The sequence below is a fragment of the Aotus nancymaae genome, unplaced genomic scaffold (assembly GCF_030222135.1).
Source record: "Aotus nancymaae isolate 86718 unplaced genomic scaffold, 86718_ANA_hifiasm-v0.15.2.pri h1tg000014l, whole genome shotgun sequence".
Taxonomy (NCBI): Eukaryota; Metazoa; Chordata; class Mammalia; order Primates; family Aotidae; genus Aotus; species Aotus nancymaae.
In genome coordinates, this window is record NW_026988425.1 from 72,421,643 (window position 1) to 72,710,000 (window position 288,358).

The following is a 288,358-nucleotide window of genomic DNA, read 5'->3' on the forward strand; positions in this document are numbered from 1 at the left end:
TACACAACAGAAGGGGAATTTGGAGAGATTCAAAGTATGAGAAGGACTCATGCGCCATTGCTGCTTGAAGATGGTGGCACTACGTGAGAAGGAATACCTCAAGGAACTGGGAAGGGCCCTTACCTAACAGTCAGCAAGGAAAAAGGAACCTCAGACCTAACAGCCATAAGGAACTGGATTCAGCCAATCACTGGAATGAGCTTGGAAGCAGATTTTTCTCGGTGCCTCCAGGTAAAAGCCCCACGCAGTCAATACCTTGATTTCCAGCCCTGCGCTATCCTGAGCATAGAACTCAGGCAAGCCCACCTGGACTTCTGACCTACAGAACTATCTACTAATAAATTTGTGTTAAATTTGTGGTGATTTGTTATAGCAGAAATAAAAAACTAATACATTCTCTAATTCTGTTTTGTTGTCAATTTTTTTTTTTTTTTTTTTTTTTTTTTTGAGACAGTGTCTCATTCTCTTTCCCAACCTGGAGTGCAGTGATGTGATCATAGCCCATTGTAACCTCAAACTCCTAGGCTCAAGCAGTTGTCCCACCTCACCCTCTCAAGTAGCTAGGACTACAGGTGCATGCCATCATACTCAGCTAATTTTTCTTAATTATTATTTTATGTAGAGGTGCGGTGTCACTCTGCTGCCCAGTCTGGTCTCAAACTCCTGGCTTCAAGAGATCTTCCTATCCCAGCATGTCACTGGCTTCCTCACTGTTGCTGGAGGGGAAAGGGACACTGGCCCTATTCCCTTTCCAATCAGGTGTGCCCCAGGTTCTTGTCCTTCACTTACCCAAGAATGGGAAAGGGGACACCTTGCCAGCAACGGTGAGCACCTTGGAGTAAACACTGGACCAAAAAAGTTTTGTTTTTGCAGAAAGTGATTTATTTAAGCAGAGAGAAAGAGAGAGAAAAAAGGAGAAGGGGGGAGACAGAAACAGCTAGCTCTCACACTGAGTGAGAAGAAAGAAAAGCCACTCTCACACTGAGTGAGCAGGGTTCCCAGAGGGGGGAAATCAGGGAAGGAAAGCTCCTTTCACAGAGTGAGAGAGAGAATCCAGAAAGATGGAATCCAGGAGAGAGAAAGCAGCTTCCACGAAGGTAGTGGAAGCGGGCCCAAGTATGGAATCCAAGGAGGTGTGGAAGAAGGGGACTTTTAAACTGGGAGCAATTCCCACCTTCTCCAAGCCCCCTGGCCAATGAAAGGAGTTCCTTTAAACTTCCGCTGGAGTGATTGATCTTTGATCCTTTCCCACGCGCCCCAAAGTTAAACAAAGCCCCTTAAGTCTCCTGGACAGAGACGTGGGGAACGGCAGGTAGGGCATGTCGCTGGTAAGTTCCTGCCCTAGAAACTACGCCCCCTTGTGGACCCAGGAAGAGAACACATTCCGTCAATACCACCACTTAAAGGAGCAATGACAACACTGGTGAAACGTGTTATGCTAGCCTAAATCAGATTAGAGGGTGGGCTGAGGATCAGGCTTCCTAGAGAGCGTGCTGCCTGAAAGGAACCTTGAAAATCAGGGAACTTGATAAAAATAGGGGAAGAAAGAGTGATTCAGGCAGATGCAAGGTTTGTTGTCAAGGAAAGGCATTTGGGGAGACTAAAAGTAGTGTCTGGTATACATGAGGTATATTGGGGTGAGAGTACTGGGAGGCAGGCTAGAAACGGGGACAGAGACTAGTTATGAAGGAACTTGAAAGCCAAAAGTATATGATGAAGGCAATGGGTTTTCTACACAGGAATGACCTTAATGACTTGATTTGCATTATTGAAAGTTCACCATGGCTGGAATGGATTGGGGATGTCTGATGACGGGAAGACCCAGCTGGGCAGTTGCCGCATTAACCTTGGAGTTACAATGATGACCTACAAGAGCAGCCTAGGATATAGAGAAAAGCAAACTGATTAAAGAAATGTCATCACCCAGGTCAAGAAAAGGCCATGCAGTGGGCTGGGTAGGGAGGAAAATATATGTAAATAAAGTTATTAGTTGAAAAAGAGAAGCGAGATAAAGACAGAGAGATTAAGTCTATTACCATCTATTCATCAGAATCACAAGGCTGAATCAAGAGCCTTCCTGCAAACCTAGAATCACATTGGTTCAGTTCAGAGACTCCATCAGTGTGGTCTTGTGATTTTTCTTGTGACCAAAAAACAAAGGAAGGGAAGAGTACTTTGGAGTCATTGTGATGAAAATTCAGTTGAATACACTGAAAAGTCAAGATGAGAGAAGAAAAAAGGAGGAACGGAAAATCTGATTCAGTTTTGACCAAGTAGAATTGGGACAGAAACAATCAAGTAGGCAGAAATCCAATTTGAATTATAAAAAGCCAGTTCATCAGGAAGGTGGGTATTCATTATAACACCAGAAGCAAACAAAGGGTCAATTAAGCACAAAAGTTTTACCAAGACTGTGCAGTGAAGTCCAAGCTGTACTACATTTGAAGTTCCCTGCCAAAGAGAAATGTAATCTTCCCTTGTGATGTAAGTCAGAATTTCATGACACCAGCCAGAGAACCACAAAAGAATGTATCTTTCAGTGTAAGATGCGTCTAAGCCTTTCCCCACCCAACTAACCAACATTCGTTTACTGATTTATTTCTTTAACAAACACACTCCATTTCATAGCCACATTCTTTCAAAGCTGACAGGTTGAGATAAATCTTAAACACAGAATCTCCAACATACACTTTCTTCTTCAATGTTGTGAGATGTATTTTTCAAAAACACTGTTCTACACATACTACCCTTCCTATATTAAAAACAACAGGTTAGTTATCCACTACCTTTTTTGTACACACAAAATTTATAAATTTTTATCTGGTTACAGAAAAAATTTTCATCAAAATTCTTGCTTAGTTGTTTATATAAAAATAGACACAGGGTCTCACTATGTTGCCCAGTCTGCTCTCAAACTCCTAGGTTCAAGTGATCTTCCCACTTTGGCCTCCCAAAGTGATAGGATTACAGGCATGAGATACCATGCCTGGCATAATTTAAATTTGTAATTAAAAAATTTTAATTTGTCTACAAAATCAATACATACTCATCATCAAAAACTTTCAAAGAAGATTAAAATCACCGTAATTCTAACACCAAGACACAATCATAATCATTTCTGTAAGTTAGGATATACTGACAGCTTATGCAACAGGGAAAAACACTAAGTTGTAAGAATTTTTGAAAAACCTCCTGTTCCCCATTACAGTAGATTGTATTACTCAAAATACTTGCTTCCCCACCCTAGGGGAAGATAATACTTCCCTGCTTCATTGCATCAGCCTTAGAGATGTGATTTGAGGTGTCCCTCCTTGTGGGAGGATTACATATCCTTACCCCATTGACCTCAAGAGAGGCCATGAGACTTGCTTTGACCAGCACAATGATAACAGAAGTGATGTGTGCCGCTTCTAGTCAGAAGCTCTGACTCATCATGTGGTGGTTCTACTATGTTCATTCTCTCTTCCATGAAACCAGCAATATCCTGAATAGAGACTGCTAGTCCCAGGATGGAAAACTCAGAGCAAAGCTACAGGTAGCCCACAATTGACAGGTAATGTGAGCAAGAACTGAACTTCAGCCATTGTAAACCATTGAGAGTTTTGGGGTTGCATGCTACCACAGCATAACTTAGCCTACACTGACTGATACCACTCACCTCCAAAGTGTCAACTGAGTTTTTCTTACCTGAAGACAGCCTTTATGCATTGAAATAAATATTCCCTTTAATTTCAACTTATATTTTATATATTTAAATTCTATATTTTAAAGCTTCATTTTGAAGACTTTAAACTTATGTTAATTTATAAATCAATTTTGTTAATATTTTATTATCTACTTTCAACTGGTTTTGATGAGTGCTGGTTTGTAAATTTGATAAAGTACTCCCAAATATTTATCAAACTTTCAAAATTAAGTTTTAGACATTTTTAGACATTGTTTTTCTTGAGAAATCAATTAAAACTACAATCTAATTTTAATTGATTTCTCAAGAAAAACAACAACAAAGCAGGTTCACATTTCTATAGGCAAAATCTTTTTTTTTTCTGAGACGGAGTCTTACTCTGTCGCCCATGTTGGAGTGCAGTGGCATAATCTTGGATCACTGCAACCTTCACCTCCCAGGTTCAAGCGATTCTCTTGCCTCAACCTCCTGAGTAGCTGGGATTACAGGCACGTGCCACCACACCCAGCTAATTTTTGTATTTTTAGTAGAGACAGGGTTTCACCAAGTTGGTCAGGCTGGTCTCGAATTCCTGACCTCGTGATCCACCCACCTCGGCCTCCCCAAGTACTGGGATTACAGGCATGAGCCACTGAGCCTGGCCTTTTTTATTTCCTAAGATGGAGTCTTGCTCTGTTACCCAGGTTGGAGTGAAACGGCGTGATCTCGGCTCACTGCAACCTCCGCCTCCCAAGTTCAAACAATTCTCCTGCCTCAGCCTCCTGAGTAACTGGGATTAGAGGTGTGTGCCACCATGTCCAACTACTTTTGGTATTTTTAGTAGAGACGGGGTTTCACCATGTTGGCAGGCTGGTCTCGATCTCCTGACCTCTGGTGACCCACCCGCCTTGGCCTCCCAAAGTGCTGGGATTACAGGCATGAGCCACCATACCCGGCTCTATAGGCAAAATCTTAATAAACACTGAAAACATACTGAACTTAAAAAGTTTAACCTTATAAATGTAATAAATTGTAACAATTTAAATATTTAAACATTGATTTCAAACTTTTGTTACCAATATCTTATAAATTTTTACTAATATTTTGTATTAGTAAAAGAGTCTAATGAATCAGTCTCTTTACTTACCATAAAAAGCAGAAAAATATACACAAAATACTATAATGGTTAGAAAACATTTCTAGATACATTCATGACTACACATAACTTAGCTTTTCTAAGGGTCTTTGAAAGTATGTTTGTTTTCTGGCAATTTTCTCCAGGGAGCCCAGCACCCTCAGGGTCTTCTGGCTGGAATGCAGATTCAATGGATTAGCAATGGAGTCCTGGGGGCCACAAGGGGAAACCAGAAATCCACAGTAATAGTTGACCTGACGTCCTTGAGCTGCTGAACCAACATCCCAGGTGTTTAAGTCCCTGTGGTCCATTGGCCAAATGCAATTCCTTGCTGATATAACGGTTATACAAATAAAGAAGCCCAGAGAAAGCACTGCATATGGGAAGGCAAGATTGACCTAAAGGGGAAGATCTTATGGGGAGGGGAAGCAGTAAAGAAAAAAGGAGGTGGGAAAGGGAGCTGGAGAGGACAGATCTGGCAGTTTCTCTGAAAGCAAATTAGTAAGGATTTTAAGAAAAGTTTGCCTTTTTTCCATGTCCATAATGGAGACTAGAACAGTGACCCATAGGATCATTGTGAGGATTATGCCAGGCACACGTTAAGTGCTCAATAAACATTGGCTACTATTATTATTTTATTAATTTGGGCCTCCAGAATGGATGAGAGTTGCAGACTGGAACACTATAAGGAAACCCAGGAAGTCCATTCTTCTTACTCTCCCTCCCTCTCCTCTCTTCCACAACTGCCCCTGTGCACAGCTGTTTTAATCCTATATCTTTCTGCAGATTGGCTTGCTTTCTATGTCCATGATGCTTAAAACAGTCACTAACATCTTTTAAGTTTCCAAACTCCTTGGTTCAAGACAGCAGCTATTCCAAAGTGTATTCTTTCAGTCTCAAGTGCAAATTTCCAGAAAGACACTAATCGTCCAGCTTCGATGGAAAGTCCACTCTTGGATGAATTAACTGAAGCTGTGACAGGAGAGTTGTTTGGAAAGGACATGGCTGCTTCTACTAGAAAAGTTCCCAAAATCTGGAGGGGGGAAAAGCAGGGAGGCAGTGCTGCTGTGAAGACAGAATGGTAGGCGAACATTTGGGTACATTTCTTTTGGGTGCATGTGCACGCATGAGTACATTTGTGCGTGTGTGCATAACTTGGATAGCACTGTATATAGGCTTTGTTTCGTTGGTTTTTTTGAGACAGAGTTTCACTCTTGTTACCCAGGCTGGAATGCAATGGTGCAATCTCGGCTCACCGCAACCTCCGCCTCCTGGGTTCATGCAATTCTCCTGCCTCAGCCTCCCAAGTAGCTGGGATTACAGGCATGCACCACCACGCCTGGCTAATATTTGTATTTTTAGTATAGAATATTTTTAGTATTCTCCATGTTGGTCAGGCTGGTCTTGAACTCCTGACCTCAGGCCATCCACCCGCCTCAGCCTCCCAAAGTGCTGGGATTACAGGCCTGAGCCACCGAGCCCAACCTGATTTCATTTGTTTTTTTTATTGCTTTAGAGGCAGAGTCTCTCTCTGTCACTGAGGCTGGAGTGCAGTGGTGCAATCATAGCTCACTGCAGCCTGGAACTCATTTCCTGCACTTAAGGGATCTTCCTGCCTCAGCCTCAAGAGCAGCTGGGATTACAGGTGTGCCTCACCATGCATGGATAATTTAAAAAAATTTTTTTGTTTTTGTAGAGAGAGGGTCTTGTTATGTTGCTCAGGCTGATCTTGAACTCCTGGCCTCAAGTGATCCTCCCACCCCAGCCTCCCAAGTAGCTGAGATAAGGCATGAGCCACCATGCCTGGCAACAGTTGTCTAAATTATTTGTGACAATGCATTCAGAACACATTCAGTAAGATATTTTTCTACAGCACTATATTTATTAGCTATGTTAACATTTCCATGTATAGATGTTCTAAATGAATTTAAATTATTTCTATTATTTTGCTTTTATAAACTCTATTTGCATATTCTTGTAACTAAATAGTTGTAACTATCTCTTATTAATTCCTTTTTGTGTGTGTGTGAGATGGAGGCTCACTCTTGTTTCCCAGGCTAGTGTACAGTGGTGTGATCTCAGTCCACTGCAGCCTCTGCCTCCTGGGTTCAAGCGATTCTCCCACCTCAGCCTCCCAAGTAGCTGAGATTACAGGTGCCCACCACTACATCCGACTAATTTTTGTATTTCAGTAGAAACGGGGTTTCTCCATGTTGGTCAGGCTGATCTCGAACTCCTGACCTCAAGTGATCTGCCTACCTCAGCCTCCCAAAGTGCTTGTTACAGGCGTGAGCCACCGCACCAGGCTCTATTATTAATTCCTTAGGGAAATTCATTAAATTGTAATTGCCAGATCAGAGGTGTGTCTTTTTTTAACAGTTTTGATACATGTTGCTAAATGTGCCAGGCAATTTGAGCCGCACTCACACCACAACATACAAAATGCAGTTTCCCTCAACATGGTCTTCAGTACTTAGTTGAAAATTAATCACCATTTGATAAGTGAAACAAAATTTTATTAATTACTAGTAAGATTGAAGGATATTTCATGATTTTTTTGACCAACTGTTTTTTTTTTGTTATAATCTTATTGGTTTATAAGAGCATTTTGGCCAGGCGTGGTGGTTCACGTCTATAATCCCAGCACTTTGGGAGGCTAAGGCAGGTGGATCACTTGAGGTCAGGAGTTCAAGACCAGCCTGGCCAACATGGTGAAACCTGGTCCTACCAAAAATACAAAAATTAGCTGGGCTTGGGAGCAGGCGCCTGTAATCCCAGCTACTTGGGAGGCTGAGGCAGGAGAATCACTTGAACCTGGGAGGCAGAGGTTGCAGTGAGCCAAGATTGAGCCACTGCACTCCAGCCTGGGCAACAAAGAGAGAATCTATCTCGAAAGAAGGAAAAGAAAGAAAGGAGAGAGAGAGAGAAGGAAAGAAAGAGAAAGAAAGAAAGAAAGAAAGAAAGAAAGAAAGAAAGAAAGAAAGAAGGAAAGGAAAGGAAGAAAGAAAGAAAGAAAGAAGGAAAGAAAGAAAGGCATTTTAATTATTAAATCTATTGCTGGGTGTGGTGGCTTGTGTCTGTAGTCCCAGCTACTTGGTTGAGGCCAGGAGTTTGTGCCAGGGCAATACAGCAGGACCCTGTCTGTAATTACATCTTCTCAGTTTGTCATAACCTTAATATAATTTGTTTTAAGTTCGGATACTCAAATCTCTTCTTTCCAGCACCTATCTTTATCTTTACATATGCCTAAAAGGATATCATCCACTATCTACCTATCACCCTTTCCTATGTCCCATTCCCTAAATAGTGTTAGATATTTCAATTGGCATTTAAAGCCTTTCACAAGGCACCACAATCTCATTGTTCACTACTGCCATTCACAAATCCTTCTTTATTTTATCCATCCATTTGTTCATTTATTAATTTGTCACCTATTTACTAAGCACCTATTATATACCAGGCATCATTCTAGAGACTGCGGATACAGGAATGAACACATAAATAAATATCCTTACCCTCAGGGAGCTTGAATTTTAGTGTCACAGGAGACAAAGTGAAAAGATAAGAAAATGTATATGGTAGGCTGGATGGTAATAAGTACTATAGAAACAATAAAGCAGGAAAGTAGGGCAGGAAATTCAGGGAGAGGACGAAATCTTACACAGAATAGTCGGGAAGAACTTCACTGAAAAGGTAATATATATTTGAGGAAGAGTGTGAGGATGGTGACTGATACAGTTTGGCTGTGTCCCCACCCAAATTTCATCTTGAATTGTAGCTCCTATCATTCTCATGTGTCATGGGAGGGAGCCAGTGGGAGGTAACTGAATCATGGGGCAGGTCTTTCCCATGCTGTTCTCATGATAGTAAGTCTCACGAGATCTGATGGTTTTATAAATGGGAATTCCCCTGCACACGCTCTCTTGCCCACCATCACGGAAGATGTGACTTTGCTCCTCATTCGCCTTCAGCCATGATTCTGAGGCCTCTCCAGCCATGTGGGACTGTGAGTCAATTAAACCTCTTTCATTTATAAATTACCTAATCTTGGGTATGTCTTTATTAGCAGCGTGAGAACACACTAATATAGTGACAGAATGAGCCAAGTGCTATCCAAGGGAGAAGGATTCCAGTATGGGAGAGAGTATGTGCAGAGCCTGCGGGGGGAGAGGGGGAAGGAGGAGCATACCTCCTGGATTTGAACACCAGCAAGGAAGCCAGTAATGTTGGAACAGAGTGGGTAAAGGGTAGTCGAGGCAGGGTTTTGTAGACTTCTGTAAAGACTTTGGCTTTTAATTCAAAGGAGATGGGAAGCCATTTTGAGGGTGTGTTAAATTGTGTTTCCAAAGATGGCTGCAGAAATATCTCACACTTCACATAGTCTTTTGCAATGTGATCTTGCCACGATCTAAGAAGAGATAGAGTCTCTTTCCCTTTTCCTTGAATTTGGGCTGACCCTGTAACCAATTCTGACCAACAGAATCTAGTTCTATAACTAGATCCTGTACTACTGCAAATTCCAGGCTGGGCCTTAGGAACTGCTTTAGAAGTCTTCCTTTCACTTCTTGAAATGTTCCTTCTTGGAACCCAGATGGCATGTGGAGAAAGACATGGGCCACTGTGCCTGGCAACAGCTCTAAATTTTTTTTGACAAAGCATTCAGAACACATTCAGTAAGATATATATATATATATATATATTTTTTTTTTTTTTTTTTTTTTTTTGACGGAGTTTCGCTCTTGTTACCCAGGCTGGAGTACAATGGTGCAATCTCGGCTCACTGCAACCTCTGCCTCCTGGGTTCAAGCAAGTCTCCTGCCTCAGCCTCCCGAGTAGCTGGGACTACAGGCGCGCACCACCTTGCCCAGCTAATTTTTGTATTTTTAGTAGAGACAGGGTTTTACCTTGTTGATCAGGATGGTCTCGATCTCTTGACCTCGTGATCCACCCACCGCGGCCTCCCAAAGTGCTGGGATTATAGGCGTGAGCCACTGCACCCGGCCTAGTAAGATATTCTTTTACAGCACTACTCTACTCTTCTACAGCACTTGGTAGAAGAGAACCAAGGCCCAGACATCTTCTGCCAGCCCCTAGCCTTTCAAGCCAGTCGAGGCTTGAAAGATAACAGATAACAGAGATGAGCCATGTTCAACATACTCTGCACAAATTTTTTGCCCCCAAACCATAAGCAAGTAATAGCAAATGTTTTAAACCATTTTAGGGTGATTTGCTACTGATGACAAAACGAGACAAATAGAGATTAACTAAATAGCACAGGCCACAGGCAAGTAGGCATGAGACCCCGCAGTCACTCTCCTGAAATTCCTAGACCCCTCCTGCTTATGTAAAGAACACCAGGTCTGGGTTAATCACAAACAAATGACTATTCCAAGAAGCGCTGTGCTCCATTGCTAATCATCTGTTAGCTTCTTTCTGTTAACTGATGGTATTTCTATATGAACATGCTGAGACCACCTTGTTGTATCTCATTTCATCCTTTAAAATCTGTTTGTAACCACCCCAACTTGGAGCACCTCCCGGACTTAGTATATAAGTGCTTCCCAGGTTGCAATCCTCAAATTTGGCCCAAATAAACTCTTTACCTATGTGCATTTCCCTTCGTTCTGTTTTTTTTTTTTTTCCCCACCACGCCTGGCTAATTTTTAAATTTTTTTTGTAGAGACAGGGTCTCACTATGTTGCTTAGGCTAGTCTCAAACTCTGGGGATCAAGTGATCCTCCTACCCCGGCCTCCCAAAGTGCTGGGATTATGGTTCTTTCTTTCAGGTCGACATTACACACCAATAGGCGACTGAAATAAAAATTGGTACCTGAAAGTGACATACTACTGGAATGAAGACCTAACGCCAATTGCTACCTGTTTGGGACCAAGTAACATACAGAAGACTGAAGAACAGTGAGAAGGCTGTTGGAGTCTTCCTGTGGTTTATTTGTCCCTCCCAAACCTCGTGTTGAAGTGTAATCCTCAGTGCTGGAGGTGGGGCCTGGTGGGAGGGTCATGGGTGCCGATCCCTCGTGGCTTGGTGCTGTCTTCACAACAGTGAGTTCCCATGAGATCTGGTTGTGTGCGGCACCTCTCCTACCTGCTCCTGTTCTTTCCATGTGATGTGCCTGCTCCCACTTCACCTTCCACTGTGAGTAAAAGCTTGCTGAGGCCTCTCCAGAAGCTGAGTGGATGCCAGCACCAATGCTTGTACAGCCTGCAGCAACACGGTGAAACCCTGTCTCTACTAAAAATACAAAAATTAGCCAGGCGTGGTAGCGCGTGCCTGTAATCTCAGCTACTCAGGAGGCTGACGCAGGAGAACTGCTTGAACCCAGGAGGTGGAGGTTACAGTGAGTCGAGATGGGGCCACTGCACTCCAGCCTGGGTGACAGAGTGAGACTCTGTCTCAAAACCAAACAAAAAAACCAAAGTTAAACTATAACCTAAGTTCCTTCCAAAGCTAGCTCGGCCTACACCCCAGAATGAACAAGGATAGCTTGGAGGCTAGGAGCAAGTCAGAGTCAGTTAGGTCACATCTCTTTCACTGCCATAATCCGCTCAGTTATAATTTTTGCAAAGGTGGTTTCACTGCCACAAGTAAAACATGGCCTCTAGTCAACATAAGGCCCTTTGTTAAAATCCCAGAAAGATGTAAGGAGGTGCTTCTCAAACCTTTATGGTTAGTTAGATAAACAGGCTTCTGAGAGAACAAGTGTATTCTCACACAGCACCCTGACTTGTAGCCCAGAGAGGGAGTGTATCTTAAAAAGATTGGTAGAAAACAAACAACCCACTTAAAAAGTGAACAAAGGACCTGAATAGGTATTTCTCAAAAAACATACAAATGGCCAACAGATATATGAAAAAGTGCTCAAGTCAGGCTGGACGCAGTGACTCATGCCTGTAATCCCAGCACTTTGGGAGGCTGACAGGCTGATCACCTGAGGTCAGGAGTTCAAGACTCGTTTGGCCAACATGGTGAAACCCCGTTTCTACTAAAAATACAAAAAGTTAGCTGGGTGTGGTGGCATGCACCTGTGATCCCAGCTACTCAGGAGGCTGCGGCAGGAGAGTTGCTGGAACCCAAGAGGTAGAGGTTGCAATGAGCTGAGATCGCGCCACTGCACTGCAGCCTGGGCAACAGAGCAAGACTCTGTCTCAAAAAAAAAAACCCCACAAAAAACGAAACTCAAGTTACTAATCATTAGGGAAATGCAAATTAAAACCACAATGAGATAATAGTTCACCTGTTAGACTGACTTATCAAAAAAAAAAAGGTGTTGGCAAGGAGGTGGAGAAAAGGGTACACTCTCAGTGGGGATATAAATCAGTACAGCCATTATGGAAAACATTCTTGGAGGTGCCTCACAAAACTAAAAATAACCTGTAATCCTAGCATTTTGGGAGGCTGAGGTGGGCAGATCACTTGAGGTCAGGAGTTCCAGACCAGCCTGGTAGAGATGGCGAAACCATCTCTACCCCCAAAAATGCAAAAATTAGCCAGGCATTAGGATATGCACCTGTAATCCCAGCTACTCAGGAGACTGAGGTGGAAGAATCGTTTCAACCCAGGAGGCTGACGGAGGTTGCAGTGAGCTATGATTGCACCACTGCACTTCAGCTGGGGTGACAGAATAAGACCCTGTCTCAAAAACCCCTCACAAAAACCTGAAAATAGAACTACCATATGATCCAGCAATCCCACTAATGGGTATATATCCAAAGGGAAAGAAATCAGTATGTCAAAGAGATACCCACATTCCTATGTTCTCTGTAGCATTATCCACAATGGCGAAGATATAGAATCAACCCAAGTGTCCACAGACAAAGACTGTATAAAGAAAATGTGAGCTGGGCACAGTGGCTCACTCCTGTAATCCCAGCACTTTGGGAGGCTGAGGCAGGATGATTGCTTGAAGTCAGGAGTGAGACCAGCCTGGGCAACACAGCGAGACCTTATCTCTACAAAAAATACAAAAATTAGCCAGTCTTTGTGTTGCAGCCTGTGGTCCCAGCTGCTTGGGAGGCTGAGGCAGAAGGACTGCTTGAGTCCAAGAAGTCACGGCTGAAATAAACCATGTTCATACCACTGTAATCCAGCCTGGGTGACAGAGCAAGGCTCTGTCGCAAAAAAAAAGAAAAAAAAAAAGAAAAGAAAGAAAGAAAAGAAACAATAGTATATATACACAAAAGAATACTATTCAGCCTCAAAAAGAAGGCACTCCTGCAACATGCAACAACGTGGAGGACATGGTAAAGTGAAATAAGCCAGGCACAAAAAGACAAATACTTCATGATCTGACCTGTGGAAACTTAAAAAGTCAAACTTCCCAAGTTTGACTTAAGAAATGCAGAGTGCAAAGGAGCTGGAGGTGGGGGATCGGGTGAGAGGAGTTCAGGGTGATGTTGGTCAAAGAACAAACACAAAATATCAGCCAGAAGGAGTAAGTTGAGGAGATCTACCATGTAACATGGTGACCAGTTAGCAACCTTGCACTGTACCTTAAAAACCACTGAGAGTGGTTGGGCGCAGTGGCTCACGCCTGTAATCCCAGCACTTTGGGAGGCCGAGGCGGGTGGATCACGAGGTCAAGAGATTGAGACCATCCTGGTCAACATGGTGAAACCCCGTCTCTACTAAAAATACAAAAAATTAGCTGGGCATGGTGGCGCGTGCCTGTAATCCCAGCTACTCAGGAGGCTGAGGCAGGAGAATTGCCTGAACCCAGGAGGCGGAGGTTGCAGTGAGCCAAGATTGCGCCATTGCACTCCAGCCTGGGTAACAAGAGCGAAACTCCGTCTGAGTAGGCCAGGCGCAGTGGCTCATGCCTGTAATCCCAGCACTTTGGGAGGCCAAGGAGGGTGGATCACCTAAGGTCGGGAATTCAAGACCAGCCTGACCAACATGGAGAAATCCCATCACTACTGAAAACATAAAATTAGCCAGGCATGGTGGTGCACGCCTATAATCCCAGCTACTTGGGAAGCTGAGGCAGGAGAATCACTTGAACCCGGAAGGTGGAGGTTGTGGTGAGCTGAGATTGTACCACTGTACTCCAGCCTGGCAGGGCAACAAGAGTGAAATCCTATCTCAACAAAAAAAAAAAGACTGAGAGATTTTAAATGTTCTCAGCATAAAAACATGAGGTAATGCATATGCTAATTAGTGTGATTTGGCCATTCCTGAATGTATACATATTTCAAAACATCATGTTGTACACCATAGATAGATACCTTTTATTTATCAATTAAAGGATCAGCATAGACTCCATGAAACTTAAGAGAGAGCTGGTTAACATCTGAGGGCAACATCTCTTGGAAACAACTTGAGTACTTTAATTACATATGTACCTAGCAGAAGAGAAAAAAACAACATAGTTTAAATTTTAAATTTTATTAAAGTACAGAGTTAACAAGTGTTGAGTTTTTTACATAGGAAAAGCCTAGTCAATTCAGATGCTTTATAGAAAAATTAACATTAAAAAACAAATAGAAATCCATGACTAAACGGGAAAAATAACTTTCAAAAGTTACCAAAATTCTAACCGTATCAGAGACCATTATAAATTTCAGACAGTAGATTCACCACACATATTGCATTTTCAAATTCTCATGTAGCAAAACATAACCACGTAGTTTGGCTACAGCTAATTGTTTCAGAAAAGTTTAAAAAATTAGCAAAGTTATATCTATAAAACTTTTGTAGAGTTTTCTTTATGCAAAGTAAAAAAGGCTTAAATCTTTAATAAAGGAAAACAAAACAATCCTCTTAAATTTCTTATAAATAGCTCTCAAGACATATATTACACATCTGCCGTAAGCTTTCTTTACCTGAGAGAACTTCCCAGGATCCTTTATCCCAGAGGATTACCTTCAAGAGTTCGTCCATCATTTTACTCACGTGAATATGATTACACTCTATACAAGTGGATTGGGACATACGCATTCTTAATCTGCCCTTCCCCATTGAAGTTTCTTTCTGAAAGGATTTTGTTTAAGAAAAAAAAAAAAAAAAAAGCTCTTTGGTAAAGGCCAAATATTTCAACCTTTAAAAATGACTGCTTCTGTGAAAGATTTATTGAGGAAGAAGAAAGAGAGGGAAAGCTCCAAACATCTGTGTGAACAGCTCTCCAGTCCTGCGAAGTCAAAGGCCCAACATTAGACAGTGCACCTCTGCCTGAAATGCAAAACTAAGTTAACTAGCAGGTTACAGAAAATATCCTTCAGAAAATTCCACAAGCCAAGTGGCTACTGCATTGTCCCTGATGAAGGAGGGCCCGGTGTTCTTTCTGGGTGTCTAAGGTCTTAGTTCTAGGTTTGTCCCTTCTTAGTTTTAGGTTGAGCCTGCTTTCATTTTCAAGAGGTATAGGATACTAGAGTACATCAAATGAGCATTTAGAAAGGCAATAAAGGGAGGGTAAAAGCCCAGGTAGCTTAAATACAGGCTCTGGAATTCCCTTCACAGGAAGGTGAAGCACCAATGATGGGAAAAATTAAATAAATACATCATCTTAGAAAGGCAGAGGGTGGGCTGTGTGCGGTGGTTTACACATGTAATCTCAGCACTTTGGGAGGCCAAGGTGGGCACATTGCTTGAGCTCAGGAGTTTGAGACCAGCCTGGACAACCTCATCTCTACAAAAAATAAAAATAAAAATTAGCCAGGTGTGGTGGCAAAAACCTGTGGTCTCAGCTACTTGGGAGGTGGTCCTTGAGCCCCAGGAGATAGATCAAGGCTGCCATAAATCAAGATCATGTCACTGCACTCCAGCCTGAGTGACAGAGCGAGCCAGTCTCAAAAAAAAAAAGGCAGAGGGTGACAATTTTGGCATGGGGATGGGAAATTAACATTACACTGAGGTCACTCATAATGAAGGATCTTCTGAAGAATCGGAAATAAACAATGTTGTATGGAAACAGAACCCCAAAACCCCAATAACTCCACCTGCCCCACAGCCCACCCCACTTCATCTCCCCTACAAAGAGCCTCCAAATACCTGTGGCGAACAATTTCTTCAGATAATTCCCCAAGAAAACTGTGGGGAAAAGTAAAACTAACCAATGAGTATTTAAAAAGTTAGACTCTAGTAAAGATGTGGTTGGGTTTCTGAAGGCTTGTAACAGAAATGGTCTCTAGTTTCCAGTCAGGTAACATGCCTCGGATGACACTCCCATAAGAACTCCCAACCCCTGTCACCCACTTAGTGTTTTTACTCATAAAAATGAGGGGAAACTTTTCTATCAGATGAGTGACACAGAGGAAATATTCACTTGCAGCTTTAAAAAAATCTTCTTCAACTGTCATCCCTAAATGTGTCTGACCAGCAGCTTCTGGGAATATACTCTTTAAGTTGTGTACAAAAACTGTAAGAAGCAAATGTCTATTATTTTTAAAAGATATCAGTGAGTTAATCAAATTAACACCATTGTTATAGCAACTCAAAGCCACTGGCACAATGTTTCCAGTTTCTTAAATAACATTTGCACAAAACTGTAGATTCTTTTTTTTTTTTTTTGAGACGGAGTTTCACAATTGTTGCCCAGGCCAGAGTGCAATGGCGCAATCTCGGCTCACCACAATCTCCACCTCCTGGGTTTAAGCAATTCTCCTGCCTCAGCCTCCCGAGTAGCTGGGATTACAGGCATGTGCCACCATGCCTGGCTAATTTTGTATTTTTAGTAGTGACGGGGTTTCTCCATGTTGGCCAGGCTGGTCTCGAACTCCCAACCTCAGGTGATCCGCCCGCCTAGGCCTCCCAAAATGCTGGGATTACAGGCATGAACCACTGCACCCGGCCATAACTATAGATTCTTTAAATTCAGGAATGTTGACTGTTCACCTGAGTATTGTGTATCACAATTAATAACCATAACATTATTAACTTTGCATTGATAGTCCCTCGGTCCTCAGATACATCCACATCTCTTTTGTTCATCCAGATATACATGCTAACATTTCAGCTGAGAAGAAAACTCGGATCAACGTTTAACTCTTCCTCTTGCATCAGACTGACTTGCAGAAGGGAACGGGAGGCCACAAACCAAGACTCACACATCTGGAAAACGTGCAGTGACTGGGCTGCCTCCAGAAGTGACGAGGGCCTTCCACTGGCCACACTCCCTTGCTCGGGCTTCTCTGAGCTGCTTTCTGCAGAGGAAAGGGCCAACCACGGCCAGCCAAGGAATGCAAGGCCTTGTCAGCTTGATCTTGACTGGGCACAAGGTCAGTTTCTTAAATCACACCAGCTGGCCACCAGACCCAGCCGAGAAGACAAAGCAAGGGCTCTGCTAGACCTCAGCAGGAGGAAGACAAAGAAACTAGTCACAAATCTGCCCTGGCCCCCAACCTGCTTCTCAGACTGTTCCCTAAAGACAACCGTGGCGTACCCAGGGCTGCATGCCACGGCAACAAGGCTACTGTGTGTGACATGCAGTCCCACTCCCTGAGCCTGTTCCTGGCCCACGGAGTGCCTGTCCCCTAACTGGTTCCTCAGGTTAGCAAATGGCTTTCATTTTGCAACTCTGGATGAATCTCTCCTGCCCTATTTAATGGAGTTTACAAAACAAGGCTCTCTTAACCAAACACACAGATGGAGTGCCTTTTAAAACAGAATCTCAAACACTGTAAGTAGGGCAAGTTCTAAAGGAATTCATCCCCTATATTTGTTTCTCCCTGGGTTTTCTTGGGAGAAGGGCAAAGGAATGAACAAAGAATTTTACTGATTTCACCCACAAGCATTTTGGCACACAGACGCCCAGCTTAGGTGGCACTCAATTCTGTCCAACTCATAGAGTAGGGCACAGAAAAAAATGACTAGGTTGTCTTTTATTCTTAGATCCTCACTTCCAGAGAGCTCAAGAAGATTCTTTCCACCCCGAAAGAAATTCTAACAGGAGTTTCCGCGAAGTAAACCTCTTCACTGCCTGAGAACATCAACACTGAAAATGGGCATCACCTTGGGTAGCTGCCAAAAGACACATATTACAGTATGTATTTTGGAAATCCCTGTGGATGTTATTTATGGCTTAAATACCCTCAACCGCCCACCTCTCTCTCTCCTTTTTTTTTTTTTTTTAGATGAAGTCTCACTCTTGTCACCAGACTGGAGTGCAGTGGCATAATCTTGGCTCACTGCAAACTCCGCCTCCTGGGTTCAAGTGATTCTCGTGCCACAGCCTCGAAGTAGCTGGGATTACAGGCACACGCTACCATGCCCAGCTAATTTTTCTATTTTTAGTAGAGATGGGGGTTTCACCGCGTGGACCAGGCTGGTCTTGAACTCCTGACCGCAAGAGATCCACTCGCCTCCTCCCACTTGTCTTTAAGTATATTTGGCCACTCCCACACTTTTCCTAACATGCTTCCCTGGGTCAGAGTGTCTGAGGTGCTGCCTGGGATCCTCACCTCAGAAATTCTCTCTTTAGCAAATCTACTCCAAGGACACCAGAATGAACTTGAATGGTGTGGTCACATTACAGCGACAGAACACAAAAGCTCTTCTGCTTTTACAGTTTCAAAGGCCTCAAGGTGGAGAAGAAACTGAGGGGCTGACCTCAACAACTGAAAGAGCAGTGCATGCAGCAGGCTTCAACTCGAAGCAGCTTTTCAGTTAAGGTCCTAAAAGTATGATCATTATCGACAGCACACACAAGTAAGAATTATAGCCCTCCATTGGTTAGGCAAAGAAAACAACACAAATCTTGTTCTATAATCATGTGACTAACACCATAAATAAGCGCCATACTTTTGCAGTAACTAGGATCAGGTAGTCATAATATGGTGGAGAACCGTATTGGGGGTGACCAGGCAAATTGTGCTTTTTCACATTATTACAAAGATGTGGGACCCAGAAGAGATGAGACCTTGGGGAAGGGTGCGGGCAGAGAGTGAAGTCTGTGATTCCCAGCATCACAACCTCAGAGGGAATCGTTTAGGGGCCATGAGGAGGCAGCACGGAGGGTGCAGTTGGAAAGCAGGTGCCTCCTCTTGGACCCTATAAATACCAGGGGCCCTGCAGTCTGAGTCCTGTCCTCAAAGTCCCCTGGGGACAAAGCTTTAAGAGGCAGGAGTTCCGTGACAGGGGTCTGGATTCTGTCAGGGGCTGGGGATTTGGCATGTTTCTCTATTCCAAGGATGAGTATGACTGGCCACACAAGGTATTTTTTATCCCTGTGAAAAGATGCTGTGCCCCAGACTCTGTTTTGGCAAAACCAAGCAGAATGAAGTCAACATAACTAGTATCCAGTTTCTAGGGGTAGGATACTTCAACCATGATCAGTTTAGTTGAAAATTTCAATTCCTTTCAGACAAACTAGTAGTTTCTTTTTGAATTTCAAAAGTAAAAAGCTAATCAGGAGATTTTTTTTTTTTCTGAAAGCCTTTTCAGACCCACTCAGGCACAGGGCGCCAGTCACCGCTTAACCCCCGGGGACACTGTTCAAAAGATGGCACTTTCCAGGCTGCAGGCCCGCAGAGCCCAGGGGACCACTGACATCGTCAAACGGAGAACTGCCGGGTGGGGCAGCAGAGGGGAGCGACCAGCGTCCACAGGTACAACAGCACGCAGATCCAGCAGGAGGCCATCTTGACCCAGAAGATGGACCAGCTCCCGCTGAAGAAGCTCTCTATGTTGGCACTTTCGTAGCTATGGAAACAAGAGACCCAGCTGCAGTCAGAGCAGGGATATATTGAGATATAATTCACTAATTCACATCCATGTATAATGTACAATTCAATGACTTTTAACACATGCATACACAGACTTGTGCCACCACCAACACAATCCATTTCCAAACATTCCCATCACCCCCAAAAGAAATCATGTACCCCTGAGGCACTCTCCACTTCCCCATGGCCCCCTGGTCCACCCCCGACATTCGCCAATCTACGTTCTGCCTCTATGGATTTGCCTATTCTGGACAGTTGATATAAAAGAAGACCTCTTGTGTGTGGCTTTTTTGCCAAAGCATACCATTTCCAAGGCTCATCCATGTGGTAGCACGCATCAGTCCTTCATTCTATTTTTTTAAGTGCTAAACAGTATCCTATTGCATGTATAGAGCACATGGTCATTTGGGATGTTTCCCCTTTGTGGCTATCACGAATGATGCTGGTATGAATCATCAAACTTATGTGGGTAAAAACTTACACGGCTAAGTTTTTTTGTGGACCTAGTTTTCTTTTTGTCTTAGGTACATGCTCAGGAGTGGAAGAGCTGGATTATATTGTAACTCAATGTTTTATTGTTTAAGGAGTTGCCAAACTCTTTTCCAAAGCAGATTTCACATTCAAACCAGCAATGTAAGAGGGTTCCAATTTCTCAACTTCCTCGACATTTGTTATTATCTGCCTTTTTAATTATAGCATCCTCCATCCTTCCTTAAGCTTCCAAAGCCAAAAATCCCCAGGAGTTCTCAAAGCATCACTGGGAAGCATTAAAGCTCTCTTCTCCTCTCCTCCAATCAATGTGCTTGAAACCACCACTCCCACCACCTGACCACAATTCCCTTTCCTCATTTTATTTTTCTCCCCAATGCTCATTACCATCTAACACACTGTATCTGACTTGGGTCATAGTCTGTCTCTCCCACTAGACTATAAGCCCTGCCTCCTAGAACCATGTGGCACACAGGACCCACTTGTACATCTGTTGAATGAATGATACAAGGAAGCACAAGGAGCCTACATGTCTAAGCCTAACTTAGCGGTCAAATTATGATATAACTGAAGCTCTGGACTTGTAGAAAAAGTATGAACCTCTGTGTAGTGACAGGAAAGGCCAGGTCAATCATCTATTGTCAAGTTAAAAAAAGCCTCTGGGGGAAAACATCGATGATGACATTTATGTTTTTAAAAAAATGACATAGGTTTATAAATGCACAGAAAAGGAATGAAAAGATACATATCCTAGCAGTGGTTATCTGTGTGTTGGGGTAGACTGGGGGGTACCACATTGTTACTTTTCATAATTCCACATTTAGTTTGTAGTTTTAAAAAAGATGTTTCAGGCTGGGCGCGGTGGCTCACACCTGTAATCCCAGCACTTTGGAAGGCTGAGGCGGGCAGATCACAAGATCAAGAGATCAAGACCAACCTGGCCAACATGGTAAAACACTGTCTCTATTAAAAATACAAAAATTAGCTGGGCATGGTGGCATGCACCTGTAATTCCAGCTACTCGGGAGGCTGAGGCAGGAGAATCACTTGAACCTGGGAGGTGGAGGTTGCAGTGAGCCGAGATCATACCACTGCATTCCAGCCTGGTGACAGAGTGAGACTCCATCTCAAAAAAAAAAAAAAAGAAAGATGTTTCCAACTTTTGTAATGAAAATGAAGTGTGGAAAAAGATAAACAAAATTTGAAGTAGAAAAAAGGGATATTTTCTCTTTCTTAAAGGCAGATGAATGCTTAGGAATTCCCATTTTTCCTCCATTACCATGTTTTCCAGACTGTCTATATAAGCTAACCTTCCATTTTCTTAAAGTTGCTGTAAGCATCACCAGTTTCCAGGATTAAAACATACCCATCCACTGTTAAAACTCAGAACTTACCTGTAGTCTCAGCACTTTGGGAGGCCAAGGCAGTGACTTGATCAGGACCTCACTTGAGGTCACTGATCACTTGAGGTCAGGAATTCAAGACCAGCCTGGCTAACACAGCAAAACCTGTCTCTACTAAAAATACAAAAATTAGCCAGGCATGGTGGCGCATGCATGTAGTCCCAGCTACTCAGGAGGCCGAGGCACGAGAATCGCTTGATTCTGGTAGGTGGAGGTTTCAGTGAGCGGGGATCACGCCACTGCACTCCAGCCTGGGCAACAGAGTAAGACTCCTTTTCAAACAAACAAACACGAATAGTACTTAACTCTTAAGACTTCGCTTCCAAAATCCCTAAGCCAATGGGCCACTTACTTGAACCAGTTGGTGACAGTCATCATCACATAGAGGGAAGCCAGGAAGAACACGAAGTGGAAGTAGGAGTAGATGTAGACAGTGCCTTTCTTCTCGTCATAAATGACCCGCGGCCCCTTCTTCCCCGGCTGCTGCTCTTCAGTGTCTGTGAAGCACAGAGGAAGCCCAGGCTCAGTGAGTGAACGTGTGTCTAGCATTTAGCAAAGCCACGCTCGCTAATTCCACAGGGATGTCAGTAGAAAAGATGCCAGACGGCCATCTGTACCTTCTGCAACTTCAATCTGTGCCCTGAGTACAAAACCTCCACCCGACCCTAGCAACTTCCGAAACAGGATGAGTTACCTAATGCCACATTTATTTTTATTTATTTATTTATTTATTTTTGAGACAGAGTTTCGCTCTTTTTGCCCAGACTGGAGTGCAGCGGTGCAATCTCAGCTCATTGCAACCTCTGCTTCCCAGGTTCAAGCAATTCTCCTGCCTCAGCCTCCTGAGTAGCTAGGATTACAGGCGCCCGCCACCACGCCTAGCTAATTTTGTAGTTTTTCTTTTAGTAGAGACAAGGTTTCACCATGTTGGCCAGGCTGGTCTTGAACTCCTGACCTCAGGTGATCCACCCGCCTCGGCCTCCCAAAGTGCTGGGATTACAGGTGTGAGCCACCGTGCCCAACTTGCCACATATAGTTTAACAGAAACAGAACTCTTACAGACGTAAAACTTGCTATAAGCTTAGCAGAAAGGGAGAGAGAACAAAACAAGTTCTCAAGCCTTTGGAATCCTCCAATCCAAGGAAAGCAAGGTGAAGAAATGAAATGGCCCCAAAATAAGGTGTCAGGATCTCTTGGTATTTTCCAAATCATTCCTTTTTAAAAAATGTGCTTTCTGGCTGGGTGCGGTGGCTTGCACCTGTAATCCCAGCACTTTGGGAGGCTGAGGCAGGAGGATCATGAGGTCAGGAGATCAAGACCATCCTGGCTAACACAGTGAAACCCCATCTCTACTAAAAATACAAAAAATTAGGTGAGTGTGTTGGTAGGCACCTGTAATCCCAGCTACTCCGGAGGCTGAGGCAGGAGAATTGCTTGAATCTGGAAGGCAGAGGTTGCAGTGAGCCAAGATCACATCACTGCACTCCAGCCTGGGATACAGAGCGAGACTCTGTCTCAAAAAAAAAAAAAAAAAAAAAAAAAAGGTGCTTTCTGATTCTCCAAATCTCACTGTATAATTTAACTTACATATAAACCAAAATGTAGACTGATTCTTCCTACCAGAATACCAACACAAAACTCAGCTATTCCTCGGGAAGAAATGTGAAAAGTATACAAGCAGTAAATCAGCTTTAGAATAAAAATTTCCCCTTACTAATCAAGTTACTTGTGTCTGAAACCCAAATGACTACAGATTAGAGCTATAGGTCTGCAGTGCCACACAGATGCAAAGAATAAAAGTACTCTGCTTACCCTCTCCACCAGGACTGAAGCAAAAACAACAGCGAGCTATCTGTGAAAGCAAAAGCAACAGTCAGGTGGCTTGTGTTCTATTTCTAGTCTACCTTAGTAAGGCAGCAGAGGCCAGACCTGCTCTTATTTGAACCACCTCCGTGATCCTGAATCGCATGTATCCCTTCAAGAGATTTGGATTGTTCTTTCCCAGGTGTACTGGGTGCTAGTGACAGGAAACACCATGGAAGATGTGCCCCTGAGATCCCCATCCAGGGTCTTGGTGCTGGCTCTTGCTATCATGAATGCTGGCAGAGAACCTCCAGACGTCAGCTCTTTTACCCTTTCCGGGTAACCGCCATAGAATGGCTGATCACAGCAGGGGTAAAGGCCATGTCATTTTGGCCCCTGGGGTTAGGGAGGCTCTGTCCAGCTGCACTGTCCTTCACTTCACCCTCTGCCCAATTTTGCCTCCTTCCCCTTCTCCCTCTACATGTGCTGATCCTTAATAAATACCCCATACAACAAACTGCCTCAGCCTCTGCTTCTGAAGAATTCAATGTGAAACACAATGAACGTGACAAGAGCCCCACTCTCCTGGTGCTCCCCTCTCGTGCTTTGCTTTCACTGTTATTTCATTAAATCCTCTTTGACCTTTGTGTTGGGATTATTATTATCCTGTTTACAGCTGAGGAAACTCAGGTCAGGCAGGTTAACTGGCCAAAGTCACCAAACTAGCTTAGTGACAGAGCTGGGACAGACGAATATCAGATGGGGACTCCAAGTTCCATGATTCACAGGAGGTGACACGTGGTGTCTAGGAGCTTGGTGACGTTGGTAGAACCTGAAATAGTAAAGTGAAGGAATTTGGAAGCAGCCTACCCATGTTTCCTATCCAAATCAAGCTGCTGCATGGGCCGAGGACAGGGATGCAGGGAATGCTTCCCTTTGAAGCACCTTTGGTAACTTGCAAATTTTTTTTATCATTATTTCTTACCTACTCAAAACAATAAACTTAATTTTTAAATCAGGTCATGTGTAGTCCCAGCTATTCGAAAAGCTGCGGGAGGAAAATTGCTTAACCCCATGAGTTTGAGGCCGCAGTGAGCTATGATCCCACCACTGCACTCCAACCTGGGTGACAGAGACCCTGTCTCAAAAAAAAAGAACAAAAAAGAAAAAAGAAAGTACGTGACTTCAGGAGTCTGGTAAACAAAGCACTAAGACAGCCTGGGAAGCACAGGGCCCTTAGCACTCTGTGGTTGAAGATATTTCAACTATAAAGAACAGATAACCAGGGATGAGAATATGAGCGCTTGAGCTTTCATTCCATTTGTACATCAAGGCCAAGTCCTTGTTTCCCTGATTGGCAAGGAAACCTTTAGCAGAGGCATTAGCCTTAACAGGAGCTTGGATTAAGTGGCATGGTCTTAAAAACCACGAATTCATTCAGTGGGCCCAAGACATGGTATGCTGAGGTCTAAGTTCTTTTGAAGCTCAAGTTACTGCAAGAAACTACGAACTCTCACTTTCAAAGCTGTATCCTGTGAAATGTGATGCAGGAGAGCAAACCAACTTCCATCCTGCATGCTCTCCAGTTCTCAAGAAAACACTAGGACATTTTTCCTTGGACTGAGAAGAAAAACATCCTGTCTTAAATCCTAACTTGGAGACTTGCTGCTCTTTGAGCTTAAACTCTGTACACAATAAGGACATTGAAACCATAACCACACAACCTCAGCAGGTGGTCACCTAGTCAGTGGTGAGAACAAATGCCCCTTCTACAGACCATTCTCTTCTGTATAGTAGGCAGTAAACTATTCAAACTCAGCACAGTTTTCTCCTTTAGGCAACAGAAAGAGTTGGTGAATGATGCTGGCAGACTGACAACCCTTCATAATGGCTCACTATCTTCAGGTCAGGGGCAAGAGAGACCATCCCCAGACAGCCAGCTGCAGAGTAAAGCGTCCATATGTGGGCAGACCCAAGGGCTTTTCCCATCCATGGAAAGCTATTAGAATGCAGGCAGTGGCTGGATGCCAGCTGCCTACAATCAGCAGCAAGGACCAGGGGTCGGCAGCTGAGCTCCTGGGCAGCAGGAGTCAAGATCACAGACTCTGGGGCCAGAGTGCAGTTTACATTCTGGCTAATCAAAACCTGTGAAGCTTAAATGACTTAACTCTTGTGGTTTTCCCCTCTATAAAATGGAGGTAATAGCATGCCACTGGGTTTTTATGAGGATTAAGTGACAGTGCCTGGGACATAGCAAGTGCTGTAAGTCTCAGCCATCCTTTGAACCCTTGGTTCTTTTCATTCTAGGGTCACAGCTGAGTCTTGCCGTGGCTGCCTCCACCTGATTAGACCTTTCTGATGTTGGTAGATGTTCCATTAAGAGCCCCAAGAAGACTTTTGCACAGTTAAGAAAATAACAGACATTTTGTTGACTGATAGGCACCTACTGAACACCTTGTGGCTTTGGATGTGCAGGCAACCAATGCATGCATTGTTCATGACACTCTACCCGAAAAAATGTCCACCTGATGAAACTGACATTCAGTTAAATGAGTTAATGTATCTACCACGTTCAACAGCGTCAGGCAGAGCAGATACGGTTCCTTCCCTTTCCTCTCTCCTTCCTTCCAAACAGCTATTACATAATCTCACAGCCACGCTGTGTATGGAGGGCACAGACAAGTATGAAACAGATGGATGGATCAGAAGTTAAAATAAAACCCACCCACATTCCATGAAGGCAAGGGGGGAGAGCAGGGTGCAGCCTGATAAGGTTCCCCGAGCTTCTGGGTGGGGGTGGGCTGCAGCATGCCACACAAGAGGCCAGCTTTCTTAGAGAAAATCAAGAATGGACTGATTCATTTTAATCCCATAGTATACAAAGGAAAGCACTGGTTTTTCTATACAAAAATCTTCTTTCCTGAGCAGAAAAACAGGATCATGGAATGCAGACTGCTAAAGACACAAACACAAAAGGCCCTCCTGAGAAACTGATCTTCTGAGATGAAGCTGGGCAGGAAAAGGAAATGAACTTACTTCCAGCTCAGGAGCTGCATATCGCCCCTGCAGAGCGTCGGAACTCGATCTCGTGGTTGATGTCAAACTAAGAAACAAACAAAAAAGGCAGCTAGGTGCGTTAACATGTTACAACACATGGAATGAAGGGGAAAGCCGGCTGGCCATGTCTGATGCGAGCCTCACTGTCACCTACGGTTCAGGCGACTTAAAGCAGTCTATTTTAATATCCCACCTTATTCCAAAATTGGCTGGCTGATTCTATAGTTGATATCATTTTACACGGATTACATTAGATCATCTTACGCAAAGAAGAAGTTTGTAGGTAGCAGTAAGATATTTTGGTTGTCAGTATTGCTTTTTGACTCTCCTCCCTCAAATGCTAGAATAATTTTCTAATTTCACTTTATCTTTCCCTCCTTTTGACTAGTCTTGCTTAGAGGGGATCAAAAGCAATAAGCCCAGAGATGGCAACAGAAATCGAGGACATGAAAGGAAAGGTCGCAGTTATTAACAGTGATAGCCTATGGCAGAACAAGGCTTGCTGTTTGGAAATTTAACAGTGGCAGCTGCTGTAATAAAAAATTCTGCCTCTTTCCCCAGACCTAGAAAGGTAAAATGTTAGAAAATTTGCCTTGCATGGGGTAAAATAATTTATTTTTTCTGAAAATAAAAACATGCCAGAAGTCGTGGCTCATGCTTGTAATACTTTGCAAGGAAGAGGCTGGAGGATCACTTGAGGCCAGGAGTTTGAGAACGGCCCAGGCAACATAGCAAGACCTTGTCTCTACTAAACAAAAACACAGAACATTTTTTTTTTTTTTTTTGAGATGGAGTTTTACTCTTGTTGCCCAGGCTGGAGTGCAATGGCACCATCTCCGCCTCCTAGGCTCAAGGGATTCTCCTGCCTCAGCCTCCCGAGTATAGCTGGGACTATAAGTGCGCACCACCACACCCAGCTAATTTTTTGTATATTTAGTAGAGACGAGCTTTCACCATGTTGGCCAGACTGGTCTCGAACTCTAACCTTGAAAACACAGAACATTTTTAAGCAAATAGAAGTGTATTCAATAGTTAGGGTTCCAGCTAACTTTAGAGATTCATTTAGCAAATATTTACTGAAGGCCCACTATGTATCAGGCCCTACTGGGGACTTAGTGACACAGGCAACAATCCTGCCAGCATGTAGCTTCTGAGCTGGCCTAGACATGGGCAGGGTGTGTTGGTGCTCAAGAGGCTGGTCTGCTCGTGGACAGGCAGGGACAAACATGCATCTCAGTCCAGCGAACCCCATAGAGCAACACTGCCTCCTCTGCGCACTCTCATCCTCTTTCCCACGGAGAGAAGATATCAGCGAGACGGAGATAAACAATAAAAAGCTTTCCTCATACAGAGGCCTGCTGAGATCCAAGCCCACTGCTTCTCTTGTGGTCCACTCAAGTACAACAGCATCACTTTCATTTCTGCTCTGAACTGACGGATGCTAATCCAGGCCCACACCACTCCGCCTCCTGACTGTGTGCCTGGTCAGAGGGAGACAGAAACATCTCCCAGTGACTATGCACCTAAGGAACACACATCTGATCCTAACTTTAAGAGTGGCCCAGCTAGGTGGGGTGGCTCATACCTGTAATCTCAGCACTTTCAGAGGCTGTGGCAGACAGATCGCTTGAGCCCAGGAGTTTGAGACCAGCTTGGGCAACATTGCAAAACCCCGTCTTTACAAAAAATACAAAAATTAGCCAGGTGTGGCAGCACATGCCTGCAGTCTCACTACTTGGGAGGCTGAAGTAGGAGAATCGATTGAGCCTGGGAGGTTGCAGTGAGTATAATCACATACCACTGTACTTCAACCTGGATGACAGAGACTCTGTCTCAAAAAAAAAAAAAAAAAAAAGAGTGGCCCTTATTCTGTGCATGTAAGTTTTGATTTAGTACAGTATATCATTTCCACAGCGGAAAATACAAGTTTTTAATTTTAAGAAGAGATCAGTATCTAAAATTTTCATTTGAAAGGTAACATTCATCATTTAAGAGACTCACAATAGGCCAGGGGCAGTGATTCACACCTGTAATCCCAGCACTTTGGGAGGCCAGGCGGGTGGATCCCTTGAGGTCAGGAGTTCCAGACCTGCCTGGCCAATATGGCGAAACCTCGTCTCTACTAAAAACACAAAAATTAGCCCAGCGTGGTGGCAGGCACCTGTAATCCCAGCTACTTAGGCGGCTGAGGCAGGAAAATCGCTTGACACCTGGGAAGCAGAGGTTGCAGTGAGCTGAGATCACACTACTGCACTCCAGCCTAGGCAAGAAAGCAAGACTCTTGTCTCAAAAGAAAAATAAAAACTCAGAATAAATATTCCACTTTAAATACTTTGGATTAACATAATTTCCGGAAAAACAAAGCTCTTGATTTGGGCTCCTTTGCCACTTCACCGTCAGATACCCCTAATGTGGGGAAGGTTTTGTTTTAACTTCTAAAACTAACAGCATTCAGAGCATCATTAATGCCATGTGACTTCTACAAGTAGATGTTATCCTACATTAAGATCTTTATTCAGTTGCCGGGCGTAGTGGCTCATGTCTGTAATCCCAGTACTTTGGGAGGCCAAGGCAGGCAGATCACCTGAGGTCAGGAGTTTGAGGCCAGCCTGGCCAACATGGTGAAACCCCATCTCTCCTAAAAACACAAAAATTAGCTGAGCATGGTTGGGGCGCCTGTCATCCCAGCTACTCGGGAGGCTGAGACAGGAGAATCACTTGAACCCGGGAGGCGGAGGCTGTAGTCCAGCCTGGGTAACAGAGCAAGACTCTGTTTCTCAAAAAAAAAAAAAAGATCTTTATATCTTTATTCAGTTGTAGCCTTTCCTAATAAAACACTCTTCTTGGAATTATCAAGAACGGTTGTTTTTTTAAGCTCTTAAAGCCCAGGAAATGTTTATTGTCTGCATTCGGGCTATTAAAAGGACCACTGTTTGGTGAGCATAGCACAAATTGCTATAAAACAATCCCTGGGGTTCCCTATAAACCCCTCTTCTTCCTGGGCTAAGATAGGTGTGACTTTAACCCAGTATTTCCCGTGGGGATAGAGGGAGACTGTCAGCACTGGGCTGAGACGATGCTTTATTGTACGGAGAATGTCTGATGCACCACAGTGTGTTTACTGTCTCTGCCCGGTGCTGCCCCACCCCAAAATGCCAGCGGTGCTCTGCAGTCATGGTGACAGCCAAAAAAAAAAAAGCCATCCTCTGTTTCCCTGCAGAACCACTACAGTGGCCAGAACCCCTTCCATACTGGCAGAAGAATGCACAATGAAAGGGCCCCTTAACACTGGCACTGCAGATGCTTTTGAAGCTGGCTAAAGTCCACTAGACCACAGAAAATATCTAAATAATACATCCAAATGTTCCTGGAGATCACACATTCTGTTCCCTGACAAATGTAAGGGCAGGCTCTTGACGGATCCCACCTATGCAGCCTTTGTGTGATGATGAAGATCAGTCATGCTCCCCTGTGCTACAGAACCCAAAAGAGACCCAAGCTCTCTGTGAACCTGGGGCACGAGGTGGAAGATTTCTAACTTGAAGATTTCTAGCTGTCGAGTCAGGCTAGAACAGAATTCCCAAAATGAAAAGACAAATCTCCTCCTCCTTCCTGCCCCACCACCCTTAAAGTAGCAGGCCCAGGATGTACAAAAGAATAAATACCCTTCCGTGAGTTCCCAACTTTTCTTAATGTAAACCAATCCCCTTGCCAATGCTATCAACCAACCTATATCTGCGAACTTCCCCACTTCAAACTGGGAAGTTGTTTGACGTTGAATAAAGATTCTTACTTTTTCCAGTTTTATATTTAAAAAGATATTCTCAAAGATGGTTCAATATTAAGAACTCCAGCTTGTCTTTGTCCCTCAGGGGACATTGCTTCAAACCATCTCAGGAAAAAGAGCCGAAGACAGACTATCCACCAGTCTCCCTAAATACTCCCGCAGAGCAGCCTCAAGGAAAGGCTGCCCAAAATTGGGAGTAGAGAGTTGCAGATACAGGCTCCAAGCATCCTTACATGTACAATGAGGAGACTGACCTAATCAACTCCAGGATCCTGTCCAGGCTGACAGCTGAAGGCAACAGAGTAACAATTTCAATCAAAATCCAGGGACCAAGGTGGGAATTAAGAAATAGTAATGATTCCTGGGTGCAATGGAAGAAGGCTCTGGAGAAAAGGCAGCCCCAGGCAGAAAGGCAGGGAGTAGGTTTGGATTGAGCCCTTCTTCTGAGCTAAGACTGCAAACATTAAAACATACTCCTAGTGAATCCCCCAGATGCAAGAGTCAGGACAGATACCTCAAAAGAACCAAGTGTTTGGGGGTGGGGCTGGGGGACTCTGGAGGGGAGAGGAAAGAGAGGAGCTGGGGAGCTTTCTAGCGTTCTACAACTTTACAGAAGAGTGGACCCCAGGTGACCTTGCCGGCCTTCTCCCTTTAACCTACATACTATCTAGAGTCTCTGGCTTCCTACAATTTCTATCAAGAATCCTAGATATTCCTGCAATTATGCTCAAATGACAGTTCCCACCCAGACGATGTGGCCTTTTTGTAACATCCTCCAACCTTTCATTCCTCTGAGTCAGGAAGGAAAACAAACTCTTCAGAAGCCAGATCTGAAAAAGCCCTAGTTAAGGTGACTCCCATCCGTACAGCATTCCTTTTATTCCCAGGCCCTACTAAGCCTGAATTCAGTGTTCTTAAAGCTGACCCCTGCAGAAGCTGTATCGGATAATTACAGCAAATATCAATCACACAGACCCCGGGGGCATTTACTCCTAGGAGGCACGAACTGCCCGGCTCAGAGTGTGCTTTCTTGCCTACTGATTACAGAAGTACCCCACAGAGCAGACTGGTCATCCTAATATCTACTTTGTAGGGGCTGCTGTTTTATATGTTCTCATCCCACCAGGCACTGCAGTTTTGTGATTTAACTACAAGCATTCAATAATAGTTTGTTGCTGGCATTAGACAGACTTTTTTTTTAAGTAGCTATCAACTTTGAAAATAGACATCTTTTGGGAATATCAGACTAGCCCCTGCCAATCTCCACTATGGTGCCTCAATCCTATCAGAGACAACATTTATTTATCATCTCTCACTCAAGGGCTGACTCAGGGGTAACTAAGAAGTAATTCTTTACACCTGCTAGAAATCCTGAGAAGATACGATAGGGAGAAAATTCCATGTTGTGAGATATCCTAAGTGTGGTAACCCTATACAGAAGGCTAAGAACTTTTGCCACCTCTTCCATTGAAGGGTTTATGGCAAATCCAAACTCTACTTTATCTAAAGGGGATTTTTTTTTTTTTTTGAGATAGAGTTTTGCTCTTGTTGCCCAGGCTGGAGTGCAATGCCGTGATCTCCGCTCACTATAACCTCTACCTCCTGAGTTCAAACAATTCTGCAGCCTCAGTCTCCCGAGTAGCTGGGATTACAGGGGTATACCACCACACCCAGCTAATTTTTGTATTTTTAGTAGAGACAGGGTTTCACCAGGTTGGCCAGGCTGGCCTTGAACTCCTGACCTCAGGTGATCCGCCCATCTCGGCCTCCCAAAGTGCTGGGATTACAGGCATGAGCCACCGTGTCCAACCAAGAACAATTTTTTTTTTTTCATATACTATTAGGTACCCAGTAACCCATAAAAACATGATTTTATCCTGTCAAGTATCTTAATAGTTTTTTATTTTTATTTTTTTTCTTTTTAAGAGACAGGGTCTCACTCTGTTGCTTAGGCTAGAGTGGAGCTACCCCCAGCTCACTGCAGACTTAGACACCTGGGTTCAAGCGATCCTCCCATCTCAGCCTCTCAAGTAGCTGGGACCACAGACACACGCTACCATTTCTTTTTTCTTTTTTTTTTTTTTTGGTAGAGACAGGGTCTCACTATGTTGTCCAGGCTGGTCTTGAACACCTGGGCTCCAGTGATCCTCCTGCCTTGGCCTCCCAAAGTGCTGGGATTACAGGTGTGAGCCACTGTACCACCCAGCCTGCTTCCTATATTGTAGCTACTCAGTGAACAACTTATGGAATAAAATCTAAAGGCCAGAAAGAAGTCACCACAGTCCATTCTGCAACAAGAAGCCTGTCAGCATGTCACACACAGACCGAGAATGAATGTATGTAACCATCAACTTAACACCCACCTGCAAAACAACAAGCATGTTATGGATTGATGCATGACCCTGAGCAAACAGACTCTAAAAGGTCTGTGTCCCTGTTCGTCCCTTTCTAATAGTAGAAGCTATTAAATGAGGTAAGAGAAAATGTCAACGTGCTCACAAAGACATTGTATTTATACAAGCTATCACCACCAGGAGTGTTTAGTTTCAGCAAAGAGGAAGATTACAATGTGCCTATGACTGAATTCAACTAAATTGAAATTTTATACTGAAACATTAACAAAACGTAAACACCAAAGTAAAGGCTAAATGTGAAAAGGTTACTGTCAAAGGGAAACTTAGTTATCAGTGAAATATATACCCAGACTAATCATTTCTGTCCTTGACTGTTCTCCCTGTAGCCATCTTTTAAACCTTTTATGGTGGGAATAACCCTCACCAGAAGCGTCTGAAACACAGTCCACTCAGATATCAGCCTACTTTCGTAGAAGCTGCCTTGCCTACTGAACAACAGCATTGTGGGTTTTAGCAGAGAAGAGAAGGACCATTCATTGTCTGCACACAAAGACCATGCATGCAGCACTTAGTACTCTCCATCAACAGCAGAACAAAGCTATTTCCTTTGGATGAGAAAGCTGCCAGGATAGGCCGGGTGCGGTGGCTCACGCCTGTAATCCCAGCACTTTGGGAGGCCAAGGTGGGCAGATTACCTGAGGTCGGGAGTTTGAGACCAGTCTGACCAACATGGAGAAACCTTGTCTCTACCAAAAATACAAAATTAGCCTGGCATGGTGGTGCATGCCTGTAATCCCAGGTTCTCAGGAGGCTGAGGCAGGAGAATTGCTTGAACCCAAGAGGCGGAAGTTGCAGCAGGCGGAGATCGCACCATTGCACTCCAGCCTGGTCAACAAGAGTGAAACTGCATCTCAAAACCAGGCGGGGCTCAGTGGCTCACACCTGTAATCCCAGCACTTTGGGAGGCCAAGGCGGGCTGATCACAAGGTCAGGAGTTCAAGACCAGCTTAGCCAATATGGTGAAAACCCGTCTCTATAAAAATACAAAAATTAGCCAGACATGGTGATGTGTGCCTGTAGTCCCAACTACGTGGGAGTCTGAGGCAAAAGAATTGCTTGAACCCAGGAGGCAGAGGTTGCAGTGAGCCAAGATCGGGCCACTGAACTCCAGCCTGGGTAAGAGGGAGGGAGGGAAGCAGGCAGGCAGGCAAGCTAGCTGCCAGGACATTCTGGCACATTCTATCTCTTCCTCACTGTGTGATCCCCTGCCCTCCAGTAAGGTTAGTGTAGCAAACTACTATTCAAGCATCTTAGGCCATTAATGGTGCTGCGACATACCATATATTTGCCTTCTTTATCTTGTGCTATAGCTGGCCTGGAGCCAGAACCTGAGCAATGCCATTTTATATAACAAAGATGAATCTCCAAAAATGAGTTGTAATAACTGCCCCATTCTCCTTGCAATAACTGCTGACTTGGTTTCTGTAAATAAGACTGCTAGTCTGCTCTGGATAATGTCCACCAGGTGAAGTTGTTTACCTTTCTCATCAGTAACTGACAGAATTGCTGGCCTTTGCTGTTGTTTACCTTTCTCATCAGTAACTGATAGAATTGCCGGCCTTTGCTTATCGGAATGCGCAGCCCAAGCTAATCTCATCTTGGCCCCTGTGAACTAAGATCTGTAATTTCCACCGGTACCCAAACCATATGTAAAATAACGTTTATCTTGACTTTTGTCGGTACCCAATATGTAAACTAATGTTTGTCTTGACTTTTGTGAATCATTTATGTAGCAATTTAAGTGACAATAAGCCCCCGAGCCCGGAGGCCCCCACCCCCGTCCCTGCCCAGGAGATGATTTACAGAATCCACCAGCCCTCGGAATGTCTGGGGCCCGTTGATCCCCCTCCCCGCTCCTCAACCCCACTCCCAAGGTGGTCTTTCGGGTATAAAAAGCCTTGACACTCTCCCCTCGTGGCCGCGGGTTAGAGAGACGTGAGTCCTCCGCGGTTGCCGGCAATAAAGACCCTGCAATTTGGCATACTTTTGTCTTGGTGAATTATTTTAATCTCTCATCCCAATACTACAATCCCAAATAAAAACAAGTAAGGTAAACGAAGTTCAAATATTTGGAGTTCATGCTCTTTACCTTTTCACTTGTGGCTGTTTTCCCCCTTCCTCAAATGGTGTTTGTTTTTGCAGCCTCACAGCTACTGAAAGTTATTTTGATTCGTTTCCTGGAATTTCAAAGTCTATAAAAATGGCCTTGAGTAACTCCCAAGACTTACCATGAATACAAGATACATCCGATTAAGAGGCCGGTCCCCAGTATAGTCACCAAGTTTTCATCTTTGTACAGGTCTTGACCAAAGTTAGGCACACAGATTGTAACATTTTTCCCATGCTCATCTAGAACTTGTAAAGAAAAAACAAAGTCATCACAATCAAACAGAAAGCCCATTTGTAACTCTCAGAAGCACTCATTTTGGGAAAATTCAGAGAGCTGTGGTGTACCTCCTTAGAATAGTGAACACGTATCACTGGAAACTACTCTACAGGCTGTTTCCATGCAGACTGGTTTTCTGCTATTTCAAAGAACCATTCTCCCACAACAGCACACACTTGGAACGAGACTCTCAGATTCCAGCTCAGTGCCATGGGGCTCAAACAGATCCAGGGCCTAAGGAGAGAGTCTTGCTCGTTTTCAGTACTATTCAAACAATAGTAATGTGACATGGTAATCGCCCCATAAACCGCATACCTCAACCATACCTCGGCTTTCCGTTGAAACTGCTCTCTATAACCCTGATGTGACAGGCAAGCAGTCCAAACCAAAGCCATTTTGGCCCCTGTGCCATTTTAAGACTTGTAATAAGTAACTAAGGTCTGTAATTTCCATCCTACTCAGACAATGTGTAAACTAACCCTTATCTTGACTTCTGTGAACCACTTAAGTAACAATTGGAATGTCCAAAGCCCCTCACCCTCACCCCCACCCAGGAGGTGGTTTAGGGAATGTCCAAAGTCCACTGGCCCTCGGAATGTGCAAAGCCCCTCACCCCCACCCCCCACCCAGGAGGTGGTTTACAGGCATAAAAGGTCTTGACACCCTCCTTTTGGGACCACAGGTTAGAGAGACGTGAGTCCTCCGTGGCCGCCAGCAATAAAGACCCTGTAATTTGGCCAAGTCTTTGTCTCAGTGGTGATTTCGCCCTCGCTCAGTTACAATAGTAAGAAGACAAGTCAGGTGCATTTTTCAGTTGAGGGGGCAGCAGCCCCTAAAGAGAGGTAGGGTGCAGATACCAAGCAGTGCTGAGGTTAATCAACAGCCAACAACAGCTCCTAACCCAGTTTAGAAGTTACTTTGCTCTAAGTGATATGATAATCATGTTATCTTTCTGTATATAACTCTGGATCTTTTTTTAAATGTGAGAGGTGGGATATTATAAAATATATATTTGGTCTTCATCCGCATTTACTTGCATACAACTCCTAAAATCCTTGGAATCTCCAAAGTGGTGTCTTTTTGTATGTTAATGATTGACTAATGGCTGGCAGCCCCTAGGGAGCTTCAGGATGGGGGCTGGTCACCAGAAAGACCAAGGTAGGATTAGAGAGTTGGGACTTTCAGACCCACTCTCCAAACTCCAGGAATGGGAGGAATGGTAGTTGATCGCCGAGGGCCAATGGTTTAATCATTTAATCAATCATGCCTATGTAATGAAGTCTCCATAAAAGGCCCAAAAGGAAATGGTTCAGAGAGCTTCCTGAGAGCTGGACACTTACAGGAAGGTGAACAAGAACCTCATCCAGCCACCCCAACTCCATGGAAACAGAAGCTGGGGACCCTTCCAGATCTTGCCTGATATATCTTTTCACCTGCCTGTTGATTTGTATTCTTTAAAATATCATTTGTAATAAATCAGTAAAGTATTTCCTGAGTTCTGTGAGCCACTCCATCAAATTAAACCACCCCAAAGAAGGGGTAACTGTGGGAGTCCCAACTTGAAGCCCGTTGGTCAGAAGTTCTGGAGGGCCAGACTTGTGACCAGTGGGAATGGTAGGGCTGTTCTGTGGAACTGAGCCTTCAACCTGTGGGATCTGACCTCACCTCCAGGTAGAGCATCCGAACTGGACTGGAGGATACCCAACTGATGTCCACTGAGGAACTTACTGCCTGCTTCCTGATGGGGAGAAATCGCCACATTTTAGTGTCACAGAAACCTTCTGTGTTGAGTGTCGTAGTGTGAAAGCAGAGGAAAAACTGAGTTATTCCAAACACTACCTAACAAAGATTCCTATAATGTTAACCATCAGTGGTAATTTGCCTTTTACTTAACATGAAGTCTTCCACTTGGAATACCCAACCTAGGTCTGACTGCCAACTTTGCCACCAAAGCAAGTAACTTAAAATAATACTCTAGAAACCACTTACAAACGTGCATATTTTAAGTGTTTTAAGTTAGACTAAAATTATGACAGGTATTTGTACTTGAAACAGTAAACATAACTGGGTACGCTTTGCTTTAAGGAATCTTTTTATTATTTGTATAAATTGATGGGGTAACTTTTTTACATGGCTAGATTATATAGTGGTGAAGTCTTGGCTTTTAGTGTATCTATCACCCAAATAACGCATATTGTACCCATTAAGTAATTTCTCACCATCCATCCCCTCCCTCCTTCCTATGTTTGGTCCACACTGTCTATCATTCTATATTCATATCCATGTGTACATATTATTTAGCTCCCACTGAAAAGTGAGAACATGCAAGTATTTGTCTTTCTGTGTCTGCTTGTTTCACTTAAGATAATGGCCTCCAGTTCTATCCATGTTGCTACAAAAGACAGGATTTCATTCTTTTTTATGGCTGAATAGTATTCGTGTGTGTGTTTGTGTGTGTGTGTGTGTGTGTGTGTGTGTGTATCACATTTTCTTTATCTAATCATCTACTGATGGACACTTAGGGTGATTCCCCATCTTTGCTATTGTGAACAGTGCTGTGATAAACACAGAGGTGCAGGTATCTTTTTGACATAATGATTTATTTTCCTTTTCATAGGTACCCAGTAGTGGGATTGCTGGATCAAATGGTAGCTCCATTTTTAGTTCTCTGAGAAATCTCCAGTTTCCCGTAGAAGCTATGCTAATTTACATTCCCATCAACAGTGTAAGTGTTCCTGTTTCTCCACATCTTTGCCAACATCTGTTACTTTTTGTCTTTTTATAACCGCCATTCTGACTGGTGTGAAATGGTGTCTTGTTGTGGTTTTAATTTGCATTTCTCTGATGATTAGCAATGTTAAGGGTTTTTTTCATATGCCTGTTGGCCATTTATATGTCTTCTTTAGAAAAAAAACGACTATTCATGTCCTTGACCGCTTTTTTTAAATTGTACTTTAGGTTCTAGGGTACATGTGCAGATCATACAGGAATGTTGCATAGGTACATACAGGGCAAGGTGGTTTGCTGCCTCCATCCCCCCATCATCTATACCTGGTATTTCTCCTGTTATCCCTCCCCACCCTCCCCACCCACTGCTGTCCCTCTACTAGCCCCTCACCCCCCAACAGACCCCAGTGTGTGATGTTCCCCTCCCTGTGTCCATGTGTTCTCATTGTTCAACACCCACCTATGAGAACATGTGGTGTTTGGTTTTCTGTTCTTGTGTCAGTTTGCTGAGAATCATGGTTTTTAGATTCATCCATGTCCCTACAAAGGACATGAATTCATCGTTTTTTATGGCTGCATAGTATTCCATGGTGTGTATGTGGCACATTTTTTTTGTCCAGTCTACCATTGATGGGCATTTGGGTTGGTTCTAGGTCTTTGCTATTGTAAATGGTGCCACAATGAACATATGTGTGCATGTATCTCTATAATAGAACAATTTATAGTCCTTTGGATATATACCCAGTAATGGGACTGCTGGGTCAAATGCAATTTCTATTTCTAGATCCTTGAGGAATTGCCACACCCAGATTGACCACTTTTTAATGGGATTATTTGCTAGCTTTTCGTTGTTGAATTGAGTTTCTTGTAAATTTTGCATATTGCTCCCCTATCAGACACTGTTTGCAAGTATTTTCTCTGATTCTGCAGGTAGTCTCTTCACTCTGTTGATTATTTCTTTTGCTTTGCAGAAGGTGCTTAGATTAACACAGGTCCATTAGTCTGGTTTTGTTTGTGTTGTCTGTGCTTTTGAGGTTTCAGTCATGTATTCTTTGCCTAGAGCAATGTCCAGAAGGGTTTTCCTAGGTTTTCTTCTAGTATTTTTATAGTTGCAGGCCTTACATGTAAGTCTTTAACCTACCTTGTGTTGATTTTTGTATGTGATGAGAGACATGGGTTCAATAGGGGTTCAGTTTTATTCTTTAGCATATAGAAATCCAAATTTTTTGGGACCACTTATTGAAAAGGATATCCTTTCCTCACTGTTATATTTTTGTCAATGAACAGATGGCTATAAATATGTGGTTTTACTTTTGGATTCTCTATTCTGTTCCATGGATCTATTCTTATATAAATACCATGCTGTTTTGCTTACTGTACTTTGTAGCATAATTTGAAGTCAGGATTCCTCCAGCTTTGAAGTGTGATTCCTCTAAGGTTTGCTCTTTTTGCTTAGAATTGCTTTAGCTATTCTGGCTCTGTTGTCTCCATACATATTTTAGAATTGTTTATTCTTTTTCTGTGAAAAATATCATTGGTATTTTCATAGGGATAGCACTGAATTTGTAAGGCTGCTTTAGGCAATATGGTCATTTTAATAATATCGATTATTGTGATCCATGAGCATGGGATGTCTTTCCATTTGCTTGCATCCTCATCCTCCCTTTGTTTTTGAGACATGGTCTTGCTCTTTCACCCAGTCTGGAGTACAGTGGCCTGATCATAGCTTACTGTAACCTCAAACTCCTGGGCTCAGGTGATCCTTCCACCTCAACCCCATAAATAGTTAGAACTACAGGTGCATGCCACCACACCCAGCTAATTTGTAAATTTTTTGTAGAGACGGGGTTTTGCTATGTTGCTCAGGCTGGTCTCAAATTCCTGGCCTCAAGCCATCCTCCCACCTTGGCCTCCCAAAGTACTAGGACCACAGGCATGTGCCACTACACATGGCCCCTCCCTTTCATTTTTTTCATCAGTGTTTTGTAGTTTTCATTGTAAAGATCTTTCACCTCCTTCGTTAAATTTATTCCTAGTTATTTTACTTTTTGTAGCTACTGTAAATGGGACAGCCTTCTTGATTTGGTTCTCTGCTAGATGATTATTAGTGTATAGAAACACTACCTTTTTTTTTTTTTTTCTGAGGCAGAGTCTTGCTGTCACCCAGGCTGGGTACAGTGGCATGATCTCAGCTCACTGCAACCTCCGCCTCCTGGGTTCAAGTGATTCTCCTGTCTCAGCCTCCCAAGTAGTTGGGATTACAGACATGGGCACCACCACACTCAGCTAATTTTTGTAATTTTGATAGAGATGAGGTCTCACCATGTTGGCCAAGCTAATCTCGAACTCCTGACCTCAAATGATCCACTCATCTTGCCCTCCCAAAGTGCTGGGATTATAGGCGTGAGCCAATGCACTCAGCCAAAACACTACTAATTTTTGTATGTTGATTTTGTATACTCCATTATTACTGAATTCATTATTCAATCTAAGCATGTTTTGGTGGAGCCCTTCTGGTTTTCTAGCTATAGAATCAAATCATCAACAAACAAGACAATTTGACTTCTTCTTTTCCAATTTGGATGCCTTTTATTTCTTCCTCTCGCCTGACTGCTCCGACTAGGACTTCATGGTGAAAGCAAGCACCCTTGTCTTGGTCCAGTTCTCAAAAGGAATGTTTCCTATTTTCCCCCACTCAGTATGATGTTGGCTGTGGGTCTGTCATATATGACCTTTATTATTTTAAGCTGTATTCTTTCTATTTACTATTTTAAGTTATATTCCTAGTTTATTGAGAAGTTTTTTTTTTTACCATGAAGAGATGCAGAGTTTTAACAAATGCTTTTTCTGCATCTATTGAAATGAGCATATGGTTTTTATCCTTAATTCCGTTTATGTAATATGTAACACATAATGTATCATATTTATCGATTTGCGTATGTTGAACCATTCTTGCATCTATGGTATAACACCCACTTGATCATGGTGTATTATCTTTCGATGTACTACTGCATTCTGTTTGCTAGTATTCTGTTGAAGGTTTTTCCATCTATGTTCATCAGGGGTATTGGTCTGTAATTTTCTTTTTTCTTGCGTCCTTGTCTGGTTTTGGTTATCAGGGTGATACTGGCTTTGTATAATGAGTCAGGGAGAATTCTCTCCTCTTCTATTTTTTGGCACAATTTCAGGAGGACTGGTATTTGTTCTCCCTTATATGTTTGGTAGGATTTGGCTATGACTCCATCTGGTCCTGGGCTTTTTCTTACTGGAAGATTTTTTTTAAATCACTGATTCAATACCACTATTCATTATTGGCCTGTTTAGGATTTCTATTCCTTCTTCCTTTCCAGAAATGTATCCACTTCTTCTAGGTTTTCTAGTTTGTAAGTATACGGTTGTTCATAATAGTCTGTAATGATCTTTTGTGGCATTATTGTGATTTTTTTCCTTTTTCATTTCTCATTTTGTTGATTTGGTCTTCTTGGTTAGCCTAGGACCTTATCACTTTTGTTTTGTTTTGTTGATCCTCTGTATTTTTCTCCCGGGGGGGGGAGGGGGACTGGGGGGGCGGTTTGGGAGGAAGGGCAATCTTCATTTCATTTAGTTCCTGACTTTTTTTTTTTTTTTTTTTTTGAGACAAAGTCCCTCTCTGTTGCCCTGGGTAGAGTACAGTGGTGCAATCAGAGCTTATAGCTCACTGCAGCCTCAACCTCTGGGGCTCCAGTGATCCTCCCACCTCAGCTTTCAGAGTAGTTGGGACTACACACATGCGCCACTATGCCTGGCTAATTTTTTGTATACAAGGTTTTGTCATGTTGTCCAGGATGGTCTCAAACTCCTGGGCTCCAGAGATCTGCCTGCCTCAGCCTCCCAAAGTGCTGGGATTGCAGGCATGAGCCACCTCACACAGCCCTGATCTTTGTGATTTTTTTTTTGAGATGGAGTCTTGCTCTGTTGCCAGGCTGGAGTGCAGTGGCGTGATCTTGGCTCACTGTAACCTCCAACTCCCTGGTTGGGATTACAGGCATGTGTTACCATGCCCAGCTAAGTTTTGTATTTTTAGTAGAGACAGGGTTTCACCATGTTGGCCAGGATGGTTGATCTCCTGACCTCATGATCTACCTGCCTCGGCCTCCCAAAGTGCTGGGATTACAGGTGCGAGCCACCGTGCCTGGCCAATCTTTGTTATTTCTTTTGTTCTGCTTGCTATAGAATCATATCATCAACAAACAAGACAATTTGTTGGTTTGGGTTTGGTTTCTTCTTGATTTTCTAGTTCCAGGTACAACGTTACATTGTTAATTTGTGATCTTTCTGCTTTTCTGATGTAGGCACTTAATGCTATAAACGTCCCTGTGTATGCTGTGGTTTCACGAATCTTTATTCTTGGGCTAATTTTTAAAAAGAGCATTTGAAATTTAAAATAATTTTTTTTTTTTTTTGGTAGAAATGCTATGTTGCCAAGGCTGGTCTCAGCTCCTGGCCTGAAGCAGTCTTCCTGCCTCAGCCTCCCAAGGTGCCTAGATTACAGGCATGAGCACCATGCTCAGCCTTTTTTTTCTGTTTTTAAGGTATACCTGCCATTTAAAAAATGTTGTAAATAAAAATCCCATTAAGTTAAAACCAGAAATTAATATATAAACAGTCATAAAAGAAGGCCTTAAAGACACTAAATCTAAGTAAACTTACAGAGTCAAGATAGAGTATTAAAAATAAAATAAAATAAAATCCAGGACAGGCAATACTTACTGTTAAGACCTCCACTTATATTACTTTCCACTATCAATAGCGGTAAGGGCAAGCCCATATATAGTATGTGTATATGCTAACACCTTCAAAATTATCATTGCACTAGCTTTCCAAATTTAAAAGAGGAAATAACTTCAATTTTCTTAGAGACTACATTTATTTGACTTACATAAGCTCAAATATACCCAAACGTACATTTATATAAGCTCACGTGTATGTATGTATGTATGTATGTGCGTGTATTTACATTTCTATATCACAAAAGTAACAGAGAGGTAAGTAAGTTTCTGTAAGTTACTTAAGTGGCAGGATCAGTCTATAAACCAGGCAGTCCGACTTCAAAGTTCATGCTCTAATCACTATATTCTGTTGTCTCTGTAAATAAATGTCATTTAAGATGAGTGGTTCGAGGTCACATAGCCAGTAAATCATGGATCTGGGCTCAGATACTGCTCCCCGCTCTCCACTCCCCCACATTCTTTCCACTCTCTCTGTTTCACTACTATAGTCAGGAAAAAAAAAAAAAAAAAGAAAGAACCAACTAAATTAAGAGGTTATTTAGGCCTAAAAGCAAACTCCACAGCCAAACTTTTGCTCCTGTCTGTCCTACACACCAGGAAGAATTGAAAAAAGGAATTTTCCTTTTCGTAGCTCAAAGACTTTTTTTTTCATGAAAAAGTCTAGATCATCTCTCTACTGTGATTTAGTACATTTCTGATATTTATTTTTATTTCTTAATGTAATTTTTGTGGACAGTAGGTGTATGTATTTAAGGGGTACACAAGATGTTTTAATACAGGCATGAAATACGTAACAATAACATCATGTCAAATGGAGTATCGATCCCATCATGCATTTATCCTTTGCATTACAAATAATCCAATTATACTCTTTCAGTTATTTTTAAACGTACAATTAATTTTGACTATACTCATCCTGTTGTGCTATCAAATACTAGGTCTTATTCATTCTTTTTAATTTTTGCCAGGTACCTATTAACCATCCCAACCTCCTCCCAAACCTCCCCCGAACCCTTCTCAGCTTCTGGTAACCATCCTTCTGCTCTCTATCTCCGTGGCCTCTCCCATGTGTAAACAATAGCTCATTCCTCCATGAATGAAAATATGCTGCAAACACAAGCCCCCTAACAGGCTGGCTTACCTACTTCTGCAGGTTTGCTGGACAGAGCTGAGAAGGTGAGGTAGGTGACATAGCAGCTTATGACCCCTGATTGTAGAAGCCCCGAGTGTGGCTGTCCTGAAAAATGACAAGAGACAGACAGACAACATGTTTTAATTTGAAGAAAAAGAAAACACATGCCTAAAAAAAAACCTGACAGTCCCCATGACAGTCCTCAAACTTGAGCATCTATCTTTAAAAGAAAGAAAAGAGAAAAAAAAAGTAATATGTTTCTCGGATAAAACCAAAAAGATAGTAAGGGGGAGATAGTTATACACTGAGTTGAACATTGCTATTTTAAAGACGTCAGGTTCTGCCAAGTTCTCTACCAATATTTTATCAAGCCTATGGCTATACTTAAATACACTAGCTAGTCTCCATGGGTTTATAACATTAGTTCTTAAATCACAAGATCAGAAACAAAATTACCATCATTGTTGATAAAGCCACATAGCTTTGTTGGGGAGGGAAGTAAGTGAGAAACCAGGTTTGTCAGGGGATGTATTCTGGATTCTACAAGGTCATCACACACTATGGACTATGACAGGGCAAAAAGCTCTTACTTGTCAATGGACAAAAATCTTTTGGCTAAAGAGGAAGGCTATGGGGCTTAGCATTCATTGGGAGAAGGGCTTTAAGGTTATTTATTTTTAACTTTTATTTTAGGTTTGGGGGTATGTGTACAGGTTTGTTGTAAAGATAAACTTGTCACAGGGGTGTGTCATACAGATTACTTTGTCACCCAGGTATTAAGCCTAGTACCCATTAGTTATCTTTCCTGATCCTCTCCTTCCTCCCACCCTCCTCCCTCTGACAGGCCCCAATGTATGTTGTTCCCCTCTATGTGTCCATATGTTCTCATCATTTAGCTCCCACTTTTAAGCAAGAACATGTGGTATTTGGTTTTCTGTTCCTTTGTTAGTTTGCTAAGGATAATGGCCTCCAGGCTCCATCCACATTCCTGCAAAGGACACAATCTCTTCCCTTTTTATGGCTACATAGTATTCCATAGTGTATATGTACCACATTTTCTTCATTCAGTCTACCACTGATGGGCATTTAGGTTGATTCCATGTCTTTGCTATTGTGAATAGTGTTTCAATGAACATACGTGTGCCTGTGTCTTTATGAGAGAACCATTTATATTCCTTTGGGTATATAGCCAGTAATGAGATTGCTGGGCCTAATGAAAGTTCTGTTTTTAGGTCTTGAGGAATTGCCACACTGCTTTCCACTACGGTTGAACTAATTTACACTCCCACCAACAGTGTGTAAGTGTTCCTTTTTCTCTGAAACTTCGCAAGCCATTAGTTATTTTTTTGAAAGTTATAATATTTCGAGTAAACTAAGGGTCCAGATCCTTCAGAGTAACCAGGATGTGATAAGGGATCTCTCTCTCTTTTTTTTTCCCTCTGCGAAATTTTTGACCACTTACCGACATAAAAGGATGCAGTTTTACTCAGTCTTCCCTTTGGTCAAATTTGTTTCCTAAATTATCATTATTAAATTCTAATTATCAATAAAGATATAAAATAGACCCTGTTATAATGTTGCTCTTTGGCATGGGAATAAGATTTTCCTTGGCACCTAATGATATTAAACCAAATATTTCAAAATGTTATCCCTATTTCAAAAGGTAGGATTTAACCCAAAGATGTTAATCTGAGTATCATGTTGTTCTGGGAACTTTTAACTGATCAATTAAAGGGACTAGAGAATAATACTCTCAATTTCAATAATGAACTTAAAATTTTTAGTAGAGAAAAATTATTTGCTAACACTAGTTGCCCTTTTTTTTTTCTTTTTTTTTGAGACAAAGTCTCACTCTGTCACCCAAGCTGGAGTGCAGTGGTGCGATCTCTGCTCACTTCAACCTCCACTCCCAGGTTCTCCTGCCTCAGCCTCCCGAGTAGCTGGGACTACAGGCGTGCACCACCACAATTGGCTATTATTTTCTGGCATTTTTAGTAGAGACGGGGTTTCACCATGTTGGCCAGGCTGCTCTTCAACTCCTGAACTCAAACGATCCGCCTGCTTCAGCTTCCCAAAGTGCTGGAATTACAATGAACCACCGTGCCTGGCCAATAGTTGCCTTCTAAAGCACTGTTTTAGAAAGGATTCAAGGGAGCTGTAAATTTATTGGCTATATTTTCCTACCTAGAACCTGAATGTCATGTGCATTTTCATCACATGTAGGGTCCGATGCCCACAGAAAACATCAGACCAGGGACATCTCACTCTATAAGCCCAAAGACACTATCCTGATTTAAGAAATCAAGAGTAGTTTATAAATGACAATTCACACTTATACTTCATAAAGCACTTTCAAATCCCACTGTCTCTTCCTTCCAGCTTTGAAATGACCATGAGCAAGGTCAGGCTCACATGTTTCCACTGACTTCACTGAGGAAGAACATAGGTCTGAGGAAGGTTAGCACATAGGCCAGCCCACACTGTCCACAGCCTTGAGTGAAGGATGACTCCAGATTTTTAATAAAGAAAATAAACATTTTTTAAAATTAATGTTTATATAAACTACAAAGCACTTTAATCTTTTCATTTAGGTTCTTTTTCTTTTTTTTTTTGAACAGAGTCTCGCTCTTGTTGCCCAGGCTGGAGTGCAATGGCGCAATCTCGGCTCACTGCAACTTCTGCCTCCCGAGCTCAAGCGATTCTCCTGCCTCAGCCTCCCAAGTAGCTGGGATTACAGGTGCCCGCCACCATGCCTGGCTAATTCAACTTTTACACAGAGTTGTAAAACTTCCGCGGCTCTCTCATTCAACTTTTACACAGAGACTGTAGGCAAGCTCATAAACAACTGAGCTTGATATACACAGAAGGCATATCCCGTTTAAAGGCTCCTTGTAGTACATTATTTAGCAAAGGTGTTATCTTCCTATTCACTGACTTCGTTAAGTTCAGGTCTTTCTGACATGAGAAATGCTTGGCTATCACAGCTCGAGTGTGAGATATGAAGAGACTGGAGTCCACCTTGCCTACTGCTGATACATCCACTTTAATTTAAGGAATACACTAGTTTCCAAAAAAAGAAAAAAACAACCCACTGGGTTTGCTCAAAGACACTTAGGAAACATATAAATAAGGAAGAATGGAAAAAAACATGCTTACGATTTTGGACACAGGGCGAGATGGCTACCAATGAAATAAGCAGGCACAGGCCTCCGTTCACTCCCAGCAGAATTTTGTTTTCCATGCAGCCATCTTTCTGTGTGTAAAACACTGCCATCGAAACCAAGCCTCCAGTGGCAACGGAATACATGATGAGCGTCACCAGGGCCAGCGAGGCGTACCAGAGCTTGTTACTGGCTGTGCCTGCTGTCCTGTTTCTCCGGGAAGTGGGTAAGAGGGAAGGAAGAGAAGACAAGTCAATGAAGCCCACTATTCTCTGATCACATTTACCATCCCTCAGGCAATAACTAATGCCATCGGGCCACAGGCACTGCCACCCAGCTGCCCAGAAGACAAATTGTTTTAGCAGGGATTATGCTCTATGAATGCTAGAAGGTTCTGGTAAATATGGAAACTTCTTGGCTCAAGCTTAGAATTTTCTCTCAACACTGAGAGAATTCCCCTTTCTGCCACAAATGTATTCATCAATTAAAATGAATAATGTCAACCCAAATGAGAGATTAAGGCAAGAGTCTCAGTCAGTTGAGGTTTACTGAGCCAGAGGTCTGAGGGCACACCCAAAAACACACAAGTCACAGAATCCTTTGTGGCCAGTGCTCCCAAGGAGGTTGCAGAAGGCTCAGTATTTACCCATTTATTTAAAGGGGAAAAGGCATGCAGGAAAAGGGGGGCAGGCGGTGAGGCAAACCTGACATTCTCCTGAGATTTTAATTAGCGCCCAATAAACTCTGCTATACAAGAGATATGATAAACATTTTAAAAGGGAGTGAAGGAAGAGTTAATCATGTAGTCTCAGGGTAGGCAGAGGAATGACTGCTCTCCTGTCTTTGTTCTGCACCTGGGAAGATAAGCTTGCAATGGGCATTGTCAGTATGAAATGTAACAGACTTCAATTCCACGGATAAGGAGCTAGACTTAGATCACAGACCTACAGTTACAGTTAACATGTCCTTTTTATGGGAAGATACACAGCTTAAAAGGTTAAGGGGCCAGCAGAGAATTTACTTATGAGCAATTTGAGGGCAGTCATCTGGGATGCATGAGGCCTTCTGCCTTCTGTAGAGGTCTAGCTAATGTCTAGCGCTTTGACACAAGGTTGGGAAGTCACAGCTATCTATGGGGGGGTGGGTAGGGGGCAGCAGTGTCACGTGACTGTCTCCAGGCTTAACTCTCCTTTTGGTAGAATTAGTTTGGGCAGTCCTGAAATGCTTTATTTCCTCTAGCTACCTACAGACTTTATTCTAGCTTCTCCATTCTGACTGTGGACCACCCTGTATCAGTTTTTGGCAGGATGAAAAACAGGCTCTTCACGGGGCTTCTCCAAGTTTTCTCCATAAACATGGAACCCTGAGGCGCATAGTCTCTACTCGAAAGTGCTGCCAGGCGAGGTGGCTCACACCTATAATCCTGGCACTTTGGGAGGCCCAGGCGGTCGGATCACTTGAGGCTAGGAGTTCAAGACTAGCCTGGGCAACACAGCAAAACCTCATCTCTACAAAAAAAAAGAAAACTTAGCTGGGTGTGGTGGCACATACTTGTAGTCCCAGCTACTTGGGAGACTAAGGTGGGGGGATCATCTCAGCCCAGGGGGTTGAAGGCTGCTATGAGCCATGATTGTACTACCGCATTCCGGCCTGGGCAAGAGTGAGACTCTGTTTAAGTTTTTAAAAATAATAATAAACTTTTTTTTTTTTTTTGAGACGGAGTCTTGCTTTGTCACCAGGCTGGAGTGCAGTGGCGCAATCTCGGGTCACTGCAACCTCTGCCTCCTGGGTTGAAGCGATTCTTCTGCCTCAGCCTCCAGAGTATAGCTGGGACCACAGGCGCGTGCTACCACGCCCAGCTAATTTTTTTGTATTTTTAGTAGAGACGGGGTTTCACCGTTGGCCAGGATGGTGTCAATCTCTTGACCTCATGATCCACCCGCCTCGGCCTCCCAAAGTGCTGGGATTACAGGCGTGAGCCACCATGCCCAGCCAATAATAAACTTTTAAAAACAAAGTATTGCCAGGAGCTCTTGTGGATGGCATCTTCTTAGGGAGAAAAGAGGATCAGCTTTACTCAGAGCCTGAATGGCTGACCTCAGCTCTTTATTCCCTGTACTGAAGAGGAGGCCCTGTAACTGCACTGCTTCTCTAAAATAGTGAAGAAAAATTTGACATTAAAAAAAGTTAGATAGGAATAAGTTCTGGTGATCAATTGCATGGTAGGGTGATGATGGTTAGCAGTAAGGCATTGTACATTACAAAACAGCTAGGAGAGGCTTTTGAAGGTTCTCAACAAAAAGAAATGATACAGCCTGATCAACAGAGCAAGACCCATCTACAAAAACCAAAAACCAAAACAAAACAAAAAACACAAAAAATTAGCGGGGCATGCTAATTTGCCAGCTTTTCGGGAGGCTGAGGCAGGAGGATCTCTCAAGCCTAGGAGTTCAAGGCTGCAGTGAGGTATGACTGTGCCACAGGGTGAGACCCTGTCTCTTTAAAAACAGAGTAAAAAAAAAGGGAAGAAAGAAAAAGATGATAAATCCACACAGTAATGAATAGCCAACTGCCTTGATTTGATTACTATATGACATATATGTAACAAAACGTCAAAATGTACCCCATAAATATGTACAATTTTAATATGCCAATTAAAAAAAAGGAGAATAAAATAAGTCAGGAAAAGAGTAATGGGATGTACAATTTTAAAAACTAACTAAATGAGCTGGATGCAGTGGCTCATGCCTGTAATCTCAACATTTGGGAGGCCAAGGCAGGCAGATCACCTGAGGTAAGGAGTTCAAGACCAGCCTGACCAAGACGGTGAATCCCTGTCTCTACTCAAAACACAAAAACTAGTCAGGTGCAGTGGTGGGCACTTGTAATCCCAGCTACTTGGGAGGCTGGGGCAAGAGAATCACTTAAGCTCTGGAGGTGGAGGTTGCAGTGAGCCAAGATTGTGCCATTGCACTCCAGCCTGGGCAACAAGAGCAAGATTCTGTCTCTATTAATAAAAAATAAGAGAAATAAGTGGTGATTTAAATCTATAGAAATTGTTCAGAACAAGGCTGGGCATGGTGGCTCACACCTGTAATCCCAGCACTTTGGGAGGTCAAAGCGGGTGGATCACATGAGGCTAGCAGTTTGAGACCAGCCTGGCCAACAGGGTGAAACCCTGTCTCTACCAAAAATACAAAAATTAGCCAGGCATGGTGGTACATGCCTGTAATCTCAGCTACTTGGGTGGCTGAATCGCTTGGACCCCAGAGGCAAAGGTTGCAGTAAGCCCAGATCATGCCACTGCACTCCAGCCTGGGCAACAGAGCAAGACCCTATTTCACACACACAAAAAGAAATTGTTTAGAACAAAGAAAAGTATCTATAACTGCTAAATGAAGAGGACAGTCATTGTCATCTGCCTTATGATTAAATGCTCTTTGTAACCACATTCTCCCAAACCTCACAGAAAAGGCAACTTGCTTTATGCCCTCACAAAACTGGAAAGTGTTCAAGCAACGCAGCTAAAATGTTTTAATGATGAAAAAGTTCCTGCAGCCAGAAACAAAGAAAATAGGGAGGAAAGGCCAAAATGATAATGACCGTCATATTCCTGAAACTCTGCCAGACAAGACACTCCAATGACCTCAGAATTATTCTAACATAAAAGGCACACAAAGGAAATGAGAGAAAATGAGATTTTAAAAAGGAAAAAAAAAAAAAAAAACTAAGAGCAAATAATAATCGATGATGGGGAGACAGCATAAATTATGTATAAAATGTAAACACTGCTGACTAACTTGCGGGTGGGAGAGGACCAACGCTTTTCTTCACTAGTCTTTTTGGTTATGTTATTAGAATACGAAGGACTTTCTTATAGTTAATTTATGTTTACAGTTCGTCCCAAAATTAAATCTTCAACCCTAACCTTTCTCCTGAACTTCACTTATATTATCCAGTTGCTCATTTAATGTCTCCACTCGAAGGTCTAACTGGCATCTCAAACTCAGCACATCCAGGCTGAGGCTACTTCCTGATATTCACACCCCCGTTCCTCCATCCCCCAAACCTGCTATTGTGCAATTATTCCAACCTCAGAAAACACAATTCCATCTTTCCATTGTTGGGGAAAGGCAGGGGGAGGGGAAGAGGAAGGGGAAGAAGGAAAAAGGAAGGAAGGGAAGGATGGAAGGAAGGGAAGAAGGAAGGAAGGGAGGAAGGAAGGAAGGAAGAGAGGGAGGGAGGGATGGAGATAAAAAAAGAACTGCAGTCACTCTGGAAGCCTCTTGCTTCTCTCCCCTCCCCCACCCACCTCCACCCAGATCCAGCTCCTGCTACCACTTAATTCCAGACTACTCCTCCTTCGCCTGGATTGTCTCCCCCTGACCTCCTTATTTGCACCTCTGACTCCCTCTCACCTGTCTTGACTTAAAATAGATTATATTCTTTCCTTTCTAAGGCCCTCTGGTGCTCTCCCATCACAATAAAAATCCAAAGAAAGTCATTACACTTGGCACCTAACGCCCTTTGTTTCAATTCTGATAGAGAATTGGCACTGCAAACCATAAAACTTGAGCGAATAAGGAAAAAAAGAACACACCAGTTCATTCAAACAGATTATTTAAGTGTGAAAACTGAAGTCAGAGGGGCCAACTGATGTGCCCTATAGTGAAATACCAAGCATAAAAGGGGCACTGAAGCAGAACACAATGCCATCCCAGCACTTTGGGAAGCCGAGGCAGAAGGATCTCTTCAACTCAGGACTTCAAGATCAGCCTGGGCAACCTAGCGAAACCCCATCCCTACCCAAAAAAAGAAAGAAAGAAATTAGCCAAGTGTAGTGCCACATGCCTGTAGTTCCCAGCTGTTCGGGAGACTGAGGTGGGAGAATTTCTTAAGCCTGGGAAACTGAAGCTGCAGTGAGCCATGATCACACAACTGAACTCCAGCCTGGATGATAAAGGTGAGATCCCATCTCAAAAAAAAAAAAAAAAAGGAAAAAGAAAAGAAAGGGGAACGAAGTCTGCATCTCCTGGTTTCCAGGCCACGGCCTTTCTAGTCTACTGTTTTTAAGATCATCTCCTTCTCAAGATGTTTACAAAGAGATAAATGAAAAAGGGAAGAAAAGATACTTTAGTTGTTCCATCAAGAGCAATGAGCACGTTTTCTAGATTCTTATAAGCAAGAGTCTGTTAAAAAACAGCCAAAAACTACCAAATTTAAAGGAAAATAGTGAGTTTTCTAGCTCATTTCTAATTTTAGACAAACAACTATAAACATATTGACAACAGGGATTTTTGCTGGCATATAGGCCTCAAAGCTTGGATAATAGCAACGCTATTTGCTGCAGAGCTTTTAAGTTATTCTAACTGAGTTTCTGAAAGTTTTTAAAGCAACCAAACTTTTCCAAACTGCATGCTAAAACTTGGCATCAATAATTAGTCCCAGCAAATGGATTCAGACTCAATCAAAACATTAAAGTCAGAGTGAAGAAGCACAAGTGTTCTCACGGGGACTTACTATTTAACGGGCAGATCAGGCGCTAAGGATGAAAACTGCTACTGTTTTACCATGAAGTTCCCTATTTGAAGTATACTTGTGAAAATTTTAGGATGATGAATTTATTTTCTAATAAAAAATTCCAATTGAAAGCACATTCAGAATAATCATGGAAAGAGTGATATTTAATCAATTAAAATTCACTTCCAACTTCTTGTATTTCTTCTGGACTACTGAGAAAACAGGGTCCCATACAATTATAGTCACACATTTGGCTCATCTTTAAGAAAACTCTGCTACCTCGAAACAAGATCCAGTGGAGACCATAACATAAATTACTGGATCTCACAGATAACTCAAAATGCATATCCTGTACAATAACTTACACAACAGCACAACTCAAACCCAGAAATCCGTATAATTATAGAAATCAGGACTTTAAAACATAGCCAAGCATATCTGCAGGGCTATCTGTATGACTATGCCGTGTTAAACCATTTGAAAATTGTTCATATTTGGCCATGCTTAATCCAGTATTTACCAAAGAGTAAAATGACTAACTCCATCCTTCCACTTATGCATCCCCCAACAACAGCTGTACCTCATGAATTGATCCTTACAACCAAAAGAAAACAACAACTACCAAGTTGAACAGCATATTCAGAATAAAAATATTGAGAGTATTGGACAGTATATTTTGGTTTGTCCATGGTAAAAATAAACTTCACATTCACATGGCACTTATGATTTTTAAAATTTCAGTATAATAAAATAATTCCTACAAAATATGCAAAATAACAAAAGCCTTATTGGGTACAATAGGTAGTTGTTTTTATTCATATTTTATAAGTAAAGAAAGTTAGGCAGAAAGCAGTTAAGTGCTTTGTCCAGAATCACAAAGTGGGTCAATTTGGCCTTAGAACTCAAGGGCTGGACCCAGTTGTCATTTTCTCAGTGTGGCTTAGCAAGAAATAAAACTAGCTATTAGTAGCTGGGCATCTCCCACTTGGCCCAGGATATGAATTCAACTTCCAAGGCACTTAGAAAGAGTCTACCTTTTTCAAAGACAGGATGGCTTTCTAATGTAGGACAACATATCTCCCTAATGAAGAAGTCCTTTTTCCCCTCTTGGGAAGATGAAAAGAAACAAACAAAAAAAATAATCTTTTTTGTTGAGACAGGGTCATGATCTGTTACTCAGGGTGGAGTGCAGTTGTGTGACCTCACCTCACCAAACCCTTGACCTACCAGGCTCAAGCAATCCTCCCACCTCAGCCTCCCAAGCAGCTGGGATTATAGGCATGTACTACCATGCCCGGCTAATTTTTTATAGATAAAAGGTCTTAGTATGTTGCCCACGCTGGTCTCAAACTCCTGGGCTCAAGTAATCCTCCCGCTTTGCCCTCCTGAAAGTTCTGGAAGTACAGGCACGAGCCACCATGCCTGGCCCAAAAATTTTTTTAAAGAAGGGCAACTATTCCATCTCATACTCTGCAGAAGATGAATCTCCAGCTCCAAAGTTTGAGTTTTGTGTTCACTTTTTAATTTTGTTGTAAATTTCATGAGGATGGGAGACTACGAGGAAGGCTACCCAAGTTTTTGCCACCTCCAAAACCTGAGACTGACAGGTACGAGTAGGGGGTTGAGTGTGACTAATTCACACCACTGGTTGACTCAGAGCCCAAATGAGGGAGTAGGGGCAGGGGGTCAAAAAGTGAGAAGTAAATGAAGGAGAGAAGTAAATAAGGAGAGAAGGAAACGAAGAGGTACAAAAAAAAGCAAGCATAAAGGCAAAGTGACAGCAAACATCGTATTTGGTGTAAACAAAGCTGCAAATCCCTAGCGATACAATTGAGTACAGCCTTTATCAAAACTGGGCACTTTCTGTGTGTCCACAGTAAGCTTTCCACAAAGGCACACACACCAGTTCTTGTTCCACTTATGTGCAAATTCCACAAGCAGGAGGAGCTGGATGCCGATAAAGAGGAAGCCTCCGATGGCTCCCACGTAGCGCCAGGCTGCAAAAGACCATGAAGAGCACAATGAGGCAACCTTTCCTTGTGTTTCACTCCAAAGAGAATAACAACAGCTGCTTTTTACTAGATGATTAGTGTACCTAACACGCTTAATTCCCACACAACCATATAAGACATGGATTACTATTATAAATGTCACCCACTTTACAGAAGAGAAAAATTGAGAATCTATGTAGGTTGACAACACCTCAGTAAGTAAATGGCATAGTTGGGATCTGAACACAGGCAGTCTGACCCTGAAGTAGCCAAGCTTAACCTCCATGCTACATCTGCCAGGTATCCTAACAGATGCCCTAATTCACAAAATCCACAATGAACCACAACTTAAAATCAAACATATATTGCCAGAAAAATCAAAGGTTCAAATTTTATTGGGTAAAAAGTCAACAACGACCAGTAAGGAAAAGAGGTTCAGACAGGGGGACAAGGGCTCGGCTCTACTTCTGGCTCTGCCACAAAGATGCCGTTACCTTGACTAAACCACATCACGTGGTTTCCAGCTTGTCTGTAAAAATCACTGACCTAGGGCTGGGTGCGGTGGCTCACGCCTGAAATCCTAGCACTTTGGGAGGCTAAGGTGAGTGGATCACTTGAGGTCAGGAGTTCAAAACCAGCCTGGCCAACATGGCGAAACCCTGTCTCTACTAAAAATACAAAAAATTAGCTGGGCATGGTGGTGCATGCCTGTAATCCCAGCTGCTCAGGAGGCTGAGGCAGGAGAATTGCCTGAACCCGGGAGGCGGAGGTTGCGGTGAGCCGAGATCACGCCATTGCACTCCAGCCTGGGTAACAAGAGTGAAACTCCAACTCAAAAAAAATAAAATAAAATAAAAAATAAATTGCCAGGCATGGTGGTGGCAGGCACCTGTAATCCCAGCAACTCAGGAGGCTGAGGCAGGATTTAAGAATCGCTTGAACCTGGGTGGTGGAGGTTGCAGTGAGCAGAGATCACACCACTGCACTCCAGCCTGGGCGACAGAGCAAGACTCTGTCTCCAAAAGAAAAAAGACTAAGCTGGACCAGAGGGTTTCTAGGTCTCTTCTCCCTCTAAATATACATTCTAATACATAAAAGGATCTCTGTGGAAAATTTTAAAACTTTTAACATCATTTAAGGTAAAAGCAGACTTAGGGAGTATATGAAAAACAAGCATGACCCTAAACAACTAGGTAGGCTCTGACACATAACTATATGAAAGATTATGGCTGTTCCTTATAAACTGATACAATCTAGAGGTTTTGTTTAATTTTTGAGACAAAGTCCCACTCTGTCGCCCAAGTTGGAGTGCAGTGGTGCAATCTCAGCTCACTGCAACCTCCGGGTTCAAGCAATTCTCGTGTCTCAGCCTCCCGAGTAGCTGAGATTACAGGCACACACCACCACGCCCAGCTAATTTTTATAATTTTAGTAGAAACAAGGTTTCTCCATGTTGGTCAGGTTGGTCTCAAACTCCTGGTCTCAAGTGATCCACCCGCCTCAGCCTCCAAAATGCTAAGATTACAGGTGTGAGCCATCCTGCCTGGCCTAAATGTTTTTAGTACCTTACTCGGGAAAGTGAATCCATTTAGGTTGAACAAAATGCCTGAACCAGTGAAATTCAGGTTTTTCCCTCCACTCATATGAAAAAGGACCCCCTGTTTCAGCTATGATTAAAGGCTTCATATTAATGAATTGTGGCAGGTTCTAGCAATAAATAATATAATTCAGTGTTACAGAGCTTCACGTACGGGAAGTTTAAAACCAGACTGAAGGATGCTTTTCCTGTCCCACTATCACTGTAGTAGACGTTCAACTGCTGACAGCCCTGCGCTCCCTGTTGCTGGTTTTCTGTGCAGTGCTTGGGAAGAACAAGGTCTCACTCAGGCTAGCAGAGTATCAAAGTCCTCTTTGGAGAGGGGAGGTAGATAGGCAATGGCGGAGAAAGTATGGGCAGATAAGACAGGAATTTCTTCTGAAGCCAAAAGAAAATCAGTAACTCAAACTATCAAAGGTACTTTGGACGGCGCTTCTGAGCAATTTGACAAAATGGATAAAAACAAAATAAACAGGTACCCAAAATACCCCATTAGTACCGTTCAGAAAGGTGTCCTGATCTGGAATGAAGAAAGCTCCTGAGCACATGGCTCCCAACAGCAGAAGTTTAAAGAACCAAAAGCTAGAAGTGGGGGAGAAAAAAGAGGAAATGTATTTAAATGACATTCAACAAGGACAAAGGACTTCTTAGAAAGTAAGCATGTCAATCCATGATTCTGCCATTGGCCAATGTTCTCTCCTAATTGAGGGGAAGTAATTGAGTGACTTGAAGAATGCCTTTTCCCATAATTACACAGACTCAGTGCAGCCTCCAATTGTGCAAAACATCATTTCATTGCAGGGGTGGAAATGACCTGGGAAAAGGTCTTGGAACAAGAAATAAACTCTTTGTCTTGACTAAATTTCGCATCATGGTGCCAGGTGTTACAAATAAGATTCTAGCTTTTAGACAACCATGTGGATAACAACTATCAGTTCCATCTTCCCCTAAATTAACTATTTCAACTAGAAGAAGAGCAGTCACAGTGTCTAGTGGATAGAAGGGATCCTGGAATACTGTCTGGAACATAAGAAAGGAGAAAGCAATTCCCAAGAAGACTAAAATACTTACCCATTGTGAATATGAGCTCTACAACTTTTGCTGTTGTTGATTTTCAAGGTCAGTAGACAGAAGATAAAGAAGAAACAAGCCATTCCAAAACAGACTCTATATACGGCAGAATATCCCACCAGCTTCTCACAGGTGTCGCCAGCTTTAATGCCTTTACACATATCTTCAAAAAAAGGAATCTGAGGAGAAAGTTTAGAAAAGTAGTCTGTTACAACTGAGTGAGGGGGGACTGTCATGGAGTGTTCATGCAGGTGACCACTCAACATCCACTTGGAAATGGACTGTGTGCATAAAGAAACACACAGAGGAAGGAAATCTATCTTCTAAAAAGATATTTTTCTAATTTTCTCTGAATCTCTTTTTTAAAAGATACAGTGATCATAAAGTAACACTCAGCCTTTACTTGCCCCAAATGACTTCTGAAATCCAACAACAGATTTTATGAAAATTACCTGCCCCGCCCCCCCCTTCCCAAAATGAGACAAGGTCTCACTCTGTTGCCCAGGCTGGAGTGTAGTGGCACAATCACGACTCACTGCAGCCTCGATCTTCCAGGCTCAGGCAATCCTCTTGCCTCAGCCTCCCAAGCAGCTAGGACTACAGGCACACACAACCATGCCCAGCTAATTTTTATATTTTTTTGTAGAGATGGGGTTTCATCATGTTGCCCAGACTGGTCTTGAATTACTGAGCTCAAGCAATCCACCTGCCTTAGCATCCCAAAGTGCTGAGATTATAGGCATGAACCACTGCACCCAGCCAAAAATCCCATTTCAATACATGGATATATTTTTGTTGATATGTATACATATATAGAAATAAAAAGTCAGAGACTTCTTTTACTATCTACCCAAATGTCACTCCCCTCCCTCAGAAGAGTAAACAATTTGGTGGCGGGAGTATTTGTATTAATTCACATAAATGTGTGTGTATACATATATACAACATATCCACATATACATACACAACACACATACATACACTCATATCGTACTATACATATAATACATATATTAAAACAGCTTCTTAAAACATTGTATGTAATGTTCTGCAATATTTTTTCCCCAATTAACAATAAGCCGGGCCAGATACAGTGACTCATCCCTGTAATCCCAGCACTTTGGGAGGACGAGGTGGATGGATTACCTGAGGTCAGGAGTTCGAGACCAGCCTGGCCAACATGGTAAAATCCCTTCTCTAATAAAAAATACAACACTTAGCTGGGTGTGGTGGCACATGCCTATAATCTCAGCTACTAGGGAGGCGGAACTGCTTGAACCTGGGAGGCAGAGGTTGCAGTGAGCCAAGATCACGCCACTACACTCTGGGCAGCAGGGTGAGACTCCATCTCAAAAATAAATAAATAAATAAAATAAAATAAAAATAAAGAAATAGCCATGAAGAATCTTTCCCTATTAATACTAATGTGATGGATTCCCAAAATCCATCACATTCTTTTTCATCACTTATATTGTAAAAAGGCTAGATCAAAATGGATAACCATTCTCACACTGATCTTGTTATTTTTGTTGGGGAGGGTTTTTAAATTCTATTTTGTGTACTTGTTTTTTATTATCACAAACACTGATACAATAAATACTGCTGTTCATGCCTCTTTGCACCTGTGCCATTATTTATGTAAGACAGACACCTGAGCTAGAAATGGAATCAGTGGGTCAACTAGTCAGGTTGAATTTCCCTCATCCAAAATGCTTGGGACCAGAAGTGTTGTGGAATTTGGAATATTTACACTGTATTACTGGCTAAGCTTTCCTAATCCAAAAATCTAAAATGCTTCAGTGAGTATTGCCTTTGAGCATCATGTTGGCACTTTAAAAGTTTCAAATTTTAGAGTATTTCACATTTCAGATGTTTGGATTAGGAATATTCAACCTGTATCATATTTTTAAGCTTCAAGACATGAGTTAAAGCATACTTTCAAAGCCTATACCAATTTAAATCTTACCATTAATATCTGAGCTTGCACATTTCCCAACTTGGACATCTAATTTAAAGGCAAAAACCCAATATCCTGCTTTAATGTACATCTTCCTTATTACTAGTGAGATTCAGCATCTTTTCCCAAGTTTATTGCCATCTGTTTTTGTTTCTCTAAATTGGCTGTTAATTGGGTATTTTCTTGATCCACTGGAACTCTTTATTAATGGGTCTTAATCTTCTGATAAATGTTAACAATAGTTTATTCTAGCCAAATTAGAAGGCTCCAATGTGACATAATCGCTTTCATTATCAGATTAAAATCTCACACAATGAGAACAAGCAGCACATTCCTAGTAACGTCATAAAATAAGGATTTGGTCAGTCATAAAAAGCTTGCTTCTTACCAACATCAAAGTTGAACACTCTTCTGAACAGAAAATAAGTTAAATCACATTATAACTATTGTTCATAAGAAAAATAAAGTATCACAGAGAAAAAAAAACACAAAACTGAAGGTAAAAGTGAAGCGTGATAAAGAAGAGAATTTACAGTTTTTCTCCAGAGAAGATATTGAAGAAACAATAATATCAGTGGCTACCAGGATTTCCATAAACAAATGTCAACCCAAATGAGAGACTAAGGCAAGAGTCTCAACAGGGGATAATTAAGCCAGAGCTTGAGGGTCCACCCAGAAACACACAAAGTCACAGAATCTTCTGTGGCCCGTGCTCCAAAAAGTTTGCAAAAGGCTCAGTGTTTACCCATTTCTTTAAAGGGAAGAAGGCATGCAGGAAAAGGGAGCAGGCGGTGAGGCAAACCTGACATTCTCCTGAGATTTTAATTAGCGCCCAATAAACTCTGCTATACAAGAGATATGATAAACATTTTAAAAGGGAGTGAAGGAAGAGTTAATTATGTAGTCTCAGGGTAGGCAGAGGAATGACTGTTCTCCTGTCTTTGTTCTGCACCTGGGAAGATAAGCTTGCAATGGGCATTGTCAGTGTGAAATGTAACAGACTGCAATTCCATGGATAAGGAGCTAGACTTAGATCACAGACCTAAAGTTAAAGCTGACATGTCCTTTTTTATGGGAAGATACACAGCTTGAAAGGTTAAGGGGTCAGCAGAGAATTTACTTATGAGCAATTTGAAGGCAGACATCCAGGATGCACGAGGCCTTCTGCCTTCTCCAGGGGCTGGCTAATAGCGCTTTGACACAAGGTTGGGAAGTCATAGCTATCTATCGGGCAAGGAGGGCAAGGTGCAAGGGGAGAGCAGCAGTGTCAGGTGACTGTTTCTCCATTCTTAACTTTCCTTTTGGCATAAAGAGTTTGGGCAGTCCTGAGACGGTTTCTTTTCCTTTACACAAACAGTTCCATTTTCTCCCTGCTCCTTTTTTTTTGAGACAGGGTCTTGCTCTGTTGCCCAGGCTGGATGGAGTGCAGTGGTACAATCTTGGCTCACGGCAACCTTCACCTCCAGGGCTCAAGCCATTCTCCTACCTCAGCCTCCCAAGCAGCTAGGACTGCAGGCATGCACCCCCAAGCCCAGCTAATTTTGTTCTTGTAGAGACAATGTTTCACTATGTTGACCAGACTGGTCTCGAACTCCTAGACTCAAGCAATCTACCTGCCTCAGCCTCCCAAAGTGCTGGGATTACAGGCATGACCCACCATACCTGGCCAGCTCCGTTTTCATGGAGAGATGTGAAAGGCTTCATGAGAAAATATCCACCATTTTGTTTTCAGCAAATTCCTAAAACGGTACGTTTTTTATGACTTTTTTTTTACATCATTTTGTCATAACAGAGACAAGATGTTTTGCTTGATAAATAAAGACTGCATCTAAACTGGTAAGTAGGTAAACAAGCACAGTCTTAAACTATCAGTCCTCACTGGAGGACTCTGTGGCCACAAAAAGGGTAGGCACTGTTGTAACTCACGACAAGCACCTGGCATCTGCCCCTGAAAGCTCTGCCCCACATCAAAGACTCTTTCTTGCAAGACCAACCAGATTGACCAGCCCAGACCAGGAAACTCTTTTTTTCTTTGTTGCTCTCCCTGGGCTAGTTCATTAATCCTTTTTCTATTCCCTTTCTCTTAATGTTAAATGTTATTTTGTTTGCTGTGGAATGTTTAATCAGTAACATCTATATATTGACTGAGTACACAATTGTGTATGGTTTGCAGTATTGACTGGCTTGTGCAGTGGCCCGAGCCTGCACAAGCTAACGAGTGAATGGAAGTACTAAAAAGAATTGCCTCCTTGGAACTCCACGTAGCTGAACTCCACGTAGCTGGTGGCTTTTGTAATTGAATTAGCATCAATAAAAGTCCAGTGTCATGGAAAGACACAAATGTTCGTGGACCTGGTTACCTCTGACCTTGTGTCACTCACAAAAACCAGGATATGGCACCCTAAACTATTCTTTGCATATTTCAAGCTCGTTGTTCTGAGAAACTGAAGACACAGAAGTAGCTCTGCAAAGCTGCCGTTTTAGACAAACAATTTACATCTACAGAGGAAATCTATATTAGAAAAGTGTATCAGACAACGTTTATTCACCATACATTTCTTCTCCTCACCCTCCCATTACGTGTTGCCATCAACTCCCGGAGGCCCCAAACCCCTATTTCTCTCTGTAGCTCAAGATGCTATAAGCTTCTATCATCTGACCCTTTTTTTTCTTTTTCTAATTGAGACAGAGTCTCACTCTGTTGCCCAGGCTGGAGCAGTGGCACAATCTCGGCTCACAGCAACCTCTGTCTCCCAGGTTCAAGTGACTCTCCTGCCTCAGCCTCCTGAGTAGCTGGGATTACAGGCGCCCACCACCATGCCAGGCTAATTTTTGTATTTTCAGTATGGACAGGGTTTCACCATGTTGGCCAGGCTCCAACTCCTGACCTCAAGTGATCCGCCTGCCTCAACCTTCCAAAGTGCTGGGATTATAGGCATGAGCCACTGGGCCTGGTCTATCTCTTTTTTTAAAATGCTTTTTATCCTGTAATTGGTCTTATGTCAATTCAACTTGCTTCCCAGAGAGAGAACCTAGAAGAGTGGAAGGAAGCCATTTTTCCCTTCCCTACAAAGGCAGGGTCTTGCTGGGAAGGGCGAGGTGCATGCCAGGCTTAGCAGTTGGGCCCCCATCCTATAAGTGAGGGGAAGAGCACTACTGAAGCTACAACATCTTTGGCCACAAAGTGGAAGACATGGTGAAAGAGTACAGACTTGAGGCAGGGGGACAAGTCTGAAGGCCACTGGGAACAGGTGAGGAAGGTAACCCCAGGCAGAGAACTAGAAATTCTGCAGGTAGAGATACAACTGGCAGGATGGCACAGAAGACAAGAATGAAGTATAAGAATCAGAATCAGATAAAGCTCTTCTGTTTTCTTCTTCTTCTTCTTTTTTTTTTTTTACATTGCTGTTTGGGGTAGAGGGAGGAGTACAACTGGCAGCGGACAGAGAGCAGAAGTGAAGAACAGAGTAGGAGCTTACTCTTTAACACCGAGGGCATCCCAGAGAGAACAGTCCGGTCTGGAAATTGCTTTAGAACAGCCACTGAGGCTGGAACAAGGACACAGGAAGCGCCCGCAGGCAGGTAATGAGAAGTCACGCAGGTGCTTTCTGGAGGAATCTCAATTTTTAGCTGTGTTTTAAAAGTGAGTGATCAACCAGCATGGTTAAAAATCTTCAGGTACTGAAATATGGTAGGGGACACACACAAAATGAACATTTCAGAGTGTCTAACCCAAAACAAAAGTTACACCTGTATGAGCAGTGCTAGTAACAAGGAAGTAAGTTGCTTTGAATCTATAAAAGCTACATTCGTGGAGAAGCCACACCACCTCATTCATAAGGCTGTTTCAGTTACACAGCCTTAACATTCATTAAATTATTTTCTTCCCCACCTTCTCTCTTCCACTCCATCAGCAACTCTAATTCCTGAACCACATCTTTCCCATAACACGTGCACATTAGCACCTCTTTCATCTACACCAGCCCATCATTCACCTTTAGACCTTCTCTACCTCCCCACCTCTCTCTTTGTTCTTCCTCCAAAATCCATTTCAAGGAGAATGCTAACAGTGGCAGGCTGAGCTCCTATGCCACCATCCTCAACAAATCCCCTCCACTGTTTGTTTATTCCAGAATCTGGAATGTGCCCAGAGCCCTTTAAGGCTCATCAAAGGGTGAGTGTACATTAGCACTGTCTATTCATCAAAAACAGGTAAACAACCTCCCTGCTCCAAATCCTAGCCAAGACCTTCTTTATGCTCTGTGGGTGACTGAGCACATTTAGTTTTCAGTATGTGGTGTGTATTTTTGAGCAAAGAACCTCCAAGGTGAATAAGCTAGCCATATTCTGGCAAGGGGAATTTGCTCCAATTAAATATTTGCTGTTCCAAAGTCCACCCCAGTTTTGGAAAAAGACACAATACATCACCTACAAATTCCACACCACAGGGGGAAGGGGATGTGCCTGCTAAGGGTGTTACCTCTTAAGTCTGGCTCTGTGCACCCAAGGACAAGGCACTTAAGCCAGGCTTACAAGTCAGGCTTACACATTGTATGCTGTTTGTTTGTTTGTTTCTTTCTTTCTTTCCTTCTTTCTTTCTTTTTTCTTTCTCTCTCTTTCTTTCTTTCTGGCAGAGTCTCTCTCTATGTCACCCAGGCTGGAGTGCAGTGGCATGATCTCAGCTCACTGCAACCTCTGCCTCCTGGATTCAAGCAGTTCTCCTGCCTCAGCTTCCCAAGTAGCTGGGGCTACAGGCACACATCACCATGCCCGGCTAATTTTTTATTTTTAGTAGAGATCGGGTTTCATCATGTTGGCCAGGCTGGTCTCGATCCTAACCTCAGGTGATCTGCCTGCCTCGGCCTCCCAAAGTGCAGGGATTACAGGCGTGCCTGGCCTCTATGTTGTTTCTATATAGACCTCTGAGAGCAATGCATTTCCTCCCAACCTTCAAAGCAACCAAACTCAAAGCCACAAACTATCAAGTAAGAATAAATAGCTCATGGGACTTCCAATCCTAACTCCATTGCTAACTTGAGCTAGTTACACACACACATACCCTAAGCCTCAATTGTGTCATCTGCAAAATGAAATAATACCAACACCCATCTCAGAGTTGCCTGAGAATTACATCAGATAATGTCTGTGACGTGCTTACCACAGTTCCTAACCCACAATAGTCATTAAATTAACTTCCTTAATTCTAAAGCACTTTTATGTTATGTAAAAATAATTTGGGGGGAGAGAATCAGGTACATTACATGATCCACAAACTTAAAGCATTCTGATTTAAACATGGTGGGAAACAACATCTTAAAACCAAGTAGATGCTCTATTCAGTTTACCAAAGGATCCAATGCCTTTGGATTGAAAGATTAACTTTCCTTTTTTTTTTAGAGACAGAGTTTTGCTCTTGTTACCCAGGCTGGGGTACAGTGGTGTGATCTCAGCTTACTACAACCTCTGCCTCCCTGGTTCAAGTGATTCTCCTGCTTCAGTCTCCTGAGTAGCTGGGAATACAGGCGCCTGCCACCACGCCTAGCTGATTTTTTGTATTTTTAGTAGACACAGGGTTTTACCATGTTGGCCAGGCTGGTCTTGAACCCCTGACCTCATGTGATCCACTCGCCTCGGCCTCCCAAAGTGTTGGGATTACAGGCGTGAGCCACCGCCTCAGCCTGTCAATAAGGTGAATCTTTCCTTGGTACATTTATACTAGAACTGAGAGGTCCAAAATACAGCATTCACTACTTGTCTTTCAGAGACCTAGCCACCATCCAGAAGAAAGTATTCTGAACTCACAAATTAGGAAAAACATTTCCAAAACATGAACACAAGTAATAAACTCAACAGGATGGCAGAGAGAAGAAAATTCACTTAATTCTGTTTACACAGGAGAGATGCTAGCTACATCCCTAAAACAATTTCAATCCCAGGCACATAAACAAAGAAATAACAAAAAAAAGCTACAGGAAAACCTACAGGTCTAATTGGCTAGGGGCCCAGATGCTACAAATATAGAAAACATGTATAAGCTTTGGGAGTGACTTCTTAAGAAATGGAGAGGAAGTAGGTCAAAGTTGTAGTTGTGTAATAGTGTTACTTGAGATTAGAAAATGCAGTATTAGGCCGGGCACGGTGGCTCACACCTGTAATCCCAGCACTTTGGGGGTCCAAGGCAGGTGGATCACCTGAGGTCAGGAGTTTGAGACCAGCCTGATCAACATGGAGAAATCCTGTCTCTACTAAAAAATACACAATTAGCCGGACACGGTGGCACATGCCTGTAATCCCAGCACTTTGAGAGGCCAAGGCAGGAGGATCACTTGGGCCCTGGAGTTCAAGACCAGCCTGGGCAACACAGTGAGAGACCCATCTCTATAAAAAATTTAAAAATTAGCCAGGCATGGTGGTGCATGCCTGTAATCCCAGTTACTCAGGAGGCTGGCGTAAGAGCATCTCTTGAGCCCAGGAGTTCAGAAGACTGAGGTGGGAGAATCTCTTCAGCCCAGAAGGTTGAGGCTGCAGTGAGCCATGATTGCAACACTGCACTCCAGCCTGGGTGACAGAGCAAACCCTGTCTCAAAAAAATAAATAAAAAGTTTGAATTCTACAACCTGATCAACTCTAATTTAGTTATCCTGCTGGTCGGTATTTAGTTTTTTTCTGTTTTTTTTTTTCACTATTATAAATAATGTACAATGGCTATCATCTTTATTACGTGTATTTCTCTGTTCGCATGTAAAGTGTTGAGAAGGACAGGTGCTAGGTGCTGGGTCACAAAGTTAGTACATTTAAAATTTGAACAGATAAGGCCAAACTCTCCATAAGGGGGGTTTTAGAAACTCACAGAAGAGAGCAGGGGAGGTGCTGGCGAGAGAGGCAGAGCCAGGTACACACCGTCTCTCGGCCAGGTGCTCCTGTGCTGCCCCTGCAGGGTCAACATGCCAATCTTCTAGATTTCTGAGGGTCTTTGTAAGCACTGCCCCTAACACCAAACCCAGACAGAGAGTGAATAGGACCCTCTGAGTCCAAGACACAAATCTATTCCTAACTCAAGACAACTTAAAACCACAGCTATGGAGGTCTGAACTTTTGTTTTGGCTAGAAAATATGGTTATGGCCCCACACAGAACACAGGGTCTAACAGAAGACGCTGTGCTGCCCTGAGATGAACATGGCTGATGGAAAGATATCTCTCTCTCTTTTTTTTTTTTTTTGAGATGGAGTTTTGTTCTTGTTGTCCACGCTGGAGTGCAATGGCGCATGGCGCAATCTCGGTTCACTACAACCTCCGTCTTCTGGGTTCAAGCGATTCTCCTGCCTCAGCCTCCCAAGTAGCTGAGATTACAGGTGTGTGCCACCACACCTGGGTAATTTTTTGTATTTTTAGTAGAAAGAGGGTTTTTTTATGCTAGCCAGGCTAGTCTCGGACTCCTGACCTCAGGTGATCCACCCACCTCAGCCTCCCAAAGCACTGGGATTATAGGTGTGAGCCACACCACACCCAGCTGAGAGATATCTCTTAAACATAGAAACGTGAAATTTCTATAAAGAGAGGACTAAATGCTGAAACATGCAGGTCTTTCTATTCTAACCACTCAGAGAAAACACATGCTTATAGGCTAAGTAAGCCTCAAATCTGCCAGCTCCTTTTTTTTTTTCTTTTAATAGAGAAAGGGTCTTGTTCTGTCACTCAGACTGGAGTGCAATGGCACAATCATAGCTCACTGTAGCCTCAAACTCCTGGACTCGAGCAATCCTCCCACTTCAGCCTTCCCAGCAGCTGGGACTAGAAGTGCATGCCAACACATCTGCTATTCTTTTACTTTTGTAGAGACAGGGTCTTACTATTTTGCACAGGATCATCACAAGATCCTCCCGCCTCAGCATCCCCAAACTGCTGGGATTACAGGTGTGAGCCACCTCATTTAGCCAAAATTAGATAGTTTTCTTCTTAAACGCAGTGGTGATACACTATTTGCATAACTGTCTTCTGTAATTTTTTTTTTTTTTTTGAGACAGGGTCTCTTGCTGTCACCCAGGCTAGAGTGCAGTGGCACAATCTCGGCTCACTGCAACCTCCACCTCCCTGGCTCAAGCAATCCTCCTACCTCAGTCTCCTGAGTAGATGAGACTACAGGTATGTGCCACCATGCTTGGCTAATTTTTGTATTTTTTTGTAGAGATTGGGGTTTTTTAATGTTGCCCAGGTGAACTCTTGGCTCAAGTGATCCTCCTGCCTTGGTCCGCCAAAGTGCTGAGATTACAGGCATGAGCAAATAATTTATAAAAATACAATGAATTTAGAGTTTGCATGTATAATCTTCATTCCATACTAGATGCTACATGACATAATTAGACACATGTATTACAGCATAGAATCTGATCATCCATGCACTCATTCCCAACTACTATGTGCAGGTATCACTCTAGGTTAGAGGGATACAAGCCGTGAATAAAACAGGTTAAAAGTTCATGCTAACGTTCTACTAGTGAAATGCTGTATGCACACAACTATGCTCTACTTATTTCAAGTATTTTCATGGTTAATTCAGATTAGTCATGATGTTTGCCTTAGGCAGTACGTTAGGACCTAATATTCCCCAAAACACAGGACTCTGCACCTTACCTATAACCTTGAGATTTGCGAGTCCCATTACCTGTTCCCTAGTTCTAGAGATGGGAACCAGTACATGGCAGACATTTAAGTTTCTGGCCCCAGCATCTTTCTTATATCAGATTGAGTGACAGTGCCCAGACCCTCATTTTCTCCATCCCTGCTTCTTCCTGGATCACCAGAATGCTTGGTTTGGATTGCTAGAGTTTATGAGAGGCCATTATTTTTGACTCCTGTACTAGGTCCCAGTAAACCAGACCAAACCAGAATGAAGCCACTTGTGCTAAGGGCCACTGAATTTGGGGGCCAGTTTTCCTTCAAAAGATAACAAAACCCTGAAAGATTCCAGTCAATGTGAGTCTGCCTAACAAGGAAATCCTCTCTGTTTTTACCCTTTGTTCTCTTCTGCTTTTTTCGAGTCTTTTCTGCCTATAAAGATACCCTCTGCTCAGCTAACTGGAACACTTGTTCTATTTCACATTCTAGACTCACAAATAAAATCCAATTCAACCTTCCAACTAAATTTGTAATTTCGTCTTTTGACAGAATACATAAAAAGACAACTGGCTGGGCACGGTGGCTCACATCTGTAATCCCAGCACTTTGGAAGGCTGAGGCAGGAGGATTGTTGCTTTGAGCCTAGGAGTTTGAGATCAGTCTGGGCAACATAAGGAGACTCAATCTCTACCACAAAATAAATAAATAAATAAATAAATTAGCCAGGCATTGTGGTGTATACCTGTGGTCCCAGTTAGCAGGCTGAAGCAGGGGAATTGCTTGAGCCAAGGAGATTAAAGCTGTAGTGAGCCATGATTGTGCCACCACACTCCAGCCTGGGCAACAAAGCAAAGTTCTATCTCTTAAAAAAAAAAAAGGCCAGGCACAGTGGCTCATGCATGTAATCTCAGCACTATGGTGGATCACCTTAGGTCAGGAGTTCAAGATCAGCCTGTCCAACATGGTGAAACCCTGTCTCTACAAAAATTAGCTGGGCATGGTGGTGAACACTTGTAATCCCAGCTTCTTGGGAGGCTGAGGCAGGAGAATCGCTTGAACCTGGGAGGCGGAGGTTGTGATGAGCCGAGATTGCTCCAATGCACTCCAGCCTGGGTGACACTCTGTCTCAAAAAAAAAAGACTAATTTTTTTAACCTGTAAATAATTTGCCATTTATTTCAAAATGCCACACAGACATAATTACTATTAAACATGTTATGCTAATTTATTGCCACATTATTCTTACCTAGTCTGTCTACCCAGTATGTGGTTCATACAGCCTAGTCAGTTATCTGCAACTTAAGCAAGAACTCTGGTACTCTGAGCACAATGTTTAGGCCACTGATGTTTTCCTTTTTAGAGAGAAGGGAGAATAACGGCAAACAACACATATAAGACCACTGAGGGTCTATCATAGGAGTCAGCCAACGACAGCCAGTGGGTCAAAACCAGCTAGCCCTCTGTTCATGTAAATAAAGTTTTATTGGAACACAGCCACGCTCCCTGGCTGCCCATGCCATTGGCTGGCATGTTGTTTTGGCCGCTTTTGCACTGCAAAGGTGGAGTTGAGAGCTGCTACAGAGACGACAGAGCCTCCAGTGTGCACCAGCTGGCTCTTTGTAGGGAAAGTCTGCCCCACCCCTGCGCAACTAGGAAGAATAGCAGAGGAGTTGTGCCTAACTGTTAACTGCTGAAATACAAATTCACATTTAAAAAGCAAGTGACAACTGGTGATAACTTACTCTGCCAATCAAGAGCCAAAGGAGCAGCTCCTCTGGGCTGCGTTCCAACTGTCCCAACCCTCTGGCTCCTGCCTTCTCCTGAGACTCTTCCCTTCTTCAGAGCTGTCCTCAAATGGAACTTGGGCCTTAAGTGAATCAAACTGTGCATCTCCCATATGCCATTTTTTGAGCAGAAAATAAAGTACCTTAATTTATCCACCCACAGAACAGTTTCTCAGATGGGGTGGGAAGGAATGCAGGGAGAATGTGTCTATGAGCTTCCAGTGCTCATCTCTGTGGCTCAGAAGCCGTCAATAGCTCGAATAGAAAACCTCCTCACATCTGTCACACAAACACAGCCTATGGAACCAAAAATAAACCCCACACTGATGAAAGCCAGTGTGTCGAAAGATAATTTTAGATTTATTTGAAGACTGCAGCGACAGTCTCGCTGAAATTTTAAAACCACACCCCCAGAATACCCAACCCCTTATGATTATGCTCAGCCCTGCTGAGAGGGCAAAAACACTCCATTCCCTTTTATAAACCTCCCAGGCACCTCAGCTCCGTCTCCAGAATGGAGAGAGGGCATTCCTGAGTTACCATGTGACCCCAAAGTTCAGCTGAGTCATAGCTGAGGCCACACCACTGTCCAATATTCACTAACGGAGTTCACATATTTTTAACTTTCAGACACACACAGTCTAGCATCACAGGCTCCTTCCAGACACACTTGCCAAACTGCTCTCTTTTCCCCTACCTGAGGGCCAGCTCTATGGGGACAATAACTGTGTGTTACTCAGCACCTCTGAAATCCCCAGCACCTTTCAGGGTGCTCAACACCTGCATTTCAAAGAATGACAGTTATGCGATTTGTAAAACTTTAGAATGAGCTCGGATTACAGTTTAATCAAGTCACAGAATCACCCAATTAAACTTCTGTGCAGAGTACGGAGAGTCAGCTATTCACAATATCTATGCATTCCTTCCTGTTCCCATCGCTCTGAGGCTACTTTATCTTCTGTTCTTTGATGTGCCATTTCTCTGTTCCCTCTGGCCCCATGTTTATGATGGCTGATGATGCTCATTTCCAAAGGTCTTGTCTGTTCTATTTATCTGCTGGGTACTCCCAGGCACTGTCTGTGGACAGTTGCTTAACAGACACTATAGATGATTACAGAAAAAAAACGTGTTAGGAAAACTCTCATTCTCACTTCTTATCATTCGCTCCCTCCCACAGCCAGACCAATCCTAAAAGAGATTCAGCTGACACCTGGTGGTCCCCAAAAGGTGCAGGTAATGGATCCTCACAGACCAAGGACAGTAGGTATTGTTTCTAGTTTACTGCCTCCTGGCAAGCTCATTATCACTGGACAAGGATCAAACCTCTTTGTTCTTGGTTCAGGCTCAAAAAGACTCTCAGCAGGATATCTATTAGTTCAAATTGCTGCCTCCAGTACAAACGATTTCCCACCACTATTTCCTGGCATCCACTTGTGTGGTGGAGGATGAGGCCCCAGCAATGACGGATGAGGCGTAGGAGGGCTCAGGACTCCTTGCTTTCTCTCACATGTTACGTCTGGATGAAATTTAGACCAAAAGACAAAACTGTTTGGAAACATATGTCTCCAGAGTCATCCTAACTTGGAGGGGAGGGAACTCAGAGGATTTAAGAGGTAAAACTTCAAAGCCAGCTCCCCACAGAAACATTCTAAAAGGCCATGGTGAGAATTTTCTCTCAGTTCTACAATGGGCTTGAGGTTCAATGGTCCCAACCTACTTTTTAATCTCACTTGAGATTAAAAGTAGGTTGGGACCATCGATGAACTCAGTAGCTATTCAGAAAGAGAACTTTTGAAAAGCACTCCGTCTCAGCTGGATTTTAAAAAAAGCACTCCAGAATCAAAGAACTGGGTAAGCAATATTTTCTTGTTATTGGTAATCTGACACAAAAGCACACAAGCTGAGAATGGAGAGTTCTACCTGGGGCCTCCAGGTGCCTATGCCAGCTCCTGATACAGGCTGCAGGTACAGTGAGCTCTGCACATTCAACCAGTAAATACCAAATGAAAACCAAGAGCCAGACTCTCCAGCTTCAGCATGAAGGCCTGTCATTTTACACTGGGACAAACGGCACGGTATTTTGGATCAAAGTGGAATATTTTTCATTAATGATGTTTGTTTTAAAAAGATGATTATACCAAACACCACCTGAAAACAAGTTCTATTTGACATGCAAAGCCACTGAATAAATAAATATTAGTTTTGTGGCTACTTCTGTTTTCTACTTCAGACTAACAGTCATCCCTTGAGCTCAGCTTTTGGTCATCACAACAGGAGGGAGGCAGATGGGGAATGAAAGTAAGCTAAGATCGCTGCTGAGGGCCCCAGGCAGTGCTATTTCCAAAAGGAATACTTCTTACCACTGGGCCCAGAAGAAAAGTCTAGGAAGGGGAGGAAGGATATGCTTGATAAAAGGCATTTACTGTGACTTCTGTGAATATCTGACCAACAAGCACACTTAGTTGCACAAATAGAAGATGCACTAGCCAGGCGACCAGTAGCCCTGGGTTCTAATTCCATATATACCTGGTATCTCAATTCTGACAAGCCACTTCACTTCCTGGGCCACAGCTTCTCACCTGTCATATGACAGGTTGGTTAAGATGACCACTTAGGACTTTTCTGCTTTTTCATTTTTGAGATGGAGTCTTACTCTGTCACCCAGGCTGGAGTGCAATGGTGTGGTCTCAACTCACTGCAACCTCCGCCTCCCAGGTTCAAGCGATTCTCCCATCTCAGCCTCTTGAGAAGCTGGGACTACAGGTGCATGCCACCATGCCCAGCTAATTTTTGTATTTTTAGTAGAGACAGGGTTTCACTATGTTGGCCAGGCTGGTCTCAAACTCCTGACCTCATGATATGCCCACCTCAGCCTCCCAAAGTTCTGGGATTACTTTTCTGCTTTTAAAAATTCTAACAATGTATTCAAATTATATCCTACACAATATATCCACATAACAAAATTACACTTGTAGCCCCATAAATTTATACAAATTTAAAAAACAAATTATATCCTAAAAAGATCATTGTTTTCTCTGTAGGACACACAACACCGCAGGTATTTGCTCTCTCTTCTGAAGGCAGAACACTTACTGTACATATGAGCTGCAGCCTTTTTCCACTCATCTCTTTAACTCAATCCTTTAACTAAGTGGCCTTGTTTCAGGCATTTTTAGATCCCTGGAACTAGCCCAAGGAGGGCTTCCCACAAGCAAGGTTTACTATTATGGCTTCATCTTTATTTTAATTCTTCAAGTTAAAAATAGGAAATAACGTAGCTCATCTCTCCAATTTCAGAGTTTCAAACATAATGGATCAAAGAACTCTGTCAACTCCAAGAACCACTGAAGTATTTTAACATATCACTGTGAACTGACTAAAAGATGTACTTATCAACAGCCTTTTGAGATCCAAGTTGCTTTTAAGGAAAGTAGCCACCGTATTCACCTACAGTTACTGCACTATGGTGACCCCAGAATTTAGAAATAGAGTATCATCTCAGAGAAATGTAGCAAAGAGCACCTTCATTCAGCTCAGCCTAACTAACAGGCTAAGTTATCTGGAGAAAGAAGCCTGAGCACAGCTGGGGACATTTGGGAGCTACCCAAGTTCAAACAAGGCAAATGGAATATACAACACCAGGGAGCGTGGCGTGGCTGAATCATAGTGACTGACTGGAATGCAGAATGGAAGCCTAAGACTTTTATGACCTGCCTGGGGAAAAGTACATAGTCAGCACACGATCTAGAAAAGGAGGGATGCTGGGAGAAAGAATCTATGGGTGTCCTCAGCACTGTCCTGTATGAAGGGCGTCTTTACAAGCAGATGCACATATGGCGATGATCAAAGCCAGAACTATGAACAAGTTGTCCGGGGGAAAGCAAGCAAATAGGAATGGCAGAGGGCAGTGTTAGAGGCACAGGCAAAGAGGAGATAACCACTTCACACACACTATAGTGACTAAAATAAAAAAGATGTACCATTCAGTGTTAGAAATGTGTAGAAATGTGAAGAAATGTGTACCTTCATACATGACTTCATCCTGAATGTCCCACGTTACTGGTGGGAATGGAAAATGATGTAGTCACTTTGGAAAACAATACGGTGGTTCCTCAAAAGCTTAAATAGTTACCCCACAATCCAGCAATTCCACTCCTAGGTATAAACCCAAAGGAAATGAAAACATACATCCATACAAAAATTAGTACATGAATGTTCATAGCAGCATAATTTATAATAGTCAATAAGGTACAAACAACCCAAATGTCCATCAACTGACAAATGGATAAATAAAATATGTTATAGGTATATTTATAATCCCAGCACTTTTGGAGGCCAAGGCAGATGGATCACTTGAGGTCAGGAGTTCAAGACCAGTCTAGCCAACATGGTGAAATCCTGTCTCTACCAAAAATATAAAAAATTAACTGGGCATGGTGGTATGTTCCTGTAATCCCAGCTACTCAGGAGGCCAAGGCAGGAGAATCACTTGAACCTGGGAAGTGGAGGTTGCTGTGAGCCAAGATCATGCCATTGCACTCCAGCCTGCGTGACAGAGTGAAATTCTATCTCAAAAAATAAAAATAAAGTATGTTATATTCATACAATGGAATATTATTCAGCCATTTAAAGGAATAAAGTACATATGCTACAACCTGAGTGTGAACCTTGAAAAAATATTAAGTGGGCCAGGAGAGGTGGCTCATGCCTATAATCCCAGCACTTTGGGAGGCCCAAGCAGGCAAATCACCTGAGCTTGGCGTTCGAGACCAGCCTGGCCAACATGGTGAAACTCCATTTCTACTAAAATTACAAAAATTAGCCAGGCGTGGTAGCAGGCACCTGTAATCCCAGCTATTCAGGAGGCTGAGGCAGAAGAATTGCTTGAACCCAAGAGGCAGAGGTTGCAGTGAGCTGAGATCATGCCACTGCACTCCAGCCTTGGAGACAGAGTGAGCCTCCATCTCAAGAAAAAAAAAAAAAAGAAGAAGAAGAAGAAGAAGAAGCAGCAGCAGCAGCAGCAGCAGCAGCAGCAGCCACCGCCGCCAGGCACAAAGGGCTATATAGTGTATGATTCCATTTATACGAAATGTCTAGATAGGCAAATCCAGAGATGAAATAGATTAGTGGCTGCGTAGGGCTGGGGAGCTTAGGGGAAAGATAGGGAGGGAGTGGAGAGTGTAACATGGAATGAAGAAAACAGATCTAACAGGTTTGAGGCTGGGAATATCTAAGGCTCTTCCTACACTGGCCTGGCACATGGGCTCTCAGGGGAGAAAGCCTGGAGCTGCATAGGTCACCCATCATTTCTTCTCCAGTACAGGTTTTAGTGGCCCCTACTCTCCAGGAAACAAGGACTTTCCTTTCTCCTCCCTCCTCAAACACCCAGGTGGCTGCCCAGGGTGCCTAAATCTGAATCCGCCTCGAACACAGAAGTTACACCTTGACTTAGCAGTTTGGATCGGAAAGCTTTACTCTCTTGCCCACTTTTTTTTCCTTTGCATTCTACATTCTAAAATGGATTTTCAATCCCCCAGGTATCAAATCTCATGAGTCTGTACCTGCTTAAATTACATGGTTAATGACAAGAATGACCTGCAAAATAAGTAACCCTTATGTTTTGAGATGGGGAAATGCTCCAAGAGAAGACAGAATCACGCCTTATTCAACCAGCACAGTCAAGCTTTCTCTGAGCCAAAGTTCTCCTGGGAAAGAGGAGTTTCCCTAAAGAAAAGCAGCAGGACAAAGTCTGGCCCAGCATCCCTTGCAGTCCCCTCTTACTCAAACTAAACACAGGCCACATTCTGAAACCAAGGCAAAAACGGGAGTAACTGACAAGGGAGCTGGCCTTGCGCTCTTAACCCACATACCAAAGGCCCACACGACTCTGGCAGAACGCTGGGTGGGAGGCACTTACACACTCCCATCCGGGCCATTACAAGCATGCAGCTCTTTCTCCTCTTCCAGTCACAGTCTCAGGCACTTCCCCGGCCAACAAAGAGGGAGTGAGGACTCCAGCAGGAGCCCAGTGTGCGTACCCACAAGGGGATCTTTCAACACCCACCCGCAAGCACCGCCTGAGGATGAGGTCAGCCTCTCTTCTGTAGGCCACGAAACAAGCCGACTTTGTAGCCAGATGGCCATCCCCCTGTGAGGCCGTAAAGCTGGGAAAGGATTGGTTTCACCCACGGGGATCTCATTCCCTATGCAGGACACCCAGCCAAACCACTTGTAAATAGGTACATTCAGGCAATAGGCATAGAAACATTTACAAGAGCCTCTGGGAGGGGCATCAGGGTTGCCCTTCCCTCTCTTCCTCCCTCTTTCTGTTCTCTGACCATAAGTCACCCTGTGCCCACTGCCATCATCACCTCTAGGTTCACCTCCCAAAATATCTCCCTGTTTCCAGGATGATAGCCTCTTGCTCTAGAATCTATAATGGCTTCCCACTCGCCACAGACCATGTTCATTCAAACACTTCACCTTGCCACTCCAGCTCCTGCAAGATGTGGTCATTGCACCTCCCCTCTCCTCTCAGTCCTTCTCCACGTGCCTCTCCTCCTCTCTAGTTACACAGCCTCGTAGCTAAGAACACATTCAGACCAGGTTCAAATCCCAAGTCTTGGGTGAGGTGCTTAAACCAATGTTTCAGTTTCCCCATCTGTAGGGCAGGGGTAATGATAGTACCTACTGTTCAGGTGAGTACGGGGCTGATGAAGGGAGAAAATACAGGTACAGTGCTCAGAATAAAACCTGACACATGGTCTCACTCAATCATTAGCTATTAAAATACTTATTATTACTCATACAAGTCACTTATTTCATGAAGCCTTTCCTAGCAATACCAGTCAACATATTCTGTTTCTCAAATGTTCTGTAACAGCCAGAAAGCATAAATACTGACTGGAATTGCTAGACACTGTTTCATGGGGCAGGTTACTTGGATGGTAATCAGGTGTTAATATTACCATTATAAAATTTATGTCCTAAAACCCATACCAATGGCTCCCAAATTATCTCTCCCTCCAACGTCTCAATAAATTCATGACTTAGGGATACTATCAAATATTTGTATAGTAACACATTTTGGTTTTTTGGATGCAGGGCTTAATTCTGTTAAGAATAGAAACTCATGAAGAGCAGGGATCACACTACATTCCATGCACACTAGAGTTCCCACCATGGACCACAGTGGATCAAGCCACCTTAATCAATTGAAAAACTCAAGCTTGTTGAATTTACAAAGAGAATACTGTATTACTTAAAAAAACAAAAGTAGTACATGAGAGATTAAGTGGACCCTCAGAATAAGTGTTGAAACCTACTCTTTCTGATAGAAAAATTAGCCAGCATGGTGGCTCATGCCTGTAGTCCCAACTGCTCAGAAGGCTGAGGCAGGAGGATCGATTGATCCTGCTCAGGTGTTGCCCTGGGCAATGTCATCTCCGCTGTGGGCAGCTCCATCAGAGCCTGCTCCAGGTTTCCCTCCACCTCCTCACTTGTTTGGCTGGGAAGATGCAGTAAGGAGTGGTCAGTTGGTAAGGGGAAATGGCATTTGGATAGCAAGGCTTTCCTCACCCTCTGTCTCTAGGATAAGAGCTGCCCCCAGGGAACACACCTGCTGCTCTCTCTTCCTGGCAAACTGTGCCCAAGCAAAGAAGCCTGCCCTTCCCAGGCACTGATGGGGCCCTGCTGGGTAAGTCTGAGTCATGTGGGGGTTCAGTAAAGAACACAGAAATGTATAAGAAAAGAAAAGACGGTATATTTCACCAGGAACAGCTATAAACAAGGCTAAGATAAAATACACAATCATCTGACATAAACAGACAATTGTGATAGACAATGATGTGTCCAGTGATGGACAATGGAGACTCAGGGGCCATGGGGCTGGGAAGGAGGTGGATGATGAGAGGCTGCCTGGTGGGTACAACATGTGTTGCTCCAGGGATGGAAGCACTGAAGGCCCTGACTTCACCACAGGCAATGTATCAATGCAGCAAAACTGCACTTGTACCCCCTGATCTACACAAATGTTTTAAAATTTAAAAACTAAAAAAAAATTCTTACTGGTGGCTCACACCTGTAATCCCAGCACTTTGGGAGGCCGAGGCAGGCAGATCACGAGGTCAGGAGTTCGAGACCAGCCTGACCAACAACATGGCGAAACCCTGACTCTACTAAAAACACAAAAAATTAGCCGGGCATGGTGGTGTGCACCTGTAATCCCAGCTACTTGGAAGGCTAAGTCAGGAGAATCACTTGCTCCCAGGACGCGGAGGCTGCAGTGAGCCGAAATCATGCCACAGCACTCCAGCCTGGGCAATAGAGCGAAACTCTGACTCAAAAAAAAAAAAAAAAGTTCTACACCAAAAGAATCAGATAGCATCTACACTACTACTAAGGATCAAGCTGTTGATTGGTTTGCCTGTTTAGCCAGAAGGCATTGGATCTTAGAAAGTACAGAGTAGTCTTCAGGAAGGTTCAAGGAGACCAGGTATACCCCAAAACACATGGGGCACATGGGCCCCATCCTCTAAATCATGTGTCTCCCACATACCCTCATTGAACATCGGAAATAGTATGAGCTGACACGGACAAACTTACGTGCTCTTTCATCTTGTGAGCTACAGTTGTTGACATCATGATGCAGCAGAGGCCAACGACCAGAATGAAGTAGAGGGCGTACATGAAGCGGGTGCTCAGGGACTGCCGAATCCTGGGGCAGCAATCACAGCAAAGAGAGCAGCCTGCAGACCCACAGCAGCAGGCCAGCTAGAAAAGGAACACAAGACATCGCTCAGAGCACAATACTCCCACAGAGTAAGAAATATGGCCGCCACTGTGATACACACCTGGAGTCCCTGCTACTCGGGGGTGGGGAGGGTGGGTGGGGCGGAGGATCGCTTGAGACTAGGATCGCTTAAGACCAAGTTTAGCCTGGGCAACACAGCAAGAACCTGTTTCTATATATATATATATATGTTGATATATATATATATTTAGAGACAGGCTATATCTAATGTATATTTTACATATACATACACACACACACACACACACACACACAATTTTTTTTTTAAACAAGACCCAGTGCAGTGGTTCACATCTTTAATCCCAGCTTTGGGATTAAAGCTTGGGAGATCAACGTGAGATCGCTAGAGGCCAGGAGTTTGAGATCAGCCTGGGCAACACAGCAAGATCCCATCTCTTACAAAATATTTTTTCTTTCATTAGCCAGGCATGGTGGCACAAACCTGCAGTCCCAGCTACATGGGAGGCTAGCTCTAAGAAAAACACAACCAGGAAAAAAGAAAAACATCATATTACGTTGGTGCAAAAGTAATTGTGGTTTTTGCCATTACTTTATATAAATATATGAAATCTGGTCTGGTATAAGAGCTTCTAAAACTTCTGGAATTTCCTGAGCAACAGAGATTAACAGGAGAGTATTTCATTACTAATGCTCTTTTCAATCATACCAGAGTTTGTACTAATGAGGCAACTCTTCCTGGGCCTCTAGATAGCTTCAGGATAAGGGGCTGCCTATCAGTGGAACCAACTATGTGATTTAGAGGGTCAGAACTTTCAGGAGCACACACCTGGGCGGAGACTGGAGACTGGGCTAATTACCAATGGTCCATGATTTAATCAGCTCCATGTACATAATAGTGCCTCCATAAAAACCCTAATCAATGGGATTCAGAGCTTCTAGTCTGGTGAACACATCCGTGTGCCAGGAGGGTGGTACACTCCAAATCCATAGAAACGATGCTCTCACGTTTGGGACCCTTCTGGACAGCACCCTGTGTACCTCTTCAACTGGCTGTTCATTTGCATCCTTTATAAAAAACTGGTAATCACCCGGAAAGAGTTTTCCTGAGTTCTGTGAGCCATTCTAGCCAATTTATGAACCTAAAGAGGGGGTTCTGGGAACCCCTGATTTATAGCTGGTCAGTCAGAAGTATAGAAGGCCTAAATCTGCAACTGGCATCTGAAATGGGAAAAGTCTTGTGGAACTGAGCCCTTAACCTGTGGGGTCTGTGCTAACTCTAGGTAGTTAGTGTCAGAATTGAATTAAATTGTGGGATGCCCAACTGGTGTCCTGTACTGAGCCACATTCACCCAGACCTTCTGCTGGTCGACCTTCCAAGCTATAAGATGACTATTCTTCCCAGGCACCTTGACCACAGGACATGCAGGAACAGTTCGGTGTGTGAACAAAGCTTTCAACAGAATCATTCTGGTGCTATTTTTAATGACAGTCATCAATGGCTTGGGAGATGCCCAATTATTACACAGAAAAGGCAAAGTTCATCTGAAGTATTATAATCATGACTCTTTAGACAAAAAGATTTCTGGAATCAGCTAAGAGCAAGAGAAGAAGTCAAGAACTAGTAAGTGAAGTGGGAAGAACATGAAAAACAGAAAGTTGGGTCCAAGAATGTGAGGGAAAAGAAAAGGAAAAATCAGTTAGGCAGACAGCTAAGGCTAGTCCTCGAGGAAAGCCTGAAAAATCACAGCTACAGGTACAAATAGAGCTGCCTGGGGAAAAACCAAACTGTACCTGCACTGATAAGAAAGAAGGACCCAATAGAGAAGCCTTTTGTTCTTTCAGTGATGAGGAGGCTCCCAGGGAAAAGGTTCCTCCCCCTCTCAGGCATATATGCAGTGGGCTCCACGGGAACTTACACAGTGAGCAGAGGGGAGGCTTACCTAAAACAAACCTCATTTGTAAAATAGTTATACAAATGAGAAGCTGCACTTTGTGTTTACCCAAGACATGCCCAAGGCTGCACAGATAAGTAGAGTTACACAGACAGCTTCACAGATAAGGGAAGTTACACAAACAACTACAGAGATGAGGGGAGTTTCTCATACAGCAACCCACTCAGGTCCTCCTTTCCGCTGCAGAGAACTTTCTTCATTAACTCCAATTTCACCCCTGTGTTCACATTAATCTTTTTTTTTTGAAACAGAGTGTCAATCTTGTTGCCCAAGCTACAGTGCAATGGCATGATCTTGGCTCACTACAACCTCCGCCACCCAGGTTCAAGCGATTCTCCTGCCTCAACCTCCCAAGTAGCTTGGATTACAGGCGCACACTACCATGCCTGGCTAATTTTTGTATCTGTAGTAGAAACGGGGTTTCACCATGTTAGCCAGGCTGGTCTCAAACTCCTGATCTCAGGTGATCCGCCCACCTTGGCCTCCCAAAGTGCTGGGATTACAGGTGTGAGCCACCATGCCCAGCCTCACATTAATCCTTAATTTTCTTGGTCCTGAGGCAACCAGCTTGGATAACACCTCAGGACAACATGATCATCAATCCTAAACCATTTCAAAAGGGACTTGTCAAAACCCATGACCCTAGGGATGAATGTACAAGCACCTAGGGTGCTGGGATGGGAAAGGCTATGCCTGTAAGTCATTCACCCTGGTAGGAAATAATGAGAGTATGTAACTTGAAGCTCAAAAGAAATGAGCTTTTTACACTGCATTTCTACCAGCGCTTCATGCCCCAAATGGTAAGCTTTTTAGGTTAATGAGTAGGATGTGGGCCCAGAGGAGCACGGAGCTCTTGCTATACCTCTAATAGCATACACATCTTTTCTTTGGAGAAAGTAGATTCACCAGGGCAACAGAGAATGGTGATGAAAAGCTCAGGCTCAAAGTCAGCTTGGCTGGGTTTGTGGCCTGGCTTTGCCACCTACTAGCTGTGGACCACAAGCAAGTTATTCACCCTTTAAAAACTCAAGACTCCTCGTTTATAAAGTGGGGGTGGTATAAGTACTTACACTATGTTCTCTTGGATAACCTAATCAGACGCACCTGGCGCCAGAAAGCAGTCCCTGTTAAGCAAGCAGGGAATGCTACAAGAGATGACCATAAACTGCAACTTACAATAAAATCTGTATGTATTAACACTGTATTTTATATAAAACCTAACAATTCAATCTCTTGATAATGATTCGGAAGGAAGTTTGAGACTTTGCAAGGCTTCAAGACAAGCATCAATTAGAATGCTACACCATAAACATCACTTACAATGAGCTAAGATCACAGGCATCTGGGTAAGACAACATACCGTAATGATGGTATGACGGATCTTGGAATCACAGTCATTTCCCTAGTTATCTCATCTACTTCATGAGACTGTCCTTGTTTGAGCCCTTTGTCATTCTGTACTGTTTCATCACTTCAAATTTTTCCTAACCAACTCTCTCCATCTTATGTCCAGTTTTCCAAGCCAGCTTCCTCCAGAGTCTTCTTGACTCATAAAATTAAGCCACTGCTTTGTGAAAGAAAACATTCTACTTGGGCTAAGAGAATACACAAGTGATATCCTAACATTACGGCATGTGTGGGCGTTTTATGGGCCACTTTGCTTTACAATTCCTTCATTGATGTTCTCAATCTCTGCTTTTACTGACCTCTTTCCATTCACACGCCCAATGGCTTTTCTCTGCCTCCTGAACCCTTTCCCAACTGCCTCCTTCACTGATTGTTGTTGTTGTTGTTGTCATCGTCAAAGAGACAGAGTTTCATTGTGTTACAATAGGCTCAAGTGTAACAGAGTGAAACTCTATCTCTTTAAACTCTGTCTCAAACTCCTGGGCTCAAGTGATGCACCTGCCTCAGCCTTAGCTGGGATTACAAGCACAGGACACCACGATACCATGCCTGGCTGGCTGCTAACTCTCTAAGTTACCATGTGGTCTTAGATAACCTCTCACTGTATTTCAAGTTCAAATGTGATCAACAAAATACTTATTCTATTTGGGAAAATAAGTATTTTGGAAATAGCTAATGCCTCCCACAATAAAACATTCCCACAGCTGAATCAACATTTAAACTTACTATTATCTCCACAGAGGGAAAAATGAACAGATACATACACACTGTGAGCCTAATTGAATTTAATCATCTAAAGACAGACAAATAGCAACAGCAGGGATGTAACTGTGGAAAACGTAAAAAGAAAGCCCTACTGGTTTAACCCTATCCCATCATTAAAGTCATATATCATTGTATAGATATAATTTTCCAAATTTAATTTTTATTCTTACCCTATACAATGCTATAGTATTAAAAATATACATATATATATATTTGTATGTGTCTATATGTATGTGTACCTATATACACACATTCCAAATATCAGAATGCACTAGCCTTTCTCTACTAGCTCAAAAGTGATTCTTCAAAGTAAACTAAGGCAATAATTAAGGGTACATCCACATTATCTTAAGCTACACATTGATATAGACACCAGGTGGAAATTAAAAACAGCATCCATAAAAGAAACATTGATGTTAGCATCTAGGGAATCTCACAACCCTGCTGTCTGACCACTTGTTTCTGGAGAAGCATAACTCTGAATAAAATGGCTTCACATCCAGCCCCTGCCACCTACAGGGGTAAGACACTGAGCATATCACTCACTTCCAAAACTAGAAAAGTCAATCTCTGGCTGGAACTACTGGTGGTTTCACAAGCTTGGAGAGAAGGGCCACGGTTTCATTACCCCGGGCTCCAAAAGGGCATACAGCTTTTACTGAACAAGTCAGCATATAAAAAACAAATACAGAATGTACAACACCAAGAGGGAACACTAATATAAAACATGGACTTTAGTGGTAGTGATCTGTCGATGTAGGTTCATCGATTCTAACAAAGGTACCCCTCTGGTGGGAGGTGCTGATAATGGGGAAGGCCGTGCCAGTTGGGAGGGGTAGCATATGGGAACTCTCCGTAACTTCCTCTTAATTGTGCTGTGAACCTAAAACTGCTCTAAAAAAATATTAAGCCTATTTTTAAAAAGTATAAATAAATAAATGAACAACACAGTACCTGCCCACCAATGGCTCAGTAAATGGATGCTGGCTGAATAATGTATGGTAAAGTCACAGTGACAACACTCCTCAAACACAGTGGCTGGCAATCCCTCCATGGGACCAAGTTCGCAACTGCACGCTACACTCAATTTCCCACGCAAGCACTGAATCACAGAGAATACTAAGGGTGTCAATTTGTAGATACTGCACACTCTCCTTCTCCACAGAGGTAACATTACACATGCAAAAGGGAGTCCAACAATATCTTTGGAGGCAATGCTTGCAATCCTTCCAGAAACTCCTCTCACAGATACATTTCCAAAAAGGCACAGAGATTTAGGTATGAGGTTGTTCACTATAAACACTGGAAACAGCCCTATTTTCCAGCTACACAGGAATGAATTACAACCTATACAATGAAATATTTTTTAAAACAATGTCAGTTGTGTTAGACCAAATTGTGTCCCCCCAAATTCCTATGTTGAAGTACTAACCCCTAGTACCTCAGAAAGTGACTGTATTTGCAGACAGGGCCTTTAAAAAGGTAATTAAGCTTAGGCCAGGCCTGGTAGATCACGCCTGTAATCCCAACTCCCAAGACAGGCGGATTGCTTGAGGCCAGAAGCTCGAGACCAGCCTGGCCAACATGTCAACACCCCATCTCTACTAAAAATACAAAAATTAGCCAGGCATGGTGGCACATTCCTGTAGTCCCAGCTTCTGAGGAGGTTGTGGCATGAGAATTGCTGAAACCTGGGAGGCGGAGGTTGCAGTGAGTCGAGATTACACCACTGAACTCCAGCCTGGGTGACATAGCATGACTCTGTCTCAATGAAAACGTATTTAAAGTTAAATATGACTACTGGGGTAGTCCCTAATCCAACAGGACTGCTTATAAGAGGAGGATGCCGGGCCCGGTGACTCACGCCTGTAATCCCAGCACTTTGGGAGGCTGAGGCAGGCAGATCACAATGTCAGGAGTTCGAGACCACCCTGGCCAACATGGTGAAATCCTCATCTCTACTAAAAATACAAAACTTAGCCAGGTGTGGTGGCACATGCCTGTAATCCCAGCTACTTGGGAGGCTGAGGCAGGAGAATTGCTTGAGCCCGGGAGGTGGAGGTTGCAGTGAGCCGAGATCGTGCCGCTGCACTCCAGTCTAGATGACAGAGCAAGACTTGGTCTCAGGGGAAAAAAAAAAAAACAGAGGAGGATACACACACAGGGACAGCACAGCAACACGATGGCCATCTACAAGCCAAGAAGAGAGGCCACAGAAGAAACCAACCCTACACACAACTTGCTCTTGGACTTCTGGCCTCCAGAAGTGAGAAGCTGGATTTCCGTTGGGTAAGCCACCCAGTCAGTGTTACTTTGTTATGGTAGCCCCAGCCAACTAACACAGGCAGTACGCCCTGCTATTGTATATCTACGTACATACACATATGTGGGGTATATGCATACATATAAGACCACTAACACTGACTGCCTGGGAACAGGCCTAAATGTGAGGAGGAACAGGGGACATCTATTATTTAGTGTTCTGCTCTCCTGATTGGGTTTTTACCGTGTGCATGCATTACTCTTATAGTTAAAACATAAAGAAAACTGACTAATTGAGAAAAGAGAATCGGGCACAGTGGCTCACGCCTGTAATCCCCGCACTTTTGGGAGGCTGAGGTGGATCACTTGAGCTCAGGAGTTTGAGCCCAGCCAGGGCAACACGGCGAAATCTTGTTTCTACAAAAAATACAAAAATTAGCCATGTGTGGTGGTGCATGCCTGTGGTCCCAGCTACTTGGGAAGCTGAGGCAGGTCGAGGCTGCAGTAAGCAGAGACTGCACCACTGCACTCTGGTCCAGGCCACAGAGACCCTGTCTCAAAAAAGAAAAAGAAAAGAAACTAAGTTGAACGACACTGATATAAAAGCATTTGTAAATGTGGTATTGTTGTATGTTGGGGTTTTTCCTTTCTGAAGACGCTTCCCCTCCCCCAAACATACTGCAAAGAAAAATCTTTCAAAGAGCCTGGCACACCCTCCCTCCAACCGCAGGAAAGGCAAAGGCTTTTCTAAATAGGAGTTGCTTTGTCCTTGCTGGGGCAAAGAATCAAAATGAAAGGATAAGCCAGCTCTGGCTTATCTTACCTGAAGCGGGGCCTCCTGCTTAGTGTTATTTTTTTTCTCCAATCCAAGGACCAGCCCTGCAACACACACAGACATACTACAGAAAATAAATATATCTCCCTCTCTGTCCTCCCCACCTGCCTTGGGCACAGATGGTCCTTCCAAGCACTGATCTAGGTATGTGAGGAAATGCTCACAGAAACATGAGCTAGGGCTGGTAGTAACTTTCAAGTACTTTTTCTGTTAAATTAAAAAGCACAATACCTCATTACCTAGAATTTCCAGTTGGCAACAAGGAAGAAGGCCAAACATATTACAAAATCGGCACACAAACACACACAACACATGTACCTTAATCATAAAAGGGTCTCTGTCTCCCTCTCTCAAGTTCTATTTTCATAGTTTCAAAGGCCTGACTACCAGGTTAAGTCACAGTAACCAAGAGGACAAACTGCTGGGAAGAGCACAGGTCTGAGAACCAGAGAACCTGGACTCAACTCTATCAAAATGACCTTCTTTTCTGGGTCTTGGTTGTCATCACCTATAAGTCAAAGGAGCCCAGGTAGACAACAGGTGGTAGATGAATAGGATTCATCTCCAGGGCAGCGGTAGCCAGAAACTCTATGCTGAGGAGGATTCTTAAGGCTGAATTTTTCAGCAGGCAAAGTGTAATGATCAATGAGTGCCATCTGCCACAGGCATGGAAAGATAGCATGGTGGCATCACACTACATTCCTGTCAACTCCGCAAGAGGTAACTGGATATCCTTAGCATCCATAACTTCTTAGATGCTGAAAAACAAACTGCAACAGGCAAGCGTGCCAAGTGAACCCCACAGCAAGGAGGACAGAAAAGCAACCAAAAAGAGAAGCAAGAACTAAAAAGTGGAGCAGCGGTAAGCTCTTTAAGCACCCCACATGGGAGACAAAATGGCAAATGAAAGAAGCCACGTTTGCTTATTCCGCTTACCCACAGAATTTTACAAAGTCCCTTAGCAGCAGAATTTCACAAAGCCCCTGACTCTGACTGAGTGTAGCCCTCCAGAAGAATGCCCTGAAGATGATCAGCAGCACACAGCACAGGTTCCCAAACCTCTTGCCTGAATCACTTTATATATATATACACACACACATACATACATATATACACACATGCATACATATATACTTTTTTTTTTTTTTTTTTGAGACAGTCTCACTCTGTTGCCAGGCTGGAGTGCAGTGGCACGATCTTGGCTCACTGCACCTTCTGCCTGCCAGGTTCAAGCGATTCTCCAGCCTCAGCCTCCCGGGTAGCTGGGATTATAGGCACCCAGACACCCAGTTAATTTTTTGTATTTTTAGTAAACACGGGGTTTCACCATGTTAACCAGGCTGGTCTCGAACTCCTGACCTCATGATCTGCCTGCCTTGGCCTCCCAAAGTGCTGGGATTACAGGTGTGAGCCACCGCACCCAGCCCTGAATCATTTTATTTGCACATCTGTTGTAACTTCTGAGCACTGGAAGAGCTACCATCACCTGTCTATAAACTGTGGGCTGAAACTCTCCTTTGGAGCAATCTAACAGAAACTCTCTGAAAGACTATCAGGTGGCAATCTTCAGCAAGACCTCTGAATAAACTAACTTGATTTTAAAGCCTGATTTTTCTTTCGTTGACACACAGGTAATGTAAGCATCGCTCTATTGCTGCATGGTCTCTGTTCTGCACGGTACCAGCTCACACCTGGCAGTCTGATACCTCACATTAATGACAATGGCCCAGGCAGCACATATGTTCTGATACCTTTATTCCACTTACGAATGAAGTGTCCTAAGCAAACAAGTGCTTAGGATACGTCTGTCACAAAAATGATCCTGAAGGTGGGTCACATTTTTTAGCCTCAATGCTTGAGTTTGGGCGAGTATGAACTCCTTGGCCACGTGGAAAGCAACTATTCTGAAAGACTTGCTCCTTCGTGTGCCTAAACTAAGTCCAAACTGTAAAAGGAAGTATGACACCACCCTTCATTCAGTCCCTCTTCCTGACTTGTAGAAATACAGGAGGCCTAGCAAAACTAAGCAAAGACATTAAGAGTTTTCTGTGAGCTACAAAAATCATAATACTGTTCCTTAATAAACAGCAGTGGGATGGGGAACAGTGGGGAAGTTCCTCAAATATTGAAGCGGACCAAGCTGTTAGAACTCAGGTGTTCCTGGGCATGCTGGGAGGCTGTAGCACCAAGGAAACAGAAGAAAAGCACTGGCTGGGTGTGGTGTCTCATGCCTGTAATCCCAGCACTTTGGGCTCGGTGGATCATGAGGTCAAGAGATCAAGACCATCCTGGCCAACATAGTGAAACTCCATCTCTACTAAAAATACAAAAAAATTAACCCGGCATGGTGGCATGTACCTGTAGTACCAGCTACTCTGGGGGCTGAGGCAGGAGAATTGCTTCAACCTGGGAGGCAGAGGTTGCAGTGAGCCAAGATCACACCACTGCACTCCAGTCTGGTGACAGAGCGAGACTCGTCTCAAAAAAAAAAAGAAAGAAAGAAAAGCATTAAAAACATAAAACTGGGTTCAAATTTTTTTATTCAAGTAAACAGCACTGCATCTTTTAACTATACAGTTTCACATCCTTCGGTAATACATAATACTACCTATGCCGGGTCAGGGCTTCATTCCCTTCCTTCTCTTTTGAAGCTTTAGGGTTACCTTTGAGTCAATTGTGGTCTGCAGAAGAAATGAACAATTCTCTACCTTGAAGAGCAACATTCACTGAAATTCTGGACCCAACAACAAACACTTTGTGGCACATTCTCCCCATCCCAAGCTCAGAAACAGCTTACTGAATCCACAATAATATTAGCTACCAATAGTTAACACTTACTCATCTCTTGCTCTTTGCAAGATACAACTATTATTATTATTACCGATTAACAATCATCCCTGTTTTAAAGAGATGAGAGCAGGGCTCAGAGAGGTTAGGCAGCTTAAGGTCAGAGCCGGCAAGTACTAGACTTATTTAAATCTGGTAGGCTCTTTGCCATTCTTCTCTACTTACTGCTGGCATAGGTGTGTGAACAAGACAGGTAACACTGGCCTGAAACTGGCTTCGAACCTCAGTTTCCCATAAAAGGGACACAGGCTACATTGGAAAAAAGAAGCAATTTTTCTTCCCTGCCCCTTTGTGTACAGTAAACATTCAGCAAGTATCTGAAGAGGTCACTTCCCTTTCTGGGCCCCTTCCTGTCTCCCATACAACCTCTCAGTGGCCTCAGTGAACCTGGATGGCTTCTTCTAGTGCCTTGCCCCAAGCAGCTCAACCACCCCAATCACCAAGCTCCCTGCCTCACCAAGTCCTACCCCTGATTAAAAGCCCTATTCCTAATCCTATGAAGATAACAAGGCCATTCATTCACTCCACTCATATTTACTATACTCTATGCCTGCTATGTGCTTTGTTAATTCCTGGGAATGCCGCAGTAAACAAGAAACCTTGATTCTACCCTAAGCAAGAAAACAAAGATATACCTAAGAATGACCATCTACATGACATCTATTATACATCTAATACATGTGGTTTCAGAGAAGAAACCTGGATGTTCAATAAAAAGATTATGATTTAAGATTAATTATGAAAGGTTCATATTATAGAATATAATACACCCACTGAAATGATGATATAAGTTATACAGAAAAATGTATGGCCATCAAAAGACATCCACACTGTAGAAACTGAAAACCGTTAATATAATAGTATCAAGTATGATAGCATTTTGGGTAAAAATGTAACAAGACATAGATCAGCACTAACAACAAAAAAACAAACTAGAAGGATATACCAATACATCAACAGTAGTTAACAGAGTTGTAGAATTACGAGTGACTACACTCCTCTGTATTTTCTGAACTCTCCACAACAAGCATACATCTTATAATTAGAAAAACATTACAAGTTTCTATTTTGGAAGAAAACAAAACATTCCTGTTCCAACTCATAGGTGTAAGCCCTCAAATATTTGTTAAATGCATCAGCCACTGAGTAAATCAAACCTACTTCAGCTATGTGATTGGAAGAAAACAGCCAGAGTGAACTATCACCATAAGTGAGGCATTAAAAAAAAAAAACCTACTGTCCTGTACACTTAAAAATAGTTGGGTCAGGCACAGTGGCTCAAGCCTGTAATCCTAGCACTTTGGGAGGCCAAGGCGGGCAGATCACTTGAGGCCATGAGTTGGAGACCAGACTGACCAACATGGTGAAACCCCTTCTCTACTAAAAATGCAAAATTAGCTGGGCGTGGCAGCACATGCCTGTAATCCCAGCTACGCGGGAGGCGGAGGTAGGAGAATCGCTTGAACTTGGGAGGTGGAGGTTGCAGTGAGCCGAGAATGCACCATTGCACTCCAGCCTGGGCAACAAAAGTGAAACTCCATCTCAAAAAAATGGTTAAGATGGTAAATTTTATGTATGCGTTTTTTACCCTGCAAGAAAAAAAATTCCTTAAGCCTTGTGAAACTTTTTAGAGTTTAATATAAATAAACCAATACTAGGTAGAATTTGAAGCAATTAAAAATAAAAATGAAAAAATTGAACAGCTATCGACATGGCTTGGATTTGTGTGTCTCCACCCAAATCTCATGTAGAATTGTAATCCTTAATGTTAGAGGTGGGGCCTGGTGGGAGGTGACTGAATCATGGGGGAAGATTTCTCATGAATGGTTTAGCACCATCCACTGGGTACTGTTCTCACAACAGGGAGTGTGCTCTCATGAGACCTGGTCGTCTAAAACTGTGGCATCTTCTCACTCACTCTCTCTCTTGCTCCTGCTCCTGTCATGTAAGACACCTGCTCCTCCTTTGCCTTCTGCAATGATTGGAAGCTTCCTGAGGCCTCCCCGAAAGCAGAACCGGCTATGCTTCCTGTACAGCCTGCAGAATGGTGAGCCACTTAAACCTCTTTTCTTTACAAATTACTCAGTCTCAGGTATTTCTTTACAGCAATGCAAGAACAGATTAAAATGGCTACCTAAAAGTTCAAGAGGTTGAACAGAAAGCTATGTATCTGCCTACGCTAGAAATATGCTCTCATAGTTCCTTTACCTAGGTTTCTTAAATTTTGAGTTCAGAGAATCCCCTGCAGCACCAAGGCTTTCATAATCATGCCCATAATTGTGCCAGCAGGATTGTGGGGACCATGAGACAGGAGTTTCTGACAAGTGATTTCTCACACAAGTTTCAACATACTAGAGCTATGTTATTTTCCATGTTGAACATTTCCGTGAAACCAACAGTGAAGGGTCAACTTAGTATCTCCAGCCACCAGAACCAAGTATGAAATGGGCAAGAGCCGGGCGCGGTGGCTCACGCCTGTAATCCCAGCACTTTGGGAGGCCGAGGCTGGTGGATCACGAGGTCAAGAGATCGAGACCATCCTGGTCAACATGGTGAAACCCTGTCTCTACTAAAAATACAAAAAATTAGCTGGACATGGTGGTGCATGCCTGTAATCCCAGTTACTCAGGAGGCTGAAGCAGGAGAATTGCCTGAACCCAGGAGGCGGAGGTTGCAGTGAGCCGAGATCGCACCATTGCACTGCAGCCCAGGTAACAAGAGCGAAACTCCATCTCAAAAAAAAAAAAAAAAAAAAGAAATGGGCAAGAACAGGCTGTGAACAATGCAAAGCCAGCAACCAGCTCTGGGGCTGCAATGGAGTCCAGGACAAAGATGTTCTCTCCTTTTTTGGCATCTCTTTCTCAGGAGGTTAGGGTTACTTTCAGCACCAAAAGAATGTTTATCAAGTCCTCTGTTCTCAGACAGCAGTGGGATTCTTTGAATCATTCCATTACACCGCCCTCTCTATAAAAAAAAATCTCATTACACTTGATACATTTCAGCAGGTTGGTACGATCTATAAGGTTTGAGGTTGAAGGGTAAACAACCTCCCTTCTGACAACTCAACAGAAAACAAACATTCCTGAGAGGCAGATCCTTCAGAGCAAGATTTCTCAGACTCAGCACAATTGACCCTGGGGGCCAGAAAGTTCTTTCTTCTGAGGGGCTGTCCTGTAGACCAGATGCTGATGTTCAGCAACGTCCCTGCCTCCACCGCTAGATGCCAGCTGCAACTCTCCCTCTTCCCTGCAAGGCGTGACGATCCAAAATGTCTCCAGACCATGGCTCTCCAGTTAAGAGCCACTGAGTTAGGGGTGCAGAGCAAGAGCCATCTCCACAGTGAGATTGTCGAGGCTCACCACCTTCAGTCTAAACACAGAACAGCATGCTGGCAACTTGGGAGACTAGCACTTCTATGTGCGTGAGAACACCTGCTGGAAAGCTAAAGCCATCTTTACACCTTCATTTCCACTAAGGAAGAAACAAGAGCTGTTGGAACATTCATTTGTACCCACTGAAGCAACAAATACCTGTGGCAGAAGAGGTCTGAAAAAGGTGAGTTAGTCCAGGCACAGTGACTCACGCCTGTAATCCCAGCACTTTGGGAGGCCAAGGTGGGTGGATCACGAGGTCAAGAGATCCAGACCATCCTGGCCAACATGGTGAAACCCTGTCTCTACTAAAAAATACAAAAATTAGCTGGGCCTGGTGGTGCGCACCTATAGTCCCAGCTACTCAGAAGGCTGAATCATTTGAACCCAGGAGGCAGAGGTTGCAGTGAGCCGAGACTGCGCCACTGCACTCCTCCTCCTCCAGCCTGGTGCCTGGCAACAGAGCATGACTGTGGAAAGAAAAGAAAGAAAAAATACGAAAACTAGGACCGGGTGTGGTGGCTCACGCCTGTAATCCCAGCACTTTGGGAGGCCAAGGAGGGTGGATCATGAGGTCAGGAGTTCGAGACCAGCCTTACCAACATGTTAAAACCCTGTCTCTACTAAAAATACAGAAATTAGCATGGTGGCAGGTGCCTGTAATCCCAGCTACTTGGGAGGCTGAATCGCTTGAACCCGGAAGGCAGAAGTTGCGGTGAGCAGAGATCGTGCCACTTCATTCCAGCCTGGGCCACAGAGTGAGACTCCATCTCAAAAAAAAAAAAAGAATTAGCCAGGCATGGTGACATAAGCCTGTAGTCCCAGTTACTTGGAAGGATGAGGTAGGAGGATGGAGTAAGCCCAGAAGGTGAAGCGTACAGTGAGCTGAGATTGCACCACTGCACTTCAACATGAGCAACAGAGTGAGACTCTATCTCTAAAAAAATAAATTAAATATAGTAAAAACTGGTTTTATTTTATTTAATTTATAAAGTTTGATTTTTACTTTTTATTAATTTTTAATTTTAATATTTTATTTTTATTTTAGTAAGTTTTATTTTTAATTAAAATACATTTATTAAAAAGTTTGACTTTTAATTTATAAAATTAGTTTTAAATAGTCTCAGTAAAAAGAAGGTGGGCAGAAACCCTGCTTGTTCTATTTTATAAATAGTAGCTTATTAACCAGCAACTGGTGAAACGCTAAACCCAAAATTTGCCTCATTGTGTCATGGAGATTATGCTGCAAGGGAGAAACCTGACAAGCCCTTTCCAAGTGGTGCTATGTGCCAGCCCAATCCCCAAACTCTGCCAAGCCACAGAGTGCTTTCCAGGCTGGTGACCGGCCCCGGAGCTAGCTAGATGCCCGTATGCTTGGCGTGGAAACAGAAAGGAGCTCATTTCACTGCTCTGAGATAGCTGGAGTGCAGAGGACCTTAGAACTCAAGTGCGCCAGAAGCTTCAAGGATTTAACAGCGAGGGCGCGCCTTTCTCCACCAGATGAAATTCTATGCACAATACATAACGCATGTGGATGCAATATCATACCACAAATGTGGTTATATATTCATACAGTATTTATCCAATGCTTACTAGTGAGTGGGCACCGGTTCTAAGTGTTAGTAGTATAGTCCCTGCTCTCAGGAAGCTCATATTTCAGTGGGTTCTTATTATACTCAGCATCCAGAAAATTCAACCCAAATGGGGATACATCCCAGAACCTGTATTGAAAGTCCCTGATCTAGTCCAGACCTTCTATTTTCCTGATGTGAAAACTGAGGCCCAGAAAGGTTAGGTGATTTGGCTTAAGGACAAATCTAGTGACAAGCATCAGTGGACCATCAAAAAACACATCAGTGCAAACAACTCAGAATTCTGGAAGAGGCAGGAGCTAGTAACTCAGCCTCTGAGTTCCACACTCTTCTATCTACTGTGCAATATACTAACAGACACTCAAGAACACTAAATGAAATCATTGTTAGTAGCTTTAAAATACGTTCTATTGCCAGGTGCAGTGGCTCACTCCTGTAATCCCAGCACTTTGGGAGGCCAAAGTGGGTGGATCACCTGAGGACAGAAGTTCAAGAACAGCCCGATCAACATGAAGAAACCCCATCTCTCCTAAAAATACAAAATTAGCCGGGCGTAGTGGTGCATGCCTGTAGTCCCAGCTACTCAGGAAGCTGAGGAAGGAGAATTGCTTGAACCTGGGAGGCAGAGGTTGCAGTGAGTCAAGATTATGCCATTGCACTCCAGCCTGCGCAACAAGAGCGAAACTCCATCTCAAAAAAAAAAAAAAAAACTGCTCTGCTGATCCTAGTGAGAAGGCAGTAAGTGTTTCAGAGTCCAATACATTTTGAAAGGTTTCCATCATGACAGTTAAAATGAAAAGCCATCACATGATGCATTAACCCTGGGGTGGTCACAAAACTGATGCTCTTGGTCAGGCGCAGTGGCTCATACCTGTAATCCCAGTACTTCGGGAGGACCAGGTGGGTGGATCACCTGAGGTCGAGAGTTCAAGACCAGCCTGACCAACATATAGAAATCCCATCTCTACTAAAAACACAAAAAATTTGCTGGGCGTGATGGCACATGCCTGTAATCCCAGCTACTCAGAAGGCTGAGGTAGGAGAATTGCTTGAACCTGGGAGGCGGAGGTTGTGGTGAGCAGAGATCTTACCACTGCACTCCAGCCTGGGCAACAGGAGGGAAATTTCATTTCAAAAAAAAAAAAATTAGCTGAGCGTGGTGGCGCATGCCTGTAATCCCAGCTACTTGGGAGGCTGAGGCAGGAGAATCGCTTGAACTAGGGAGCCAGAGGTTGCAGTTAGCTGAGATCGTTCCACTGCACTCCAGTATGGCAACAAAGCAAGACTCCATGTCAAAAAAAAAAAAAAACCCTGGTGCTCTTAAACAGCTACAGGCAGGCTGTGCTATGGTAATGCCCACCCCATCTACCTCCCTTCCCCCACTTCTGAGAAGCAGACAGCAGACTGAATCACCCTACGTGCAGATTCAACCACTGGCAGCTCTCCCCCGAAACCGCATCACAGAAAGGGCTCACAACTCAAAAGAATACCTCTGACCCACTCCACTGCCCAGTCACAAGATGTTTCTCTTTTAAGGTGGTTAGTCTAGCAACAAGGGCTCGTACAAAGAAAAACTTGCACACTTTACCTTCCTTAGATTCCATAAAATCCTATTCTATAGGATTCACAGTGTCCAGTAAAAGATGATTATTTCAAACCTAATATTTTTCACATAAATACATAAATTAGAAAAAGAGAAGTCAGACAACAGGCCTCTGGTTTGGAAAAGCACAGCTGCACCTGGATGGCACCAGTGCTCAGAGGCCGGATCAGGAGAAGGGAAAGGGAGGCAGAGGCCTACACTAACCTCTCAGGACTCACGTCCCTCCTACAGGGTTGCCCTCGCTCCTCTAACCCACCCCATGTTCTGGATGCCTGGTGGTGACAGGACAGTCCTGGTTTAACAGCTTTTTCTTGGAGTAACAGCTGCACTGTTTTCCTATAGCTGAAAAAACACTTTTTCTCACAGTTAACTTTAGCCTTCATCATCCTTCAAACTTCAGGAAGCCTTCTTTCCAGCTCTCCCTTCTTCATCCTTGAAATTCATCTTCTTCTTCCACTTCCAGCTTGAAGTGGAGAGACTGAATAGGTATGTGCCTTTCCCCCAGTAGCCACTATTCATTGCCTTTTCAAGTAAGCACTGCCAGATGCCCAGTGGGTTTATCAGCACCCCTACTCACTTCTGAAGCAAGTCCTCATTCCAAAGCAAGCTGGCACAAAGCCCCAGACAGCTTTTGTAAGAATGCCTGCATTCAAGTACTAGCTGCCTTGATGGCACCAACAGGCAGAAAACCGTCATGCAATTACCTCCTCACCCCTACCTTGAGAAACTCCTGTTAATGCTCTTAAAATACATTTGCAAAAGGAACCAGGGCCAAATGAAGGCACTTCTAAATCATACTTATTTCTTCTATCATCAACAGAAATTAAAATAACCTTACATCACCATGCCTCAACTTTTACCTTTTTTTTATTCAGGGTATTGGCTACACAAGCAAGTGTGAGAGTTTAGAGATAGAAGCAAGTCACAGGCCAGGTGCGGGGCCTCACGTCTGTAATCCCAGCACTTTGGGAGGCCAAAGAGGGCAGATCACCTGAGGTGAGGAGTTGAGACCAGCCTGGCCAACATGGCAAAACCCTGTCTCTACTAAAACTACAAAAAATTAGCTGGGCGTGGTGGCATGTGCCGGTAATCTCAGCTACTATGGAGGCTGAGGCAAGAGAATCACCTGAACTCGGGAGGCAGAGGTTCCACTGAGCCCAGCTGGTGCCACTACACTCCAGCCTGGGTGACAGAGGGAGACTCCATCTCAAAAAAAAAAAAAGAGAGAGAGCGAGAAACAAGTCACTTGCTCATGTTGGCAGCAGTGTTCCCTCTCCTTTTCAAAATTACAAGGCAGAAGTCTTCTAACAGCCTTCTAGATTGTGAAGACCAGCACCCCAGCATCAAAATCAAACACAATGGACCTCAAAGCCAGGCTGACTGAACTGTTATTGGGCTGCAAAGTAAACAGACCAAAGCAGGAGGCTGTTCAGGAAACAGATCTTAATTACTGTTATTTGTTCAGGCAAACCTAGCATTTATTTCTCCAGTCAGCTGGGTGGAGTAGATGTTGGACTGGGCAAAGAGGGCTCCTTTGAAGATTCAGGATCTTTCTCACCCCTCCTTCCTTCCCCTGCAAGGAAATCCAAGGCCTCAACACTCAGGGAGCTCCAAGTGAGGAGCCAGTTTGGGGCCAGGACACAGCTGCTGATAGCGCCTCTGAGGTGGGAGTCACTGCCCTCCAGAGAGAGAAAGGAATCTGAGGGCTCCCAGATAGGAAACTGAGGGGTGAAGCGGGGGGCGGTGGGGGGGGAGCAATCAAGTAGTAACTGGAAAGAAAGGGCTCTGATGTGGTGGTGGAGTGGTGGCGGTAGGAGGGGTGGCCTGGGGAGATGGAGGAGCCTGCTAGTATGACAGGAACAGAGGTTTGGGAGGAGTGTGGATGTGTGCATGAGACAGCAGGGAAGAAATGGGGTCCTGAGCAGCATGGATGAGGGAAAAGAGACAGGAAGTGGAGGAAGCCCCCCAAACAGGTCAGCCCCGAGCAGAACAAAAGCAGAGACTGCCTTACTGCAAGAGCAGAGAGCATTCGGCCATGCTAGAGGACCTTGGCTCAATGGCACTCCAAAGGGGGCTCACCAACAGCTTCATCGGCATCACGGGGAGTCTCAGGCTCCAGCCCAGACCTGCTGAAGCAGAACTGGAGCCTACAAGGTTAGAAAAAAATTCCCCAGGGGATCATCTGATATCAGCCTGCAGCAGGCACAGGTCTGTGTTCAAACTGCACCTTTAACAATCCCATGTTCAAGTGATGATGACACGCCACACACCCAACAGCCAGCTGCACTAGCTCTTCATTCAGAAGGGGCCTTTGGTGATGGCAAATAACAAAAGCAAGTTTCCAGCAAGACCACACATGACTCCAATATAACAGATAAGGGAATCATGAGAGACTAGTATGCAGTTTCTGAAAAAGTTATCTGTAATTCAACATGGAAAAAACGCTAACGGACACATCCTCGGGAAAGATGAATACACCAGAATATTAACGAAGATTATGGGATGTTAGATGGCCTATGTTTTCTTTATTCTGTCTGTTTTCAAGGTTAACATTAAGCATGAATTTCGTAAGTCTTTTAAGTGAAGAGAAAACTGAAATATTTTAATAGGTAAAGAATCACAGATTAGAAAAAAGTAAAAAGCTCATTTAATTTGCTACCCACCATACAGGATATGTTTTGTTGTCTGTAAAATGCATTCCATTGGTCTACATTAAAAAGCAAGAAAACTTTGGCAAAAAAAAAAAAAAAAATTAATGAACATCAAAAGAAAATAAATACTATAAAATGAGCTTCAAGGATAGTTTTACTGGCCGGATATGGTGGTTCATGCCTATAGTCCCGGCACTTAGGGAAGCCAAGGTAGGAGGACCTCTTGAGCCCAGGAGTTCGAGACCACCCTGGGTAACATAGGGAGACATCAGCTCTACAAAAAAGTTTTTTTTTTAACTAGCTAGGCATAGTGGTGCCATCTGCAGTCCCAGCTACTTGAAAGGCTGAGGCAAGGACAATCACTTAAACCTAGAGACTGAAGTGAGGTGTGATAGCACCACTGCACTCCAGCCTGGGTGACAAAGTGAGACTGTCTCAAATAATAATAATAATAATAATAGCTTTAACAAAAATGGTCCCAAGCTCACTCTCTGGGGTAAGCCCTTTCCAGACACTGAGGAACATCTGCTGCACTGTGCGCCCTGAAGAAGAATCACCCTCACTTTGCAACTGTGGATGGGCCACTGTTTCAAGGTAATTTCTCAGTGGCGGGACAAAACTTTGCTGAATCTTTATCTCCAGTGATTGCCTCACATCATCATGGACAAGTTAGGTGTCTACAAGGAGACTCGAGAATTTGTGATATGGTGGTTTCTGAAACAGAGATTCACTCCGTAAGAACAAAACTGGACCACATGGGGACCAAATACAAAATTGTAGACTCACAGAAGTTTTGGGGGGTGTGTGTGTGTGTGTTTGAGATGAAGTTTCACTTTTGTTGCCCAGGCTGGAGTGCAATGGAGTGATCTCAGCTCAGTGCAACCTCTGCCTCCTGAGTTCAAGTGATTCTCCTGCCTCAGCCTTCTGAGTAGCTGAGATTACAGGGGTGTGCCATCACATCCTGCTAACTTTTGTATTTTTAGTAGAGATGGGGTTTTGCCATGTTGCCCAGGCTGATCTTGAACTCCTGACCTCAAGTGATCCATCTGCCTCAGCCTCCCAAAGTGATGGGATTACAGGCGTGAGCCACCGCGCCCGGCCCAAACACAACTTTTTGAGTACCTGTTATGTGCAATATATACTCCACTAGGTTCTTTATATATGTCACAGAATTTATGTTTATCACAGCCCTATGTTGTTATCATCCACCTCTATTATAATGAGAAAATGGATCAAATAACACAGACACACCTAGTAAATAGAACTGGAATTTCTGCCTTAGTCAGGTGACTCTTAAGTCTTTACTCTTCATCTCCAAAGCCCTGACATACACGTTAATATGCCTTCAGGAGCATACTCACTTCGCTTTACTGACAAACCCTCTATCACTACTAATAACCTCAAAAATATTAAGTTATTATTGCCTAGGCCGGCACCTTCCCTGTCTCTCACACCATCCTTGGCTACCCTCTCCCTGCTCCTCAGATTCTCCTCCTAGCCCCCTTCATGCTTACTCATACCTGGCCCTACAAATGTCAGTAGCAGACTATTTGTTGATACTACGCGCTTCCTCATACATTATGAAAACCAAACCACCCCCACTACACAGTTACCCCAACAATCTCCCTTTCAACCTCTAAGGGCTGCTGTCCTTGCTGGATCTTTAGGAGTTTGGGTATCTGACTCCCCTTTCAAGGATTCCTCCCACCTTTTCACCCTACATTTTCAATTCCGCCTTGCCCCAGGCTGCTGCTTCTTATTCGGCTCTTCCACCTATGTGTCTACCCATTAACTGGACAGGCACCTGTGCCTTAGTCTTCCTTATTCCTAGACTCCAATTCGCTAGTGGTAATGAACCACTGCCTGTCCCCCTAATGACACCTACTTGGCAAAAAAAAGAGACATCCAGCTAATTCCATTTCTTATAGGAATAGGGCTTGCAGCCTCCACTGTGGGTCTTGGAACTGGCATAGCGGGGGTCACCACCTCTGTCACAACATTCCGCAGTCTGTCTACTGATTTCTCTGCTAGCATTACAGACATTATAATATCTTGTCCGTCCTGCAAGCTCAAATCGACTCTTTAGCTGCAGTTGTCCTTCAAAACCCTCGTGGCCTCGACTCAAGGCAGATAAGGGAGGGCTCTGTATATTTCTAAATAAGGAATGCTGCTTTTACTTAAATCAGTCCGGCCTAGTTTATGATAGTATCAGCAGGTTCAAAGACAAGGCCCCAAAATTTACTCATCAGGCAAATGACTATGTCAAACCCGCCTGGCCATTTTCTAGCTGGATGTCAGGGCTCTTTCCAACCCTTACTCCCTTAATACCGGTCTTCCTTCTTCTCTTATTTGGACCTTGCATTTTCCAATTAGTCTCTTGATTCCAACAAAATCACATCCAGGCCATCACTAATCACTCTATACAGCAAATGCTACTTTTAACAACCCCACAACATCACCCCCTATCCCAGGATCTCTCGGTCGCTTAACACAAGATGCCTTGCCAACCCTCCCCATTCATTAGCCTGTCTTATCCCCAGCCCTATTTCATAGCCTTCACCCTTCTAGGATCAACCAGGAACGCCAATCCATCATTCACGAATTCCAGGCAATGCTCTGCTAATGTCAAGATGCAGCATGACACCTCTCTTACCCATTTTCAATCCAAGTCTTCACCCCCATACACTGCACGCTATCCCAACCTTGGCCCAAGGCTTCCTCTAAACTACAAGAATCACAGACTTTTCTTTTAGGTGTCCGCGCAGCCCCGTCATGCTCAAAGAAGCCATGAGAAACATTGCCCCTACTCCCTTCTCCTCTAACTTTGTTCTTCACACATATATAAGAAGATGGGAATGTCAGGCCTCCACGTCCAAGCCTGGCCATTATAGCCTTGGTGACCTGCACGTACACCTCTGGATGGTCCCCAGGAGCCAGAAAGTCTGAAGTAACCACAAGTAACCACAGAAAGAAGTGAAACAACGGTTCCTACCTCAACTACTTGCTCTCCCCTGCAACTTGCAACCATTGTTCCTGCTCAGCCTTGGGAAAATTTCCCCCTGGACATTGGGTTTCTCAAGACCCTCACCCTTGTGACTAAGTAATTTACTGTACCCTCCCCTCTGCTTGCAACCAACAACCCCCACCCTTATGATCATGCCTGTTTGTAATAAATAACCCATACCCTTGTGATCATGCATCCTCACCCTTATAATCACACCTGTTTGTAATAAATGACCCCTACCCTCGTGACCATGCATCCCACGACACCCTTCCATGCCCCAGGATAGATTATCACCTTTTACTGACCATTTGCCCCAAGCTATATAACCAGTCCCCTTTCCTATCCCCTTTGCCTAACTCCTTTCTCGGACTTGGCCTGCTTGCACCCAAGCACGAAATCAAACGGCCTTCTTGCCCACACAAAGCCCGCCTGGTGGTCTCTCTACGTGAGCGACACGCCTGACATTTGTATTTCTTTGCAATACCTTACAATGTTTAATTATTGGTTAACACTTTTATCACACCTTCACAACCTTCCTCTCATTCTATCTGTATAACCACTCCACAAGGCAGGCAGGGAGAGTAGCGTCATTCCCAAAATAGAGACAAATGTGAAGCCTGGATAAGTTACCTTATTCTTGGAACTCATTCTCCTTCTTTCTAACACAGCACCCTGCTGATGAGCACAATGAGCAGCAAAGCCTTGATGGTGCTGACAGAGATCAGCAACAACCAAAAAGACAAAGACAGCAGCGTTGCTACTTCCACATTGCCTTGGGAAGAACCAGGTTATCCCATGCCCCTGTATAATAGGCACTCACACATGCACACGTGTGTGTGTGTACCCAAGGGCAGAGAACAAAGCCCTAAAGATAGAACAAAGCCCCAGAGCCCCAGTTCTACTACAAAGTGTCAAACTTTGCGGCAAGTTCAACAATTTAAGAAGGCAGAGAAATATATCCTGTACTTCCATCAAAACACCAAAATTAAAGATGGGAGTGTCTTTGGTAATCTAAGAGATCCCTCTACCCAGCACTCATTGTAAGTAATAGTCACCTACCATTTCTTAAGTACTTCCTATGTATCAAGGCACTACTCTAAGGTACTTTGAAGACCTTTCATTTAATCTCCCCAAAGGAAAAAGAAAACAACCACGCCACGCCACCTCTTTTTTTCTTTGAGACAGAGTCTAGCTCTGCCACCCAGGCCAACCTCAGCTCACTGCAACCTCTGCCTCCCAGGTTCAAGCGATTCTCATGCCTCAGACTCCCAAGTAGCTGGGACTATATATAGGTGCACACCATGACGCCTGGCTAATTTTTTGTATTTTTAGTAGAAATGGGGTTTTGCCATGTTGGCCAGGCTGGTCTCGAACTCCTGGTCTCAAATGATCTGCCACCTTGGCCTCCCAAAGGGCTGGGATTACAGGCATAAGCCACTGCACCCAGCCAAAAACAGCCCTTTGATGGAAGTATCACAATCTCCATTTGAGAGATGAGGAAACCTGAGTCTTGGAGGTTAAACGACTTTCCAGAAGCCACTTTGGGATAAACCAAAATCCAGATCTCTGATTCTAAAGCCCAATGGGATTCCAAAACCAGTTTTCCTTCACCAGATCTCAGGATATCTGGAGTATACTGTTTTGGCCCCTCCTCCACCTACTCCCCTACAGCAATGTAAAATCACCAGAGACCCTAAAGCAGGTACATGCACCTACGGCTTGAGGCAGTCAGAAGAGCCCACTGGACGCTGCACCTCCCTCACCTGCCCCTCCTGAGGGCTAGTCCTGACCCTGAGATGTGCCATTCCCAACGCTTTCGGTGAGAACAGAGCATAGCCTTGGGCATCCCATCACTGTTCCGAAAGCCATTCTTCATTCTTCTTACAATTTGTGGCAATGATACTAACAGTATTTTTTTAAAATAATAGGTAATTGTATTGGGTATTTCAGTGCCAGGTAGGGTCCTCAGTCATTAGCATGGATTTATGTCATCCTCACAACAATCCCATGAAGTAAATACTCATATTGCCATTTTTCACAAATAAGAAAGCATTATTATTTAAATTGTTGGCATAATATGCCCCCCCCTTTTTTTTTGAGATGGGAGTCTGGCTCTGTCACCCAGGCTGGAGTGCAGTGGCGCCCTCTCGGCTCACTGCAACATCCACCTCCCAGGTTCAAACAATTTTCTCCTGTCTCAGTCTCCTGAGTAGATGGGGTTACAGGTGTCCACCACCATGCCCAGTTAATTTTTGATTTTTAGTAGGGATGGGGTTTCATCACGTTGGCCAGGCTGGTCTCGAACTCCTGACCTCAGGTGATCCTCTTGCCTCGGCCTCCCAAAGTGCTGAGATTACAGACGTGAACCACCGTGCCTGGTCTATATCCTACTTTTATAATCAGAATAAATTTTATAAGCTATACTGACTGAAAAATGAGGAAAAGATAAAATAAGTAGAGAAAACATAAAAGAAGAAAAGAGTGAAAAAGGAAAAAAGAACTCCATTTTTTTCACAAATGACAAAACTGAGATCTCTCCTAAGGTCTAGATAAGAACTCAGTGAGCCAGGCCCTAAACTCTCCCGTGCTGCTATGGTGCCATCTCTAAAGCGGGGCAGTCTCTAGAGCATCACAGCATACCTCATATAAACTGTGTTTACAGCTGGGAGCAGTGGTTCATGCCTGTAATCCCAGCACTTTGGGAGGCCGAGGCAGATGGATCACTTTGGGAGGCTAAGGCCAGCTGTTTGAGACCAGCCTAGGCAATGTGGCGAAACTGTCTCTACTAAAAATACAAAAAAAAAAAAAAAAAATAGCATGTATAGATGTTTATTTTTAAATTGACTATCAAATGTTTGTAGTCAATCATCTGAAAGTTAAAAATACAAAAACTAGCCAGGGTGGTGGTAAACACCTGTGGTTCCAGCTACTCAGGAGGCTGAGGCATGAGAATCGCTTGAACCCAGGAAGCAGAGGTTGCAGTGAGTTGAGATTGCACCACTGCACTCCAGCCCGGATGACAGAGTGAGACTCTGACTCAAAAAAAATAAAAAAAATTTAAAAAACCCTGTGTTTACAGAGTAAGAAGGTTTAAAAGTTTCTAGCAATTATTTTGGACTTTAGTTAAAAGTACAGACAACTGGCCGGGCATGGTGGCTCACATCTGTAATCCCAGCACTTTGAGAGGCCAAGGTGGGTGAATCACTTGAACCCAAGAGTTTGAGACCAGCATAGGCAACATGGCAAAACCCCATCTCTACAAATAATAAGAAAAAAAAAAAAAAATTAGCCAGGTATGGTGGTATGCACCTGTAGTCTCAGCTACCCAGGAGACTGAGATGAGAGGATCACCTGAGCCTGTGAGGCCAAGGCTACAGTGAGCTGTGATCTCCACACTGCACTCCAGCTTGGGAAACAGAGTGAAAATCTTTCAAAAAAAAAAAAGGTCTGACGCAGTGGCTCACGCTTGTAATCCCAGCACTTTGGGAGGCCGAGGCAGGTGGATCATGAGGTCAGGAGTTCAAGACCAACCTGATCAACATGGCAAAACCCCATCTCTACTAAAAATACAAAAATTAGCTGGATGTGGTGGTGTGCGCCTGTAATCCCAGCTACTCAGGAGGCTGAGGCAGGAGAATTGCTTGAACCCAGAAGGCAGAGGTTGAAGTGAGACAAGATTGTGCCACTGTACTCCAGCCTGGGTGTCAGAGTGAGACTCCATCAGAAAAGAAAGAAAAGAAAGAACAGAGACAAGACAGGAAAAAGGATAGGGGAAGGGAGGCTAAGTCAGGAAAAGGGGAGGGAAGGGGAGGGAAGGGGAGGGGAGGGGAGGGAAAAATTTGAATCACAATCCAAATCTTTCATCATTGCCTTCCTCTTTCAACTATTAAGAATTTTTTTTTTGTTTTGAGAGTCTCATTCTGTTGCCCACACTGGAGCACAGTGGTGCAATTACAGCTCACTGGAGCCTTGAACTCCTTGCCTCAAAGAGGACTACAGGCACACGCCACCATGCCCTGCACGTGCATGCGTGCATGCGTGCATGCGTGTGTGTGGATCAAGTCTTGCTATGCTGCCCAGGCTGATCTTAAACTCCTAGCCTCAATCCCAAAGCACTGGGATTACAGGCATGAACCACCATGCCCAGCCAAGACAAAAATTTTAAGTTCCCTAAATTCTCATTCAGTATCATTCTGCACAAAACGTCCATTTCTAAAATTTCCCACATAATTCAGTTTTTCCTGATGATAGCATTAGAATACCTCACACTCTAATATACATAAAAAGATCATTCCAAACTCTTCAAAGTTAACTATAACAAGAAACAAGAACAAAACAAAAAGGCAAAAAACAAAAATTAGACTTAAAGCAAGTTTAGTGATAAATTCAGAAATTTCCTTTTTCTCAAAATACCACCAGCTTTTGTTTGTTTGTTTTTCTGAGACAAGGTCTTACTCTGTCGCCCAGGATGGAGTGCACTGGCGTGATCTTGGCTCATTGCAACCTTTGCCTCCTGGGTTCAAGCAATTCTTGTGCCTCAGCCTCCCCAGTAGCTAGGATTACGGGCACCTGCCACCACACCTGGCTAATTTTTGGATTTTTAGTAGAGATGGGGTTTCACCATGTTGGCCAGGCTGGCCTCTAACTCCTGACCTCAGGCAATTTGCCTGTCTTGACCTCCCAAAGTACTGGGATTGCAGGGGTGAGTCACCATGCCTAGTACTGTACATACTTACACACAATTTTTTTTTTCCAGTTTAACATCTCAGAATCCTCTTTTCAGAGACTACAAAAAACAAAATAGTTTTGCAACCACCTTTAAAGTTATTGAATAACCAAAAGTGATAATATAAACAAACAAGAATTTGAACTCACCTATGCTCAACATTCATTGTTTAAGTCAACATTAGGAAAGGGTAAAAGTAAACAACAGAAACTTGCTCCCTAATGTAGGAAGAAATCTCTTGGCCAGTGAAGCAATACTAAAACACAGACATTCTGCTTACATTAACTGATTAAAAAGAAAAGGAAAAAAAAACAAAACACAGACCTGTTTACCCATATAAAGTTATAATGATGAACATCTGTAAAGATTACATGAAACCACCCATGTAAAGTGCTCAGCACATGTGCCTGGTCCACAAGTGTTTAATGTTAGCCTGTATACATGCTTATTTCATTCAATACAAGGCTACTTAATTGCTCTGCACCTCTGCAGCCTCATACAAAACAGAGACAACAGTAGTTCCTAAATCATAGGATTATTAGGACTGAGAATGTTTTCAAGGCACTTAGGGCAACACTAATTGTCAATATTATTCTTAGTGTCCTCGAAAAGGAAGGTCAGAGGTTTACAGGGCTGGGATCTAAACCTAGTCACTCCAAAGCACTAGCATCTCATTTCCTCTGACTCTGGGAGATTTACCTGGTTGCCAGCTCTCCTCCCACAGCTCAAGAAATTCCCAGGGCAGAAGGAACTCAGTCCCTCTTGGAGGCTCAGCCTGCTCCAGAATTTGCAGTTCTAAGGTCCTCAGCCCCATCACCCAAACCTCACACCTCTCCAAAAAGCTATAGGCAGGGGGCGGTGGCTCACATCTGCAATCCCAGCACTTTGGGAGCCTGAGGCAGGCGAATCACTTGCAGTCAGGAGTTTAAGACCAGCCTGGCCAACATAGTGAAACCCTGTCTCTACTAAAAATACAAACAAATTAGCCATGCATGGTGGCGCACACCAGCTACTCAGAAGGCTGAGACAGGAGAATCATTTGAACCCAGGAGGCTGAGGTTGCAGTGAGCCAGGATCCCTCCACTGCATTTCAGAGCGAGACTGTCTCAAAAAAAGAACTATTGCTCTTTGAATTTGTTTGCCAACTACTGGTTTGTCTTTTCAAAGGGAGCTTGAGGGAAGTTTTATAACCATGTAAAACAAATAATAAGCAGCAGCAACAGCAGCAGACTCTCTCATGTACGCAGCACTCCCTTCCAAGTGCTGTCACAGATTCTGTGACACCGGCATAAACTCTCCCAGCCTGTAAGGTCATTACTGTTATTATTGTTTTTCTCCTCTGTAGCAGTTGGGAAACTTGGACTCTAGGAAATAAATTGCCCAAGGTCACAGCTCCTTAGTGGTGACGACGGGGTCCATACCCAGGTATAATTTCTTTCTTTCTTTCTCTCTTCCTTTTTTTTTTGAGACAGTGTCTTGCTCTATTGCCCAGGCTGGATGGAGTATAGTGGCATGATCACAGCACAATGCAGCCTCAACCTCTTGGGCTCAAGCGATCCTACTGCCTTAGCTTCCTGAGTAGCTGGAACTACAGGCGCACACTACCAGGTTGGCTAATATTTGTATTTTTTGTAGAAACTGGATTTTGCCCAGGCTGGTCTCGAATTCCTGACTTCAAGCAGTCCTCCCACCTCAGCCTCACAAGTGCTAGGATCACAGACAGGAGCCACTGCAACAGCCCCGGGTAATTTCAAAGCCAGTATTCTTAACTACCTCACCAAATCGAATGTGGAAAAGAGAAAAAGGGAATAGTACTTTTAAAAAACAGTAACTATAGAAAACCGAATCAAAATTCATTTCCCAATTAAGTTATTGCTTAGTAAATGAAAATATTAAATAAAGAACCGGCTACTGCTCCACATGGCAAGGAAGTGTACTTCAGTGCTGACAACCCCATTACTCAGGAGAACAGTTTAACAGTGATATGTGGATGGCTCCAGTGACCACTGCCACTGTATTTATAGTTTGCAATATGCATAAACAAAATCATTTCTCATGCCTATAGCAGCATCTACTGCAGGCCTTTGTTACTTAAAATTAAATCTCTGTAAATATTTAAATCTGATGGTCACAAAAAAGATGAGTCAACCATCTAAGAATGACTGGTCACCAGTTCCCAAAACACAATTTCCAGGGTCATGACCACCAGCCCCATTAGGTCTAACTTCCAGATGAATAATTCTTCCAATGTACAGTCAAATTTAAAAAAAAAAAAAAAAAAATAGAATTGAGAGCCCAGAAATAAACCTTAATACTGATAGTCAACTAATTCTGCAAAGATAATTCAACTAGGAAAGAAGAGTCTTTTTAACAAATGTTGGTAGAACTGGATATTCAAATGCAAAACAATTAAGTTGGACCCTTTCCCTATGCCACAAACAAAAATTAACTCATTAAGGATGGCCAGATACAGTGGCTCATGCCAGTAATCCCAGCACTTTGGAAGGCCAAGGCCAGAGGATTACTTGAGCCCAGAAGTTGGAGGCCAGCCTGGGCAACACAGTGAGATCTCATCTCTACAAAATATCAAAAAGTTAGTCAAGCATGATAGCACGCACCTGTGGTCCCAGCTACATGGGGAGGCCAAGGCAGGAGGATCACTTCAGCCTGAGAGATTAGGGCTGCAGTAAGCCATGCCTGTGCCACCACACTCTAGCCTGAGAAACAGAGTAAGAGTTTGTTTAAAAAAATAAATAAAGTAACTAAGAATGGATCAAAGGCCTAAATATAAGAACTATGAAATTCTTAGAAGAAAACAGGGCCAACACAGTAACCCAAGCCTGTAATCTCAGCACTTTGGGAGGCCAAGGAGAGAGGATCACTTGAGTCTAGGAATTCTAGATGAGCCTGGACAACATGGTGAAACCCCATCTCTATAAAAATTAGCCAAGCATGGTGGCACGCATCTGCAGTCTCAGCTACTCCAGGGGCTGAGGTGGGAGGATAGCTTGAGCCCAGGAGGTTGAGGCTGCAGTGAGCCATGATCGCACCACTGCACTCCAGCCTGGGTGACAGAGAGAGATCTTGTCTCAAAAAAAGAAAGAAAAAAAAGAATAGGACTCCATCTTCATAACCTTTAGTTAAACAAAGGTTTCTTGGAGATAAGAACAAAAGCACAAGCAACAAAATACAGAATTTATCAAATTTAAAAATTTTGTGCTATGGCCGGGCACGGTGGCTCATGCCTGTAATCCTAGTACTTTGGGAGGCCGAGGTGGGTGGATCACCTGAGGTCAGGAGTTCAAGACCAGCCTGGCCATGATGGTGAAACCCCATCTTTAATTTTGTGCTATAAATGATACCATGAAGAAAGTGAAAAGACAAAGTCATAGAATGAGAGAAAACATTTGCAAATAATTTATCTTATAAGGGACTGGAGTCTAGAACACATGAAGAACTCTTAAAACTCAATAATAATAAGATAAATAATCTAATTTAGAAATGGGCAAAAGATCAGAATTAATATTTCTCCAAATATGTACAAATGGCCAATGAACATATAAAATGATGCTCAGTATCATTAGTCATTAGAAAAATGTAAATCAAACCAAAATCAGATACCACTTCACATCCACTAGGATGGCTATTATACAGACACTAAGTGTTGGCAAAGATTTAGAGAAATTAGTACACTCACACATAGCTGGTGAGAATGTAAAATGCAAGAATCTCTTTGAAAAACAGTTAAATATAGCTACCATGACTCAGCAATTCCACTCCTAGGTAAATACCCAAGAGAAATGAAAACATACATCCACACAAAAACCTGTACACAAATGTTGATAGCAGCATTATTCACAACAGTTAAAATGTGGAAACAACCCAAACGATCATCAGCTGATGCATGGGTTTAAGTAAAGCGTGGTATGTTCCATTACAGGAATGAAGTACCGACACATAGCTACAACATGGATGAACCTTGAGAACATATGAAGTTAAAGAAGCAGTCATAAAAGACTATACATTATATGGCTTTGTTAAAAGGAAATGTCTACAATAGGCAAGTCCATAGAAACAGCAAGTAGATTAACAATTGCCGGAGCTTTGAGGGAATCTGGGAGGGAATTGGGAGTGACTGCTAATAAACACAGAAGTGACAAAAATTAAGTTGTCATGATGGTTCCACAACTCTGTAAATAAACTAAATACCCCTGAATTGCACACTTTAAATGACTGGGCTGTAAGCTACGTAAAACTACTTTTTACTTTATAAATAACTTAGTTTAAAAATAATCTAATATAGCCCTTTCAGGATAAGTTTAAAAAAAGACACTCAAATAATAATTCTAAAATCATTTGGTTGGACATCTCTGGCCACTGGAGAAGTAAAAGTGTGGACATCTCTCCAATGCCAATTTAAGAATAAAAATAAAACTAGGACTTTTTTTGGAACACCTGTTAATTTAAATAGGAATAAAGTATCCCCAAAGGCAAATTCCCAGGACTTTAGGAGCTGAAATTGCTTCATGTGCCCTTAGTCTGCTGTAAAATGCTTTGCAAAGTTTACATAAAGTATTTTATAGATCTTTCAACTTTTACTTTCTTTTTTTTTCTACGAGATGGAGTCTCGCTCTGCCACCCAGGCTGGAGTGCAGTGGCACAATCTCCTTCAAGCAATTCTCCTGCTTCAGCCTCCCAAGTAGATGGGACTACAGACGCCCGCCACCATGCCTGGCTAATTTTTGCACTTTTAGTAGAGCCGGCGTTTCGCCATATTGGCCAGGCTGGTCTCAAACTCCTGAGCTTGTGGTGTGCCCACCCTGGCCTCCCAAAGTGCTGGGATTATAGGCATAAGCCACCACGCTCAGTCCCAACTTTCACTTTTCTTAAGAGAGTGCACATTTGAAATGGCTGAATCTTAGCACCAGAGCAGTCATTTCTCCAGCAATTTTCTTGTCTTGTACCTAAGCAGCCCTTTGAACAATACTTCCTAATACCCCACAGCCAGCTGGAGCACTTGACAAAGACTGATCTGACAGTTTAATCTTAGCACCATTCTTTTAGGAGTGGTGTACCCTTTTTTCTAGCTCCACTCACCTCACTACACTTCAGTTAAGAAAAATCTACATTTACACATGTAAATTGTGGGCAATGTTGATAAAATAAATTATACCACATTTTCATCAGTTGTGCAACCAAATTGATGTCTCCTTTGTAATGCAAAAATGGGCTAAATCTGTTAACTCCAAACCCACTTCTAAACACATCACACACTACCACCACCACCACCACAAAAGGCAGGTATGATATCAAAATTAAAACAGTGCTAGAAATATAATTATAAAACATGATGAATCACACACATTTAGGTTTGCTAAAATAAGCTTTAAAGTTGTTGAATGAAAAACAAATGCCCCCAACAATATCCCCTACCCTCCACCCTATTATTACTCTATTGCAGTAACCACTGGTGGCAATTTCTAGGACATCTTTAAAACTCTCAGAATTCTTAATTGTGTATAGATGTATCTACAGACATGAATACATATGTGCCTTTCAAATTGGAAACCATAATTGAGTTCATCACAGACACGGTATTCTCTAACCTCCTCTTTTTATAACCCCTACTTAACACTGTTATCTTGGCTACCGGTTCCTCTCTGCACATACACAGATTTATTCTTTTTTCTTTACTATGGTGAAACATACATAACATTAAACTTATCATCCTAATCTTTGTTAAGTGTATAGTTCAGTAGTGTTAAGTATATTCATGTTGCTGTGCAGCAGATTTCTAGAACTTTTTCACTGTGCAGCACTGAAACACTATACCCACTAAACAGGAGTTCTCCCTCCCACCTACCCCGTGACCCTGGCAACCACCTTTCTACTTTCTGTTTCTATGATTTTGAATACTTTAGACACTTCATATGAGTGGAATCATACAGTATTTGTCCTTTTGTGACTTTTATTATGTACTTTTATTTCACTTGCATAATGTCCTTGAGGTGCATCCACATTGTAGTATGTGACAAGTTTTCCTTCCTTATTAAAGCTGTATAATATTCCATTGTTAATTTCATTCTTTGTAATGGCAACATGATATTTCATTGTATAGAAGGCTAGCAACTTTTTTTTTCCTTCAAAGCTACTGCAAATCAGGCTAGTAACTTTTTATTTTAAATTAGTCTTCATTATCAGCATTCAATTAAGATGTTCCACGTTTACTTCTGATACAAGAAATAAAAGAATTGCTAGATCCAAGAACATATTTAATTATGATTCAGAGATTATGCCAAAATAAATTCTCCATAAGCGAACAAACACAAATCCAGAAAAGTAGATTTTTCTTTCACCTTTTTTAACTTTGCCAATTAAAATTCTCTTGTTTTGAATTGTACTGTTTTTTGTTTTTGAGACGGAGTCTTGCTCTGTCACCCAGGCTGGACTGCAGTGGTGTGACCTTGGCTCACTGCAACCTCCCCTCTTTGGTTCAAGCAATTCTTGTGCTTTAGCCTCCTGAGTAGCTGGGATTACAGTCATGAGCCACCGCGCCTGGCTGAACTGCAGTCCTTAAATTCTGAGTAAGACTGAGCTTTTTCTCACATTTGTTGGCATTTGCATTTTTTTCCTAAACGATCCTTAACCTTTTAAATGTTTCTGTGATGTGCCCTTTCTGTTGATTTAAAAGAACACTCTGCAAATTAGGTCAAGTAGATCTCTGTTCTACGAATCACTGTGTGTCATTTGAGTTGTTTAATTTGGCTAATAGATCTTGTGTCATGCTTAGAAAAACCTTGGCTGTTCTAAAATTATTTTAAAAGTTCATCCATCTTTTCTCAATTCTTTTTGAGGACTCCTTTTTAACCCATTTTATCATGGTTAAATATTGGATCTACACATTACTTATTTTAATGGAAAGGGTGTGGAGCAAACTTCAAATGAAGCTTATTGACAACTTGCAATTTGGATATCAGTATCCCAAGGGAGAGTGACAGCCCTCCCCATAACTACAACATCTAGCCTTTATGAACTTACACTGTGGGCCAGCCACTGTTCCAAGTGCAAAATCCTATGAAGGAGATCCTAGGGATTACCCCATTCTACAGATGTACAAACTAAATGATAGACAGATGAAGTAATGATCAAGGGCACACCACCAGTAAACGGCTGAGAACATACCAGAACTCAGGCTTCCTATCATTAGAATTGGCCCTTAACTTCTCAGCTGCACTGCCTCTGAACTATATGAACAAAAAAGCCTAAAAAATGCACATCAAAAATATGTTTAAATTAATTCTCAGTAGAAAGCAGGTTTATCCTTTTACTCTCATCAAATACTTTAACGAGTAGCTTAAGTACTAAATCTTTTTAATGTTTTTTCTTGAGACAGATTCTCACTCTGTTGCCCAGGCTGGAGTGCAGTGGCATGATCTCAGCTCACTGCAACCTCTGCCTCCCAGGTTCAAGCGATTCTCCTGCCTCAGCTTCCCGAGTAGCTGGGATTACAGGCACACGTCACCACGCCCAGCTAATTTTTGTATTTTCAGGAGAGGCAGGGTTTCACCAGGTTGGCCAGGCTGGTCTCAAACTCCTGACCTTGCTTGGGTGATCCGCCCACCTCCACCTCTCAAAGTGCTGGGATTACAGGCACCAGCCAACACAACTGGTCGTAAGTACTAAAGCTTAATATGACACTTCTTGGTAATATTTAAATCGTAAACTACTTCTAAAGTACAACCTGCCATCTCTAAGTACAACCTGCCATCTCTAAGTCAAGTTATGTATGTATGTATGTCAATTTGGATGCTGTGGTGGAATTATCTACTTGCTTGTTTGTGTCCTTTTTAATCTCTATAGCTGTGCACTATTGGAAACAAGATTCAAGTTCATTCTGCAGAATTTCTAAGCTGTATGAAAAAAATCACCAAGTCCTAACTAGTCAGTGTTTCTTTTTTGTTTGTTTTTTTGAGATGGAGTCTGGCCCAGGCTGGAATGCAATGGCACTATCTTGGCTCACGGCAATCTCTGCCTCCTAGGTTCAAACGATTCTCCTGCCTCAGCCTCCTGAGTAGCTGGGATTACAGGCGCCCACTACCACACCCCACTAATGTTTGTATTTTTAGTAAAGATGGGTTTCACCACGTTGGCCAGGCTGGTCTCGAACTCCTGACCTCAGGGGATCCACCTACCATGCCGTCCAGTGTTTCCTTTCTATTTTTTATTTATTTATTTTTTTTTGAGACAGTCTAGCTCTGTCATCCAGGCTGGAGTGCAATGGCGCAATCTTGGCTGGCTGCAACCTCTGCCTCCCGGGTTCAAGTGATTCTCCTGCCATTATGCCGGGCTCAACTTTTTTGTATTTTTTTTTTTTTTTTGAGACGGAGTTTCGCTCTTGTTACCCAGGCTGGAGTGCAATGGCGCGATCTCAGCTCACCGCAACCTCCGCCTCCTGGGTTCAGGCAATTCTCCTGCCTCAGCCTCCTGAGTAGCTGGGATTACAGGCACGCACCACCATGCCCAGCTAATTTTTTGTATTTTTAGTAGAGACGGGGTTTCACCATATTGACCAGGATGGTCTCGATCTCTTGACTTCGTGATCCACCCGCCTCGGCCTCCCAAAGTGCTGGGATTACAGGCGTGAGCCACCGCGCCCGGCCCTTTTTTGTATTTTTGTAGAGACAGGGTTTCACCATACTGGCCAGGGTAGTCTTCAGCTCCTGACCCCAGGTGATCTGCCTGCCTTGGCCTCCAAAAGTGGTGGGTTATAGGCGTGAGCCACTGCGCTGGCCCCAGTGTTTCTTTTCTGGGCAGTATCACTGCATGCTCCAGGGGCCAGGTACATCCTTGGTAGTAAAGGCAGGGGCAGTGTTTTCACAAAGACTGGTGAGTGCTACCGGCATCTTGGGGTAAGTACCACCTATGCACAGGGCTCCCTAATTGTTTTACAAACATCAGGAAAGGAGAATGAAAGGATAATGGTGAGAACGGAAGAGGAGGGCTTTCTCTCTCTCTCTTTTTTTGTAAAGACAGGGTCTCACTGTCACCCAGGCTGGGGTGCAGTGGCACCATCATGGCTCACTGCAGCTTCAACTTCCCAGGCTCAGGTGATCCTCCCATGTCAGCCTCCGGAATAGCTGGAACTACAAGCGCACACCACCATGCCTAGCTAATGTTCATATTTTTTTGTAGAGATGGGGTTTTACTATGTGGCTCAGTCTGGTCTCAAACTCTTGGGCTCAAGTGATCCACCCACCTCCCAAAGTACTGGGATTAAAAGGAAAAGCTACCTCCCCGCCAGTTGCCAGTGCTCTCTAAATAATCAGAGAATACCCTCAAACAATCCATAATGAAGGGCAAATGGAATGAGCATTGGTGTTCCTCTGAAGCACTGAGTCCTGCTATCTGCCACACCCCCTGCAGTAAGAAAAAGAAGTCAGAGACTCAGCCCTGCTGGACCTCTTGCTTCCAAAAATATGCAAATGGCTGGGCACAGTGGCTCACCCCTGTAATCCCAACACTTTGGGAGGCAAAGGCGGGTGGATTACAAGGTCAAGAGATTGAGACCATCGTGCCAACATGGTAAAACTGCGTCTCTACTAAAAACACAAAAAATTAGCTGGGTGTGGCGGTGCAAGCCTGTAGTCTCAGCTACTTGGGAGGCTAAGACAGGAGAATGGCTTGAACCTGGGAGGCCCTCTGCCGAGACTGCACCACTGCACTCCAGCCTGGTGACAGAGCAAGACTCTGACTCAAAAAAAAAAAAAAAAAAAAGCAATCCCATGGCAAACCTCATTCCTCCCTGCCCCACCAGAAGGAAATAATGCACAGCTTCATGCTTTTCAAAGCCTTCAACCAGAAGCTGTTGCTGGGGAAAATGATTTGCATAAAGTACCTCACTGGTTATACTAGCTCTGTCTAAATAGCCTCATAGCCCTTCAACCTGCAACTTCCACCAACTACACTAATGGCAAGATAGTACAGGCTTAAAAACTGCTTTCTGTTAAATTCTATCATCCACGCATAGAACAGAACTTTCTGGAAAATAACTTAAGCAACGGCTTGGGAGTTTAAGAGAACGAAGGGAACAAAAAGTGTAAACTGATTTTATTACAACAAAATACAGCATAAAAACCCAATCCAAAGCTGGACATGGTGGCTCATGCCTGTAATCTCAGCATTTTGGGAGGCCAAGGCAGGTGGACTGACTGAGGTCAGGAGTTGGAGACCAGTCTGGCCAACATGGCAAAACCCCATCTCTACTAAAAATACAAAAATTAGCCAGACATGGAGGCAGGCATCTGTAATCCCACTACTTGGGAGGCTGAGGTGGGAGAATAGCTTGAACTCTGGAGGCAAAGGGCAGCAGACGTCATGAGCTGAGATTGTGCCACTGCACTCCAGCCTAGGTGATAGAGCAAGACTCTGCCTCAAAAAATTAAAAAAAAAAAAAAAAAAAAAAACACCCAATTTGAAATTCAAATCAAGTCATAAGAGTGTGTTTAAAATCCATAGCTATGGATTCTTTGTTGAACTGCTCTGCAAAGATAGCAGATTATCTATCTTTGGGAAAAGCCCAATACCCACTCATTCACGTTCTCATGATTTACCAAAGGGGCAAGTGTGTACTGGGCACTGGAATAGCAAAAGCCAGCAAAGTGCAGTGGCAGTACCTGCTATAAGCTGATTAGCTGTGTGGCCTTGCAAGATACCTTGTACCCTGTGTTACAGGATGTTTCCTGGAAATAACTTGAGAGGTGGATATGCCACTGCCTTAAGGATCCTTCTAGCTCCAGAATTAGACCATGACTTCCCAGATTCGCACAACCCCACCGACGGCCCATAAGCCATCTGAGAATGGCAACCCAGGACCTCGAGCAACAGGCATCATGCCCATCAGAAACCTCATCAGCAGCTGTGAGGCGTTCTCTGGCTAGCTGCCAACCAAAGACTTCCCACTATGGTTCTAATTTCAAACTGCCTGGCCATTATCCTTAAAACTATTGGAGTGTGCTAAAAGGTCTAATATTTTGGCTTCTGAGTGAAATTTCTCATACCCAGAGGCACAATTCCCCTTTGTCAGCATGTCCCAATTTTCACTTTATGGTTTGGACGAACACTGGGGATTCTTTTTTTATTTTTTCATGTCAGACGGATAATGTACTAAAAGATTTGAGGGAGGCACATCTCACAGACAAGCATGAAAACCCAATCATCATGCTTATGAACTACAAAAGAAACTGGATTCTTCTAATCAGAAACAGAAACATTGACCCAATTGTGGTCCCCTATCAGCCAGGAGCCAGACCATGCCCACCTTCCACTCTGCCTCTTAACTTTATTAAATAAGGCTGGGCGTGGTGGCTCACTCCTGTAATCCCAGCACTTTGGGAGGCCAAGGCGGGTGGATCACAAGGTCAGGAGTTTGAGACCAGCCTAACCAACATGGTGAAACCAGTCTCTACTAAAAATACAAAAATTAGTCAGGTGTGGTGGCATGTGCCTGTAATCCCAGCTACTCAAGAGGCTGAAGCAGGAGAATTGCTTGAACCTGATGAGCCAAGATCATGCCACTGCACTCCAGCCTGGGTGACAGAGCACACAGCAAGACTCCATTTCAAAAAAAAAAACTTTATTATATAAAAATAGCTGTATCCCTCCCCAGGATACAGGCAAGTCACTGCAGCCTTGGGAGACTAGCAGGAAGTAGAATTAAACCAGAGCTCCCTAAGGGTGAAGTACAGCTGCCTCCAAAGATAGGAAGTTCCTGTCTTGAGTTGTTTATTGTGGTATAAGAAATAGAGCACAACTGGGTCAGAAGAGCAGAAGACCCTTCCAGCACCAATTTTCTGGGAGGTGGTCCAAAGGAAGTCAATGGGGCCAGCTCCCTCTCTCACACAGCTAACAGTAGCAAGGCTTGGTCAGCCTTCCTGAAGCTCTGCAACTCCAAGACTCCTGAGCTATTTATTCTACACTTACTTTGAAAACACAAAATTGCTCCAACAGGATGGATATGTTAGGGAACAACTGAGCACAATAGGATGTGCAATTCTATCTGCTGACCTTCACACTAGGCGAAGGCAGAAAACCACACCAAGATGCACTGAGCTTCGTGGTAATACACAAAATGCATACAACTCAGCTCAACGAGTCACACCAAACACATCTGATGTTACAACTTTCCATCCAATTCCAGATAACCCCCCTCCTGCTGCTTCTCAGCTGCTCAAAAACCTAACTCTCCACACCCATTTCCAGAAGGTAATTTCAAGTATTTTTCAAATATAATGCCAAATTTACCATAGTACTTATGTATTTCTTAACCATTTAACATTTATAAAACTATAAGGCCGGGTATGGTGGTTCATGCCTATAATCCCAGCACTTTGGGAGGCCAAGGTGGGCAGATCACGAGGTCAGGAATTCAAGACCCACCTGACCAACATGGTGAAACCCTGTCTCTACTAAAAATACAAAAATTAACCAGATTGGGTGGCTTGCGCCTGTAATTCCAGCTACTCAGAAAGCTAAGACAGGAGAATCGCTTGAACCCAGGAGGCAAAGGTTGCAGTGAGCCAAGATAGCACCACTGCACTCCAGCCTGGGCAACAGAGCGAGACTCCATCTCAAAACAAAAAACAAAAACCCATAATATCATTTGTATTCAGCTCCTTTTTACAAATGTGTCACTGACAAAGTTTTAGAATGTTGTGCCCTTAACCGAATTTTCCTCATAAGACCTGTGGTTTTCACTGTGCAGTTCTGCTTAGTGTGGCAATTTTTAGAATGCATATGTCATGTTGTATTGTAGCAGAACTATCTCCAGAGCTCTAGTGTAGAGTATAAGGCATTATTTGCAATAGTTTTTAAAAATTACACTAAAAGTCCAAAAGGAAAATAACAAAATAAATGTTTATATGATTAGTTAAATCATATAAACAGGTCTCCCTCTGCTGCCCAGGCTGGAGTGCAATGGCAGGATCATGGCTCACTGCAGTCTCGACCTCCTCAGCCTGGTTCAAGTGATCCTCCCACCTCAGCCCCCACACTGAGCAGCTGGGACTACAGGTGCATGCCACCATGCATGAATAATTTTTTTATATTTTGTAGAGATGAGGTCTCACTATGTTGCCCAGGCTAGTCTTGAATTCCTGGGCTCAAGTTATCTACCCACTTCAGTCCCCAAAAAGTGCTGGGATTAAAGGCATCAGCCACTGTGCTCAGCTGTATATTTCTGTAAAGCATAAAATACTGTTTTTAAAATGTTTTCATGTCATGTTACTTAATTCATCATTTCAAGATTCGATCAGTATCTAGTAAATTGATCTGCCTATCTAGTGATTAGTTTCTATCACTAATGATAAAGTTTTGATGCTTCTCACTTTTTCGAGGTGCTACATACTGTAATCCCTAGAACATCTTAAGAAATCAAAAGGCATATAATGACAGTGAAAAATATTCAATTAGCCTTCTCCCCAAAATTGATAAGAACAAAGAACAGAAGAGGAAGTGAGCCAGGTTCCAGTTACTTGGAAGGCTGAGGCAGGAGGCTGCAGTGAGCTATGATTGCACCTCTGTACTCCAGCTTATGTGTTAGGGCAAGACCACATCTCTAAAAATTAATTAATTGGGAAAAAAAAAAAAAAGAAGGGGAAATGAAATGGAAACTGATCAACAATTTGTAGCCTTAAACTCAAACATATGAGTCATTACATAAAATGTAAATGATCTAAGCATCCAATTAAAAGGCAAAGATTGGCCAGGTACAATGGTTCACACATGTAATCCCAGCACTTTGGGAGGCCAAGGCAGGAGGATCACTTGGAGTCCAGGAGTTTGAGACCAGCCTGGGCAACATAGTAAGACCGTGTCTCCATGAAAAAAAAAAAAAAATTCAGCCAGGTATGGTGGCTCATACCTGTAATCCCAGCACTTTGGGAGGCTGAGGTGGGCAGATCGTGAGGTCAGGGGTTCAAGACCAGCTTGACCAACATGGTGAAATCCCATCTCTACTTAAAAATACAAAAATTAGCCAGGCATAGTGGCGCACACCTGCAATCCCAGCTATTTGGGAGGCTGAGGCAGGAGAATCGCTGGAACCCAGAAGGCGGAGGTTGCAGTGAGCTAAGAGCACATCATTGCACTCCAGCCTGGGCGACAGAGCGAGACTCTGTCTCAAAAAAAAAAAATCATGCCTGGTGGTGCATGTCTGTAGTCTCAGCTACTTGGGAAGTTAAGGTAGGAGGATCACTTGAGCCCAGGGTGTTGAAGGTACAGTGAGCTGTAATGGTACCACTGCACTCTAGCCTGGGCAATGGAGCAAGATCCCGTCTCAAAACAAAACAGCAAAGATTGTCAGATTGGATTAAAAACCAAGAAAGACCTCTCTCTACCAGGTTTATTAAAAACATACTTTCAGGCCAAGAACAGTGGCTCATGCCTGTAATCCCAGCACTTTGGGAGGCCAAGGCAGGCAGATCATGAAGTCAGGAGTTCAATACCAGCCTGGCCGAGACGATGAAACCCTGTCTGTACTAAAAATACAAAAAATTAGCCAGGCATGGTGGCACATGCTTGTAATCCCAGCTACTAGGGAGGCTGAGGCAGAGAATTGCTTAAACCCAGGAGGCGGAGGTTGCAGTGAGCCAAGGTTGTGCCACTGCACTCCAACCTGGGCAACAGAAGTGAGATTCCATCTCAAAAAAATAAATAAATAAAATAAATAAATAAAACATACTTTTAAATATAAAGACAGATTAGTTGAAAGCCAAAAGGGTTGTATGGTTATATTAATAAATACCAAATACTAAAAAGAAGACCCTGTTAGAAAAATAGGCCAGGCGTGGTGGCTCACACCTATAATCCCACCACTTTAAGTTCAAGATCAGCCTGGTCAACACGGAGAAACCCCATCTTTACTAAAAATACAAAAATTAGGCCAGGTGCAATGGCTCACGCCTGTAATCCCAACAACTTGGGAGGCCAAGGCAGGTGGATCACCTGAGGTCAGGAGTTCAAGACCAGCGTGGCCAATATGGTAAAACCTCATCTCTACTAAAAATGCAAAAATTAGTTGGGCATGGTGATGCACATCTGTAATCCCACTACTTGGGAGGCTGAGGCAGGAGAATCGCTTAAACCCAGGAGGCAGAGGTTGCAGTGAGCTGAGATCATGCCACTGCACTCCAGCCTGCACAACAGAGTGAGACTCCGCCTCAAAAAAAAAGTTAGGCCGGGTGTAGCGGTTCATGCCTGTAATCCTGGCACTTTGGGAGGCCAAGGCATGCAGATCACAAGGTCAGGAGTTCAAGACCAGCCTGGCCAATATGGTAAAACCCATTCTCTACTAAAAATACAAAAATTAGCCGGGTGTCAAGGTAGTCCCAGCTACTCAGGCAACTGAGGCAGGAGAATCACTTGAACCTGGGAGGCAGAGGTTGCAGTTAGCCAAGATCACACCAGTGCACTCCAGCCTGAGCGACAGAGCAAGACTCGGTCTCAAAAATATATATAAAATAAAAAAATTAGCTGGGAATGGTGGCACATGCTTGTAATTCCAGCTACTCCAGAGGCTGAGGCAGGAGAACCACTTTAACTCGGTGGGCAGTGGTTGCAGTGAGCCAAGATCACACCGCTGCACTGCACTCCAGCCTGGGTGACAAAGCAAGACTCTGTAAAAAAAAAAAAAAAAAAAAAGAAAGAAAAAGAAAAGGATCAAGGATCAGTTCATTAAGGAGAATAATCCTCATGTGGATACATTTAATAGAGATTCAAAAGACATTAAACAAAAACTGACCAAATGGGAGAAAGCAACAAAAACACAGGCATATTTGGGAGAGTTAATCTTTTTCCTAGTAACTAATACAATTAGACCAAAAAATTTTTTATAAAGATGGAGAAGATCTGTGTAACACTATCAACCAACTTGAAAACTGTAAAATATATGTTCTTTTCAAGAGAACATGAAACATTCACCAAGATACATCATATTCTAGGTCATAAAACAATAGATTTAAAAGGAATGAATAGATATAGAATACATCCTCTGGCCACCATGAAATTAAACTCTAAATTAATAGCAAAAATACTCCTGGAAAATCCACAAATACTTAGAAATTAAAAACATATTTCTAAATAACCCATACCTCAAAGAAGAAAACACAGGAAATTTAGAAAATTATTTTGAGCCGGGTACAGTGGCTCACTCCTGTAAACCCAGCACTTTGGGAGGCCAAGGCGGACAGATCACCTGAGGTCAGGAGTTCGAGACCTGCCTGGCCAACATGGCACCCCATATCTACAAAAAATACAAAAAAATTACTCAGGCATGGGGGTAGGCACGTAATCCCAGCTACTGAGGAGGCTGAGGCAGAAGAATCGCTTGAACCCAGGAGGCAGAGGTGGCAGGAAGACAAGATTGCACCATTGCACTCCAGCCTGGGCAACAAGAGCAAAACTCTGTCTTAAAAAAAAAAAAAGAAAGAAAATATTTTGATGGCTCACACCTGTAATCCCAGCACTTTGGGAGGCCAAGGAGGGTAGATCACAGGGTCAGGAGTTCAAGACCAGCCTGACCAACATGGTGAAACCCTGTCTCTACTAAAAAAAAAAAAAAAATACAAAAATACAAAAATTAGCCAGGTGTGGTGGCATGCCTTGGGAGGCCTTGGCAGGAGAATCGCTTGAACCAGGGAGGCAGAGGCTGCAGTGAGCAGAGATGGCACCACTGTACTCCAGACTGGGCGATAGAGCAAGAGGCTGTCTCAAAAAAAAAAAAAAAAGATTTAGAATAATGATCTAAGCTTCTACCTCAAAAAAAAAAAAATCAAAGCACAAATTAAAGTAAAAAGAGGGAAATAATAAAGAGTAGAAATCAATGAAACAGAAAACCAATCATGGGAAAAAACCTAGTCTTCCACAAGATTAATAAAATTGATACGCTTCCTAGCTACATCCATCAAGAAAGAAGAAAGGAAGAGGAGAGAGGGACACAAATGACCAACATTGGGAATGCCTGAGGAGACATCACTGCATACATGATTAAGCAAATTGTTATTTAGAATAGGTTTTCTTGATACAAACCCTAACAGATTCCTACAAAGGACTCACATTTAGAAAATCCACTACATTAACCCCATAAGGGTTGTAAAATCAAGCAGAGAGATTGTAATTAGAACTATAGTTTAGCCAGGCGTGGTGGCTCACGCCTGTAATCCAAGCACTTTGGAGGCCAAGGTGGGTGGATCACCTGAGGTTGGGTGTTCAAGACCAGACTGACCAACATGGTGAAACCCCGTCTTTTAAAAAAAAAAAGAACTATACTTTAATAGAACGATCAATTCGCTGGCAGTATGGAAAAAACAATCAGCCAGTGAAAGAACCAGGGAGAGGAAACCCAATAAGGAGCCACTCCCTTTGTCCAGCTGATAAATGAAATGTCTATACTATATACACCCCAGCTTCCTACTTCCAGATCCGACCCTCTCAATACTTCTGGCCTTACTTCTGCGGTTGTCATTTCCCTCTGGTCAAGCCATCATGAGCAGGAAGTACAGTGCCAACAGTGGGTAGAGTTTATCACGCTAATTCTCACGGCTTGTGCTTGATACATAGTCAATTGTCTCACTCTGCCTCCATTCCCATTCTACATGTCTTCCAGTATTGAAGAATGTGGAAAATTAAACCATGCTTCTCAGACTCCCTTGCTGTTAGGATCCTGATACTTAACAGCTCTTATAATATTTGTTAGGTGAAAACAAGGTGGAAGCCACCCTTCTGCTGTGGTGTCTGCTTCTAGGCAAGGTCCTGGGAAAGGACAGACAGTAGCAGCCACTAGGCTCCTGTGTGAAGCCACTAACTGATAGGTGTCAGGGCAGAGTTATAGTGGTGGCAGTAGCTTCTACTTGAAACCAACTCAATAGTCCCATAGACTAATCTTTTTCTTTCTTTCTTTTTTTTTTTTTTTTGAGACAGTTTCACTCTTGTTGCCCAGGCTAGAGTGTGGTGGCACGATCTCGGCTCACTGCAACCTCTTCCTCCTAGGTTCAAGCCATTCTCCTGCCTCAGCCTCCCAAGTAGGTGGGATTATAGGTGCCTGCCACCACACTTGGCTTAATTTTTGTATTTTTAGTAGAGACGGGGTTTCATCATGTTGGCCAGGCTGGGCTCAAACTCCTAACCTCAGGTGATCCGTCCACCTCAGCCTCCTAAAGTGCTGGCATTACAGATGTGAGCCACTACACCCAGCCTAGACTGATCTTTTTGATAAACATATCTGACCCTTCTGGTCTTAAAGCTTGAAACTTGTATTTGTTTTATCTGAGTTCCTTCCTCAGGATAGGACTTTCAGGCCTCTCAAAGAGTCTCAAAGAACTGAAACTCACCAGATCACCATATCAGATGCCTGACACCTCATTCATCATGATGCTTCCTTGCCCCTCCCTGGTTCTTATTTTCTTATGCATTGTTGTATTTCTTCCCTGCTATACAAACTTCTAGTTTTAGTAGGTCAGGGAGATGGATTTGAACTCCTATCTCCCCGGCTGTAGCACCAGATTAAAGCCTTCTTCCTTGCAATACTCGTCCATCTCAGTCATTGGCTTTTTGTGTGCTGAGCAGCAGAACCTGGACGGAACCCCTGGTCCTTAGGTAACATTCTTAAGTTCAAGTGTCCCAGGGAGTGGCCCCTTCATGCTTGCTCCTTTAGTTCTACAACCACTTTTTAAACACACCTAATTCCCTACAGTACATCCTCTTCTGTTTAAACTACCTAGAGTGGTCTTGGTATCTTCACTTGGTAACTTAAACTGAACCCTGAAACACTGCATCACCACTTTATAGATTTAAAAAAAAAAAAAAAGACTCTTACATGTAACATCTGATTTTTATTCTTTCTACAATCACTAATATTGTTAAAGGGAGTTTTTCTCTTTAACAACAGTAGGGAGACAAGACAGGAATATCCCCCAGTTGACAAGAAAATTTAAGAACTAGGAACAGTAGTGAGCTCCCCAACACTGGTGAGATTCAAACACAGATAGACACAGAAGAGGGGCATTAAAAAGGACATCTAAGCTTCAGATGGGTCATTACAAATGGATGCCTTTTAAGGTATCTTCCAAGAGTTTCTGTGGTTCCATGACCTGCCTCAAAAATCAAGCAAGGCTGGGCATGGTGGCTCACACCTGTAATTCTAACACTTCGAGAGGCCAAGGCAGGAGGATTGCTTGAGCCCAGGAGTTTGGGACCAGCCTGGGCAACACAGTGAGAGCCTGTCTCTTTTTTTTAAAAAAAAAAAAAAAAAGAGAGAGAGAGAGAGAAGAAAAGTCAAGCAAGCAGCAAAACCTGGATCTCTCCAGAACTAGACTTGCCTCTCCAGAATTTTTCAAAGAATTGAATCTCAGTTAATGAGAGTTCACAAACTTAGATAGAAAAAGTGGGAGGTGGCGGAGGGCACAGAAAGTAGGGGATTTCTTTGAAGAAAAAAGGGGACAGAGAGCTACCCTTGGACTCAATTTTGACAGGAGAACTTTAAAAAATAATAATAATTAAACTTCAGCATCCTGCAATTTGGGGGCAGGAAGCTGTTTTCCTTCCATCCTTTAAGGACCTTCAGGCTCTTAATCTGCTCCTCCTTTTATCTTAAAAGATAATAACCTCCCCTCCCTGGCTTTAGTTCTCAGCTCCCCAGCATTTCTCTACCTTCTGTTTCCTAGAAACTGAGGCTGCCAAAAACTCCAAAACCCCCAAGCACTTTTTTTTTTTTTTTGAGCTGGAGTCTTGCTCTGTTACCCAGGCTAGAGTGCAATGGCATAATCTTGGCTCACTGCAACCTCCGGCTCCCGGGTTCAAGCGATTCTCCTGCCTCAGCCTCCTGAGTAGCTGGGACTACAGGCATCTGCCACCACGCTGGGCTAATTTTTGAATTTTTAGTAGAAACGGGGTTTTGCCATGTTGGCCAGGCTGGTCTCAAACTCCTGACCTCAAGTGATCCACCACACCCAGCCTTACTCTTTTTTTTTGAAATATGGTCTCAGCCAGGCACGGTGGCTCACGTCTATAATCCTAGCACTTTGGGAGGCCAAGGCAGGCAACAGAGCGAGACTCTATCTCAAAAAAAAAAAAGAAACATTGTCTTGCTCTGCCATCCAGGCTAGAGTGTAGTAGCACAATCACAGCTCACTGTAGTCTCGACCTCCTGGGCTCAAGAGATCCTCCCACCTCAGCCTCCAGATAAGCTGGCACTATCAAAAATCCACAGGCATGGCCGGGCGCAGTGGCTCACGCCTGTAATCCTAGCACTTTGGGAGGCCGAGGTGGGTGGATCACCTGAGGTCAGGAGTTCAAAGACCAGTCTGGCCATAATGGAGAAACCCCATCTTAAAAAAAAAAAAAAAAAAAAAAAAAAAAATCCACAGGCACTAATCTTCAATCTTCTTCTCTCACTTTGTGACATGGTAATTGCCCCATAAACTGCATACCTCGACCATACCTCAGCTTTCTGTTGAAACTGCTCTCTGTAACCCTAATGTGACAGGCAAGCAGTCCAAACCAACACCATTTTGGTCCCTGTGCCATTTCAGGACACACACAACAGTGTGTGTGCAACTGCAGGATGGCATGGATTTCTAGAGCCATTCAGGAAGGAGGACCCACTCTCCACATGCTCCCCTGGGTGGGCTCATCTACTTCTGTGGGCAAATGTTCCCAAAAGATAAAAGGTGCAAAGCTGAGGCAAACAAACCCTCAATTCAGTGTGTGAAGAAGCATTGCCCCAGGCACAGTCTCATACTGCGAGGACGTGCAGCATCTATTCACAAGCCACTCCCAAGCACAAGCAAGCCTAGCTACAGCCTCTGAACTTTATTATTCCAGGTACCCAGTGAATATTTGTTTTTCTTTTCTTTTCTTTTCTTTTTTTTTTTGAGACAGAGTCTCACTCTGTTGCCCAGGGTGTAGTGCAATGGCATGATCTCAGCTCACTGCAACCTCTGCCTCCGAGGTTCAAGCGATTCTTGTGCCTCAGCCTCCCAAGTAGCTGGAATTAGAGGCATGCGCCATCATGCCCGGCTAATTTTTGTATTTTTAGTAGAGATGGGGCTTTGCCATGTTGGGCAGGCTGGTCTCAAACACCTGATCTCAGGTGATATGCCTGCCTCAGCCCCAAAAAGTGCTGGGATTACAGGTGTGAGCCACCACACCTGGCCCCAGTGAATATTTATCAACTGACATTTTTCTTTACAGATTGTCAGCTCTTTAAAAAAAAACAAAGAAAGAATAGAACAGGCACGGTGGCTCACACTTGCAATCCCAGCACTTTGGGAGGCTGTGGCAGGTGGATCACGATGTCAGCAGTTCAAGGCCAGCCTGGCCAACAAGGTGAAACTCCGTCTCTATTAAAGATACAAAAATTGCCGGGCGCGGTGGCTCAAGCCTGTAATCCCAGCACTTTGGGAGGCTGAGGCAGGTGGATCACGAGGTCAAGAGATCGAGACCATCCTGGTCAACATGGTGAAACCCCGTCTCTACTAAAAATACAAAAAATTAGCTGGGCATAGTGGCGCGTGCCTGTAATCCCAGCTACTCAGGAGGCTGAGGCAGGAGAATTGCCTGAACCCAGGAGGCGGAGGTTGCGGTGAGCCGAGATCGTGCCATTGCACTCCAGCCTGGGTAACAAGAGCGAAACTCCATCTCAAAAAAAAAAAAAAAGATACAAAAATTAGCCGCCTGTAATCCCAGCTACTTGGAGGCTGAGGCAGGAGAATTGCTTGAACCTGGGAGGCAGAGGTTGCAGTGAGATAGCACCACTGCACTCCAGCCTGGGCGACAAAGCAGAGACTCCATCTCAAAAACAAAAACAAAAGCAAAACGAAGAATAACAGCTGATGAAATAAGTCAACAAAGTCCTAGAGTCTTTAGGGATAAGACTAGCAAAGCTAAAGAAAAATTACCACTATAGAATCCTATTATAGCAAACAGTTTCATTACTATGGAAACAAAATACTGTCATTGCTCCTGAGAATGGCAAAGGAGGAGATCAATGAGCATGGAATCAAGAACAAAAGACTGAATTCCTCCCTAGTTCGGGTGAACCACAATGGCCAAGGATCAAAGCATTAGGAGATCAGCCCTCCGTTAAATTACTGACATATAATGTGAGCACAAAAAAGTGGCTTGCATTCCACAAAGACCTCATGAATTTTGTTTCAAAATGCACTTAGCCAGTTTATAAAAATGATACTTAAACAGAAGTCTGATTTTTCCATCTCCTCTAGTTATCTTTTCATAAATAAGATTTAAGGGGTTATGTCTGTGTTTTTCCTACTTTTGTTTTGACTAGACAGTTTTCATGAGGGAGTAAAAATGCTGTCTAATCACTATATACTGTAACCTTACTTCAAAAACCCACAAATTGTTTCAAAATTTACTCTGATAAAAACCCACTAAGTTTTTCCACAACAGCTGCTTTCCTTAAACATCAGCAATTTTAATCTCACAAGACAAACTATGGAAGAAAAGCCAAAAGTAAAATCCTGCTTCCCTTTAAAATTCAAACAGATGTTCTGTATAATCACACCAACTCACTATCTGAATTTCCTACTGCTCTACACCGACTCTCAGATTAAGTTCTAAAATCTTTTGAAACATCATTAATATATAAGCTAGAAGAATATGGGGATATTCCCACTGAAAATGCTTTAAAATACATTTTAGGTAGGGCTGCAAAGGTTTACATGGGCTACTTGGGATGCCTACTATTTGGGAACAATCACAGCAGTTTAGATTGGTAACTTGATTGATACTGTTCTCAGGATCCAATCATAACCCTAAATTCAAGTGAAAACAGCAATACGTAAAATACACTGGGTCTTTATAATTAGGCAGGTATGGCCACTTAAAATACTAAAAACAGCTTGGTCAAAGAATTACATCCAATGGCTAGTCCCGTAGATACATCAGCTTAAATGAGGACCTACCTCTTAACATCAAGTTATCATAGACGATATGGCCACAGACTTCTCTGAAATAATAGCAGATAATGCCATAATTACTGTGGTGCCCTTTCTGAGGCTCTAACTGGTGATTACATTAAAATACCTAGAGGCTGGCATGGTGGCTCACACCTGTAATCCCAGCACTTTGGGAGGCCGAGGTGGGTGGATCACCTGAGGTCAGGAGTTCAAGACCAGCCTGGCCAACATGATGAAACCCTGTCTCTACAAAAAAAAAAAAAAAAAGTTTTTAAAGATATTAAAAAAAAAAAAATTAGCCGGGCACAGTGGTAGATGCCTGTAATCCCAGCTACTCAGGAGGCTGAGGCAGGAGAATCGCTTGAACCCAGGAGGCAGAGGTTGCAGTGAGCCAAGACAGTGCCACTGCACTCTAGTCTGGGTGACAGAGCAAGACTCGATCTCAAAGAAAACAAAAAAAAAGCCACCTGGAAAACTGAAAAGCAAAGCTTCCTTGTTTCATAGTCACACCCAGATACTCAGTATCTGTGGGAAATCTAGAGCCCCTATTTATACAGAAAACGGGGAGGGAAGCAAGCAATGGAGAAGGAGGTGTTGTTACCTTTTATTTAATTAGCACAGAGAGATGAGTCAGAGGCTGACTTCCACGCCTACAGACCCACCAGTCCTCAGCCGTGCCTACAAAGTCAGACTTGCTGCAGCCCAAAGCCATCTGTCAGCTCGCCAGGTCAGCTATAGAGCTGCCCAAAAAAACACATTTGAATGAGCAACCTTCAAGGGAACTCTCCAACTAAGAATGCAACCCTCACACTCCATACTGTTCAAGGTAAGTGACAGAGGATTATCTGACAACCTGAACTTAGCTACACTACACAAAGACACCCCTAAGCCACCCTTCCTGTATCAGCTCACCAGTGAGCTATATAGAGTAGTCCCTCCTTACCCGAGGAGGATGTGTTCCAAGACCCCCAGTGGATGCCTAAAACTGTGGGTAGTACCCAATCCCATATATACTGTGTTTTTTCTTGTATATACATACCTATGATAAAGTTTTGTTGTTGTTTTTGAGACAGGGTCGGTCTTAGTCTGTCACCCAGGCTGGAGTGCAGTGACACAACACTCACTACAGCCTGGACCTCCCTGGGCTTAAGTGATCCTCCCACCTCAGCCTCCCAAGTAGCTGGGACTACAGGCACACACATCACCATGCCCTGGCTAATTTTTGTGCTTTTGTAGAGACAGGGTTTCTCCATGTTGCCCAGGCTGGTCTCTAACTCCTGGGTTCAAGTGATCCACCAACCTCAGCCTCCCAAAGTGCTGGGATGATAGGCATGAGCCACCTTGCCTGGCATTATGATAAAGTTTAATTTCTAAATTAGGCACAGTAAGAGATTAACAACAATAACAAATAATAAAACCAAAACTTATGACACTATACCAGCATCACTACTCTTGTGCTTTGAGGCTACTAAGTCAAATAAGGGTGACTTGAATGACTCAAACACAAGGACTGCAATTCTGCAACAGTGGACCTGAAACTGAGATGACTCCCAAGTGACAAAGGGGTGAGGAGCATAGGTGGACAGCTAGACAGCATGGATACGCTGGCCACAAGTGATTCACATCCCAGTGGGATGGAGCGAGGTTTCAACACACTATTCAGAACAGGGCATACTTTAAAATTGTGAATTGTTTATTTCTGTAATTTTCCACTTAATATTTCCATACCCCGATAGACCTCAGGTACCTGAAACCACAGAAAGCAAAACTGCAGGTAAAGGGAGACTACCACATTTAGCCAACATTAATCAAACCATTACCTTGACAGAACAATTATAGGGCATTTTACTGCAATTTGCCTACATCTTTATAAAGATGAACAGGAAAATAAAAGTGCCAGTGCTATCGATAAGAAACACAGGACTCATTGTGAGTGCAGCTGAAGCAAAGATGGCCACCATCATACAGCAGGAAAACAGTGACTCAACCACCATTTGGACAGATGTTACCCGTGAAAGTAACTGCAAAAAAAAGGTCAAAGTTAAAGAACATGTTGAGGCCACACACGGTGGCTCACGCCTGTAATCCCAGCACTTTGAGAAGCCAAGGTGGGCAGATCACGAGGTCAAGAGATCCAGACCATCCTGGCTAACACGGTGAAACCCATCTCTACTAAAAATACAAAAATTAGCTGGGCGTGGTGGTGTGTACCTGTAGTCCCAGCTACTCGGGAGGCTGAGACAGGAGAATCACTGGAACACAGGAAGCGGAGGTCGCAGTGAGCCGAGATTGTGCCACTGCACTCCAGCCTGGCAACAGAGCAAGACGCTATCTCAAAAAAAAAAAAAAAATGTTGAAAATGACAGAAATATATTATCAATGATGACACCTAACAGAGATGAAATTAGGGATTTTTTTTTCATTACTTTTGGCCTTTTGGGAATAGAAAGACACACAAACCTCTTAACTCTTAAGTTCATTAAGTGACTTTCACACATTCAATGTTAGCACCTCTAAAGAAACCATCAAGTTTGAAGGTAGAAGATGATCTACATACAAATGTAAGCCCAGTAAACATTAACAGCTACGAATTAGTGGCTGATGCATGTTTAAAAAAACTTTCTTGGTCACCCCATAATTCAGCAAAAAGAATAGGATCAAATACAGCACTTCCAACATAATCCCAACTTTGCAAAGTTAAATAATAAATACTGGCCAGGCGCGGTGGTTCACACCTGTAAACCCAGCACTTTCGGAGGCTGAGGCAAGCGGATCACCGGAGGTTAGGAGTTCAAGACCAGCCTGGTCAACATAGTGAAACCCCATCTCTACTAAAAACACAAAATTAGCTGGGCGTGGTGGCGAGTGCCTGTAATCCTAGCTACTCAGGAAGATAAGGCAGGAGAACTGCTTGAACCAGGAAGGCAGAGGTTGCAGTGAGCCAAGATTGCGCCATGGCACTCCAGCCTGGAAGACAAGAGTTAAAATTCCGTCTCAAAAAATATATATAAAACAAAATAATATTTAATATAAGTAACTGAATATAAACCATCAAAATGTGGTTCTCTCTGGGTGATTTCCTTCTGTTACACAAATACTCTCCACATTGTTCAGAAAAGTATCATCATGGAAAGAATGAATTTTTGTAACTGAATCCCTTCCAAGGGTGAATGCACCCTGTAATATAATGAGGACCTAACATCTCCAATCACTATAAACAAAGAGCAACAGGGAACAAGAGTTCTGTAACCAAAAGAGCTCAACAGGGGGTTCAGCTAGGTCACAGTAAGTGCTCTGCCTATGAGAAGAGAGGAAACATCCTTGCAGTAGCCAGGATTTAATTCCAGTGCATCAGATGACCAAGTACTAAGTGATGCGATGGAGTCTACTAAGCACTAATTCTGTAAGTACTCTCAAAACAAGAGAAACTGCATTACTGAGGAAACACTGAGCTGGGACCTTAAATCAAGAGATTTGGGTTTTACAGTGAAGAAGGAAGGATATTTTGGGGAAATCATCTTCTTTTTTTTTTTTTGAGATGGAGTTTCCCTCGTTACCCAGGCTGGAGTGCAGTGGCAAGATCTTGGCTCACCGCAACCTCCACCTCCCGGGTTCAAGTGATTCTCCTGCCTCAGCCTCCTGAGTAGCTGGGATTACAGGCATGCGCCACCATACTCAGCTAATTTTGTATTTTTAGTAGAGATGGGGTTTCTCCATGTTGGTCAGGCTGGTCTTGAACTCCCAACCTCAGGTGATCCACCTGCCTCAGCCTCCTTATTTATTTTATTTTTTTGCTATAGCTTCCCGATGTCTTGCCCAAGCTGGAGTACAGTGCCGCAATTTCGGCTCACTGCAACCTCTGCCTACCGGGTTCAAGCGATTCTCCTGCCTCAGCCTCCAGAGTAGCTGGGATTACAGGCATGTGCCATCACGCCAGTTAATTTTTGTATTTTTAGTAGAGACAGGGTTTTGCCATGTTGGCCAGGCTGGTCTCAAACTCCTGATCTCAGGTGATCCGCCCACCTCGGCCTCCCAAAGTGCTGGGATTACAGGCGAGAGCCACTGTGCCCAGCCTGGAATCATCATTATTATATGTGGTATGTAATTTATCTTTTAAATAAGTCTTCATGGAGAGAGAAAGAGAGAGAGAGAGAGAGAGAGAGAGAGAGAGAGTGTGTGTGTGTGTGTGTGTGTGTGTGTGTGTGTGTGTGTGTGTGTTTTAAGCTGCATTTAGGGGCATCAGTTGTCCTGGTCAAGACCTATTCCAGCAAACATTTAATCAAAGGCCAAACAGCAGGCAGACACAGCTGGCCTAATCACATTTACACAGACCAACCCTTTGTAACTATTCACTTTCCTGACTCTACTTGAGCCACTCTCACTCCCCTCCTTACTCCCTTATGAATCCCTTTAAAAGGCCCAGTCACCTCTGCACAAAACCGAATGAAGCTCAGTTCTTTCCCCTACAGTCAATAGTTATTGAATAAAACTGTTTTTACTGCTTGAACTAATGTCAGGCTTTGTTTATCTTTGACAATGGATCGTCCCTGGTGGCATTCAAGGCTTTGTTAGTTAACATAACAGACACTAGAAATGAGTTTTACCAGCCTGGGCAGCAAGGCCAGACCCACTCTCTACAAAATTTTTTTTTAAACTGGACAGACATGGTAGAGAGCACCTGTAGTCCCAGCTACCTGGGAGGCGGAAGCAGCCAGATCGCTTGAGCCCAGGAGTTAGAGGCTGCAGTGAGCTATGACTGAGCCACTGCACTCCAGCCTGGGAAACAGCCAGATCCCATATTTAAATAAATAAATAAATGGGTTTTTATTGCAGAAATTCTTGATGATCTAGAAATAGTATCTGGCTGGAAAAATACCTGGGCCTGGGCCTGGGCATTCCTTCCCTTGCATGAACTGGCTGTAAAGATAGAATGAATAGGCCAGGTGTGGTGGCTCACATCTGTAATCCCAGCACTATGGGAGGCCGAGGCAGACGGATCATCTGAGGTCAGGAGTTCGAGACCAGCCTGGCCAACATAGTGAAACCCCATCTCTACTGAAAATACAAAAATTAGCCAGGTGTAGTGGTGGGCACCTGTAGTCCCAGCTACTTGGGAGGCTGAGGCAGGAGAATCGCTTGAACCCAGGAGGTGGAGGTTGCAGTGAGCCAAGATCACGCCACTGCACTCCAGCCTGGGTGACAGAGTGAGACACCATCTCAAAAGAAAAAAAAAAAGACAGAGTGAATCTTTACTCAGAGTGGCAACCATGGGCTTGATCTATCTGGTGCAGTAGTCTTGGCTGCCCACCAATCAGAAGTTAGCCGAGTCTTGCCTATTAGACTGTTGGCACATCTGCCTCAGGTGAACTTTTCAGGCAAGAAGCCTATCAGAGCACCAACAAAGGCAAAGAGCTGGAACATCAGGAAGTCTCAGAACAGGCTGCATGATTGTTCTATACACCTGCCACTATCTGTATGTGTGACAGAATTTGGTCTGTGACTTGGGTCTTTATGACCTGAATTAGGCATGAGGGAGAAGTTAAACCTCACACACCCACTAACTACTGGCAGCCATCAATATCTATCAAAACAGCCTAATAGCAGTGTATTCAAGCTGTATTACAGCCATCTGGAGCAATTATTATTCATACTGTAATAATGATAGTAGCAGTTTGGTACAAAAGTCACCCAACTCAAGTCAGGTGAGCCCGTACACAAGACCTATCTCTGCCATCAGTCAGTTGGTAACATCAGTTAATTTATTTCTCTATACTTTAGTTGACTCACCTGTAAAAGGAGGCCAAGCAGGGGTTTTGTGAGGAATGAATGAATTATAATGTATGTAAGAAAAAAGCACATGCTGTGGACTGAAACAAACTTCGGCTATTATTATCGTCATTCATGTCTATACTGGCCTGCAGTAAGCCTTCCCAATCCCTATTATCAAACTGCCTTGGAAAAGTTGTCTAGATTTTGCAAGCACACACCTCACTTCTGCTCTGACGGTGTGCACTGTCATTTTCTTTCTTTTTTTTTAAGACAGCGTCTTGCTCTGTTACTCAGGCTGGAGTGCAGTGGCTCACTATCAGCTCACTGCAATCTGCACCTCCTGAGTTCAAGCAATTCTGGTGCCTCAGCCTCACAAAGTAGCTGGGACTTCAGGTCGCATCCTGAAAAACCACGCCTGGCTAATTTTTGTTTTAGTAGAGACAAGGTTTCACCATGTTGCCCAGGCTGGTCTCAAACTCCTGGCCTGAAGCAATCCACCCACCTTGGCATCCCTAAGTCCTGGGATTACAGGCGTGAACCACCACGCCCAGCCTGCACTGTCATTTTCTGTAGCTAACTTCCCCCACACTCCCATCTCCACATAGCCCTTAAGTTAAAGGAGAACAAGGAAGCCCTGTGTTCATTACCTCGTCCCTAGGGGCCTAGCACAGAACTTTGAACCCATAAAGTGTTGAGTGACCACTCCCCTGTAATCTCTGCCTTCTTAGTGTCCATTAGCCAACACCCTAAACAAAATCTAAGTGAATATCTGAGTAGATACAAAAATAAAATAAGATGATCTGGAGATTATCCTGATGCAGATGGGTAATGGTCACTAGTAAGTTAAGATTTGGGGGGTTTCTCATACTCTGCCAAATCCTATATTACAGACTTTACACTTATCATCACATGTAATTTTCACAGTAACCTTAAGAAGCACCCATTCAACAGTTGAGGTACAATGAAGTAATAGAGTACGTAACTCAGCCGGTCACACCGGCCCTCATGGTCCAGATTTCCCACTTGAAACCCAGGCCTGAGTCCAAAGCCCAGGCTCTTTTATGGGTTTATGGGTTATTGTTCATGATGGCCCTCAGTTAAAAGTCCTCAAAATGTCCATCTCCAACCTCAACTTCTCCCGACTTAAATGGTGACTTGCCATTTCCATTTAATTTATAATATGCATCTCTAATGTAACAAAACCAAGAAACTTGGGTTTTGCTCACCAAATGTCTTCTTCCTATCAGCCTCATACTTCACCTCAGTCAATGCGATCATCACCTACCCAGTGGCTCAGGCCAGAAACTGCAGTCTGTCTCATTCTCACATCCCACTTGTAATTCTTGCTCAAATCCAGTTCTACCTCTGAAATATACCCAGAAGCCAACGAGGTCCACGGTACTCACTCCTACAGCCACAGCCTAAATCAAGGTACCACGCGCTCTCCTCCTGGGACTACAGCAACAGCAGATTGCCAGGATTTGAGCTCCATTGGGAGAGGATTTATGTTCACTGCTGAAGCCAAGAACACTGCCTACCCCTAAGAGGCAACTATCTACTGCATGACCAGCTGGAACTGCTTTCCCCACCTCCACTCTAGCCCCTGTTACAGTCCAGTCTTCACAATACCCCAAGAATCTTTTAACTGCAAATCAAACCACAGCTCACCCCTGCTCAAAATCCTTGCACAGCTTCTCACTGCAACCAGAACTAAATCCAAAGTCCAAAGGCAGCTGACAGGCTCTGGCCATGTCTGGTCCTGCCCTTCTCTCTGACCTCATCTAGGTCACCAGCCACCCTAGACTCCCCTTACCTCTCCTCCCTGAGCAGTCTCAACTCCACGGGCATCTTCTCAGACTCCCTCACGACCCTCCTCAAGGCTGCTTACCACACAGCCTCTGACAGGACCAGTACCATATTCATTGTTTCATTGTTTACATGTTTATGGAATGATCTCCCTTGCTCAGACAGACCATTGAGAGCAGAGATGTTTGTCTGACTTATGACTACCCCGTTCCTGGCACAAGGTAGGTGCCCAAACAAACAAACAAAAGAACTGGTAACTTCTGATAGTGCTGTGAGGTTTGTTTGTTTGCTTTTTTTTTTTTTTTTTTGAGACGGAGTCTAGCTCTGTCACCCAGGCTGGAGAGCAATGGTACAATCTCGGCTCACTGCAACCTCCACCTCCCACGTTCAAGCGATTCTCTTACCTCAGCTTCCTGAGTAAGTGGGATTACAAGCGTACACCACAACGCCCAACTAATTTTCTATATTTAGTAGAGACGGGTTTCATCATGTTTGTCACGCTGGTCTAGAACTCCCGACCTCAGGTGATCCGACCATCTCGGCCTCCCAAAGTGCTGGGATTACAGGCATGAGCCACCTCGCAGCCTGTTTGCTTTCTTTTAACTACCTACCGCCCTATCCACAGGAAATCACAGTGTGATCACCATCACACTGCAATGAGGCCCACCACAGTGATGCCTCTAGCAGGCCTGGGAAAGCAGGGGTTAACTTTGATTTAGTTCTTTCCAAAGTCCTGAGAGGGGAGACTTTAGAAACCTGCCAAAACATCAATATCAAAATAATTCTTTTACAAAACCCATTGAATACTGGTAATAATTTACAGAGCCCTAAATTAGGTAGTTGGGAATGACATAGCTTCAAGGGGATTTCAAAGGACCAGGACAGATGCCCCTAAACAGCTATAATAGAACTACCGTGTAATAAAAAGTGTTGCATCATGTTGAAGAGAAAGTATTTCAAAACGAGAATAAAATATTTGCAGAGCTTTCTGAAAACAGCCTTTGCTGGTCCACCTTGTTCTCAAATCCCTGGTAAGGTGGTGACCATTCTCATTCTCTCTCTCTCTCTTTCTCTCTCTGCCTGACTCAGAGTAAAAAAAAAAATCATTTCACCTCAGTCGTCAAAAACCTCAATTTTCTCAACTCTGGAAAGGCCAGCTTTAATGCATGCCAAGCACAGTATTAGAGCTCAAAAACCAAGAGAGCTCCACGTGGCCACTCCAAACAGGACAGATTATCTGCCAGTATAATCGCCGATTACAGAAACCCAGAGCTTAACCCCTGCCTCACTTACAGCTGGCCTCGATTGTGGAAAGGCTTGAGTGTCAGCAAGAACACCCCGAACCTGGATGCTCCCCGGAGTCTGATTCGTTCGTGAAAACACTCCATTAAAACTCTGTACCGAAACGCTGATGATCCACATGTACAGGGAGAAAGCAGCTCCACATCCAGGAGACCCACCTATTTCGTTTCTTCTAACTCTGCAGCATTAAAGGGCTCAGACGTACTAATTCCACACTGATGCAGTAACTGGTAGGGGACAGTATTTTCAGATATCATAGGTTTAAACAGGCGAGAGCTAAAAGACAGGTTCGAGAAAGTTTATTTGCAAAGAGAGAGAGACAGGAAGGCTCGCGCCCTACCCAGGCAGTTGTGCTACTACCGAGCCAGAGTTGGGTCGGGAAACTCAGGAAGCAAGGCTGAGTTTTCCCTTCGCCCAGACCTGCGCCCGGCAGTTTGGAAATCAGGCTTCGAGACATTATCAAAGGTACAAAAGAGCCCACGCTCGACTTCCAGATGCCTAGCACAACCTGTCTGGGCTGTTTAACCCGAGTTTTATTCAGGGCATGGCAAAGGAGACGTTGCCCAAACCCACTTTTTTTTCCTGGGTTCATCCGACAGGCAGAGTCGAGAGGGCAACGGAGCTCGGCGCTACCCACCAGTGCCCAATGCAGGAGGAGACACGCCCCTGGAGCAGTCGAGATCCTCCGCCCGAGCCCTGCATGCCCCGCCCCACGCGGAGTCCCGGAGGCCGGGCGGGAAGACCCGGGGATAGCCTCTCGGGCTTCCCCCTGCCCCTTCCCGCCCGCCCAGGACACAAGACTTCCCGGACCGCTGAGCGCCGCGGACTCAGCCCAAGCGATCCACCCGGGCCTACGTTCGGCCCCGGAGGTGGGAACGCACCCGGGCAGGTCCTCGACGCCTGGACTCCTGGCCCGGTTCTACGATGGGACCACCCCCGCGCGGCGCCCGACCTCGCTCACCTGGCCCGCACAGCACTGAGCGGACATCGCGTGCGGCCAACACCGAGGGCGCGCTCGCCGGCTCCCCGCGCCGCACCGACCCTCCTGGATGCCTCGCGCCTCGCGCTTCCACGCCGAGCAGCCTCGGCAGAGCGCCTAGGCGCCGAGGCCTGGGTAAAAACAACCGCCGCCAAACCCCGCCCCGCCGCCGGCCCCGCCTCGCCCGCCCCCAGCCCCGCCCCGCCCCGCGCTCGCCCCCTCCCGGGCGCCAGGCGGCGGAGCAGGCTCGCTTCGGGCTCGCACTTCCGCTGGCGTCAGGCGAGTAGACTGCCGCGATCACTTCCCGGTTGGGGCGCCGAGCTCCGGAGTCGCCCGCCAGCCCTTGGGCCCCACGCTCCGGGTCTGATGCGCAGTCTGGCCGCGCTCAGGCCCGCGCCAAGGAGGGCGCAGCGCCCCTCGGCCTTCGGAGCCGGAGAAAGAGCTGACTCCAAAAGCTTGGAGTCTTAGTAAGCGATTTCTGTCTGTCCTGCACCGACCATACCGCCGGGTGCCTGTCTGCGCTCTGCCGCGCGCCACCTGGGACAGCCCAGCCACGAGATCCTTGTTTCTGAAATCCCTTTCCCTCCCTCATCTGCCAAGTAAACCTTCAACTTTTGGGCTCTCCGCTCCGCCCAAGCTTCCTCGATCCCTGGGCCCTTGGCTGTTCTGCTCTGATTCTGCCCTGACAGCACTTTGTGACAGATCCATTGAGAGCCCTTTCCGTGCTTCCCTGAATATCGATATGTTTTCCAGCCTCTCCTCCTGTGCTGGCCCAAGGACTCATTTTCCATCCCTGCTTTCTCACTAAAAAGAGGGTGCCCATGGGCCGAGCGCGGTGGCTCACGCCTGTAATCCCAGCACTTAGGGAGGCCGAGGCTGGTGGATCACGAGGCCAAGAGATCGAGACCATCCTGGTCAACATGGTGAAACCCCGTCTCTACTTAAAAAAAATACAAAAAATTAGCTGGGCATGGTGGCACGTGCCTGTAATCCCAGCTACTCAGGAGGCTGAGGCAGGAGAATTGTCTGATCCCAGGAGGCAGAGGTTGCGGTGAGCCGAGATCGTGCCATTGCACTCCAGCCTGGGTAACAAGAGCGAAACTCCGTCTCAAAAAAAAAAAAAAAAAGAAGGTGCCCTATAATTGCTTGTTCCGTGCAAAAGGCAGCGGGGGCGTCTCTAGGTTTTCTCTCATTCAGATCTGCTGTCCTCACAGCCCCCTCCCCAACACGAATGAAGGATTTTGAGGTTTGTTTTGTTTTGTTTCTCTGAGATGGAGTTTCACTCTGTCGCCCAGGCTGGAGTGCAGTGGCGCAATCTTGGCTCACTGCAACCTCCACCTCAGGATCAAGCAATTCCCCTGCCTCAGCCTCCCGAGTAGCTGGGATTACAGGCGCCCGCCACCATGCCCGGCTAATTTTTTGTATTTTTAGTAGAAATAGGGTTTCACCATTTGGCCAGGCTGGTCTCGAACTCCCGACCTCAAATGATCCGCTAGCCTTGGCCTCCCAAAGTGCTTGGATTACAGGCGTGAGCCACCACGCCCGGCCGGAATGAAGGTATTTCTGTTAATGCGATTTTTGCACCAATCCCTTTGCTCTTTCAAATAAACATTATGGTACCCATTTTAGCAGTGAGGCAACCGGAGCCCAGACAGGTTAAATAACTTGTCCAAAGCCTCACAGCAAAGTTGAAAAAAGCAAAACTGGGGCTGGAATCCACTCGTCTGATCCCCTGGTACATGACGCAAGGCTTGACCTTAGCTGGACTCGTTTCCAGACAGAGCTTTGGCGAAGGAGTGTCTTGGGCAGCTTAGGAGTAGGAAAGGAAAGGTGAACGGAAACCAGTCCTTGGGGTATGAGCTGCGCAGGATTTTCTAGCATCTCTGATGCAGGCGTTTAGACGAAGAGATGTAATGGAACAGGCCCTATTCAGAGCCACGAAAATGAATGAGGAGAGTTGGCTCTAACTCAAAACAAAAATAAGGTAAACCCAATCAGTCAAGGGCAGCAACCTGCTCCGTGGCGTTCTGTGACTCATCAGAAGCTGAGGCTCTCACCAAGACTACAGTGAGCTTCTCTGTTTGCTACCGCTGCAGTCACTTCACTTCAGCCCTAACCCTACTGCTGGCCTTGGGAAATGGGCTGGGCCCCTGGTAGCTTCCGGTGGGGAAAAGGTTGGAGAGGGTGGAGGGGGGCAAAAGGGAAGGTACGAAATCTACAAATGTTTAAGCCAGCTGGAACTCCGATGCCTCTTTGCCATTTAGGGAAATTGATTCAACTGGTGACTGGCAAGGACCCTTCCCAAGAGACCACTGGGTTAGGGGGCAGAGCTGGTAATAGAATCCAGGGTTCTGAACCCTGAATCCTGTGCTCTATTTGCTGCTGAGGTTCAGGCCACAGCACCCCAAATTATGACTGTAGAATACCAAAATATGCTATCCCAAAATATACTTCCTTGGCATATTTCAAGCTGGTTATTCTGAGAAACTGCAGACACAGGAGTAGTTCTGAAAAGCGGTCCTTTTGTAAAGCAAATTTACATCTCTAAAGGAAGTCCACATATTAAGAGTATCTGTGTCAGGAAGGCAGCTACTCAGAGACAACTTTTATTACCTGAGAGACTTTATCTGCATAGCAAGGCAAACTTCTTTTGTGCTAACCTACCCTGTGTTAGCCTAACTGACTCCATTTTAGCTGAAAGCCAGACAGGCTCCATCTTAGCCTCCCCCTTCCCGCTATCCCCCTCCCCTGAGTGCATAGCTAGGTCTAGCTGCACTCAAGGGCACTCGGGAATGCACTTATTGATAAGGCAACGACCCAAGCTGTGCCATCCCCGCTTAGGAATGCACCTACTGATAATATGAAAAGCCCCTACATCTGCAACTGCTTATCTTTTAACTTTTGCTTGTTCTGCTTCTGTAAAATTTGCTTCAGCTAGGTTCCCCCTCCCCTCCTTTAAGCAAGGTATAAAAAGGAATCAAGCCCCTTCTTCGAGGCTGAGAGAATTTTGAGCGTTAGCCATCTCTCGGTCCCCGGCAATAAAAGACTCCTGATTCAATCTCAGAGTGTGGCGCTTTCTCTACAACTCGCTCGGTTACAACAGTTTCCTATACACTTCCTCCTCTAACCCTCCTGACACCTGTGGTGCTTCCGCACTGTCTCCAGGGAAGCCCCAAGCCCCTATTTCTTTCTAGCTCAGAATGCTATAAGCTTCAATCATCTGGCCCTTTGTGTTTTGTGAGACTCCTGTGCTGCTGCCTATGCAGTTAATTAAAATGTTTTTTCTTCTGTTAATCTGTCTTATGTCAATTTAATTTGCAGCCCAAGCAAAGAACCTAGAAGGGTAGAGGGAAGCCATTTTTCCCTCCCTTACATTGCCATTTCCATGCCAATGTTAGAGGACCCTGAGAATGTGTATGTCTTGTCTCCTGGAGAAAGAGAGTCTTTTTTTTTTTTTTTTGAGACGAGTCTCACTCTGTCGCCCAGGCTGGAGTCCAGTGGCATGATCTCGGTTCACTGCAACCTCTGCCTCCTGGGTTCAAGCAATTCTCCTGCCTCAGCCTCCCGAGTAACTTGGACTACAGGCATGTGCCCCCACACCAGGCTAATTTTTTGTATTTTTAGTAGAGACAGGGTTTCACTGTGTTAGCTAGGATGGTCTCAATCTCCTGACCTCGTGATCCACCCATCTCAACCTCCCAAAGTGCTGGGATTACAGATGTGAGCCACCGCACCTGGCCAGGTCATTCTTATAGGATGAGATAGGGGACAGTACAGCTTACAGGTCACAAAGACCTTGCTAATAAAACAAGATGCAGTAAAAGAGCCAGCCAAAACCCACCAAAACCAAGATGGCGACTAAAGTGACCTCTGGTCGTGCTCACTGCTCATTATTCAATAATTATAGTTCATTAGCATGCTAAAAGACACTCCCACCAGCACCACGACAGTTTGCAAACATCAGGAAGTTACCCTATGTGGTCTAAAGGAGGAGGAACCCTCAGTTCTGGGAATTGCCCACTCCTTTCCCAGAAAATTCATGAGTAATCAACCCCTTGTTTAGCATATAATCAAGAAATAACTGTAAGTATAATCAGTTGAGCAGCCTATGCCACTGCTCTGCCTATGAAGTAGCCATTTATTCCTTCACTTCTCTAATAAACTTGCTTTCACTTTATGGACTTGCCCAGAATTTTTTCCTGCATGAGGTTCAAGAACCCTTTCTTGGAGTCTGGATCAGGACCCCTTTCTGGTAACAATAAATTTTGTCCAATCACATACATGGCTGTCCATACTTTGTTGAATGTAAGCATAAGAATGGACATTTCTCAGGCCGGGCGTGGTGGCTCACACCTATAATCCCAGCACTTTGGGAGGCCGAGGCGGGTGGATCACGAGGTCAAGAGATCGAGACCATCCTGGTCAACATGGTGAAACTGCATCTCTACTAAAAATACAAAAATTAGGCCGGGCGCGGTGGCTCAAGCCTGTAATCCTAGCACTTTGGGAGGCCGAGGCGGGTGGATCACGAGGTCAAGAGATCGAGACCATCCTGGTCAACATGGTGAAACCCCGTCTCTACTAAAAATACAAAAAATTAGCTGGGCACGGTGGCGCGTCCTGTAATCCCAGCTACTCAGGAGGCTGAGGCAGGAGAATTGCCTGAACCCAGGAAGCGGAGATTGCGGTGAGCCGAGATCGCGCCATTGCGCTCCAGCCTGGGTATCAAGAGCGAAACTCCGTCTCAAAAAAAAAAAAAAAAAAAAAAAAAATACAAAAATTAGCTGGGCATAGTGGCGCATGCCTGTAATCCCAGCTACTCAGGAGGCTGAGGCAGGAGAATTGCTTGAACCCAGGAGGCGGAGGTTGCAGTGAGCCGAGATTGCACCATTGCACTCCAGCCTGGGTAACAAGAGCGAAACTCCGTCTCAAAAAAAAAAAAAAAAAAAGAATGAACATTTCCCCTGTATCTTTGGATCTTCAATCTGAAGGCTCCCATGGCATGGAAAACTATGATCAAATAAATGTGTTTGCCTTTTCTCCCTTTAATCTGCCTTGTCAGTTGATTTTCAGTGAACCTTCAGAGGGTAATGGGAAAGTTTACACCTATATGGTCAAGCCCAAGATCCCGGAGGACATCAGCTGAAAATTCAATCAACTTGCCTGTATTGCCCACCCCAAACTGAGGAAGCATGCTTGAACCCATCTGGCCAAGGCTGGCTTTGCGGGCTAGTGTCCAAGGCCAAGGCTCCAACCAAAGCCCAGGCTTCAGCTGCAGCTCCAGTTCCAGTTTAGCTCCAGCTCCAATTTCCAGGGGTGCCCATGCACACACACAAAGGCTCTGGAGTAGAGGCCTCTGTCCATCAATAGAAGGATGGAAGGATTGGTGTGAGCCCTGGGATGCCGTCTCCCTTTGCATGGAGTTGGTACCCTTGTTTGCTATTTATACAAACAAACATAGGCCCGGCGCCGTGGCCCATGCCTGTAATCCCAGCACTTTGGGAGGCCAAGGTGGGTTGGATCAGGGGCTTGAGACCATCCTGGCCAACATGGTGAAACCCTGCCTCTACTAAAAATACCAAAAAACAAAAAAGCTGGGTGTGATGGCATGCGCCTGTAGTCCCGGCTAGTCAGGAGGCTGAGGCAGGAGAATTGCTTTTACCCAGGAGGCGGAGATTGCAGTGAGCTGATCGCACCACTGCACTCCAGCCTGGGCGACAGTGAGACTCCGTCTCAAAAAAGCAAAACAAAACAAAACAAAGAGGAGGCAGGATCTGTCCATTAAAAAAAAGGGAGAGAGGCTGGGCACAGTGGTTCATGCCTATAATCCCAGCACTTTGGGAGGCTGAGGCGGGTGGATGACCTGAGTTGGGAGTTCGAGACCAGCCTGGCCAACATGGTGAAACCCCATCTCTACTAAAAATACAAAAATTAGCCAGGCATGGTGGTGGGCATCTGTAATTCCAGCTCCTCAGGAGGCTGAGGCAGGAGAATCACTTGAACCCGGGAGGTAGAGGTTGCACTGAGCCAAGATCACGCCACTGCACTCCAGCCTGGGTGACAGAATGAGACTCCATCTCAAAAAAAAGAAAAAAAATTAAAAAGAAATGATCTATTCAGGTTCATTTCCTGTCCCCACTCAAAGTTTTTTCAAAGGAATGTGGCCAGATCTGGAGGTTTACCTGCCTTCTGGCTCTGAGAACTTTGCAGTTTCTATTTAAGGTCTGGTTAGTAGCTTCCTTGGCATCTGTGGTTGGTTAACAAGAGTAGACGTAATGTTAGCAGGCATAACATGAAACAGTGGCACCTTAATTTTTATTTTAAGTACTCTACAGATTTTTCAGGGAAGACTTGATGTTTATTACATGTATATAATTTTATAGTCGAGCTCTTCTGATGTGGCTTTTTCAGTAACCAGCCATAACAGACCTGTTTTATTTTTATTTTTTATTTATTTATTTATTTATTTAAAGACGGGGTTTCACCATGTTGGTCAGGCTGGTCTTAAACTCCTGACCTCAGGTGATCCGCCCGCCTTGGCCTCCAAAGTGCTTGGATTACAGGCGTGAGCCACCGCGCCCGGCCACAGACCTGTTTTAATAAGACTGTAGCTCTTGGCAGACCATGTGAAATATTTTCCCCACAAAATTTTTCAAAAATTCACTGAATTAGCTCCTTTTATACAACATAATTATATATATGTATATATGACATAAATATCTAGCTTATAATTTGCTTTTTTCCCTCCTGAATTTGAAGATTTTTTTGGTAGAGTTCAATGGTGAGTTTAAAAACACCACACACTGGCGGGATGTGGTAGCTCATGCCTGTAATCTCAGCACTTTGGGAGGCCGAGGGGAGCGGGGCACCTGAACTCAGTAGTTCAAGACCAGGCTGGCCAACATAGTGAAACCCCATCTCTACTAAAAATACAAAAATTAGCTGGATTTGGTGGCAGCCACCTGTAAACCCAGCTACTCAGGAGGCTGAGGCAGGAGAATCACTTGAACCTGGGAGGCAGAGGTTGCAGTGAGCCAAGATCACAACTTTATTACAAATTTAATTGCCAACTATTCTAATTCTCTAAAACATTAACAACTTTGAAGAACCTAGTGAAGCATTCTGTTGGTTTTTAAATATTAAAGGCGAAATTTCTTTAATTTTCCCTGATAAGGTCTCTAGGAGCCTCAATCTAGTGGATGAAATTTAATTAATTACAATTAAAAGTAAACAACAAAGTATTCATTTAGAAACAAACAAGCTATAAATTTGGAAGCCGTGGGCAAAAAGTAATCAGAACCTGAGGCCGGGCGTGGTGGCTCACGCCTGTAATCCTAGCACTTTGGGAGGCCGAGGTGGGTGGATCACCTGAGGTCAGGAGTTCAAGACCAGCCTGGCCATCATGGAGAAACCCCATCTTTAAAAAATTAATTAATTAATTTTAAAAAAAGTAATCAGAACCCTATAGTACCCTCACCCCATTTCTCTGGTAGCTACATTGTCATTTATTTCTATTAAATTAACATCTGCAAGGGTTTTTGTTTGTTTTTGTTTTCTTTTCTTTCCTTTTTCTGGAGACAAGGTCTTTCTCTCTCTGTTGCCCAGGCTGGAAGGCTGAAGTGCAATGGTGCTGTCACCGCTCACTACAACCTCCACCTCCCAGTCTCAAGTAATCCTCCCACCTCAGCCTCCCAAGTAACCAGGACTACAAGTATGCACCATCACAGCCTGGCTAATTTTTGCATTTTTTGTAAAGACTGGGTTTCACCATGTTGCCCATGCTGGTCTTGAACTCCTAAGCCCACACCTGCCTTGGCCTCCCAAAATTTGAAGATTACAGGCGTGAGCCACTGCACCCAGCATATGCACAATTTTAAAAATTTTTAAAGTAAAAATTTTTTATGTCAGAATTTTACAAATTGACATTGGCATGAAATGTGTCCAAATATTACAAAAAATAAAATGAAAAATACCCTCTCCTGCCGGGCGCGGTGTCTCACGCCTATAATCCCAGCACTTTGGGAGGCCGAGGCAGGTGGATCACGAGGTCAAGAGATCGAGACCATCCTGGTCAACATGGTGAAACCCCGTCTCTACTAAAAATACAAAAAATTGCCGGGCGCGGTGGCTCACACTTGTAATCCCAGCACTTTGGGAGGCCGAGGCGGGTGGATCACGAGGTCAAGAGATCGAGACCATCTGGTCAACATGGTGAAACCCCGTCTCTACTAAAAATACAAAAAAATTAGCTGGGCATGGTAGCGTGTGCCTGTAATCCCAGCTACTCAGGAGGCTGAGGCAGGAGAATTGCCTGAACCCAGGAGGCGGAGGTTGCCGTGAGCCAGGATTGCGCCATTGCACTCCAGCCTGGGTAGCAAGAGCGAAACTCCGTCTCAAAAATAAATAAATAAATAAATAAATAAATACAAAAAATTAGCTGGGCATGGTGGCGAGAGCCTATAATCCCAGCTCCTCAGGAGGCTGAGGCAGGAGAATTGCCTGAACCCAGGAGGCGGAGGTTGCAGTGAGCCGAGATCTCGCCATTGCACTCCAGCCTGGGTAACAAGCGTGAAACTCCGTCTCAAAAAAAAAAAAAAAAAAAAAAAAAGGGGCCGGGCGCGGTGGCTCACGCCTGTACTGTAATCCCAGCACTTTGGGAGGCCGAGACGGGCAGATCACAAGGTCAAGAGATCGAGACCATCCTCGTCAACATAGTGAAACCCCGTCTCTACTAAAAATACAAAAAATTAGCTGGGCACGGTGGTGCGTGCCCGTAATCCCAGCTACTCAGGAGGCTGAGGCAGGAGAATTGCCTGAACCCAGGAGGCGGAGGTTGCAGTGAGCCGAGATCGCACCATTGCACTCTAGCCTGGGTAACAAGAGTGAAACTCCTTCTCAAAAAAAAAAAAAAAAAATCCTCTCCTGTCTCCACACCTTACCTTCCACTTACCTTCCAGTCTCTACCCAGAGGCAACACAATCATTTTAGAAGTTTTGCTTATTCACCTCCATTTTTTTTTTTTTTTTTTTTTTGAGATGGAGTCTTGCTCTGTCACCCAGGCTGCAGGGCAGTGGCGCCACCTCGGCTCACTGCAACCTCCACCTCCCGGGTTCAAGTGATTCTCCTGCCTTAGCTTCTCGAGTAGCTGGGATTACAAGCATACTCCACCATGCCTGGCTAATATTTTTGTATTTTTAAAAAAATATTTTTGTATTTGTAGTAGAGACAGGGTTTCACCATGCTGGCCAGGCTGATCTCAAACTCCTGACCTCAGGTGATCTGCCTGCCTCGGCCTCCCAAAGTGCTGGGATTACAAGCATGAGCCACTGTGCCCAGCCTCATATTTTCAAATAATATTCTTCTGCTGTTATTTCCTGATGTGTGGATAGTATTTATTTTGCAGTTTCTTTTATGTTCCATGTGGGCTGAATTCTCAACCAGCCTCCACCTGCCCTCTTGCCAATCTAATTATATCACAGATTTCATAAACTTTATCAGCCAACCTATAATTATGTCTAGTAAAAATTATGCATTGCATAACTACATAGTGTGTAATATTAGCATTTCTTGTCAACTTTTATTTTCCAATTTAATCCCTCCTGTTAGAGGCAGTATATTCTAGTGGTTAGGATTAGGACTCCTGTTATCAAATTTGTTCTTTAACATTTGTTAGGTGTGTAATCTTGAGGAAGTGACTTAATTTCTCCATACCTCAGTTTCCTCCTCTATAAAATAGGGAGAATTCATACACTTATACATGGTGAAGTACAATAACACCTAGCATGCATTAAGTTCTTGGGTTATGTATTACTTGACTGGCTTTCTATGTACCTTTGCTTCTTCTCTACTTGTGCATCTGATCTGCCATAATCTTATTTTTTTTTTTTTTTGGAGATGGGACTCTTGCTCTGTTGCCCAGGCTGGAATGTAGTGGTGCGATCTCAGCTCACTGCAGGCTCTGCCTCCCAGGTTCAAGTGATTCTCCTGCCTCAGCCACCTGAGTAGCTGGGACTACAGGTGCCCACCACCACGCCCTGCTAATTTTTGTCTTTTTAGTAGAGATGGAGTTTCACCATGTTGGCAAGACTGGTCTTGAACTCCTGGCCTCAAGGAGTGCTAGCCTCCCTCTGCCTTGGCCTCCCAAAGTGCTAGGATTACAGGTGTGAGCCACCATGACTGGCCTGTCATAATCTTTCTTTTTTTCATCTTTTGAGACAGGATTTTTCTCTCTCATCTACCTAGGCTGGAGTGTAATGGCACAATTTTGGCTCACTGAAGCCTCAACCTCCTGGGTTTAAGCCATCTTCCTCCCTCAGCTTCCTGAACAGCTAGGACTACAGATGGCTAAATTTTGGTATTTTTTATCCAGGCTGGTCTCAAACTCCTGGCCTCAAGTGATCCTCTCACCTTGCTCTCCCAAAGTTCTGGGATTACAGGTATGAGCCACTGTGCCAGGCCTGTCAAAATCCTTTTTTCCCAGAGGATTATCCATGTCAGACAGTCTGTCATTCCACTTTCCCCGAGGGCCCTGTCTTGGTTCCAGAGACCTCTGCACTACTGCAGTCTGGATTCTTCCAGGCGGCTGCTGCACTTTCATCTGGGGACTCCCCTTTGCCACTCTTTGCTGCTGCTGTGACTCTCTGGAGCTGGTGTCCTCCTTCTTGGTTTACTCTCTCATTTTGGTGGAGCGCTGTATCAGCAATTTCTGGACTCCAGAACCCCTGCTATTAACCCTGTACTGATTTTCCTTGATCTACCCAAGTTAAAATAAAAACTGTTCGGGAGAGAAATCCAAGATGGCTGATCACTAGCAGCTCGGGATTGTAGCTCCCAGTGAAAGTGCAGAGAACAAGAGGATGCCACACTTTCAGACGAATTTTTGTTGCTCACGGACCAAGAGATTCCCAGTGGAGGAGCCCCACGGGTCGCCAGGGCGACACTTGTGGCTGGCGCGGCGGTTTTGCTGGTGCCTCGGCGTGGCAGTTCTTGGTGCAGAGTGAGCGGGACTGGATCCCCTTTTGGCCGATGTTGTTTGGAGCTCTGGGAAGGCAGAGTCACCTATTCAGCTGATTGAAGGACGGGCTCAAGAAGGGAGCCAGACTGGAGATTCCCGGGCAGAAAAGCACCATCAATCTTAACACCGCTGTTTTGGCTGGCACAGTGGATTGCTCAGATTTCGGCGCTGGGAATCAACAAGTTGGATGTCCACTCAGAGACCTAATTAGAAAGTCGGTAATTACAAAGATGACAGATGGATAAATATATAATGAAGGGAAGAAACCAGCCTAAAAAGGCAGAGAATACTCAAAATCAGAACACCTCTCCCTCTAAAGGGGATCACTGTTCCTCATCAGCAATGGAACAAGGCCTGATGGAGAACAAGTGTGTTCCATTAACAGAAGTAGGTTTCAAAAGGTGGATGATAAGAAACTTCTGTGAATTAAAAGAACTTGTTCTAACCCAATGCAAAGAAACTACAAACTTTGAAAAAAGGTTTGACAAAATGCTAATGAAAATAGACAATTTAGAGAGGAATATAAGTGAATTAATGGAGCTGAAAAACACAACATGAGAACTTCACGAAGTATGCACAAGTTTTAACAGTCGAATTGATCAAGCAGAAGAAAGGATATCAGAGGTCGAAGACCTTAATGAAATGAAATGAGAAGACAAGATTAGAGAAAAAAGGATAAAAAGGAATGAGCAAAGTCTCCAAGAAGTATAGGACTATGTAAAAAGACCTAATCTACGTTTGATAGGTGTACCTGAATGTGACGAAGAGAATGAATCCAAGTTGGAAAATACTCTTCAGGATATCATTCAGGAAAACTTTCCCAACCTAGTAAAGCAGGACAATATTCAACTCCAGGTAATACAGAGAACACCACAAAGATATTCCTCAAGAAGACCAACCCCAAGGCACATAATCGTCAGATTCATTAGGGTTGAAATGAAGGAGAAAATACTAAGGGCAGCCAGAGAGAAAGGTCAGGTTACCCACAAAGGGAAGCCTATCAGACTTAAAGCAGATCTCTCAGTAGAAACCCTACAAGCCAGAAAAGAGTGGGGGTCAATATTCAACATCCTGAAAGAAAAGAACTTTCAACCCAGAATTTCATATCCAGCCAAACTAAGCTTTACAAGCAAAGGAAAAATTAAATCTTTAGCGAACAAGCAAGTACTTAGAGATTTCACCACCACCAGGCCTGCTTTACAAGAGCTTCTGAAAGAAGCACTACACATATAAAGGAACAACCAGTATCAGCTTTTCCAAAAATATATCAAAAAGTAAAGAGCATCAACACAATGAAAAATGTACACCAACTAATGGGCAAAACAGCCAGCTAGCATCAAATGGCAGTATTAAACTCATATATATTATTATTCAAATTGGATAAAAAGCCAAAATCCATCGGTATGGTGCATCCAGACCCATCTCACATGCAACGATACACAAAGACTCAAAACAACGGGATGGAGGAAGATTTACCAACCAAACAGCAAAAATAAACAAATAAATAAAAAGCAGGGGTTGCAATTCTCGCCTCTGATAAAATAGACTTTAAAGCAACAAAGATCAAAAGAGGCAAAGAAGGACATTATATAATGGTAAAAGGATCAATGCAACAAGAAGAGCTAATGATTATAAATATACATTCACCCAATACAGGAGCACCCAGATACATAAGACAAGTTACTTATAAAGAGACTTAGACTCCCACACTGTAATAGTGGGAGACTGTAACATCACATTGTCAATATTAGACAGATCAACAAGACAGAAAATTAACAAGGACATCCAGGACTTGAACTCAGACACGGAACAAGTAAACTTAATAAACATTTACAGAACTCTCTACTTCAAATACACAAAACATACATTCTTATCAATACCACATCACACCTAGTCCAAAATTGACTACATAATTGGAAGTAAATCACTCATCAGTAATTGCATAGCATTTCATAGGTTTAAATGAAATATTAGTTGGTTGCTTGTTTGTTATTTTCTTCCCTTATTCTTTCCTGTCTCCATCGTTAAGCATAATTATTGGCATAAAAGAGGTTTTCAATACCCATTTCTAGACTGCATTCTAGCCTTGGCAATAAAGCAATACTCCCATTCTGTCTCCCTCTTTCTCTTCCTTTTTCTTCCTCTCCTTCATTCTTTTTTTTCTTTCTTTCTTTCTTCCTTAAAAAAGAAAAAAAAAATTGTCCATTTTTCTTGTTAACACTAATCTCTTAATTTCACTTTCGATCTACCTTTAATTCCCTTACCTCTCTTATTTCCTTTCTTCCAAGCATTTTCAGTTCTTCCTTTTTATTGAATCATTCTCAAGCTCAAACCGGCTCACATTTCTCCTAAATTAAACAACAAATCTCTCTTTTGCCCAGCTACCATCCTTTCTCCTTATCTTTGTCCTAAAACTACAAAACAAAGTTTGGTGCTCTGTTCTCCAGAACCCATTCTGGCCTGGCTCCACCCCTCCAGCTCACCCAAGGTCACTAGTGTCTCCTGCAGCCTGCTTTTGACAGGAGGAGTAGCTCCTTAAAATGGTTTACTACTTAACTATTTATCCAAAGGCAAAAAGAAAATGTAATGTAACTATTAATTCTTAATAATGACTGCAATAGGCTAGCAAAGTGTTGCCTGGTCACAATTTTTAGGGGAGCTGCTTAAGGGAACTGCTTAAGAGAAATCCTTTTGTACTTCTCATCAGTTACTTTGCACATATGGAAAGTTAATGATTCTTTAGCAGTGTAATGGTGCTTTAAAAGTTTTGCCTTAGTATTTCAAAGATTCTCCCTTTAATGTCTTTCACATTACTAATTTGCATGGCAAGTCCTTTGAGTGTAGATAGTACAAAGGAAAATCTCCTTTATGCACCCCAGGGAACCCAAATTCCAAATTAATGAAGAGAGTAGAGAGTTGCTCAACAGGTTTTGCGGCCTTGCTCAACCCTTCTGGGAACAAATTAATTTTTTTTTTGAAGATGGAGTCTCACTCTGTTGCCAGGGCTGGAGTGCAGTGGCACGAGCTCAGCGCACTGCAATCTCCGACTCCAGAGTAGCTGGAATTACAGGCACCTGCCACTATGCCCACCTAATTTTTTGTATTTTTAGTAGAGACGGGGTTTCACCATATTAGCCAGATGGTCTCGATCTTTTGACCTCGTGATCGGCCCACCTCGGCCTCCAAAAGGCATGAGCCACCGTGCCAGGTGATGTATTTTTTCTAAGTTGAATCAGGTACACTCTGATTTTTTTTTTTTTTTAATTTTACTTTAGGTTCTGGGTTACATGTGCAGGTCATGCAGGGTTGTTGCATAGGTGCATACCATATCCGGCATTTCTCCCCAGGTTATCCTTCCCCACCCTCCCCACACCCGCTGTTCCTCTCCTAGCCCCAGGTACAATCAGATTTTGAGTTAATCCTTTGTGTCAAGGAAACCGGACTGGGCACAGTGGCTCACGCCTGTATTCCAGCACTTTGGGAAGCCAAGGCAAGATGGTTGCTTTGTACTATAGCTGGCCTAGAGCCAGAACCTGAGCGACGCCATTTTATAAGACAAAGCTGTGTCTCCAAAAATGAGTTCTAACAACTGCCCCATTCTCCTTGCAATAACTGCTGACTTTGGCTTCTGTAAATAAAACTGCTAGTTTGCTCTGAAAAATGCCCACTAGGTGAAGCTGTTTACCTTTTCTTATCAGTAACTGCCAGAATTGCTGGCCTTTGCTTATCAGAATAAGCGGCCCAAGCTAATTTCATCTTGGCCCCTGTGACTTGTAATAAGTAACTAAGATCTGTAATTTCCACCGCTACCAAGAAAATGTGTAAACTAACGTTTATCTTGACTTCTGTAAATCACTTAGGTAGCAATTGGAGTGACAATAAGTCCCCTAGCCCTTGGAATGTCCGGAGGCCCCCATCCCCGTCCCTGCCCAGAAGGTGATTTATGGAATCCCCTGGCCCTCAGAATGTCTGAATCCCTTCAGCCCCACCCCCACCCCACACCTTCCCCCGGAGATGGTTTACGGGCATAAAAGGTCCTGTCACCCTCCCTACGGGGCCACAGGTTAGAGAGACGTGAGTCCTCCGTGGTCGCCGGCAATAAAGTCCCTGCAATTTGGCATACTTTTATTTTGGTGAATTATTTTAATCTCGCATTTCAATACAGCAGCTTGAGCTCAGGAGTTCCAGACCAGCCTGGGCAACATAGTGAGACCCTGTCCGTCTCTAGAAAAATTTTTTAAAAATCAGAGTGTGGTGGTGCATGCTTGTATTCCCAGCTACACAGGAGGATGAGGCAGGAATATCGCTTGAGCTCACAGGAGGCTTGAACTCACAGGAAGCTGCAGTGAGCTGTGATAATGCCACTGTGACATGGTAAAAAGCCCCATAAACCTGCATACCTCAACCATACCTCAGCTTTCTGTTGAAATTGCTCTCTATAACCCAAATGTGAATAAGTAATTAAGGACTGTAATTGCCACCCTACCCAGACAATGTGTAAACAAATGCTAATCTTGACTTTTGTGAACCACTTAAGTAACAATCAGAATGTCAAAAAGTCCCCTGGCCCTCGGAATGTCCGGAGCCCCTCACCCTCATCTTCGCCCAGGAATCCACTGGAATGTCCAGAACTCCTCACCCTCATCTCCCTGCAGAAGGTGATTTACAGAATCCACTAGCCCTCGGAATGTCTGAAGCCCCTCACCCCCATCCCCGCCCCTCACCCTCACTCCCAAGGTGATTTTTACAGGTATAAAAGGTCTTGACACCCTCCTTTCGGGGCCACGGGTTGGAGAGACGCGAGTCCTCCGTGGCCACCGGCAATAAAGACCCTGCAATTTGGCATACTTTTGTCTTGGTGTTGACTTTCTATGCTCGCTCCACTACAACACCACTGCACTTAAATCTGGGTGACAGAGAGAGACTCTGTCTTAAAATATATAATGTACATCATGTAGTTTTCATATATATGAAAGTTATTAATAGAGGCTTTGCCTCCTTAAGTAAAATACATAATAATCTTTGATTTTTTTTTTTTTTTTTGAGACAACTTTCCCTCTTGTTGCCCAGGTTGGAGTGCAATGGCACAATCTCAGCTCACCACAACCTCTGCCTCCTGGATTCAAGTGATTCTCCTGCCTCAGCCTCCTGAGTAGCTGGGATTACAGGCATGCACCACCACACCTGGCTAATTTTTTGTATTATTTGTAGAGATGGGGTTTCTCCATGTTGGTCAGGCTGGTCTCAAACTCTTGACCTCAGATGATCCGCCCTCCTCGACCTCCCAAAGTGCTGGGATTACAGGCAGGAGCAACCATGCTCAGCCTTGAATTTTTTTTTAAAGTCTCCATTTTCTTCACTTAGAAATAAATATTTGGATAAATTATCATTATAGTCACTATTCAACTTTATTATAAAAGTTAAAAAACATTTCTGAACAGAGCGCATTCCTGTGATTCTGCATACCACAGAAAATTATTCTGGCTTCTTTGGCTTTAAAATTAATTCAAAAAACTTTCCACATCCTGATTTCAAGTAAACACATTCAGATATGTTTGAGGCTGAGAGGGGAAAGAAAAAAACACACAAAGGCAAGACAAGTCTCTCTTTTCAGTTTTCTTGGTTAATCCATTCTAATTAATTTCCTGAGAGGAAGCACAAGAGGTGAGCCCATTTCTTCAAACAACAGCACTGTGTGTTGACTTATCTTTTTAATGTGTATTTAAAGAGATGACTCCTGACAGTTTCCTTTAAATTCACTTTATAAGATTGAAATAAGCTCTCTTTGGAGGTGCTTGGTTAACTGACAGTTAACTGCCTGTGCAACCTTACAGTTCCGTGAAAATCAACAAAAGGCATTTATCAAGGATTTCACTTGGAAAATGTTTACATTGTTCTATGAAGGTTAGAAAGGCGGAAGGAGCTCCCTGAGGTTTCACGGGAAGACAGTCCAGCCTATTTATTCATAATGGGATTTCAGTTACAGAAGAACATTTAGATTCAATAGAAGGAGAATTTTAAATGGCTGAGGAAAGATGATAAGAAAATGTTCATAGACCATTTCATTTTGTTTCCCTCTTTAATGCAAAAGGGAGAAAAACACTCAGTGAAGAAAGTTAATGACTCTGAAGTTCGAATGAGAAGTTTAGAAACAACTTATTGAAAAAAAGAAAAATTATGCATTTATTGAATGACATTACTCAATAATTTTGGGTATTTTCTTTTTGTGTGTGTTTTTTTTTCTTTCCCATGCTAATTCTATAAATTGAAGGCAAGAATAAATGTTCTTGTTTCTTTGCTTAATTTAAAAGAAGTGGACTGGCCAGGTACAATGGCCCACACCTATACTCCTTAGTACTTTGGGAGGCCGAGGTGGGCAAATCACCTGAGGTCAGGAATTCAAGACCAGCTTGGCCAACATAGTAAAAGTCCATCTCTACTAAAAATACAAAAATGAGCCTGGCTTGGTAGTGCACATGCCTGTAATCCCAGCTACTTGGGTGGCTGAGGCAGGAGAATTGCTTGAACCTGGGAGGTGGAGGTAGCAGTGAGTTGAGATCATGCCACTGAACTCCAACCTGGGCAACAGAGCAAGACTCCATCTCAAAAACAAAAACAACAACAAAAAATGCACAGTGGATTTCTACTCCATCATCAGACTATATTTCTGAAGAACCAAATGGTGTGTTAAGGATGTTCATTTCTGATGTACCCCTCAAAATATGAAATTCAACATAGGTGTATATGACTTGAGCCACAGTAATCTGAGGCAGGCAACAGGCATCAAATTTTGCTTGCTGGGACATGGGACCAATTAGTGGAAAACACAGAGTTAAAGCCACATTGTAGATTTGAAAGTGGAAGTGTCAAAATAAGAGAAGAAGGAAAAAAGCAAAAGCTGGCCATTGAGCAGATAAAAGGCTCAACTGGATTCTCTCTCAAGAAAAACATTAGGTACCATGCCTGGCTAATTTTTATTTTATTTTTTTATTTTTTATTTTTTATTTTTGATAGGGAGTTTCGCTCTTGTTACCCAGGCTGGAGTGCAATGGCGTGATCTCGGCTCACCGCAACCTCCGCCTCCCAGATTCAGGCAATTCTCCTCCCTCAGCCTCCTGAGTAGCTGGTATTACAGGCACGCGCCACTATGCCCAGCTAATTTTTTGTATTTTTAGTAGAGACGGGGTTTCACCATGTTGACCGGGATGGTCTCGATCTCTTGACCTCGTGATCCACCCGCCTCGGCCTCCCAAAGTGCTGGGATTACAGGCGTGAGCCACCGCGCCGGGCCCAATTTTTATTTTTATTTTTATTTTTATTTTTATTTTTATTTTTATTTTTAGTAGAGACAGGGTTTCACAAATTTGCCAGGCTGGTCTTGAACTCCTGACCTCAGGTGATCCACCCACCTTGGCCTCCCAAAGTGCTGGGATTTACAGGCATGAGCCACCCAGCGAGTTTTCTTTTTCTTTCTTTCTTTTTTTCTTTCTTTCTTTCTTCTTTCTTTTTCTTTCTTTTTTCCTTCTTTTCTTTCTTTCTTTTTTTTTTTTTTTTTTTTTGAGATGGCGTCTTACTCTGTTGCCCAGGCTGGAGTGCAGTGGCATGATCTTAGCTCACTGCAGCTTCTGCCTCCCAGGTTCAAGTGATTCTCCTGCCTCAGGCTTCCAAATAGCTGGGATTACAGGCACGCGCCAGCACCTGGCTATTTTGTGTGTGTGTTTTTTAGTAGAAATAGGGTTTCACCATGTTGGCCAGAGCTGGTCTCGAACTCCTGACCTCAGGTGACCCACCTGCCTTGGCCTCCCAAAGTGCTGGGATTATGGGTGTGAGCCATTGCACCTGGCCATTTATATAAGTTTTCTAATTAAGTTTCATCAAAATTGGCCAGGCGCAGTGGCTTACACGTGTAATCCCAGCACAATGGGAGGCTGAAGTGGGAGGATCTCTAGAGGACAGTAGTTCAAAACCAGCCTGGACAACATAGTGAGACCCCATCTACAAAAAAAAAAAAAAAAAAAAGCTTGTTATGGTTCTTAATTTCCTACCCAAATTAAGAAATAAAATCTTGCTTGTACTATTGTTTATAGCTTTATTACCTTTTATTTTTTTAAGACATGAGGTCTATGTTGCCCAAGTTGGAGTGTAGGTACTATTCACAGCTGCAATTCAAGGCACTGTAGCCTTGAACTCCTGGGCTCAAGCAAACCTCCAACTCCCAGGTTCTAGCAATTCTCATACCTCAGTCTCCGCAGTAGTTGGGAATACAGGTGTGTGCCACCATGCCCTACCCAATTTTTTGTATTTCTAGTAGAGACAGGGTTTCACCATGTTGGCCAGACTGGTCTCAAACTCCCAACCTCAACTGATCTACCCACAAAGTCATTATTTAGTATGACAATTAATACATAGTTTATCAAACCATATTGTCAAACATTTATTCCAGGCCCTAGCCTCCCAAAATGCTAGGATTACAGGCATGAGCCACTTGGTCCAGCCCTCTTTCTAGCTTCATGTAGGTTTGCCTAGCCTGTGCTCTGCCCTAGCTTCACATAGGTCTCTTTTCCTACCTCTCCTTTCACACTACTATATTTCATTGATTCTGAGATGCTCCTTTCCCCGCCCAGCCAATATTTCTGAAATGCAGATGCATGTTACCCTCTGTTTTGGCCAAGTGGTGGTCTTGCTGTGGTTGTCTTTGCCTGACACCTTCTGGTAATAGCAAGAAAGGGCCAGCATGAAAACTTGAAGAATGGATGTCAGTGACTTAGAAGAAAATTTCTGAGACAAGGGTGGAGGAGTTTTTAGGAAATGCTGCTTCACCAAGGCTCTTGATGAACCTGAGACAATGTTTTATGGAAAAAAAAAAAAAGCTTATTGACTCTGAGTCAAGATGTGATTTGTGGCCGGGCGCGGTGGCTCAAGCCTGTAATCCCAGCACTTTGGGAGGCCGAGGTGGGTGGATCACGAGGTCAAGAGATCGAGACCATCCTGGTCAACATGGTGAAACCCCGTCTCTACTAATATTAAAAAAAAAATTAGCTGGGCATGGTGGCGCGTGCCTGTAATCCCAGCTACTCAGGAGGCTGAGGCAGGAGAATTTTCTGAACCCAGGAGGCAGAGGTTGCCATGAGCCGAGATCGCGCCATTGCACTCCAGCCTGGGTAATGAGCGAAACTCCATCTCAAAAAAAAAAAGATGTGATTTGTGTGAGGCACTCAGACTACAAAGATGGTTTTAAAATACTTTAAGCTATGTATTTTATAAGGTTAAAAAAAGTATTTAAGTGTTTTAACGCTCTTTCAGTAGGTATAACATTTCTTCTATTTATTTTTTTACCAGGAAAACGTGCACTTTATTGAACACCATTGTAGAAAAATGTGTGAGAATAAAGGGCTAATACAGGACTTGGCTCAAGGGCAGGGCAAGGAATGGAAGGTTGAGTACGTGGAAAACAGGTCATGGGCAGAGCCCCTGGCCTAGATGATTCCTCTTGATCTATTGATAGGCTTGCAAAATCAGTATTGGGATGATGATCAGCAGAATGGTCATGATGATGCCCAAAATCAGGGCCCAGATGTTCAGGCACTTGGCAGTGGAGGCACAGGCCTGGGCCCCAATCAGGTCGCCAACCATCTTCCTGTCCCTAGACTTCACGGAGTAGGCAAACGCTATGAAGCCCCGGCAGCAGGAGTTCATGAAGAGGGTGTTGAACAGGGAGCAGACGACATGGTCGGGCATGAAGGTCTGGCTGCGGGTGTGGATCACGGTGGATGTCGGGGGAGCAGGGTTATGGGGCGCCCCCAGCACAGCCACCTCATGCTCCTTCTTCAGCATCTCATAGTTGGGGGTAGGGTCGGTGTTGGCAGGAGTGAAGAAGGTTTGGACAGTGTGGTTCATGCTGTCCAGGGAAGACCAGCTGTGGTTGGGTTGCTGGGATGGTTCTCAGTGGGCCCTCCCCTTCCCCACTAGTTTCGATTTCTCAGCCACTTCCTTTTCCTGGCATTCGTCCAGGTATAACATTTCAAAGTGAGAAGAGAGCATTACCATAGTCTAAATATCAGTGTTTTCCTTTCTTACTAGCCTATAAAATGCTGGTACATCCTACAATTAATGGGGTTTTAGATTCAATGAACTGCAGTCCCACTTCTCATACTTTGTACAGACATTCCCCTCAGTCATTCTGTATCCTCTTTTTTATTTTATTTTATTTTTTTGAGATGGAGTCTCTGTCGCCCAGGCTAGAGTGCAGTGGGACAATCTTGGCTCTCAGCAACCTCCGCCTCCTGGGTTCAAGTGATTCTCATGCCTCAGCCTCCCAAGCAGCCAGGACTACAGGCGCGTGCCATCACATCTGGCTAATTTTTGTATTTTGAGTAGAGATTGGGTTTCACCTTGTTAGCCAGGCTTGTCTTGAACTCCTGACTTCAGCTAATCAACCTCCTTGGCCTCCCAAAGTGCTGGGATTACAGGTGTGAGCCACCACACCCAGCCTATTTGTTTGATTTTTTTGAGACACAGTTTCACTCTGTCGCCCAGGTTGGAGTGCAGTGGTGCAATCTCAGTTCACTGTAACCTCCAACTCCCAGGTTCAAGCAATTCTCATGCCTCAGTCTCCCCAGTAGCTGGGAATACAGGTATGTGCCACCATGCCCTATCCAATTTTTTGTATTTTTAGTAGAGACAGGGTTTCACCATGTTGGCCAGGCTGGTCTCGAACTCCTGACCTCAAATGATCTACCCATAAAGGCATTATTTAATATGACAATTAAAACATTTTATTAAATCATATTGTCAAATATTTATTCTAGTTACAGTCAATCCTCATCTTATTTCATCTTGAAATTGTTTAATATTTTCTATCTCCTATTAACAAAAATTAAAATTATATGTTAGCTGGGGGAATTATTAGTTATTTTATACACCTACCCATATTATTGTCATTTTTTCCCTTAAATACATAGAAAAACTTTGATCATAATAGCTAATGGAATTAATGGTGCTTTTTTTGAAATTTTAATATATCTTTTATTTAACCATTTCTAAATGCTAACACACTTATATTTACGGAAAGAATACTATATCTTTTAAAAATCATTTTGTCCGGGCCAAGTGTGGTGGCTCATGCCTGTAATCCTAGTACTTTGGGAGGTCAAGGCGGGTGGATCACCTAAGGTCAGGAGTTTGAGATCAGCACTGGCCAACATGGTGAAACTCTGTTTCTACTAAAAACAAACAAATAAAAATTAGCCAGATATGGTGCCAAGCACCTGTAATCCCAGCTACTTGGGAGACCGAGGCAGGAGAATCACTTGAACCTGGGAGGTGGAGGTTGCAGTGAGCTGAGGTCACACCACTTCACTCCAGCCTGGGTAAAAGAGCAAAACTCCAACCAAAAAAAAAAACTCATTTTGTCTTTTCATAAATAACTCATCATTTTAGCTGTATATTATCCTATTTTATTATAAACTAAGTAATTAAAAATGGCATGTAGACTTATTCTGGTTTTTACAATTCGTTATAAAAATATATTAATTATTAGCACTATGTTATAATGTTAATCTGACTGCTTTCAGTAAATCATCTTTCCAAATGCTTTTAAAATTTATTTATTTCTCTCTATTTTTTTTTTTCTTTTTTTTTGAGATAGTCTTGCCCTGTTGCCCAGGCTGCAGTGCAATGGTGCAATCTCGGCTCACTGCAACCTTCGCATTCTGGGTTCAAGTGAATCTCCTGACTCAGCCTCCTGAGTAGCTGGGATTACAGATGCACGCCACCATGCCCAGTTAATTATTTGTATCTTTAGTAGAAATGGCTTTTACCATGTTGGCCAGGCTGGTCTTGAACTCCTGACCTCATGATCTGCCTGCCTTGGCCTCCCAAAGTGCTGGGATTACAAGTGTGAGCCACCATGCCTGGCCTGGTTGTTATAATCAATTAAGTTCATAGTAACACATTTAATAATATAACAAATTTTTTTTCTGGAGGAAATTAAGCCTGATTTACTTTATTCATGAGAAGTGCTTGTACTATTATTTATAATTTTATTAACTTTTTTTAAGAGAAAAAAATATTGCTAATTATCTTATTTAGTAGGCATTTTACCTAAGTTAAATGAGTAAACATGTAGTTTTAATATTTTAACAAATAGCATGAAATAACATAAAAACATTTTATCAAAATATGATGTATTAGTAAGAATATACTAAGATTTGGGCAGCATGTGGCTCATGCCTGTAATCCCAGCACTTTGGGAGGCCGAGGCGGGTGGATCACTTAAGCCCAGGAGTTTGACACCAGACTGAACAACATGGTGAAACCCTATCTTCACCAAAACTACAAAAACGAGCCAGGTGTGGTGGTGTGGGCTGTAATCCCAGATACTCGGGAGGCTGAGGCAGGAGGATCACTTGAACCTGGGAGGCAGAGGTTGCGGTGAGCTGAAATTGTGTCACTGGACTCCAGCCTGGGCGACAGAGCTGGGGGTGGTGGGGCGGGGCGGGGAGGTACTAAGATCCTAAAATCTAGTATTTTGATTGTATTCCTAGCTCTTTTGAGTATATCAGATTATACAAAGTACCTCTATTCATTTTTATTTTTTAAATTTTTATTTTATTTTATTTTTGAGGCAGGGTCTTGCTGTGTCGCCGAGGCTGGAGTGCAGTGGCACCATTATGGCTCACTTCAGCCTCGACTTCCTGGGCTCAGGTAATCCTCTGACCTCAGCCTCCAGAGTAGCTGGGACTACAGATGGACGTCACCACGTCTGGCTGATTTTTGTATATTTTGGAGAGATGGGGTTCCATCCAGAAGTTATCTAAGCCCAGGAGTTCAAGGTTAGTCTCCAATCCCTGGGCTCAAGTGATCCGCCTGCCTCAGCCTCCCAAACTGCTTGGATTACATGCATGTGCCACTGTGCTTGGCCTAAACAAAGTACCTCTAAATACTGCCCAAACTCCACATACACATAAAGTCAATCGCTAATTTTTAGTAAGAATCTTTTTGATAAAGTTTGTAGAAATGGAGAATGTGAGTAATCTTTATGAATAGAGGGCAAAGTCTCTTGCAAGTCAGGTGGTTTACAATTTTTTGCAATCAACAAAACTGAAGGAGACCTAATCCACATGTTTGTCTCTTGAATTTTAATTTTATGTTTTGAGACAGGATATTGCTTTGTTGTCCAGGCTGGAGGGCAGTGGTGTTGATCATGGCTCACTGCAGTCTCAACCTCCTGGTCTCAAGCAGTTCTCCCACCTCAGCCTCCCAAGTAGCTAATTTAAAAAAAATTATATTTTTGTCTTTTACTTTTTGCTGGAACTGAAATAGAGTTCTTACGTCAGCAGTTAAATTCCAGATAAACTCTTTTTTTTTTTTTTGAGACAGATTCTCACTCTGTCGCACAGGCTGGAGTGCAGTGGCGCAATCTTGGCTCACTGCAGCCTCCACCTCCCGGGTTCAAGTGATTCTCCTGCCTCATCCTCCTGAGTAGCTGGGATTACAGGCATGTGCCACAATGCCCGGCAGAGATGGGGTTTCTCCATGTTGGCTGGCTGGTCTCAAACTCCTGGCCTCAAGTGATCCACCTGCCTCACCTCCTAAAGTGCTGGGATTACAGGCATGAGCCACCGCGCCCAGTCACATCCCAGATAAGTTCTTTAACCAGTCACTGTGGCTCAGATCAGCACAGTGGCCTTGAGGGGGCTCTGTAAGTGGGAAAAGGAGAGGCCTGGCTTGCTGATTCCAAGGTAATGTAAGACTCCCTTGAGGAGCTGGGGAGGCAGGTTAGGACAGAGGGGAAGAGGGACTGAGGAATGCAGAAGACCATGGAGCTCTGACAAGCACATCCCGCTATCATTCAGGAAATATTTAAATTGTATTGGATGAATACTCCTGATGAACATACACACACACACACACACACACACACACACACACAATTTTTCCCCCTTCCTTTCTGAGTAATTCAACCCAAAATACCCCCTACTTCTAGCCACAGATCACTTTGGAACGAAGACAAAAATAATTTACTTCATTTTCCTTTGCATTCCATCACTAATTATGAGTTCTTTTTCAAGGCAGCTATCTTGGCTCAAACTTAGGGCTGGGATATTCTTCTTCTTCCTCCTCCTCCTCCTTCTCCTCTTTCTTCTTTTTATTAATACAGTATTTATTTGTTTTTCCTCTGTCAACACAGTCCCAGTCCCAGTCCCAGCCCCAGAGCCAGCCACCCCAACTGTGGCAGCCTCAGCTCCAATGAACTTGTGACCATGTCTCTTGACATGGTGCTGGTTTGGAAGTTGTGGCTAGGGACAAGTGAGGTCAGGGGATGTGAGACTGCCGGGCCGGTGAGGCGCTCATCTGTTCAGCAGCACTGCAGATAGTGGTAGGCTCAGCAGCTGAGAGGTGATCTTGATCAAGGAGGGCCTGGAGAGGAACCTGAAGCAAGTGTACATTTTCAGGGGGTGAGGGGCTGTGGCAGGAGAGTAGTTAACACTACAGAGAAGACAGAGCTGGGATCTTCTTTCAAGAATTAAAATCACTGGGCCCAGTGGCTCACCCCTGTAATCCCAGCACTTTCGGAGGCTGAGGCGGGTGGATCACCTGAGGTTAGGAGTTCAAGACCAGCCTGGCCAACATGGTGAAATCTCATCTGTATTAAAAATGCAAAATTAGCCAGGTGTGGTGGCACATGCCTTTAATCCCAGCTACTCAGGAGGCTGAGGCAGGAGAAAAAAATAGCTGGGCGTGATGGTGTGTGCCTGTAGTCCCAGCTGCTCAGGAGGCTGAGGCAGGGGAATCACTTGAAGCTGGGAGGCAGAGAGGTTGCAGTGAGCTGAGATCATGCCACTGCACTCCAGTCTGGGCAACAGAGTAAGACTCTGTCTCAAAAAAAAAGAAGACTTTGAGATGGCTTTGTCACCACCCTCTTGCATTCAACTCAGCCATCAAAACTAAAATTCAAATTCACCAAGATTTGGAGATGCCCTGAGGGAAGGGTCTGGTTTCTTGCTTCCTCTGAATTCCTGCTTTTTCTTGCCTTTTTATTTATTTATTTTTTGGCTAGCTCAGCAATACAGTTACATAATTTAAAAAATATTCACTCCTGGCTGGGCGTGGTGGCTCACGCTTGTAATCTCAGCACTCTGGGAGGCCAAGGCAGGCGGATCACCTGAGGTCAGGAGTTCAAGACCAGCCTGGCCAACATGGTGAAATTCTGTCTTTAAAAAAAAAAAAAAAAAATTCACTCCTGCTTGTGTAATTGTTTTACTGGAAAGCCTGTCCATGATATGTAGACACCATCTTGCCTAAGGAAAAGCTCACCCTGATATTTTTAGAGGTGTGTTTAATACAACTTCAGAGGACAACTAATCTTCATCTTACACAAAGTATTTCAGAGAATAGAAAAGAAGGAAAGTTACACAAATCATTTTGCAAAACTTGTTTAATTCTGATACTCAAACCAGACAAGGTCAGCGTGCACACACACACACACACACACACAAACACACAGACACTTAAAAATCATTCTTATTTATAAACATAGATGGAATTATGACTGGATTTTCCAGTTAAATGAGCCAAGAAATTCTTTTGTTCTTAAAAAGTAAAAACAAAAGACATTGCCTATAAACATAATGTAAAATCTGCAAATAAAATACAAGCAAGTCCAATCCTAGAAAAAAAAAAACATGATTCAAAAATAATTCCATGGCTGCGCATGGTGGCTCAGGCCTGTAATCCCTACTTTGGGAGGCTGAGGTGGGCAGATCACCTGAGGTCAGGAGTTCAAGACCAGCCTGGCCAACATGGTGAAACCTAGTCATTACTAAAAATACAAAAATTAGCTGGGCATGGTGGTACATGCCTGTAATTCCAGCTACTTGGGAGGCTGAGGCAGGAGAATCACTTGAACCCAGGAAGCAGAGGTTGCAGTGAGCCAAGATAATGCCACTGCACTCCAGCCTAGGCAACACAGTGAGACTTTGTCTCAAAATAATAATAATAATAATTCCATGATGGGTGTTTTGGGTTTTTTGTTTTTGTTATTTTGAGACAGGGTCTCCTTGTGTTGCCCAGACTGGAGTGCAGTGGCATGACCTCAGGTCACCGAAACCTCCACCTCCTAGGTTCAAGCAATTCTCATGCCTCAGCCTCCCCAGTAGCTGGGATTATAGGCGCACACCACCACGCCTAGCTACATTTCTTTATTTTTCATAGAGATGGGGTCTTACCACATTAGTCAGGCTAATGCTGAACTCCTGGATTCAAGCGATCCTCCTGCCTCAGCCTTCCAAAGTACTGGGATTACAAGTGACAGCCACCATGCCCAGTTTTTTTTTTTAATAAATTTTATTGTGTATATTTGAGGTATACAACATGACGTAATAGGATATATAGAGAGAGTAAAATGCTTACTATAATGAAGCAAATTAACATAACTGTTATCTCACATAGTTACATTTCTGTGTGTGATAAGAGCAGCTAAAATCTACTAATTTAACAAAAATGTCTAATATAATACAACTTCATTACCTATAGTCCTCATGTTACATATTAGATCTCTAGATTTGTTCATCCTACATATCTGCTACTATGTATCTTTTTATTTAAATCTTCCATCTCTTCCCCACCTCACAATGACCATTTAACAACAGAAAATATGTCAATTGCTCATGCCTATAATCCCAGCACTTTGGGAGGCCAAGGTGGGCAGATCACTTGAGGCCAGGAGTTGGAGACCCGCCTGGCCAACATGTTAAAACCCAGTCTCTACTAAAAATACAATAATTAGCTGGGCATACTGGCAGGTGCTTGTAAACCCAGACACTCAGGAGGACGAGGTGGGAGAATCTCTTGAACCTGGGAGGCAAAGGTTGCAGTGGGCCCAGATCACATCACTGTGCTTCAGCCTGGGCGACAGAGTGAGCCTCTGTCTCAAAAAGAAAGAGGCTGGGTGCAGTGGCTCACGCCTGTAATCCCAGCACTTTGGAAGGCCGAGGCAGGTGGATCATCTGAGGTTAGGAGTTCAAGACCAGCCTGGCCAACATGGTAAAACCCTCGTCTCTACTAAAAATAGAATAATTAGCTGGGCGTGGTTGCAGGCACCTGTAATCCCAGCTGCTTGGGAGGCTGAGGCAGGAGACTTGTTTGAACCTGGGAAGCAGAAGTTTCAGTGAGCCGAGATCACGCCACTGCACTCCAGCCTGAGTGACAAGAGCGAAACTCAGTCTCAAAAAAAAAAAGGAAAAGAAAAGGAAGGAAGGAGATATATCAACATAATTTAACTTACCAGATTAACAGATTTAGGAGAAAGCCACATGGTCCTTTCAATAGATGTGGAAATCAGAAAATATATGTGATAAAAGTCGATATTCATTCACAACAGACTAGGAAACTTCCTTAACCTGGTAAATGGACCCTACCTAAGACCTTCAACACTTGTTCAAATTCTGCGTAATTAGAAGCTAGACGTGGCTCTGACTTTATGCGAAAATAACACAAGGAAAGAGTCAGGCTGCTTGTCCAGGTCTAGGTAATATGCCATAAGTTATTTCTCCCAAAAGAACCACTTCCCCCCAGTCAGCTCCTCCCAGAAGAGTAGTTCACTTTTCTAGGTTTGTCACTGTTCCTTCAAAGTCTGGTCACTAACCCCTAACCACTGGACGCATGTAGGCATAACCCTCATGATCATCTAATTCAATCCACTTACCTTACAGGTGACATCTGTGAACCCTAGAGTAAAAGGCCCAAAGTAAAATACCAGCTCAGCTAATGGCACAACTGAGATTGGGATCTGGGCCTCCCGACACCCAGTCCCTCCTCCTTACACTTCTCTCTCATGAGCAAAATCAAATTCTACTCAATTTATTTAGCTTTTCCTTTTTTTTTTTTTGAGGCGGAGTCTTGCTCTTGTCGCCCAGGCTGGAGTGCAATGGCGCGATCTCAGCTCACTGCAACCTCCGCCTCCTGAGTTCAAGCACTTTCTGCTTCAGCCTCCCGAGTAGCTGGAATTACAGGCACCTGCCACCACGCCCAGCTAATTTTTTTGTATGTTTAGTAGAGACAGGGTTTCACCATCTTGGCCAGGCTGGTCTTGAACTCCTGACCTCGTGATTCACCTGCCTTGGCCTCCCAAAGTGCTGGGATTACAGGTGTGAGCCACCTTGCCCGGCTCTACTTAATTTCTCATGCAGCTTAACTATTTCCTTTAAGATTCTGGGCTTCTGTGGATACTCATGACCTCAGGGGCTTACCTTCTTTCCTTTTTCTTTTTTTTTTTTTTTTTTGTCAAGACAGGGTTTCGCTCTTGTTGCCCAGGCTGGAGTGCAATGATGTGATCTCGGCTCACTGCAACCTCTGCCTCCCAGGTTCAAGCAATTCTCCTGCCTTAGCCTCTCAAGTAGCAGGGATTATAGGTGCGCACCACCACACCCAGCTGATTTTTTGTATTTTTAGTAGAAACGGGGTTTCTCCATGTTGGTCAGGTTGGTCTGGAACTCCTGACCTCAGGTGATCCACTCACCTCGGCCTCCCAAAGTGCTAGGATTAAAAAAAAAAAAAAAAAGTGCTAGGATTACAGGCATAAGCCACCATGCCCGGCCCTTCTTTCCTTTTTCTTTTCTTTCTTTCTTTCTTTTTTTTTTTTTCAAGATGATGTCTTGCTCTGTCACCCAGGCTGGAGTACAGTGGCTTCATCTCAGCTCACTGCAACCTCTGTCTTTCAGGTTCAAATGATTCTCCTGCCTCAGCCTACCAACTAGCTGAGATTTCAGGCATGAGCCACCATACCCTTCTAATTTTTTTGTATTTTTAGTAGAGACAGGGTTTCACCATGTTAGCCAGGATGGTCTCGAACTCCTTACCTCAAGTGATCTGCCCGCCTCGGCCTCCCAAAGTGCTGAGATTACAGGCATGAGACACCACACCCAGCTGTTTCCTTTTATTTTCTTTTCGAGACTGGGTGTTTCTCTGTCACCCAGGCTGGAGTGCAGTGCCATGATCATGGCTTACTGCAGCCTCAACCTCCTGAGCTCAAGGAATCCTCCCACCTCAGCCTCCTCGGTAGCTGGGACTACAGGCACAGGCCACTATGCCCAGCTACTTTTTCATTTTTAGTAGAGATGAGGTCTCTCTACATTGTCCAGGCTGGCCTCAAACTCCTGGGCTCAAGCAATCCTCCCAAAGTGTTAGGATTACTACTGTGAACCACCAAGCCTGGCCTATCTTCTGTCTTGAGTGGTAATACTGGAAGGGGATGAAGGAACAGGGAGGGCAGGTGAAATGAAATGAGCTAGAGATCCAGACTTTCCCAGAAGGAAGGGAATGCCTATTTATTTTTATTGATTAATTGACTGATTGATTGAGATGGAGTATCGCTCTGTCACCAGGATGGAGTGCAGTGGTGTGATCTTGGCTCACTGCAGCCTCTGCCTCCTGGGTTCAAGTGATTCTCCTGCCTCAGGCTCCCTCGTAGCTGGGACTACAGGCACACGCCACTATGCCCAGCTAATTTTTGTATTTTTAGTAGAGACAGAGTTTCACCATGTTGGCCAGGATGTTCTTGAGCTCTTGACCTCATGATTCGACCACCTTGGTCTCCCAAAGTCCTGGGATTACAGGTATGAGCCTCAGTGCCTGGCCTTTTAAAATTTTTTATATTTATTTATTTATTTATTTTTTGAGATGGAGTCTCACTCTGTTGCCCAGGCTGGAGTGCAATGGTGTGATCCCGGCTCACTACAACCTCCGCCTCCCAGATTCAAGCAATTCTCTCCCTGAATTACAGGCACATGCCACCACACCTGGCTAATTTTTGTATTTTTAGTAGAAACAGACAGGCTTTCCCCATGTTGGTTAGGCTGGTCTCTTGACCTCAGGTGATCCACCAGCCCTGGCCTCCCAAAGTGCTGGGATTACAAGCGTGAGCCACTGCGCCCAGCTGGGAATGCCTTTTTTTTTTTTTTTTTGAGAAAGAGTCTCGTTCCAGTGCCTAGGCTGGAGTACAATGGTATGATCTTGGCTCACTGTAACCTTCGCCTACTGGTTCAAGCAATTCTCTTCCCTCAGCCTCCCGAGTAGCCGGGATTACAGGCACCCACCATGATGCCCGGCTAATTTTTTTTGTATTTTAAGTGGAGACGGGGTTTCACTATGTTGGCCAGGTTGGTCTTGAACTCCTGACCTTCTGATCTGCCTGCCTTAGCCTCCCAAAGTGCTTGGATTACAGGTGTAAGCCACTGCACCCAGCCAGGAATGCTGATTTTTAGGATCAATTTGGGGTAGGGAGTTAAAGAAGTCCAAGGGGGATTTGAGGAAGCGGGGGTCACATGGCAAGAGGTAGGAGGGACAGTCCACAGTGTATGATTGTGCAAGTTGTGGATGGTGTGACTTTCAGAGGCACCAGTCACATCATACTCATTGCAGATTTGCATGTGTATTACAATAATCTTGGGGGCAGATGACAGCAAAGCATCCTGAAAGAATCTTCTGGAAAGGTACCACTAGCACTAGCCATATTGTTGAGGAGAGGGTCCATTTGCATCAGGGCAGGAATAAGATCTGGGGATGCGCCTGCCTTACCTGATTCTAGAATTCGGACCTGGGTACCACCGCCAGATACTACACAGCAGGAATTCCTGTGGGGAGCAATGGATTCCAAGCTCTAGCTCCTTCTTCCCTTGGGCTCTTCTTTCCACCCTGGCTCTGCCAGGAATCAGCTTCAACTAGTCACCTACTGCCGGTTCCTGGGCCCAGGCTCTTATCTCTGTCACTTCTTTCCCTTCTCTGCCACATCATTGTCCCCGACTCTAATCTCCATGGTCTGATTTGTAATAAGTGCCTTGGGAAATTATAACTGCCTTATTAGGAAGTAATTACTTTCACATTTTCTTAATGGAGAATGCTTCTGTCAATAAAAAGAAAAAAAAGATAAGAAGTGACTGGTAGGATGCTGTACAGAAATTAAAAACCTCTTCAGGACAAAAAGAAATTCCGTGGCCAGGCATGGTGGCTCATGCCTGTAATCCTAGCACTTTGGGAGACCAAGGGAATTGCTTGATCCCAGGAGTATGAGACCAGCCTAGGCACATGGTGAAACCCCATCTTCTCTACAGAAAATCAGCTGGGTGTGGTGGTGTGTGCCTGTAGTCCCAGCTACTCAGGCTGAGGTGGGAGGATTACCTGAGCCTGGGAAGGCTGAGGCTGCAGTGAGCCATGATCAAGCCACTGCACTCCAGCCTGGGTGACAGAGTGAGACCCTATCTCAAAAAAAAAAGTCTGAGAACGTTGTCGGATTATCAGAGATCATCAAAGATACAAAGAAATCTTTTGTGAAATCCAAGATACAAATAAGAATCATACGAATCTCTCTGAGGGATTAAAGATGTAATCAAAGGGCTTGAAGGAACAAATCAAATGCCAGTGGTAAATCCCCTTGTTATTTTAGGCCACAGTGAAGAACAAGAATGAAAAGAAACGGGAAAAATTATTGAAAAACAAGAACTCAGTGGAAAATCACTATTTTTTACAAGGGCTTTTGCAAAACTTTCAGAAGTGAAACATACTTTAATGAAGTTAATTTAAGTAAAGAGACAAAGCCTGAATTCAAAAGGGTCAAAACAGGCCCAAGATCTTGGATTTAAAATACTTAAAGACTTCTGCTCCTATTTTTATTTTCTCCTTTCTGCAAACTTTGGGCTTAGTTTGTTTTTCTTTTTCTAGTTCCTTGAGATGTGAAGTTAGGTTGTTTATTTGAGATCTTTCTTTTTTCTTTTTTTTTTTTTTGAGGTGGAGTCTTACTCTGCCGCCCAGGTAGTGCAGTGGCGCAATCTTGGCTTACTGCAACCTCCACCTCCTGGGTTCAAGCGATTCTCCTGCCTCAGCCTTCTGAGCAGCTGAGACTACTGGCAACTGCCACCATGCCTAGCTAATTTTTGTATTTTTAGTAGAGACGGGGTTTCACCATCTTGGCCAGGCTTGTCTCGAACTCCTAACCTTGTGATCCACCCACCTCGGCCTCTCAAAGTGCTGGGATTACAGGCATGAGCCACCGAGCTCAGCCCTCTTTTCTTAATGTAGGCATTTATTGCTATCCACTTTCCTCTTACCCTTGTGTTCGCTGTGTCTCATGAGTTTTGCATGTTGCATTTCCATTTTTGTTTGTCTCAAGATACTTTTAGATTTCACTTTTGATTTCTTTTTCGATCCATTGGTTGTTCAGGAGTATGCCATTTAATTTCTACATATTTATTAATTTTTCAAATTTTTTCCAGTTATTGATTTCTACTTTTATACCATTATGGTCAGAAAAAATACTTTAGATGAATTTAACACTCTTAAATATGTTAAGACTTGTTCTGTGGCCCAAAACATGATCTATCTGGGAGAATGTTCCATGTGTGCTTGAAAAGAATGTGTATTCCACTGCTGTTGGATGGAATGCTATATATATGAACAGATGTTAGGTTTATTTGGTCTACAGCATTATACAAGTCTTCTGTTTCCTTACGGATTTTTCTGTCTGGATAATTCCATTGTTGAAAGTGGGGTATTGAAGTTCTTTATTATTGTATATCTGTCTGTTTCTCCCTTGAGTTCTGTTAATATTTGCTTTCTATATTAAGGTGCTCCAATACTGGGTGCATGTATATTTACAATTGTAATATCCTTGATTAATTGACCCTTTTAACATCATATATTAACCTTCTTTGTTTCTCATGACAGACTAAATGAAAGTCTATTTTTTTCTTTTTTCTTTCTTTCTTTTTATTTTTAATTTTAATTTTTATTTTTTTGAGACAGAGTCTCGTGCTGTAGCCAGGCTGGAGTGCAGTGGCGCAATCTCAGCTCACTGCAACCTCTGCCTTCTGGGTTCAAGCAATTCTCCTGCCTCAGCCTCCCACTCGGGAGTGGGACTGCAGGTGCTCACCACCATGCCCAGCTAATTTTTGTATTTTTAGTAGAGATGGAGTTTCACCATATTGGCCAGGATGGTCTTGATCTCCTGACCTTGTGATCTGCCCACCTTGACCTCCCAAAGTGCAGGATTACAGGCATGAGCCACCATGCCTGGCCTCTTTTTATTTTTTTAATGGAGGGAAGAGGAGTGGGAGGAGAGAGAGGGAGCTGAAAGATTGTTTTGTCTGATGTAAGTATAGCCACCCTTGTTCTCCCCTGGTTGCTGGTTGCATGAAATATCTCTTTCCATCCCTTCACTTTCAGTCTGTTTGTCCTCTTAATGCTAAAATAAGTCTCTTGTAAGTATCATATTGTTGGGTCTGGGTTTTTTTTGTTGTTTTTTTTTTTTTTTTTTTTTTTTTTTTTTGAGACAGAGTGTTCCTCTGTCACCCAGCCTGGAGTGCAATGGCACAATCTCAGCTCACTGCAACCTCTGCCTCCTGGATTCAAGCAATTCTCTACCTCAGTCTCCTGAGTAGCTGAGATAACAGGTGCTCACCACCATGCCCAGCTAATTTTTGTATTTTTAGTAGAGATGGGGTTTCACCATCTTGGCTAGGCTAGTCTTGAACTCCTGAACTTGGGATCCACCTGCCTTAGGCTCCCAAAGTGCTGGGATTACAGGTGTGAGCCACTGCGCCTGGCCAGGACTTTTTTTTTTTTTTTAAAATCCATTCAGCTCCTCTGTCTTTTGATTGGAGAATTTAATTCATTTACATTTAAAGTAATTATTAGTGCCAGGCACAGTGGCTCATGCCTGTAATCCCAGCACTTTGGGAGGCCAAGGTGGGCAGATCACCTGAGGTCAGGAGTTTGAGACCAGCCTGACCAACACAGAGAAACCCCATCTCTACTAAAAATATAAAAATTAGCTGGGTGTGGTGGCAGGTGCCTGTAATCCTAGCTATTCAGGAGGCTGAGGCAGAAGAATTGATTGAACCCAGAAGGTGGAGGTTGCAGTGAGCTGAGATCATGCCATTGCACTCCAGGATGGGTGATAAGAGTGAAACTCTGTCTCAAAAAAATAATAATAATTATTGGTAGGTAGAGTAATTATTGATAGGTAAGGATTTACTATTGCCATTTTGTTAACTATTACTGACTACTTTGTTGTTCCTTTCTTTCAATCTTGCTTTCTTTCTCTGTGATTTGTTGAATTTCTGTAGCAGTATACTTTAATTCCTTTCTTTTTCTTTTTCTGTTTTTTCCTTTTTCTTATTTCTTTTTTTTCTTTCTCTTCTGTTTTTTTGTTTTTGTTTTTGTTTTTGTTTTTTTGAGACAGAGTCTCGCTCTGTCACCCAGGCTAGAGTGCAGTGGCATGATCTTGGCTCACTGCAATCTCTCCCTCCTGGGTTCAAGCGATTCTCCCTCCTCAGCCTCCTCAGTAGCTGGGATTACAGGTGCGTATCATCACACCTGGCTAATTTTTTTTTTTGAGATGGAGTTTCACTCTTGTTGCCCAGCCTAGAGTGCAATGGTGCAATCTCAGCTCACTGCAACCTCTGCCTCCCAGGTTCAAGTGATCCTCCTGCCTCAGCTTCCCAAGTAGCTGGAATTACAGGCATGTGCCACCACACCTGGCTAATTTTTTTGTATTTTTAGTAGAGATGGGGTTTCTCCATGTTGGTCAGGCTTGTCTCGAACTCCTGACCTCAGGTGATCCGCCTGCCTTGGCCTTCCAAAGTGCTGGGATTACAGGCGTGAGCCACTGTGCCTGACTAAAACGCTCTGCACAGCAAAGGAAACAACCAACAAAATGAAAAGGCAATCTATGAAATGGGAGCAAATATTTGTAAACTTCACATTTGAAAAAAAGTTAATATAGGCCAAGCATGGTGGCTCATGCCTGTAATCCCAACACTTTGGGAGGCCGAGGTGGGTGGATTACTTGAGGTAAGGAGTTCAAGACCAGCCTGGTCAATATGGTGGAACCCCATCTCTACTAAAAGTACAAAAATTAGCCAGGCCTGGTGGCGCACACCTGTAATCTCAGCTGCTCGGGAGGCTGAGGCAGGCGAATTGCTTGAACCTGGAAGGCAGAGATTGCAATGAGCTGAGATCATACCACTGCACTGCAGCCTGGATGATGGAGTGAGACTCTGAAAAAAAAAGTTAATATTAAAAAATAAGGAACTCATACAACTCACCAAGAAAAAAACAAATAACCCAATTTTTTAAATGGGCAAAATATCTTGAATATCAATTTTTCCAAGGAAGCCATACAAATGGCCACCTGGTACATAAAAAATGCTCCACAGCACTAATTGTCAGAGAAATGCAAGTCAAAACTCCAGTGAAGTATCACCTCACACCTGTTAGAATGGTTATCAAAAAGACAAAGGACATGAAGTTTTGGTAAGGGTGCAGAGAAAAAAGAACTCTTGAACATTGTTGGTAGGAATATAAGTTGGTACAGCCATTATGAAAAAGAGTATGGAGGTTCCTCAAAAGTTAAAAATAGGGCCAGGTATGATGACTTGCATCTGCAGTCCCAGCACTTTGGGAGGCTGAGGGAGGGGAATTGCTTGAGCCCAGGAGTTTGAGACCAGCCTCAGCAACATAGCGAGACCCCCCAAAAATACAAAAATTAGCCAGGTGTGGTGGCACACTCCTATAGTCCCAGATACTTGGGGGGCTGAGATGGGAGGATTGTTTGAGCCTGGGAAGTGGAGGTTGCAGTGAGCTGAGATCATGCCATTGCATTCCAGCCTGGGCAACAGAGTGAGACTCTGGCTCAAAAAAAAAAAAAAAAAATCAGGTCCTCTGCAAAACCTGTCATTTCCTCTTGCTTTCCTCCCCAGACAGCATGAGCTTTACCACTCACTCCACAACTTCCTCCACCAACTACTGGTCCCAGGCTCTGTCCACCTGCCCAGCTACATGGCCTGACTGGTCTGCATCCTGGCCAGCGTCTGTGCAGTTGCTGGGGGCTCAGGTTCCCGGATCTCCATGTCCCACTCCACCAGCTTCTGGGGCAGCTGGAGGTCAGGGGACTGGGAGGGAATAGGGGATATCCAGAATGAGAAGTAGACCATGCAAGGCCTGAATGACTGCCTGGCCTCCTATCTGGACAGAGTAAGGAGCCTGGAGACTGAGAATTGGAGGCTGGAGGGCAAAATCTGGGAGCACCTGGAGAAGACAGAACCCCAGATCAGAGACTGGGGCCATTACTTCAAGACCATCGAGGACCTGAGGACTCAGATCTTTGCAAATACTGTGGACAATGCCAGCATCGTTCTGAAGATTGACAATGCCCATCTTGGTCTTGCTGCTGGTGACTTTAGAGTCAAGTATGAGACAGAGCTGGCCATGCACCAGTCTGTGGGGAGTGACATTCATGGGCTCAGCATGACCATTGATGACACCAATGTCACTTAGCTGCAGCTGGAGACAGAGACTGAGGCTCTCAAGGGGGAGCTGCTCTTCATGAAGAAGACCCACACAGAGGAAGAAAAAGGCCCTCAAGCCCAGATTGGCAGTTCTGGGTTGCCTGTGGAGGTAGATGCCCCCTCCACAGGACTCTGGCAAGATCATGGCAGACATCCAGGCCCAATATGACAAGTTGGCTCAGAAGAACCGAGAGGAGCTGGACAAGTACTGGTCCTAGCAGACTGAGGAGAGCAACGAGCAGTCCGCTGAGATCAGAGATCTGCTGAGGTGATGCTCATGGAGCTGAGACGTACCATCCAGGCCTTGGAGATTAACCTGAACTGAGTGAGAAATCTGAAAGCCAGGTTGGAGAACGGCCTGAGGGAGGTGGAGACCCGCTATGCCAGGCAGATGGAGCATCTCAACAAGGTTCTGCTGCAACTGGAGTCAGAGCTGGCACAGACCTGGGCAGAGGGGCAGTGCCAGGTCCAGGAGTATGAGGCCCTGCTGAACATCAAGATCAAGCTCGAAGCTGAGATAGCCACCTATCGCCACCTGCTGGAGGACAGGGAGGACTTCAATCCTGGTGACGCCTGGTCAGCAGCAACTCCACGCAAACCACCCAGAAGATCACCACCTGCAGGATAGTGGACAGCATAGAGGTGTCTGAGACCAATGACACCAAAGTGCTGAGACATTGAGCCAGCAGTAGCAGAGTATCCTTTGGGGAGCAGGAGGCCGATAAAAAGTTCAGAGGTAATTGGAAAAAAAATTAAAAATAGAACTACCATACAATCCAGTAATCCCACATCTGAGTATGTATCCAAAGGAAATGGAATCAGTATCTCAAAGAAATGCCTGCATTCCCATGTGAATTGCAGCATTATTCACAATAGCCAAGATATGGAAACAACCTAAGTGTCCATGGATGGTTGAATGAATAAAGAAAATTTTGGGGTGGGGCGTGGTGGCTCACACCTGTAATCCAAGCACTTTGGAGGCCAAGGCGGGCGGATCACCTGAGGTCGGGAGTTCAAGACCAGCCCGACCAACATGGTGAAACCCCATCTTTAAAAATAAAAAAAAATTTAAAAAAAAAGAAAGAAAATTTTGGTATACATATATATACAATGGGATACTATTCAAGCCACGAAAAAGAAGAAAATCTTGCAATATGCAACAACATTGATGAAAGCAAAGGACATTATGCTAAGTGAAGTAAGCCAGACCCAGAAAGACGCATAACGCATGATTTCACTTACATGTAGAATCTAAAAAAGTCAAACTCATAGAAACAGAGAGTAGAATGATGGTTGCCAAAGGCTGAGGAGTAGGAGAAATGAAGAGATGTTGATTACAGGATATAAACTTTCAGCTATAAAATGAACAATTTCTTTTCTTTTTTTTTTTTTTTTGAGACGGAGTTTTGCTCTTGTTACCCAGGCTGGAGTGCAATGGTGTGATCTCAGCTCACCGCAACCTCCGCCTCCTGGGTTCAGGCAATTCTCCTGCCTCAGCCTCCCAAGTAGCTGGGACTACAGGCGTGTGCCACCACGCCCAGCTAATTTTTGTATTTTTAGTAGGGACGGGGTTTCACCATGTTGACCAGGATGGTCTTGATCTCTTGACCTCGTGAGCCACCTGCCTTGGCCTCCCAAAGTGTTGGGATTACAGGCGCGAGCCACCACACCTGGCTCTATTTTTTTTTTTTTTTTTTGAGAGGGAGTCTTGCTCTGTCGTCCAGGCTGGAGTGTGGTGGCACGATCTCAGCTCACTGCAACCTCCACCTCCCAGGTTCAAGCGATTCCCCTGCCTCAGCCTCGAGAGTAGCTAGGATTACAAGCACGTGCCACCATGCCTGGTTAATTTTTGTATTTTTAGTAGAGATGGGGTTTCACCATGTTGGCCAGGATGGTCTCGATCTCCTGGTCTCGATCTCCTGACCTCATGATCTGCCCACCTTGGTCTACCAAAGTTCTGGGATTACAGGCGTGAGCCACCACGCCCAGGCAAGATGAATAATTTCTGAGCTTGGCTTAGATGCCCATGTCTAAATAAAGAAAGATGAACAAGTTCTAGGGATCTACTAAACAGCAAGGGTGGCGACGAATGTGTTCATTTGATTGTGATAATCATTATAAAATCTACACACATATATCAAATCATCATGTTGTATGCCTTGAGTATATATGATCTTTGCCAATTAATTTAAAAAAAAACAAAAACAGAATCTTGCTCTGTTGCCCAGGCCAGAGTGCAGTGGCATGAACTTCACCTCCCAGGTTCAGGTGATTCTCATGCCTCAGCCTCCCAAGTAGCTGGGACTACAGGCGTATGCCACCATACCTGGCTAATTTTTGTGTTTTTAATAGAGACGGGCTTTTACCATGTTGGCGAGGCTGGTCTTGAACTCCTGACCTCAAGTGATCCACCCATCTCAGCCTCCCAAAGTGCTGGAATTACAGGCGTGAGCCACTGCCCCCAGTCTAAATTTTTTTTTTGAGAGGTTCGAGTTCTGTCACCTAAGATGGAGTGTAGTGATGCCACCACAGTTCACTTTGACTTTGAACCCCTTGGGCTCAAGTGATCCTCCTGCCTCAGCCTTTCGAGTAGCTGGGACTACAGGTGTGTACCACTACACCTAGATAATTTTTTTTTTTTTTTTTGAGACAGGGTCTCACTCCCGTCACCCAGGCTGGAGTGTAGTGGCACAATCATGGTTCACTGCAGCCTTGACTTCCCCGGCTCAGGTGATCCTCTCACCTCAACCTCCTGCATAGCTGGAACTACAGGCACACGTCACCATGCCTGACTAATTTTTGTATTTTTTTAGACAGGGTTTTGCCTCGTTGCCCAGGCTGGTCTCAAATTCCTGAGCTCAGGCAATCTGCCTGCCTCAGCTTCCCAAAGTGCTGAGATTACAGGCATGAGTCCCCACAACTGGCCTCAACTATTTTAAAAAGAGAGAGACTTGAGGCCGGGCGTGATGGCTTACGCCTATAATCCCAGCACTTTGGGAGGCCGAGGCGGGTGGATCATGAGGTCAAGAGATCGAGACCATCCTGGTCAACATGGTGAAACCCCGTCCCTACTAAAAATACAAAAATTAGCTGGGTGTGGTGGCGCATGTCTGTAGTCCCAGCTACTTGGGAGGCTGAGGCAGGAGAATTGCTTGAATCCAGGAGGCGGAGGTTGCGGTGAGCCGAGATTGTGCCATTGCACTCCAGCCTGGGTAACAAGAGCGAAACTCCATCTCAAAAAACAAAACAAAACAAAAAAGAGAGAGACTTGAATACTTACAACAGGAAACAAAACACTGAAGTGAATTCAGTGATCTAATCAAACATTGTCAGAAATTTCCAAAAGACATAGCAAGTGCTCTTGTTCACAAAGAAAATGAAATTCAAGTTTTGAGTAATGGTATTGTGCAGCTGAAATAGCTGCAGGTGCCCAGACTGAGACATTAAAAATCAGATGATGACTGTCTCACAAAAGGAATCTTTGTTAACAATAGTTGAAAACTATATAGACCATTTCTAATGCAAACTGAGTGCTGAGTTGATAGCTTGGCAAGGGCAGAAAAACAGAGAATTTGGAACACATTCTTGCTTGTTGCATCAAGCCATAGATCTGCTAGAAAATGAATATAAAACCTTACATCCAGGTTGGGCACCGTGGCTCACACCTGTAATCCTAGCACTTTGGGAGGCCAAGGCGGGCAGATCACTTGAGGCCAGGAGTTTGAGATCAGCCTGTCGAACACAGCGAAACCCCGTCTCTACTAAAAATACACAAAATTATTAGCTGGGCGTGGTAGCACACACCTGTAATCCCAGCTATTTGGAAGGCTGAGGCATGAGAATCACTTGAACCTGGGAGGTGGAGGTAATGCCACTGTACTCCAGCCTAGGCAATAGAGCCAGACCCTGTCTCCAAAATAAAAACAACAACAACAAAAAAAGCCCTTACATCAGAAAGCTGATACCCTTAATAAACTCCCCAGCAGAAAACCAGCATGCTTCCACTGAAGCTATTTTAGGAAGAATAAAAATGGGAAGGGAAGCTGGGTGCAGTGGCTCATGCTTATAATCCCAGCATTTTGGGGGGCCGAGGTGGGTGGATTACCTGAGATCAGGAGTCCGAGACCAGCCTGGCCAACATGGCAAGACCCCATCTCTACTAAAAATACAAAAATTAGCTGGGCGTGGTGGTTCATGCCTATAATCCCAGGTTACTCTGGAGGCTGAGGCATAAGAATCGCTTGAACCCGGGAGGCAGAGGCTGCAGTGAGCCTAGATCGTGCCACTGCACTCTAGCCTGGGTGACAGAGTGAGACTCTGTCTCAAAAAAGAAAAAAAGAGTGGGAAAAGAAAGATAAGACATGTCAGCTACAGAGTAGGTAAAATTCTGCAAGTAGAGAATTCAAGGAATGGAGGAAGAGGTACAGAAAACAAAGATCTTACCCAGATTTTTCTTTGTGATAAGAAAGGTCATGACAGCTAGTTGACAGCACATACTCTAGAATGAGCTCTAACTGGCAAGAAGAAGCAAAAAAAAAAAAATAGGCAAGGTATTTGAATAGATATTTCTCCAAAGAAGGTAGGAAAATGTCTGATAAGTATGTGCAAAGACAATAAACATCACTATTCATTAGGGAAATGCTAATCAAAACCAGAATGAGGACCAGGCACAGTGGCTCACGCCTGTAATCCCAACACTTTGGGAGGCTGAGAGGTGGATCACCTGAAGTCAGGAGTTTGAGACTAGCCTGGCCAACATGGTGAAACCCCGTCTCTACTAAAAATGCAAAAAGTAGCTGGCTGTGGTGGTACGCGCCTGTAATCCCAGCAACTTGGGTGGCTAAGGCAGAAGAATCACTTGAACTGGGGAGGCAGAGGTTGCGGTGAGCCAAGATTGTACCGCTGCACTCCATCCTGGGCCACAGAGCAAGACTTTGTCTCCAAAAAGAAAAAACAAAAAACAAAACAAAACAAAACCACAAACACACACAAAACCAGAATGACATACCACTTTACACACACTGGAATGGCTAACATTTAAAAAGATCATAGGGCTGGGCACGGTGGCTCATGCCTGTAATCCCAGCACTTTGGGAGGCCGAGGCGGGTGGATCACGAGGTTAAGAGATCGAGACCATCCTGGTCAACATGGTGAAACCCCGTCTCTACTAAAAATACAAAAAATTAGCTGGGCATGGTGGCACATGCCTGTAATCTCAGCTACTAAGGAGACTGAGGCAGGAGAATTGCCTGAACCCAGGAGGCGGAGGTTGCGGTGAGCCGAGATCGCGCCATTGCACTCCAGCCTGGGTAACAAGAGCGAAACTCTGTCTCCAGAAAAAAAAAAAAAAAAAGATTATAATAAGTGTTGACAAGAATATGAAAAAATTGGAACTCTCTTACATTACTGGTGGGATTGTAAATTGGTATCAGGACTTTGGGAACTATTTGACAGTTCTTCTATATGTCAAACACAGGTACTGCATGGTCTAGTAATTTTACTCCCAAGTAGAACTGAGATAAGGTAACTGGCTACAGTTGCTGGGCTAAACAAGAGTGGTAAAAATACATGTCCACGCAAAAACTTGTACATCAGTGTTCATAGCAAAACGTCATTCATAATAGCCAAAAAGTGGAAACGATACAAGTGTCCATCAATTGATGGATAGATCAGTTTTGAGACAGGGTCTCACTCTGTTGCCAGACTGGAGTGCAGTAGCATGATCGCAGATCACTGTAGCCATGGCCTCCTGTGCTCAAGCAATCCTCCCACCTCAGCCTCCCAGCTGGAACTACAGGCATGTGCCACCACACCCAGCTTTTTTTTTTTTTTTTTTGTAGAGAAAAGGTCTTGCTGTTGCCCAGGATGATCTCAAACTCCTGGGCTCAAGGTATTCTCCTGCCTTGGACTCTTAAAAGGCTGGAATTACAGTCATGAACCACCGTGCCCTGCTGACAAGAGAAATTTTTATTAGAAAGCAATTAATTCACTGAGTGCTTACCAAATGTCAGATGTGGTGTTCAGCACTTACAGCAACCTACTCCAGGGTGCATATTGTTACAATTCCTGTGCAACAGTTGAAGAAACTGAGGCTCTGATACTATGTAACTGGCTATGGTTGCTGGGCTAGCCAGTGGCCAAGCCAGGATTTGAATTTAGGCTGTCTGACTTGGATGCTTGTTCTGTGTCTGCGTGTCTGGAACGGCCAGTAAAACACGGCTGAGGACCTGTTAATAAAGATGGAAAGTTGTCCTTTGGGTTGATTAGCAAGAAAATCTTTGGGGAAATTGGTAAAGTTCTGGGCAAGAAGGCCGATTCTAACGGTTTGAAGAGCAAGTAGGAGTGAGGAAATGGAAAGTGCTCAGCAGTTTGGCTGGAAACTGAGGAGAGGCGGGGCCCTAGCTGGGGGATGAATGTGGTGGCAGTGCTATTGCTTTTTATTTCTTGGCGATTTCAGCACATGTAAATAGTGAAAAACTATGAGGAGGTGAAAAGGCCCAGTATGGTGTTCTGGGCCCAGAGGAAATAAGAAAGAAAAGACCAGGCTGGACAACATGGCAAGACCCCTGTCTCTACAAAAGATATAAAAATTAGCCAGGCATGATGGCATGCATCTGTGGTCCAAGCTACTTGGGAGGCTGAGGTGGGAGGAGCACTTGAGCACAGGAGGCGGAGGTTGCAGTGAGCCAAGTTCACACCACTGCACTCCAGCCTGATAACAGAGTGAGATCCTATCTCAAAGCAAAACAAAACAACAACAACAACGGAAAAGACCGAATGGCTCCTAGTACTGACAGTCAAGAGAACTGAAATCTGACACCTAGAGACAAGTTACTTTGGTTCTTAACCTTACTCTTGTGTTGATTTCATTGTGTGCCCTTTTACTTTTGTTTTGTGTTTGTTTGTGTTTTTTGTTTTCTGTTTTTTTGAGATGGAGTCTTCCTCTGTCGCCCAGGCTGGAGAGCAGTGGTGCCATCTTGGCTCACTGCAACCTCTGTCTCCTAGGTTCAAGCGATTCTCCTGCCTCAGCCTCCTGAGTAGCTGGGATTACAGGGGCCCACCACTACACCGGGCTAATTTTTGTATTTTTAGTAGAGATCGGGTTTCACTGTGTTACACAGGCTGGCCTTTTTACTTTGGCAATCGAAGCTTATCTTTAGAAATTAAGAAACAAGGCAGAATTGATGACTAAGGAACATCAGTGTAATTGGGAAGGAAGATTAATTATTTACATCATTCAAGCCCTCTGTAATTCTTTTAATGCAGTTTCATAATCATTTGTCTTATTAATTACTGTAAAAGCATGCCAATATTAGGTTAATAGCATGTCATCTTTATAATCTCTCTGTCTTCAGAGCTTCCTAAAGACTCTGAGACACTATGCAGGAGTTAGAAACTGCCTGGTTTAACTGGGACAGCAGTGAGGGCTAAATGAAGACCACGGGAGGAACTTTGTGTAAGAACTCTACTGGTTTTGAAATTTGGCTGCACGTGGAAATCTACCAGGAGCTTTAAAAAGTACTGATGCCTGGGTTTCAATCTGTAGATTGTATTCAAATTTAATTGTCTCAATAATGCTTTTTATAGATCATTTTTTCCCAGTCATGATCCAGTCCAGGATTGCATATTTCGTTTTGTTTTCAGGCTCGTTAGTCTCCTTTAAACAGTTCCCCAGTCTTTCTTTGCTTTCATGATCTTGTTTTTTTTTGTTTGTTTTTTTTTTAGACGGAGTCTTGCTCTGTTGCCAGGCTGGAGTGCCATGGTGTGATTTTGGCTCACTGCAACAACCTCCACCTCTGCCTCCTGGGTTCAAGCGATTCTCCTGACTCAGCCTCCCGAGCAGCTGGGATTACAGGCATTGCCACCATGCCCAACTACTTTTTGTATTTTTAGTAGAGACAGAGTTTCACCATGTTAGTCAGGCTGGTCTCAAACTCCTGACCTCAGGCGATCCACCCATCTTGGCCTCCCACAGTGCTGGGATTACAGGCATGAGCCACCACGACCGGCCATGATCTTGACTTTTTTGAATACTTCAGTTATTTTCTAGAATGTCCTTCAATTTTGTTTTCTTCTGATGTTTTCTCATGCTTAGATTTGTATTACATGTTTTGGCTATGAATACTATACAAGTGACATGTTCTTCTCAGTGCATCACATAGGGGGCACAGAAAAATTATTTGTCCCTTTACTGGTGATGTTAACTTCAATCACTTGTTTAAGGTGATGGCTGCCAGATTTCCCCACTATGAATTTACTTTTATTCCTTCCCCCTTTCCATACCCTACTTTTTGGAAGTAAATCATTCAGCATAGACACAGTCTAATCATCTCCCTTGCATCCTTGACCTCATGGTTGATTTTGTTTTTGAAATTTTCATGCATTAAGTTTTCATGTATCTTTTTTTTTTTTTTTTTTTTTTTTTTTTTTTTTTTTTTTTTTAGTAGAGACGAGGTTTCACCATGTTGGCCAGGCTGTTCTCAAACTCCTGACCTCATGATCCACTTGCCTTGGCCTCCCAAAGTGGTGGGATGACAGACGTGAGCCACTGCGCCCGGTCTCATATATCCTTTTTGCTATAAGTTCTATGGGTTTTGATAAATGCATAGAGTCCTATATCCATCCCTGCAGTACCATACGGGTTAGTTTAATCACCCTAAAGAACAGCCTGTGCTTTCTATAGTTAATGTTTTCTTTCCTTTCCCTAGTCCCTAGAAACCACTGATCCATTTTCCATCCCTATAGTTTTGTCATTTCTAGAATGTCTTGTGAATGGAATTATTCAATATATAGCATTTCTAGTCTGTTTTATTCCCCCTTAGCAAAATCCACTTAAGTTTCATCTATGTGGCCGGGCGTGGTGGCTCATATCTATAATTCCAGCACTTTGGGAGGTCGAGGCGGGTGGATTACCTGAGGTCAGGAGTTTGAGACCAGCCTGGCCAACACGGCAAAATCCCGTCTCTACTAAAAATACAAAAATGAGCTGGGTGTGGTGGCGGTCGCCTGTAATCCCAGCTATTCAGGAGGCTGAGGCAGGAGAATCGCTTGAATCTGGGAGGCGGAGGTTGCAGTGAGCCAAGATTTTGCCACTTCACTCTTGCCTGGGTGAAAGAGTGAAACTCCATCTCAAAGAAAAAAAAAAGATTCACCCATGCTATTGTGTGGATAAATAGTACTTCCCATTTTTTCTTGCTGAATAGTTTGTTTACCCATTCACTTATTGAAGGACATCGTGGTTGCTTCTGGTTTTTGGTAATTATGAATAAAGTTGTTATAAGCATTCATGTACAGGTTTCGATGCGGACATGTTTTCAAGTCAGGTGGGTTTGAAAACCTAGGAGAAGGACTACTAGGTCATATGACATGTCTATGTTGAACATTAAAAACTGGGAAACTGTCTTCCAACATGACTTTATTATTTTTGCATTCCCATTAGCAATGAAAGACAGTACCCTTGTTTCAAATCCTTGACAGCATTTGTTATCGTTAGTTTGTTTTTTTATTTTAAATATTCTGATGCGTATGTAGTGGCATCTTATTGCTTTGTACTTTGCCTTTCTCTAAATGAAAAATGATGTTGACAGCATCCTTTCTTTTCTTTCTTTCTTTCTTTTTTTTTTTTTTTTTTTGAGATGGAGTCTCACTCTGTCACCAGGCTGGAATGCAGTGGCATGATCTCAGCTCACTGCAATCTCCGCCTCCCAGGTTCAAGTGATTCTCCTGCCTCAGCCTCCTGACTAGCTAGAATTACAGGCATGCACCACCACACTCAGCTAATTTTTTGTATTTTTGTAGAGACAGGGTTTCACCATGTTGGCCAGGATGGTCTTGATCTTCTGACCTCGTGATCTACCCATCTTGGCCTCCCAAAGTGCTGGGATTACAGGCATAAGCCACCGTGCCCAGCCCAGGAGCAATGATCTTGATCTTCATCATGCTGGGTGCCAGGGCGGTCATCTCCTTTTGCATCCTGTCAGTGATGCCAGGGTACATGGTGGTGCCGCCAGACAGCACTGTGTTGGCATACAGGTCTTTGTGGATGTCCACATCACACTTCATGATGGAGTTGACTGTAATTTTGTGGAAGCCACAGGATTCCATGCCCAGGAAGGAAGGCTGGAAGAGCACCTTGGGGCAGCAGAACCGCTTGTTGCCAGTGATGATGACCTGGCCAACAGGCAGCTCATAGCTCTTCTCCAGGGAGGAGCTGGAGGCTGCTATGGCCATCTCCTGCTCGAAGTCCAGGGAGACATGGCACAGCTTCTTCTTGATGTCATGCACCATTTCCTGCTTGGCTGTAGTGGTGACGCTGTAGCCACACTTGGTGAGGATCTTCATGAGGTAGTCAGTTAAGTCTCGGCCAGCCAGATCCAGATGCAGGATGGCGTGGGGAAGGGCATACCCCTTGTAGATGGGCACAGTGTCAGTAACCTCATCGCTGGAGTCCATCACAATGTCAGTGGTATGGCCAGAGGCATACAGGGACAGCACGACCTGGATGGACACATATATATATGGCTGAGGTGTTGAAGATCTCAACATGATCTGGGTCATCTTCTCACGGTTGGCCTTGGGGGTTCTGGGTGGCCTCGGTCAGCTCATTGTAGAAGGTGTGGTGCCAGATCTTCTCCATGTTGTCCCAGTTGGTGATGATGCTGTGCTCAATGGGGTACTTCAGGGTTAGGATGCCTCCCTTGTTCTGGGCCTCCTCACCCACATAGGAGTCCTTCTCTGACCAATGCCCACCGTCACGCCCTGGTGCCTCGGGTTCCCCACGATGGAGGGGAAGACGGCCCAGGGGACATCGTCGCCTGTAAAGCTGGCCTTGCACATGCCAGAGCTGTTGTTGCTGATGAGTACGTCGATATCATCATCCATGGTGAGCTGGCAGCAGGTGAGGATGGGCGGTGGAGTGGAGAGGGTGAAGCTCTGTGCTCAAGGGGCGGACACAGTCTCTGCTTCTTTTTTTTTTTTTGAGATGGAGTTTCACTCTTGTTGCCCAGACTGAAGTACAATGGTGCAATCTCAGCTCACTGCAACCTCAGCCTTCCAGGTTCAAGTGATTCTCCTGCCTCAGCCTCCCAAGTAGCTGGGATTACAGGCATGTGGCACCACGCCCGGCTAATCTTTTGTATTTAGTAGAGACTGGGCTTCACGATGTTGGTCAGGCTGGTCTTGGACTCCTGACCTCAGGTGACCCACCTGCCTCAGCCTCCCAAAGTGCTGGGATTACAGGCGTGAGCCACCACTCCCGGCCAACAGCATCTTTTCATGTGCTTATTTGTCATTCATATATCTCCTTTGGTGAAGTGTTCTATTCAGATATTTTGTCCATTTAAAAAACTGAGTTGTTTTCCTATTGCTGCATTTGAAGAATTCTTTATATATTGAATATAAGTCCTTTATCATGTAAACCAAAAAGTATCTGGGTCAAGTCTCAATCAATTTGGAAGCTTATTTTGTCAAGACTGAGGATTATGACTGGTGACACAGCCTCGGGAAGTCCTGGGAATATGTGCCCAAGGTGGTTGGGTTACAGCTTGACTCTATACCTTTTAGGGGGATAGAAGTTACAGGCAGACATCAATCAATACATGTAAGGTGTACATTGGTTCAGTCTGGAAAAGTGGGACACACCTGTAATTCCAGCTACTCAGGAGGCTGAGGCAGGAGAATTGCTTGAACCTGGGAGGTGGAGGTTGCAAGAGCAAGACTCCATCTCAAAAAAAAAAAGAAAGAAAGGAAGGTGGAACAACTTGAAGTGGGGACAGGGAGCGTCCCAGGTCATAGGTGGATTCAAAGATTTTATGATTGGCAGTTGGTTGAAAAAAATTAAGTCATTATCTAAAGAACTGGAATCAATAGAAAGGAATATCTGGATTAAGATAGGGTTTCTGAAGACCAAGGTTCTTATGATGCAGATGAAGCCTCCAGGTAGCAGGCTTCAAAGAGCATGGATGGCACATGTTTCTTACCACACCTAAAAAGGTGCCAGACTTGGCCGGGTGTGGTGGCTCACGGTCCCAACACTTCGGGAGGCTGAAGCAGATCACTTGAGTCCAGGAGTTTGAGATCAGCCTGGGTGACACAGTGAGATCTCATTTCTTAAAAAAAAGTATTAGCTGGGTTTGGTGGCCTGTAGTCCCGCCTACTTGGGAGGCTGAAGTGGGTAGGAGGATCACTTAAGCCCAGGAAGTCAAGGCTGCACAACTGCACTCCAACCTGAGTGACAGAGTAAGACCCTGTCTCAAAAAAATAGGTGCTAGACTCTCAATCTCTCCTGAGTCAGGAAAAGATCTAGAAAGGGAAGAAGGTTCTATACAGAATGTAGATTGCCCCCATAAGAGTCAGCTTTGCAGAGCCATTTAAAAAATACAGACTGGGAGCGGTGGCTCGCCTGTAATCCCAGCACTTTGGGAGGCCGAGGCGGGTGGATCACAAGGTCAAGAGATCAAGACCATCCTGGTCAACATGGTGAAACCCCGTCTCTACTAAAAATACAAAAAATTAGCTGGGCATGGTGGCGCATGCCTATAATCCCAGCTACTCAGGAGGCTGAGGCAGGAGAATTTTCTGAACCCAGGAAGCGGAAGTTGCAGTGAGCCGAGATCGCGCCATTGCACTCCAGCCTGGGTAACAAGAGCGAAACTCCGTCTCAAAAAAAAAAAAAAAAAAAAAAAACATCAAGGAGGCTGGGCATGGTGGCTCACACCTATAATCCCAGCACTTTGGGAGGCCAGGGTGAGCGGATCATGAGGTCAGGAGATGGAGACCATCCTGGCCAACACGGTGAAACTCTGTCTCTATTAAAAATACAAAAATTAGCTGCGCGTGGTGGCACGTGCCTGTCATCTCAGCTACTTGGGAGGCTGAGACAGGAGAATCACTTGAACTAGGAAGTCGGAGGTTGCAGTGAGCCGAGATCCTACCAATGCACTCCACTCTAGTGACAGAGCAAGACTCCGTCTCAAAAGAAAAAAAGGCAGGGCGTGGTGGTTCCCACCTGTAATCCAAGCACTTTGGAGGCCAAGGCAGGAGGAGTGAGATTCCATCTCAAAAAAAAAAAAAAATCAAGGAAATATATTTCAGGGTAAAATACTTCACTTTCAGGGCCTGCTATCTGATATATGATGCTATAGTAAAGTCAGGATGGAATTTGGTATATTATTGCTACAAAGAGTTTGCTCTTTGTCAGTCTTAAGATCTCTGTTTTGATGTTTTTGTTTGTTTGTTTGTTTTGCGATGGAATTCTCTGTCACCCAGGCTGGAGTGCAATGGCGTGATCTTGGCTCACTGCAACCTCCTCCTCCCTGGTTTGAGCGATTCTCCTGCCTCAGCCTCCCAAGTAGCTGGGACTACAGCATGTGCTACCACACCTGGCTACTTTTTGTATTTTTAGTAGAGAGGAGTTTTCACTATGTTGGCCAGGTTGGTCTTGAACTCCTGACCTTGTGACCTGCCCACCTCCGCCTCCCAAAGTGCTGGAATTTCAGGTGTAAGTCACTGCGCCCGGCCTAAATTTTTCTTTCGTAGATTATGCTTTTGATATTGTATCTAAAAACTCATTGCCAAATCAGGAGTCACAAAGACTTTTTCCTGTGTTTTCTTTTAGAAATGGTTTTTTGTTTTTTTGTTCTGAGATGAAGTCTTGCTCTGTCACCTAGGCTGGAGTGAAGTGGCACGATGTCGGCTCACTGCAACCTCTGCCTCCTGGGTTCAAGCAATTCTCTTGCCTCAGTATCCCAAGTAGCTGGGATTACAGGTGCCCACCACCACTCCCGACTAATTTTTGTATTTTTAGTAGAGACAGGATTTCACCAAGTTGTCCAGGCTGGTCGCAAATTCCTGACCTCAGGTGATCTGCCAGCATCAGCCTCCCAAAGTGCTGATATTATAGGCATGAGTCATTGTGCCCAGCCTTCTAGAAGTTTTACAGCTTTGTGTTTTATATATTTTTTTTTTTTTGAGACAGGGTCTCACTCTGTCACCCAGGTTGGAATGCAGTGGCATGATCTCTGCTCACAACAACCTCTGCCCTCCTGGGCTCAAGCAGTCTTCCCACCATAGTCTACCAAGTAGCTGGGTCTTGCCATTTGCCCAGGCTGGTCTCGAGCTCCTGAGCTCAAGCAATCCGCCTGCCTTGGTCTCCCAAAGTGCTGGAATTACAGGCATGAGCCACTGTGCCGGCCTGTATTTTATATTTAAATCTACGATTCATTTAAAGTTAATTTTTGTCTAAAGTGTGACTATGTGTCAAAGTTTATTATTTTTGCATATAGATGTCCAATTTGTTCATCACCGTTTGTTGAAAAAGACTATATTTCTCCACTGAATTGCCTTTGTACCTTCGATGAAAATCAGTTGACTCTATTAGTGTGGTTCTACTTATGAGCTCTCCATTTTGTTCCATTGGTTTATGTGTCCATCTTTTCTTTTCTTTTCTTTTTTTTCTTTTTTTGAGACGGAGTTTCCGCTTTTGTTGCCCAGGTTGGAGTGCAATGGCACGACCTCAGATCACTGCAAGCTTTGCCTCCCTGGTTCAAGCAATGCTCCTGCCTCAGCCTTCCAAGTATCTGGAATCACAGGTATGTGACGCCACACCCGCCTAATTTTGTATTTTTAGTAGAGATGGGTTTCACCATGTTGGCAAAGCTGGTCTCAAACTCCTGACCTCAGGTGATCCACCTGCCTTGGCCCTCCAAAGTGCTGGGATTACAGGCGTGAGCCACCATGTCCAGCCTTGTGTATCCTTTCACACTGCCTTGATCACTGTCAGTGAATATGAGTCTTCTTACGTCATTCTCCTTTTCCAAGATTGTTTTGATTATTCTAGATCCCTTGAACATCCATATGAATTTTAGGATCAGCTTGTCAATTTCTACCTCCCACATCCCCCAACTTGCTTGCTTTTCTTTTCTTTTTTTTCTAGATGGAGTCTTGCTCTGTCACCAGGCTGGAGTGCACTGGCGTGATCTTGGCTCACTGCAACTTCTACCTCTCGGGTTCAAGTGATTCTCCTGCCTTAGCCTCCCAAGTAGCTGGGACTACAGGAATGTGCCACCACACCCAGCTAATTTTTCTATTTTTAGTAGAGATGGGGTTTTCACCATGTTGGCCAGGATGGTCTCGATCTCCTGACCTCGTGATCCACTCACCTCGGTCTCCCAAAGTGCTGGGATTATAGGCGTAAGCCACGGCGCCCGGCCACTTGCTTGCTTTTCATTAGTCTTAACCTTTAAGCTTTTACTTAAGTGTAATCAACCAAGTGAGGGTGGTAGGAGATATATCCCAACACTTCTCATGTATACTCAAATTTTGGGTTCTTGTTTGGAACAAAACAGGCTCCTCACTGTTTACAAGGTTATTTCTGATCTGTGAAACTTCTCTGTCCATATTTTTCCTCTGTTTTTCTCTATTCAATCTTGGCTGCCACAATAAGACAGACAGAAAGTACAAAGACACTTTTTTCTTGCATCTGCAGTGAGAACCTTAGCAGCACACAGTAATTGCACCAGGTCTGTCAAATAGATGTATAGCTTGTCAATTTTGGTAAGAGGTAGCTGGCATTTTGAAAGGGATTATGTTGCATCTATAGATCAATTTAGGAAATATTACTATCTTAACAATATTAAGTCTCCAAATCCATGAACATGAGATATTTTTCCATTTATTTAAAGCTTTAATATCTTTCAACACTGTTTTAGAGTTTTCAGAAATATTGCACTTCTTTTGTTACATTTATTTCTACGTAGAGTTGATTCTCATCATATGCAGTAGTCACTTTCTGTGAAGCCACTCCAAACACTGAACTAGTGATTACTATAGCTTTTGGAGTAATGTAGTCTTAGGTTCTTGTGAGCCTCTGGTCTCAATATTTTTGTAAGTTGAAATGTCATTTGTGTTACATAGGTTTGTTTGCCAGTACCCTTGTAAAACAAGCCAGTCCCATCAGTGTTGAAAGCCTGCTCTTCCTCATAATCTTTTTTTTTTTTAAAGATGGGGTTTCACCATGTTGGTCAGGCTGGTTTTGAACTCCCGACTTCAGGTGATCCTCCCGCTTTGGCCTCCAAAGTGCTTGGATTACAGGTGTGAGCCACTACGCCTGGCCCTATAATCCTTTTTTTTTTTTTTTTTTTCTTTTTGAGACGGAGTTTCGCTCTTGTTACCCAGGCTGGAGTGCAATGGCGCGATCTCGGCTCACTGCAACCTCCGCCTCCTGGGTTCAGGCAATTCTCCTGCCTCAGCCTCCTGAGTAGCTGGGATTACAGGCACGCGCCACCATGCCCAGCTAATTTTTGTACTTTTAGTAGAGATGGGGTTTCACCATGTTGACCAGGATGGTCTCGATCTCATGACCTCGTGATCCACCTGCCTCGGCCTCCCAAAGTGCTGGGATTACAGGTGTGAGCCACCGCGCCCGGCCGCGGGGGTCTCTTAATAAATACTCTGTACATGTCTTTATCTTGCATTTGCCACATTTTATGACAGCTTGTATGTCTGTAAGCTCTATGGGGGTGAGGGATAGACCAAGCTATTGACATAGAGCAGGTGCTTAATGAACACTGAAGTAAGAAAGGAAGGAACAAATGAATGAATGACTGTTTCTCCTACTGGACAGGGCACTTCAAGGGCAGAAGTGGTTCCTTATTTACCTTTCCATCTAAAAGGCAGTATAGCATAGTCAAGGTAGGACTCTGCAGCGAGGATGCCTGGGTAAAAATCCAGAGTTCGTCACTTCGTGGTGCTAACTGTGCCTCTGTTTTCTCTTCTGTAAACAGAAGATAATTAATAGCATCTATCTCATAGGATGTAATGGTTATTAAAAGTATTAATATTTTGAAAGTACTTAGACTGGTACCTACCACATAGTATCATGTGAGTGTCAGCTATTATTGCTGTTATTAGTTGAATTCGCAATACCTACCTAGCAGAGATTTGGTACATGTTGTGTACCAGTCACAGATGGGCAAATTATAAAGGTACAAATCCTCCCTTCCCTGAAATTCTGTCTATTTCATGGACACTGCTGGCCCTGGGCACATAGGATGAGAAAGATGAGGAGAAGGTTTGTTTACTAAAGACAAACTTTACCAACCACTAACTTCACTGTCCAGTACAGAATAATACTTTATCATATCATGTCCTGAAGCAGTACTCATTTCCGTGGAATTTTACCACATTTCTTTAGATGACTACCTAAAGTTTCTGATTCCCTTTAACCAAGAAGGCTTAGTTCTTAAGTAAACAGTTGTTGAATGCATTTCTGTTTAAAACTCTTTTATTTGTTTTCTTAGTCCATTTGGGTGACTATAATGAAATGCCATAAATTAGGTGGCTTGTAAACAAAAGAAATTTATTTCTCACAGTTATGGAGGTAAAAAGCCAAGGTCAAGGCACATTCAGTGTCTGGTGAGAGCCCGCTTTCTATTTAGTGGAAGGAGCTAGGCAGCTCTCAGGGACCTCTTTGACAAGGGCACAAATCCCATTCATGAGAGCCTCACCCTCCAGACTTAATCATCTCCCAGAGGCCTCACCTCCTAATATCATTACCTTAGGGGTGAGAATTTCAGCATAGCAATTTTGGGGGCACAGAAACATTCACACATAATATTTGTCTAGTATAGATCATAATTTTGAATAAGAAAGCACACTTGTGTTCTCACTGTTCAACACCCACTTATGAGTGACAACATACGGTGTTTGGTTTTCTGTTCTTGTGTCAGTTTGTTGAGAATGACGGTTTCCAGATTAATCCATGTCCCTGCAAAGGCCATGAACTCATCCTTTTTTATGACTGCATAGTATTCCATGGTGTATATATGCCACATTTTCTTTATCCAGTCTATCATTGATGGACATTTGGGTTGGTTCCAAGTCTTTGCTATTGTTAGCAGTGCCGCAGTGAACATGCGTGTGCATGTGTCTTTATAACAGAACGATTTATTATCCTTTGGGTATATACCCAGTAATGGGATTGCTGGGCCAAATGGTATTTCTAGTTCTAGATTCTTGAGGAATTGCCACACTGTCTTCCACAATGGTTGAACTAATTTATACTCCCACCAACATTGTAAAAACATTCCTATTTTTCCACATCCTCTCCAGCATCTGTTATCTCCAGATTTTTTGATGAGAGGATGGAGGCAGCAAACGATCATGGCATGTGTATACCTATGTAACAATCCTGCCAGATCTGCACATGTACCCCAGAACTTAAAGTATAATAATAAAAAATAAAAGAAAACACACTTAAAGTAAACATTTGGCTTCCCACAATTGAATTACTACTTGAAAATTAATACTACTTAAGTAACTCGCCAAATATATACAAAAGCATCCTGGAGACAGAGTGATATATAGGTGATTCGTCTTCAGTTATGTATTTTTAAAGTAAATACTGAGTTTTAGACTGACTGTTAAAACTTATTAAAAAGAGACTAAAATGTTTACAACAAAACATTTCAAAGTAGATAGGAGTATCAAGACAAAATGTAAAACCTTACCCCAAACAAATTTACCTCTTCTGGTTTGGATCACTCAGACTAGATGTGGGATCAGTAGAAGCCTCAATTAATTTAAATTTATTTCTGTCTGTTATAATGAAGTAACTATAGGTACATATGAAGGTTCTATACACACATACACATACTGAATTCTGCTTTGTTCTTTGTTTTTCATTCTTTCATTTAGCTTTCTTTCTCTCTCTCTCTCTCTATATATATATTCATATATATACACATATATACGTATACATATATACATAAACAGCTAGATATATGTACACATAAATACACATAAACAGCTCTCTATATACATATATGCACATATATACATAAACATATATACATAAACAGCTCTCTCTATATATAGAGTAAACGAAATCAAAGCATGAAAAACAAAGAACAAAGCAGAATTCAGCCTGTGTTTGTGTGTACAGAACCTTCATATGCACCTATAGTTATTTCATTACAACAGACAGAAATAAATTTAAATTAAGAAATAAATTTGAATTAATTAATCTATATACATATATATAGAAAGAGAGTAAGCTAAATCATATATATGTATGTATATGTGTGTGTGTATGTGTATATACATACAGGGAGGGACATGTCAAAACTTATCAGGAAGAACTATTTTAGTATGTACAACATGTTGCATGTCAATTATACCTCAATCAAGTTGGTTTCTGTTAAAATTTTAAGTTTAAAATTATCTATGAATAATACTCCTAACCTTTAGCCCTTGGCCTTGGCCAAGATGCCTTCTCATGCACAATCCTTTGCAGAGAAAGCCACATTTCCTTCACTTATGGTGGTAAGCCAAGAAGTAAACAAATGCTTTAATCATTGTTATAGCTGTAGTTCTAGCACCTGACTCTAATAAGTACTTAATGTGTGTGTAACAATAATGCTTCATGCTTAGAAGTTATATGGGTCTAAAATTCACTAAAGAACTATAAAATGTGATTTGCAATAAACTTAAAAGGTGACATCTATGAAGCATTGCACATCATAAGAGTATGTATTTCTTTCAAATACACAGAAGAAAATCAAGGAACAACTGAGCAAGGTCTACCCTGCAAGGGGTCCTGAGGATGGTGATCCAGCCAGTGACTCAGAATCTGACTTACACCCAGGAGCCGTCTACCTCCAAGTTCTGAGCACATCAAACTCAAAATGGCTGGTGAAAATGCTCACCTCTGGTAGAAGAGCTGCATGTAAATCGGATATCAGAAGGAAACAACTTAACTCATGCAAACATGACTCAACTAAGAACGGAGATTAAAGATAGCTGCCATAACTCACACCAAATATTTGGTAGCTACAGTTTTCATTGTTTACTGCTGAGTTCAATTCACAAAAGCAATGATATTTATTTAACATTTATTATGTGTCAGCAGTATGGTCATCATCTTTAAGGATGTTAAGCATTCAAATAAATTACAGCAGGCAATGAAATCTCCCTTCTAAGAAATCTTTCTCATTTGGATACAGAATGTATCTATACAAAATGAAATATGTACGTATTTTTCAAGACAAGATCTTCTTTATCTATGACTTTTAAAAAATATATATTCATGCTTTCATGGCCATGATGCCTTACATAAAACATTAATTAATTGCTACACAGTTCACAATAGCTAAGATTTGGAAGCAACCTAAGTGTCCATCAATAGGTGACTGGATAAAGAAAATGTGGTACATATATACAATGGAGTACTATTCAGTCACAAAAAAGAATGAGATCCTGTCATTTGCAACCACTTGGATGGAACTGGAGGTCATTGTGTTAAGTGAAATAGGCCAGGCACAGAAACACAAACTTCCTATGTTCTCACTTATTTGTGGGAGCTAAAAATTAAAATAATTGAACTCATTGAGATAGTAGAAGGATGGTTACCAGAGGCAGGAAAGGGAAGTGGTGGAGTATGAGGAAAGAGGGATGGTTAATCGGTTCAAATAATAGAATGAGTAAGACTTAGTATTGGCTAGCAAAAAATAATTTAATTATACATTTAAAGTAACCAAAATGATATAAATGGATTGTTTGTAACACAAAGGATAAATGCTTGAGGGGATGGATACCCCATTTACCCTGATGTGATTATCATGCATTGCATGCCTATATAAAAATATGTCGTGTAACCTACAAATACGTATACTTATTATATACCCACAAACATTAAAAATAGATTTTTTTAAAAATTTAATTAACAGGATATGATGCCATTTCCCCCATGTCTGGCTCAGTAATTCCCCACAAACAATGTAGAAGATATATTGTCTAGTTAACTTTGTTGAATAAGGATTCAATGAATGGGGAAAAATGTATTTGGAGATCCTTTACTAAAACTGAAATACTACGGTCATCCATTCATTAAATAGTCACTGAATTCCTACCATGTCCTGGGAGTGCGCAGTGGTGAACAAACCAGACATATGGTCTCTGCCCACATGAAGCCTATGGGGAAATAGGAGATCCAAAAATAAATATACCATTACACACTGTAATTAATTGAAAATATTTATGTATGCTAGGTGGCAGAGAAAGCCTAATGTGCTGCCTCACTGTAATTTTCTTATTTCTCCAGAAATAAGAAAAACATTGCTTCGCTGCTTCTTAATTGCAGCAGCTTTTCTGTTTTTGCATTAGTAGTAATTATGTACCCTTGATATTTCTGTGCTCAGAGTGCAGCAACCTGCCTAACAATCATGGCTTGCTTCTCCTTGGGCGTAACTACTGAGTAATTAGCAGGTAGGCCAGACTGACCTGTGCCACACACAGAGCCAGAGCCCACCGCCAACGCTTCAGGCCCAAGGGCTATGATCTTGGGTGCATAACACAGGAAAGACTGCCAGGCTATGTCAGTCTTTTTAATCACACTAACACATATAGGTTAACTACAGTTATGTAAGCAGGTCCTGAGAATAGGTGGGGAAGAGAATGGAGAGTTTTGCTACAACGGAGGCAGAATTCGGAATTTATTTTCAGCTGCCTTTCTTATCCCTCCTGGAGACCTAATCCTTCCAGCACCTACGTACACAGCCTCTTTGGGAGCAACTATCCTGCCACTGGCTCAGAAAGGCTGAGTCCTAAGAATTCTATCTTGCTCCTAAGAAATCTCAAGCTTTTTTTGGGATAAGTGGCTTAATGAGACAGAATGAGTGATAAGCAAGACAAATCATTGTTATATCATTTTATGTTTTTATTATATTGCCATTGTACTGGCTAAGTTCATCTTTAATGTTAAAATACTAACACAAATTGAGGCTGTGATAAAGGGCTTTCAATATGAAATAGACAAGACATATAATGGAAAGAAGTGCTTCCAGAATGGATTTCCGTAAAAATGTGACGGAACTTTCTCAGTGCCATTCTTTAAAATCTCTGCTATTTTTCAACAAATGCCTGATGTTAAAGCATTTGCATAGTATCTGTTATATGTAAATTTTCAGTGTTGCCAAGGAAAGTCAGTACTGGGACAAAGGATCTCTCAGCAAAGCAATGTTTTTTACTTCCTGCAGAAAGTGTACCCTTGTTAGCAATCTTGCCAGGAGAGTACAACAAACAAAGGAAAAGCAGGCATATTTATCCCTTATGCATTTGGGGTTGTCCTTACTGCTGTGTCTGATCTCCATTGGTTAGAGCCACACCTCACAATCTAAACTAAAACCCAATTGGCTAACAACTTAAAACTTTTCTAAACAGGTAAAAGCAATGGAGAACAAAAAAGGAAGTCCAAATAAAGAAGGGGCATAGGCTACAAGCTGGGACATGCCTGTGAGCATGTACAGCACAGATATCTTGGTTAAAGTACAAGGACATAGAATGTGCTACGTGCCTGTAAGCATGTCTAACAGCTACATAGGATAGAACTTAACAAAGAGCTACTAACAAAAAGCAAGAAGGCTTTAAAGAAAGTGTTTAAAACAAAGTATTATGTTTAACACTTATGATTTTTCTTAAGAAAGTAAACTTTGAAGAGGAACTTTTCTACTTCCCACAGAAGGTTGGGTGTAAAGACATGCATTAATGTCAGGTTAATAGAAAATATCTACTATCACATAATATCCACACACACATGCTCAATAAATGCCCACAGTATTTGTTATGACTAATTATTATGAAGTACATAGACCCCTTTTTATATCAAATAATTTAATAGACCCTCACTTGTAGATTTTGTACTCCTACTTGGTTGAGAATGTATTTAAAAAATGACCAAAAAATCACTGAATTTCATTAAATCTTGTATAAAGATCAAAATGTAGGCCTCCAGCTGTGAGATTTAGAATCTCATCTTTCACTATCCTTGAGCAGCTGTGAGTGAAATGGCAGATCAAAGTTTACTTTTCATAAATATTTAAGTAATATCATAATTAGCATTACTATCCTAGATAATTATTTAACTTCACTACATATTATAAACTGAAAATCTTTGAAAAAATATTATATGCCAATTTAATTGTCTTGGGAAACATAATAGAAATGGACCATAGTTTGACATTAGATATTTTGGTATTAGGTTAGTGCAGAAATAATTGCTTTTAAATGGCAAAACCACAGTTACTTTTACACCAACCTAAGAGTTCATATGACATCACCAACAATCAGTCAGAAAGCTTTGTATTCATCTTAAATGAATTGTTGCCATTAACAAAGCTTTCTTCTCTGAGATTCAGCTGGAGAAGTTCATTTTGGAAAACATTTAAAACTATTATGCACATGAATCTCTGAAAATATATAAAGCTCTGGCAATAAAACAGCAAAAAACAAATGAAGGCTGAAAACAGAGGAAAACAATTAGCCAGTGCAAAAGGTTTTCTGTTATTTTAATTATCATTTCCTTAGATGTTTTGGCTGAAGATACAAAAAGAAAAACAAATAGTTATGTTTTCCTAAAAAGTCATCACTTTATTTTTGTGCCACAGTTTTTATTTGCTTAATATGAGATAATAGAGAAGAAAATTATAGAGATAAAATTAATTGTAGTAACCAATTAAAAAAAAGTCAGTTGTAGTAACCAGAGGAAATCAATCCGTCTGTATCTCCAAAATCTTTGTGTGAGAGCCCATCAGTGTGTTTGGCAGATGTTTTACAAACACTTAGGGAATCTGTCATGAACTGTAAACAGAAGACCAAGGGAGCTTTTTTCTGTTTGCCAAGTACTCTAGGAAAACCAAAAGAAATTAAACCCATTAGCCTAGTTTACATCATGTGCTTCCCTCACTCACCCCTCACCCCATTGCCAGGGCTTATGCTCACACACTGAATGGTACTTACCTTTCTCAGGTAATACGAATGCTACTTATGTTCCTTAGGTAATATCAGTTGGCCCCATTTAAAGACTTTAAAAAAGTCTCATCACTATGCACCCAGTGTTAATACTCAAAGCCCTGCAGGGCTGTACCTTGGACAGCTGTTTCTACCGAGTATAATACTCAGCAGGTGAAATGGTAGCAGCAGCAGTAGCATCTATGAACTGCCTTGTAATAGACTGCAACTTGGCTGCATGTAGTCATCACCAGAGCCACTCGCTGATGTGTGGACTCCACTCACAGAGACTCTGATTTCATTGGTCTGGGAGTGGCCTGGACATCAGGATCTTTTCCTTTAAAAAGAAAAAATAACCCGCAGGAAGCTGCAATGTTTTCCCTAATGTTACATCTCACACCAGGAAACTGACGTCAATACAATGTGTGTGTATAGTTCTCTATCACTTTATCACATGTGTAGATTTGCATAAACAGCATTGCAATTATGATACAGAACTATTCCATCTTCACAAAGACATGCCTTTATGGTATCACTTACCCCCTTCTCTCTATTATCCCTAACTCCTGACAAACATTAATCTTGATAATTTTGTCATTTCAGGAATGTTAAATAAATGGAGTAAGCCAGGTGCAGTGGCTCACGTATGTAATTCTAGTACTTTGGGAGGCCAAGACAGGTAGATCATTTAGGTCAGGAGTTTGATACCAGCCTGGCCAACATGTCGAAATGCTATCTCTACTAAAAATACCCCAAAATTAGCCAGGTGTGGTGGCATGTACCTGTAATTCCAGCTACTTAGGGGGCTGAGGCATGAGAATCACTTGAACCCAGGAGGTAGAGGTTGCAGTGAGCTGCGATTGCACCACTGCACTCCAGCCTGGGCGGCAGAGTGAGCCTCTGTCTCTAAATAAGTAAATGGAGTCATACGGTGTGTACCCTTTTGAGACTGGCTATTTTCACTCAGCATAATGCACCTGAGACCCATCTAAGTTGTATAAATCAATAGTTCATTCTTTTTTATTGCTGGTATAGATGTAGTACACCTTGGGGCTATTACAAATTTTTAAAAAAGTATAAAAGTTTTTGTGTGACCTGCCTAGGCAACATAGCAAAACCCCATCTCTACAAAAAAAAAAAAAAAAAGAAAGAAAGAAAAATTAGCCAGGCATGGTGGCATACATCTGTGGTTCCAGCTACTCAGGAGACTGAGGTGGGAGGATCGCTTGAGCCCAGGAGATCAAGGCTATAGTGAGCCACAATCACACCACTGCCCTCCAGCCTGGCTGACAGAGCAAGACCCTGTCTCAAAAATTTATGAAAAGATTTTGTGTGGGAACATGAATGTTTTTATTTCTCTGGCACAAATGCCAGAAGTACAGTTGTTAGATCGGATGTTAATTATATGTTTAGTTTATAAAGAAACCACCAAACTTTTTTCCAGAGTGGCTGTGCCATTTTTCATCTCCACCAGCAATGAGAGATCCAATTTCTCCACATTCTTGCAAACATTTGGTCTTGTCACTATGTTTTATTTTAGCCACTCTGTAGGTATGTGGTGAAACTTCATTGTGGTTTAGTTTACGTTTCCATCAAAATGAATGATGTTGAACATCTTTTCATGTGCTTATTTGCCATCTGTATGTTCTCTTCAGTAAAATGTCTCTTTGTATCTTTTGCTCATTTTCTAATTGGATTTGGGCACGGGCCAGAGAGATGGAAGAGGGACAATGCATCAGAAAGCTCCCTAAGTGTATCTACTACGCAGCCAACTTTGGGAAGCACTGCCTCATTATAACTTCTTTGTATAGGTATGCTCTAAATGTAAGCCATTACACCTATGCTAATATTAAAATAAGGTCAGTGTGGGCACTGGCTAATTAAATATGCCTGCAGTCCAGAGGAAAAGAACTGGAGATGCTTTTCATGACCTCAGGTTGTTTGCATATACTTACCATAAGGCTAGATGAGTGAGACCTGCAGGGAATATTTCTGAAAATGTGTCCCAAATTATCTTCTGCTTCAGAATCATGGCACGTGTATGTCCATGTGTACACCTGTGTACATGTGTGAAAAACAGTGATATCCCAGTCCCAAACTCCAGACCTACTAAATCAGGACTTTTGAGGGTAAGGCCTAGAAATCTACATACATAGCCCAGGAGATTTCCATGCTCTCAAAAATTTGAAACCTACCTTGCTCAAGGAAAATTTAGGAACCCAATCTCCACTTCAGGACATAGGTGGATGCCTTCCTATTAAGAAATTGGTTGGCCAGGCATGGTGGCTCACACCTGTAATCCCAGCACTTTGGGAGGCAGAGGCGGGCAGATCACGAGGTCAAGAGATCAAGACCATCCTGGCTAACACAATGAAAACCCATCTCTACTAAAAATACAAAAAAATTAGCTGGGAATGGTGGCACACGCCTGTAGTCCCAGCTACTTGGGAAGCAGGGGCAGGAGAATCGCTTGAACCCAGGAGGCAGAGGTTGCAGCGAGCTGAGATCATGCCACTGCACCCCAGCCTGGGCGACAGAGCGAGACTCTCTCTCAAAAAAAAAAAAGAAAAGAAAAAGAAAAGAAAAAAGAAATTGGTTTAGGCAAGGCACAGTGGCTCCTATCTGTAATCTCAGTGCTTTGGGAGGTCAAGGCAGGAAGATTGCTTGAGGCCGGGAGTTTGAAACCAGCCTAGGCAACACAGCCAGACCTTGTCTCTAAAAATAAATAAATAAAGAGGCCAGGCACAGTGGCTCACATCCGTAATCCTAGCAATTTGGGAGGCAGAGGCGGGTGGATCACCTGAGGTCAGGAGTTTGAGACCAGCATGGCCAACATGGAAAAATCCGGTCTCTACCAAAAATATGAAAATTGGCCAGGTGTAATGGTGGGCACCTGTAATCCTGGCTACTCAGGAGACTGAGACAGGGAGAATTGCTTGAACTCAGGAGATGGAGATTGCAGTGAGCTGAGTACCACTATACTCTAGTCTGGGCAACAGCAAGATTCCATCTCAAAAAATAAAAACAAATAATAAAAAAAGAAACCAAAACAGGCATAGTGGCATGTGCCTATAGTTTCAGCTACTCAGGAGACTGAGGTAGGAGGATTGCTTGAGACTAGGAGTTTAAGGCAGTATCATGAGCTGTGATTGTGCCACTGCATTCCAACCTGGATGACAGAGTGTGACTCTGTCTCAAAAAAAAAAAAGAGAAAGAAAGAAAAAAGGAATAGAGAGGAGTTGGCTTGAGCCAATTTGGGGCATAGAAGCTTGTGTTCTGCTTCATAAATGTGAGGGACAGAGAGAGGCAGGATAATGTGTTTTTGTATACTGCCAAGCTGTTCTTCAGATGCAATAATTTGTAGTGATAATAAAGGTAATGTAACTAACATGTATGAGCACTAATCAGTGCTAGGCTTTCCCCACACACTAGCTCCCCTAATTCGTAGAACAAGTTAGAGGTTATTATATTCTCTACTTTGTAGATGAGGGAACTGAGGTTCAGAGAGTCCTGGTCATTTGCCCAAGATCATTTGCCCGAGGATTAGCAGATGTCAGACTGTTTTTCCTTCTGGAATCTCCCTTATTGTTGTCCTTAGTTATCCCAAACTCCAGTTTTTTCTTTATTAAATATTTTTAGAAGACCAGTCAAACCTCATATTAAAAAGAAACTAGGCTGGGTACAGTGGTTCGTGCCTGTAATCCCAGTGCTTTGGGAGGCTCAGGCATTTGAATTGTTTGAGGTCAGACTGGCCAACATGTTGAGATCCCCATCTCTCTAAAAATACAAAAATTAGCTGGGCATGATGGTGCACTCCTATAATCCCGCTACTTGGGAGACTGAGGCAGGAGAATTGCTTGATCCCAGGAGATGGAAGTTGCAGTTAGCTGAGATTACACCACTGCACTCCAGCCCGGGTGACAGAGTGAGACTCTGTCTCAAAAATATAATAATAATACAAATTAGAAAAATTATTTTAAAAAAATAAACTATAAGAATTTATAAATATATTATCATATCCCTGAATAGCCTAACTGATCATCATTTGTGGGCTGAAATAAATGCTCCGTGGAAGTGGTATATCTAATTATTTCTCTGGTGTAGTACTGCAGTCTGAATTGTAAGCATCAAGCTGGTTCTACATAGAGACAGTGGAGCTCTCTGGACCACTCAAGTAGTAAACTACTGCACAGTGGTAAAACTTCTTTTTGTCCTGCTGCTCAGGAACCTATCCTTATGGGGAGAGTAAGCCATGCCCTCTAAATATACACATGTGGCCCTGGTGTCCATTTACACAGCTGCCATTACATGGCTCATCCAGCTGAAAGCCCTTTTGTTTTCCAGCTTCTGTCCTGACTCACCTTGGATGACTGCCTCAGGTCTCTGTTTGGCTCTGATATAATTGACATTTTCATAACACACCCAACTTCGTTGTTCACTGTTCCTGGTTTGTGCCAATTTATGTGTTTGAATGTTAGGTAAGTTGAGCTCTGTGGACATGTGGGTGTGATGAAATGGTTTCCTCTCTTCCCTTCCCACATTCAAAACCTAAGCCTTCCTATAAGGCTCTTAGCCTTCAGAGTTCCCATAGAAATCAGCCAAGTTAAAGGTGTAAGGCTGTATCCCAGAGTTGGAAGGGTGAAGGGAAAGGGAAGGGAGTCAATGTGGGATGATATGAACTAAATTGGCCAGGGTGCCGCAGAAACCACACCTGTCACAGCCATGCAGAACTCTCTGGACAGGCCAAGTGGAGCTGCCGCGTTTTGAAATTGTCACGGGGAGGAAGAGAGAGGAGCTTATCTCCTGACTCTCTCTGGTCAAAGTGGGTCCTCTGTGGATTCAACTCTCCCTCAATGTGGGCTATTTACCTGGCCCTTTAAACAGTGGCAAGGCAGCCACCTTCTAGGCCCCCAGCCAGGGGACAAGAAGGTTCATCTGAGTCTGCAATCACTGGGAAGAGTCAGTGCCCTCTGCCAGGGCCTGGGCCACAAACCCCTGCAGCTCCCGTAAGGTGGGCATTGTAGCAGCCATGCCTAAGCCCAGCTCTCAGCCCTCACCCTGTAGAGGAGCAGCATCTGCAGATAGTGGCAGAGAGGAGGTGAGACTGGGAAGCTGAGGCTCCCCACTGAGCAAGTAGCCAGGGCCCAGCAGGCAGATGGGGTCAAGCAAATGTGGAAAGGCACAAAACTTAGGTTCGAGTAGTTCCCGTCCCGATTCTAATGTAGTATCTGAGTATCAGTCAGGGTTCTTACATGCAAGCCACAAGAACGTACTTAGCTTCTTTAAACCAAAAAAGAATTTATTGAGTATACATGGAAGAGCTTTCAGAAACTGAAGAGTGGGCTTATAGTGCAATCAATGAGAGCTGCCAACTAGGCAGCAGAAATGGGCCCAAACACCACTACCATGAGGGCAGGACCGTGTCTCTACTACAGCCTAACATCAGCATCTCCTTATGAGATCTCACACCATCAGCATTCCTCCAAAGAGCACAGGGGCTCTGTTGTGTGTTATGGGTTTAACTGTTCCCCCTACCCCCAAATTCTTATGTTGAAGTCCTAACCCCCAGCACTTCTGAGAGTGGGAGATAGGGTCTTACAGAGGTAATCAAATTAAAACAAGGTTATTAGCATGGGCCCTAATAAACTATGGCTGCAGTCCTTATTACAAGGAGAAATTGGACACATAGACTTGCATAGAGGCAAGGCAAGGTAAAGAGACATAGAGAGAAGATGGCTACCTAGCAGCCAAGGAGAGGGTCCTGGAATAGATCCTTCCCTCGCAGCCCTCTCGAACCAACCCTGCTGACACCTTGATTTTGGACTTTAGTCCTCCAGAACTGTGAGAGAATAATTTCTGATATTTAAGCCACTCAGTTTGCAGTGCCTTTTTTTTTTTTTTTTTTTTGAGATGGAGTCTTGTTCCATCACCCAGGCTGTAGTGCAGTGGCATGATCTCGGCTCACGACATCCTCTGCCACCTGGGTTCAAGCGATTCCCCTGCCGCAGCCTCCTGAGTAGCTGGGACTGCAGGCACACACCACCACACCCGGTTAATTTTTTTGTATTTTTAGTACACACGATGTTTCACCACATTGGCCAGGATGGTCTCGATCTCCTGACCTTGTGATCTTCCCACCTTGGCCTCCCAAAGTGTTGGAATTACAGGCATGAGCCACCGGGCCCAGCCTGCAGTGCTTTTTAATAGCAGCCCCAGCAAAAATGATCCTGGAGAGCCAAGGGGGGAAAACAAAAGAGAATCCTTACCAATTTGTTGAACTTTTGCAGATTGCTAAAGCACTGGCAAGGCTAAATTCATGGCCATGAGACCCATGCAGTCACACAGGGCTCTGTTCTCAGAAGCACCGAGCACTTGGTTCAATGCCCTGCTGTTGCCATCTTAAAATTCTTTATAATTTTTTAAACAAGGGACCCCACATTTTCATTTTGCACTGGGTCCCCCTAATTAAGTAGGTCCTGTCACCTGGTTATCCCAGTAATCTCATGAAGTAAACAGCGACTGTCGTTATTTGTGTTTATTAATAATGAAACCAAAGCTGAGAGATGTTAAGCAACTTGATCAAGGTCAACAGACCTCCCCAGGGTTGGATCAAGATCTGAGATCTCTGATGCAGTGGTTTCTGTGTCCATCCAATTTTGATATTCTGTCATTCTAGAACCTATGTAAAATGTAAGAACATTTGGAGGTAAACCTTTGCACAGCTGCCTTGCCTTCACTCGGTTGTCTTGGCTGAAGTTTAACACATGAAAGCAAGCTTGGGGTCTCCTGCATAGTCAAGAGGTTTCTCTCCCAGCCTCATCTCTGTCGCTGGTCCACTCTAGTCTACTTTTATCAGTGTTTCTATGAGACTTCATATCTGAAAAAGCAGGGTTCTTACCTGCCCGGGGCCCAGGTCAACCCGGCTTGGGTTCAGATGGAAACTGCTGACCTCAGGCCACTGGATTCATGACCTAAACCAAGGTACTTGAAAAATATAAAGAATTAATCAATTAACCTTTTTCTTGATTCTAGATATTCACTGTCTCGTTTTTCCTGGGATAAACCAATCCTTCTAATTAGTCTGGGATAGAGTTTCACTGTCTCTCCCATCTCCTTTCTCTTCTCTCTCTTCCCCCTTGAGTCCTTGCTTTACTGATGTTCTTGCATTAAGCCAACTGTCCCTGTCCCTTGATTTTCTTACCTTTTCCCCAGCCACTGTTACACCATGGTTTTTTAATAGCCTCTCAGTTCTTCACAGCTCTGACTCCACCATCACCACTACATCCTGCCGTCGGTGTCCTAAATAAACATTTCACAAAGTGGTGCTCATTACTCTTGGGTCCCACTCAACCAGGTCATTTTTCAAGTTCATGAAAATTGGAATAGGTAAGAGGAGGTTTGGGGGTTTAAAATCCAGCGCTGGAGGGTGAGGTGTATAGCAATTCTATTTTATTGTTGCTTATTTATCTCCTGAGGCAGACATAAGTTGTTTGCACATGTCTTTCTTTGGACAACTTCTCCCTCATCGTGTGTGGGTCTTGTCTGGCTGTCAGCCTCTTTGGTGCCTTCCCATATGACCCATGCTGGCCAAAGAAAGTATCATATCCTCCAGTGATTGGCTCTAGGATTCCCAGGTGACACAAGTAGCCCCAGTCAGAATCATCGTTGACAATGGGGATCTATAAAACTGGAGGGAGATGGTCTCTCTTCCTTTAGGAAAGGGAAAGCATGGAGACCAATGCTAAGAGGAAAGAAAAAGAAATGGGGTGGGATCCAGATTTAAAGACTCCAACTTGATGAGATCTCTAGTAATGGTTACTTGCACACAGAGTCAATGGAGATCGAATTGACCAGCAGCCATTTAGAGTTTTAAGGGCAGGTGAGGGCAGAGAAAACTGAAGTTTGGCAAAGAGCGGTCTTGAATACCCAGAGTGACAGTGCAAGATGGGAGCTAGTAGTGCTCTCAGAACTTTTTCCTTTTTTAATGTGTGGGGATTTCTGGGTTGCTATAATGTTTAGGCAGTGCTTTTGGCATTGTGAGACAGGAATGCTAGACTCTTGCACTGGGCAGGACAGTTCCACAAAGTGAAGAATTGTCCTGTTGTTTGCTCTCCCTCTGCAGAAGAGGGAAAAATCAAACTGTAGAAAGAAGCAGAATCGTGGTGTCACTGAGTGACCTGTATCCAGCCCTGCGATGCCTGAGATCCACCCTCAGGCCGTACCTTTTCCACTTAAGCCTGTTTGCATCGGGTTTGGTCACTTGCAACAGAAAGAGAACTAACAATTTCATACATAGTGGAAGTTACAAGTGCTCTGCTCTTCTGTAATTGCTTTCCATAAGTCTTTAGTCTATATACTAGATTAAGTTAAAATTCATATTAACTTAAATCCATATTAAATCTTCCATCTGCCCACAAATCTGACCATGCCGTTCCCTGTCTTAAGTTCTTATTGGCTTCTCTTTGCCTAGAGGCTACAGTGCAAGGCACAGAAAGTCCTCATGCCTGAGGGCTGACTGCCTCTCCTTCCTTGTCCCTGGTCACTTCCTGCCTCACCCTCTATTCTCTAGAACAACTGCACTACTTGAGGATTTCTGCAGTCTCACCTCTCCATGTCATTGCTCCTTTGCCTGGCATCCATTTCCTGCCTGCTTTGTCCAGAGTCAGCTCAATCATCAAATCCCTCACAGGAAGCCTGTCATGAACTAATGCCCCTCTTCTAACGCTGGACTAATGCCCCTCTTCTGTGCTCCCACAGCACACAGCGTATACCTCTTACCTTATGACCATCTTACATTAAAACATCCGTCAGTGTGTGTGTCTCACCCAGTAGTCTAGAAGATTCTCAGGTTCAAGGGTTATATATTATTCAATTATGTCTTCCACAGTAGCTAGCATACAGTGGCTGGCACATTGTAGCTCCACAAGAAAGATTCTGTTGAACTGATCTGGTCCTTGTCATAGGTGAAATATGGTGTTTCTAATGTATCCTAAGTCATATTGATGACATCTGGGATAACCTGCAGTTTATAGAATCTGTCATTCTTTGAGTGAACCACTGGTGTACCTGTGACTATTGTATGGCCCTTGTATGAGGAAAAAAAAGCTCTCTAGAGACAAATCCCTTTTTAAATGGCTTGGATTACTTAGTTGAACAGAGGAAAGCAAATGAAAAATGAATGCTTTTTTTCCCTCTTAAGAAACAAGGTCTCACTCCATCACCCAGATTGGAGTGCAGTGGTACAATCATATCTCGCTACAGCTTCGAACTTGTGGGCTTGAGTGATCCTTCTGCCTTAGCTTCCCAAATAACTGGCACAACAGGTGTATACCACCACACCTGGCTAGGTTTTTAAAAATTTTGTGAAGATGCAGATTTCACTATGTTGCCCAGACTAGTCTCCAACTCTGGGTCTCAAGCAGTCCTCCCTGCCTTGACCTTTGGAAGCACCAGGATTACAGGGGTGAGCCATCGCATACTACCCAACATTTTTTATTTACACAAGGCCATTTTTCATTTACACAAGGCAAGCACAGTGCAGAGGGAAACACCATTCCAGAGGCAGAGGTGAGAGACCAGGCTACCAGGCTTTCCTCTCGGGAGCAGTGAGAGAAATAAGATTGCTCCTGAACCCAGCCAGCTGTTGTTCTTTGGCCTGGATTTGGGAAGGAAGACATGAGTCCCTGTGGCATCTGAGCATCCAGTTGCTTATTTATGGGTATAGACAGCATGCTCATTTTCTCTTTATCGTCTCACAGTATATCCTTGTTTTTACTGTTTTTGTTTCAGAGGAGGTGGTAGGGTGAAGAGAAAGAGGAGAAGTGAAAAAAATGTGTATTTTTAGCCATGGTACGGCCAAATGTTCTGAGTCTTCTTTTATAACCACATTTAAAAGTAAATGTCAAGAGTTAGGAATTAACTGGTTTCTTAGTGTCTACATCATCCTTCCATACTTAGTGTTGGCATGTCTTCTTCTGACCTGGTTACCCTTATGTGGTGTTTTTTTCAACTCCAGATGTATACATCAGTAGCTGCATGGAATTTTAAAAAATATCACATGCAATATTCTTGTTAAGGTTAAAATAGGCACCTTTATTCTGAGTTTAATATAATAATACAACTGTCCCTATGCAAGGATGTAAGCATGATTTACCATGAAAATCATGCACTTCACTGTGCTTTCACTATTTTCATGCAGTATTTCTCAAACATCTACTAAGAGTAAGAAATCAGGCAACGTACACAAAAATGAATAGCCACCCTGCTTTCTGGGAGTTACCATCTAGACAACTCTTTCTCATAAGGGGCTCTGAAATGTGCTGACATTAGAATCCTGCTAAAATGCCAGATGCCTGGGCTGCAACCTAATTTTGCTGAATTAGATCATATATGAGATAATGTATTTTCATGTCTTCAAAATGACTTCTAACTAAGGAATAGTATGACTTTCATGAAGAACTAATGCCATGAAATTCATAAGGGTATGTGTGAATGCCCTCAGTCAGGTTTCCAGAAGGTACTAGGTTTCAAGTTAACAACTAAGACTGAACCACTGTGGGCAATGCGACCAATGTTTAAACCCCACTGTAACCATTACCAGCTTCATGGCTTTGTGAAAGTTATCAAACTTGTCTTTTTTCTCACATCTTTAAGCTTAGGATAAAGCCCACCTTACAGAGTTACTTTAAGAATTAAAGTAACTGAGTCTTAAGCCAGCTCCTGGTATGTAGTGATGCTAGCCAGCAGCCATTCTAGATTTATGAACACTCTTCAAAGATAAGACTTTTTTGCATAATCAATTTTCTTTTCTGCCCTGGGTATATGAAAGCACAGGACTCAAGCCATTAACTCCCTTCTCCCACTGCTCTGAACCCTGTGGTTTAAAATGATTAAATTTTTTTCAATTAACAGATTTATTCAGATGTAATTTATATACAGTAAAAGTAACCATTTAAAGTATACAATCTGGTCATGCAAGGTGGATCATGTCTGTAATCCAATAATTTGGGAGGCTGAAGTGGACCAGGCGTTTAAGACTAGCCTGGGCAACAATGCAAAATCTTGTCTCTCAAAAATAAATAAATAAATAAATAAATAATTAGCCGCACTGATGTGTGCCTGTAGTTGGGAGGCTGAGGTTGGAGGATGGCTTGAGTCTAGGAGTTTGAAGCTGCCATAAACTACGATTGCACCACTGTACTCCAGCATGGCCAACAGAGTGAGACCCTGTATCTGAAATAAAATAAATACAAATCAGTGGTTTTCAGTGTATTTACAGAGTTGTGCAACCAATCACCACTATCTAATTTAGAACACTTTCAAGATTAGTTTTTAGAATGTGTGTGGGCCTTCCTTAGGGTAAGTGAGCTTATCCTACAGAATTTTTTTTTTTTTTTTTTTTTTTTGTGACAGAGTCTTGCTCTGTCACCCAGGCTGGGAGGCACGATCTTGGCTCACTGCAGCCTCAACCTCCTAGGCTCAAGCCATCCTCCCACCTCAGTCTCCCAAGGAGCTGGGACTACAGCTGCATGCTATCACATTCAGCTAATTTTTGTATTTTTTGTAGAGATGAAGCTTTGCTATGTTGCTCAGGCTGGTTTCAAACTCCTGAGCTCAAGTTATCCACTCACCTTGGCCTCCCAAAGTGTTGGGATTACAGGCATTAGCCATCATGTTCACTCCAAATTTTTAAAAACAAATTAAGGGCTGGGCGCGGTAGCTCACGCCTGTAATCCCAGCACTTTGGGAGGCCGAGGCGGGTGGATCACGAGGTCAAGAGATCGAGACCATCCTGGTCAACATGGTGAAACCTCGTCTCTACTAAAAATACAAAAAAAAAAAATTAGCTGGGCATGGTGGCACGTGCCTGTAATCCCAGCTACTCAGGAGGCTGAGGCAGGAGAATTGCCTGAACCCAGGAGGCGGAGATTGCGGTGAGCGGAGATCGTGCCATTGCACTCCAGCCTGGGTAACAAGAGCAAAACTCCGTCTCAAATAAATAAATAAAAACAAATTAACAATATTACACACTGTAACAGTTGTTTTCTCCTTTACATACCTTGGGAGATTACACATGCCTTCTTTAAGGTATTTTTTCATCTTTCTAATTTACCTCCTGGAATCATCTTCCAAAATTTGTTCACATCGTTTTAAGTATCTTCAGTTGTGGTAGATCATCTTTTGAAGATAGATGTGAAAGTGATCAAAAACAGTGATTATCTGTCTTTAATGACCAGTGGAACAATACAAACTGGTTAATGCTATCTGGGGCTGTTGGGGGGTGGGGTTGGTCAGGAAATCAAGGATTGACTATAAATTAGTGAGACAGGTAATCTACTGTGGCCCAAATATGAACTCTAAAGGTATAAACAATGAACAAATTAATATAAACATCAGTAAATATCAGTGCGTAAGATATGTTGGTTATAATCATTTAGGGAGATCGTGTTAAGTCAATCAAAAAATAAATGGATTTTGGCAAACTTGGCACCAAGGTCTGCTATGACACTTACCATATTGTGCTATGAATGTGTATCTGGCTACGTGTCTCATAAGGATGAGCTTCTCTAGGGCAGGGGCCTTGTCATATGTGTCTAAATATTGCCAGCACTTACCCCATCCCTGACACAGTCAGAGAACCCAGTGAGTATCCTATGAAAACCCAGAGTATAAGGCTCATGAGCTATAGGCTGTGCCTAAAGGTGACACCTGTATGAATTACTTGCAGATAGAAAACTTTTTATTCAATCAGTTCCTTAAGTTACGTCAGGGCAATTTTGTGTCACAGAGTTGTGGGTCCAGACACATGGATTGTTAATTAACCCCAGAGAAAAACACAAGTGACTTATCCACAAAGAATTATTTTATATTAGCAAAGCGTATCTCCTTGTAAAGAAGAGCTGACTGCAAATATATATATATATATATATATATATATATATATATATATATATATATATTTTTTTTTTAAGATGAAGTCTCGCTCTGTTGCCCAGGCTGGAGTGCAGTGGCATGATCTTGGCTTGCTGCAACCTCTGCCTCCAGGGTTCAAGCTAGTCTCCTGCCTCAGCCTCCTGAGCAGTTGGGATTACAGAGGTGTGCCACTACACCTGGCTAATTTTTGTACTTTTAGTAGAGACAGGTTTTCACCATGTTGGCCAGGCTGGTCTCAAATTTCTGACCTCAGGTGATCCTCCCGCCTCAGCCTTCCAAAATGCTGGGATTACAGGCATGGGCCACCTGTAGGCATTGGCACTACTTTATATTTTTATACATTCTGAAGAAAATCTGTACTTCTTCCTCATGCTGCATTAACCATGGTGAACATGTATTGTTTATATTAGAAACAGTTTAATCATCTCTATATGATGCAACTAGTCATTTAATTGCACAGATTTTCCTTTAGCTGCAAATTTCAAGATACTGTTGACAAGTAAATATGTGAACAGAAGGACCTGCTGACTTTAAGCAATATCTGAAAATAAATTGTATAGGTTCAAATAATAACTTGGTATTAGAGATTAACAAAGCATTTTTCACATGCCCACTGTTTCATTTAAGTCTCAGTCAGTACTGCCTTGAAGGTACTGACTGTCTTCATATTATAAATGGAGAAATTGAGGCTGAAAGAGGCGAAATAAAATTGCCCCAAGTCACAAAGCCAGTGCATTGCAGGACCAGAGTCATAACCCATGATTTAGACTCCTCCTGGCTTAATCTCCTCTCCCCTATGAGTCCAACTCATCCCCTCCGTAGCTCACCCTCACCATTCAGTTTACAAACCTGTCATGAACACCTACTACATGCTCTTGAATGTCCAAGGGAATCTGACTACACTTTAAGATTTGGAAACAAATCCACTCTGAGAAGCAAATGCCAATGCTGATGCTGCTTCCACCCAAAATAGATTCATATACTTTGTTAGATGAACCAAAAGGTATCTCCTCCTTCCTCCTGCAGTCGGGAGAAACCTACTGATTGGAGAGAAGAGCTCAGACATGCCATTTGCCCTCTGTTTATGCAGGAAAGGATTAATAATACCTTAGCATAAGGCCAGGATTTTTAGTAGGAAACAAAGTAAAGTTACATGAATAGAAGGAAAGTACCTTTCTTGTTTAGATAAAAATGGGGAATCCAGATGATAGATATTATTTATAGCGGCACTGTTGGTGGGAGTGTAAACTAGTCCAACCATTGTGGAAGGCAGTGTGGCCATTCCTCAAAGAACTAGAAACAGAATTCCCATTCAACCCAGAAATCCCATTATTATATATATAACCAAGGAAATATAAATCGTTCTGTCGTAAAGGCACATGTACACAGTTCTTTATAAAGACACATGTACACAATAGTTTAATTGCAGCACTACTCACAGTAACAAAGACATGGAGTCAAACTAAATGCTTATCAACCGTAGACTGCATAAAGAAAATGTGGTACATATACACCACGGAATACTGTGCAGCCATGAAGAAAGAATAAGATCATGTCCTTTCAGGGACATGGATACAGCTGGAGGCCATCATCCTGAGCAAACTCACACAGGAGCAGAAAACCAAATACCGCATGTTCTCACTTATAAGTGGGAGCTAAATGATGAGAACATATGGACACAAAGAGGGGAACCACAGACACTGGGGCCTACTTGAGGGTAGAGGGTGGGAGAAGGGAGAGGATCGGAAACAATAACTATTGGGCAGTAGGCTTAGTACCTGGGGGACGAAATAATCTGTACAACAAACCCCCATGACATGAGTTTACCTATATAACAAACCTGCACATGTACCTCCAAATCTAAAATAAGAGTTAAAGACATTATATTGGAAAGATTTATTTGGTTTTAAACACTCCAGAGAAAACCCACCAGGGCACTGAATGGAACCTGCTGTATCATTTGACACTTCCCTTATCCTTGGGACTGGAGTTCATCCACTTTCCTCTCCAGGGACTCAGTGGGTGCATGTCTTGAAACCAGAGACAGCCTCTCCCTCTACAGAGGAAGTCAGTAGACAGAGAAGATAAGAAATGGACATTCACCAGAGGCCGCAAAATGTGCAGGTCATGAGAAGGGACCAAGGAAGAGGAAAACTTGACTAATTTCTGTAAGGAAGAAGGAGGGATAATAGATCCAGGAAACAGGGAATATCAATGAAAAGGAAGTAGATGGGTTGAAGGAAGGCATAATGGGGAGAGAGAATAAAACTGTCTGAAGGCCAACAGAGGACCTGCGGTCACACTCAGAGACACATCCCAATCAAGGACTACTGCAGAAGAGATCACTGCTTAAGCTTCTGAGGGGAGGAAACCCATGGAGGAGAGACAAACGCCTTCTTCCCCAGTTTTGTCCCAGAATCTCTATAGCAGCAGAACAATGATCTCTAGTGAACACCTGCTTAAACTCTTACTGCACTCCAGTGGCTGTTTGGTTTATGGAAAGGCAGGTGAGGAAGCTTCCTGCCTAAAGGGTGATGGTTTCCTGCCCCATGGTAACTGCTGTGGTTTCCCAGGGCAGCCATGAATGTCCTCTCAGAGACACACATCCAACTACAAAAACAGCCCTGTGAACCCCACCTGCCCACCACTATGTTCCCCTCCTTAAAGGCAAGTTAGTGATCTACCTGTGAGCAGAAAAGGAAGAAACCTGCTGTATGGTTTGTTAAAAGAAAGACTTTAGATAAATTAACACAGAGTTTAATTGAACAAAGAACAATTGGAGAATTGGGCAACCCTACTATCGAATAGGTTCAGAGCAACTGGCAGTGTCATGCGTCAGGATTTATGGACAGAAGAAGGTAAGTGACATAGAGAAAACAGAAGTGAGATACAGAAACGGTCAGATTGGTTACAGCTCAGGGTTGGCCATGGTTTGAACAGTTGGCTGCTGTGATTGGCTGAAACTTGGCTACTTGTTACAAGAGTTCATTACAGTCTGTTTATGAATCCCGTTAGACTACAGTTCACTATGTATGGAGAAATCTTTAGGCTAAAATCTGTAAGGAGGCAGCTTTAGGCTAAACAATTTAATAGGTTTTACATAGCAACTCTTAACCTGATTTGCCTTCTAGTTAAAAGTAGTTAATTAAATCTTACTTCACCTTCAGTAGAAGAGCTGAATGGGTAAAGCTAGCATGACGTAAAAATAGTGACATGAATTTCTCTGCTGTCTTTCTTCTTAGAATTCCAGACATTTTGGGAACCTGTATTTATTTCAATGGATAGTATGGATTTACAAAAAGATCCATGAAGGCATGACTGTTAGCATCACCAAAAAATTGTAATATAACCAAAATACACACAGTAAGGTTTTCTTGTGGTACTTTATTCTTTGAATGCATTTAAAATATAATTCCCAGCCAGGCATGGGTGGCTGATGCCTGTAATCCCACCACTCTAAGAGGCCAAGGTGGGTGGATCACCTGAGCTCAGGAATTTGAGACCAGCCTGGGCAACATAGCCAAACACTGTCTCTACAAAACATACGAAAATTAGCTGGGCACGTGCCTATAGTTCCAGCTACTCAGGAGGCTGAGGCAGGGGGGATCACTTGAGCCTGGGAGGTCAAGGCTGCCATGAGTCATGATCTCACCCCTGCATTCCAGCCTGGGTAACAGAGCGAGACTCTGTCTCAAGAAAAACAAAAAACAAAACAAAAATGAATGTAATTTCAAAAATTCAAAATGTGTTCAGAAAGGCAAAGATAGGGTATGTTTGTTGATTGTCTCTCTCATATCCATTCCCTACCTCTCTTTTCCTAATAGAGCTGGGATTTTCCAGCTAGGTAGTCTAGGTAAAATAGGTTCTACCCATCCAGGTCCTGGAGCAGACCCTGACTGGCTTAATCCAATTAGAGTGATCTGACCCTCCTAGTCACATTAATTGGTAAAGGATGGGCACCTGACTACAATCTTGCCAATCAAAGCCAGTGAGATTCAATTAGGAAATTGTGGTTAAGCTGTTATAGAAGCAGTGCCTCCCTGCTGGATGTATCCAGCAAACATGTAGTTCTGGGAGCTTCCAAAAGCCTTTTGGGACCAGGAGAGGCAGCCCTGTCTGAAAATAGAGCCATTAAACACCAAAGTGGCAAAGCTAAGAGGTAAAGAGGAGAAACTGGGATCTAGTTAGTGTTGAAGCCAGGGATACAGGCTCATTTTGTAAAATCGCTCTATACCAATCAATAAATTTGCTTTTCTGAGTCAGTTTGGGTCAGGTTTTCTGTCATTTGCAACCACAACACCTTATTTTTAAAAATCTACCTTATAAAAGGTAACACACATGTCTAAAACTTCTTTTACTGATCATTTGAAATTGAAGTTTCATTTTCATAATGAAATCACATGAAGAACCACAAAATACTGGCAACACTCACTGCAGAAAGAAAGTGTGTTATTTTCCCCACTCGCTAGCTTTTCTTTTCTTTTATTTTTTTCTCCTTTCTTTCCACTCTGTCTCTCAACTTCCAAAGGAAACATTTGGGTAAATCTTACTTGGCTGAAGTCAAGTGCACTGAAGACTGCATTAGTTTTTCAGGAAGGTGCTGAGAATCTCACAATGTCATGTGTGTGGTGCCCTGGAGTGTTAGTAATCTAGATTTTCCCTCCTTTTGTAGGTGATTTGCACCATGACTTCTTAGATCTCCCTCTCTGCCTTTATAATCTACCATTTCTATCAAGTGAAGAAAACACAGCCTTAATTCTTCCTTGCAAGGTGAACCCTGGGTGGGCGTCAATACCAGCTACAGCTGCCACAGCATTACGAGTCCACATGTTCTCTTCCTTCAGGATTTGGGGGCCCATTTTGAAACTTTTTGTCTCCCTCACCACAGGCAAATATTTTTAAATGTCCCTTCATGATGATGATGCTAATGTAACTGTTTTGGTACCTGATTAAATCCAATTTTGCACATATCTGGTGTATATTACATGGTAGAGTTATCCCTCTATCCATGCTACCCCTCCCTTGCCTATTGTGGGGTGCTAGGCAGTTGCATTGGACCTTGCCTTAGTTGTTCAACAATTAAATTTCCTTGACTGCAAAATGGACTGTGTGAGGTTCTTGAGACAGAATTAGTCCCACAAAGAGTGCTCTGACTTTGGCCACCCCACCCCCCATCCTCAGCTGCAGGGCCTCAACTACAACTCGTATACAATGTCCATAGTGTCATCAATTACTTGAAATTATTTTTTTTCTTCCCAGTAATACGGACCTACAGGACTGTGCTTGGCTGTCTTTCCCAGTTGGGGGAGTGCGGGCTATCTCCTATGTCTGATATTTTGCTCTTGAGTTCTCTCCCTTATTGACTAGACTGCTTCAGGGATCTGGTGAATGGTTCCACAGATCCAAAATTCCAGCAGCCTATAAGTGCATGTTGTCAGGGGACATCTGGCAGTGTGTGGGACAGGGGCCCCTTCCATGGCAATGGCCTCATGTGGGTTATTTTCCCCACTTGCTAGCTTTAGGACCTCAATGAGCAGTACAGTCCCTATGACCTGTGTCTGAGGGCCCTGCCCATCAAAATACAAATACACACACACACACGCACGCATAGATTTATTAAAGAACATACGGGCACCTCTGTCACTTGGGATTTGGCATTCAATGATGCCTCAGTGGGGAGCATAACCCTCAACATCCATTCTTATGATTGACACCATGCAGGCTCCAGGGAATGCTTCTCATCTTTAGCTCAATGCCCTAAAAACAAAAGATTACAGCCTCTCAGTGCCAGAAAGGATGGCGACACTGCTGATGTTTGAGACTAACATATGTTAAATCTAAGAAAACCTAGATTTTTTTTTAAAGGTCAGCTTGTCAAATTCTTCTTCTCAGACACCATGAATGCAGTGATTCCTGCATTACAATGTACTGTTTCCGAAGGGTGAGAATCGTCCATTTCCTTGCTTCTGTCAGTGTTCCAGTTTGTGGTTACAGATGTACTCAAGAATTAGCATGGTTTTGCAAGTTACACATGACACTTAAGGATTGACAGAATTCATATTACTCTAAAATTTCTATTTATAAAGGTTAGATATTGATTTAGATATTCTTATAAGGGATGGTACAATTTACAAAGTAAGTAAAAGCAACAATTATGACAAAATTATTTTGTATTTTTCTGTAATAATTTATCATATTGGTCCCATGATAATAGATAACATAATGTTTAAAAATCATGAGTTATTTCTAAACCTGAGGATCACTTTCATTTTAAAAAACAATTGTTATAAATGTTTCAGCAAAATTTCTCCAAGTTGAAATTAATAAACTACAGTCTAAGAACAACAGCGACTCAAGGAAGATTGTCTAACTTGGCATTAAGAACATAATCTTGATTGCAATACTGCATTAAGGAATTTTGCTAGAGAAAAAAATTTATGGAAAATCATAAAAATGACTTATGAATTGCTTGTCTCTAGAATATTAGGCATCCAGATATCACCAGTCCATTATTAGAATAGTGAGACTTCTGCGATAATGATTACATTCAGTCACCTCTGATGTTTTGTGACATTTGGTCATGTGAAAGGCAAAGTTTTGCAAGAATAACTGGCAGTGAGAACAGAACACTCTTTGGCAACTTAATTTATAACTTTTAAATATTTGGGCATATGGCATATAGGCCTCCATTTCTCCCCCTGCCTCATTGCGCAACTGTTGGTGGCAGGCTGGAGTGGGTGGTACCCGGATCCAGGGGCTCTCCCTGGCAGTTCCAGGTGCTGGGCTCCGGGGAGAGATCTAGCAGGTGTCAGAGGCCTCGCCCCCGCCGCCCACCTCCTCAGGAATTGGCTGTCCCGGTCCTAGGGGGCTGTCCCAGGGTCGGAAGGAAGTCCGGGGTCGCGGGCGCGGGCTGCGCAGGGTTTCAGTCATTAGTGGACAAAGCGCACATCGCTAGCGTTGCGGCCCCGGGCGGAGTTCCCCGTCCCTTTCCCCGTCCTTCATGGCTTGCCCTCCCCCCGACTCCCGGGTCCAGCCCCTTCACGGGAGTATGGGGCACTCCTAGCTCCGGCGTCGCGTGCGTGTGTCCCAGCAGCCCCGGGAGGTGGGCGGGGGCGCGGCCTGCGGACCCGGGAGGGGAAGGGGCCAGGGCGCGGGGGCTGCCGGAAGGAAAGGCGGCTCGTCCCTCCCCAGCCCTTCCCTCCTCTCCCTTCTTTTCTCCCTTCTCCTTCCGGCTTTGTTCGGCTCCGGCAAGTAGAGCCCTCTCCGGGCGCGCGGGACCGCAGCAGCTACTCCCAACCTCGCCTCGGTCCAGCGCAGGGCGTCCCGCGCCCATGGCTGGCTCTGCGCGGCGACTGGAGGATGGAGATCGGACGCCGCGGCGGCGCCCCTGTAGGACGCGGAGCTGACCCTGGCCGGCATCAACATGCTGCTTAACTAGGGCTTCTGGGAGTCGGACCAGCTTTTCCAACAATACAGGTGACCCGCGCGCCCCCGCCTCCTCAACCTGGCCCTTTCCCTCCCGGGACCCGCCGCGCGCCCGCCGTCTTCCCTCACTTTCTCTCTGCCTCGCCCTCCCAGAGATGTGCCTGGTGCCTGTGGGCTTCTCTGGGCAGGACAGCTGGCCTTGGGACCGGATGCGATGTGAGACGGCAGCGGCCTGGGACCCGGGCCCGTCGTGACTCTGGCTCGCGTGCTGCACATCAGGCAGCCGTTGTGACTCGGAGCCCACCAGCTGCCTGCTCCTCGCGCCTAGCGCGGCTCTGCATCCTTGTGCATTCCAGAAGCTTTTACTGTTCCAAACATACGCACAATTGCTTTGCTGTGCAGGAATTTTAAAAACTTCAGCCCAACTCTGCTCACTCATCTCTCTGCCTTGAGAATGGTGGGAAAACACGTGTGTTCAGTTAATTTTTTTTTTTAATTCCCTGTTTAATAAATGGTGTTGGGAAAACTGGCTTAATTTTTTATTTGTCTTAAAAGCGAAAGAAGTGAAACCTGGTAGATTTCCTGTGGGGGTGGAAGGAACCTTCATTTCGTTGGCGACCTGGAATGTCTGTTCTCGGGTTGAGGAAGCAAGTTTGTGATTTGCAGTCTGATTGATGACAAGCCATAAGGGTTGATTAGCAGCTTTCCCGAACACGTTTAAGGGCCATATACTTCACACTTTGGAAACGCTGTGGTTTGCTTGGAATGAGAGGACCAATGTGCAGCTGTGATGGAGAGGCCGCGTTTGTAAGAATGAGAGGGGAGAGAGGGAGTGATGCCTGAAGTCTCAGACCTCAAAGAATGACCGTTTCTACCCAGCAGAACTTCCACCTTCTTAGTGGCAAAGCAAATACCTCACAACTATGGACTTTTCACTGAAGCTCTTTTACTTTTAAATCGGCGATTTTCCCTACTTTGGTCTGAAAAACAACTTCGCTTTACTTAGAACATGTCGTTCTTAAAGCACCAGTCTGGTTTCAAGATGGAGTTCCATCAGAGGATGTTGATGGGGGGATTTTAAAGGTTTACTTGTCACACAATTTCTCTTTTGTAGTTTTTAAGCCCTCAGGAAAAAAGGTCTCAATATTTCTTATACTGTGCTATTTTTTTTTTCTTTTTAGACTACCAGTTTGTATTGTATGACAAAAGGCAACATATCAATGGGGCTGTTTTTGTCTTATTTTTCCTGCTAGTCTCCCAGTTAGCATATGGTAAACACTTGGTGACATCTTTGAAAGAATGAATAAATGATATAGGAATTGTGAATTAAGAGTATTGCACATAAAAGGGAGAAAAAGATTGATATTTTAAGACACAGGGGGAGAAGATCAAACATAAAAGCTGAGTAAAAAAAGTCAAGGAGATAGATTGGGAAAAATATTAACTCTAAGACATTGAGAATAAAGTTATTTTATGGGACCTGTTTTGAATTGAACTGAGCAGCTAAACATAGGCAGAAATTGAGATTGTGTATTGCAGCCACGAAGGAAAACACCTAGGTTAGTTGTGCATACACCAATGTGTGATCTTGAAATAGAGATCTTGGATCCAAGCCACAGCTGATCCCAAAATTTATTGATTTTTGGTATTTACCACAAAATGTATCTAGCAAGTTAACATGTATCTCATTCATTCTTTATAACCCTGAGGTAGGTATTATGCTATGGCCAATGTTTTGCAAAGGCATAGTTGAGAGAGGGAAAGGTTAAATAATATACCCAAGGCTCCCACAGCTGAGAGTGGGGGAGAGTAGGATAGGAACCCAGGCGGTGCTCTTTGAGTTGTTGCTCTTAACCTTTAGAAAGAACTCTGGAATAAAAAGGAGTTAAGGGTCATGGCTTCTCGCTACTTGAGACGAATTTTTGAGAACATTGTGGGAGGAGAGAGATGGGTGGAAATACCTCAAAAACGTGTGTGGGCCTGCAGGAAAACTAGTGCTTCCATCATTGAGTCTCAGCAGATAGGAAAGAAGCCGCACCATCTGAGTGGGTACAGATTCTCCAGGTGTCAGGAGAGATGGCCTTGAACTTTCTTCATTATGAGGCTGGATATGTACAATGCCAACTGTGGTCAGAAGGCAGGCTGCCACCTCATGTTGGGGCATGATGGCATCAAGACTAGACTGACATTCAGTGGTTGGAGCTCTGTGGGAAAAAAAGAAAAAAATCCAGTAACCCCTTTAAAATATAGCTAAAAGTCAGTTATACCCTTAAATGTTCAGAGAGTATCAGTACCTAGATTTAAACTACTGAATTCAATCATTTCTGCATCATCCAGCTTTAAAACCAAAGCTTATAGGTTTTACATACTGGGACAGTCTGGCAACCACAGAAAGAAAATTTCTTTCCAACATGTTATTTGCTTGAGAGGGCTTTATCCCCCAAGGGTTTATGCTAGGGACGCATAGACAATACAATAGATAGAAATCGAGACACTGGGCACTAAGTTGTACTCGGTTACTAATAACGCAGCTTTGCAGTAAGGTACTCAGTTGTATTTTTTAGATTATTTATAATTGGACTCATTGCTTTCATTTTAAAGGTACTGCTCCTGGAATAAATATCTGCAAAAACCATAATTGAAAATGTAACTAAGATACCTTTAAAATAAGTCTGTATTTTCCAGTTTTTTACATACCCTGACATGTATATAGTAAATACTCAATAAATGGTAACTGTTATGCTTTCTACATCCAACTTTTTAAAACATCAGTTTTTGGTTTATTTGCTCAAATACTTTATGCTACCCTAGCAAAATACTTTTGCTCCCCAAGTCACTAGATGGATATGTATTGTGCTGGGCACCAAGGAGTGAGGCTGGGTTTCTAAGTCTTTGTCTCAATGAACAGGCTTGTCTCTAGGGTGGAACTTCGCTTTACGCCCCCTAGGCAGTAGAATGAAGACAGAAGTGAAAAAAGGGAGGAATCCTTGCCGATGATTTTATCAGACCTTGCGGTCTCTTTACTTCTAATATAATCAGTAGTACAGGTTCTGAAATGAAATGAATGGTAGGGTTTGAAGTCGACATAGCAGAAAAAGAGAAGGTTGTGTGGATTTGCATGGCTGTTTTATGGAGACGTGCATGTGTTTGCTTGATTTACTTGGCATTCCAGCTTATCTGCCCTCTTCAGGGAGCATGGTCCTCTTGGGGAGTATCCTCCCTCATCTGTATGGTTCTAATGAAGCTGGAGAAGCAATACTCTCTCATGGTAAAGAGCACATGGCTGTGGGCTGGATTCATATCCAGGTGTCAGTACTCACTGTGTGAGCTTGGGCAACTTAACCTCCTTGCGCATCAGGATCTTCATTTTAAAATGGACATAATACAGTACCTTCCTGATTGGGTCATTTATTTCACCTGGGTTTCCCCCAGAGAGCCTAAGGTAAGGGATTGGGTGCAGGTGGTTTGCACTGCAAAGGGATCTCAAGGAGTGGAAGCAGGTGAAACAGGGAGGAAGGAAAACCTAATCCAAGGTTTTGTTCTGAGCTGTTCGTGGCCGTGGACACTGGGGCTTGGCCCTGTTGCAGGTTTTTTAAGGACTGTGTAGACTGCATTATAGAATTGTCTCCAAGGGATTAAGGTGGGGAGGAGTATTTACATAAAACCTCCCATTCTTGGTTGGCCCATAAAAGTGTTCCCTCTGTTGCATATGTAGGTTTGCACATGCGTATCAGAATATTTCCATAAGAGACTCTCCCAGCTGTGATACAGAAGCCCAGGACAGAAGCTACTGGGAGAGACAAGATGTTGTCATACCAGATAGCTGCCACCAACTGGCTGCAGTAAAAGAAAGAGAACTTGGAGATTTAACAGGAGATACTGATAAAGGATTAAATGGAAAAAAGAAAAAAGTGTACAAAACTTCTAGACCATTGTCTGGCTCAGAGTATGTACTCAATTCATGTTAACCAGGCATACATACTTTTCTGGGCAGATACATACATACATATAAATTTATATAATTATGTTTTTACATTTCCTTCTGTTATATCATGCACATATTATGTCTTAGGATAAAATTGTCAAAGCTTCACTTGACCATGTAACAGGAGCAATACTGACAGTCTATCACTCCTATGTCTTCGCAGAAAAAGAAGACATAGGAGTCTTCTTACCATACCCCAGGTAAAAGTTTGGGGTTATAGCACACATAAGACTGATTATTACCTGGATTACAAATTGAATAGGTAGTTTGATTATACATGCAAGTTCCTAGGGAAGCTCCTTTACACTCATGATGTGTTTGGCATAGTAAAGTTTTAACTTGTGTATTCCCTATTTATGTAGTGTGGGTGCACATAGGACACCCATATAGAACTTGCTCGCTTAGTAGATTTGCCATAAGGGCTAACATGAGCAAAATGAAAGGTAACATTTTTACACTAAGACTGGACAAGGAATGCTTTCTCCTGGGAGCAAAGCTTTGCAGCAATGTCAACATAGTAACAGGATACTTAATATTATTAAAATAACAAGGCTTAAGATTTTACTTAAGATTTTAGTTTACGTTTGCTTATCGGTGGAGATTCCTCGAGCTTCGGCCATGTGTTGACTAGTCAGCTTCTGGTTGTGTGACTAGAGCAGGGCTCGATGGTTTCTCAGGGTCGTCTGCATCTGGGACCAGACCGAGCTGGTCCTGGTCCTTGTCGATGACATGTCTCAAGGTTAGCCTGGTGGGTTAGTCTGGATCTGGCTGACTGGTTCACTTGTTCACTGTTCACAGTTAAGGCTGTTGGCCTTAACTGGCTGTGACGAATCCAGAGAACAACTTTAGCAACTTTAACAGAAGTAGGGGTGGATAAGGTTACAATAAAAGGGCCCAATGTGGATGGGTTCCACTTCTTAACCCAGACAGAGTCTCTGGGTTTAAATGAATGGATTGGAATTGTTAAACTTATAGGTATTCTTTTTTGTACCCAGCTTTGTTTCATGGCTTTACCTAGGGCCTGCATTTATCTCCTTAATGTTTATTTTTCCTTTTTTTTTTTTTTTTAAGATTTTCTTTTACCCGTGTTGGGTGGGGGTGGTTTCCCAAACAAAACTTCATAAGGCAAATATTAGGTCTGTTTGGTTGGGGTGCATCCGACTCGGAGAAGGACCATGGGCAAGGCTTGATCCCACCGTAAGTGTGTTTCCTGACAGAATTCTTTAGGAATTGTTTCAGTGTCCGGTTTATTTGCTTTACCTTCCCTGATCTCTGGGGACAGTAGGCAGTATGTGATTTCCAGCAGTTGAGGGAGATTTTGAACAGTCTGAGCTACAAATGCCGGTTCATTGTCAGACCTGAGAGTCAGAGGCAGCCCAAATCTAGGAATACTATCTGTTAATAATGCTTGAGTTGCCTCCATGGCTTTTTCAGTGCGGGCGGGGAAAACTTCTACCCACCCGGAGTAGGTGCAGACAAACACCAGCATAAACCGGTAGCCTCCTGCTTGGGGCGTTTCAGTAAAACCTACAAGCAAGTTCTCACATGGCAACCACAGAATTGGTTACTCCTACTTTTTGAATTCCCAGGGGCCAAAATGGCCCTTGCCATTGGTTGTTCTGAGCACAGGTTAAGCATTGTTTACAGACGGCTCGGGAGGTGACAGTGAGCAGTGGCACATAGAAGTGACACCCGACTAGTGTTTCTAGTGCTGTTTTCCCATGTGAGTTTCTTGGTGGAACAGTTTTACAAACCTGAGGGCTATTACTTCAGGAAAAACTAATTTTCTGTTTGAGAACCTCCACCAGCCTTTTTTTTGTATAAGCTCTGTTTTCCTGAGCAAACCAGGTCCTGTCATTTGAGGAGTAATTTGGCTTCTCTTTAGGCAAGGGTTCTGGGAGGAGAGGCATGGCAGTAGCTGCCTTCCTACCTACCGTGCTGGAAAGCGGAGTATTTATCGCTGCACGTCTAGCTTCTGCATTTGCTTTTCTGTTTCCTCTTGCCTCTAGGGTCCCACCTTTTTGCTGGCCTTGGCAATATATAACAGCTATTTTCTTAGGTTCCCATACTGCATCTAAAAGTTGTAGGATTTTTTCTGGATACCCTACACTTGTTCCTTGGGCAGTTAGGAGTCCTTTTTTCTTGTATATGCTCCCATGTACATGTAGCATAGCAGAGGCATACTTTGAATTAGTATATATGTTGACTCTTTTACCTTTTGCTAATAGCAATGCCTGCGTTAAAGCTATTAGCTCTGCTCCCTGGGCTGGGGTTCCTGTCAGCAGGCTTTGGGTGTCTACCACTGAATTTAGAGTTACAACTGCATATCCTGCCCGTCTGACTTCTTCTGTTACAAAGCTGCTACCAGCTGTAAAGTACTTGACGTCTGGATTTTGGAGGGGCCGATCTGTAAGGTCCCTTCTACTTGAGAATACTTTATCTACTGTCTCTATACAGTTATATAGGGGAGCTTCTGTTTGCAGTGGGAGCAGGGAGGCAGGGTTGAGAGTGTTTATAGTTTCTAAGGTTATGTGGAGTTTTTACATAAAAGCCCTGATACTGGGTCATTCTAGGATTTGACAACCAATGGTGCCTTCTTTGCTCCATTAGTGTTAAAACAGAGTGTGGTATCCTTGCAGTTAACTGCTTTCCCAGAGTTAATTTATCAGCACTTGTAGCAGCAAGAGCCTTGAAACAGGATGGCCATCCTGAGCCACCGAGTCCAGTTGCTTAGATAGGCAGGCTATTGGGTGATGCCGTGATTCCAAGATTGGGTTAAAACTCGAGTGATGGCCATTCCCTTCTGCTTGTGAACATGCATGAGAACAGGTTTAGTTATGTCTGGCAGTCCTAAAGCGGGTGCCTCAACTAGAGCCTTCTTGATTGTATTAAATACTTTTTGTTGCTCCGACCCCCAGATAAAGGGTTTTCTTCCCCCACCTTTTGTGGATTTATATAATTATTTTGCCATTAGTGGGAAATTTGGGATTTAAATATGGCAGAACCCTGTTGCCCCTAAGAACTCTGTGACTTGTTGCTGGGAGGTTGGGGTTGGAATTCTACAGACAGCTTCCTTGCATTCACTACCTAACATACGCTGTCTGTGGCTTATGACAAACCCCAAGTATGTGACTCCTTTGCACGAAATCTGGGCTTTTTTTTTCTCCTTTTTATATACTTTATACCTTGCCTTCCACAGAAGGTGGAGGTTTTGGGTTCCTTCGTGGCAATTTTTGATAGTGGATGCTGCTAGGAGAAGGTCATTTCCATACTGCTGAAGGACAGAGTTTTTATCTGGTGGGGTGTAAGCATTAAAGTCTGATGCTAGGGCCTCACTGAAAATTGTGGGGGAGTTTTTGAACCTTTGGGGAAGCTTGGTCCAAGTATACTGGAGATTTTCCCATTGAAGGGCAAAGATGGGTTGACTGACTGGCATGGGGCGAAGGCGGAAGAAAGCATTCTTTTAGTTTAAAACAGTGAACAATACTGCATTGGAGGGAATTAGGGAGAGCAGAGTGTATGGGTTTGGAACTACTGGGTGAATAGTCACTGTTGCTTGGTTTACAGCTCGTAGGTTCGGCCCTGGCCTATAATTATCACAGGTGTGGTACAATTTATTACTAGACAGCCATTTCTTTGATAAGGGTGGGATGTTCCAGGGTGACTGGCATGGCTCCAAAATGCCATGTTTATTAGCCACTCTGGATGCTTTGCTACACCTAAAACAGCCTCCTGTGGTATGGGATACTGGTGTAGCCGGACTGGGCTGACTCCCACTGTTAGTTCTCATGGCTAGCTGAGGTGGATTGTTTTCAGCCCATACCTCTGGGAATTTACTAATTAATTCTGACAATATAACTTCCTTCATTGGCCCCAAGTTTGCTTTATAGGTCCCTTCATACCCCTAGCAAATAATTGCCACTCAGCTTGTGGTACTGTGAAGGCTAATGCCATAGCCTTTGGTTACTTAAAATCTAAAGTGGCTAATGCCATAGCCTTTGGTTACTTAAAATCTAAAGTCATGTTATCTTTAGGCTTAAAAGAAATTTGTACTTGTAGTTTTTGGAGCAGATTCCTCCCCAACAAAGGAACAGGGCAGCTGGGAAGATATAAGTACTTGTGCCGCACCTCTTGCCTTCCAGTGACATATTTTGACTGGCAAAAGGGTTTGTTTTTGTTTGTTTTTACCTGATACTCCTATAGCCCAATAGTAGTAGTGTAAGACAGTGACCCACCAGTTTGGATAATATCCCACCACTAGGTATTGCATGGGGATAAACCCCGTGATCTTTATAGACCGTTCCTTTGGGGCATGCATACTTTCAATGTCCTTTCTTTTTCCACACTGCACATTGATCTCTCTCCAGTCTGGGCCGGGTGTTAGACTCTGGTTTAGCTATATTTTTTTCTTGCCCTCTTCCACGTCCTCCTCCACATCCATTCATTATCCCAGCTTTTCTTTCAACTAAGGCAGCTGCTAGTAAATCTACCTTTTCCTTTGCCTCACACCTTGCCCTTCTCTTAGCCCCAGTCTTGTGCAGGGAGGGCGCAAAGCAGCAGAGTATCTGCAACCCACCTGCCACCTTTCCAATGCTACTATAAGATTTGCAAGAAGGAAGAAATGGTCATTTATGAGGAACCATCTTTATTAACAAAGATAAAATAGGGCAGCGGAGAAGTGCTGCAGGCTCCAATGTTGCTCCAACATGGGCGTCTCACCCAACTCCTCCTCGCAGCCATTGGCATCCACTGTCAGGTTTCAATGTTCCTGGACCTCAGGGCCTTCGTCCTCTCCAATCTAAATGCAGAGACATTTGACATGGACCTGTTCTGCAAAATGCAATACGTTCTTACTGACTCTGGTCACACTGCTGTGCACTAGAGCCAAAACCTCTTCCTCCTGTCTAGACTTTGGTCCTTTGACTGACACCCCCCCATTCCCTCCCTCTGCCACTCTCTGGCCCCGGGTCACCATCCATCTACTGGCTACTTCAATGGGGTCGACTTGTTCAGATCGACACTTCCAGGGCATCACGTGGAATTGGTCTCTCTGAGGTGGCGGAGATGCTGAGTAGTGGGATTTCCTCATTCCACAGTGCACACATCTATCTAATCCTCACACTGCACCCGAATGTACAAGCATGATTTGCCAATTAAAACAATACTAATAAAGACAGAATAAATATAGTAAAATGCAAGAAGTGTGGCTTCACCGCCCCACCTACCTGATTTTATCAGCCGCCCAACTATGTTGAGCGGCTTCTTCTCTTAGGTGGGCACAGGCAGAAGCATCTCATTAGTATTGAAATGCATCTTCTGGCAGCCCTGCAGCAGCCCCGGCTTCTTGTTGGCTGGGCCAACACAGCTTCGGGCTGCCTAGCTTGGAGGATGCTGGCTTCCTGTGATGATTGTTGAGCCAGGGTTCTCTGGGCGGTGCTCTGGGTGGAGGAGGTGGCCATGAGGTCGTGCTGGAGGGCTTGTTGAGCCAAAGTTTCTAAATCTTCACTGCCCTTGGAGCACTTGATGGAGGCTGCGGCCACGAGGTCATGCTGGAGGGCTTGCCGAGCCAAGGTTTGTAAATCTCCATCACTGCCGATGGAGCTCCCGATGGAGGAGGCCACGGGGTCACGTTGGAGGGCTTGGTGAGACAAGGTTTCTACATCCCCACCACTGCCGTTGGAGCTCGCAATGGAGGAGGCCACAGGGTCATGCTGGAGGGCTTGCTGAGCCAAGGTTTGTAAATCTCCACAATTGCTGATGGATCTCTTGATGGTCGGGGAGGCCATGGGGGCATGCTGGGGGTCTGGATTAAAACTCTCTGCCTTCCTCTTCGGGCTGGCAGGTGAACTGGAAACTTGCGGGCCGGCAGGTGAACTGGAAACCTGCGGGCCGGCAGGTGAACTGGAAACCTGCGGGCCGGCAGGTGAACTGGAAACTTGCGGGCCGGCAGGTGAACTGGAAACTTGCGGGCCGGCAGGTGAACTGGAAACTTGAGTGGATGGAGAACAGGTGGGATCCCCAGGAGCAAGGGACCGTAGTCTGTTAGCGGCTCGCTTTCTTATTCTATCAGCAAAAAGGTAGGTGGCCATGGGATAATTATATAAGTTTTCTTTAATTGCCTTGGAGACTTTCTTAGCCCTGAATCCCATGGCCACCAAGACCTGGATTGTCTCAGGGTTTGGCTGTTCCAGGATTTGCTCTTCATGAGTTGTCAGAGTCAACTGCTGGCCGTTGTTGACCCACGAGTCCCTCAGAACTTGCTGTACTGTGGGCCGCTCCCTGGGATCTGGCATTAACAGTTTTTTCATTAGACTTTCCAGGCCTTTTGAAAAAGACGCCGGGCAGACATACCTTCCAGATTGAATTTTTTCTTTGAGGACCATACAACTCTTTGAGAAGAAGGGCAGATCCCTGGACACCATCTCGTACAAAGTGACGCCTAGGCTCCAAACATCCATGGCGGGGCATTGGTAACCCTGGCCCAGGATGACTTCTGGGGCCATGTAGAAGAAGGTGCCACAACATGTTGTCAGCCACTGCCCCTCATCGTAAGTTGTTGCCAACCCAAAATCGGCAATTTTTATGTTTCCTTCACCGTCCAACAGGATGTTCTCCGGCTTCAGGTCCCTGTGGGCTATTCTTTTTGCGTGGCAGTACTCCATGGCCGACAGCATCTGCTGGAACTTGGCCCGGGCCTCCTCCTCTGTCACGTGGTTGCGGTACAGCCACTGGTACAGGTCTCCTCCTGAGGTATGCTCCAATATTAAATGGCATACATCCATAGTGTCAATTATTTGAAACAGTTCTATGATATTGGCGTGGTGCACAGACTTTAAAATTGTCAGCTCTGTCTGGCTAATGGTGACATGGGCGCCAGTTTTGTGGGTGGTTTTCACGGCCACCTGGGTCCCAGACAGCAAGTGGCGGGCCAGCTTCACCTCGCTGAAGGCACCACGGCCAATGAGTTCCAGCATTTGGTAACACTGTAGCCCCTGGTCAGGTGGGGTGTGGGCCAGTGTCTGCCCCATGGTGCCTGATGCCTCTCTACGCTAACTACACAACTAAATACTAAGCAACAATACTGACTATACTAACTAACTATGTTAAAATATTAAGCAACAAAACTGACTAAACCAAAGTACGCTAAAATACTAAGCAACGATACTGACTATACTAACTACGCTAACAATGCTAACTAGAAAAACACCAACACCCCTCCCACAGAAACCCTCCCCCACCCCAAACACCCCCCACACCCAACCCCCGCCACACACAGAAACACACAGATACAACACACACACACGCACACACCACACAACTCGCAAATCGCAATCGCTGGTCTGAGTCCACAGGTCACCAAACAAGCTTCCAGGGATACCTCAGACCAAAAACCCTGACCCAGCCAGGGCCTTATATAGGCCCTGTGATTCCATCACAAAGGCTTTTCATGACATCAGAGCAGAGAGGGCCAATCATGGCTGGGGATCATTCAGAGTTCTGAGCATGGGCTAGTCATGGCTGGGGATCATTCACAGAGGTTTTCTCACTTTTGGTCCCCAAAACATCTTCCTCTTTTAAAAAGAAAAGTGCTTTTGTCTAGATGGGTTATAGAGATTGATATTTAGTTTCCCAACCATTTAAACTGGTACAACACTTCAACAGCATTTTCATTTGTAGTTTCTTTTTCTATAATTTTTTTTATTATACTCTTAAGTTCTGGGGTACATGTATAGATTGTGCAGGTTTGTTACATAGGTTTACACGTGCCATGGTGGTTTTCAATCATTTGTAATTCCAATATTCAATTCCTTTTCTTTCATCTCTGAACGGTTGGTCTCAACCATTGAGAAGGGAGAGAATATTTTCCTTTCCTTGTAGGGTTTTTCCTTCCTCATGTGGTTGAGATTATGTAATGGACACAGAGGAAACAGACATAGCCTACCCTCCATGAGCCCATAGCCTCATCAGGAAGGCCCCCCCAGCCATGAAGCTCTTTCAGCATGAGGAGCACCAGGTGAAGCGGGGGCCAGAGAAGAGTGGCCTGGGCCGCAGGTCAGCACTGGTGAGGGAGGAAGCGGGGCTTTCTGGAGGCCAGTGTGCTGAGCCCTGAGGTGTGAGAAGGGGTCGCCTAAGTAAGTAGGGACAAGGGCAGGAGGGTAGCCTCTGCAAAGGCCCAGGATGACCGAGGGTGGCTCGCTGGAGGGATGCGCTAGTCTGAATGAGTGATGGGGCCAGGTTGGGAGCGCTCGAGTCCCAGGACAGAGGCTGAGCCTGTATTCCAGGGCCGGGGCTGTGGAATAGTTCTGAGCCCCTCGCTGGGTCACAGCCCTGAGACCCTGACTCTGCTCCTGACCTGGGAGTGGGCTCAACTGAACTTTGCCTCCTCGCCAGCCTCACTGCCTCCAGCCTCCCCCACCCATGCCCCTCCTTTCAGGCTCCCAGAGGGATCCAAGGAAAAGCCACCTCTGGCCTCCACCACCCAACGGCTGGCCCTGAGACCTTCAAGGAGAAGCCCTCCTCATCCACCAGGGCTCACCTGGGCAGCCTGTTCTCCCCACGGCCCTGCCTTACAGACCATCTTATGTGCCCGTGCCCATGTGGGTCAGGCCATCATGTTTCCTACACACAGTCCCCACTGCCTGGAGTCCCCCACTTACTTTCCTGCACTGGATGCCCTCCTGTCCCTTCAGTCCCAGCTGAGATATCTGGCACTCTGGGCAGCGTCCCTGAGCCCCGGACACAGAGGAGCCTCTTCTGCCCTGGATCCCAGAACTGCTTCTGCTTTCCTTCTGCCATGGTGCAGAAACCTCTACCCCCCCACACACATACACGCAGGCACATACTCACACCTCGCACACACTTTCCACCATCTGGGGACATGGATTTCTGCCTGCTGGACTGCCTCTCTCCCACCCCAGCCTCTCAGGGACCCCAGGCAGAGGTGCTGCTATTAATAGTAGGGGCCCCGTAGGTGCACTGGAGGTGGGGAAAGGAAAGGCTCCCCAGCAATAGCCCTGCATGGATGACAGCCACCCCACAGAGGACACGGCCACTAGGAAATGTAGGTCTTTCTACATTTAGGTGGAGGCAGCAGGCGCAGGCGGGAAGGAGAAAGTGGGGCTGGATTCCCACGGTTGCTAAATGCCAGGATGAGGTGCTTCTATTGCCTCCTGGGGAGCAAGCTTTGGGAGAGACTGAGGCCCATGAGGGCAGCACTGGGGAGGCTGGTCTGGAGGGAGATGGCCCCTGAAGGGGCACACCTGTGCCTGTCCCTGTTGGCTCAGCCCTCACTGGCACCAGGAATCCCTTGGTCGGGAATAGGGGGCATCATGGCCTTCTGCTTGAACACCCTGACGTGTTTCCCCCAGGATTCTGCACTTTTTTCTCCTTTTTTTTTTTGCCCAAGACAGAGTCTCACTCCGTCACCGAGGCTGGAGTACAATGGCATGATCTCAGCTCACTGCAACCCCCACCGCCTTGGTTCAAGCGATTCTCCTGCCTCAGCTTCCTGAGTATGTGGGATTACAGGTGTGCACCACCATGCCCAGCTCATTTTTTGTATTTTTAGTGGAGACGGGGTTTCGCCATGTTGGCCAGGCTGGTCTTGAACTCCTGACATTGTGAGTCACCTCCCTCAGCCTCCAAAGTGGTGCTAGGATTACAAGCATGAGCCACCGTGCCCAACCATGCCTTTTTTTTTTTTTTTTTTAAGAGCCTTTCCTAGGCTTGGAACAGATGGCTCTTTGGTACATGTGTGTTAACATGGTGGTATACCATGGAGAGTGGGTAGACGGAGCTTCTAGACTCCAAAATAACAAAACCACAGTGTGAGTACACTGTTCTATTAGGTTGACTGAGGTATGAGTACATTTTCTGGCCTGCGACTCTTCCAACCTGTGAACTGATTGTCATCTGCCTGGTAACTTGGTTTGGTGTAAACTGCTCTTAAGCCTTTGCTGATAAAGAAAATGATAATATAAGTATTTACATCTATGTGTGCTGCTTTTTTTATGTTGTCATCACTCCTTCCCCTTTCCTATTTTGGAGGCTCTCAATGGATCTCCTAATTTATAAATGTCAAATATATTTTTGTATTAGATTGTGCCTATGATGAGAGAAATCTCTAGTGTATATTTTATGTATGCTGAACACGTGAACACATTTTTATAATTTGACCCATTTGAAGGCATGGTCTGATAATGATGTAATATGTACCTTGCTGGTTAATATAACTAAGATTTTACCTTTATTGGGTTAGGTACCTTTTTTATTTTAGCAACTGATAGCTGTCTTCTACTGAATAAAGAATTATAACATTCAGATGTCACAGAAAATTAGAATGTTTATTGTCAAATACTGTGTAAGTCAATTATTTACAGAATTTTCACTTTTCTGTCTCTGTCAACTGAAGTTAAAGGACAAGTCATATCTGATTTTTAAAATGAGCACATGCACATGCATGCACACACACACACGCGTGTGCATGCACTTCCTTTGCTGTGTAAACTTTTCCAGTGAATTTCTTCCTTAAGCAAATTGTGGTGGCAAGTATTCAAATATGGCTTTACACCATGAAGATACACATTCACAAAGTCATGATGTACTGTTTTGGTTTCTGTGGATGGTGTATTTTGTAGAAAGACAATTGTTAAATTGAGATCTAGACAATAAATAGTTGAGGCAGCTACTTTAGAAGCTAGAAGAGGAAATGCAGAAAGAGATAAGGATAAGGGGAGCAAGAGGAAAAAGTTGGTCCATAACAGATATGCCTCTTCTTCAGTAAAGTATACCAAAATCACCAAGAGCACAGTTTAACTTTCTTGTGAAAACTAGCAAGGGGGCTGAGCTCTATCACCTAGTTGACTTGGGTATGAAATACAAGCAACACACTTGAAACCCAGGTGACCTCTATGTAATGCTTAATTCCTCCTCCTCCTAGAGGTCAGTGGTTGTCAATTTCCGTGTTGTACCTAGAGATTCTAATTTGAAAGGTTCTAGGTAGGGCTTGGGAAGGTATTTATAACAAGCTCCTGGGATGATTTCTTATGCAGGTGTTGTGGATTAGAGAAACATTGCCCTATTCATCTTTGGTTAAGTACTTAGTAAATCTTGGAGAAGAGTCAAACACAAGCAGAATTATATGGAATAATATAGCAAGGTTAAATCATAGAGCATCCATCCTGAGGCCACTGAGAAAATGCTTCTAACCCACTGGCTTCCTAAAGTAGGAGATTTCTGAGATGCGTTTTAAAGCAGAAGCAGGATGCAGTCTGGTGAAAACACTTGCTGGAGCAGCATCTAAGGCCTTGGACCTGATGAGCAAAAGCACAGAGGTGACAAACGGCATGTGTGTTCAAGACTGGAGGGTCAAGTGGAAATCACATGGTGAGAGATGAAAGAGGAGAGGAATGCAGAGGCCACACCCAGAACCATGGACTTCCACAGGGTAAGGATTTGGGATGTGGGAGGGGGCAGTAGAAAAGAAGGTAGATTTGCATTTTAAATCACTGAGGACCAAAAAATGCTGGTGACTGAAAGGGAGTTGAACACAAGGTCAAGATTGTGAAACCACATCAACTCATTAAGAGTTCAAGAAATCAAAGCAGCAGATGAGCGATGGTTTGAAAATTCTTGGTTAGATGTTTTCATTGTAACAATTTGCATTTCAGAGTGACTCAGCCAAAACAGTCATAGAAGGAATGAGGAAAGAGTAAAATCTTGTTTTCTGAGTTACAGGTGTTTCTGCATAATACCTTACACCCAATAGATGTTCTAGATGACCACCAAGGTTAGTTTTTACAACCATAAATGAATGGCCCCAGCTAATGCTGACTGAGGCCTTAACACTGCCTTTTATTTCAAAGTGCTCTGGAAGCCCTCTTTTTTTCTCTTTATTTCAGTGTGTAATCTCCTGAAGAAGAGGGAGCTTGCCTGGCACTCAGTAATAATTGTTAAATGGATTAATGAATGGCCCAGCTAATGCTGACTGAGGCCTTAACACTGCCTTTTATTGCAAAGTGCTCTGGAATCCCTCATTTTTTCTGAATTAAAGAGTAGGGGGTTTTTTTGTTTCATTTTGTTTTGGTTTTTCAGATATCTGCCCCGGCGATGCTTTTGGTTTAAACTAGTTGCTTTTTAAACATTTTAAAATGAATCAAAATTAAGGCTGCGTATACTCTGATGATAGTCATGCTTATGGTGTTATTTGGAGCACAGCCCAAATACTTGAAACTAAATGAGTGAAAGAGCAGAGAGTGGGCGTTTTTAAATGAAGCAACATTCTTTAGTTTGGTAAAACTGAGCTGAAGTTACACAGTTAACTCTTTGACTTGCAACCTGTTGCTCACAGTGTATTTTGGGGGAGGATAGTTGTGTCTGATCTCAATTACGGAGAAACAGGAAGTTTCGGGATTCATGCTAAACTCCCATTCCACAGGCGAGTCTCACAAAAGAAAAAGTGTTCTGTTGCATAAAATTGTTCACTCTTCGTGTCTGCACCCCATCTCAAAAAAAAAAAAAGAAATATATATAAGAGCCACAAATGCCTCTTCATGTCACAAATTAGAGTAGAAACGATGCAGCTGTTTTCTTCATGTGTCACCAAGATGACACACATATACACACACACACACCTCATTCTCTAACTCTACCTCCTTAGTTCCAGAAAGCCTTACCCTGCAGATGTCTACAAGGAAATTCTCAAACAATTTCCACATGTGATTGCTGGTGTAAATCTCCTTCATTTCCACCTCTGTATCCACATAGCAGTGATTCAGGACGTTAATGTATGCAATTTTAACCTGCAAGATAGAAAGAAGATTTTCTGAAAAACCATCTTGGTGCGTATGGAACCGATTAGCTGCTTCATCTTCACAGCAAGAAGGTCATCCCATTCCCCACTGCGAAGTCTTACTTCTACAATTTTCTGACATTTGAAATTCACAATTATAAAATCCAAAAGCATAAAGCTTTTGGATGAGAATATTTTCATGACCTCAAGGTAAAGAATGAGGCAAAACCTCGGACCATAAAAGAGGGACAAGTTTGATTACTTAAAATTCATAATTTCTGCTCATAAAAAGGCATCGTTTCAGAGTGTAATGGGCAGGAGTTGGGAGAAGACATCTGCAAGGTGTGTACCAATGAAGAATTCCCCCAGATCTGTGCTGATAACATAGACACCCCCAGAGAAAAGGCAGGCAAAACACTGGATCAGATATTTCTTAAAGGAATGTCAAATGTCAACCCCACCACACACACACACACCTACCCACCCACCCACTCACCAAGGGCTCAGATTCAATTAGGAATCAAGGACACAGAAATTAAAACCACTATGGTTCATGCAAACATGTCTACCCAAAATCCTGTACCCAAGTGTGCATAGCAGCAATATTCACAATAGTCAAAAAGAGGAAACAATCCAAATGCTCATCAGCTGACTGATGGTTACACAAAATGTGGTGTATCTATAGAATAGAAAATTACTCAGCAACATAAATGAACGAAGTGCTGATACATGCTACAATTTGCATGAGCCTTGAAAAAAAATCATGCAGGTGAAAAAATCCAGTTGTAAAAGACCACATGTTGCATGATTCCATGAAATGTCTCTAATGGGCAAATCCATATACTCAGAAAAATGAGCGGTTGCCTAGGATTAGGGGTGTTATCAAGAAATAGGAAGTGACTGCTAATGGGCATGGGGTTTTTTTTTTTTGAGGTGATGAAAATATTCTGAACTAAATTGTGATGGTGATTGCACAACTCTGTGACTATATTAAAAACCACTCAACTATACTCTTTAAACAAGTGAACCACATATGTAAATATCTCCATGAAGCTTCTAAAAATTAAACTACTATGAAACACTATTATACAACCATCAAATTGAAAAAAAAAAAGAATCTGATGGTGGCAAATGTTAGCAGGGCTGGGAGGAGGAATGGTAACTGGAGCACCCATGCTGAAAACAACTGGACTGTTGTTCATATATAATTGAAGAAATGCACCCCCTATGACCCAGCATGTCCACTTCTGACTATCCATAGACCTTGGACAGAGGTGTACACAAGTGGGCCAGGATGCATGCTCAGTCCTAACAGCCAAAAGCTGAAAACAACTAAAATGAGCATCAGTAGAAGAATGGAAAATCCTATCATGGTGCCATGATAGAAAGGAATGCTTCAAAGCAAAGGAAATGAATACAGCTACATGTCAGGGTGGATCAACCTTAACACAAAGCTGAACTTAAGACACGGAATGATACACAGAAGTCCAAAACCTCACAAAACTAAAGTATATTGTTGAGGGATGTATACAGAAAAGCCACAGTAGGATTACATTAAAGTCAGCTTGTGGTTACTTTCAGGAGACAGCCCTTGGGGGAGGTGACAACAGGAAAGGGAAATGGGGGAAGTGTTTGCATATTTCTTGACCTGGGTGAAGGTAATAAGTTGCTCTCTTCATAATCATTCTATCGTTCCTGCAGTATACAATTGAGATCTGTGTACTTTTTTGCACTTCTGTTGTATTCCAAATAAAAAAGGGTAAAAAACAAACTAATGCTTGTTATAATACTACATTTCTCTCATCCCTAATACTAGTTATAACTCTACCTTCTTTATCCATAACAAGAGAAATGTAAATTAAAACTATGTTGAAACGACCATTTTCACCTGCCAGATACACAAGAATCCAAAAGTTTGATCACATACTGCGTGGCCAAGACTGTGAGAAAAATGCAATCTCATTGCTTTCTTATTATAGTTATTAATTATTCATTATTAACTCAGTATATTATAAATTAGTTCAACACTCACAAAGGGCAATGACAGTACGCCCATATAATGGAATTTTATGCAACTATAAAAAAATCTGGCATCTCTTTATGAACTGATATGAAAAGAAGTTACAGTGTTAAGGCACAGAATAGTGTACCCAGAGTGTCATCTTTTGCATTTAAAAAAGGGGGAAGAAAGTATATATATTGTATGTGTTTATGTGCAAAACTCCAGCAAAATACACAAGAATATAAAAATTATTTTCCGTAGGGTGGGTGGGAAAACAGATTATAAGGCTTTTCATGGTTTACCCCTTTACAGTCTTTGGGATTCGAACTTTTCAAAAAGTACGGTCAGGTACTGGATAATGACATTTTGGTCAACAATGGGTCTCATATACAACAGTGACCCATAAGATTATAATACCAAATTTTAATGGACCGTTTCAATGTTTAGATACACAAATACAATTGTGTTATAACTGCCTTCAGTACTTAAGACAGTCACATGCTGTGCATGTGTATAGCTGGGGACCAAGAGGCTGTTCCATACAGCCGAGGTGTGTAGCAGGCTGTGCCATCTAGGTTTGTGTGAGTGCACTCTATGATGTCCACACAATGAGAAAATCACCTAAGAATGCATTTCCCAAAACACATCCCACCAATCAACACATGACTATTCCTAGCTTGCCCAAAGAAATCTAAAAACATAATATATGTAGCATATATACTTAAGTTAATATAATATAAATGTATAACATAAACTAAGATTATACATTGTAAAATATACAAGGAGAAAATATATACTTCATGATCTATTTTATCTGATATTTTATCAAATATATACTTTATAATCCATTTTTTCATTATGAATAAATACAATCTATGAGCGGGAAAAAAGGAAGCCTGGAAGGATTAACTTCAAAACTTAGGTATTCATTTCTTTTTTTAATTGATTGCCTGTAGTTCCTAAATTTTTTATAATGGCCATTATTTCTGTAGTAAGGGTTTTTGTTTTAAAGCATTAACTTACACACTAAGTCTTACATTCATATGAACTAGATCTCAACCTCCTCTTCATCTCATTTCTGAGAAGTTCGTTCGGGTCACATCACTTTGCTCAACAGGCTGAATTAGTTCCACAGAGTTGAAGCTTTTTTCCTCACTCTTCTTAAAGAAACAGAAGGAAAGACTAACTTCTCCCATGTTCCTTTTACGCAACATCAATTCTCGAGAAAATGTTTTAGGGAACTGAAATCCCACTACAAATGAGCTGCAGCTTTCAGAGCCGTAAGGGCTCACCCAGGCCAGCCACCACCACATCTCCCAGTGAGCTATGACTGCACGCACCACATAGACAGCGACGAGAAGGGCACGGCCAGGCTGGGCTCGCTCACCTCAGGTATACAGTCCTCGTGGGTCACCACACGAACGATGTCATCCAGCGGGAGCAGGGAGTTGCACTTGATCTCTGTGTAGACATTCTTACCCTCCGTGCACACAGCCAGGAGCTCGACCAAGTGGATGTGGTACATGAGAGGGCTGTTCTCATCCATCCGATCCCGCTCTGACCGCATCATCTGGATGAGAGTCTGGAAAGAGGCTCTGTCGTTGTAGAACACGAGGACATCCTCTCCTGAATTGACCAGCTACATCAAGAACAGGGTGGGTTTAGATTACAAGCTTGTAGGGCTGGGGCAGCATGAAAAAAATCTACTCACAGAGAAAGAGAGAGGTTCTCTCAGCATCTATCTTCCCAAATCAGTCTTACCTATTTTGACTTCATTCATTTATATAACTGAACAACTAGAAATCTTCTGCATCATAATTTTAGTCCACAGATACAGAAATACCACACTGGCCCTAAAAAACTATTAGGGGAAAAGAAAGTCTGCATACCAGCATTAATGTATAAAGTGGAAATAGAGATCTCAAGCTTGCACTTGAATTTCTAGATCTACCTATTAGGTTATGATATGTCTTTTTAAATGTTCCCGTCTTATTTGTATGCTTTACATAGTATCCCCTTTACAAGTCTCACATCCACCAACTTCTCTCTTCAATCACAAATTATTTTTAATTAACATATGCCTTCTTCTCCAGACTACAACTCTCAGACTCCATACTCTTCAAAAAGTCGAGGCATTCCTGTTTATAACTTGTCCCCTAAAATGTGGCTTCTTGCAAATCTACTTAAGAATAAATCAATATCATCAGCAGTACATGAAGTACAAAACCAAAACAGGCTGGCATAGAAGTCAAAATAAACATGGTCAACACTTACAAATTGCCAACCTTTATGAGCTCTCATGATTGTATGCCAGATACCAATATAAACTCTTTAGATGAAGTTTCTAACCTCACTGTGTCTCAGTTTCTTTGTTTGTGAAACTGGACAAATACAATAGCTAACTCACAGTGCTATGCAGATTAAATAAATTATTATACACAAATTGCTTAGGACTGTGCCCAGAGTATGGCAGGCTTCCAAAAAGTGTGGGCCATTAATGTCATCATGATCTCATTTACTCTGCATATCAACTCTTTAAAGTGAAATCTGCTGTATCTTCATTTTACAGAAAAGTTCACTGAGGATTTGAGAGGTCAGGTAACATATCTCATGGCACCCTTTGGTGAAGGGGTTCAGGTGACATTTGTATCCCAGGTTGAGCCAACTCTGTCTTTTTTTTTAGAGACAGGGTCTCACTTTGTTGCCCAGGCTGGAGTGCAGTGGTGCCATCATAGTTGACTGCAACCTCGAACTCCTGGGCTCAAGGGGTCTTCCCCTGTAACTGGGACTACAGGCACATGCCACCAGACCTGGCTAATTTTTTAATTTTTTTGTAGAAACAAGGGTCTTGCTAGGTTGTCCAGGCTGGTCTCATACTCCTGGCCTCAAGCGATCCTCCTGCCTCAGCCTTCCAAAGAGCTGGGATTACAGGCATGAGCCACCACGCTGGCCCCAACTCTCAATCACACTCACACTACCCTCCCTGCCACTGGAACCATATACGTAAACAAGATTATAAATCAAAATGAATCCATAATGAATCAAGTAAGACTTTCCTTGATTTCACAGAACAACTGCTCCTTGAGAAGCATCAGGCAAAATTTTTTCAATCTAGTTAATCAGGTGCATAATTTTTAAAAATTCATAATCCACAAGAATGGAAGCTGTTCTGGCTCATTGGGTCCTGACCACATTTAATCTCCATTCCCTATAATCGAGTTCATCACTCCTCTTTTTGTCCCCTGTCAGAAGAATCCAAGCCAACCTTCCTTAGAGTAAACTGATTGCTATGAAATACCAGATCAGATTCTTGCCTATATCTACAGCCTAAGCTCACACATGAGACGACACACACATGCACACACACGATTACTTTCTGTCTTTCCATATGGCTTCTGAAGAGGGTACAAGTTCATACAGATAAGATTAAATCATTTTAAAATTTCAACAGCACACTAGGTGGAGGTATATAGAAATATATAACAATCACCTCAGCCATAACCATGTCTTGGCATTTTTTAATAAATTTCCCTTCTGCCTTGACAATTGTCTGCAAGAACTTTATATACCGGATGTTCCGACCATGAGTCTCTATGCAGTGAACGAAGTGCTGAACGACTCTCTCATTGATCTCACTGCAAAGCTGGAAATTGTTCATGAAGATGTGCTGCATGGTTACTGCCTCCAGGATCTGGCACAAGAGTGAGGAAAAGAGCACAGGGACAGGTCAAAAAGCTGCTAGAACAGATTTAAAAATGAGAAAAAGAAGAGTCCACTGAAAACATGCACAAAGAGAAGCATTTAAACCTATGAAGATATGTTTCTCTCATTCTTGCTTCTGTAGTACCTTCTTTTTTAGTAAACTTTTTTCAATGACATGTAAATAAACATACAGAAAAATAAACAAATCATTAGCACTCAGCTGAACAGATTACAAAGGGATCTTGAGCACCCAGATCAAAAAACAAAACAGGTTTCCTTTATGCCCTATCTCGCAATTTAACTACTATTTTGATTTCTGTAACCACAGATTAGTTTTGCCTGTTCATAAACCTCATGGACTCTTCTTTACTGATATCTAAGTCTCACTGCATGAATATACAACAATATCTTTATTCTATGGTTAAAGGGCATTTAGGCTAGGATCTAGTTTTAATACAGAGTAACATTAATAGTATTACAAATATTAAAGTAGAGTTGCTGTGAACATTCTTACACATGTCTTCTGGTAAACTTAAACACATACTTCTGTTGGGTCCAAGACTAGAATTGCTGAGTACAAAGTATGAGTACGTTTAGCTTTAGAAGATACTGACAGCTTTCAAAAGATGTTAACAATTTGCATTCTACATTCCAGCTGTTTCTATCCTTGTCAACACTTAGTATTGTCAGTCTTTTAAATTTTAGCCACATCTTACTGTGGCTAAACATAACTTAATTTGCATTTCTTTGATGTCTAATAATGTTGAACACTTTGTCACATTTATTGGCCATTTGGATATCCTCTACAGCAGGGCATCTGTTCAAGTTTTTTGCCTTCACTTATTTATTTATTTATTTATTTGAGATGGAGTCTTGCTCTGTCACCCAGGCTGGAGTGCAATGGTGTAATATCAGCTCACTGCAACTTTTGCCTCCTAGGTTCAAGCTATTCTCCTGCCTCAGCCTCCAAGTAGCTGGAATTACAGGTGCTCACCACCACACCCAGGTAATTTTTGTATTTCTAGTAGAGACAGGATTTCACCATGTTGGCCAGGCTGGTCTCAAACTCCTGACTCAAATGATCCGCCTGCCTTGGCCTCCCAAAGTGCTGGGATTACAGGTGTGAACCACCATGCCTGGCCCATCTATTTTTAAAAGCAGGTCAACTTTTTCCTTAGTGACTTTTCTGAGTGTGTTTTGTACATTCTGGATATGACTTCTTTGTTAAACCCATGCATTGCAAATTGTCTCCCACTCTCTGCCTCGACTTTGGATGCTCTTAATAGCGTCAGTAGACAAACAGAAGTTCTTAAAAGGAGTCCAATTTATCCATTTTTAAAAATAGTTTTCTTTGAATACCCTGTAGGAAAATTTTGCTTACCACACAGCCATGAAGATTCTCATATTACCTTTTAGAATTTTTATTTTTCACTTTTTACCCAGAGTTATGGAGTTTTATGTTTGGGGTGAGGTGGAGACTTTAATCTTTTTATCTTTTCCCTTTTCTTTCTCTTAACATGACACAGAGGGAGTCATGTTACACAGGCTGAGTATCCCTTATCCAAAATGTTTGGGAGCACAAGGGTTTCACATTTTGGATTTGGGAATATTTGCATTATAGTCTCCTGGTTGAGCATCCCAAATCCAAAAATCCAAAATCTGAAACGCTCCAATGGGTATTTTCTTTGAGCATCACACCGGCACTCAAAAGTTTTGAATTTTGAAGAATTTCAGATTTCAGATTTTCAGATCTGGGATGCTCAACCTCTATTATCCTACAATCCATGCTAATCCATTTTCTGGAAAGTGTTAGCATTACCAGTGAGTGAGTGAGTGAGTGAGTGGGTGAGTGAGTGAGTGAGTGAGTGAGTTTGTGCATGCACAAAGATGTTCTTTGCAGTATTGTTTATAAAGCTAAAAACCAGATATCGCCTAACTGTCCATTAATATGAGAATGGTTTTTTAAAAGTTACAGCCATTGTGCGGGATGTCATTTAGCCATGAAAAGAATGAGAAAAACTTCTCTCTCTCTGATTTGCAAAGGCAGCCATAATGTGTTAAGGGAAAAAAGTAGAATAAGACAATGTGTAGAGTATGGCATCATTTTTCTTTACAAAACCTATAATAAATTTAATATACTTTTATTTAAATATTTAATAAATATATTTATTATTTGAAATATATGTATTATTGAATATATCATTGAATTATATATATTAAATATATTATTGAAATATATTTAACAAACTAATATGTAATACAGATATGTTTGATATGGAAATACTATATATTTATATACAACCACAGAAAACTTTATGCATGAACTCAGGAGGATGTGGCAGGTGAGAGATTTAGCACTTGTGTATTGCTGAAGTTTGATATAATGAAGGACTTTACTAGGAAAATACAGACATATATCTTACTTTATCCACCTTACCTTCCTCCTTTTCCCCTCCCCAACTCCTGCCATCCCATCCCCAGAAGATGAGTATTTATGTCCTCCTGATAAGTGGTGAAAATGTTCCCCTTTGGAATGAATGTTGCATTATAACAAGCCCCAGAAGCCACAACAGCCAAAGAACAAGCTGTTCCTCCTCCCTCCTCCCTCCACAGATTTGCAGACAGGCCTCAAGTCTTACCCCTGGGTTGAGAAACAGGTTTATGTGTTTATGTAGCAAAGCTTGATTCTGCTGGTTGCCTGCGCAGAAATTCTGCAAAAATTCATGAGCCAGCCTCATTATCTCTTGCATCTTGGTATCTTCGGCCTGTGTGGGAGGAGACAGATGAAAGAACTGATTGCTGGGCCAGGAGACCAGCTTCTCCTGCACTCAACAACTCCTGCTATGTGGGAGTCAGGGGGTGTCTGCTGGGGGCCTGCTGTGGGTAAATATTGAGGGGCTGCACTGCTGACCCTGAAAAGAAGCCGGTAACTGGTTTATGCTCATTGATGAAAGTGAAGATCTTATTTGGGTGGGAGGGAGCACTGCAGAGTGAAAGCTAATAGAAGGCCTCCACGAGTCCATCGTCTAGCAAAGACTGAAACTTCTGAACACCCTACGTCTAAAGACAGGGACTGGCCAGGCACAGTGGCTGACACCTGTGATCCCAGCCCTTTGGGTGGATCACTTGAGGGCAGGAGTTTGAGACCATCCTGGCCAACATAGTGAGAATCCCATCTCAACCAAAAAATAAAAAAAAATAATAAAAGTCTTAAATAAAAACAGGGACTGACAACAGAATGGGGGCTGACTTCCTCACTGATGCTGAGCAGTCATTTTCCCTCTTGGGTTCACCTTGCTAAGTTGCTCAACCTATTACACATTAACCTTTGCCAATAGCTAACATGGCAACATGGAAATCTCCTTATATATTAAAGCAACTGTGCCTGCCCTAACTCCTTTACTTATCAAGTCAAGTACAATTTTTAACCTCAGACTTAGTTTTCCTTCTGAAAAATGGAGATAATACCCTCCCTGGCATTTCACATGGTTAGATTATGTCATTCAAACATTAATAGCATAAACTCAGTATTTGTAAAGAGTTAAATATTCTATAATAAACCAATTCTATAAAACCTATGGCCATTTTGTTCAATTCTAAATAAGCAAAACATTTAAGAGAGTAAAAACAGAACAAGAATTTCTAAAATAAAAATCATCCTTCATATTCTTACAGCTCACAATAGTCTTCCTAAGTCTTCAGAGCCATCACCTCATTTCAGAGGCAAGAGAAGACAGCAGGTAGGAATGCAGGTCCCCAAACCTGACTCTTGTCCCAGATCTCCAACTTCCTGGCTGTGTGACCTGGAGCACATTACTTTACCTCTCAGTGTTGCTGTTTACTCATCCATGAAAAGGAGATTATAAAAGTGCACACTTCATATGATTGTTATGAAGATTAAACAAGAAAAGTCATATGAAGTGCTTAGATAGTGCTTACTCTGTAAATGTTAGCTATTGGTTCTGGGCTAGACTGAGGTCAGCAAACTTTCTTAAAGGGCAAGGCAGCACATACTTTGGGCTTTGTGGGTACAGAGGGAATATCAAGGACATTATGTAGGTACTTATATGACTATTTTAAAATGTAATAACCATTCTTGGCTGATAAACACTGTTCAAAACAGGTGGTGGACTAGATTTGGCCCATCCCTTAGTTCGCTAAACCCTGGTCTAGAAAAATATCTCTGTGACAAAACACAATGTAGGTGTCAAAAACAAGTCGTGGGAGTAAGGTGAGCTCCCAGCTTTGACAATCAAACCAAAACAGAGGAGAATTTAAAGGGACATTAATAGCAAGACCCAGGACAACATAGTGTGGATTACACTCCTCCCTCATTAATGAAGGAGTGGTTAACCTTCTAGTTCTAAGTCATCAGAAGGCTTGGGACAGCCACTGCTGGTTGACAGCAGTAACCTTAAATCATTCCACATGCCTCCAGTCCTTCTATATAAAAGGAATCTGCTGGTGCACAAGCTAACTGAAGAACATTTGTGGTGTGAAGTGGATTTTTACAAGGCAAGAAAGCCCCAAAGACATCATGTCACAAGAGGTTACCTGTGGGGGATTCCTCCACCGTTCTTTGGAAATCTGTGCCCATTAAAAGCAAACAAGTGTGTGCATATGCACACACACACGATATTCTGACTGTGAGCCACCAATTCCAACCACATCTGGTCACCTGTAGATTAATCCTGCTCTATGAAGGCATGACTCTCATTAAGGAAAGTGATGATATTACGAGATAACACTATGGTCAGCAACTGATCTCCTCACATTCCTTATACATGGGAAGGTAGATCAGTTTGTTGGTTCTAGTCTAAATGACAGGCAAAGATTGGATGATATGCACACCTGTATCAATTGCAAGTTAGCTAAGTATCATACCTCCGACAGGGATTGAGCTTGGACTTTATTTTTAGCTACTGAAAAGCTGACATGCCCAATTCTGATAATCTCCATGACTGAGGAGGAGGCTCCCTTTGCAGGAAATTTCCTGGAGGTATCAGACACAGGGAAGGCAGCAGTCCCCAGCTCCATAGTGAAGCGGAGCCAGCTTCACTGCATGTAGCTGTGCCATCCATGCAAGTTAATGAACCCCTCTAGCTGCAGTTCTCTCATCTGAAATGGGGCTGAAGATAGCACCACCCATCTCATTCATGTGTCTTGAGAATGACATGAGCTAATAATGTGTATAAAGGCCTCAGCGTAACACCTGGCACCCTGCAAGCACCCAGCAATGAGACCTTATCAGGTGACTCTTCCCCAGCAAATCAGTCTCTCTAGCAGTTAATAGTCAACTCAAGATACCTGAGTCTGAGCCCTTCACCTCTAAACCTCTCACAGCCTCAGTCTTCTCATCTGTCAAGTGGGCAGAACACAAATACCCTACTAGGTCTTGCAGGCTTGAATGAATGATTTTGTAAGTGTCTTGTCAGCCTACGTGCATGCAAAGCACTGTCAGCCTGCTTCTGCCTCCCTAAATCAGACACGTTATCAATGGCAAATGCTAACGTGAAAAATTAGAGGCAAAGTACAACTTCCAGCAACAGAAACAAAGACTTAGATCAAAGCATCACCTGCTAAATCCAAATACTTAAGCAGATGTCAGCATCTTACTGAGGACCTCAAAAGTGGGTATGTCCCATGTTCTCACATGCACTTAATAGCTGGTGGTGCTTAAATTGCTGGAGTCACACTGCAAATGAAACTGAAACACACCAATCCATAGGCAGATATAGCTCTAAGCTCTGACACAGACCAAGGTGTCTCTATCCAATGTGGCTTGGGAGTATGGAGAATAAATGAACTCTCTTTCTTTATAGAATCTTAAAACTGGGGATGAGGATTATTCACCGCTGATTTTACTTTATTTTTAGGATGCTCTGCTTCATATCAATACCTGAAACTGCTTTGTAGTCACAATAGTCACATTGGATGCATTTCTTCACCAACAATAAACAGAAGGGTTTGGGGAAATTCAGGGATCCGCCCCATCCTGAGAACAGTTGCTGCGCATGAGGCCCCACTCACCTTCTCGTAGGGAATCTGCAGCAGCTCCAGCGCCACGGCGTGCGCACCCATGTTTCGGAGCAGACGCTGTTGCTGCTTCCTGCTCTTTCTCACCGAGGCACTCTCTTGAACACAGAGTTTGCTAAGCCGAATCAAAATCTAGTGGAAAGAAATCAGTCTCAGAAAACTAGGAACTGTAACTGGAGAAAGACTGCAGGGGGTGGTGGTGAGCAGGGAGGCAAAAGGGATTCTAATGCATTAAAAAGCTAAAACGAAATTCCTCCAGTGTATAGTATTTCTGTTGATTCTATACAGCCAAATCCATAAGACTAAGGACACGTCTTCCAGAATAAGCAGGGGATTATGGCTTCAACAGCAAGTGGGATCGTTTTAGAGAGACTGCTTAAATGGGATGACACAGCATCATCGCTGAGACCCTGGGAAGAGTTTGTTCTGGGGTAAAACATACAAAGCTCCCAGCCTCCCAACTTTGAACCAGCTTATGCAAACGTTTCTAAAGAACTACAGCTCTCAGTAGGGACACTGTGCGCCAGGCATTTAGATAACTCCCTGGTAGTTTTCTCAATTAGTCCTTCCTTCAACTGTAAAGCTTCAGAAATATGTGGCACCTATAAAAGGTTGCCCCTATAAGAGGGGAGGAAGCTGAGGACACAAATAAGAAGTAGAAGAGCCGGGTGAGGAGCCCAGATCTGATGCTGAAACCCATGAGCTTAACCTCTGAGCTCTACTTTCTCCCTGTTAAACCACATGAAGAGAAAAGCTCAAATCTGTGTACCTTCAACTTGACTATCACAAACTAAAGCTCCTTAGAGAATTCATAAGAAGGAGAAAAAGGCCGTGGGGGAGGGGCTTACCTCTTTGACCACTCTGTAGTTGTAGCTGCTGGTGCTTTCATGCTTTTGTGGCTTATTTCCCTCCTAGGAACCAAAGCGAACATAAGTGTGATTTGTACAGTTCTTGGACTATTGTCAGTTCCTTACAGCTAGCATCAACCTTTATGAAAGAAAAGGAGTTCTGCACTGTTTTCCAATAGCCATCCTGGGTTTATGCCCCAGTCATCGGCCTACTCGCTATGGACTTCCTTAGGAGGGGACAGTGGGCCGGGCCATGGCTAGAGAACAGGTCAATTTCCAAGCGGATCTGTAAAGGAAACCTGGTGCTAATTCACTCACATCCAAATCTCTTCTACACAGTCCTAGGTTGCACAGGAGACATAGCCAAACTTTGATTCGTAGTTTATTTCCTAGGCAAACAGCTGTTACCTTAGCTACTTAACAAGCAGATCTCTTAAGAATAAATTCCATCCTATTAAATTTATACCTAAAACCAGAGGAGGATGCTCACTAGTTTCGAGAAACCCATTTATCTACTTTGGCAGCAAAACTTGTGTTTCGCTCACCTCTGTTTTCTTATGTTCATTTTCGCCAGATGCACCATCCATGGTCTCATCGGGGCCCTGCCCTTTGTACACCCAAAGCTCTGACTTTTCCACAATGGACCTCAGTTGATCCAAGTCTTGTTTGATCTGTTTATAGTTGTCTACATCTTGGCTGGTAACCAGCAGTTGAACCTTAACAAACGCAATCTGTTAGGTGGACACAACAACTTCTTGGACAGACAACACACATGTGGGTGACCTGAGCTACCTGTTTGAAGGCCTGGAGCACCTCCTGCCTCTGGCTGAAGTGCCGAAAGAGGAGCTGCAGGGCCCCTGACACCAGGGGTGGGTAGTCATGCCTCGTCAGGTGGAGCAAGACACGGAGAAAGGTTCTGCCTCCGTGATCGTCCAAGTCCAGTGGAGTGTTCTCCTCACTAAAACAGCACAAGGTCAGGGAAAGGCTAAATGAATAACAAATGCCTCCTCTCATACACCTGGGGCACAGATGCACCTAACCTAGTTAGATTTCTAGCACTATGATCTCCAGTCATCCAATTTCACTTTTCATTAGCTCCTTTAACAATACAACCTTGCTTCATCTTCAACTATATTGTGAGGTGAGGGAAAAATTAAGATGTCATAATAAAAGATAAGTCAAATTTTAAGGCAAAGTCCCTCCCCTCCCCAAATGACAAGACTAACATTAGAACTAGATTCTCAATACCTACATAGAATGTTCTTCTGCTGGGCTTCATCTGTGGTCTGAGAACTGCAAGAGGATGTGTTTCTCCTGTTATTAGTTTACATATTTATTTTTCAGAGATGAGGTCTTGCTATGTTGCCTGGGCTGAATTCAAACTCCTATGCTCAAATGACCCTTTAGCATGCTGAGTAGCCGGGACTATAGGTATGCACCACCATGCCTGACTATATTTAAATATTAATAAGCATAGATTAAATGACAGACTGCTCTATAACTGAGCACTGCCAGTCAACTATTAGGTCTGCACCTATTTTGGGTTTAGAGTCCAATGAATGACAAATGGTGGGACCTTCATGGTTGCAGGCTAATAAGAAAACCACACAGAGGACTTTATAAATAACGTATTCATGCTATATATTTCAAAAAAGTGTGAAGGTTTCATTGTTGTTCAGTATCAGGAAAATGGAGGGAGAGCTGAGTGATCACACAGCACATGGAAGCTGTATTATGCTAATCTCAAAACACCTTGTTTAAGAAAAACATCTTCCATCATAGTACATAATGTTGCTAATTCAAATTTCACAGGTTTTATATTAAGCATTGAGGTAGACTATAAACATTGGTGGGCCCCAGCAAAGTATTCAAACCCTTATGTAGTCACCTCCCACACTGATGCTGAGCTTGGCCATGGGATTTGCTTGAACAATAGAACATTAGCAAATGCAAGGCAAGCAGAGGCCCAATTAGCACTTGCATCCTGGTGGCTTGTCCTCTTAGAACATTTGCTCTTAGAGTCAGTCACCATGCTGTAAAGAGGCCCAAGCTATCCATGTAGAGAGAGACAGAGAGAGAAGCCCTGGCCTTGCAGGCATCTCTGCTACAGTGCCAGAAATGTGAATAATGCAACTTGGATGTGCCAGCCCCAGTTACCACCTCACTATAGTATGACAGACGCAACAGTGACCACCAGCAGAAGAACCATCCAGCTTAGCCCTAGTCAAGCCACAGAGCTGTGAGAGGTATTAATAGTAAAATGGTGGTTGTTTGAATCCTTAAGTTTTTTGGAGTGTTATGTTATAAAGCAATAATCAAACCAAGTGTGTTAACTATAAGAACGATGTGCATAGGGTGTTCATATCAAGTTTTATACTTGCAGGTGTAAGAGTTCCATAATTATAAGAATGTCTTAAGTCAAAATTGAGCAGTGTGGTATTTTTTAAAGGGGTTCATCCATAAACATCAAGAATCATGAAAGAACAGATTTTGCTTTATTTGTTGCATAGCCCATTAGGAGCTCAGGGATAAAACTGCAGCCCAGCAGCAGCAGAAGGACATGATCTCACTAATTTCACTCTGTTTTGAGCCTGCTCTCTCTTTCTATTCTTTCTTTTGATTGTATTTCCTCACTATGTAAAAATAATCTTGTAATGTTGAGAAATCTCCTTAAATCCTTTCTGTCCTAGGTGGGACACACACATACACACACAGACACAAACACACACACACACACACTTACTTCTGTCCTAGGCAGGGGACACACTCACTCTCTCTCTCTCTCTCTCCTCCCAATCAAGCAAACAAAGATAACTCTGACTTGAATACTAAGAGATCCAAAGATAGCACCAAAACAACCTAACCCCAGAGATGAAATATTTACTAACATAGTAAAGAGAAGGCCTTTGAGAGCTCTGGAAGAGCAGCCTTCCCAACTGTAGAACCACCTACGAAACAGTAACTGAAAATATACTTTCCTTCCTCCAAAGATGCCTTCTGCTTGCTCTTCAATGTGTTCAAAGTCAAGAGCACCTGAAAAGTTAGAGCATATCACTTCAGATGTAGGAAAGTCTGCGAACATGCTGCTAGTGAATTCATCCATACGTTTTGCAGGGGTAAAGCTGTTGAGTTAACCCCAGATCTTCCAGAACATGATATTGCAAAGCTATGGAGAGTGACTAACCCAGATAATGCTACCCCCATATTCCACATTCCTGCCTTCTCCTCCCTCACTGCTAAAGAAGAGAGATGATCTCATTCATGGAAGCTTGGACTTGGTAGATGGGATTATTTCTACCACTACCCTCTCCCTTCATCACTATTTACTGGGCAGGGAAAAACTTCCAACATGAGAAAAAGTTGCTAGTGGACAAGAGGTCTCTTGGAGAGTTGTCATTGTTTTTATTTGGGGTTTTTTGGGGGAAGATGGGTGACCACAATGCTGGAAACCTCAGTTGTCTCATGATTAAGATAATCCAAGATGGAGGGAAACAAGATGTAACCCAGAAGGCATCTAGGCTCTATCAATTATTCCCCTGCTCAAAAAGAGTAAGTGCCAGGATGATGATGCCCTGGAGCAATAATCCTCAAAAACATTTTTACCCTTTTTCTAAAAGATACTGTTTGCTCTCCCTATTTTCCTTAGAGCCAGGTCCCATTCCATGGCTGAAATTCCACTCTGAATCACTAACCTGGTACATTACTTGGCCCTTCTTGGCTGCTGTTTCCGGAGGATGTCTCTGAAGTCTGGGAATTGCTTTCATCAAACTCTCGCTTAAATATACGCAGGAGGCAGGAGATCTTATAATCCAACCTCACATTTAAAATAAACTGAAGATTCAAGTGGAAATGGAAACAGATTGGTTACATTAACATACCAACTTGACTCTGCCAAGCCATCATACACTGGCAGGGTCTGGTATCAGCTGCATCAATTACCTTAAGCACTAAGTGAGCCAAATATTTGGCTTAGACTTAACAGTTATTTTAACAACAGCAGACTTCCATGGGGCTTATGAAGTCTGCCCATAGCACCTTAGCCTTTAGTGTAAACTGCAGCATCCTAGCAATTAATTTAACAATTAGAACACTAAATCACTCACTCCTGGCTCGATAATGGAGTCTATAAAACATGACTCCATTTCAGTCAGTATTGAATGCCAGCTCTGAGCCTAACACTGAGAAGAGTGAAATTGCCTGCTTTGGATTTAAGAGAATTAACAAAAATATTTTATTTACACTATGGAAAATTAGCTTGGTTCCTATTTCCTATTTCTGACTGTTTCCCCCGGTTTGGGTACAAGCCCTTGGACACCCTCGTCTTTTGCCTCCTGTATTCCTTCACCCTCTGTTCTAACACAGGGTCACTTTTCCCAGGACTGCTGCTAGAACCAAAAAGAAAGATGGAGCCACTGACATTATGTAGGGATCTCACTCACATTCTTCCCTTCTCCCCTTGTCTCTGCTTAGCCCTCCCAGAAACTTCTCCCAGTCTCAGGGCCGTCCCCTCTTCCAGGGATAGACAGATCTCTGGCCTGCCCCTCTGCTCTTGGTTTGCGTGCCCTACTGACTGTTGGACATCCCATTTTCTATTCTCTTAGGGCCTGAAACCCAGTGTTGTACAAAAGTAACTGTGATGGTTAACTCTAGATGCCAACTTGACTGAGTTCAAGGATGCCTAGATAGCTGGTACAACCTTATTTCTCTATGAGGAGGTTTCCAGAACAGACTGGCATTTGAATCAGTGAACTGGGTAAAGAAGATTCGCTCTCACCCAGTGTGAGTGAGCACCATCCAGTCCACAGAGGGCCTGGATAGAGCAAACAGGTGGAAGAAGACCGAATCCACCTGTTCCAGAGCTGGGACACTCATCTTCTCCTGCCCATGAGAGCTCCAGGTTCTTGGGCCTTTGGCCTCAGGCTGAGAGTTACACCTTCAGCTCCCCTAGTTCTCAGCCTTGGGATTCAGGCTGAATCACACCACTGGCTTTCCTGGGACACAGCTGTGAATTGCAGACTCAGGAATTTCTCCGCCTCCATAACTGCATGAGGCCAATTCCCATAATAAACCCCCTCTTGTCTATCTATATGTACCCTATTAGATCTGTTTCTCTGGAGAGCCCTAATGCACTAACACTGTCAGTCTTGCCTTCATCGACTTTTCCACCTGGGTTTCCTCAACCTCAGTCAATTGCCTGATCATCAGCACCTGCTTCCTGGACGCATCTAATCAGAGACGAACTCCTGGTGGTTCGCCATCTACCACTTCTCATAGGGTTCTCCCCTACTGCCGTTTCTCCCTGCTCAAGGCCTCATTATCTCCTGCCTGTTCCATTTACAGAACCAAATTTACCAAATCCACCTCCTAACCACTTGTTCTTATGTTAGCCTCCTGCTTGAGACTTTCAAAGGCTCAACACAGAATAGGCCTTAGCACTTTAGACATCCAAAGCTCTGTGGAGTGTGGCTTGGTCCTCCTTTCCAACCTACTTCTGACAACTTCCCCTCAGCACACTCTATGTCCCTACCCAGAAGAACTGCCCAGGGCCATGCATCCCACGGCACTCAGCTTCAGGCTACTCCATCCACCTGAGAATGGGCCCTTGTTTCTCCATGTACAAAGCCTGTCCACCTTAAAGGCTCAGATAAAACCCTTCCTCCTCCATCAACCCTTCTCTGATCTTCACCAGGTGAAGTCATGTGACCCACCCACCCCCACCCCCACCCCCACCCCCTGCCTCTGTCTCAGGAGAACTTTCTGATGGTCTTACTTCCACATCCACACAGCTTCATCATACCCTACTCTCCCATGAGACTATAAACCTCTCGTGGATGGAGCCCCTGCTCAAGTCATTTTTGCATTCCTCACAGTACACAAGGTAGGGGGTCAAAAAGTATCTGTGGAAAGAACGACTCAACTGACCAGTCCTTCTCAGGTCGCCACAGTGAGCGGACCTTAAGATGTGACCAGGTTTTGCAGCGTGTCATTTCGGACAAACGTCCACAACACCACCTTGGAACACAGGTGCCACGGCCTGCAAATTTCATATGTATATATTACCTCAACACAAGAATACTGAAAAAATTAAAAATATAATTTGAAAAAAGGAATCTGTCTCTACTGTTGGTCAGACATAAATTCAGTAAGGTTTCTCCTTTAACGAAGCTGTCTTTATTGTCCTAATTACATGACTTTGAGACAACCCACTGATACTTTCAAAGCATTGGTAAAACGTGATTTCAGACTAAAAAACCATCTGCAAGTCTTAAACATTTATAAATTTCTACTACATCCGCTGGGGTTGAGATCAGGCAACATGGGATCAAACAGGAAGCTGCTAACATTATTCTTTCCATTAAGGAGCAGATAATTTTGTTGATGAATACCAGTTACCCACACGGCACAGAAAGAGGGAGGCATGGGTTGTTGGGGGGTTCAAACAAAGCTGTAGAGAGGCTTGGGAGGGTTTCATGCCTAGGACTAAGCCTTCCCTATGTACTGGATCCCACCCCCACTTGCCTACATAAGGACTTTGCTCTTAGAACTATTCTCTGCCCATACAGCAACAAGCTCTCCCTGTATACATGATCACTCCTGTTCACCACACAAGCTTGTTATAATCCACTCACTTAAAAAATATTACAACAGGCTGGGCGCGGTGGCTCACGCCTGTAATCCCAGTACTTTGGGAGGCCAAGGCGGGTGGATAACGAGGTCAAGAGATCGAGACCATCCTGGTCAACATGGTGAAACCCCGCCTCTACTAAAAATACAAAAATTAGCTGGGCATGGTGGCATGCCTGTAATCCCAGCTACTTATGAGAAGAATCACTTGAACCCAGGAGGTGGAGATTACAGTAAGCTGAGATCATGCCACTGCACTCCAGCCTGTGTGACAGAGTAAGACTCTGTCTCAAAAAGCAAAAAAAAAAAAAACAAAACTTTTAATGAAACTTAAAGAAGGTAAAGAAAAAAAGAAAACACAAAAAAATTGTTAAAACCCCACAAATTAAAAATCATATATCCAATACATTACAACAAATGTAAATGGACTAAACATTCCAATTAATAGATAATAAAGATAGTCAGAGAAAGCAATTCTCTAGTTATGTACAGTTTATGAGTGACATCTCTAAAATATAATGACAGAGAATTTAAAAGTAAATAAAATTTATACCAAACAAATACTAACTAAAACAATTCTGATGTGGGTATATTAATATCAGACAAAACAGACTATAAGATGTAAAACATTATTAGAGAGAAAAACGTTTCCTACATAATGATAAACATTTTGTTCACCAGATTGTAAGTCTAAGCATTTACTAATATAACCTCATTATACATCAAGAAAAAACTGGGAGTGAGGTTAAGAAAAACCCTTTTAAAAAAAACTTAAAAACTACAAAGCAAAACGTACCTACTGTCATAGTGAGAATTTTTTTTTCCCTTTTAACTAATTTACTTACAGTAAAATTCTCTGTAAGTAATTTTCCCTACCCATTTTTTCCTTGCATCTTAGTCTGCTTTCCATTGCTTATAACAGAATACCTACAACTGGGTAATTTGTAAGGGAAAGAAATTTATTTTTTTGAGATGGAGTCTCGCTCTGTCACCAGTCTGGAGTGCAGTGGTGAGATCTCGGCTCACTGCAACCTCCGCCTCCCAGGTTCAAGCGATTCTCCTGCCTCAGCCTCCTGAGTAGCTAGGACTTCAGGCGCATGCCACCATACCCAGCTAATTTTTCTTTTTTTTTTTTTTTGGATTAGTACAGACAGGGTTTCGCTATTTTGGCCAGGATGGTCTCTATCTCTGGACCTCATGATCTGCCTGCCTAAGCCTCCTAAAGTGCTGGGACTACAGATGTAAGCCACCACGCCCGGCTAAAAAATTTATTTCTTATGGTTATAGAGGGTAAGAAGACCCAAGTCCAGAGGCCACATCTAGTGACAGTCTTCTTGCTGGTGAGGACTCTCTGAAGAGTCTCTAGGCAGCACAGGGTATCCCATGGCAATGGGGCTGACCAGCTAATGTAGTAACTTGGGCCCCTCTTCCTCTTCTTACAAAGCCATCAATTATCTTTCTATGATAACTCATTAATCCATTAACCCATTAAATCCATCAATCCATGAATGAATCACCTCTTAAAGGTCCCAAGTCTCAACATCGCCATATTGGAGACCAAGTTCTAACCTCAGTTTTGGGAGGAGACATTCAAGCCATAGCACAATATACAGTTCTATGAGTTTTAACACATAGATAAATTTATGCTGCCACCACCATAATCAGGAACAGTTCCATAAGCCCAAAAAAATCAGTAGAAAATTTTAACAAATGTCTTTCAACACTAGATAGATCAAGGTGACAAAAAAATCTAGCAAACTCATATATAGCACATTGTACCTAAGATTAGAAATATATATATATTCTTTCAAGCATAAAACATGTATAAAATTTGATAACATGCTAGGCCACAAAGCAAGCCTCTCAAGTTGTAAAGGACTGATAAAGATATTATCTGACCAACACACACTAAGTTGTAAAACATTTTTTTCAAAAAAGAGAACTAGAGGCCGGGCGCGGTGGCTCAAGCCTGTAATCCTAGCACTTTGGGAGGCTGAGGCGGGTGGATCACGAGGTCAAGAGATCGAGATCATCCTGGTCAACATGGTGAAACCCCGTCTCTACTAAAAATACAAAAAATTAGCTGGGCATGGTGGCGAGTGCCTGTAATCCCAGCTACTCAGGAGGCTGAGGCAGGAGAATTGCCTGAACCCAGGAGGAGGAGGTTGCAGTGAGTCAGGATCGCGCCATTGCACTCCAGCCTGGGTAACAAAAAGCGAAACTCCATCTCAAAAAAAAAAAAAAGAGAACTAGAAACATTCTTTAAAATCAGAACTATAAAAATACTTCTAAATAACTCATAGGTGTAAGAAATGATAATAGACATAAGAAAATAATTAGAACTCAGTAAGAAAAATATTACTTGTCAAAATGTGTAGGATGAAACTGAGGGAATTTTTTGAAGTCGATGTTTACATTTATTTCATAGGCATATACTTAATTTTTTTGAATTTTAAGTTCTAGGATACATGTGCAGGACATACAGGTTTGTTACATAGGTAAATATGTGCCATGGTGGTTTGCTGCGCCTATCAACCTATCACCTAGGTATTAAGACCCACATGCATTAAGCTATTTATCCTGATGTTCTTCCACCTGCCACATGCCCCCCAAAAGGCCCCAGTGTGTGTTGTTCCCCTCCCTGTGTCCATATGTTCTGATTGTTCTCCCACTTATAAGGCTCCCACTTATAAGTGAGAACATGTAATGTTTGGTTTCCTGTTCCTGCATTAGTTTGCTCCATCCATGTCCCTGCAAAGGACATGATCTTGCTCCTTTTTATAGCTGCATAGTATCCATGGTGTATATGTATCACATTTTCTTTATCCAGTCTATCATTGATGGGCATTTAGGTTGATTCCATGTCTTTGCTATTGTGAATGCTGCTGCAATGAACATACATATGTATGGGTCTTTAGAACAGAATGATTTATATTACTTTGGGTTTATACCCAGAATGGGGTTGCTGAGTCGAATGGTATTTCTGATTCTAGATATTGGAGGAATTGCTCCACTGTCTTCCACAATGATTTAACCAATTTACTTTCCCACCAACAGTGTAAAAGCATTCCTATTTCTCTATAACCTCATCAGCATCTGTTGTTTCCTGACTTTTTAATAATTACCATTCTGGGGCCAGGCTCAGTGGCTCATGCCTGCAATCCCAGCACTTTGGGAGGCTGAGGCAGGTGGATCACAAGGTCAAAAGACCAAGATCATCCTGGTCAACATGGTGAAAACCCGTCTCTACTAAAAATACAAAAATTAGCTGGGCGATTGGCACACACCTGTAGTTCCAGCTACTCAGGAGGCTGAGGCTGAAGAATTGCTTGAACCCAGGAGGCAGAGGTTGCAGTAAGCTGCCCTCCAGCCTGGCAACAGAGCAAGACTCCCCCTCAAAAAAAAAAAATAATTACCATTCTGCCTGTCGTGAGGTGGTATCTCACTGTGGTTTTGATTTACATTTCTCTAATGATCGGTGATGTCGAGCTTTTTTTCATGTTTGTTGGCTGCATAAATGTCTTTTGAGAAGTGTCTGTTCATGTCTTTTGCCCACTTTTTAGTAGGGTTGTTTGATTTTTTTCTTCTAAATCTATTTAACTTTAAGACATGATTTTAAGGGAATTCATAGCTTAAGATGCTGAACATTACAATTTGAGAAGTAATATTTGTAAATTCATTATCTTTTTTTTTTTTTTTTTTTTTTTTTGAGACGGAGTCTCGCTCTTGTTACCCAGGCTGGAGTGCAATGGCGCGATCTCGGCTCACTGCAACCTCCGCCTCCTGGGTTCAGGCAATTCTCCTGCCTCAACCTCCTGAGTAGCTGGGATTACAGGCACGCGCCACCGTGCCCAGCTAATTTTTTTGTATTAGTAGAGACGGGGTTTCACAATGTTGACCAGGATGGTCTCGATCTCTTGACCTCGTGATCCACCCGCCTCAGCCTCCCAAAGTGCTGGGATTACAGGCTTGAGCCACCGCGCCCGGCCAAACACATCTATTTAAATGTATGGTCTTGGTTGGGCGCAGTGGCTCAAGCCTATAATCCCAGCCCTTTTGGGAGGCCCAGGTGGGTGGGTCATTTGAGGTCGGGAGTTCAAGACCAGCCTGGCCAACACGGTGAAACCCCATCTCTTCTAAAAATACAAAAATTAGCTGGGCGTGGTGGCGCATGCCTGTAATCCTACCTCCTTGGGAGGCTGAGGCAGGAGAATTGTTTGAACCTGAAAGGTGGAGGTTGCAGTGAGCCGAGATGGCGCCATTACACTTCCAGCTTGGGCAAGAAGAGCGAAACTTCATCTCAAAAAATAAATAAATAAATGAATAAATAAATGTATGGTCTTATGTAACCATCACTGCCATAGTTAAAATAGTAAACATTTCCGTTACCATAGAAACTTCCCTCATGCCTCTTTTCCACTCCCTGTCCCAGGCAAGTACTAATTTGATTTCTATCAATATAGGTTAGATTTGCCAATTACAGAGCTTAATAGAAATGGAATCACATTATATGGACTCTTTTTGGTCTGGCTTTTTTTTCACTCAGCTTAATGTTTTTGGCTTCATCCATGTTGTTGTGTGTGTCAGTAATTCTCATTGTGTGAATGGATTACAATTTATTCGTTTCCCTGCTGATGGACATTTGGGTTCTTTTTAGGTTTGGGCTATATCATGAATTAAGCCACTATGAACATTTAGGTACAAGTCTTTGTGTGGACACATTTTTTTGTTTGTTTCTCTTGGGTATATACTTAGGAATGTAATTGCTGGGTCACATGGTAAGAAATTGTGAGGCTGTTTTCCAAGATGTTGTACCATTTTACACTCTCACCGGCTGTGTATGAGAGTTCGTTACCTACATCCTTGTCAATTCTTGGTGTTGTCAATCTGCTACTTGTAGTTAATCTAGTGAATGTGTACAGATACCTTATTTTGGATTTCATTTTCATTTCTCTAAGGACTAATGATGCTGAACCTTTTTTTTAAATGGAACTTTTTATTTATTTTTTTGTTTTGTTTTGAGACAGGGTGTCACTATGTTACCCAGGATAGTCTTGAACTCCTGGGCTCAAGTGAGTCTACACCACCTCAGCTTCCCAAGTAGCTGGAACTACAGGCACGCACCAGTGTGTCTAACATGCTGAAGATTTTTGCATATGCTTTTTAGCCTTTCATATACATTTGTGAAGTGACACTTCAAGTCTTTCACCCATTTTAAAAATTGGATTATTTATTTTCTTATTGCATTATAACAGCTGTTTGCATTTTAAGTTGGTAGAGTTTTAAAGTACATATTTAAACTGCTAGACTTACATATTTATTCTACTCTAGGCAAGTGCATAGAAAAACATCTCTAAAACCACCATAGCATTAAAAATATTACCTGAGATGTCTATCCTTACCCCATCCAACCCCCAGGCTAAAATCTGTTTCCATTTGAGACTGTAAAATCATCACAGCAAATGACCTAATATTTTAAGTTTAATTGATATTTCTTTAGTAAAAGAAAAAAAAAATTCTTCCTACTCTTTCACAACTAAACATGAAGGGTATGCTATTTTTTTAAAAAAATGTCTTTTTCAATTCATGCCATGTTAACACCAGACTTAACTATATTATTCCATTTAAAAACTGTCCAGAACTATAAAAGATTTTTATTTCAGTTTATAAAATGGATGTTTCAATACACAAAGATAAATTATTATGAAGACATTATTATTATTGGCCAGGCTCCTAACACTTTGGGAGGCCAAGATGGGCAGATTGCTTGAGCTCAGGAGTTTGAGATCAGCTTGGGCAACATGGTGAAACCCCATCTCTACAAAAAATTAGCTGGGCATGGTGGCATGTGCCTGTAGTTCCAGCTACTTGGGGGGCTGAGGCAGGAGGATTGCTTGAACTTGGAGGTCGAGGCTGCAGTAAGCTGAGATGGCACCACTGCACTCCAGTTTGGATGATAAAGTGAGACCTTGACTCAAAAAAGAAAAAAAGAAATTATTATTCAATTAAGTTTCTAATAAAATAGAAAATCTCTCCCATACATCAGCCAACATGTAGAAATGTCTAAAAATTTAAAGCCTCAAATTGGGCAATTGCTTTAAGTGTTAATTTGTGTCATAAAATTGTGTTTCTGCAACAAATAAATTAATATTTTTATCAAAATACAAATAATATAAATGTGAATTCTTTTTTTATTATTATACTTTAAGTTCTGGGGTACATATGCAGATCATGCAGGATTGTTACATAGGTATACACATGCCATGGTGGTTTGCTGCATCCATCAACCTGTCATCCACATTAGGTATTTCTCCTAATGTTATCCCTCCCCAATATCCCCACCCTAGCCTCCCCTAGCCTCCCCAACCCCCAACAGGCCCCAGTGTATGATGTCCCCGTCCCTTTGTCCATGTGTTCTCATTGTTCAACTCCCACTTATGAGTGAGAATATGTGGTGTTTGGTTTTCTGTTCTTGTGTGAGTTTGCTGAGAATGATGGTTTAAAAGATGGTTAAAAAGAGATGAGATGGTTGATGGTGGTTAAAGAAAGAATGATGATGATGGTTAAAAAGAGAATGATGGTTTAAATGATGGTTAAAAAGAAAAATTTTAAGTGAAAAGCAGTAAAAAAGAAAGCAATTCAATATATTAGAGTAAACTGATGGAAATTCCACTCAGGGTAGAATTATGGGTTCTTGGTTACCTGTCCCTTTTCCAATCTACCCATATGACAGGGTAACTGAAGCAAAGAGAGGGCAAATGATTTGTCCAAGACCACGCCACTTGCTAGTGAAGATCTGGAAAGGGAATGAAGATTCACTAGCAGGTTAGTGTTATATAACATATTTTCTTATAATTGAGATCTAAAATTCCTATTAAAAACCCATACTTGTGCCAAGCATGGTGGCTCACACCTGCAATCCTAGTGCTTTGGGAGGCTGAGGCAGGAGGATATCTTGAGGCTGGGAGTTCAAGTAACATAGACCACTCACTACAAAACTTTTTTTTTTTTTTTTTTTTTTTGAGACAGAGTCTCACTCTGTCGCCCAGGCTGGAGTGCAGTGGCACAGTCTTGGCTTACTGCAACCTCCATCTCCCATGTTCAAGAAATTCCCTGCCTCAGCCTCCCCAGTAGCTGGGATTAGAGGCACCCACCACCCTCTACTAAAAAAGAAAAAATACTAATTTTTGCATTTTTAGTAGAGATGGGGTTTTGCCATCTTGGCCTGGCTGTTCTTGAACTCTTGACCTCATGATCCACCCTCCTTGGCCTCCCAAAGTGCTGGGATTACAGGCACAAGCCACCACGCCTGGCCTCTGCTACAAAACATTTTTTAAAAAACTAGTTGGGCATGGTGGCACATGCCTGAAGTCCCAACTATTCAGGAGGCCAAGGCAGGAGGATCATTTCATTGCCCAGGAGTTCAAGGCTGCCGTGAGCTATGATTGTACCATTGCACTCCAGCCTGGGTGACAGAGCAAGACCATGTCACCAAAAGAAAAAATGGGGGGAGAATGCAAGCACCGCACTAGCCTCTTGCCCCGTTAATTTAAAAAAGAAAATGTTTGTCCCTTTTGACTGCTGAATAATATTCCATAGCATAAATGTACTACTATTTAACCACTCACACATTGAAAGATATCTGGATGATTTCTATTGTACAGCTATTACAAATAAAGTTGCTATAAAAAATGTATTTATAAGTGTTTGTTGTTAACATGTCTTTATTTTTCTGGGATAAAAGCCAGGAATGTGATTTCTAGGTTGTATTTAGCTGCATGTTCAGTTTATGTTGGCATTATTTTTTCTTTCTTTTTTTCTTTCTTAGCACCTTGCTCTAAAGCTAAGGCTGTAGTTCATTGGTGCAGTCATGGCTCACTGCAGCCTCAATCTCCCAGGCTCAAGCGATCCTCCCACCTCAGCCTCCTGAGAAGCCGGGACCACAGGTGCATGCCACCACGCATGGCTAAGTTTTGTATAGACAGGGTCTCACTATGTTGTTGAGGCTGGTCTCAAACTCCTGGGCTCAAGTGATCCTCCTGCCCTGGCCTCCCAAAGTGCTGTGATTACTGGTGTGAGCCACTGCTCCCAGACTAGTTTGTGTTTTTCAAGGAAATGGCTCATTTATCTAAGTTGTCAAATGTATGTGTTTGCGTTATGCCCTTATTAACTTTTCAATGTCTGCAAGGTCTGCAGTTATAGCCCCTGTTTCATTCCTGATATTAGTAGCAATTTGCATCTCCTCTACTTTTTTCCCATTGGTCTTGCTAGAGGCTTGTCATTTTATAAAATCTTTTTAAAGAACTAGTTATTTTGTTGTTGTTGATTTTTTTTTCTGTTTTCAATTTCATTAATTTCTACTCTTCATTATTTCATTCCTTCTGCTTGCATTGGGCTTATTTTACTCTCCTTTTCTGTTTTTTTGAGATGAAAATTTAGTTTTCTAACTTTTTCTTTTTTTAGATGGAGTCTCACTCTGTCGCCCAGTCTGGAGTGCAGTGGCACAATCTCGGCTCACTGCAACCTCCGCCTTGTGGGTTCAAGCCATTCTCCTGCCTCAGGCTCCCAAGTAGCTGGGACTACAGGTGCCTACCACCATGCCCAGCTAACTTTTTTTTCTATTTTTAGTAGAGATGGGACTTCACTATGTTGGCCAGGCTGGTCTCGGACTCCTGACCTCAGGTAATACACCCACCTTGGCCTCCAAAAATGCTGGGATTACAGGCATGAGCCACCATGCCTAGCCAGAAGTGGGAATTTAGCTTATTGATTTGAGACTTTCAAAAATTTCCTGTAATATCAAATTAATAAATATATAATTATTGCAGTTGGCAAATTTTTCTCTTAATGTATTAAAAGACATCATCATTATTATTATTTTTGAGACAGAGTCTAGCTCTGTCGCCAGGCTGGAGTGCAACTCCACTCACCGCAACCTCTGCCTCCTGGGTTCAAGCAAATCTCCTGCCTCGGCCTCCCGAGTAGCTGGGACTACAGGCGCCCACCACCACACCCAGCTAAGTTTTGTACTTTTTAGTAGACATGGAGTTTCACCTTGTTGGCCAGGCTGGTCTCCATCTCCTGACTTTGTGATCCAACCGATTTGGCCTCCCAGAGTGCTGGGATTACAGGCGTGAGCCACCATGCCCAGACTAAAAGATATTATTTTTCAAAATGTCTTCTAGTATTTAAATAATGTTAGGAAATGTTATTAAATTATTTCATTACAATTAGTATTCCATTATTATCCTGTTATCTAATTTTATCAACATGATTCAACAAAAATAGCTACCTGGCAGGGTCTTGTGAGTGAAAGAATTTCACAAGAATATTTAACAAGTATGAAAGCTACCAAGTCTTGTGCTGAACTGATAGAATCCTAGGAAAACTTGTTTTGTGACCAGGCGTGTGGCTCATACCTGTAATCCTAGCACTTTGGGAGGCGGAGACGGACAGATCACTTGAGGTCTAGAGTTCAAGACCAGCCTCACCAACATAGTGAAACTCTGTCTCTACTAAAAATACAAGAATTAGCCAGGTGTATGATCACGTGAGCCCAGGATGTTGAGGTTCCAGTGAACCATGATGGTGCTACCACATTCCAGCCTGGGCAACAGAGTGAAAAAAATATATATATATATGTGTGTGTGTATGTATTATATATGTCAATATGCATGCATAAATATATATGTGTGTGTGTATATATTATATATGTCAATATGCATGCATATATGTATATATGTGTATATATATGTATGTATATATATACATGTATCTATAAAATATATATATATACCTATATATGAAAAAAATAGACATAGGATCAAAATCCAAGTAATAAAAAAGAAGGGAATAGGCCAGGTGTGGTGGCTCATGCCTGTAGTCCCAGCACTTTGGGAGGCTGAGGTGGGTGGATCACCTGAGGTCAGGAGTTTGAGACCAGCCTGGTCAACATGGAGAAATCCTGTCTCCAGTAAAAATACAAAAATAAGCTGGATATGGTGGCGTGTACCTGTAATCCCAGCTACTAGAGGGGCTGAAGCAGGAGGATCACTTGAACCTGGGAGGCAGAGGCTGCAATGAGCCAAGATCATGCCACTGCACTCTAGCCTGGGCAACAGAGTGAGACTCCGTCTCAAAAGAAAAAAAAAGGGATTAAGAATTATGAATTAGAAGATTTTAAACATAGAAGATTTGTATATGATAGTTTGCTGGATAATTCAAGTCTCATTCTTTTTTTTTTTTTTTTTTTTTTGAGACAGAGTTTCGCTCTTGTTACCCAGGCTGGAGTGCAATGGCACGATCTCGGCTCACCGCAACCTCTGCCTGCTGGGTTCAGGCAATTCTCCTGCCTTAGCCTCCTGAGTAGCTGGGATTACAGGCACGCGCCACCATGCCCAGCTAATTTTTTTGTATTTTTAGTAGAGACGGGGTTTCATCATGTTGACCAGGATGGTCTCGATCTCTTGATCTCGTGATCCACCCGCCTCGGCCTCCCAAAGTACTGGGATTACAGGCGTGAGCCACCGCGCCCAGCCCTTGTTTCTGTTCTTTATTCTTCCTTTGGTCACTCCCATTTTTATAAGTTGTTCACACTGCTATCTCTTGAGTAAAGAAATTTAGACATTGTCTTTTGACTTCCCAAAGGGAAAGATGAAGATTTAATTCCATTATATTTCCCTCCAAAAAAGCTACATCACTCTTCTCAGTTCCTCCTCTGGTCAATCTCTGCAGCTATAAACAACACACTTTGACATCAATTTCTTATTTTGTAGGTTATGAACAATAGCTCTTGGCCCCTTAACTTTTTTGGTGAGAACAGCAGCTCTCATATTTTTTCCCTCCACACCTCATCTTACATGGACTCCTCTTCTACTGCTTTACATTTTTACTGATGTAACTTTCTCAGTGTTGAATTCAGTGGCATTTTCCAATTATTCTTTTATTTTCTCTATGTGGTGCTTGATACCTTTGACCCTCTTCTTTAAGCACTAGTTTTTCTTAGGCATATTAACCAACAAATTTTTACTAAGCATCTGTTTTATACCAGGTATTAGGTGAGGTATATGTTAAAGAAACATGGAGAAATATCTATCGGGAGACAATTCTTCATGGGTTTTGGGGTTATTGTGGCAGCTTTATTTCTGGATAACCTCTTTCAAAGATGTTTGCATGGTGAACAGCCTTAAAAGACTGAAATAGCATTTCCCTCCAGGGAAGAGAGCAGGATCTTTTTTTTTCCATCTAAGATGTTTCTCCAATAATGTTTATCTCCAAGTTAAAGGTTGGGTAGGTTAGCTATCAGCTCCTTTAAAAGATTGAGAGATGGGCCGGGCGCGGTGGCTCACGCCTATAATCCCAGCACTTTGGGAGGCCGAGGCGGGTAGATCACAAGGTCAAGAGATAGAGACCATCCTGGTCAACATGGTGAAACCCCGTCTCTACTAAAAAAAAAATACAAAAATTAGCTGGGCATGGTGGTGTGTGCCTGTAATCCCAGCTACTCAGGAGGCTGAGGCAGGAGAATTGCCTGAACCCAGGAGGCGGAGGTTGCGGTGAGCCGAGATTGCGCCGTTGCACTCCAGCCTGGGTAACAAGAGCGAAACTCCGTCTCAAAAAAAAAAAAAAGATTGAGAGTTTAGGGTTGGATGCAGTGGCTCCTGCGTATAGTCCCAGCACTCTGGGAGGTCGAGGCAGGTAGACCACTTGAGCCCAAAAGTTCAAGGTCAGCCTGGGCACCATGGTGAAACCCCGTCTCTACAAAAAAAATACAAAAATTAGCTGGATGTAGTGGCACATGCCTGTGATCCCAACTACTCAGGAGGTTGAGATAAGAGGATCACTTGAGCCTGGGGAGGTCAAGGCTGCAGTGAGACATGATCAGGCCACTGCACTCCAGCCTGTGTGACAGAGCAAGACCCTGTATAAAAAAAGGGAGGGATGGGGCAAGCACAGTGCCTCATGCCTGTAATCCCAGCACTTTGGGAGACCAAGGTGGGTGGATCACCTCAGGTCAGGAGTTTGAGACCAGCCTGGCCAACATGGTGAAACCTTGTCCCTACTGAAAAAAACAAAAATTAGCCAGATGTGGTGGTGGGTGCCTGTAATCCCAGCTACTCACTCAGGAGGCTGAGGCATGAGAATCACTTGAACCTGGGAAGTGGAGGTCACAGTGAGCCAAGATTGTGCCACTGCACTCCAGCCTGGGCGACAGGGTGAGACTCCATCTCAAAAAAAAGAAAGGAAAAAAAAGTTGAGCGTTTGTAAGTTCAGGTGAGTTCAGGGTTCCTTAGCTGTGAGACAAACCCACAGTCTGTGCAGCATCTACCTGAGCCCACCTTTCTATCCTCACTGCGGAGTCTTGGGGGTAAATGCACAGATGCAAACATGAGACTCATGCTTCCTCTTCCTTTGTTTTTGACTCTCATGTCTTCTGGCAGAGCTTATACAATTGTGTCAGGTTAATTAGTTAACTTGAAACTAAGATAAGATCTCAGGCCATTTGTAGTTCTTCACCATGTCCAGCAACCATCTGAATATGTGATCCTGAGTTCAGAAGCAGAGCCTGGCCTAAAGATACAAAAATTGGCCCAGTGCAGTGGCTCGCATCTGTAATACCAGCATTTTGGGAAGCTGGAGCAGGCAGATCACCTGAGGTCAGGAGTTTGAGACCAGCCTGGCCAACTTGGTGAAACTCCGTCTCTACTAAAAATACCAAAATTAGCCAGATATGGTGGTGGGTGCCTATAATCCCAGTTCCTTGGGAGGCTGAGTCAGGACAATTGCTTGAACCAGGGAGGTGGAGGTTGCAGTGAGCCTAGATTGCACCACTGCACTCCAGCCTGGGCGAGAGAGCGAGACTTCATTTCCAAAAATTAAAATTAAACAGTAGAGAGGGGGAAAACACATCTTGTGCCCGTTATAGTCTACTTTTGATCTGAAGAAATAAATTTAAGATTTACTGATCACCACACTCCAGGAACAGAAAATACCAATGAAGGTAGCTGGGAATGCTCATCCAGAGAGTAGTATTCCTACTCTATTCTGGTTTTCCTTATTGAGAAATTTAAAACCATATTACACAAATGACAATGTGATCATTGGCTTGGTGCAGTGGCCTGTAATCCCCAGCACCTTGTGAGGCCAAGGCAGAAGGATCACTCCTGATCAGCCTAGGCAACATGGTACAACTCCATCTCTACTAAAATTTTTTTAAAACAATTATTCTGAGTGTGGTGGCACACACCTATAGTCCTAGGTATTAGGAAGGCTGAGGCAGGAGGATCACTTAAGCCCAGAAAGTTGAGGCTGCAGTGAGACCTGGTTGTGCCACTACACTCCAGCCTGGGTGACCCTGTCTCCAAAAAAACTCCCAAAAAACCAAAACCATATTTAGTGAGTACTAAGCAGTCAGATGCAAAAAGTCACAGAGCCTTATTTCCCTAAATCAAACAATCTGCTTTGAGATGAAACTGAGGAATAAAGTCAACCTCAGTTAGTTAGGGGCTCCTTCTTTACCTCAATGGAATTACACTAGAATTCTGGGCTCCTGGGTCTCAGAAAACAGGGGGATAGGGCTGGCTCTTTGTCCTAGGTGGTCGCTTTGGTGGCTCTGCAGAGCTGTTGTCTGATGGGCACTGAGGCTGCAAGCAGCTTCAAGGACAGTTCCCACCTGATCTTCCCCATTGACTTTAGAACATACCCATGTTCTCTGGTCCTCTTATAGGTCCACCAGGTGGTCCCTATAGTTTCCTGTTGCCTTTTCAGGCCCGAAAGAAGCTACAAACACTACCTCCTAGTTTTGGGTCATGCTTCTCAGCCTTGGGATGAACATATGACATACTACTTCTAGTTGATTTTTAAAAATAACTCACTCAGTTTGTTCATATGACTCAAAAATATCTTAGTCATATTTTTTATCCTTCTCTTTCAAAAATATCTTTGTTAAAGAAAAGAATAACATCGTTCACATCCGTTTCTGGCTTCAGTGTAAGTGGTAAGTGGTAAGAGAATTAGGTCACCAACAGTTAGCTATTCTCTCAATAGATCTGTTCTAAGCCTAGTAGTATCTGTGTCATTTTGAGTCCTAGTGTGAGTTTCCTGGTATAAAGCTGTCAAGCATTCAGTTCAGATGCTCCATAAAATAGTACGTATTTCTTGATAGCTAAGTATATGTATTCATAAATTAAAATGTGTATGTACATAGCTTTGAAGATATATGAACCGTGTCTAATTTTAGATGCAAAAACAAACTTACTTTTTTTTTTTTTTAAGAGATAGAGTCTCAGTCTGTCTTCCAGGCTGGATTGCAGTGGTGCAATCCAAGTTCACTGCAGCTTTGAACTCCTGGGCTCAACCAATCCTTCCACCTAACTCTCCTGAGTAGCTGGGACTACAGGCAAGCACTACCATATCCAGCTAATTTAAATTTTTTTATAGATATGGGGTCTTGCTGTATTGCCCAGGCTGGTCTTGAACTCCTGGCCTCAAAGCAATTTTCCCTCTTTACCCTTCCAAAATGCCGAGATTATAGAAGTGAGCCAACAGGCCTGGCCAAACATATTTTTGAAAACGTTTTTCTATTGAGCACTTTGTTAGCTAAAGGGAAAAAAAAAAAAGAAACCTAACAGAATCATAACTAGACCCTACTTGGATTTGAATTTAACTAACTGCATTGTCTATTTATGGCATAATTATCAGAACGGCATTTGAATTGGGATTATGGCAATGGATGCTACTTGTGATTATTGCATGTGTTAGGGATTTTGATGAAGAACTGTGAAAATGCTTAGGCATGTTAAAGATACAGAATTTGGAGGGACCTCTGATATCCTGGGAAACTGAATTAGAATTCAAAATGACCCTGGAAAATTACATATGTGGGTGGAAATTTATGCAATATATATATATACCTGAACAGTTATAATAGGAATAAGTATGAGGTCATTTACTTATGAAGGAAAAACATGTTTTAGAGAAGCATAATGAGGAAATAATGCTCTTGCACCATGTCACTTGAAAGATATTTTGGGAGATGCAGAGACATTGTGTAATACCATTGAAGTAATAGATCCTAAAATCTAAAAGTATAGCTACCCCTTATTCCAGGTTCTATTAATGTAAACCCAAAAATATATCCATCCTTCAAAGATAGCGATATTTAATGATATACCTTGTGTTAGTTTTTTATATTTATTTTATTTTACGTAATGTAATCACACCATAGTCAACATTTGGTTACTTGTGTATGATTTGGGATTTTACGGATTAGCTACAGAAAAATATTTTTTTTATCACAGTTTAGCTTTTCTTTTATAACAAGCTAAGGTATTACCCTCTGCCATTGGTTGGTATTCGTCAAGAAATAGAAATAATTTTCATATAAAGAAAGTAACTGGGCTATCGAAAATTCAAATGTCTTTCACAAAGTGAAATTGTCCTTTACGTTATTATTTATTTCTTCACTACTTCTTGAGTACTTACTGTAAGCAAGGCACTGTGTTAGAGTCAGTGAGAATCAGAAAGATAAGCAATAGATGTTTGTGCTCTGGAGGAGTCAAGGATTTGGTGAATTACAACAATGTGACAATTATTCTGAATTATTGATTATTTTTCTCCTTGCACATATTGAGAAAAGATTTCAGATACTTTGGAAGACATTTGGTCCATTAAATTTTCTTTTATTTCATATGTTAATTGAAATGAAGAAGAAATTTGTACAGCAGATGTAGTACTAAATCAAATATTAATGAAAAAGAATCAATGTAACTTGAGAAATAACTGCTAAAATAATTCTGGAGAGGATCTCGTTTGTTTCTAACTGAATAGTTGGACTTAAGGAATCATAAACAGCTTCAAGATTTTGAATGTTAATCAAATTTTGTTGATGGTTTTAAGAATTTAAATTACCTAGTAGCATGTTCTTCCAAATTTTTAAATATTTTGCTATGAAAATCATATTGTTTTGATTGGGAAATAAGTGGAAAATAGCTTATAGCTTATAAGTGGGAAGTAAGCTATTTCCCACTCATACATAACCTGGATGGAGAAAATACCAGGAGCATATAACATTGAGCTATTTGTAGTTTACCTCTCAATATCCATTGCTTTTTAATTGATCTTACTATAATAAACATTTTTAAACAAGGGAATAAATGTCCTGAAGAATAGCACATGATCTAGAATTCCTACATATGTAGTTAAACATTGGGCTTGAGAGTATTTTAAAAAAATAAGTAGCATGTGTTTCTTTTAAAACAGCTATATTTCAAGAAAACAATGAAAATTATTTTCTGAAAAGAAAGTACACTTGTTACAAATTCATTTCTGGTCCAGGACCAGTTTTGTTGGCCAGAATAGGAATTAGATAGAAAAATAGCCATGGCTCTGATGACCACCAGAATGAGTTACTCAGTTCTGAAGCAACAGACCATAACTTGTAACTCTACATCTTCTGAAACAAGTATGTTTCAAAGTAATACAAGATGAGCGAAAATCCACAATTTTTGCTTGTTTATTATTAACTAACACTCATACTTTATTCAGATTTCCTTTGTTTTTAATCTAATGTACTTTTTTGGTTCCAGGTCCCCCATTACCTTTAGTTGTCATGTCTCCTTAGGCTTCTCCTGTATATTAGTCCATTTTCATACTGCTGTAAAGACCACCAGAGACTGAGTAATTTGCAAAGGAGGGAGGTTTAATTGACTCACAGTTCAGGATGGCTAGGGAGGCCTCCAGAAACTTATAATCATGGTGGAAGGCAAAAGACAAACAAGGCACCTTCTTCATAAGGCAGCAGGAAGAGGTGCAAGTAGCGGAAATGCCAGATGCTTATAAAATCATCAGATCTCATGAGACGCACTCACTATCACGAGAACAGCATGGGGAAGCTGCCCCCATGATCCATTTACCTCCACCTGATCCTGCCCTTGACAAATGGGGATTATAATTCACGATAAGATTTTGGGTGGGGACACAGCCAAGCTATATCATCCTGTGATCGTTTTTAGACTTTCCATGTTTTTGATAAACTTGAAAGTTTTGAGAAGTACTGGTCAGTTATACTGTGGGACATCCTACTATGGGACTTCGTCTGCTGGTATTCTCGTTAGGTTAAATTGGGTTATGAGATATGAAAGGCGATTACAGAGGTTAAAAAATGCCATTTTCAGAAGGGCATGCTGGCTTATGTCTGTAATCCCAGGACTTTGGGCAGCCAATGTGGGTGGATTGATTGAGTCCAGGAGTTCAAGACAAGCCTGGGCAACATAGTGAGACCCTTTATAAAATCTTTACAAAAAATATTTCCAAAATATACAAAAGTTAGCCGGATGGGGTGGTACACCTGTAGTCCCAGTTATATGGGAGGCTGAAGCAAGAGGATCACTTGGGCTGGGGAAATCAAGGCTGCAGCAAGCTGTGATTGTACCACCATACTTCAGCCTGGGCGACAGGGCAAGACCCTGTCCTTAAAAAAAAAAGGAGATTACAACTGAATGTTAGAGTGGATTTAGAGAAAGTTTTCATTTATCTAGACTAGCAGATGAATGAGTCACAATACACAATACACATGTATTATTTTCAAAAGAGTAAAACATTTTTAAAAACTTGCTTCTATTGTTATACACACTATCTCTCCTTTTTTTTTTTTTTTTTACAATTTACAAGGCACATCAGAACTTTGCAATGACTGCATTAGGGTCATCAACAAGAGTGACAATTTAATCAATCAATAAGTAACAGGTGTTTGTTGACTTGAACAACAGATAGTCCCACATTTTACTAAAGATGTAGAAAGTATAAAAATTTTACACAACTTTATGCTAAATATATTACTACCAGAAATTCAATAAAATAATTAGCTAATTTTATGTTCTCTCATTTACTGACTCTAACCCCTCTCATTCTCAAAAACCTGGTTATTTGGAGGTTTTCATCTTTGGAATGTTGGACGTAAAAGGAATTATTCTGTCAGTCTTCCCAAGAATCTTCAGTGATTTCCGCTAAGACACTGCAAATATGATTGTCCTTAGAGCATTGAAAAAGCAGCTCTAACAAGACCAATTGCTAAAAAAATAGTATTTGGTACAAAAGGATAATGAACTATCAACTGATAGGCTGTTCTTGAGGGACTGCTGTTTTCCTACTTAACAAACAACTGTCTTGACACCAAGAAGAACTAGTGATGTGTAGGTTTGGATCACAGCTAAAGACCAAAATTGTTAACATTTAAGAGTTTGTAAAAAGACAGTAGCCTCTTGGTATGAGCAATTTTGCATATGAAACTCATGACTATAATCAATGGGTAGGAGTTGCTTTCACTCTGTCTTAGTACGTTTCAACTGGCACACAAAAAATACCATCAACTGGGCAGCTTACAAACAACAGAAATTTACTTCTCACAGATCTGGAGGGTGAGAAGTCCAAGATCAAAACACTGGCAGATTCTGGTGAGAACTTTCTAATTTATAGACAGCGCCTTCTTGCTGTGCCTTCACGTGGTGGAAAGGAGGAGCAAGCTTCCGTGGGCTGATTTTATAAGAGCACTAATCCCATGAGAGCTCTGCCCTCATGACCTAATCATCTCCCAGAGGCTCTACCTCATAATGCTATCACACTGGGGATTAGGTTTCAACGTATGAATTGGTCTGTGTGTAGCAGGAGGGGGGAGCAGGGGCGGGGGCAGGAACACATTCAGACCGTAGCACTATTTTTTGGAACATTTTTGTTCTTAAACTTGCCATCAGATATTTATAGTTTGTGGTTAAAATTTATGTGAACTTAGAAGAAGGGCCTATTTGAGTTGGCATAGGAATATCATTTTATTTCCATGCCAGGAGCAAAAGCTGAAATCTGAATGCACCTTTCTGTGCCTGTTTTGTCAAAGCCAAAGTGAACTACTTATTAAAAATTGGGGCCAGGTGCGATGCCTCACACCTGTAATCCCAGCACTTTGGGAGGCTGAGATGGGTGGATCACCTAAGGTCAGAAGTTTGAGATCAGCCTGGCCCACATGGTGAAACCCTGTCTGTACTAGAAATATAAAAATTAGCTGGGCATGGTGGCGTGTGCCTCTAGTCCCAGCTACTTGGGAGGCTGAGGCAGGAGAATGGATTGAACCCAGAAGTTGTAGGTTGCAGTGAGCCCAGATTGCGCCTGGTACAAAATAATCCTTTTGTACCAGGCAACAGAGTGAGACTCCGTCTCAAAAAAAACAAAAGAGATTGGGAAATGTATTTCAAATATGACTATCAATGCCCTTTAGCCAAAAGTCACTAGGGATATGCTCACAGTTAAACAAAGTGGATTTATCACGCACCTGCAGTGAGGGAGAACAGACACCGCAGGGAACTGTAGGATATCGCAGCACAGGAGTGTTGGAAAAACTTTCTAGGATTTGGGCTTATGTTAGGTGATTTCGAAGGGTTTAAGGAAGCCAGGTTTGCTCCATTGGAGACTCTCAGGATGTAGGTGGATTCTGTGATTAGATATCTTACCATATTTTATCGAAGAGAAGGGAAGACCAGACCTGTGCTAAAGATGTAATTGGTTTTAAAAAAAAAAAAAGCAGCAGACACTTAAATTAGTATTTGCCAGGATAGGGAGATATTTGGTATTTTGAGGCTTGGGCAATGTTCATGCTTTGTCTGTATTCAGACATGATTATGGGAAGCCTTATTTTTGTCTTTATCCATCATGGTCACAGAGTGACTTTATATGAGGTGGATGTTCTGCGAAATTGTTTCAGTTTCACAGGAAAACACTGGCCTAACTGCCAGTGCCAGGCCAGCTTATGATGTCAAGCGGTGTGTTTCTCTTTCTCAGCTACGATTTTCATTAATTGGCTAAAATAACATTCATTTCAAAGGTTGCTTCCAATATTCTCCATGTTTTATTTGAAATAGAAAACAGACATCATTACATTTCCATGGGTCTGCTAAATTATTGCACTTTTCATGGTCAACCTCAGAATTAAACCTTTATCATGAAGTTTTAAATTTAAGAATCAAAGAGTATGCATTTTTCATTCCTCATTTTACAAAAGTTTGATCTGTATAGAGTGGCAATCCAGCAAAACATCAATATGTCTCAGCACCTTGTCTTAGTTTTATAGTATTGGAAATTCAGTGTATTAGACCATCCACATGAGATTGGGTTCCAGGGAATATATGCACCCTAACCAAAAACACAGGAGACTAATTTAGCTGCAAGAATGCTGATGTGTTAATTCACAATAGGAAGCATAACCATCAATAGTTTTAATAGTTAACTCTTACTGAGTGCCTACTATGGTAAGCATGTGACATGAATTAGGCCATGAAACCTTCACAGTGGCCTTATGTGGGAGTCACTGGGTCATTTGGAAAACACTAGACTAACCATCTCTATCTGATCCTCCTCTTCTTTAGGAGTCTTCTAATTCTCCTAACTTCTCTCTCAAGCTCTCCCTTTCTCTCTCTCTCTTATTCCCAAGTCTCATTCCCAAGAGTTGTTGCATCTGCTAACAGTTTCATGCTTTTGAAATACTCATTTCTCCCCTGGTATATTTTCTCATCATTTAGACAAACATAGTGGGGGTGGGGGATGTTAAAAACTGAGAGATTCTTTTGCACTTCCCTTTCTTTGGGAAAAAAAAAAATCTCAAAGATGTCTACAATGTTATATTACTTATTTTTATTTATGTAATCATGAATTCTATGGTTACTACAGATTAGATACTAAATGTGTTGGTGTTTTTTTATGTTAGTCTGACTTGAAACTAGGCTCATAAACATAATAATCTTACAGTAATCTCTTTTTTATTAAAAAAAATCACATGCATCAGCTTAATATATTTTGCTCTATGTTTGCTCAGTCATGTATCTCTAATGCTTCAAGATCAGGTTTAATTAGTTGATCCAGAAGATTCATCTATATTAGAGTCTGGGTTTGGGGGTTGGGGAAGAGAGAGTAGTTTTGTTTTTGTTGTTTTATTACAATACATGCTTAGGGTTAAAAAAAAAACAACAATGAAAGTACAAAAGAAACAGAGCACAAAGAATAAACAAACCACAACAAACCATAATCCTCCTGTTAAAAACCGAGAGGTTCTTTTGCACTTCCCTTTCTTTGGGAAAAAAAACACTCAAAAGATGTCTAGAATGTTATATTAGTTATTTTTATTTTTGCAATCATGAATTCCATGGTAACTACAGATTAGATATTAAATGTGTTGGTGTTTTATGTTTGTCTGACTTGAAACTAGGCTTATAAACGTAATAATCTTACAGTAATCTCTTTTTTGTTTACAGGAAATTTAACTTCCTGTATCATAAATTGTCTTTTCGTAGCCTTTTTCCATTGTATACTAGAGCCTTCGTGTTTTCCTTATCAATTTGCAGGGCTAGTTTTGTGGGCCCATATCTGTGTATTCACCCTGGGCCCCATACTTACAAGGGCCTCGAACTTGGTTTAATGCTCTGCTGTTGCCACCTTGAAGTTGTTAACAGTTTTAGGACTAAAGTTTGGGCTCCACAAATTATATAGTCAGTCCTGTCAGTTTATATCTATTAGCTTTATATATAATAAGAGTATCAGCTTTGGTTACATGTTACAATAAACAATTTTTTCTTCAGCTTTTATTTTCTGTGAACAAAAATACATGCTCATTGTAAATCTTAAATTTTATAAAGTATATAGTATAGAAAGTAGAAGTGGTCAATAATTTCATGTCTGACAACCCCACTGTTAAGTTTTGTGTTATGTATCTTTATCCAAATTTTAAACTATTTTTTACAATAGTGGCTACAACTCTCCAGTTGGTCATGAGCTGTTTGAGTGGAAGATAATCACGAATCCACAAAGAGTTGCCTGCTTGACAATTAATCATCTGCTTCTCCACCCTTTTCTAAAGAAAAATTCCACATCCTTCTTCCATCAAAATAGGAACTTTCTTCCTGTGGTGAATATGATACAGTTTCATTTACCACACCTTATGTTCAAAGTCTATTTATTTACCTTCAAACACTTTTTACTACATCATTTTGTTTTCATTGTTCTGATTTTTCTATTTGTGAGAATTGTTTGGGTGTCTTGGGATGCAATACACTGTCAGTATAATTCTTCTCCATTAAAATGAATGAAAATACTTTTTCATTTAATGACAAGATCTTCAGGAACAATTTAAAGTCATTAATTGAGGCCTAGGTGTTATTTTATTTATATATTCTGTGAAATGAACAATCCATTTTCTATCCTGCCTTTATCAAGGGCAATATATCTTGGACATCTTTCTATAAGAGTATATATAACTGTATAAGAAAAGATGTTAGGACAAATTTTTGTATGTAGTCTTGCTTAATGCAAATAAGCTTTAATTAGTATTTGTTCTCAAATCTCCTTTCTAGTGTTAATTAATATGCTGCCGTGCATACCTTTCTTCTAGGACCTTTTTAATTTTTTTTAATTTTTTTTTTTTTTGAGACAGAGTCTCGCTCTATCACCCAGCTGGAGTGCAGTGGCATGATCTCAGCTCACTGCAACCTCTGTCTCCCGGGTTCAAGCGATTCTCCTGCGTCAGCCTCCCAAGTAGCTGGGACTACAGACGTGGGCCACCATGACTGGCTTTTTTTATTTTTAAGAGAGATGGGGTTTCACTCTGTTGGCCAGTCTGGTCTTGAACTCCTGACCTCGTGATCCACCCGTCTCAGCCTCCCAAAGTGCTGGGATTATAGGCATGAGCCACTGCGCCAGGCGGCCCTTTTTAGTGTAATATGATTCCTGGCTTCTGGGCTTATCATATATATCTAGTAACTTGTGAGTTACAGGATATGCAAAGATTGGTGATGTATGATTTGCTTGCAACCCAATGTAGTTTTACTCAAAGAATACGACATTTACATTTATGGTGGAAAGTTACAGAGTACTGGTTCTTCTAATGGCTGTTTGCCATTTTGCTTCAAATCATATAAGGCTTGGTGCCCAAATCAGTCTCAGGATTCCTCTCTGTAGATAAGTGAAAGAAGCTATAACTCACATTTGAAGCTATGTGCTTCCTCTTTCACTATTCTGACTGTGCAGTCCATTTTTATTCTTAGGATAAGTTAAGCAAGCGAGTCTTAGAGTGCTTAAACCTCATCATAAGCTGCTTTGCTTTATGGTCCAGGAATTGTGGTTTCTTTCACTTCCCTGCCCCGCTCTGCCTGCCTGACTCTTTAAGAACGATACCTACTTCTAAATCCCTTGGTACCTGATCATGACCACAAATCTGTAGTCTGGGATAATTTAAACTTTCCCTTTTCTGTGCCACTAGAGAAATCGTTTGCTTATTCTATAGACTACAAATATTATAGGAGTGAGGAGCGAGTATATAATGTTGTATTTTTTTAATCAAATTCTGCAACCTTTCTTCCTCCCCTTTCTCCTTCCTTTCTTCTTTCCTTCCTTTCCTTTCTCCCCTCCCTCCTTTCTTCTTTCCTTCCCTTCTTTTCTTCCCTTCTTCCTTTCTTCTTTCCTTCCCTTCTTTCCTTTTTTCCCTCCCTCCCTCCTTTCTTCTTTCCTTCCTTCCCTCCTCCTTCTTTTCTCTCTCTCTCTTTCCTTCCTCCCTCCCTCCCTTCCTTCCTTCCTCCCTTTCTTGTTTCTTTCTTTCCTTTCTCACTGTCTCTTTTCTTTCTTTTTTTTCTTTTCTTTCAGATAGAGAAGGGGTTTCACTATGTTGACCAGGCTGATTGTGAACTTGTGGACCCACCTCAGACTGCCAAAGTGTTGCGATTACAGGCGTGAGCCACTGTGCCTGGCCCATTCCACGTTTTTTACTTGTACATTATATATATATATTTCTCACACACAAACACACACATATACATATATATGTATATATATGCACACATTTATCTTCAATTGTACATTTGTTCTACATGATCTAACTACAACGTTTGTCTTATTTTATTTTAATTAATCAATTTGTTTATTTTTGAGACAGAGTCTTGCTCTGATGCCCAGACTGGAATGCAGTGGCATGATCTCAGCTCACTGTAACCTCCACCTCCCAGGTTCAAGCGATTCTCCTGCCTCAGCCTCCTGACTAGCTAGGACACTACAGGCACCTGCCACCAAGCCCAGCTAATTTTTTAATTTTTAGTAAAGGCAAGGTTTCACCATGTTGGCCAGGCCGGTCTCAAACTCCTGACCTCAAATGAGACACCCACCTCGGCCTCCCAAAGTGCTAGGTTATAGGCATGAGCCACCATGCCCAGCCTATTTTTTTTTTTTTTTTTTAATTTTTTGAGACAGAGCCTACCTCGGCCTCCTAAAGTGCTGGGATTACAGGCATGAACCACTGCACCTGATCCTAAATCATAGTTTTAATGTAAAATTCTAATCAAATATTTGTGAACCTCTAAAGTACCTCCTTAGAATCTTAGGATTTGGGCTGAACGTGGTGGCTCACGCCTGTAATCCCAGCATTTTGAGGGGCTGAGGTGGGCAGGTCACTTGAGGTCAGGAGATCAAGACCAGCCTGGCCAACAAGGTGAAATCCCATCTCTACTAAAAATACAAAATTAGCTGGGTGTGATGGTGGGCACCTGTAATCCCAGCTATTCAGGAGGCTGAGACGGGAGAGCTACTTGAACCCGGGAGGCGGAGGTTGCAGTGAGCTGAGATTGAGCCACTTCACTGGATCCTGGGTGACAGAGTGAGACTCTGTCTCAAAGAAAGCCAACAAAAACAACAAAAACAGGATTCCACAGAACTCAGTTTGAAAACCAGAGGCCTAGAGTACTAGACCATTAAGCCAAGAATCCATATTTGTTACTCAAATTTCCTGGGCTTCAGAGGCAGTCTTTCTCACATCAGATTGTGTCAGGTTTTTAAAATTTTTTTAAGTACTTTTTTGTTTTTTTTAAGCGACAGGGTCTTGCTCTGTCACCCAGGGTAGAGTGCAGTCACATGATCATAGCTCACTGCAGCCTTGAACTCCTGGGCAATCAAATGATTTCCCTGCCTCACCCTCCTGAGTCGCTGGGGACTATAGGCACACACCACCACACTTGATTATTTATTTATTTATTTATTTATTAAGAGACAGGGTCTCACTTTGTTGCCCAGGCTGGTCTGGAACTCCTGGCTTCAAGTGATCCTCCCCACATGGCCTCCCAAATTTCTGGGATTATAAGTGTAAGCCATCTCAAATGGCCAAGTACATTTTATAATGAAGGATTAGCAATGCAACATAATATGTCGGAAAAAACTTGAAATCAGAGAGTGTTCATTATACTTTTAGTAGAAGGCATGCTATATACTACACACCTTGATAAGTACTTTATAAGTGCTATCCAATTTAATTTGTCACAGAAAAATCACAAGCTACAAATCTACGTGTATATATGCAAGCTACATGTGTATATATGCAAGTGTTACCTGTGAAATTAGGCCAAATTTCTTCTGAGGATTTGTAACTATTGAAGATGAATGTCGCTGTTCAGGTAAAAAGGAGGAAGATAGGGTCCTATTTTATTTTCTATTTAAAATGGAATTGGTTCTTTCTCATTTGTGGTTAATTCCCATTTGATATGTTAGCCTTGGCATATCTTTGGTTTATGCTTGTTTTTCTAGTTTCTTTGGACATGAAGCTTGAAAATAACATATAAACTTGTGTGTGCATGCCTTTGTGTTTCTGGGCAAATAGGGCATTAGGATGCCTTTTGGATTTCAAGCTTGTAGTGGCTGAGACCTGCCTCCATTATAACTCCTGTTATAGGGGTCTCTTCTCTCAGGAAGCAGCTTCCTCCATTCAAAACAGAGGTTCAATAATTAGGAAAAGCCACAACTGCTTCGGTTCTCCATTTTTTGTAGAATAAATGAACGTACCTGTTCTGTATGAACTTCATTGTGGTACTCAAGAGATATTAAAATGTATGATTAATTTTAGATAATAGAATTAACTCATTAAATAGATTTTTGTTTCCATGGTTCAAGTGTACAAATGGTAGTTGGAATGACATTTATAACCATGTACAATTACTGATCTAAGACACAATTGGTTCTCTGTTTGTACTTAATATTTCCTAAATTCATGTGTCTTTCATGTGATCCTGAAATTGCTATGTAAGGGTATAATAAAACCTACTGTGCTTGTTACAATCAAAAGGATAAGCAAATGTGGATTAGCATAGTGATAGGCATGGAGTGAGTTAGGAAAGTGGATTAGAGCAGTGGAAAGCACTTGTGGCACCCGGATGAAAGTGTGCAGCTGCACCTCACCATCTACTAGCTATGCAATCTTGTTACTCAACGACTTGGAGCCTTAGCTTTCTCCTTTTAGAAACAGGGAGTAGTAACTACCTTGCAGGTGAGGATTCCAGAAAATATTTTTGTAGTGTCTAGCTCCGTACCAACACTTGATAGACATTCACTAAAATCACTGCAATTTCTGGTCTTGAGAAGTAAATACTTAGGGTAGGATTCTATAAATATTTCACTTTTATAAAAGGTAGAGATTTTTATTTTACACTTTCAGGGTAGATATGAAAGAAAACAAGTATTAAGAATGCAGGGCCGGGGGCAGTGGCTTACACCGGTAATCCCAGCACTTTGGGAGGCCGAGGCTGGTGGATCATGAGGCCAAGAGATCGAGACCATCATGGCCAACGTGGTGAAACCCACTCTCTACTAAAAAATTAGCTGGGCGTGGTGGCGCATGACTGTAGTCTCAGCTACTCAGCAGGCTGAGGCAGGAGAATCGCTTGAACCCAGGAGGCAGAGGTTGTAGTGAGCCGAGATCACACCAATGTACCCAGCTTGGTGATAGAGTGAGACTTTGTCTCAAAAAAAAAAAAAAAAAAGAATGCGTTGAGGGGAAAGTCTGGTCAAAAGCATAGAACTAAGGGCAGGTATTAGCAGCATGTGGCAGGAATTTGAAAGGTGGCAGTATCATTCAAGGTCCAGGAATGCAGAACCAACATTTCTTCATAGAAGAAATTCAATGCGGGGACTTGGTCACAAAAGCGATGGGAGACCTAAGAGGAATCAGAGGTCAGAGAGGCAGCAAAGTGTTTACAAATGTCAGGAAACTGCTCCCAAGGTGGGAGGAACATAGGGAGGAAGGGTAGAAGCAGAGCTTAGGAAGCCTGGAGAGAGTTGGAACCATGGCAAAGGCTCAAGCCCTGCCTGAGATTCCACACAAAGCAGAGAGAGAGTGAAAGGAGGAAAAATACCCTGGCTTTCCCACTTCCCACCCTCCAATCTCCAGTCATTGCCTCCCCACTGGTCAATTCTAACTAGAAACCAGTTGTCAAAGAGAAACTGGTTTGGAAATGTAGTTTGCAGAGGTCAGTGCCCTGCAATCCAGAGCAGAGTAAAGGAAGGACAGAGAATGGATGTGAGAACAAATGGACAAATGACCAGCACAGTGGCATTCAGTTATTTTCTGAGGAATTGTTTGCATGGCTTGGGACAGAATTCCAAGACAGGTGGTTTACTGCTTTTGCATTTTTCCTTTCTTCACCATCAGTGCCTTCCCTCCCAGGATTCTGCACAGGGCAAGTCTAGGTGTTGAAATCCAAAACTGTGATTAGACAGGAAGGAGGTTCATAGGAAGTACCACAAGTTAGAGTATCTCTTTAAGTCCAAAAAAAGAAACTATGGCAGGAAGGCACAAAGGCACAAAATGGCTTATTCTTCTAAGCAGATAAAATATATTCTTCATTGGCAACAGATGGATAATCAATGTCAGTGGAACAGTCCGCAATAGACGAGAGATGATGGTGACTGGAACCAGAGGGTGAGAAGCTAATACATTTTGAGGTTGGAGCTAAGAGGATTTATTGATTGATCAGGTGCAAGTGTGAGGGGGAAAAAAGGAGTGAGGATGATGCCCGAGTTTATGCTGAGCAACCGGAAGCCATCATTTATTAAGATGAGCAAACTGCAAGGGAGAAGGTTTGAGAATAGCAAGAATTTGGTTTTTGATATGCTAAATTTTAAAATGTTTTGTTCTTGAAGGATCCTTTTCAAAACTGCCGTTTTTTGTTTTTTTTTAATGTAATGCAGGAGGCACACTACTGAAACCAGGGAATTATTATCATTATTATTATTATTATTTATTTTTTTTTTTTCTGAGACGGAGTTTTGCTCTTGTTACCCAGGCTGGAGTGCAATGGCGCGATCTCGGCTCACCGCAACCTCCGCCTCCTGGGTTCAGGCAATTCTCCTGCCTCAGCCTCCTGAGTAGCTGGGATTACGGGAACGCGCCACCATGCCCAGCTAATTTTTTGTATTTTTAGTAGAGACGGGGTTTCACCATGTTGACCAGGATGATCTCGATCTCTTGACCTCGTGATCCACCCGCCTCGGCCTCCCAAAGTGCTGGGATTACAGGCATGAGCCACCGCGCCCGGCTTATTATTTTTGAGACAGAGTCTCTCTCTGTCGCCAGGCGCCAGGGTGGAATGCAGTGGCACAGTCTTGGCTCACTGCAACCTCTGCCTCCCGGGTTCAAGCAATTCTCCTGCCTCAGCCTCCTGAGTAGCTGGGACTACAGGTGTGTGCCACCACGCCCAGCTAATTTTTGTATTTTAGTAGAGATGGGGTTTCACTATGTTGGCCAGGATGGTCTCAATCTCTTGACCTCGTGATGCACCTGCTTCGACCTCCCAAAGTGCTGGGATTACAGGCGTGAACCACCGCTCCTGGCAGAAACTAGGGAATTATTAAGTGAAAGTCTTTATGTCCAAATGTGGAACCCCATCTTTCTTCCTTCCTTTGATTCTGAGAAGGCTGGCAGACAAGATTTACCCATTCACTGTCCCCCAACCCTTCCCTCAACCACAAGAGATTTGGGTACTTTTGGGTACTTACTACTCTTAGGGAAAATTGATTCACTCAAGAAAAAATTCCTTGCTGGGCCCAGTGGCTCACACCTGTAATCCCAGCACTTTGGGAGACTGAGGCAAGTGGATCGCAAGGTCAGGAGTTCGAGACCAGCCTGGCCAACATGGTGAAACCCAGTCCAAAAATACAAAAATAGCTGGGCCCAGCTTGGGCGACAGAGCAAGACCCTGTAAAAAAAAAAAAAGAAAGAAAGAAAGAAAGAAAAAGAAAAGAAAAAATTCCTATAGTTACCAATAATTAGGGATTTCCCACAGGAATATCTGAGTTAGTACACTCCATAGTCATTCCCCACAAATTCACGAGCTCCACCCATGCACACTTCCAAGCATACTTTAATTCCACCTTGTATATATGAATGGACAGGCAAAAACCAGACTTAGCCTTGGCTCAATTTTCCACCCTGGGAGATATAGAGGCCAGGATCCCACACCCACTCATCACCCTCAGAATTCAGTCAATAATTATCCTGAGCTTATCTCTGACACCTGGTAAACACTATCTCAACAACAGTGGGAACTTCTGAAGAAGAGTAAAGAAGGAGTTGATATAATTGAAGACGTTCTCCAAATTGCCTGTAAGAAGCAATTGACAAAGAAAAAGAACCAGGCACTAAAACTGGCACAAATTAATGAAATGTGTAAAAAGAAAATCAGAACAGATAAATTGGCCGTGCCTTAAAGGGGTTGTAAAATTATTTTTCTAATAAAGATAATTAAATATAATGTTTTCTCATAAAACAAGTATATTTATTTCAGCCATGCTCAATTTAAACATTGTAATCTATACTGTTTCACTTACAATTGTGATCCATTAAACCATTTAGCATCTCTGAATAAAATAACAAAGGAGGTTACTGGAGGTCAGAGCTGTCAATGGTCTATTGTAATAATGAAATCATCTTTTCACATAGAGAGTAGAATCACTTCTTTATACTCTACTGTCTCATGTAAACAATATCAGATTTAGTTGGGGCTGGGAGGAGTGAAAGCTGCATATAATTAAAGGAGAACTCCCCAGAAAGAAGTAATATCGACTGTGTTGATATGAAACACACCGTTGAATTTATTTATCTAATTTACTTAGCCAACGCTACATATGTGAAATTCTGGAGGGAACATTTAAGGGTTAGATAAAATCATTTTGGCTTAAAAAATTTTACAAACTATTCCCATGAAAAGTGAAATAGTACGAGACAGTGGGTGGTAGAGAGAGGGAGTATGTGGAAACTGTGCTCTGTGCTCAATTTTTCCTGTAAAACTAAAACTGCTCTAAAGCATAGTCTATTAATTTTTAGGATTTTCTTTAATAAAATAGCCCATTTTGGATACTTTCAGCCTTATAAGCCTACCAAAATTTTATGGCACTTTGAGCTTTTTTGCATTGCTTTTTCTTTCTTTTCCTTCCTTCCTACCTTCCTTTCTTTTGAGATGGAGTCTGACTCTGTAGCCCAATTTCAAGCTTTTTTGCATTGCATTGCATTTTCTTTCTTTCTTTCTTTCTTTTCTTTCTTCTTTCTTTCTTCTCTTTTTCTTTTCCTTCCTTCCCCCTTCCTCCCTCCCTTCCTCTCTTCCTTCCTTCCTTTTTTCCTTCCTTCCTTCCCTTTATTTCGTTTGAGATGGAGTCTCACTCTGTAGCCCAATTTCAGCCTTTTCTTTCCTTTCTTTTCTTTTCTTTCTTTTTTTTTTTTTTTTAGACAGAGTCTTGCTCTGTTGCCCAGGCTGGAGTGCAGTAGCACGATCTTGTTCACTGCAACCTCTGCCTCCCAGGTTCAAGTGATTCTTCTGCCTCAGCCTCCTGAGTAGCTAGGACTACAGGCATTTGCCACCATGCCTGGCCAATTTTTTTGTATTTTTAGTAGAGACAGGGTTTCACTGTGTTAACCAGGATGGTCTCGATCTCCTGACCTTGTGATCCACCCACCTCAGCCTTCCAAAGTGCTGGGTTTGCGGGTGTCAGCAACTGCGCCTGGCCTTTTTATTTTATCTTACAGAATTCATGATGTGCAAATTAGTAATGCCAATCAAATAATAATTTAAATCTGGTCGGGCATGATGGTTCACACCTGTGTAATCCTAGCACTTTGGGAGGCCGAGGCAGTGGATTGCCTGAGCTTAGGAGTTCGAGAGCAACCTGGGCAACATGGTGAAACTGTCTTTACTAAAATACAAGAAATTAGCAGGGCATGGGTGCACCTGTAATCCCAGCGCCTCGGGAGGCTGAGGCAGGAGAATCGCTTGAACCTGGGAGGCGGAGGTTGCAGTGAGTGGAGATCTTGCCATTGCACTCCAGCCTGAGCAAGAGAGGGAGACTCCATCTCAAAATAAATAAATAAAATAAAATCTATGCATTTTCATTTTCAAGAAAGGTTAAATTGAAGTTTAGAATATATTTAAATGTTTGTTGTTACAGTATTCAAATTCTGAGATGATAATTCTAAATATCTTATTAAAATTTGTTAAACCTTTAACCCTAATTCTAGTATTTCTTATGTGTTTACAATAATTGTCTGGAATGATACTTTTCCTTTAACATTAAAAAAAAAAGAGGCCAGGTGCAGTGGCTCACGACTGTAATCCCAGCACTTTAGGAGGCTGAGGCAGGAGGATCACGAGATCAGGAGATCAAGACCATCTTAGCCAATGTGGTGAAAACTTGTCTTTACTAAAAATACAAAAATTAGCTGGACATGGTGGCTCAGGCCTGTAGTCCCAGCTACTCCGGAGGCTGAGGCAGGAGAACTGCTTGAACCCGGGAGGCAGAGGTTACAGTGAGACAAGATCAAGCCTCTGCACTCCAGCCTGGGTAACAGAGAGAGAGTCCATCTCAAAAAAAAAAAAAAAAAAAAAAAGATGCATGACACAGTAGAAGGTATCTCTTTCCTTATGTTTTTGTAGCTTATTCTAAAGGAGAGCTAGCTAGCTAGCCTCTATATGTTTACATACAGTGAAATAGAAACAGAAAATTAGCCATGAAAGAAGGTAAAAAGTGATCATAAAGGCTGTGAACTTAGTGTTGTTGAGCATTTGATTTGTCTCTTAATTTCCTGGTGGCTAGGAGCAAACCAAATCAGAGTAGATTTCAGAAAGGAAGAAGCATACTTATTCCTCAAAACATGCATCATTTTTTCTGGCATTAAATTCTAATAGCAATTTCTGACAAGGGTTTACAAGAGGCCATTGAGCAAGAAAATGACCTTCAGTGATTGTTTAATAATGAAAACATGATCAAGTTTTATATGACTTTCTCTTATGACTTTGGTAAAAGTTGAGCATATAACAATAAATCTTAATTCAGTACTGGTGATTTGATTTTTTTTTTTTTTTTTCTGAGATGGAGTCTTACTCTCTTGCCCAGGCTGCAGTGCTGTAGCAAGATCTCGGCTCACTGCAACCTCTGCCTCCCAGGTTCAAGCGATTCTCATGCCTCAGCCTCTTGAGTAGATGGGATTACAGGTGCCTGCCACCATGTCTAGCTAATATTTTTGTATTTTTTAGTAGAGATAGTTGCCTAGGTTGGTCTGGAACTCCTGACTTCAAGAGATCTGCCCACCTCAGCCTCCCGAAGTGCTGGGATTACAGCCATGAACCACCGCATCAGGCTGAAATATAATTTAACCCAAAGAAGTTACTTAGAATACCAAGGAAGACTATGGAAAATATTACCCAAGATGACTCATGAAGAACTGCTTCTTTCATCTGAGCTTTTAATATAAAAATAAAGTCTGGGCCAGGCACAGTGGCTCCCAGGTGTAATACCAGCACTTTGGGAGGCTGAGGCAGGAGGATGACTTGAGATCAGGAGTTCAAGACCAGCCTGGTCAACATGGTGAAACCTAATGTCTACTAAAAATACAGAAATTAGCCTGGAATGGTTGTGCATGCCTGTAGTCCCAGCTACTGGGGAGGCTGACACAGGAGAATTGCTTGAACCCAGGAGGTGGAGGTTGTGAGCCAAGATTGTGCCACTGCATTTCAACATGGGCGACAGAGTGAGACTCGTCTCAAAAATTAAATAAATAAAACAAACAAAAAAAATAAAGTCTGAGGAAGACTCAGGAATGTTGGTATTCTGTTGATTTGAGTACCAGGTTGTGTGATTATTTTTCTAACCATAGTTTTTCATGCAAGAAATAAAATAAGAATATGCGACTCCTAATTGTATTATATTTAAGAATTAGGTGTAGTTGATGAAGGCAGAGCCAGGAGCTTTGGAATACAGATGGGGTCTGATTAAGAGTGGTGGGGTAGGATAGA

At 43.0% G+C, this 288,358-nt stretch overlaps 2 protein-coding genes, 1 long non-coding RNA gene, 1 other non-coding gene and 3 pseudogenes across 9 annotated transcripts; 1 reads left to right on the forward strand and 6 right to left on the reverse strand.

Moving 5' to 3' along the window:
- Window positions 1-14,018: 14,018 nt before the first annotated feature.
- SERINC5 (serine incorporator 5) lies at window positions 14,019-151,070 on the reverse strand. 6 transcript variants are annotated; one of them, XM_064376085.1, is made up of 12 exons: window positions 151,029-151,070; window positions 77,741-77,908; window positions 56,780-56,958; window positions 56,208-56,290; window positions 54,024-54,117; window positions 46,596-46,807; window positions 43,449-43,544; window positions 34,654-34,780; window positions 26,204-26,270; window positions 23,177-23,216; window positions 21,717-21,861; window positions 14,019-19,449 (listed from the first exon to the last, which is right to left on the reverse strand). In XM_064376085.1, the coding sequence occupies exons 1-12, from the start codon at window positions 151,053-151,055 to the stop codon at window positions 19,302-19,304; spliced, it is 1,386 nt and encodes a 461-aa protein (XP_064232155.1). In that variant the 5' UTR covers window positions 151,056-151,070; the 3' UTR covers window positions 14,019-19,301. The 6 variants fall into 6 exon arrangements, with proteins under 6 accessions (XP_064232155.1, XP_012317503.1, XP_064232156.1 ...); XM_012462080.3 differs by lacking the exon at window positions 151,029-151,070 and adding an exon at window positions 137,733-137,835; XM_064376086.1 differs by lacking the exon at window positions 151,029-151,070 and adding an exon at window positions 135,332-135,426.
- On the reverse strand, window positions 116,070-116,164 carry LOC135275045 (small nucleolar RNA U13; annotated as a pseudogene).
- Window positions 151,071-158,259: 7,189 nt separating the features above from the next.
- On the reverse strand, window positions 158,260-158,661 carry LOC105723857 (interferon-induced transmembrane protein 3-like). The gene has a single exon (XM_064375789.1). The coding sequence runs from the start codon at window positions 158,659-158,661 to the stop codon at window positions 158,260-158,262; it is 402 nt and encodes a 133-aa protein (XP_064231859.1).
- A 15,862-nt stretch (window positions 158,662-174,523) lies between these two features.
- Window positions 174,524-175,787, forward strand: LOC105723840 (keratin, type I cytoskeletal 18-like; annotated as a pseudogene).
- A 9,172-nt stretch (window positions 175,788-184,959) lies between these two features.
- LOC135274840 (actin, cytoplasmic 1-like) lies at window positions 184,960-185,988 on the reverse strand (annotated as a pseudogene).
- Window positions 185,989-190,510: 4,522 nt separating this feature from the next.
- On the reverse strand, window positions 190,511-190,644 carry LOC135275022 (small nucleolar RNA SNORA31). Its single transcript, XR_010342745.1, has one exon. It is a non-coding gene; the product is annotated as a small nucleolar RNA SNORA31 (small nucleolar RNA).
- A 57,160-nt stretch (window positions 190,645-247,804) lies between these two features.
- On the reverse strand, window positions 247,805-249,202 carry LOC135274800 (uncharacterized). The gene is made up of 3 exons (XR_010342537.1): window positions 249,155-249,202; window positions 248,610-248,672; window positions 247,805-247,893 (listed from the first exon to the last, which is right to left on the reverse strand). It is a non-coding gene; the product is annotated as an uncharacterized LOC135274800 (long non-coding RNA).
- Between the last annotated feature and the right edge of the window lie 39,156 nt (window positions 249,203-288,358).

Excerpts from the sequence above, each read along its gene's own strand:
- LOC105723857 (XM_064375789.1), bottom strand. The coding sequence starts at position 158,661 with ATGAACCACACTGTCCAAACCTTCTTCACTCCTGCCAACACCGACCCT.
- SERINC5 (XM_012462079.2), bottom strand. The coding sequence starts at position 85,193 with ATGTCTGTGTGTGTTGCAGGGCTGGTCCTTGGATTGGAGAAAAAAAAT. Across the intron at positions 77,909-85,118 it reads AGCAGGAGGCCCCGCTTCAG|CTGGCCTGCTGCTGTGGGTC; the intron begins GTAAGATAAGCC and ends TTCCTTTTCTAG. Across the intron at positions 46,808-54,023 it reads CATAAGTGGAACAAGAACTG|GACAGCAGGCACAGCCAGTA; the intron begins GTGTGTGTGCCT and ends CCGGAGAAACAG.